This window comes from Parus major, chromosome 3, assembly GCF_001522545.3.
Source record: "Parus major isolate Abel chromosome 3, Parus_major1.1, whole genome shotgun sequence".
NCBI classification, from domain to species: Eukaryota; Metazoa; Chordata; class Aves; order Passeriformes; family Paridae; genus Parus; species Parus major.
In genome coordinates, this window is record NC_031770.1 from 38,581,390 (window position 1) to 38,840,985 (window position 259,596).

Genomic DNA, 259,596 nt, shown 5'->3' on the forward strand with positions numbered 1-259,596 from the left:
TAACCAAAGCTTAGCCAGGCCAGTTTATATCTCATAGCTTCATAGCCATGAAGTTTATATCTCATCACACTCTATCATTTCCACATCTACTTGTGGCCAGGATGAGGATGTGCAGAGAAGCATGGCAAAAAGGAAAGCAAAAAAAACATGGCAAAAAGAAGAAAGCAAAGCAGTAAGCACAATTACCCTTCAGTTGCTCTGCAGTCATAAGGTGAGCCACTTGATAGGATCAGAGAGTCTTGTCAGAACTGCTCCATCTGTACAACCTTCATTCCAGGAATGTATTACTCAGCATGAAGGTATAAATTCCTGAGCAGCTTCTAAAAAATTGTAAAAGAAAAACCAATAATTTTCTAGAGGATTAACCTAATAGCAAAAAAAAAGTGTAACTAAAAGGAAGCAAACAGAAGCAGGTGTATTGTGTTAATCACAAGCGGCTTGATAACAATGAAGTACCAGAAAGGGGAAATAAGGGAACAAATAAAGAATCCATAGCATGAAGTTGTACTATTCCTGCTTTAAAAAAAAATCCCTCATAACATATAATGGACTCATAGGAAGCAGTGAGCACTACTGTGTATTTTGGAAAAAGAAGGACTGACATGTTTCCATAGAGCCCAAGCATCCATTTATTGTGAGAGTCCACTGCAGCACTGAACATAATGCTGGGCCTACCTGCACCATTATTAATACCATAAACATCTCCCAGACAAATTAACACAAAGCCATAAAATCGCTTCAGTGGAGCCAGTCTGAATGACCACATTAAAACCTTCAATCCATACAAATCTGCAACTTGTGACTTAACACCATACTTTGCCTTTTAGAACCACTTTAGTAGCATCTCCACACAATTGATTGTCATTACATATTGGGGCAAAATTCACTATGAGGTCTCAGGGATCTATTTGCACATTGTTTTGCAGCTTCATGAGCCTGTGTGTGTCAAGAAATAATAAGCAGAATGAAAACAGGAGGAGGGAAGCCCCACTGACAGAGATCTGTGAACCAGTAGTGAAATGGTGATTTACATATTTACCAAAAGCCTTGGCCCAGCTTGCTAGATCTGCTCTATCCAGTACTGTTAGGTTAAATTTCATAGGGATAAATGTCACTACATAATCCTTGAATAAAGCCAACCCCATAGCAACACCAGTGAAACTTTTAATTATGGTGAACTGTTTCAGTATATATTTAGCTTCTATGTTGGATGTGAGTGTTATGTCAGATAACAGTTCTGACAAATGCAGTAGAAAAACTGGCCTATCTGTTAAGAAAAACCTAAACATACCTGATACTTACATTTGTCTCTGAATACCAAGCAGCATTCTTCACTCCTAAAGTTTTATGTCCTAAGAACTGGTTATGTGCTCCAATTTCTGTTCCTGTCCTTTCCTTTCAGCAAACTGTGCTTTGAAGAAAAGCCTCAATGTAATTGCAATCCTCCATGTGTAAAGTCTTGGGTAATAATTTTCTGACAACAGCTTCACAATATGGCGTGCCAGTCCAGTTATAATCCTGTTGTTCAGATTAGTCTGCACCAGCTGGAACTTGCCATGTTAACATTTTTACCCAGGATCTTTTTCCACTCTGCTATGACAAACCATCAGTAGAAGCTCTGCCTGTGGTAGCTCTGACACCAAAAGTTTACAAAAACCACTATTGCCACACTGCAAAAAGGATCACAAAGATAAAACAAACAGACAAGCAAACAAAAAAAAAAATAAAAACAAAACATTAGCAGTCTGAGGTAACATGGAATAATGAATAATGAAAAACACCATCCCCTCAGTTCTCCTTCCTGAAGAGAATTCTCATGCAGAATAAATATTAGTCATTCCATTACATAGGGTGGACGAATGAGACTGTATGTGAGAAGAAGAAAACAGATGAAAAACAATAGTGGGTATGAAAAATAAAACAGATAAAATACCAGTAAGTTTTAAACTCTAATTCTAAGGCAGGAAGTGGAATTACTCTAATATATAGCAATTTATCCCCCTATAATTAGCTCTAGAAACAACATTTATACATATATTATCTGGGAATAAATGCCAGAGACAGGAGTTCCTAGAAGAGAGAAGAAAATGCTTTTTCATTTTGGACTTGTATAGCATTGAAAATATGCCTGTGCAAATAAGAGTACACAATTTTTTCTCTATCTGGGTATGACATTTCTGATGCCAACAGTGAAAGCTGATCTGAGCTGTTACACAGCTGTAGATGTCTATAGTCTTGCAGCCACTTCAACAATGATTGTATCATTGGCGTGTCTCCTTTGATGAATGGTGACAGGCTGGCCACTGCAGTGTGGAGTGCAGGACAGAAGGATTTTGACAGTGTTTTTTTTTACCTGTAAACTTTGGCCTAATTTGTTACTTTCATAAATCATCCTATTTTTCAGAACAAAATCAGTGGATGATGACAAGAGTGCAAATGAACTTATTTTCACATGATTTCCCAATTGCCTTAAGTGAAAAGGAAACATAAGGGCAGAATGAAGAAACAAAGGAAAATAAAAACTACCACAAAACCAGAAGCAAGTAGGTTGTTTCTCAAGAACTTAATACTACCAGACTTGAAAGATGATGCAGTTTCCATCAGATCATGTTGCTGATCCCTTTTAGAGGGGGAATAGTACCCCCAAGAAGATGGGAGTGGATTGCAGGTCTTCTGCCTTGTCCAAATAGAGCCTTAATGTTAGGTAACGTTAGGAAATTACTGTCAAATCACTATTTCTCCCCATTTCATTTTGTGTGAAATGAAACAACAGTACAAACCAAACCTGCAGCAAACCACAGAAGTATTACAAGCTGCATTAACTGGCATTTCAACTAGACAATGGAACTAAGTGCCACATCCAGTCTTCCCTTAAATGACACCAGGACAGCAACTGCACCATCTCCTTTGGCAGTCCATTAGACATTCCAGTGTCTAATCACCGTGTTTGTGAAGAAATTTTTCTTAATGTCCAACCTAAACCATCCCTGTACACATCTAGATGTGTATAAGAGACAGCCATTAGAGATTCCAGTGTCTAATCACCGTGTTTGTGAAGAAATTTTTCTTAATGTCCAACCTAAACCATCCCTGGGGCAGCTTAAGAGTACATCCTCTGGTTCTGTCCTGTCATGACTACTAGGAAGCAGGAGCTGACACTCAGCTGTTCATAGCATCCTTCCAGGTAGTTGTAGAGTTCTGTGTAAGGCAGCCTGAAAAACTTTCCAACAGTACACTGTGCTATGTCTACTAAGAGAATTCATAGCCAAATTTCTAAAATCTGGTCTCTTTATTAACAGAAAACCAGATTATTCTCTCTTCTACTGTCCCATACTGGAGGAAACAGAACTGCCTGCAAACCACCAATAGAAGGTTTTTTCAGAGCAATTCCCAAAGCAGTATACAGTATGGGTTGGAGTTGGGAAGGCTTTCTTTGTAGACTGAGCATTCATAGAGAGACTGTTGTAAATTTAACTTAATCTATCCCCAAGTCTGTTCAGGGACGTCATGTAACCCAACCTTCCCTACTGTTTTCTCCTTGCAGTTTCATCTCAAAGAGGAAACGTATTCTTTCATTGTTGGTGGTCTTTTATTTTCAATTAAAGACTATGAATGTAACAGTCAAAGCATTATTCTCCCTGTGAAGATGTTTGGATACATAAAATGTAGTAAACTAAAGTTTATTTCCTGGCAATAGAAGTCAGAGGAACAAAAGTGTCAAGAGTCAATAAAACCCAAGAACCAGCTCTAATTTCACTTGCTCCTCTCTAACAAAACTATAATTCTCTCACAATTTACTTCACTGTTAAAGTGAAAAATACTGACTGCAGAAAAAAAGTTATAGAGACTATAAGCAAAAATAGCCATTGTAAAGGAAGTTAAATTGTTGAGAAAATATTTTTGATGTCGTTTAAAATGACTAAGAAGGTCAGAGCTCTGTTGAAGTCAACTAGCCATCAGATAATCCATAGCACAGAAAACCCAAATAAATGTGTTTATCCAAGGATGGGTAATAAGCCTGTGTGATGCTTGTGGCTAAACAAAATACAGACAAGCTTTACTGTGTCCTTGCCAGTCATAAAGTGGCAAAGACTCAATTTCAAAAGATGCAGAGAGCTTCATACTCTCTTTCCCACCGATACACTTTCAAAAGACCTCATGGAATAACTCCACTGCTCATTCCATTGCAAAAGGACAAGGAAAAGTTGCACAAAGCTTCCCTACAGAGTTACCCAGCTAAAGTTTCATGGGCTTGGGAGGAATGGTTTAGGAGAAAGGCATTTCTATTGGTATGTGAAGACTACTGCATTGCTTTTTTTACCTGCTAGGCTTGTGGAGTGGAGGATAATACACAGGCTTTCAAAGTTTTTTATTCCAAAGCAAAATCAGCATAATTTCAGCTCAGGTAGGATCTCTAGTTTTAAAAGGCTTATGCTTCACTGTTTCTGAGTCATGTTATTATAAGACGTCTTTCCATATATAGAATTTCCAAAGCATTCATCAAATGCACAATAACTGTCAGATTTAGAATCCAAGTGAATTAGTAATTCATCAGTGCAGAAGGCTTTTCCAATCAAAACCTTTTTTCCATCTCTTCCCATAATGAGTATAATGGGCTACTTTTCCTTCCAGTACATCCCACTCTCACTTCCTTCCTAACCCTTGGCAGAGCTGCTTGTAATGCTTGCATGGAGAGCTCTGAAGATTATGACATCTGGGAAAACCTGAAAAGCAGGGAGAGGTGGAAATATTTAACAACAGCAGCTGCATCCCATTCAGCTGGCTTGTCAAAGTACATCCTGATTGGAATAAATTACATCTCAGCCTCTGAACACTGGAGAGGAAACACAGTGTTTACAACCTAACACCTAGCTGGATCAATTCCAAACTGTGACATATGTCACACAAAGTTGGCATGATGGAGCTAACTGCAGGTTTCCCTCCAAAACTGAAATCACTGCATTAACATTAAAATATTGATTTTCATTTTGAATGACAGAATCATCACATTAGCATATAATCAACATAATCTTATAGAGAAATGAAAGATTGATTGTGTTGAGGGAAGACAGGGATACATTTTGAAGAAACATGTTAATACTTTAAAATGGAATAAAGGCAACAGAAAATTATCAAATTTTCTGGATAAGGTAACAGATACATTTTCCTCAGCTTCTATGAAATTATCACTCTTGAGGAGACTGCCATTTGGAAAACAAATAAAAAGTTAAAATGAAAATCCTGCCATGGGTAGTAAGAGCAGTTCAAAGCCAAATTCTGGAAATCCAGCTTCAAGCTTTCATTGCAAGTTTCTTTTTCTCTGTCCCCAAAGTGACAACAGAATTTTGTTTATTATCAACAAAGACTGAAAATAGGCTAGAAGTTAAAGTCAAAAGCTGCCATGTTAAATAAATTAACCATGTATAGCTCAGTGCAGACTTCTTGCATCTCAGTTAGCCATGTGTCGGCCACTGTTGATCAGAAGAAAAAGTAGAGGCCTCCTGAATAAACAAAACACAGCTACACCTTGTGAGCAGAAGTGGTTCCTGAGAACCTGAGACAAACAGGTCTTAGACATCTCCAACTCTTGTTTTTATGACTATATCAGAGTATCAGTCATAACAAACTTAACAATGGACAAGAATAACAATCTCTGCACAAGCTGTCTCTGCTTGTACACAGAACTCAACCATCATAAACAAAAAGGTAAATAAGTCTTATGTTACAGCATTACAAGCATACATGGGTTTTTTGTTTGCTGTAATAAGGGTTTGACACTATGTACTTTAGATATTTTACAGTCACACTGAATAGCTACATCTGCTCCAAAAGAAAAATATAATTTCGACCAACAGAATATTTAAAATTTGGAAAGAAAAGAGAAGAAAGCTATGGAGTCTTCATTTCGCTAGATTTGTAGCACAACAGTGCAAAGATTTTGTCATTAGACAAAGATGATGCAACAAAACAGCTCCCGACCCCAACTCATGGGAACTTCAGCAAACATGAGCTAACACTGAAAATTCATATTCCTTCTTCCCTATGTCTTCATGAGACATTTATCTAGTAATTTTACGGCCCAAATCAAATTTGTCAAAGCATGCTTACAAAGGTGACATTAAGCAAGTGCAAGCCATTTGCACAAAGAGCATATTTAGGAGTTTGGTAAAGTTGTTGATCACTTGGAGTTCTGTTTGTAGAACTGTAGTACTAGTTGATATTTATGTCAGAGTGCACATAGTCTAATTTCCTTCATTTTGAAGGGCAGCTCATGGCTGAGGATTGCTGTCTTTCAGCACAGACCAGCTGGCAAATTTCCTCAATACCCTTCCAAAATATAGTTAAGATTATGCAGTCCTGAGAGGTTTTATGCTTACTCAGTGTGCAGGAGGCAGCCTCTGCTAGGCAGGGATAGGTTTGTCATCAGACTTTTGAATCTCTAGCTCAATTATGGCAAAGAAAAATTCTTGTGTTTACCACATCAAATGGCAGCTTATGGCAATTCCCATCCTTTGTCCCCCTCTACCAGTCTCACTCAGACCAGCTTAATGGTCAATCTCCCATCCTCCTGGATTCCAAGCATTATGAAAAGTGCTAATAGACCCCCTGACCTAACCCTTGGCTTCACCTTCATCATTGGGTTGCTTGCTTCATTTCCAGATAGGCAGCTGAATAAATGTGTTGAGCTGTCTGCATTTAAGGAGAAAATGACACTGATTGTCACTAAGTATAGTGAGTGCCGTATGTATGTTTCATTGGAACCACAAGCTCAAATTAGCCTGTCAGAATTTGACTGTACCGTGATGCTAACCTGTCAAGTGACTCAATTAGCTCAAGAGAATAAAGAAAAGGCTTGTCAAAGCCATCAAGGCTTTCTACTTGCTCAAGTCCCATCCCTTTGCTCACTGCCTTTATTAAATCTAAATACATTTCATATTTGCAGATGGGTAGATGCTGTCTCTTCATTCTCTCTTCCTCAACTCTCTCTTCACTACCACTTTCTACCAGAAAATCTCATCAAATCTATGGAGAGGAATAGGAAGTAATTTCCTACAGGTCCTTAAAACCTGTTTTTCTTACGTGAAAAGAAATACTTACCTGTAGATAAAGCCTTATCAATAGCTCAACTTTTCTTGCAGAGCACTAAAAAGCATTAAAATAATATTGGATTTAGAGATGAAATGAAAGAGCAGAGATTTCAATCAGGAGTGCTGTCTCCTTATAATTCTTTCTTTCCCCACAAGTGTATAAAGAAGCACAGCATTTCTTGTCACAGATGTCTTAGAAACTAGCAGAAAAAGAAGTGAAATCAAGCTCAGAATTGCTATCTGTTGCCTCAAGGGCACAGCCATGCCTAATGCAAACTGCAAAGTCACTAATCCCGAGCATGTCCAAAACTGACTCAGAGTCTGGCAACTCTGAGCTGCAGTTGGATCTACAAAGCAGCCAGCCTGTTCAGACACTCCTCAGCAATGGCACTTTGCATCTTTTCCCAAACACACTCTCTCATCTCCTTCCCAGCTCTTGGCCCTGACTCCACACCACCTCCTTGTAATGTCAAAAACCCTGTAATGTTATCAGCTCATCAGCAATGAAAGAAAACAAAAAAACCATAAAATTAAATGACATATCCTCTTAGTCAGTGGTTTTCCTCCTCTGAAAATATTCTGATTTGTAGAGCTGTTTAGAAAAAAAATACTTAAAAACAGCATCAGGTCTTATTTTGATAAGGACAAGAGTCATAGAAGAGACTATGAGAATGTGTCATCCAGATCAATCTATCTTTTGTCTTTGCACTGCTTATCTTAAAACCAACATTTCTGCCCTTTAACAGAAAATTATTGCTCAGTTTAAGGGCTTCTCCTTTGGCTTTAGTCCTGAAGAGTCTAATAGGCTGTCAAGTGCATCACATCTTTGAGGAACTAAAATTCAAGGGGGCATTAGAATACTTGCTCCAGTGCACAGTTGTAAATGTCAGTCAAGCCAACACAATCTTCACTGCCTCTGCAGTTATGCATGAAAATGCAGACCTGATGGATGCAACCCTTTTTAAATCAAATAATGCCTTCCAAACCCTCTCCTGTATAATTTGTTGGTGATAAACAACAGCTTATATTTCTAAAGAAAGCATTCCTAAAGACCATTCTTCATGAACCTTACTTCTGAGGTACCTTGGGATCCTCAAGTCTGTAGCCTCAAGTAGCCAGGTTTATTCTGCTGTGTGGTTTGTTGAAGCTTCAACCAACAGCTGTCAAATGAAAAAAATTCAGTTGCACTGAGCAAGAGAGAAAAGAGCATAATCAGTGCACTAACATTTAAATATTAATTAGACAGGACTGGAACATGGAAACATTTAAAATAAATGTTCTTGTGGTATTATTAAATGTTAAATTTTATGCGTACTAAATCATTCTGTAGTCTGTTAAAACAGTTCCTTTCTGTGGCCTAAAAGATGCATAATTAACTTTTTTTCTAGCCATCAGTGTTTAATTATTAAAAATCTGACTAACATTTAGATGACAAAAGCATAAAAATCTTTTGAAAACCCTAACATTTTTGGGAAGAACAGGACTGAAATAAGTAATTTTCATTAGAGTTTTTTTAATAATAACTTATTTCAAAATAATATTTTATTTTTAGGTCTTTCTGAAATCTAGGGTAAGGCGAGGATTTTAATCTCTGTTCTCCAGTTTATTTTTGAAAATATATAGATCAAGTATTTTCTTGCAAGGTGCAAGGAAAAGCTAATTAAGTTTGAGAAACTAACTTACAAAATAACTGGAACTATTATTGTTAGGTTGTCTTTGTATATACCAGCCAAAAGTGAGACTTTTAATAACAGTAAAACTTTTAACTACAGATTTCAGCTTACAAATACATATCCTGTGTATTTGATAAATATATTCTATATAAAATAAATCAAACATAAGTTATTTAGGAAAACAGAAAAAGTTCACACAAACTTGCGTTGCCAGAAAGAGAACCCAAAACAGTGCTGGAAGTTTTGAGAGGAGTTATGGAAGGAAATCCCTGTAGGGCTGGCACTGAACACATATTTGGGTGACACTACAGCTTACATCATACAGCAAACAAAAGCCTTCCATGATAATTGAAGTTTGGCATGCACCTATTCCAAACACCAATGTATAACAAATTTTATAATTTCACCAGTGCATTATTGCCTTTTCTGGTTCCCATATACTGAAAAAAATCAAGCAAAACTTACTTGCTAGATACATAATGAGAAGGGAGTGGATGGATGTTCCCCAATAACCATGGTAAAAATTTATAATCTTGGCCTTGCAAGCTTTAGGGTTTGAATGTAGGCAATCAGGCACAAAGGCAATGGTTTCAAACCAAGGAAAAATGAGCACTCAGAAGCACAGCTGATGCCCATTCTTGGTGGCCCAACGCATGGCAACCCAGCTCCTGTCAAGTCTCTGGTAGGTGATTTGAAAGTTTTAAGGAAAATTACTATCAGGCATTTGGAAGAGAGCAATGAGGTCACTTCAAGGTGCTGGAGGTGAGTACTGGAACTGCTCACAAGCATCTGTCCTAACAGGAGACAGCACAAAAGTACACACCCAAGAAGTTAAAAAAAATTAGGATATGAGTGTCTGGCACTGCTGGTTTCCAGATGGCTACTGGAGATGGGATTTGAGCTTTGGGTGCATGGACAAAGGTCAGCTAGGTCCTAAGAGTAAAGCTATAGCTTATGTTTGATGTCATAGAGAGAAAAGTGATGATAAATGGTGTGCAGTACAAATGATGATTGCAGGAGGAGCATATAGTTGTATCTTAAAAGGAAGGGGAAAACACTGGGTTCTTGGAAATAGTTTGATATGGAAAAAGGAGAGATATTCAGGGAAAAATATAAGTTTTTTTTTCCTGTGGGAAAAAGATCCAAGTTAAATGACTTTAAACACAGGAGTACAGATTTTAGAATGAAGAGACAGAAACAAAATGCAAACTTGCAGTAGCTTTCTTATCACAGGCTAAAAGCTGATCCCTCTTTTTCCTTGTTTTTCAAAGTATCACAGCACCACCATTTCACAGGAGTCCAGTAAGAACCAGCCCAAACTTGAATAAAAGCAGCAGGAGCACTGCTGCTTTCCAATAGGCTTTTCTGGAGCATTCCTCCCACACCCTCTGAGGGAATAAAACAAGCTGATAGCTGAATAATGTAATCAACAGCAATTCATTGCCTTGAAGTTTAGTAAAAAGGCAGAAAATATGGACTATGGGGTACCGTACTTTAGAAAAAAAACATTATTCTACAGAGGCAGACTGGGATTTCCTCTTTTAATAAAACTTTTAAATAGATATACAATTAATATAAAATGAATATACACAGTTTAATACTGTTCTTCAGGGGATATATCATAATAGGTATGGAGTTCAAAAATATTAATTGGTGCTGGTTGAAGCACATGGACCTTGTTGAACAATTTTTTAAGTAAATGTGAAATTGCTAGCCCAGAAACTTTAAGTCCCATCCAAAAACAAAATTAAGCACCCCACTAACTAAATGCATGCAGCTTGTTCCACTAAAAGCGGTGTCTGTTCTTAGTGAGAAAAGTTCCCACTGCCTTTGTTTTCCTGAAAAACATCACTGATGACAACACATAATAGGAGTTATTTCTTCTTTTTCTGTGCCAAAAATGTTTTATTGCCACCCTGCTATATCTTACCTGGCAGTGTGGTGTTAGCAGATGTCAGCTTTGATGTCCTCCTGCCCAGGTTTCTCACTGACAGAACCTGGGCCAACCATACCCACCCAAAATGTCTATAAAAGTGTCAAGAAGTCTTGAAGATTACTCCCTGGATTGTGTGACTCCAGGACAAAATTCACCTACCATGACAGAAGGTTACACAGACAGGAAGAGAACTGAAAATACAAATACAGTTAAACAAAACAAACCAACTAACCAAACAACCCGCCCCCCCCACCCCAAAATAACACAAAAAAAACCCCAAACCACCCCAAAACAAAAGCAAGCAAACAAATAACAAAAACAAACAAACAAAAATGTTCAAGTTTCTACCCAGTAACATGAAAACAGAGGAGGACACTATTATGTTATGAAAGAGGAAAAAATGAGATAAACAATCAAACTGGGGAGAGGGGGGAGACTAAAATAAGGATTCAAAGGCATTTACAGTAAAATTTCCCAGCATAAAACCAGAATCTGATATGCTTACTCACCAGAGAGCTTTTTAAATTCTTTAGTTAAGCCCACAAAAGAAAGAAATCAGAAGAAATCTGAAGTAACCTGTAGGGGTTTGGCTGAGGTTTTTTGCATTTATTCTTCACAAGTATTCACCAGTGAGTAAAACTTAGACTCTTCTTACAGAAGAATAAACTTAGCATTTAAAAATTAAACAGTTACCTTAAGAAATTAAGAGTTCAGATCTGATGGTCTGAAGAACTCCTTTCTTTCTGAAAGATGTCACAAGCTAGGTGCTGCCAAGTCAGAAGTATAAAAGAGAAGACAAATGAAATCATAGATGTCAGTGTTCCAGTGCAAGAGCAAGATTTCAGGCTTGAGGGTGAAATAAAGGTTTCATACCTCAGATCAATGTGAGTGCACTCAGAGCATTGATACAATTCATTATAAATGGTATTCCATAAAAAAGTTGCTCAAATACACAATTTCATCCTGAGCTTTGTCTTCGGAGAGTTGCTATTCTTAACCTGTTGACAACACTGCAAAATGGTGTGCAGACACCTTCTCCATGTGGTTAGTTGGGGTACCAAACTCAGAACTTTTGTTTTGCAGAAATTAAGATGTTTCACCAAAACTCAAAGTAAAATAAGTATTTTTTTTTCCTTATTCTCATACACTTCATGACATGAGAGGACTAATATACTACAGACTTTAATATGTCTATTGAGTCAGTGACTCAAGGTGATTTATAACAAAAGCAAAAACATTTTTCTCACTAGTTTATAAGGGTTGAAACATTTTCTTCTTCTCAGTAAACACCTGCTTCCATTGTTGGGAAATATTTTTACAGAACAATTTGATTTTTTCTTTACCAAGACATGAAAATATGAAAAGGAAAATATTCTACTATTTTCTATGAAGTAGGCTCCTTGATTAGTCAAGCTAGCATTTTAACATCTGAATAACACCTCCTGAAATTTAGCTTTAAATAAAGCCTTAAAATATGATTATACTCCAAAGATAAAATTACTGAAATAACACCAACCAGCCAAACTTCTGAGAGTAGAAACATGAAGTTTGTAGGACTTCAGAGAGAAGCCCAGACAAAACCCATATCCTAAAACAGGCTCAGTGTTCTTTTCCACTGAGTTCAACATATTTTTCAAATACCCTGACTATTCTTTAGCACCCAGCATGCAGATCCCTAGTGATTATTATTAAGTCATTTCTCAGATTTTATATGACCAATATTACAGTCCTTCCTTTTCAGTCATCTTCTCTGACCCTTACAAAACCATTTGTAGGTTGCTTTCATACTTTTTGTCAGGGTCTCCAGCCACTGTTGTTATTTTGGTTTTTTGATATTCAAAAATGCTTTCAAAGATACCCATTGCTGGTGAAGTATGTACACACAGCAGTAAGAAGCAAATAAACTTCCTTCATCTTCCCCATTTACAAGGGAGGTCAGTGCCAACCACTGTACTTTTCCTCTGAGAACTTTGTGTTCTCCTCCTCAAGTGACCCCATTTATGTCTCTTCCTCCTTCTTCACCATACAAATGGGATTTCTTGCAACAAGTATGAAAACTGCTTTTTAGGACTCTCATAGCAGACTATACCACCTGTGACAGAAAGTGTTTGAAAACACTACTGCTACTTGGATTAGTCTTTCCATTCATTTTCAGCAGATCTAATCACCCACTCCAGGCTTCAGAACATTAATATCTTTTACTTGCATTTTTAATATTAAAAAATTCCCATCAAGTTTAAAGATGAGTGCATGAAAGCACTGAAAAAATATTTTAAAAGTGCCGAGTCCCAGGTCAATAATAAGAACTCTCAGGGCAGGGATAGCAGGAGAGAACAAGAAAAATGGCCATGGCCATTGAATGGTACCTTCCCCCAGCAGTCTGGAGTATAAAAGTCTAAATATTACTCAGCAATTTCTCTCACTCCCTGTGGAGCTTCATTTCTTTTATATGTTTTTTTGCCCCTGTAATACCTTTAAACTAGGAACCAAATAAGCACCACACAGTATTGCAGCTCAGAAGCTGGGCCAGTTTTACTACATGCTAATTTCAAGGACATGAAAAGGCAGAAGCTATTTGCCCTTAAGGTGCTAAAGCCTGCATGCATACACAAGTGATTGCCACTACAGTCCTGACATTCCTCATTGTGCTAGACATGGTGAGAACACCACATGAAAATTTCCAAGTTTTTTTAATGGAATCCATGTTGTCTGTTTTCATATACACAAGAGAATATGTTTTTACTGGGGTAATGAGGGGGAGGGAGAGTATAAAATTCATCTAGAATCTGAAATTTCTAGTCTGTCCCAAAACCAAAACTGGTTTTATGCAGATGTTGCGTGCTGGGAGTTTTAATTAGGTGCCTTAGGGGTATCCTCAGCAGATAGCCCTGCTCCTTGGCCAGACTCAGCTCCCAGTATACCCTGTCATTTCCACATTTAATAAGTATTCAACATTCATCAGCTGTGGGGTCCCACTCCTCTTGGGAATGTACATACTGAAGAAAAAGTGAATAGCAAACAGATACATCATTGCTTCTTTACCAAATAACCAGTTGACAGCACAAATCTTGAGGAGAAGGTCTGAAGTTACTTCCTGAGAATAGACACTTTTCAAAGACAAACATGTGAGTCAAAAACATTTTTCCAAGAAAAATAATTTATTTTAGTCTAACACACACACAAAATAAAATTTGTCTCTCTTAGAAACCATCCCTGTTTTTTATAACAACATTGGTGGGCTGGGGGCAGTAGTAGAAGGAAATAATTTAGCTGGTTTTCAGATCTGGGGGAAGAAAAGAAAAAAACAAGATTAGCCTGATGTAGTCTATAGGCATAATACTTGGACACCTCTGAATTCCTACATAAAACATCAGCATTGGTTTTGAGTGTACAGTCATCCTCTTCAGACGGGTGAAGATTACTCTCAAGTGAGATAATAATATCAATCAAAATATCTGAACCTGTATTATCCCTCAGGATTATAGCATTACCACTTGTCTTTCCCCCATCACTCCGTGGCCTCATCATACAATTTAGTATCAAGCAGTAGAGATGTTTGTTCCAATAAATAGATCAGAGGCCTATTTTCAAAGGTGGCAGGAGCAGAATTTTGCCTAGTTTCATATGCCACTGAAAATACTTTGTCTGACTCTAGATGTAACATCAGGCTTTGTTCAGCCATCTACACAAGAAAAAAATGACAATTAATTGGAACACATAAATGTTACCAGAACAAAACAAAATTTCATCCTAGTTGCAGGCTTCAGTTCTAGAGGAAGTTAGAAGTTCAAGAGAGCAATTAATTTGCTCTAAACTTTTTTATAAAAATGCTAATTTCATCTGTCTGACAATATTTTTCAGCTGCAGATTTATTGGGGTTTTTTTTTCATCCCCTGTGGCCAATAGTTTCCAGCAGGCTGCTCTTTCAATTCCTTTGTTTCACAAAGTCTGTCTGTGAGATTGCAGGTAAAAATTCCGTTTGGGGAATGCATTTTTATTATTTCTCAATAAATACTTTATGTGTTCTATTCCACATCCAGCAGTACTCTGGTCACAGGGGTTAATAACAAAAGTCCACAATTATGGATGGTGACTGCTTGCTTATGCTTTAGAGCCTTACAAGTTCTCCCTGTGGTTGCTCCATGATGATATAAATATGCTGTAAGTGGCCTTACATTCAAATGTACTTTGATTTTGCAGCAAAGAGCAACATTTGTTAAGATAACAGAGGGGATGCATTTCAAAATGGATAAGGTGCCTTTGAAGTTCACACAAAATTATGGTGAATCACAACACACACACACTGAGAAATTAATTATTATATATATTTAACGATGATAATATATTGCATAATAGCCATTCACCTCTGTGCATGTACATACTTCAGACAAATTCCCCCTTATTAACAGAAACTCCTGGAAGTGCTAATCAACCTAATTTACATGCACAACATCAAATATTCACAGCTAAAAATGTCTAAATATAATTCTCACAGAAAATCCTTTTTCTTAGAGCACAAAGAGAGTCATGCCATTACTAGCTCAGTTAAAGCAGTCACAGTAGTAATACCAATGTTTGCCACTTACATGTTCTTCAGTTTGGGGGCTTTTTTTTTTTTTCCCAAGGTGAAAGAGTATAAAATAGCAATGTTAAAGCCTCTAAATTAACAGATCAGAACAAAACTACCTCAACATGAGTAAAAGCTCATTACTGACTGAGGTGAGAAATTTAAAGGCCAGAGGTAAGTTCCCCCCTCTGCCTGGACACAGCTGCATCATGCACAGGAGGACATCCTAGCCATGGCAGCAGTCTTTCCTGTGCACGCTGATTCTCTTTGATGAGATACCAAAATGTTTGCCAAGTGCTGGAGAGACAAGTAAATAACTGATCACTGGGACATTCATCTGAGATTTGGGACACTTGGGTTCTGGTCTTCACGTGCAAAAATATTCCAATATTTTGTACCCAAAGTGGAACATTTAAAAAAGAAAAAAAAACAAAGGAACACACCTCAAAACCCCCAAAAAAACAACAACAAAAACCCCAAAAAAATCTCCCAACCAAACAAACCAACAAGCCAATATAAAAAATCAAACCATGAAAGCAACTAAGCCAGAATACCCTATAATCCAAAGCATTAACTTGCAGGAAAAAGAGTTCAGTTAGATGTCTTTACTACCTTTATCTAAGGAAGGATCTGGAATTAAAAAATAACGCATCCTAATGGTTGGAATGCCTGTGTTTCCTCTCCTCAACTAAGCAATAGTAACAAAAGGCAACACTTAACAAGACTGACTGAGAAGACATGTAAAGTTGTGACAGGAATTAATGTGGTCTACTAAATAGCTTGGTTTCATACTGATATACTCGGTTTTATAATATGTAGGCATAGAGACAGATGGCAGAAATATCCTTGTGCACATTTGCATGCTACAGAAATCCAGTCTTAGCTTAAAACTTATAAAAAGCGTGAATAAAACAACACCTGCAGTTGCAGTGTTAGCCATAGTATTCACAGAAAAGTACTGTTCTATCACATCAAATTAAGCTTTAATTTCAAAATGTTAGGTAAACATGACACAGTCAACTTTTTGACACAGTTGAAATAACAGTTCACTTTTCATAGGAGCAGCCAGGAATTCCTTAATTTCACACTTACAGGCAGGAAAGAACTCATCAGCAGCCACCTTTCTCACAGCAGAAATCTTCTGAGCATTTCTGCAAATGAGACTCAAATATTTACAGGTCCTAGACAAGTACCCAAACCACACTAGAATGTTTTTAAAGAAATTATTCTTCCTAAAGGTCCAATTCTACTCAACATTATTCATAACTTTACCTTGCAACACTTCTTAAAAATGTATTACCTGCTCCAGAGTAAACAGCTCCATGTAGAACTGTGAGGCTGCCTTGGGAAGCCCTGGTCTGTTTGACACCTCACAGGACATCACTCAGCTGCCCAGAGGGAACTGGGACAGCTCAGCTGGTGCTCACAATCAAAAGATTCATAGAGCTCATGGCAGACGAGGAAGCACCAAGGAACTCAGATAGATCAGTCATGACAGGCACAGGCAGGAATTCTAAATAAGGCTACCCTCTAGGAATGCTACAAACAAGCCATGAGCAATACACTGTGGGCAGTAACAATTTCCCTTCACAGACACACCCCTGCCCCATAGCTGAAGGAAGATAGCAGTTGCTGTCCTTTAAAACAAAATGAGAGAATCCACTGGAAAGATCTCTTCTTGAGACCCACATCCTTGCAGAGCTCCGGTACAGAGCTACGATTCAGCCCAAGCAGGTTTGAACCCCTGCCCCTCACACTGGGTACAGCACAGTAACTATAAAATACACAGCCTCACGTCCCCTTGCCATCTTGAAAAGATACACAGCAGTTATAAAATACTCAAAGAGAAAAACCAGATTTTTGCAAGCAGCTTCTGACATCCCTGTAACAAAGTTTTCTAGTTTATTGTTCTGTTTACCTTATTTTCTACCTCCCTTCATCCCGTAATGCAGACTGAAGCATACCATACCTTATCTGCACATTTTCCTTTCCTAACAGATTTATTTCCATCCCTGTTACCTTTATAGCATCTTTAATTAAAATCTTAGTGGTTCTTTGACATCTGAATAATCACAGAATCACTCAGGCTGGAAAAGACCTTTAAGATCATTGAGTCCAACCCCTAGGTTAACAATGTCAAGGCCAACACTAAACTGTGTCCCTAAGCACCACATCATTATGTCTTTCAAGTACCTCTAGGGATGATGATTCAACCACTTTCTTGGGCAGTCCATCCCAACATTTGATAACCCTTTTGGTGAAGAAGTTTTTCCTAATATCCAATCTAAATCCTGGTACAATTTGAGCTCATTTCCTCTTGTCCCATGACTTGTTACGTGGGAGAAGTAAATAGATTTTATAAGATCTTTGGATCTTTACTTAAATATTAATTTGTTTCCCCACTTATATCTTCATTTAAGAAAAATAAGAAACACAGGTTTATGTATGAATACTCTTTTTAAAGCATGTTAATGTACCTATTCTATATAAAAGCCTACCTCTTCCAAAAACCAGCTTTTGTAAACTTTGAGCTTACACTGCATCAGCAAGCTCTGGATGTTCTCATTGTGCACCTTGCTCTTGGCAGCTGCACATTTGGCTCATTTTCTTTTTGTGGGGTTAGCACACCTGCTGAGCAAAGATCTTCCCCACCTTCATCCTGACCAGTAACCAGACCTGCCACATCATTACAACCTTAAATCAATGTTATGCAGGCCTAATACTAGAAAAACACTGATAGTAAACATGCAACTCTTCCTCTGCATTACCAGCTTCCCCATGTGCTGGTGCCCTTTTATCTTACACATCTGCACGTTCCCTGAGGGGAACTTGTGTGACAGCCCAAAGCAATGGGACATCTAAGAGGCACGGGCAGCCCCAACAAGCACACAGCACACCTGTGTGGTCCCTGAAACAGGAGGGAGGAACAGAGCAAGCAGGTCTGAATGGAGAAGGCAGTTGTCTGAATGGAGAGAAGCTTCTTTGCAGGTATCAGGAGGGGCTGTAGATGTTGAGACCTGAAAGACTGGGAGGACAAGCTGGGAAAAGGAGCCATCTTGCAGACTCCAAAGGGTCCATTACACTGTGATTTTTGCCCATAGCTTCACAAAGCTGTGTTACTTATTTTAATATACTCAGCCTTTCACCAAACACCACTAGCTGCTCCCCCACCCAGCCCTTGGGCACCACACCAATCCTGTATATACCCACCTATAGGCCCTGAAATGTCCACACTGCTCTCAGCTGTTATGTTGGTGTCAGGATGTCCTGATCTGGCTCTATTCTGCAAATTCCTAAAGAGCACACAGGAATAATTCACAGGGCTACCTAGCATTTCCTTCTGAAGACTTGGCCCAAAATACAGTGTTTTATGAAAACAAGCAAAGAGATAAGGATGGAGTTTTTTGGTACTAGAATCTGCTCCTAATTAGATGATCCAATGTGGGCATTAAAAATTTCATCACTTTTTTCACATCATCTAACAGTTTGTGGTAAGTTAGTAACTAGTTTTCTCACTGCATAAACAGGCATTTTTAAGTGTTCTGTTCTGAATTCACTTAGGTAACTGACTAATTTAATCATGTTTGGTTTTTTTTTCTTGTTAGCAGAACTAAATGTTAATTACAACATCTTACTGCTACTACTACTACAAACTTCTTGCACTTCATTTATTGGAAAAAAAGTAAAAGAGATTAAATATACCAATTGTTCTAGGTTAAATAATTTAATTGCTTTGGATAATGGCTTAATTAACTTGACAAACAACATAGAAGAAATGCATGCCACACTATGATTGTATGTTATGTCCAGGTTTTGTAGTGAATTGAGGTAAGTATCCCATTCCTGGCAGTTAATAAGGGGGAATTACTTGCTCATTTGAAAAAATATAGTGCTGGAGACTACAGTAAAGTAGGTCCCTAGCATGGGACAGATAGACACTGTGAAAATCGAAGTAGTTGAGATCGTTTGCTTTAAGGTAGTAGAGAATAGTGAGCCTTTTTTTTTTTTTTTCTCCATCTGATAGATAATTTGCAATCCTGAATGTTACCAGAGATAAGAAGCAAGCAAACCATGTGAACTGCAGAACTGAAAAACCATCCATGACACTGTACAGATATGTCTAAGGGCAAGCAGCATCTAAAATTAAAGCAAAAAGAAAATCCTGTTCCAGATAGTTGCAAGTGGATAATTCTACAGAATGAGCCATTGAAGGAGACTTCCTCCAGTTTAAAATGAATTCTGCTGACAAAGGTCTTCCTCATGCCAAAACCCTCTCCATGGGGTTCATCCCTTTGGAAGCAGGTGGTTTTTCATTTTTCTACAAGTTTACCTCTTACAATGCACAATCTGGCAATAATCAGACTTACCTCTGCATTATTTGCCCCATGATTCAAAACCTGTGAATGAAATCCTGGTACTGCTTGAACAGTAGTGAGAGTTTGGCCACTGAAAAAGCTCTGCTTTTATTTAAGACAAAATGGTCACATGAGTATTCAGAAGCCTTGGTTCTTTTCTTTATTTAAAAGATTTTTCACTTAGTGAAGGACACAGTCTTCTTCCCTCCATCAAACTGCATGGCTGAAATCTCATTAAATGGTAATTCCCCTTTCAAAGGCTGCAAGAAGTCAGCCAGATGTTCTTCTACAAAGACTTTCTAAAAGAGAAAACTGTTTTAGCTAAGTCAGGAAACTGAAGCACAAAATGAGACAGGCTGCAGAGGGTGAGAATCTAATTCTGGTGTTGGGACTTGGTTCATTTTCAAGAGCACCCTTCCATCTGTGCTTCTGTGATGGAAGCACCCACCTCATCATTTATATTAAAAAACTTTGCAAGTTTCAGCTTGCTGGATTAAGGATAGTTTGGCATATCAGAGTAGAACAGGGTAAAGAAGAAAATAACCGTCTAAGCCTATGTCATCATTATCACTATGAGAATAATTCTGGCTTTAAAGATCATTCTTTTTTAATAGAATTTCTCATTTTATTAATAGAACTGGAATAAAATATTTACATGGCATTTTTAGTTGATTTTCAGATTACAGGAGAAAAATACATGTGAGAAGAAAATAACAATTCTACCACCAAAGAGAAATATCTCTCTTTGTAAAAGTTGCAGTAGAATATCTTAAAACTCAATTAGAAAGCCTGCTCTCCTGAGACTTAAAGAGAGAAACGTTCTATTTTAAGGGGCCTGTGGAAACTTCTGCCAAAATCTTGCATGTTCAGGGGTAGAAAATGTCTTCCACTAATCTGCTTCCAGTTCTGGGAGATTTCTGGTGTCTTGAGTGCATCAGAGAAGTGTCTTTTATCTTTTAATGCTTCACTTAATATACTTCAGATTGTTTACTCTTCCATTCTTACCTAAATCAAAAGGTCCTTCTTTAGCTTATCCTTTGCAGTTGATGTCATGAATATTTTTATGTTTTCAAAGTATAAGTATAAAAGCCTTTTTGCGTTGTTTTGTTGGGTTTGAGGTTTTTTTTTGGGAGGGGTAGGGGGCTTCTTTTGAGAAAAGTGAGTAAGTGTTGCCTACTCAATCTTGTAAAATTGTTTGTAAATTAAATGTTAGATCCCAACTACTTTTTTGAGCATCAGACTATTCTATTCTTAATTTATGCTGTTAGCCAAAAGGCTTCTTTCACATAGATTTCTATCATCATCTTGCAAACTAGTCTATGCAGCTGGGAAGATGCTGAGATTCATTTTGGAAATGAAAACCAATAAATTTACTGGACAGTAAAAAAAAAAATAAAAAAATTAAAAATTCCTACAGTCAGATTTGAAATTCCCTCCCCAAAAGAAGTGATCTTGACGTTTGCCAGCATCCTGATATTGAACTGAACTGAATAAAAATTAAGGTAAATGTAAAGGGATTAATTTACTGACAGAAGCTAAATAGATGAAAGTTAAATATTTTACTAAATAAATACATAAATAAATTAAATATGCAAAGAAAGCTTCTTGCTTTTCTCGGTTCCAAAGGTTTACATGGAACCCACTGAGAGACCCATTCATAGATCAGGTCCCAGCATCTAGTTGCTTGGCACAATCAGAGGATGTAAAACTTTTAAACAGAAGAGTATTTGATTTAGAAAATTTTGTTGTCTAAATATTATTTTATTTTATTTGAGACACAGGTAACCTCATTAATCATATTTTCTAAAGTCACCCTGTTGGGATTAATGTGTGAACCATATGATTGGATTTCACTTGGGAACAGACACAACAGTAACTACTCACTTCAGGATAATACCAGCCCTTCCCTGACTGCTCCCTGGATTCCACCTTCCTGAGGTGTAATCTTTAAAAATCTTTTAAAATCTAAAAATAATAATTATGTTTATTACAAAGAGAAGTTTCATAATGTATCTACACATCTGTTTAAATGATCACCCATCTCAGTGCCAAAATCAGAAAGAAGTTGACACTCCTAAATCTCACAGGTTAGAAAGGATGGCTTCCTTCTGTGAGAATGTCCCTAAAATTTGGAAGTTATCACTACAGTAACATACAAAGTTTTCTTTGGCACCTCCTTCTCTCCAGAAAAAGTAAATCCAGCAATCTAACAGTAATGACCCACTTTTCACATGGAAGTACATCCTACAATGTTGTAGAGCCACTGTAGCAGTGGTCCTCATGCCTTTATAGATAATATCACGCATAAGGGAGAACTGAGATGACCTTTAAATCCCACTCCTATCCAAAAGTTTTAATTACCTAGAGCTGAAATGGGAAGAGAACAATTTTAATAACTAGAAGCTTTGTATTTCCACCCACAATCAGATATATCATTATTAGGTTTAAAGGGGTTACCAACAATGCAGGAAGAATACACTACAGAAAAAAAAAACAACAAAACCCTCTCCTCATCCCTTGGGCATGCCTTATCAACCAAACATTAGAAACATTTCTAAGAACATTAGAAAAATGAAAGGATTCTGTGCAAGGAAAAAATAAGTTAACTGAGGAATTGAAGAGATCAATTTATTATATGAATATGAGTAACTGACCCAAAAGCCATTGTTGTCAGTGGAAAGTCTTTTTATAAGAAATCACAAAAATTTGTGCTTTGTCTGCTATCATCCTGTGTTAGCAGCATACACGAATCTTAGAACCAAAGGTGAGGATAAAATTATTTAACTATAAATATTGGCCTGAGTATTATTTATTAAAATAAAATGTTGACAAGTTTTGGATGATTCAGAAGAAAAAAAAGGGCAACTTAATTCATTAAAAACAGTCCAAAATGTAACTAAACTGTGTGGCAGCATGCTTACTGATTAGACCTGAGTGAGGGACTGGGAGACAGTGTGAAATCTCTATTCCCAACTGGCACCATGATCCGGGCCAAGTTATTTAGCTCCTGTTTGTTTATCCATCTGTAACATGGGTGTAAGAAGAGTTATTTCCCAGATGGCAGCATGGTGAAAGTTAATTGATGTTTGTAAACTTCTGGCAAAGTCTCTGATGAGAGGTGAGCACAAAATAATATTACATTCACCTTCTGGGAGCTCATACATTTATTTCATAAATGTAATAAAGATAAATTGAGGGTTACAAGAAGAGAATTATTAAAAATATGCGGTAATAATTAGTACATTCAAAACACGCATTTGTGTTCACAGAATACTAATCAGTACTTGTACATAAGTGTAGATCAGACTCAGGTAGTGACTGTTTTATATTGTGAAGTGAATGCATATATTGTCCTTGAAAAGTTCAAATCACTTTCTTTCTTCTGCCCTGACTTTACCGAAATGACCCAAAAATGCTTAAAAAAATTTAAAACTTCATACATATATTTTAAATTACCTTCACAAAATACATTCCAGGGCAATCACAAATTGCACTAGCTCTCCATTTTCCATCTCTAAACCAGACATGGGAACTGACACCATGGGCCCAAATTCAGAAAGTATTTTCCAGGGGGTGCAGCAGCAAGCAGCACCATATTTTGCTCTAGGGTGTTCCCTTCCTACTTCACAAGTTAGATATTACTGAGAGATCCTGGCTTACTTTTTAGCCTTTTCCTGTTTTCAGCTGTAACTGTTATAACTCTGACTGCCTTTGTTACCCATAAAAAATGCTATCCTTCTCACTTCTTTCTAAAAATGTCATTATTTAGCAGATTTCCACAGACAAATGCTATCTTGGACAGTAACTCATGAAGATGATACTACTGTCTTTCTCGCTTCCTTTTTCATAATGACTTGTTTAAATTCTCTCTAGTTGCACAGATACAAAGAAAAAGTCATTCACTAGAATTTAGGAGATACTGTTAATTCTCCTAATAATCCCTGTTCTTTTACTCTTCCTTAGAAGTCAGGATAAAGGGCTCACAGGTCTGAAATAAAATTTTAAAAATATTTTAAGAGATAAAATAAAAATATTTAATGATCTGAGATGTTTGTGTGCAGGGTAGGGACAGCAGTGCCTCAGAGGTAGATCCCGTGGGAGTACAGTGTAAGTGACACATCTCAGTGCTGAGACACCACAGGTACCACTGCACAATTCAGGCTGTGTGTCAGACAGCGGCTTGAGCCAAAAAGAAGGTAGAGGAAGACAACTAAGGATATTTTACTTTTAGAGGCTACAAATTTTTATGGACCTGAATCCAAAACAAGGCAAAACCCTAAGAACTCAGCTCCATGATGTAACTTTAACTAGATCTTACAGTGTCATCTGCTACAGTGACAACCTTTGCATGAAACTTGATCAAACAAAAAAATATACACTGAAAAAAACAAAAACAAACCAAACAAAAAATAAAACAGAGAACACAACACATGAAAGCAAACAAAATAAACCAATACCAAGCAAAAAACCCAAACCAACAAAAAAAACCAAAAAACCAAAAACACACCACTAAGCAAATAAGAAACAACTTCAAGCAATTTGAAGACCGACCCCTGGGTTGCTGTTTTGGGTTAGGCATTGGTGGGTTAGGAAATGGTGGGTTTGATATTTCTTGTTTGTCATATGGCTTTTTGTTTGTTGTTTTTGTTTGTTTTCTTTTTTCTAATAAGAGTTTTCAGCAGTTCCAGTTAACAGTTTCCAGCAATAGACTATACATTTTGCTTAAACTAGGATGCACAAGCTATGAATCTCTTGGAATGAATATTCCTCCAGTTAATGCAAATATATCCATTTAATACACTGACATCTCCGGGTTTGTCTTGTTTGCTACAAAGTGTGACTATTTCCATGTCCCCTTTCCATTTGATTACTTAATAAATAAATAAAAAAGTCAATTTTTTCACAGGTTGATTGAGTATGGGAAAAAAGATGTTCCTTTAGCATGGATAATGCTATGTAGTTGGCCTGATCTGTTTTCTTCCTATTTTTCCGTCCCATTCCTTCATAAACAACCATTCTTTATACCAGAGGTTTAAGTACAGGCATTAAACAACACCCCTTCCAGTTAAAAGGGCTACTTCTTTACATGTTTTTCAGACTTTCTGCAAAATCAAGCAGATGCTTCCACTTCACCTGAACCTGTCTTATGCTTTAAAAAAAAAACCAACTTCAGCCACAGTAAGATTTCATAAAATGAAAGTCAAAATCTGGGGGCAATGAAAAGACTCACATAAGCAGCGTTCATATTCCAGTACGTACCACCATAGTTAGAGGCATGGTCCAGGACTAGTATCCAGATCTTTTTTAGAAGATGCAGCTTTGATATACTTCAATAACTTCCACAAGGGAGTTCTGTCCTGAGATCAGCTGGTGTTCCCATTTGGAATAGAGCCATGATGGAAAGAGGGCAGTGCCTACTGAGAACTGTACATACAACTGTACATACAACTGTACAGAATAACACAGCTGTTTAATATAATGATTATTAGCACTAGACATCTTCTAAAAATGCTATATGATAAGATCTCTTTATGCAGACAGTATAGCTATCCTCAATAGCATATGCAAAAATGAAAATACATTTCTGATTTTGACATTTTGTTATAATATATTGTTCTGGGGTTTAATAGCAGTTTTTCAAGCCTGTATTCTATTGGCACACCCTCAAGAAATTAGGAGTATGTTCGAAGTTGTGAGTATTTATCTTTCTTTACTTATTTTCTTCTAGACTCTCAGAAATTCATTTTCAGGTAACAGAACTCCCCCTACTAGGTCCCACATCTTTCTAAAAGGAAATAAAGCATACAACCAACAAAAGCACAGACCAGAAACTGACATCTAAGCCTGTGACAATCAACATTCCAATGTAAACACAGGCAGCACCCAGGGGTCTTCCCACTATGAGCCATAGAAAAGGAACTAAGACCAACTCATCTAATTTCAGGCACACAAAGTTGCTTGTAAAGAGAGAGATTAATCTTCAGGGGATGGTTCATATTCCCTCACATCTTGCTAGATAACTGAAATTTGTTGGAATTGATCTGGGCAAAAGCTACCTGCCTCAATGCAGCAGCTCTAGAAAACATCCCCCCTACACCTTTTTATATAAGAGAGACCTTCTCTAGATCTGATGCTCTGTACTGATAGTAAAAATGGTTTACATCTGTCCTATAAAGTTTTATAATGCAGAGTGTGAACATCATCATTTCCCCAGCATAACTTGCTTTCCTGCTGCCTTCCTTTCCTACAATGACTTAGGCATGGATCAAATAGAGCTGCCAAGACCTGACAACAAACATTTCTACAAAGTAGTGAGACAGCTGACCTATCCAAATTAGAATGGAAAGCCAAGTCCAAAATAGATTTTACTACTTCCACCAGACCTGTGGATACAACCACCTTACCAGGAAAACAAATAAAATCATATCATGACTTCATCCATTTAAAGGTAAAAAATTATATTCTCAAAATTTTGAATTTCAAACAGTTTTAATTTCTCAAATGAGAACTAAAAATAAAAAATAAAAATAAAAATTCCAAGATAGCTGTTAAGCCTGAAGAAATCATAGTCTTACAGCAGAAACAGTAAGAAATTGGCTAAGTGAATTGTTTGCTGAAAACTGTTTATCTGGCTACAGACAGGCTAAATATTTGCCCAATTCACCAGAGAATCTCTTAGCACCTGCGGAAAGCTCCTACTGAAGATATTAAAAACGTATTAATCCATGTTTTGCCTCTAATTAAATTTCATCTATGTTATATTATGTGCATTAAAGGCAAAGGATGATACAGTTTTAACTTCAGATAATTAGATGCTTGCCATTAATTATGCCTCAAGACAGACCTTGATTCAGAAATCTCATGCTACCATTAATGTTTCAGTCTTCTTGATCTGTCCTGGAGAAAGAGAAGAATGTCAGCTCTAGAAATGTGATTCCTAACATTGTGGAGGAGAGTAGAATTTTGGACATTCATTTTACAAAGCATTTTATTATGCAAAAATCCCAAGACAGTGTGGTACTTTAAAAGGTTTATACATAAGCTCTGCTTGAAGCAAAATGTAAAAATCCTTCTGTTACATTTTTTAAAACATTTAGTGAGAGCGCTACTGTAAGTATCCCAGGGCTGATTACATTCAATTATTAACATCATACCAATGAGACTAATTAACCTTGTATTCTGCTATATCTACTAGTAATTACCTTTATGTTTTATTTCTAATAGCCTTTTGGCTGACCAATTATTTCACATTTATAATGTTCTCAAATTTTAATTTTTAACAAAATATATCCTATTATCCTCTCAGAAAGAACTGAGTTTTATTTTTGTCCAAGTTTTGTCTGCCAAATGACATTGACATTTACCCACCGAGTCCCATACCCGGCCTGCAGATCACTCAATCCTCAATTCAAAGTCAAAGAAATATCAGAAAGTAGATTAATGCACAGTTCTCCAATTTATAAGCAGATTCAGGTGTGACCATGACTTATAACCTTGTTTGCACCTTTTCTGTCTTTCATGTTCTTAGAACATAATTCATCCATACTTTTTGAAGGGAAAGGGAAAAGAACTCTTCTATTCATACAGGTGCTTTATATAATCTCTAACACCTCAGCTACACTGACTTATGTTCAGTTCCTAAAGAGAATGTAACATTCAGTAACCAAAACGTTTATTTATTTTGCCCATAATTTTGTAATCATCTTCAACTTCCTAGATCTACTAGTATGCTGCTCTGGCAAAGAAATCCTTGCAAATTTAAGCAGGAAGTGAAATACAAATCATTTTCTGGTAACTCCTCTCCCTGCTGTTGGTGGGGAGACTGCTCATTTAGATTTCATGCTTTCCTTTACTGTTTTTCTTCCTCAATTCCTCCCCACCCCCTCATTAAGCCTAATGAATGCATCCATCCAAGAAATCACAACAACATGATATACAATAACTTCATACCATAAAGTGGTTACTTTGCATGTTCACAAAATTATTGTGTGTTAGTGGTCTTAGATTATTAGGTAGCAGCTCCTGAATTGAGAGCTATTTGTATTGCCACCCTTCAACAACACAAGCGCACCACAGCTGTACATATCAACTTATGAAACATATCACAATTCTCAATCAAGAGCCAGAGACAGAAAATTAACAGAAGCATAGCCTTAATTTTACGATTTCATAGACTAATAGAATTATTTATTTTCTATTTGAAGTTTGAAAAAATAATTAAATTGAAAATGTTTATATTTCATAATATCCGAGTTCAGGACTCTTCTTGCTAATATTCATAGCTTCTTTGAAAAGGAATGATCTTACTTCTCTAATAAAATTTAAAAGTAAAAATTTCTGTGAGTATCAGAAAATATAACATCCCCTTTGACACCAAATGTTGGCAGTAAGATGAAAATAGAGTTATTCTTTCCTATATTAATGGACCTTATTCTTTGGAGTCTGTAACTATAATTTTGGATTCTTACCAACAATGTCATAATTGTGCATGGGAGTATATAGGTCACAGACACAACAGGAACCTGCAGCAACAGTTTGGGGTCCCTATGGCACAAAACACCACCTGCAAATCTAAATCTGATAAATCTTTCTCTGATTTTTGTGTTGTAACAAAAGGCAACAACTCCATAATGTAATGTTTGAAACCCTGAAAGGCTGACCCAAAACGCACTCAGGACAGTGAGCCTTTCTGCATGTCCTCAGGCCTTCAACTAACTTAAGATGTCCACCTCCAACTGATAGATTAAATCATTTGCTAACAAATGATTTAACTAACTATGAGGCAGGCACCAAACTAAGGAATTAAATTACTAAACTAGCAAATGAGGCATGCAGCAAACTAAGGAATTAAATTTACTGCAGCCTGCCACTACCTGATTTGCCTGGATGCAGTGATTTCTTACACTGATAAATTACAGGTACAAAAATTCTCATGGACAACAAACCAGACTTTTCAAATTTTTTATAGATACATTTTTCATCTCATGCAAAGCTTTGGTTCTGGCTGACATTGACTCAGTTTCTGTAAAATTGTACTTCAGGTAGAAAAAACAAACCTCTAAGCAGCACTACAAACTCACAACCACCAATCTGAAGCTATGTTAAATATGCTGAAACACACACCTGTGTTTCATGTATGTGCTTCTCATGAACTTGACAGTGGATAAGTAAGTAGGGATAGCCTCTCTTCCACCATGTTTTGGGTTGGATGGCCCCTCATCCAAAGCCTTGGAATATACAGAGCTTTGGAAGAGTAAAAACATGGCAGAAATGAAGAGTCTTGTTCTAAAACAAAATGTTGAAAGCACCACAGAAACAATTATATTCAATACTTACTTGTGACAGGCAGCATCAATAATCAAACATGCATGATTTAACTTCTTAAAATATGTTACTTCAAATGCTTCAGATGACCCAATAATGCACCCCTTTCAAATAAAGAAGTGTTCACATCAAAGAAGTTTAGGAATCTCAAGCTAGTTACCAATATAAAGGAAACTGCACTGCACAAAAAAGTTGCCAAAACAGTCACTAGAGAGCAGTGTCAGAAGAGACCAGGGCTTGAACTTGTCCATTTCAGGTGTAAAAAAAAACATCAGCAGGATGTTTTCAGAAAACTTCTAAGTCTTTAAGTACCATAATGTGTCTGTTCTGTATCTGTATGGTCGTGCCACCAAGCCCAACAGAGCTGAAGAAGTGTCTGAACAAAGCTCTCAGGCAGATGGCATCCTTCTTGGGGCTTTCCTGTGCAGGGCCAAGAGATGGACTTTGATGATCCTTCTGGGTCCCTTCCAGCTTTGAGTCTTCTGATTCTGTTAGTAAAAAACTGAAGCAATCAGAATTTTTAATTAAACTCTATGCATAAGTTGTATTATTTAATACTCTGAGCCACACTGAAGTAAAATCTATAATATCTTATTATGACTCCCAGCTGCTACTGTGTATGTTCTGCAATGAACACTTGAATGCATCTGCTATCAGTAACTAATTTGTCTTACTTTGGCCCAAAGCTGTTATGACTGGCATTTCCAACACTCTAACACTTTCTGTGCAAGCACACTGACATAGATATTTTAACATTTCGTACCGACCTTTGATTTTCCTGAGTGATTTTCAGTTTATTTAAAATTTCTGTGCTAGTTCCTTGAACTTCCTGTAAAAAAGATAAAAATCGAGAGAAACATTGAAATACCTGTATTATTAATATATAACAAAAAATCTGCAGCAGCTAATTGGCAACATGTCTGATCAGCATTTCAATACTTTTTACTCCATTAACCTTGACATAAATCATAGTAAGTAGTCTCTGTGTGACAGGAGTTTTAATTTAGCACTATATCTCAAGTTACATACCTCTTTGAGTCTAAGAGCCTCTCTTCTAGCCAGATTTTTTACCTTGAGTGAAACTGAGCAGACAGTGAAACCAGGTCTTACCATGTAAACAAGGAAGGGTGCTCATAGCATCTTTTTTTGCTACAGCCAGTACTATGCTACAAATGACTTGATTTTGTCTTTCAGCATCCATGACCATTTCTGGCTTTTAGACTGAGCTGCTAGACAAAGCTCTGAATGCAATGAGCTTTGTGCTTCACATTTCACCTATATCTGAAATCATGCCTGCATTTTTGGCTACTAACACAGAGCTTCAGACTTCGGAGTGTGCAGCAGAATCAAAAATTGTTTTATACAAGCTATTACTCACTTCTCTCAAGACATCTGTTAGTTCCTATGTTTTACAGAAGTCCTTCCAAGCTCCTCTTGCTGAGCTGTTCCATGAATTTTATATGTCAGAATTACCTACCACAGGCTTTTACCTCCTTCCAGGGCCTTCAGTACAGTTGGAAGGAGGAAGCTTTTGCAGTTTTGATTTACATATTTAGATCAAAATACTCTAATAGCTCTCCATGGTAGTTTAGGAAAAGTCAAAAAAAAAAAAAAAGGAATTAAATCACATACCTTTCCACTTTCTAGAGGGCAAAGCACAGCAGGCCTAATCTGGAACTTGCTGGAGCCAAGGAGAAGATTTCCAGTTATTTGGAATTAGAGCTAGTGAAGGTAACTCATGTATAAATTAGCTTGCCGTATGCTTGAACCACATTGGATTCTATGGATAGAACTTTTAATTGGCATTGGAGAAATATGTTTGATGAGTTGACTCCTAGTTTGAGCATGAAAAGGCAGTTGAATGGATCTGTTAACATTCCAGCAAAAGAAAATGCATCAGACACGCTTATCTTTTTAAAAATAAAACCTCTGCAGCAAAGAACGTTGTTGTACTTATACAGCATTATGAAGTGTTTTTAAAAGAATATGGCAATGAACTAGTTTAATTAGAAAGCTCTTAGATTATATTGGGCTTTCCCTTTCAAATGAGGGGGTTTTAATGTTGAATTGTTACAAAATTTATTACAAACACAGAAAGACTGCACAAGGATTCAGACGAAGTATGCTTGAAGGGCCAAGTCTCCAAAGGCCTGCAGGGGCCATTCCATTTTCCCTTATGGCTACTTAAGAGGTTTCCCTCCCTTGCTGATGTGGCTGTCTCCTGTTGGGATAGCTATACAACATTGCCATCTGCTGACTGTCCCTTTTCATTACAGTGAAGACAAGCTCAGCACTCCCCAAAAACCCCACTCTAAAAAACAATTTATATTTAAAGCCCTCTGAATATATATATTTAATTAAAAAAAAAAAAAAAAAAAAAAAACAAAAGAAAGAATTTCCCAAAGTGGATATTCTTTTTAAGAGGATCATATTTCATATTTCATTTGCCATAGGGGAGCATATATTCGAGAGCTTACACAGGAACCTTACACAAGGCACATGGATCCTAAGTAATCCTGTTTGGTAGGAGAAAAAAAAAAAAAAAAAAAAGGAAAAAAGAAAGAAAGAAAGAGTTCATAAATTACTGCTGCTGTTCATTGTTTGAATGTCTTGGTACGAAGTAAATCTTCTAAACAAACCAAGAGTTCTCTTCATTCCCCAGAGCTCTCTGATGTTGAAGGCCTGCTAATTGCTTTAGGAACAAGTGACAGACTTCTTTCGTGTACTCTTAGGTAGCAGTGCACAGGGTTGGTTGAAAAATTAGGCAGTAAAAATAATTATTTTAAATATGTCATTGAATTTAAAGATGGTCAAACATATGACAAGAAAACTGGCTGTACTTTTACCTGCAATTTTCTTGTTAAGTGTTTTTCACAGGTTTTTTCAGCTTTTCTGTGACTTTTTGGCACCTTTTTTTATTCACAGTATACTTAATTAATCCATTTTATCTCCTGTCAACAGGTATAAGAGCTTCAGGGGACAGTAAGTTTGAAGAGATGTTTGACCTTTTAGATGCTTAGTCAAACATAAGCTTTACATGAACAACTGCTGTTTGTCCACTATTAGGAGTGACACTTTATCCCCTACTCATGCTGACTGTACTTTAGGCTGCATGAAATTCCCTCCTCGCTTCACACAGCTGGAACATTTATCAGTGTAACCAGTGACAAGGACATGTTAAAGTGTCTTTGTTGAAATCTTGTGTTATTTCTAACTGCACAACAGCCAGTAGAAAAGGAATACTGTTTGTAAATGCTGAATGCACTGATCCTGCAGAAATTGGCAAGTGTCTGTCTTTTATAGTTTAAGTGGTACTCACATAGGCCACTTTCAGTATGCAAATTTTTGCACATGAACAAATTTCTGCAAGTTCTGTACCTTGGATTACACAGCATCCAATACAAGCCTATCTCTTTGTACAGCACCAGTGACTATGAGAGCTGAACCAATAATGACGGAGTCCAGTGAATTACAAGAAAAAGTAACAACTATATTCTGTAAATAAGTATTCATGTTAATATTTGTCATTTTATTAAAAGTCAATTACTTGATATCAAGAATCCATCAAAGACTGATTCAATCTAGACTTAAACTTGGGCTTCCTGTCTGCATCTGAAATGTGTTCGCAGCTACGGTAATTGATATACTAGTGAATAATCTTCAGAAATGTTTGGTTATTTCAGCATTCAGAAATGAGATTTCAAAGGGAATCAGGAGACAGACCTATCTCTCCCTCCTTGAAGTCACTAGGCCTTTCAGCATTCATTTCAAGGATAGATGATGCCAACTTGGAATACTTAAAAATCCCACCCAGAACTTTCTGTTTCTCCAGGCTAAGAAACAAACAAGCTAAAAATAATGATGCTGCTGTTTAATGTATATTTACTTGCAAATCCCCAAACTTATAGCATGAATTAAGAAATAACCAAACCCCTATGTCTGTAAATCATCACCTGACAGTGAGGGTCAGCCTGCAAGCCTCCCATTGCAGTGGCAGAGGCTAAGATGCTGTGGTGAGCACAGAAGCTCACAAATTTGGCACATATTTTTTGTGTGGGGATAAAATAAAGACCACTGAGGGCCAATATCTCAGTGCTAAAAGTGGTAGTGGTAGTATCTACACAGATACCAGTACTTCTCCAGAAATCTTACTAGGATGTGTTTAGAATTCATTATTTTTTTGCCTGTATATTTTTTAGGAGTCATTGGCATTATATGCACCATCACGGCATAAACCACTATTTCTTTCTTCACAGTCTCTAGTGTGTTCATTTCTTCCCATTTATCAAGAACTTTACACCTCATAGATTCAAGCTGTTCTGAAACAGAGAGCAGTTTTGTTGTTTTTGGTGGGGTTTTTTTTTGCTATTTTTTTATCTCATGTCTGCTTTAGATTTCCAGAAGTAAAAAAAAAAGTACATGCACAATTTAAAAGACAGAGCTGGCGGTGCAAAGCTAATTGTCATCTAAGGCTGTGTCCATAGGGTTTTTAGTAGGTATTCCCCCCTATAAGCTTGAGTTAACCACGCCAAGCACCCACAATGTTGTCCCCAGTTCAGCTGGGTGCACGCACCCACTGTAGCCACACTTTATTTCCATCAGGAAATGAGTGCTGGCACATGGGCTGTGCCACTCACCTTTCACAGTCATCCCAACCAAGATCCTTTAGCACTTCATGCAAAAATAGTCAGGCTCTGGACACAATGGGAATAGAGGCAAGGAGGAAATTACTGAGTCCCAGCACAAAGAACAGATAATAGCACACAAGGAGCAGAGTAAACATGTTGTACTCCCTTAGGAGAGTCCAGAAAAAAATGCACTTCAGAATTTTACAGGCCAGCTTCACTGTCACTTCACCCATTCACCTCACTACAGGTCAGTAATGTTAAGTTACAAGAACCTACATGGTCTGCTCATGCTTCTGTCCAGCCAGGGTCTTATTTGAGGCAAAGACCTTTTTGTCTTTTCACGGCTTGTCAGCAAGCTCCTCTGCAGCCTGTCAGTGTCCATGCTGCTGCAGCCAGAGCTGTATTACAGGCCCTTGCCAGCTCCTCACCTAGGGATGAGAGGAACTGCATGCACAAATAGTGTCCTTCATTCCAGTGAAGTGTATTAGTCTGTACTAATACAAATAAACCACTTTCTTCCCTGGTGGCAGTGCAGCTGAGGATCATCCTGGTTTATGTGTCTCCCACACCTGTGTCCCTCTGCAGGGGAAGCTATGGAGAATGGAGTAGCCAGGAAAGATGGGTGCAGGATTACAACCCCAAAGATTTGCAATTGCAGAAGGGAAGGAAGGAGGAATGCAAGGCACAGGTGAAGGGAGTGAGAATGCAGAGAGGAAGAACTGGCCTTTTTCTGCTGTGTGAGAGTTTCTCACCTTGTTCTCTGGCTTGTTTCACTCCTGCAATGAGCAGATCAGGAAAATCCTGTTGTCTGGGGGGCTGTCCTGGAGCTGGGAGGGGATTTCAGAGCCTGCAGTAATTCATTAGCCATATTCCACATGCAACATCTTTGTGCCAGGGTGTCAGATTCAGGACCAGGCACTGAGTATTGAGCAATGATGATGTTTCATCACTAAAGATCACAGAACACCTTAATTTCCTGCTCTCCAAAGCAGCTTGTCAGCCAGCCCTCCTCTTCGTCCCTCTGGTCTGTGTATCAGCACTCAGTTGACAGGTCCTGTGGGAGCCAACAGCTCTGATGAAAAGTGAGGCAGGCTGGAGGAAGAGAGAGTGAGCCAAATTTGAGGGATGCACTGCCTCATGTGCGGAAAAGGCCTGCCCATGCTTCCTGCTGCTGCCTGCCCTGGGGTCCCAACAGCCACCAGCTTCCCAAAGATCCTGCTTTTCCTGAAGAAGGAATAGAAAGAAGAGCATAGTCTCACTCTGTGGATCAGAATAAGTGACTGGTCCTGGAAAGGCTTCAAAGAAATGTTATCTAGAGAGAAGAAAATAATGCCTTGTGTTTAGAAAATATTAAGAAAACTTTATTCAATTTTAAAATATACTCAGACCTCCCTTTTCTCTGAGAAAATTGTGAAATTCTCATTTCAGGTTAACATTGATTGAACATTTTTTAATTGCTTGCTATCCCACATGAAAACAAACAAACAAAAAAACTGAACTAAACAAACCAAAAAACCTAAACAAACAAAAAAGAATCCATCAAACAATATTAGAACAATGTTTATAAAGCTTAGTTCCCTATAGTGCCAGCACATGTTAGCACATGTGGCCCAAATTTCTTGGCTTGGGCTTCTAAATACAGCAGTAACACAAAAAGAAGAACAGCAACATTAACATTTTTCTGACTTGGCTACTTTTAATTCCTCAATGTGTAATTGAGGAAGACAAGGAGGGGAAGTTTGAGGTTAACTGAGTTAGTACTTCCGAAATTAGTACCTGGCAAGGAGAAGAAAGGGAGAAACCTTTACCCATGGTTTAAATGCCTTTTAGCTCATTTTATGCAAAAATATTCCTCAGATTTGCCTTGGCCTGGAGAGTTCTGTTTGTTTTATTCACTAGTCCTGTGGGAGATCCAGAGCCAATGACTGATTTTATGGGTTTTTTAGTGGTTGACTACAAAGCAATGGAATTCAAAATCTGTACCATGCTGTAGAAACAAACATAATCAGAGCAGCTGCATTCAGGCATATGTTCATTGATTGGAAGACAGTTACACTAGAGAGAAATTTGGGCCAGTTTAGCCGCTGAAGGAAAAAAAACCCACAACCACAGCTGGTTTGACTGTTCAAGAACTGTTCTTGACACTACACAGATTAAGAAGATTTGGATTTTTCTTTTCTCCACAAAAGGAACTTTACATCACCCCATGAACTGCTATTTCCTTATTTACCACTTTATAATTTATTAATCAGAATGTTCTCATGCTCTGGAAGAAAATGGCTTTCAGAGCAGGTTTTCACTAAAGTCATAAAAGGCAGGTGTGCTACAGTCAGTTATACTAGTTATTCTATATAATAGTATATACTTTATCTATATATCTATATACCTATATATCTATATCTATATATATATATATATATATATATATACACTATACTAGTTATACTTTATCCTGGTGACATTCACAGGGTTTCCTAGTTTCTCAGCAATCAGCTTTTTTTTTTTTTCACTCTTCCAAAACTTTCTAGATTTATGTTTTCTATCCTACTCGAAGATCCTAATACAGATTCCTTACAGATCAAAAGGCTTACTTATCAAAAGACACTACTTTCTTGAGCAATACATAAAAAGACTGTAAACCTCAGTGCTGTTACTGAATCAAAGCACTGAGCAAACCTCCAAGAGAGACTGGACTATTGTATGGATAACTACAGCATTCAGGACTGATACAGTGAAGGCTGAAAAGAAGCTTAGGAATGGCACTTGAAAGCACGTGATTCAGGGCTTAACCTCCTCATCATAAGCATGAAATCCAGTTATTATGTTTCTGCTAGCTCAAGGGTTTCATCCCCTGAGACATCTCTAACCCTTTAGACAGTCTTTCACTGACACCTACTGGTTTCAGATAAGACCAGGAGTAAAAGAAGTATAGGAAATATTACATACCTGATTTCATTAGGTATCAGCACATTTTGATCATAGTAACAGGAAAAATCTCAGCAGCTGAGGCAATTTTTGTTTGGTTTTCCTTCTGACCCTTTAGAACCTTATTGCCTTAATTTGTACCATATTTCTTTTCTGCTCAACTCAGAACTGTCCTTTCTCTCATCTTTTTTATTATCTGGAGTCTGATTCATCTGTTCCAGTGTTTCTAATTATTTGTTCAGTTTAGACTGGAACAAAAGAGAAGAACAGTTGCATAAATGTTTTTCAACATCATATACAAAAGTAGATGTAAGCAAATAGTTGTTACATATTATGGAGATTATTGCACATGCCCAGAGGTCAAATGTTGCTCTAACAGGGCAGAGAGAAATTGAGGTTCAGTGAATTAAAGCAAAGTGACTCCAGATTTGAATGCTCAGTGATGCAAAGGAGAGAAGAATTGACTGTCTGTGAGGAGCTAACAGGATTCAATCACTCTCCTCTTTATTAAAACTGCAGCTTCTTTTCCTAGGAGGGAACCTCTTGTTCACTGAAAGAGTGAATCAGATACACATTATTCAATATCATAATAACATAAGAGGACAGCTTAGTTCTCTGCCTACATATCTATATTCTTATTTTCTCTCCGTCATCAGATTTCAAATATCCTATCAGATATTTTAACATCTACTAACTAATGTTACTTGTTTTAAAAAAATCCATCTTGTATAAAAAAACTTTCCCTTTGCCCTCCCTCCCAGGATGGTTTCCCTACACATAGAAAAGACTACACATGATCCATGGCAAGAGGAAAAATTCAGTCTTAGGCTGTCAGTAGTAAGTAATGCATGCAAATGACTCAAATTTCAATTGTTGCTTTTCATGCAAATCTAGCAAGTTGACATTAGGATAGCACATGTGCCCAGACTTCTCTGGAAACAAACTGCTCTTCAGAACTCAACAGTCTTATGGGGCATTGGATTTTTATACCAACAGCTGAAAAATCTCTCAAGAACTCCTTTAGATAATTCAGGAGTGTTTATCATGATTCCCTTTCACCACTTTGGCAGAAGACAAAACGTCGTATCTTCCCCTTTATCTCTAAAATATTTATAAAAGCTTGCACAAAAAAATCAATCTCTGAATAGCCTAGATAAAATTTGCATGTGCATGAGCTATAAATATTCCCCACTATGCCCTGATCCATCTTAAATTCATGCTAGTTTGACTGTCCCACAGTAACACATCACGAATTCTCTCTCTGCAGACAAGTATAGACACGTAGATTACAGGGTCACTGTTAGTCATCTTTCTGCTTGCCTTAATGAAAGCTAATGAGCCTGAGTCTCTTTCATACTCCAGTTTCTTGACTGCAGAACCATCCAAATTACCTTTTAAAAACACAGTGTAAATATTGTATAGTGTAAAATTAAATACATTGGAAACAACAATTGCAAAGATATTAAAGACCTCTAGAGTCATCCAGTCTTGTTAGAGTTACATTTACAAGAAAAAGAGATGGTAAAAAAAAGGAACCACCACCTGAGTGGAAGTGTGATTGGTAATTCTTCAGGTTCAGACAGTGGAGTGAGCAAGAACAAGAGAGCTGGTAGGCTGCCAGGACACCTTCCAAGCCTAAAGGTTAGAGTTCTAGTTAAATAAACATAAGGTCAAATATTGAGAGTAGCAAGTTGGATCAGAGCTCAGAGCAGTGCTAAGGAGATTCGGAAGTTGTGATGTAAAATATCAGGGGCACACAGCAGTGGCATGAAAGCACTGGGACTACCCAAAGAACACAGGCCACAGTAGAAGGCTAATTAGACTTTGTTGTCTCCAATCAAAAACAAAACAAACAAAAGAAGATCAACACCACAGCAAGTGACACAGTCTGCAATTAAACAGTACAGGCTGCAGTCTGTGTGAAGATTGTCATTGTGGTGACATTCAGCTCTTAGGTGCTGATCAGCTGAGAATGGCAAAAGAAAGCCTTGGTCCTGCTCAGAGTTTAACCATGTCTCCCACAATGATTGGTACAAAAGAAAGATTCTTTTGCCCAGAACCGTCCATCCACAAGGTCTAATCCTTTGGCCTTCCTTCAAGACCTGACATTTAAAAAACTTCAATAACTCTATTTAGTTGTTTCTGCTCTATCCCATCTTCCTTGTTGCTACAAAGCTTGATAGCATTTGAAATACTTGTTTCTTTCCAGAGCAATTCTGGCTTTCTGCATAAGAACCTGTACACCATTCCTGACTGCATTTCATTCCTTTGCCCTGAGCCTTCAGAGCCTATGATAATGCACAAAAAAGAGTAAAATGTGGAGTAAACGTTGTGCAATTGAATGTAATGGTTTTGTTTGGGTTTCTTTTTTTTTTTTTTTTTAGTGGGGGGTGTGTTACTACAAGTTCTGGAATCATTTTTTAAATTAAATTTTCAATAAAATTCAGTTTTAATGAAAACTTCCGAATGAACTGTTGATGCGACTAATGGTTAACATTTAAAAAAATACCTCTATGGTGGATTTCAAACAAAAAAATATTTGTGGCAGGTTTCAGCTATTCAAAGATGCCTCTATTTTTAAATAGATTAAAGATTTTTTACTGATAAAAAAATAAAAAAAAAACATGGATAGTCTTCTGCATGTGTCACAGCCAGTAAATATGAAGACTCAGACTTGTAAACCCCTTGCTTTTAGAGAATCCTTTCTGGTGTTATGCCACTGAGCAGTGTGTTAGTCAACCTAGAGAAACCTCTCGCTGTTAGCTGTGCCATGTTCATCATTACCTTTCATCTTCATTTCAACAGATTGTCAACATCACACAGGTACTCCCAGGCTCATCGCTAAAGAGAGTGGATAACTGGGGTGAAATCCTCAGAGCAAATCCACAGGATTGTCTCTGGATTGTTGGAGAACACGGGCTTAAGAAGGTGTCAGAAACAGACAGCTCTGGTTCTGGGGTAAGGAAAGTAAAACAAAAAAGAATAAAAAAGGATGAGATAGGAAAATGGGCCGGGACTGACAGGTCCAGGATGAAGTGAGATGGGGTCCTGTGCCATGAGCATGAAGGGAAGAGGTTCCAAGGGGGCTGGGCAGGGCCAGTCAAGTGCAGCTCTGCCCTCAGATCTTACATCTCCTCTGTGCTTCCCTTCTAAACCCATGGTGGAAGACATCTTTCCTAATGCATTTTCCTTTCACCAGGATTGAGATGTCACTGGAGGGAGAGTCAGGGGAAGGGGTGTGCAGTACTGCTCATGGAAGCCTGGGGCAAATACCACCCTCTGTTCAGCAGCATTTCTCCAGTAAAAGTGGCAAAAGCCTGATGTGGCTCTAGCAAAAAGGAGACAGAAGGACAATAGGTTGGACACTTAAGAAATCCAGCACAGTCTATTCAGACAATATTCTGCTTATTCTGTAAGCAGCTGCTGTCTCAGATTTCCCTACTGTGGGTTGTTCCTACAGAAACTGTTGTCAACAATAAATCAAAGGGTGAGCACTAGATCTCTTGTGTCAAACATAAGGTCAGGGAATGCCCATATCTGACTTTAAATACTTAATTTCTCTGTAGCATCACCAAGGAAATGAGCTAATATTGACAAATAAAGACTACTTTGTAATGTATTACAAGATGAGAGTCCAGAAGAGCTCATGCTCTAAATAAATTGAGAATTGAGAGGAAAGAAGACTATCAAAAAATGCTTAACAGTCCATATTACAGACTCCTGTTTCAGTTTGGATCCAGGAAAATCATAGCTTTTGTGCTGTGACAGGAGATTTGTTTGTTCTGCTGCATTTGCGTTTTTAAAAACTTAGAGATGATCAATTGGATTTCAACTATTACAATGTCATTCTCAGCACAGTTCACTTACCCAAGTAGCTCCTCTTCTGCAAGGATTTTGTGATTTCACTGTCCTCCTCTTCCGTTCTCTTGCCTATGAATGTTGGATATTAATGTGCAATTATTTCAGCAAAAAGTATTGAGAGATGACTTTTTTGCCCCCTCAGTTATCACTGGAAGAACCAACGTAGAATTTTTATCATGACTACCATCAAATCATAGAGTACAGAATCAGAGTGTAATTTTCAGGTACAATATTTCAGTTGTGTTAGTGACATGCAAATCACTGCCTTAAGTGCACAAGAATAAAAACAAACAGATTTTGTCCTAAATAAAGAATTTCAAGTATTACAATTCAGCATACTGAATAAATCAAAAGGGAAAAAATAGAAAACTGCATGGTAAGTCAGATAAGAAATATCATTCATATGTCACCATCAGTGTGAAAGGTAGAAAAATTACTCACCAGTAGGCTACAGACTTAATTTTTTTTTCCCAAACATTTTAGGCATTTATGATTAGGGCTCAAAAATTAAAAAGCTGGGGTTTAGGAGGTGTTGTTTTTCTTTGGGGAAGGGGAGGTTGATTGTGGGTTGTTGGGTTTTGTTTTTTTTTAAATAATGTTTTTAGCAGAGTGTTTAAGTGATAACCAGATGTTTGGTGTCAGTTTGTGTTACACTTAATTAGAGAATACCTGGGAAAGAACTTGTCCATCTTTCCTAAACACTGCCTGCCCTTCTCTCCTGACCATACAGAGATATTTCAGCAAGTGAAAATGCAAGTATGGCACGTGATGCTACTCTCTTGTAAGCTGGGGGACACTGCAGGAAGAAAGAGTGATGGTTTGCTGCTATGCAGTTAATTAGAAGGCATAAAGTCACAGTAGGAGCACTGGGACACATGCAAGGGCTTGTCTCGCCAGTAGGGCCAGAAACAGAACTGGGAATGCACTAAAGACAATATCTTTTGTAGCCATGCAGTTTAATTTGCTGGTCTGTCAAGAAAAATTGATGGAAACCGCACACACTCACACACACACACAGAGATACACACTCATGACCCTAATTTAAATAAATAAATGAAAGCACTGACTGAAAGCGTATCCTGCTCCTGAATCAATTAATATACGTATTTGCCATTCATCTTTTCCCCCAGTGCTATACTGTGGCTTGTACAGATGGTTTTCAGAGGTGTGCTATGCCTTGTGATTTCTCTTTTCTCCATTAACATGTTGAAGCTTACAGAATGAAATTATGTCAGCTCAAATCACTGAGGAGACTGGAAATCAACTTTTGATACAAGCATCTCTCTTAACATTTGTATTCTCTGTTCTTGTTTGCTTACCTGTGTACAATGAGAGAAGGAGAGAAAATAAGAAACTGGCTGTTCCCTTTGAGACCAAAAATTATTAAATTTTAAAAAAATTATACTGTAAGTCCGTGAAGTTTTTTAAGTACATTTGATTTTAAAGTGTGAGCAAGTGGCAAGACAAGACACTGACCTTGGAACACATTGCAGTTTTTAAATGTTACAGCTAGCTCAGAAAGGCATAATTAACCTAGAGATAACCCAAGAACCCCTAGCTAAGGAATACAACAATAAATTAAATTAATTAAATTAAAACAATATACTTAGAATCTCATAGTTATACACTGTCATGTCTGAGTAATAAATCCAGGCAAGAGAAAGAAGGGGGTCTCTTAGGCAACCTGTGCTGGGTTCCTCTGCCATGGGAACCTTTTCTCAAGAGTGCTGCTGGCCTCACTTCAAAGTTCTCTGTGCCTAAGATTAAATTTTTCACAACAAGCCTTTTTTTTTAGGTAGATAATATACTATGGCAGTTTTTTTACTTTGTGAATATACTTGTTTAAAACCAAGGCTGGTAGAAAGCTCAGCCATTTAATCAAAGGCCAAAAATTGGCATCACTGGTAGTTAGTACAGCTTTCTGTTAAGCTTTGTACCAGAGTTGCTCTATCTCACAAAAGTTGTACTGATTAAAATTGCTCCTGGGGAAAAGGTTTCCTGGGAAAAAAATTGCTTCAAAAATTGCAAGATCAAGTTGTTATCCTGACATAATACTGTACTTTGCCTCTTCTCTTCCCCCCTAGCCCTTCTTCCTTTTACTCTGGCCGCTCAGCTCAGAGGCAGAGGAGAAAGGTTGCTTGAGGTTATAGACTGAGATGGGAAGTAACCAACTTTGGTGGCAAGTTCATTAACTGTGCTAATACTTCCTAAATATACAGATACTTCCTAAAATGCAATGGAATTGTGTTGGAGATATACAAGATTAACAATCTTTGCTTATTTGCTTGATCATTTGCAGTTTCTGGTGTACTTGGGCTTCTGCTGGGATGGCGGCTCCAGTCAAGCCCAATCTCCATCTTCTCTGTTAGCAAACACACAGTCCAGCAAACAGCACTGCTAAATTCTCTGTAAAACGCCCTTCTTAAATAAGTTGGCATCTCACAAAAGATGAAATCCTGACTATTAATACCATAGTGAGGGACAAAGTGCCAAATTCTTTCAATCATTTCTCTTATCAATATGAAATGTCCATTTTTGTCCAGGCCACACTGGCCTAGTCATTTCTTAGTTGACCCAAATTTCTTAGAAACCCAGCTGGTTTCATTAAATTTCCTAATTTCTATGAATCCAGTATCTAACTCTGACTGCAAAATGTATGTGCTTCAGTGATCAAATTCTCTCCCATCCCACCCATCACAAGGGGCCAGCCAGACATACATGCCTGTGTGTAAAGAGTCTGCAGCACACATAGAGAAGGCAGCTGCTTCTACAAATTATTTCAAATGTGCTGCTGGACAAGACACTGAACATACAGCTCCTATAGAGATGCTGACCAGCAGTGATTTTTTTCCTACAGAGCACTAGCTTGCGAGATCCTGCTTTCCTGTATATTTAACACAACATTTCCATGGGACAGTGGAAGGGTAAACAGTGGCATAACAAATTTGGGCTCTGAGTTTTGCAGTACATAGTAGATGTATCTTACAAATTCTCAACTGAGCAGATACAAGGGATTGGGTCTTTGAAAAGAAGAGAGGTGATTTTTCTTATACCTCTTTCATTTCCCTGGAACACACAACAAATCCACACAGAAAGATAATGCAAAATTTACCTTTCCATCCACTTGGAGACTCTTTTTCTTACTTTAGCCAGTTTGCTTTCAAGCTTCTCTAATATTTTGCCATTAAATCATTTGGTAATAGTTCACGGTTTGCTATGAACTCCTCCTGAAAATGCCAGAACTTGTAAAACTGTTCAGTTTGAGCTACACCAGCCAAGTGTGAAGGTATGAACTGGTACTCCTCTTTGACAAGTTCTATAACCATAACCTCTGACACATCTAACTCATCTCTTTTGATGATTCTCATGGAATTTGTCAGTTCCCTCATCTTTCCTTTTAAGTACTTTCAATTTTAGCATCTCCAGTGGAATAGAAAAATCTAACACAAGTCGCAGTTGACTGTGGATGTCTGTTGTTAGGGCAAAAAAAATCAGGCTTTTCTGGAAGCAGAGGGATGCTGGATGAAAATTTACCTGAAAATCTTTTAATCTTCCTTGCTTTCTCGTTTTCAGCTGGGAATTGATTTCTTTCTATTATGGAACAAGTTTGTTTCCTGGCAGAGTACCATCATCCCTGCTTTATTTTCTCTGTAGGCATATAAAACTTCTTATGATGTAAGTGTCCAGAGGTGTAAAGTTTAAGATTTGTACTGTAAGCCATTTCCACACTGTCTAAGTGATGAGCCAGGCTCCCTGCCTGACAGTTTCTTTCCATGGTGAAATGGATTGTTGCAGCACACACTTAAAAGAAAGAGGAAAGATAAAATATACTTTAAAAAGGGAAAAGTTTAGATGACAAAATCCTTCAAAACACAACAAAACAATTCTACTTTTGGAACAGAGTATTTTACACAGATATGGCCTACAAAAATATGCTGCTTTCTCCTACCTTCTCTGCTTGACAGCAGGACATGAGCCAACGTGCACCCAGGTGACCAAGAAGGCAAATGGCATCTTGTACCAAGAACAGTGTGGCCAGCAGCACCAGGGCAGTCCTGCTGTACTTGGCACTGGTGAGGCTGCACCTCAAGTCCTGTGTTCAGTTCCAGTCCCATCTCCACACATTGAGAGTAACAGGTAACACGTTGAGGTGCTGGAGCATGTCCAGAGAGGGCAATGGAACCTTGTGAAGGATCTGGAGCACTGGTCTGATGAGGAGGAGCTGAGAAAACTGGGATTGTTCTGCCTGGAGAAGGGGAGACTGAAAGGGCACCCTATTGATCTCTACAGCTGCCTGAAAGGAGATTGTACCAAGATGAAGGTCAAGATCATCTTCCAGGTAACAAGTGAAAGGAAGAGAGGAAATGGCCCTTATACCAGGGAATGTTTAGCTTGGATATTAGAAAAAGTTTCTTCACTGAAAGGGTGGCCAGTCATTGGAATAGAACACCTGGAGAAATGCTTGAATCACCATCCCTGAAATCATTCAAAAGATGTGTGGATATGGCACTTGGAGATATCATTTTAGTGGTGAGAAGAGTGGTGCAAGGTTATGGTTTGACTTGACAGTCCTAAAGTTCTTTTCCAGCCTTAATGATTCTATGATTATTGTCCACAGCAGTGTACAAATAGTCAGACAAACCTGGAGGCACCTGTGGGTTCCTGTGAAGCTCAGCCTCTGCCCACATTCCTTAACAACACAGTCTCTGGCTTTTTTTCCCCTACATCTCCCCATGAATTTTGCGGCTTATGAGCGAAGCTTTTCCTGCCAGTTCATTTACATTGGGCCTCTTTCAATGGTACACCAAATCATTCCTTCTTCATCACTCTGCACTGGAAAGGTGACAGGGAGTATCAGCGAGAGAAGGCCAAATAAATGTTAGAAAACCTAATAGCCTGAATGACCTTAGCCTGAATGAGATTAGGTAGCACTCAAAGTGTTGCTAATTTGGCTAAACCTGATGAACATCTGCCCACCATGTGTGAAAAACTGTCTGAAATAGTCTCCAACAGATTAGCAGTTACTTTTGAGGATAGCTGTAGACTGTTGAGTTACCAACTGTGAGAAAGTGTGTGGTCTGTGTTTAAAAGAAGTAAGGAAGGGAGAAAGGAAATGAGTAGAAAAGCTCATCAACTTTACCCTCAACTGCCAAGAAAAAAAAAAAAGAGCTGGGAAAAGGTAAACTTGCTCTAGGCCTCCACATGCCAAACAAGGAGCTAACAAAGAGCTGAATAACAACCAATATGATGGTTCAAGAGCATTAGTGCAGGAGAAGCAGTTGTTATTGCATGTTTTAACTTTACTTAGGCTTTTCACATTGTCTTTTGAACTACTGTTTTAGATAAGCAAAACAAAAAAGGAAAGAAAATTATCTGGATCAACAGGCTCTCATGGGTGTGAAATAAAAACATCAGGAACTCTGTACAACTATATTCAAAGAGTACTTATAAAGACTCCCTGTCCAAATGGAAGAAGTAACAAGCAATTCTATACGGAGATTTATCCTGAATCTGTATCTAATTTTCCCAGCAGTTTTGTTTATACTGTGGATGATGAAATACACCGTATGCTTCTTAAATTTGCAGATGACATGAAATGGAGAGGGGATGCAGGTAGTCTTAGAGACAGGACTGGAACTGAAAACGCTCTTGATAAACTGGAAAATTCGCAGAACAGCTGGATGAACCTCAATATCTGCAGAAATAAGCAGCTTCCCAGTGGCCAGCAGCAGCTGGCTCAGTAGAAACTCGGGAACATGGTGGATGAGTTGGTCAGCACAAATCAACAGTGTGCTGAGAAAGACAAATGTCATTTTGAGGTATACAGAGCAATGAGTGTTCAACACACAGCAAGGGGGAATACTTTTGTCAGTGTTCCCAACACAGAAGAGGCTTTGGCCAAATGTTATGTTCAGTTTCAGTCATCATGCTTCAGGAAACATTTAAAACAACTGGAGGGTTCCAGAAGAGATTAAGTTGAAACCACAGCTGAGAAGAAAATGTACGTGGGTGCAAGAATTCACTTTAGGCTGAAGAAGAGACTACAGGAGGGAATAAAGCAGAAAATACGCTTAGTAGCATGGATGGAAGGATTTTAGGAGTTCAAGAATTTAAAAATACTATCTTCAAGGTTACAGACCATGTCTTATTTTTCCCAGTTTTCAGGTGAGCAGCCAGAGGTGACCCAGAGCAGACCCTAAGTGCTTTTGCTACCCAGGAAAAATGAGTGTGAAACTGAAAGACAAAGTAAATTTTATAAACTGTTATCTAATAGAGTAGAACTATATTATTCTTTCATCAACAATATGACACAAAGAGGAGGGGGAAAGTCATTTTCCTTCCTTGGCACCCAATTTTTACCTCTTTCTTTCTAAAATGTCACTTTTAATTTCAGAATTATTTAATTGTTGCTATGACTGACTTGTGCTGGAGGGATGAAAATGAACATTCTAAGAAGGCTGTGATTTTTCTCATAAAAACATCCAAGAGAAAAAGCATATTGCCTCCTATTGTATAAAGGATAAGCAGCAACTGCTGCAACCAAGGAGAATCTGCCTAACTGATCGTATTTTCTCCTCTTTTTTGTCTTTAAACTGACATAAAACCCTCTTGTGGAGATTACTGCTATTCTAGAAATGTAACATTAGGGTGGCTAGATATTCAGCAGAGAAGAACACGTGTTTCATAGAACAATAATTTTATTTTTCCCATTCAGAATACACCTGGGTCCTGAAGGGAATCTCAACCTGGGTTGAGACAAATTCATACTCAGATGCTGTCCCTTCATTTTCTCTCTGGGCAGAACACAGTAGTCTGAAAACTTCTACACTACTTCTAACTTTAATTCAGTCCTTTTTTAAACTGAAGCTTTAAGATCTAAGTGGATAAGAGGTGAGGTAAAGTACAAGGTAAGGGGAAGGGGTGAAGCAAAAATGAAATGGCTTTCTTGAGCAGTTCAAGAGCAGGATTTTTCTGTTTATTTCTCCTTAGTGAGTCTCTCAAAGAGCAGATAGCAAGGATGAGCACCCGAGGGCCTGTAGCTCCTGCTGGGGCGTGTGTCTGCATCCTGTCAAGAAAAAGCTTCCAAAGGCACTGGGCAGCACAGGCCCTTCCCCTTCCAAGACCATCTCCAGTGCAATTAAGACTAGCCTGCTTCTACAAAGCAATCCCACCCTGCCTCTACAGTCTAGAATACAAATAAACACTGCTCTAATGGGGAACTATGTCTTTGAACACGTCTGCATCTCATGGGGACAAGCACAAATAGACAGGAAACTAAATGCTTAACAAAAAGTAGAGAGATAGACCTCGACAGGCTGGAGGAATTGGCCAGTAGGAATCTCTTGAGGACCAAAAAGAAGAATTGTAACCTCTACACCTGGGATGCTCTAACCCCACACAGCTGTACGTGCTAGGGATGAGCTGAGTGTGTAAGAGCTTTGCAGAAGGATACTTAGGAGATCCTTTCTGACAAATTTCACAAGAGCCAGCCATGTGCCTTGCAATGAAGGCAGCTAATCACATACTAGGCCACACAAGCAAGTGCATAGCCAGCAGACAGAGGAAAACTCTTATTCCCCTATGCTTTACATGGCTAGGTCATGCCTGGAACAGAGTGACCAGTCTGTAGAGCAAGCAAGACAACGATAAACAGGAGAAAGTCCAGCAAAGGAACACGAAAACTGCTGAGAGGCTGAAGCACAGGCCACCCCAGGAGGAGCTTTTTTGCATCGCCCAGAAATTAGAGCACTGAAGTGGTCTGTGAGTAGCCTAATTGATCTAATGAGAGGCAGGAATAGTAGGTTGGATGTGAGGAAAAAATCTGCATAGAAAGATTTCTGAAGGATTACTGAAGTAACACACACACAGAGAGGTTTTGAAAGCTCCATGCTTGGAAATGCTGGCAACTTCACTAGATATGGTGCTGAGCATCTAATCAAAACTATTAGTCTAACATGGAATTGGGTTGGACTGGGCAAGCTCCAGGGCTCCTTTCCAACTTGACTTTTACTGTGTTACCAGGAGGGTCTGTAAGCTTGCAAATGAAATGCTGTAAAAGTCAGGAAATACCTTGATGTGCTTCCTCTCATCTTCTGTCATGTACATTCAAGCTGCTCACTGCAGGTGGCAGAGAAGCAACAGCAAAGATGAGCAAGCACCACTGTTGTAGTCACAGTGCCTGAAGAATGTAAGTGAGGCAAGGTCCGTAGGAAGAGGTAATCTCTTTTATTAGATTGACTGATATACTTACAAGAACTTGGATGGGATTTCAGGCACAAAAATTCTTCTTTGGCCTGAAAATAGAAGCAGCCCACTTCAGTGCTAAACACAGGTTGAAAATGGTTACTCTGAATTTAGCTAGCTATATTCATCATTTAGACCATCTGAGAAAAACCCCCACATAATTGGCACTTGTGGAGTGAAAGATTTGTTAACTAAATTTTCATCTCTCCTCTTGAAATACCTCCTGAAGGAGGCAGAGGGATATATTTATCTGCAGAGCATGAGGGTGGAAGAGAGTTTAAAAGCGTGACAAAGCAGCTCAGTACAGCTGAGCATAGCATCCCAAGAGTCAGGGAAGCTTGGGATGCACATAGCAAAAGACATACACACACATGCCAGGCTCAATGTCAGGTTTTGGATAAGGACACTGGGCAGGGGTAGCCCTGCAGCACGTGTCTCTGAGGATTTTCCTGCTACAGCAAAACTTCATGCATCACCATCCGAGCGGCACAAAGGCTCTCCTGCTTCATCCCATGTGGTTTCCCCTCCTAAACTTCTTACCTGTGGCCCTTCAGCCACATCTGGCTGACAGGAATCAGTGTATCAGCACCGAGGTGCTCACCTGATGCAGCCAGGCAGAGACTCAGGGGCACACTCACCACAGCTCCTGTCCATCACCACAGACACTCTGGATGCTCCATTGTCCCCTGGGCTCCCACCTGGCCCTGGCACAGGCTCCTGGGCTTGACGGTCCCTTGGCCATGCTTCTGCCTGGGACTTAAGCCCCAGGCTTGCTTTCACACTGGCCCTGTCAGTTTTCAGACCTATCTGCACCCCACTGCCCTCTTCCAGGGCCCCTAAACTTACCATAGCAGCTCCTTGCTCCTGCACAAGAGCTAGATTCCAATTACAAATCATCCTGGAGGGTGGGTGCAAAGATGTGCAATAACCACAATCAGGGTTTTGGGATAGCCTCTTCCCCTTCCCAGTGACTTGTCCTAACTACTGCTGCTTCTTTCATAGGTATAATTTCCCTTCCAAGTCTTGCACCAACCTTCCTGTCAACACAGGAGTGCAGAGGACCTTGACCATAACCCTAACCTCCGTGCAGGTTGAGGCTGCATCTGGTTCTAAAGAGATCATGTGACTCAGATATTATAAACAATAAGACTCTGAAAGACCAAAACCTTACATCTAGTCCTCCAATAAGTCTTGGGTACTTCCTCCACACTGGCTAATTTCCGAAAATACAGTTCTAAGAAAACTTCTTTCATCAACAGAGCACCAAGTCTTTTCTATCAAAAATATTTTAATCATTAAGGAAAGGGGTATTTGTATTGCTGATGGAAGTCAGTGGCTGAAGACTTTTAGTCTTGTACCAAGCAATGGTACAGTGCTTCAGCATTTGGTAGATGGAGCAAAAGGCCAAATCCAGAAAAACTGAATTCCCATATCCTCAGACAGTCACACCAGTATCCAGCGAGTGACTAAAAGGCAGAATCAAGTCAAGACATGAGACTCTCCAGAATGATTTAAGGTGACTTGAGCTGACTGTGTAGCAGAAAGATCTGTCACATGAGAAACATGATATAAGCAAGTCTGTACACTTAAAATCAAAGAGGGGGCAAAACCACACAGTAAATGGTCTATGGAAGAAGTGAAAGACAAAAAGTGATAGAAAGTCTTAAGAGTATGATATCTAAAATAGATACAGAGAAACCAAGTTTCCATGAGTGTCAGACCAGAGTTCTGGACCTGCATCAAGCTGTTGAATCAAAATATGGACAAGCTGATGACACAGTGAGAGTGCATGAGAAACAAAGTGGAAAACACCCTTTTCCCTGGCAGAGACAAGAGGCACTTGTTTGACTGGCCTTTTAAGGGCCACAATCAAGACCCTTATCTCCTCAGTATAGTTACCCTATCACATATGCATTAGCTATACAATCCCATAATTTGATTCCAGTGCAGATAGAAGAAATCTAAAACAAATGGAAAAACAAATAAATAACAAAACATACAAACCAAGAATAATAATAAAAAAAAATCCTGCAATCAAATAAATAAATAAATAAACAAACACAAACTACTCTACTGATGCTGTATATTAATCTTAAAAACATACCTAATTCAATCAATTTCTTAGAAGTTTGAGCAGTATTGCACTGCATGCCTGATTCCTGACAAACTAGATGACAACCACTTTTGCACATTTTGAGCACAGCACTGGTCATCCTATCTGACTCAAAAGTCTGTCCTTAAGCTGGCATCCATTCTGCAGATTGCCACAGAGCAGCTTGAGCTCCTACTTTCAAAGAATCTCTGGTGTATGCTCAGGAGTCACAAAACAGCTGGACCCAGTTATAGTTTAAAATAAACATGAAACCTCCCCTCTGTGTCCAGCAGTGATAGTTCCCAGCCAGCTCTTCTGTGTATGTTGACCACAAATATAAGTACATCAATACAGCTTTGTTACTCTTGAAACATCCAGACATCAAAAAACAAAGCCTCTCTTACCTCTGAGCTATTGCTCCTACTTCTCAAACTATGTTTGTATAAAGGGAAAAGAAGTGACAGCATTCCTTCCATTACTGATATTTTTACAGTGGGGCTTTTATTTGCAATGAACAGAGAAGCTTGCCAAGAAATTAGAACTATTGGTATAAGTTTTATTAAGATTACCTTTCCCCCAAATGCCCTGAAATGTAAATATCTTATGGATGTTTTGTACTTTGTCACAGTCACAAGTTCAATTTGTTTTAATTTCATATTGTTACTACATAAGAAGACATCATCAAGCAGAGGGCAGGGGATCCATTTGAAGGGTTGGTTGTATTTGCTCAGTAAGCCTCAGTCAGGAGCCTGAACCTGACTAATGCAGCTGCAGTGGCCTTGTGCTCAGATCTACAGAGTAGTTCAGAGGCTGCACAGGCCCATGGCATTAATCAGAGGCAGACTGTGGTTATGGAAGAGGCAGGATGAGGGTAGACTCTTAGTTATCTCTGGCATAGAATCAGGCTAGATGCTGTATTGAGTCAGATATGTAATCTGTGCTCTGTAGTGGGCCTGCACTAACACTTATGCCAAAGGCAAGATCCAAAGCTGGGGAATGGGAGCAATCAGCATTTGCATTATTAGAGTAGGTCTTCTGAGGTCACTGCCAACCAGCACTAATTACACTGCTCCCTTTGAAGCCAGAAAGAGCATTAACTTCAGGAGCTGACCATGATTAAAGCATTTACACCTGTCCCAATCCCTCTTTAAGGCTGATCTTTATGGAAGGAGTCAGCAAGACCCTCCTGTGAAAACCCATATGAGCACAGCCAGAATCCAGCCCAAAGTTTTTCACATGTCACCGTGACAGATCAGAAAGCTCTAGGCTGAAGAGGGAAAACAGCAGGAACATGAGTGAGAGAGGTTCACCATCAAACTGGAATAAATCAAACCTGATTGCTGTGCAGGGCAGGCTTTATATAAAGGAAAAAATGGAGCCCTTAAATAAAACCCATCCATCGAAAAGCATTTACAGAACCTGAAAACAGCACCACAGTCCAGATATTTAACAGCCACAGAATCCAGTCTCATCAGTATCACCAGGAAGGCTCATGCCATCACCAGCTCCAAAAACACCAGGATTAGATTTAAGAGAATTTCTAATCTTAAATCCTTAAACAAATTCAGAATTCCTTAACAAGTCAAAACCTAAGATAGTTTTTAAATACCTGCTATGTAGCTGTTTGTCTCCATCCCAGTTTCCTATTCACACCCTTGTATATAACCTGCATGTAGTCCAAAGTCCTGCAAGCCAGGCCTGTCTGTTAGGAAACATCGTTCCCCACTGCAGATAGAGAGGTAAAGTGTCTCAACAAAATGTGTCTTAAACAGAGAAAAACAAAGTGTCCAGACTTGTTCTGAGAAAGTGCTGACAAGTTGCCGTATATAGTTTGTGTATTAGGAATGGCAAAAGCAGAAGTTCTCCAGCATTCGTTCACTACGTAAGGCTTCAATAGATCCTTATATTTCACCATAGTTCTAAAGTCAAAGTTTAAACCATAAGGCACAGTGTGATATCTTAGGTGGCTTTTCAGCAATGCCACATTAGACCTCCCACTCCCTTGCACCTTCATTCTCCCACCATAAGCCTTTTGAAAGCACTGGCTGATTACATTCAAACTTCAGAGAACATCCTCCTAAATAACACAGTTCCATATTTGATAAAAGAGGTGGCTGTTTAGGGAAAGGACTGGGGTCCACCCATAACTTTTCACTCTTTCAGCCAGCTTCTACATAATAGGTGAGTCTGTATATCATAGCCAAAGCACAGCAAAGGGATGAATTTTAACAGAGAACAGAGGTAAATTCAAAAAGCACATGTAAATATAGCAGAAAACCTAATTTAAATTTTTCAAATCTAAGGACAATAATGCAAATCAATAGGAAGCTGGGCTTCACCAGCCCTGTGATCAGAGGAGTACCTATTTGGGAGCATAGTGCAGTCTCAGGCCCTTTGGTCAGGACTTCACATCAGCTCTGCTCCTGTGGATTCCATCAGCTAATAATGCTGGGAGCAGAGATGATGACCAGGGTCTCCTGTCTCAAAGGCTTTTCTGAACAGGGGTATAGTTGGTTTGGTTGTGTCCACATGTTTGTGGCTTTGGTGAGAGACAGAGATGACCTTACCATTGGTACTTACCTTTGTCAAACAGAGGGGACATACAGAACACTCTCTGCACCTATCGCTGCAATGAGTGCTGTGCAGCACAATTTCTGGGTGAGATCCCTCACAGTCACAGTTGTATGTGACAACAAGAGAGGAAAGTGACTGCAGCTTTTTTAAGCTCTCCCTGTTCTGCAAACACACAATTTTCAGCAATATGGGGATTGGCAACATGCTAAAAATCCTTGAAAAAAGTATTTCTCAGCATTTTAAAACATCACTGTTTTGCCTTTTTAAGTTATTTTTCATAATTCATTTAGGAAACATGTTTCTCCATATTCTCAGCCTGTTGCAGCCATAAATGTTGAGAATCTATTATTTCCAATGATAAAAATAGCTATTTGAAGTCTATATAACCTGCAGAAGAAGTATCCAGGCAGTTTATTTTCAAGAAAAATGCAACTACTCTGAGAGTACAAAAAAGTTAGTTTTTTGTTTTTGTTTTTTTTTTACAAAATATCACTCTCTAGAGGAATTTTCACAAACATTCCCCTCTCATCATTTCATGTAGAAATTAGAGCAAGTTACATTTTTTTCCTAGGTTACTTCTGTTTTAAACAGATAGTGATTGTGATGTGGGTATAGTGCTGAAGAACCACACAGGCTGTGGGAAAACCATGCATTTTAAAAATAGTTGCTCTTATGGACATGAATAGGAAAAAGCATGTGAAAAATTTGGACTAACCCTGCAATGTACTGTGGACAATCACACAGTTCATATTTGCTGTCTAATTATTTCTAACCTTATTGCAGAACATAACATACTCTATTTATTTTACTTTTTTTCTTTTCAAGGTGAAAGTAGCACTAGTGTAACTGATGCTCTCAACCAGTTTATGTCCAGGAACACTTGAAGAGACAAGCTCTAGAAAGGAATTCAGTCTGTTCCAGCCCATCCTCTCTCTCTGCTGAAGTTTTCAGTATTATTCCCCTCAACTGAGGACAAAAATGTCAGCAATATCTCTTATGAAAGGAAACAAAATGGGTTACAGCCATCGGCCTACCCTGCAAAGTTCATAGAAAAGACAATTCCAGGCTGTGCCAACCACATTAGCCTTGACTAGAGCAGCATCAACATTAAATTATGGCATTCTCAGCCAGAGAATAAACAGAATTTTCTTTTTTAAAATACAGAGTTGCTACTAAAACACAGAAAAAGAGTTAGTAATAAGTCCCTGACAAAAAGCCTTCCCACATCTGCAAAAGGAATAATGTTCCACTCCAGTTTTCCCATGGTACGTTTTACATTGACTGACTTGACTGAAAATTATGACAAAGATCCTCTCTTGGTACACGTTCCAGTTGAAAGAATGTGAAAAAAAACCTTTCCTGTTTACCATGTGAATGTCTGCTACAGCATTTCCCATTACATCAGTATTCCTGGGGAGGGGAAATATCTGTGTCAGAAGCATTTTGTCAGATGGAGGATAGATACCAAACAAAAGGGAAGCTGAAGCAAATCCTGAAAACTCTGTTTTACTGTGACTAAAAGCCATCAGCAAAAGGAATAAGATACACAAATGGCTTCACCTATGACACAGGCTACACAGGATAAATTAAATTCAGAAAATTGGTAAAAGATCTTGCAAAATCATCTTGATCTCACTTTGTAGTCCTTTCTTTTCAGTTCCTAAACAGGTTCCTAATACAGCTTCAGCTTCAAAAGCAAGCACCAGTATTCCCAAACACATTCATTTAATCTGTGCTGACATGGAGACACCATCTGAAGCATCTCAGAAAGCTCTTGTTAAGCATTGCATGGCACTACTATGAGGCAGACAGTGATTCTGCATGAGGGCCTTATGCAATCCACAGGAAAATCTAATGTGCAGGAAGATTGGGGAGCTGAGATTTCAGATCAGCCTCCTTAGTTTAGGCTGACCAGTGTCTCATCTTTCATCTTCCATCAGCCCTCTCCTTTTTCTCATATGGCACAGCACTCACTTCATTCTAAGCCTTTCAGGTGTGTAATACTGGATGAAAATTATTTCTCTCAGGGCAGGAAGAAACAAAGATCTCCTTTACAAATTCCAGCCCATTAGCTCAGTCTTTGGTAGACACTGTTCTCTGTACTTTAGATAAACCATGGAAACACAGCTCTGCAGAATAGCTTTACACTTTTAATTTCCAACCACTAGGAATAAATTCAGCTCACAGAAATTGAAAGGATGTAGAAATGGCAATCTATTGTACTTATACAGTCCTCAAAGGGGAAAGAAAAAAAAAAAAAAAAAAGAAATCGTTCTGCCATAAAATTCATAGCACAAAAAAGAGCAGAAAGTAAAAAGGAGGAAAATAGGATGTTGTCTGATGACTGGAGTTCATTGGGATAGTTTACAGTATCCAAAGAATTATTTTTGCCAGCAGCTCTGGAACAGGACCTAAGAAATTACTGCAGAACAGGAACTACACAAGTGTGGTACCCAAATCAATTTGTCACTGGTACTTAAATAGGAGTAAGTAAAAATTTAAAACAAAATTTGCTACAGTGTTTAGTTATAGAACTTTGAATTTTTTTAAGGTTATATGTCACTGCAGCATCTCAGACATTAAAGGTGTAACATATATGCAAGCTTGAAAGCTTTCAGTGTGATTTCTTAATCTTCCCCTCACATCCAGAGAAAATGGGAAAGGAAGTACTCATCAGCAGCATACCTGAGGGCATCACAGCCCTGTGATATCTGTCTTCACTTGGCAGGAAAGTAAATATCTTTCTCTACATACATTTTGAATTCTAAACTGCATGTAACCAGGAGTATTTCCCAATATGCACAACACACAAAAAAAGAAAGTGTTTAGAGGCTTAAATAAATTGAAAAGAAAAAACCTCAGACCATGCAGTGTCTGGCAACTTGCACAAGGTTATAATGGAAATATGTCACAGAACAATTTTGTTTCCTCAAGGCCATAAGTAGCATTCTAACAGATGACCATTGTCTTTCCAAATGACAGTATTCATTTTTTTAAATATATACATATATATATATAGAGAGAGAGAGAGAGAGAATATATTATATATATTCTTCACTTCCAGCATCAGTCCATTTTCATGTTCAGAAGAAAAGCACATCTGGCTGGCCTTTTTCCCACACTACTCACATGAGAAACTACATTTTTTTTCAGCAAGATGGCTTTCTTTTTGTCTCATGATGTAAAATACACCTGATATTGAATATGCTTTTCTTTCCACAAGAAAACAACTTGGACTTTGCTAGCTGGAAATCAACATTAGCTATTGTACCACTTCTTTTTGATGAACTTGTTCATCAAAACTCTCCATATTTATCACTGTACCACATTCACTACTGCTACTTACATTGACGGTAAAATTTTCAGAGGCTTCTGAGAGCTACTGACTCTCTTAGGTATTTCCAAAATGGTTTTGGTCTTTTTTTCCTTTTTTCTTTTACCTTGCTTTTGGTTTTTTAATTATTTTTTTTTTCATTTTAAAAACCCTAATTTTTCATTTCCAATGGGCTAATTAAATAGTGCATATTAACAACTAATGTTATTTCTAAAAGCAGCAGAAATACAGCTAAAGAAACACTACAAACATATTCTCACCTGTATTCACAGTGCTTACAATGCTGTAAAAAAGAAAAACTATTAATGCCAGATGCATGTTAACAGATGATACGGTGAAAACCATTTAATCCTGCCAGCAATGCCACAAAAAAAAAGAGGGAGGGAGGAACGGGGGAGGGAGGGAGACTTTACCTGCTGCAATTCATTCTTTTTGTACTTCTTGAGTCTCAGATTTCTCCTTTCTTTTAGACTTTTAAACGACAGCTATAATGCACACATGAGCTACTTCCTGATGCATTTCTCTGTGACTCATTCTTGAGCCAAAGATCTTCACCTTTGTAAGCAGCTTCTGTGGTACACATAGCTCTTCCAGGGTGCTACTGAAACACACTGCAAAAAAACTTTTCTCCCTAACCTCAAAGAGATGGGCTACAGATTGAGGAAGGGAAATTTCACCCTTATTTGCAATTGTCTTCAGCAAAATAAGTACAACAAAGTAATCTCCAATAGTGGTTGAGCAGGTGAAAGCCATTGCTATTTCTGCCCCAGAGCACTTGGTTACTTTCAAGTATGGCAAATTCAAAGTTCCTCAAAATCAACAGCAATATTCATTTCCTCTACCAACATCAATGAGCTTAATTTAAGGTGCTTTTACATTTATATTTTCCACTGTCTGCCAGGGAATATACCCAGGCCTTATTTTTGTATGTTTCTGATGATGTTCTTCAATGTCAATGGGCTAAAAATGCTAAGGAAAAGAAAGCACACTAAATGGACAGTGACCATCAATGGCAAAGCACCACACTCTGTGGTACAACAGCCAAGTCTGCACAACCAGCAGAAAAATATGAAAAGGCATGTAATTGACTGCCACCAATTTTTAAACCTTGTCCAGAAAGTTGTTAGTTGACATCAGCCTATAGATCCTTGCCAACAAACAGAAACAGGTAGAAGTACTAAATTAATCGTATTTAGAGAAATATTCCTCTTCTATGGCCTTTCCCTCAAAAAAACTCAGAAAGTTTTAAATTTAATGAACAAACCCTAAAAAAATGCATTAAATGTCAGTGCAGTTTCTCATCACAAAAACTTGCCCTTGCAGCAAACAGAGCTTTCTAGAAGGGCTGGTCAGAGGAGTATATATTAAGTGGAGAAATACATAGATTTATTTTTCTCCTTTTGTTTATTTTTCCAGCTATTTTTGAATTTAATTTTTAATATGTTGCTCAGAATTGTGTTTTACAGTTCTCTGAACCTACCTTGTATTTTCAGAACACTGGCAGCTGTTAAAGCCCTATATTGCTTTGGACTAGACCTTACGAATTTGGGTTCAGGATTATTTCCTTACTGTTCAGCATCTGAGTATCTCAATAGTTCCCAAAGGCAGCAAATGATTCTGTATCAGCTGCACTGACATTATTCACATTCACATTCCATCTGTGTGGAAGTTATCCATCAACAGCAAAGTAAGCTCCTGGCAGCAGGAGGGCAAACAGAAAAGGACATTGCTTTGCATTTTGTGACAACATGAACCCGCAATAGGTGATAAAACCGTATTGAAAAAAGTCTTACGTTGGGAAAACATACCTGAAGCAGGAAACTGCAAATACAGGGAACAGTAAGCACTGCCTATTCAAAAGACTCCATCGTGTTTTATATCACTTTGTGCTGTGGTTTACTTGTGGTATAAACACACATATATGCACACACATTCCCATATCTCACTTGCACTCCCAATAATAGCAAAAATAAACGTGAAAAATAATATTAAAAAACTCTGTATTCAGTAATATTCACACCAAAGAATATGTATAGATATATCCATTAAAATTATGAACATTTCTAAATATATTTTATGTATCATACATATATTTATATGTATAATTACATATCCACAGAAGTCGTCTTGCTGTGCTAAAGCCAGCAGTAAAAGCAAAAACAGGTTTCACAATAGGACACCCATATATGCATATGTACTGGCTGTTTGGTTTGTGAATTTATTTACAACTTAGCTATATCATAATAAATGCTTACTGTTCTATTGTACAAACGTAATAGTAAAGGTTTAGGTTTGTTTTTTAAATACAAAGACTGCAAATGAATACATGAAAAAAATTACACACCATGTACAGTATTTATAATTTATAAATGCAAAGTTAAGACCTCTTTAAATTATTGCACTTGCATATTTTTTTACAAAGATAGTTTATATGTATCATATATATATATATATATGTGTGTAAATATATATATATATAAAACAAATTTTTCAGCTCACTAAATGTAGTAAAGTTGAATGTTGTTACCTTGAAGTTCTTTCTTCTCCACATAACAGCCCAACCTGAATTTGGAATATTTATGAAACTACTCTACAAATCAGTTTGATCTACCCTAGAAAGCAGTCCGTTATTTTAGGTTTATTTGACAGAGTATACACCCGTATTACAATCGAGCACAGTTTTTGGTCAGAAAGCAAACAAAAGTTATGATGTGCCTTTGCTAGATTGGGATATATAACCTAAAGTTTGAACATGAACTTCCTTGTAGTAGTGTGCAGAAAGCCTTTTCTCTGTTTAGAATTAATAAATTAATTGTTACACTTCACAGAACTGGTCCAATATCACAGTGTTTGAGGCAAATGCATTATTTCAAGAGGTTCATGATTGATTTGAGCATCTAATAATCTCTATTTTTTAACATGAATAGTGCTTTTTGCTACTCCTACAATTTTAACACTAAATGCTCTAAGTGCAGTCACAGCAAACTGATCACACTGTTTTAAGGTTACACACCTTAAAACAAAGAAATCTGTGCCACATAAAAAGATGAATTCTGCTTTGCATGTCCTCGCCAATTTAATATGTTTGATCAAATACTCCAGCTAAAAACCCCCTGTTTCGTTTCTCTCATGGTCACCTATAGAAAAATAATTACTGTCATGAGTTGAACCATTACAGTAGAATATTGCAAAATCATGCAAAATTCATATATTAATCATAACAATGAAATTTGTCATGCTGTAATAAAATATGCAACGTCTCAGATAAGTATCATGCTATGTCAACTATTTTTCTCACTTAGCGCATACCTTTCAGGCTCATAAGACATTAGAAATTCTCAGTTACAACTTCAAACAGTGCTTTTACCTTTACTGGATGTAGGAGGGAAAAGCAGCTGGAATTAGTATCAAGAAAAATGCAATTCTAGGAATATAAAATCTAACACTTCTAGGAAAGGAAAGATCTGTTAAGCTTTTTATACATTCTTTTGGGCAAGATAATCCTTTTAGTAGGATAAAAATGCAAGGAGGAACGACTTTTCAAAATTTAACTTAATGAGTCAGATGCCTTATAGACTTAGATATCTTAATCGATTGTGAATTTGAATCCAGAACTTTGAACAATTAAATCTCAACATGTCTTTGAGCCATGAAATTCAAATGCAGCTCCAAAGTTCTAACTTTTGGCAGGTTTGACTTTGAAAGTGCATGTCTTTTTTCTACAAAATATTTACATACATGAATCTGTATTCTGTAAATGCTAAGACAGACTATATTTGCTTAAAAATACCAGCTCATCATGACTACTTTCGTTGGTCTAGGTCCTAACAAGGAGTAATATTTTATCATGACCTTTCTCCTTTTACATACCTGGAAATCAAACCAAACCACAGCCACTTTTTAAAAATTCTAATAGACATTATACTATAACAAACATATATTTTAAGTGGTTTGGATAGTTCTATATTAGAAACAGTAGCTGATTCACTTGAGACATTAATAGAACAAGTTATTGCCAATTTGACAAATTTTTCAGGGAAAAATGCCCTCTATCAGTACTTACTATAAACTTCAAAACATAACATAGTGTGTGATACTGACAAGCATTTTTACCAGTAGGAAACAGAACTAGTGAAGTTGCCTTTACTGTCAGTGAGCAACAGATGAATGAAAACCTTTCCATACACACAGATAAAATGTGATAAGGAATACTTTTGCAATGCTTTTAAGATCAGCATTTTTAAATGGAAAGGTTATAAAAAGGGAAAATAACGGCCAATACATTCAATGCAAATATGCTTAAGCAAATATACTTAACCCGTGAAGGAAATTATTCCATACAGTTGATGGGGTATCTGAATTTCAAAGAATATTTTTGTAGTCACCATAGATTTAGATGATTTCCATGTATATTAGGAGTCGTGGATTCTGTCTCAAGTACTTAGGGGATGAAAGGTTGCATCTGCATTATTTAGCTGAAAGAGAAAGGCTAAGGAGGAAAGTAGAGGACACAGCATGAGATATTATTCATTCTGCTTTGGTGTAATTGTTTCTTGTCATGTTTTTCTTTTCTTTTGTTTTTGCTCTTTTTCAATTCCAAACCAGTTTGCTGTGATTACCAGAGAATTTCTGCACTTAGAATTGGTAAGGCAAACCAAAAAAAAAAAAAAAAAATTAAAAAAAAAAAATTATGGGGCTTTTACAAGGTAACATGCATCATACAAATAAAATAACATCATATTGAATTCTCAGCCTGTGGGATCTCAATATACAGCAAAGGCTTGGGTGCATTTATACATTATGCGACTACGGATCACGTACTGTACACATAAACAGATAGTGACATGTGCTCGACCATAACAGAAGGCAAAACTCAAGAGACCAAGTTATTCACATGAAACCCAAAAGCTGGCATGCCTATTAGAGCAACAGAGCCCAAAAGACAGGAGATGGCAAAAGAGAACCTGTGTTCTGTCTTGGGGTCACTACTATTACTCGTTGCAGTTACACAATGGCCATGTTATCACGGAACCTCCACAAGAGTGCATTATCTGTGAAAAAGCACATAATGCAGTATAGGCTGTATGTGAAAGGTATGCAAAGACTGTGTTCTCACCTACTGTGTGGATTACTATGAAGATCTTTTTTTCTCATTATTTTGAAGAGAAAGACAAAGGCAAATTAAGTGTTGTGAAACATATTCTGTACAATTGCACTAAATTTAAAAGAGTGGCATTATATGTAAGTCTGTGCATAAGTTTGTAAGGCTGAAGCCTAAGTCAGCACAGACCTGTAAACACACCATTAGTGTACTTTTCTTCAGTCAGCTATTCTTTCACTAAGAAAGGCATTTCTAAACTTGTAAATTTTACTAACTAGGGGAAAAAAACAAACAGACAAATGGAGAAGTTTTCTAATTTCACTCATTTTGTGATGGGGGCAAAAAGCAGTAGAAGACATGCAGTGTTACTGTGCAACACAAAAGCTAGTCAATACAAACACATTTTTGATTTATTGTGATGGTACCACAATCCCTCTTATCAGACCTGACTTTTCTGACAAGGCTTTTGTTCCCAGCAGATAGCATACCTCAGGTATATCTCCAATACCTTTTAAAATACAGCTCAGTAGATAGAAATAAAAATTATGACTTAATTGTGAGCTAGGCAAGGAAATCTTTGCTGTCACATTTAAATTTTAATCCAATATTTCCATCACTATGGATACAAAAACTCCAACCTGAAATTCCCTCTCATATTGGGGATAATTATCCAGTACTTCCAGTGTTTTAAGGGAGGAGTTGTCTAGGTTTAAAAAACATCCTAAAGAACAAAGCACCATCACTAGCTCTATCAACATTTCCCTTGTGAGTGACAGACAATTGGCATCATGATGCTTAATGAAGTACTTTAAAACTTTAACCTGAATGTTGGTTTTCCTTTAGTTTGCAGCAAGAGAATTCACTGTAACCTAAGCATAAATTATAGTCTCCAAGGATTCTGCTGGAGTTCAAACTGATTACAAGTAGATCACACATAAACATTCACAATAGCAATGGGTATATTCTATTTATAGCCAAGAACTCCCAAGTGACACTGGTGTTAAAGCCAGCCACAGTACGGTATAATAAAAGTACCATTGAAACCCTTACTAGAAAGATACAATTTAGAAGTACCCCATAAGATTTCCCACCCCCCACCCCCCATCAGTTTTAAATTAAGGCCTCAGCAATGTAGCCCATGAGATAAGGCCAGTCTTTTATATTCACAAGTTGTAAGTTCTCTTTTCATAGCTGACTCCAAAACATCTGGGTTGTCATTTCCCCTCTGTTTACGTTGTGTCACTGGTGTAGGTCAGGAGATTGGCTGCCAGAGTCATTTAGCTGAGGCAACTCCATGGGTGTTACCTTCCTAGGCAGGTCTACTTCTTAGCCTTTTGTAGCTTTCCTTTTTCCATTTGTTTTTTTTTTTTTTTTTTTCTTTTTTTTTCTTTTTCAAATAAAAATGAAACAAAACAAAAAACAATCCCCAAAACAAGAAGGGGTGCTTTTCAGGTTAAAGCAATCTGTTGCTACTGTTCAGTCATCAATCTTCACAGGAAGAGAATCTGAGGTCCCAGGAGCAAGGGATTGAGAAGAAATCCATATAGAGGCTTCCTCACCTCTCGTTACTTTCTCCCATTGGTTGAGATTGTCCCTGGAGACGCAAAAAAAGTCGAAGGTAAGACACTGTTCATAAATTCACCAGGATTTATTTCTTCCTCACAATAATGTCTGCTTTACTATACTTTGAGATTTGTATTTATGTAAGTATATTTATATTAGTACCTGTATGTCATCAAGCTCTTATCAACTATACATTATTTCAACCTTCGACTTAATTTATCCCATTTTGTAATTCTGTTTGACTCATATCCATGTTAACTTGATCCTAGCCTACAGTACATCTTCCTTCCCCAAGGCAAGCCCTGAAGCTAGAGGCTACCACCTCCTTCCATGACAAATTCATAGCCCTCATGGCTGCAGGACAGCCCAGCTGTGATCCAAGAGAGACATGACTGCAGAGACTCTGCAACAGCACTCTGGAGCACAGAAGCAGATTAAGCTTTCTGAAACTCCTGCAAAAGGGCTGCCTGACAGTATATAAAATGTAGCATGCCAAGATCATGGTGTCAATTTTCAATTACTATTGTGGTAATCATATTATCAGTCTACTACATTTAAAGGGTACCCCCTTCTTGAGACATAAATGTCTTTTAGTGCCTCACAGCCTGTCCAGTCCTAAGTCCAAAATTTGGTTCATAAGCCATAAAATGATGAGAAATCAAGCTGATAATGTTCTAATGATCTGAAGGTTGTACAAACCCATAGTCTTAGTGTACACATAGTGTATACCAGTACCACTCTAGTGACTGGGAAGTTTATGTTGATGATAGGCCTTGCAACCGACAGCCAAATCTCAGCATTCAGTCTTCAAACACAGAGAGAAAGAGAGCAAACCCAACTGTTTCATCTCTGTACTGTCAAATCCCAGTTACCAAAGCAACAGTTCCTATGTGCCTTCGGTAGACAAACAGGGTGGCAACAGTACTAAAAGGTCTCCCATGTTATGTCATGCCATGAGAGCACATTGGAATTTATGCAGCAGAGCTCTTCTGATCTTTATGCCACAGCCTTGCCAAAACATTTGTTAAACCAGCAAATACTGATCTGAAAGCACAGCCTACAGGTAAGAAGAGAAAATGTTGCATTTTCTGGGGGTGGTGGAAGGCAGGATCTGATGAAGTCTGCCGAAGAAAGCTGGTGCCCTCTAGGTTAATACCTACAACATTTTCTGCAGGAAAATGCTCTGCCGGTGCTTCATGCCAACTGCTATGAAGCCAGCATTAATATGGCATTGAACCTCAGCTAATACAATCAGGCACTAAGGATCAGAAAATATGAAGCATCACTACTTCTGTCTCCTTCCTGGACCTGGGAAAGTAATGAGAATTGCAGCCAAAATTATTTTTTAATTATATCAATTTCAGCAAGAATTGAGAGACCCAAAAGCACAAGGAAAATAGTTTGAAATAATTTGCTCTGAAAAAAAGAAAAAAAAAAATCACTGCATCCTCTAAATAAATACAATACCATATATTTATACTTTGGCAGGCCTACTGAGTACATAGGCCACAAAACTTACCTAGGACTTATTCTAAACACTGTAACACAGGTGGGCTATTAGTTTTGATCTACACAGGATGAAAAGAAAGTATTTAAAAATGGGGAATAAATTACCAGACAAGAAAACCTTCTAGACCTTTAGGTGCTATCTTACTTTAGGGAAATCAGTGTTGGATATATTATGATTTTTTTTTAGTAAGGTATAGATAATATGATTCATTTGCCTTTGAGTTCCCAATGAAGCCCTGGCTCCTAGTGTCTGGAATAAATGCCCAGAGGTTCTAAAAATAAAAGCCTTGATGCTGACATGCTGCCTCGGCTGCTTTTGCTGCGATTATTTGCAGCTGGTGTCTGAGTTTCAAAGAACTCAAGGACACAGCAGCTTAAATATTGTGTTCCAAGAATGAGCACTGCTGGTAAAGAGGTGATATCAAAATTGGTTCAGTCAGCAACTAAGTAAACACCAAACAAGAATGAGGCTGCATGCCTCTGATCACACTGAATAACAATTACCCATCAAAAATAAAGGAAAAACAAAATTGTAATGCAAAATCAGCCATTTGAAACACTCTGGAGTATTCTAGACCCTGAAATAATATCAGTTTCTTCTAACTGGGCACCTGAAGTTATATCTGTGTTCAGATTTCCTATTCTCTATCTCCAAATCTTAACCCTCAAACTTCCTCTTCATTCTCTTTAGAGAAAAAGCAGAGGATAATTTCAAAGCTAAGATAAAACTACCAAACTGCTCCTCAGAAGGCTTTATGCCAGGGTGTGGATTTTCAAGGAGCTCTTTAGTCCTTCAGAGGCTTTTATCATCTATGTTTCATTTCTATATTAGCACAATCTAAATTAAAGAATACACAACAACAAGACAGGGAGCTGTCCAGAGCTCTATGCAGTGTGGAGACTGTGCCAGTGTAGCTTTCAGAAGTATCATTACAACAATCTTTATTACAAACATAATTCCTGGAATAGAAAAAAAATCATATAATCTCTGCCAGGAGACTGATTGATTTTACTTCAGGCATCACACCTTCTAAAGAGAAAGCAACTCTTGAAGAGATGTTCATGCATGATCTTCAGAATTAGGGAGAACTTTAATCCAGAGTACATGCTTATGTGGGTGTTTGATATCCACAATTCAACTTAAAATATCATCATCTGAGTTGTAAAAGATGAAGTACCAAGTAAAACAGGCCACTTCTGCAAATAAGTCTCATTGGGATATCCATGTGGCCAGAAATCAAAAGATGTGTCTTCCCAGATTGCTGTTTCTGTAAAATATACTGTGCAGTCTTAAGCACTCCACCTAACCTCTCTAAGGGCCAGTTTCCATTAATTTCCATTACATTCACTTCTTTTTTATTGAGTCTTTACTGTGAGCGTGGTGAGGCACTGGAAAAACTTGCCCAGAGAAGCTGTGGATGCTATGTCCCTGGAAGTGTTCAAGGCCAGGTTGGATGAAGCCCTGCTCTAGCAGAAGATGGCTATTCCTACAGAGGGGTCACTGAACTAGACAATCTCTTCCAAGGGATCTTCCAACCCAAACTATTTTGAGATTCTGTGATTTTCTTGCATAAACCAGGTACATTATTTAGTCTCTACTAATATCTCAAAACATTCCTTCAGCTCTTTATGTTCTCTTGTTTGTTCATGTCTTTATCTAAAGTATAGACACTAAACAAAATTCCAGCTGTAGCCCCATTAATGTAATAGCTACAGAGGTATCTAATCCTCCTGAATATTCCTTCCATATCCATCTAAGGGTTGCAGAGCCATGCCCAACAGAGGTACCTTAGAGGCAGCTGACTATTCACAATGGCTACTGTTTTTCATAAGGCAGTGTCCTCTGTAACACTGACACAGACCTACGTAATCTTCTCGCAGCTATACGAAAGAGTTTTTGTGTGAATGAAATTGTTTTGCCAGCTACTACATTCATTTCAAGGCATTTGTCTGTTACTTATCAGAAATAATGTAGTCCACAAGATCTGCAAGAGGAGGTAGCTGTGCCATACATGACAAAAAAAAAAAAAAGTTCAGTGTAAGATAGAATTTAAGGAGCACGACAAAACAAGAAGTATGAGAGAGTACTAGTAAGAGCACAGAAAAACAGATCCTTAACCACTCAATATGATTGCTGGCATTTTATGAAACAGCCGGGGGTTTCTAGAAAAGATGGATTAACCTGAAACTAGAACATTTTCATGAAGCATACACTGGTTTCAGCAAAATTTTTGTCAGAAAAGATTGCTAAGGCCCAGGATATAATTACTGGACAGATCTACCTACAAAGCAATTCACCAACATGCAAATGGAGAAGCAACCAAAAGGGAAAGGAGTCTTGCCTCTTTTCCAGCACAACCCAAGCTCCATACCCAATGTGTTATAGGAGAAAGTTACATTTGCTTCTCCCATACCCCAATGTTACTACTCCTGTGCTCTCAACTACTGAATATTTTCTGGATATTTCTTTTTAATAAAAATAAATTTAATAGAAAGAGTAATAATACCTTTAATAGAAATTATCTGATATGAAATAGATATGCTAAACACACATTTTTTTAATTAAAGAGAATTCTAGCCAATTTTTGTTGTGGGAACCACATTGAAGTAAAAAGGACACAGAGGCAAATTACACTGAATTAGTGCAGACAGGGATGCACAAACACAGAACTGTTTCTCTCTAAGTGCTTTTAGCATCCAACACATTTTATTCAGCTGTGTCTGATCTACAGTGGAGAGTCCCAGACAGTAGTTATCACCTCTGGGTTTCTGAACAGATTAATGTGAGATGTGTATCCCTGCCAATGTTGACACAAATTCCAAAATTAAAAATCCGTATTTCTGGACAAACTTGCAAAGCACTCTTGCTTTTTCCTTGACCAAGCTATAAGCTCTGGACATTTACTCACCTGCATGCTCGGAGTAGTGGCCCAGTTGGAGGAAAGATCTGTGCAAGGGTGGTGTAACATGGGATGGCTACAGCATTGTAGAACCCAATCTATGTTAGAGAAGAATGAAAAAAAATAGTTAAATTGTTGCAAATTACAACACTGGAATCTAACAGCTCAAAGCTCTTTGCCTGATTACTACTTATATTGGTTACTCACACTTCTGCATCTGCTTTCAATATCCAAATGCTTTAAAATAAGCAGCAATAGTAAAATCTTTGGTAATTGCAAGCTGCTTACACGCCTTTCTTTTATGACTGATTTGGCTGCTTCAGATAAGCTTTCTACAGAACCTTTTATTATTCAATTGATTCATTTGTTCAGGATATGTCTACTTGCTTGGTGTCAGTAGCAGCGGGAAGTAGGTGGAGATGGTAGAGACATTTCTGCAACATTATTCTGCATTATTCTGCAATATTACTCATGTGATGATTTTATTTTTTAAAAAAGGAAGGCTGTGCAACATTCACAAAATATGGTCAGACTATGGATTGTTCTGATGCCTTCCAGGGTATGCATTGCATAGCTCAATGTACTTAAAATGCTGGGGGCTTTGCACATTTGTGAATGGTGTGCAGTGTGATCAATGACTGCAGTTTTGCATTTGCTTCTCATGTATGCAGTTCAATAATATATTTTTACCATTATCATATTTAGGGAACAACAAATGAGCACATTTTTAATGATATCTGACTCATACAGTCTTAGGGGCCTGTGATGGCTACAATGTCACAGCTGAATCGTCATGACATGAAGAAATTTTAAGAAAATGCTACTTATATATTATCAAGGATGATAGAATTCATATTCATTATGACGTCACTCAGTTATCCCAGACTCTTACGACAGTTACAATTGTGCTCTATGATCCCTGGGCAGAATTGGGAAGAATTTTTAATTGCCTTTTAGTGAAATCCTATGTGTTGTACCATGACCAAAGCATTTGATAATATCTCTTTTTTTAATAGTCCAAAGTTGGATCCTTATTCAGAAATTGAAGAGTAATTCTTGTCTTCATCAACACAAATATTCCTCCCATACTGCTATGTAACCAAATCCTCTGTGTAGTTTAAATAAAAATAAGATACATTTTCTGAGCTGTGAACCACACACTCTGAGATGAAGTACTTAGAGTGCGACCAACAGAAAGGAACTGCAGCTGCTGAGAAGGCAAGGCTACATACAGATGGGATGTCTGCTCATCCACAGTATTTCACACACTGACTCATTTTCTTGCCATTTGTTTTGGATTTTTTCTTTTCTTCTTGTTTGGTAGATTTTAAGGGGGACTTTTTTATTTCAGTGGAAAAAGATTACTCTATAATTGTCAAAAGCTATAATGGGACATTAGATACAGTCACCCTGTAGATCTTCTGGCTCAGTGAAAATCACAGAATCAAAGAATATGATGAGTTGGAAGGGACCCTCAAGGACCATGGAGTCCAGCTCTGCATAGGCTCATCCCCAAGAGTCACACCAGGTGCCTGAGAGTGTTGTCCAAACACTTCTTGAACTCTGTCAGGCTGGTGCTGTGACCACTGCCCTGGGGACCTGGCTCCAGTGCCCAACCACCCTTTGGGTGAAGAACCTTTTTCTGATATCCAACCTAAACCTCCCTGACATAACTTCAGACCACTCCCTCATGTCCTGTCTCTGATCATCACAGAGATAAGATCAGTGCTGGACCCTCTCTCCTCTTCCCCTCACAAGGAAGCTGTCACTGCAGTGAGGTCTCCCCTCAGTCTCCTCCAGGCTGAACTGACCAAGTGACCTCAGCTGCCTCTCGTGAGGCTTCCCCTCAAGGCCCTTCACCATCTTTCCTACCCTCCTTTGGACACTAGCTAAGGGCTGAAAGAACCACTTACTAAGATAAAAAAACATCATTGACGCTCGTAAAAATTCAAGGTGATTGTGGTCTTAGCTAGAGCTACAGGTACAAAGAAAGGAAAAAGTGATTACAGCAAAGAGCATATTGCCATTTAAGCAAAAATTTGAAAACAAGTTTTTCACTGCTACTTTAAAAAATAACATCATTGCATGCAGAACATAGAATTCAGTGGTTTGAATAACCCAATTTCAAAAGCAATATTCACTAACACAAGAAATGTTTTATGTATAAACAAGTACCATTTTACTCAGAGAGTTCATACCTGACCCTGAGGGACTTCATCTTTCTTATCTCTGTCCATCATAGGAATAGGTTGAATACCTGTTTTCTTCATTTCATCACCCTGGAGAAAAGTAGAGAGAGATTAAGAAAACAACAACAAGACTATTGAGACCTGAATTAATTTCCATCTTCTATTCTATATGTCAGTCTAAAAAACCCAGAATTTAAAATAACATGTGGTATCACTCTGAGGCAATCTCAGAGAAATGCCCAAGGAGAGGCTCATTTTGTACGTTCACCTAAGTGATAATGCAAACAGCAGATGCTGTAGATCAATGTATACACATTTTTCTTGTTTCCAAGTGTGTCTCCATAATAAAAAAACAACTGGAAGACTAAACACAAAGAAATCATCCTATTCTCCTCAATCTGCTCAGTTAGTCTCTTCTTTAAAAATATCTGTTTAAAGCACTATAATACCATGGCCAGTAGAACACAACTCACCCATCCAAGGAAAAGCTGAGTAAGTCAGGTGAATTTACAGTGTACCTTCTTTGTCAAAAATTGTGTCTTTTCAATATATAACAATATATCAACATCTACCTTTATTAACTCATCCATGGATTATAAAAAAAAATAACATCTGGACAGGTGCAATTATGTCCATAATTCCATCTTTACTATTTTTGAGTACGGAAAATCAGTTTTATCCTTCCTTCTCCACTGAGCTCACAAAATTTGCATTGAGAAGTCTTTTTACTTATAAGCAAAAAAGTTGAGTATGCAATCAATGAGGCATGTCAACATTATACCTCCATTCTACCACTAATAAGAACACTCACTTTCCAGTGCAGGCATTTCAGAAAGTGAGTGCTGAACTAGATCTTTGAGCTTATACAGTCAGCATTTTTCAAATACTTTGTTGTAGTCTGAGCTGTTTATAATTAAGAGAACAAGAACATGTGAATATGAAATACACCCACAAAAACAGCACATCTGGAATTTCATAATGAACATGCAACAGGCAGGGTAACAATCTCCACAATATATGCATGCTACATCAACTCCATGGGCCTGATTTCTATTTTATGCCTGTGTAAAATAGAAATAAGCCCACCAAATACTGCAGGATTCCACAGGGCACATAACGGAAGAGAAAAACACTTTATCATACACACGTGCAATAGTAGCCCTGAAAACACATCGTGTCTCCTAAACTGCATAACTTCACTCTATGCAATTTATTTCTTATCCCCAGAGCAGTTACTTCCATGTTAAAAATTAAACAATTAGGACATTTACACCTCAGCACATGGCATGAGAGAGACTGGATATTTATTTATTAACATGATTACATTACTACAGCTTAATTCCTTGTTTCAATTCTCAGTACATATTAACTGTCAAGTAACTTTTAATGTATTGAAGACGCTGCTCTCTCTGAGACACTGTTGTTGAGCTGGATCACAGAGAAGATTCAAAAAAATTTAATGCTTTTCATATTTGCTTTAGCATTTTCTGTACTCACACTATAGCTTTATAAGTATGTTTCAAGGCAGCTGACATGGAGGTGGGTTTCACAATTTGCATTTCTACAAAAACTACAGTTAGTGACTACAGTTAGTGACTTCTTCTATGTTCTGTTGCTTGGGCACTTTATACTAGGACATACTTTCTACATTATCTTGAGAGAAAAAAACACTGCCTGAAAATTAGATAACTAACTCAGCTCATTAAATAACTTCAGAGTAAGCAAAGAGCACACGCATGCACCAAGGAACTCTCTTTAAAACAAGCACACCAAGATGTTGATTGAAAAATACTTAGAGTTGGGTTTTTCCTTCTTGGATGTTTCCATTTGTAAGCAGAGTAAACAAAAGAATCACACATACCTCAGCCCAGAACTCCGCATATATATCGTTGGCTGTCAGCCTGGTAACTGGCCACAACTTTGTTACAGAACACAGATCACAAGCTGTCATCATCAGGCCAATCACTCTATCTCTGAAACAGAATAAAATAACATTAAATTGTAAGTTTCATATAGACTTAATGATTGCTCTGCAAAGCCTTCATTTCCCCTTCCTCAGTTTAATCTGCAGCAATTAATACACAGTACAAATTTTCTGCCACCTATTGTTTCTTCCTCATTTGTTTATGATTCTTTGGTAAGGCACAGCACAGACTGTATATTGTATTCCTTGTTGTGTTCCCTACATTGCTTGCAGCCAGAGTTCATTGACCATCCTCTACACAATCACATACATAGACAAGGGCACAGAATGCCTGACTGTTAAAACACTGACATGTCCCTCTATAATTTTCTGAATATACAGTATAAGTCTATAAAAAGAAAGAAGGCATATCTTATTTCTGCATTTCTTTGTCCTTTAAAGAGAAGGAAAAAAGCTCCTAAAAAGAGGAAAGAGTACTTCTGAGTCTGTCTCAAGATGCTCTCATGGCTTTGTTGGAATGAATTTGAACTCTGACAGAACAAGAATCTAATGTGTAACTCTGTCCTACACGCTGACAAACCTGTTCACAGAGTTACTGAACAACATCAGTAGTATAAAAATCATTATTAGAATAAGTTACACACACAAAAACAATTCCTATTTAATCAATTTTATGGCACAAATCTATGGTTTGTGAATCTAAGTTTTATAAAGAAAACTGCCAATTTAATTTAAATTCACTTGTTTTCATCCAATGGAGAAATTAAGATGTCCCTTAAGGACACCTGCATCTTTATTAATAATGTCTATTCCATGTGAAAAAGCATAGAACTTGTTAACCTGCATGCCAATGTGATGGTAGTCATTAAAACTGTACCAACAGACAAATATACCAGAAGAAATACACAGATACACAGTTATAATCAACCAATAAATGCAAAGAGCACTTCCCATAAGTTAAGACAGAGAAGTCATTGGCTATGTAAGGGTCAATGTATGTAAATATAGAGCAATGGAAATTACTATTACATATGTGGAAATTTACACACTGCTGGTCTTAGACATCACATATGTAAGAAATAATTCAGAAATAATTATTTTTAAAAATTAATGTTTCTCTCTCTAGACTAATGCCACAGGGACCTACTACTGATTTGCTGCTTTACCTGTGTGTTTGGTTCTTAAGGTTTAATGCTCCTGTCTGATGCAGCTCTTCAAGTTGTTTTCTGTTTCCAAAATACAGGGCAAGGTCTGTGGCGATGATGGCTTTCCGGATGATCTCAAGTACTTGCTCATATTCACTGGAGCTCAGATTGGAGAAGACATTGTGCCCTTCCAGCTATGAAAAAGTAAAAAACCAATAAAAAGCACAAGCTCTAATTCTGAGATGATTTCAGTCTTTACGTCACCAGACAGGTTACGACGGTTTTACAGCCCAATGACAAGTTTTCTTGCAAATTCAAATGTTAATAGCCTGAAATTCCCATTTTTATTTTTCCCTTTGCAAACACTGCCATGAAAAATAATATGACTAAGCCACCAATTTCCTTTTGGGACCTCTCCTTCGGAAGCCTAAAAGTAATACTAGAGAGAAATGACTGAAATATTTTTCTTTGATTTAAAAGCACTATAAGACACAATGCTTCCAGAAGGTGTCATCTTGGAAACTTGTGGTTCAATTTTGGCCCAGAGTCTGCACAGCCAGGTTGGTAAACTGAGTACCTGATTCACTTAAGCATAGTTTTGATACTATGAAATATATAGTATAGAAAAATAAACACTGAAGTTAAAAATGCAAAACAATTTTGTTTTCCTAATATTCCAAATGAAATGTGCCTGACATCACTGCATTTACTGACATTATTTTCTATATAAAAATAATTATTTTAATGTATATGAACATTTAGGGAGAAAAGCTGCTTTGTTCAACCTTAAGTTAGTTGAATGACTCATAAACTAAAGATAACGGTTTCCATTATGGAGGTTCTGGTAACACACCATTGCCATCACTTTTCAATTTCCACTAGGCATTATTGTGCATTTAACTGACAACATCCATGTACTGTTATCATTCATGAAGCTGTATCACATTTCGAAAAGTCAAGACTATCTGCTGTCTCTAAGATCTGGAAAACAACTTGTCAAAAGTCTTCCTTCTGCTGAGAGGAAGCAGATAAGAAAAAGAAAGAATGAGCTAGCCATGTCAAGGTGTACACATTCAGAAAAAGAAAATATCATTAAAATATATCAAATGCAGAGGTGTTTTGACATTTAATTGGCATTTGGGCTGAAGCTCAAAAAGTTTCCCTGACTTTCGTCAAGCATTTACATAATTTGCTCAAAATAAATCTTCTACAGTACAAATAGGCTTGGTTTCTCTCACCATCCGGAACATAAACATCATTTTCCAGGACTTTTACTTAGACAAGTAGATTTATTGTGAATAATGAATAGAAAATACAGTCCATCTACGTCTCAATGCTCCTTTGACAGATTTCTAAGTCATAGAACATGATGTTTTAAAAAAAATTTCATAACATTTTAACCCACCATCAGCACTTTGGGAGCAAAAATTACTACTACTAGTTCTCATGATTTAGGGGTTCAGGGACCCTTTACTCCCCAATCTTGCTGTCTAATTGCTGGGACCAGGCTATTTGTCCTAATATTTAAATTATTCTGGATTCTACCCTTGGGCTTTGGAAGCCACACTCTCAGAAAGACCACTGTGACAGCTTCTGTTCAGACCACCCAAAAAGAACAGATTCTGCAAAGTACTGACAGAAGCTGCCAGTTATGAGTGTGTCACTTGGGCTTTTGAGTAGTACTTACAAAGTAAACTGCTAAGATTTTGTTCTTTGCTTGCTGAGCTAAAGCTAGTGAACAGAACGCTGTGTCCTAAGTATGGTGTCCACTAGAACTGCAGGTGGATAAACAAAGCAGCTCTGAAGTTTCAAGCAGTTAAAAGTACTGCAGATTACTAATGTAAAATTAAAATTTTCTCAGATAAACCCTAAAGAGCTTGGCTCTAAAGGTTTGGCTTTTTTTGCATCAGTCCATGAATTCAGTAGGATGTTTTGATTGAAATAGAACCCAAAACGCAGGCCCAAAAGGCTGCTCTAGACTGCTTTGCTGCTAATTACCACTCATGGGTGCTTCAGCAGCTGGTGTCTTGGATCCACTCTACCTCCCTGGTCACTTATCCCCCTTTCCTCACTCACATTGACAGCAAATGTAGGAGATGCCAGGGAAGCAAAAGTGTTCCCTGCCTTCATGGCAAATGGGATTTTCATTCATTACAACATTTCTGCCAGAAAAAAATGCAAAATGTTTGGGACAGTGAAGTGCTAATGACTGAGGAACATGCTCACTGTGCACAAATTCACATGAAGAACAAACACTAAACATCTCATGCCATACCACCACTGGAGGATTCAATTACACCCTCCTACATGAAGGAACATGCAGAGATAAAGCTTCCATTCTGTGATTAATGTATATGATGCCTAAAACTATAATCACAAGATGTGCTTCTGAATACAAGACTGAATATGTTTATTTTTTCCTTAAAGGTGATTATATATTTAAGAAAATAAATATCTTCCCCTGAAAAACCAGAAAGAAAGAAAGGTTAACAATGAATTAGTAGCACAGTAACAAGGTAAGGCTGTAACTTGAGTGTGCACAGAAAACTGAAACTAGTGAGCACAAGTATGTTATGGACTGGCAGTGGTTTCACAGGTAAGAGTTCTCACTCTTCTAATTGAGACTTATAAAGATTTCACTCATGAGAAAATATGTGTGTGTCAGTAGCACACCTGTATTTTCCCAAAAAGCATCTACATGTTTTCTTGCAGCTTTCTCTTCATAAAACATAAAGACACATGACCTCATACTAGAAACTCTCTTTCACAGAATATTACCGTACTCAGGTTTTGTTGGGTTTTTTTATTTCAAATTGCCAACTAACAAAAAAGCACAGGATGACACAATGAAATAAGTTTACAAGTTTCATGCATGAAAAATTACATCTCCCCTTTCATGCCACACGTTCAATGTTCACAGAATTTATTACAGCGGGTTTTCAAGTCTCTCATAAAAAAGTTTTGCTAGCACTTGAGTTTTTATTCAAAATTTCAGGATGGTTGATAACTTTGTTGAAATATGTTATGGCAAAATATTAAGATGTAACTGAGAAAATGATTTTTCATTTTCAAAGTTCCTATTTCATACGGTCGAGGGAAAAACCTCCAGAGAACCAGAAGCAAAAAGCTTCAAAGGCAGGCCATAAGTAAAGACCTTCAAATACACAATATTTTTTATAACTTCAAGATTTTGAGAAAGCTGTGTTTTGCACTCTTGTTGAATCCTTGGGCTGCTAATTGTGAAACCCGTAGTGCTGTAATAAATATTCTACTCTTCTAAATGAGTACTATAATAGAGAAATTAAACTAAGCATGCTTCAGAAAATCTACTTGGTAATGATGTGACTCCTCTTTCCACCACTGGACACTAATGCACAGAACATACAATTTCAATAATCCTACCTGCAGGATAGACACAGTCTGTGAGAAGTGGTGCTGTTCCATCGTTGATGTGGAGTAGAGAGCAGCTAAGGGGTGATCAAATTTCTGAAGATAACTGTTGCTGTAACCTCTGTGATCCAGGTCATGACACAGGCATGCAACTAAAAGACCCTTTCGCTACAAAAAAATTGACACAAGCATGAAAAGCAAGATGTATTTCCTGCCCCTAGATGTCACTCTCTACCCAAAATACTGTAGAAGCTGCGGTATGCTAACACTGCTGTCAAACAGCACTTGTAGAAATGTCTTTAAAAATGAGAGAAACATGACAGTAAAGACACGCTAAATTAAAATTCTTGATCCAATTTTAATTATACTATGCATTTAAAAATCATTGTTGGACAGTAACACACTATTGGATGGACTGTGCTCTGGAAGAAATCTGCATTTTAAACAGTCCGGTTATCCACTGAATCCTTATCATGTTTAGTAAAACAATAAAAAGCACAGTTATTGAGGGAGAAGAAATATAAAAGACATAGGATCTGCTGGTCAGGATGGGCACACTGAAGTTCAATGCCAGATCTGCCTCTGTAACACTCCTGGAGATATTAACCAAATCTCCCAGTGAGTTTCTTTCTAGGAAGTCACTAACGTGAGTCACAAATACTGCACAATTCAATTGTAAACAAATAAATACAGTAAGTGTATAATAAATATATAAGTAAATTATATATTTTTATATAATTAATCCTTAATATCCTGAAGAAATGGAGTCCCTGAAATCTCTTTTACAGGTTTTCACACAACTTATGTATTTGGAAAAAAATTCAATGATGTTTATGACTCTGTCACTGTTGGCATGAAGTACCATGAAAATTTCTTCAGAGACCCAATAGCTTTGTCTTATAATTGGTTCTGATGAGTGTTCAGTAAACAAGGATAAGGCTATAAAATGAAGCAGAAAAAGAATATTGATTAACCATCTATTAAGTGCACAACATCCAACCTGGATATTATACTAAGAGACCCATGATACTGTAGAAAAATAGTAAAGATGCAATTAGAAATATTATCACAAACATACATGTGCAGAAATAAGGCTGTAGCAACACTATCTGTATATCTGATTTTGATACATTCACTTCTATTTGGAATGATGTCTTTTCAATATTGCATCTTGTGAAGTATATTTTTATAAAGCATATAAAAAATACAGGGGTGATGATGCAGCAGAACATGTCCACACAGAACCCTTAGGAACACAACACACACCGCTACCTCTTGAAGTCACACAGTAACAGTCTCCTTGTCTCTGGAAGTCATTCTTGTCTCAGTTCTTCAGAATTATCCAATGCCTAATAACAGTGCTCTTGACCTTATAGCTGTTGTCCCTGCTTGGATCCCAAATCTTTAACCACTGCATTTTTCTCTATTTTGCTCCAGACCAATGTCTCCTTTGCAGTGTTTTATATTTCTCTTCCCATCTCTAAATCTACTGATGTTTGTGTCAGTATCCCTCACCTGTGGTCAGCCCATCCCTAGATCCCCAAACTTTCTTTCAGTAGTTTCTTTTATTCTTGCTGCACTCATCTCCAGTATCAAGAAAGGAGACTGCTGAAAAAAGCTGGAATATAGTCTGGGATAAGACACCCAAATAGATGAAGGCCGGCTGGAGTTTGCAGGGAAAAAAGACTGTTTCCATCCATCTTAAGAGCTCTCTCTTTTGCTCTCCCTTTCTTTCTTACTCTGCATCTCCAAACAGATGGGGCCTACTACTTGGTTAGTACTGAATGTTATCAGAGCTTTAAAAATTCTCTGAGGCTGTACTCCACAGACTTTTGTGGTTAAAGTAATACTGATTTTTTTTTTCTTCAAACTTATATAGCTTGGTTAAATTTCAGCATATGCCTGGTATATGCCACTTTCACATTTCAGTGTCAATTTTCAAGTCTCTGCTTTACAGCAGGATAAACTAGACCTTTTCAAATGAGAGTTCAGCAAGTTTCATTTTACTCTCATACACTGAACAGAACTTTGATTTCTAGTAGCATGTCTCTTTTAAACAGCCAAACAATTGAGCCTGAAATTTCCCCAGATGAATTATCCTGAAGTTAACAGCCTGGAAAATTTCAGCCCAAATGGATAATATTTGTCAGAGTTATACACAATGGAAAACAGGTTCTCCGAGTCAGAAGTTCCATGTAACATCAATAAGAGACAGCACTCCCTGTAGTACCTACCATAATTCAGAAAAAAAACAAGTGACAGTTTTCCATACTGTGTCTTAATGTCTAAGCCTTCCATTTTACTAGTTATCTCCTCCACTTAGTGTTTTTAAGTTTGGCTCTTCTGCTTTACGCAAGCGTGTTGGCTGTCTCAGCAATCCTTGTCCACCTATTCAGGATCTCCTGCACCTCACAGGATTCAAGATCCAGGGTGTTTCCCTCCTCCATAACAGATGTTACAGTTAGTTAAATAATTAAAGATTGTTGTTGTAAGTGGGCAGGGAGAACCCCAAAACTTAGACACGGATTTTTAGCAAATCTACCACTCCTTTTTAAGGCACAATCCTGAAAAACATGACTAGGATTAGGAATCTGACTAATCATCCTCCTTCAAACTCTTTACTCCCACCCATTCCTCCATGAAGACCTTTACATACACTCTGCCCAAGCTGACAAAAAACCTCTAGCACAGAAAATGTACTTGTACATCAGCTGACAGCTCTGGTGAGGTGTGTAACTGATACCATCATGTCACCTACCTCTAGATCAGTGAAAAGCCCCTGGTTGTTCTGCAGAATGGCATACATGCAATGTGCCACGGTAACTGCATGCTTCCAGTTGTGGTAGGGCACGCGGCGATAGTTCTTCTTTACAGACATGGTAAATCGGCACAGCTTTTCAAGTTCAAAGCTAGGCAGAAAATAATTCAGTCAGAGACAAGAAATAAGAGGAGGAAAAACAACCAGCAGAGGAGAAAAGATGGTCTTTGATTTATTTACCCTTCTTGCTAGGATTGACTCTCACTGTGGATGACTCATTGAATGACTTGAAGAGTCACTTGAGTTCGGCAAGGACAGAGGAGCGTAGATGCCTGACGATGCTCTTAGTTTAATCTGTTAAATTTGGGAACATAAGTCATGCTATCCAGCTCAGTCAACACAATTGCATGACCTTCCTTGCTCCCAGAAACTTGAAGTGATTTCTTTCAATTGCTTATTCAACTTGAAATACAGTACAACTCTGCATCTAATGGACAATTTGAAAACATAATTTGTGATGATCAAAACAGAAAATTCTGGGGTTTTCAAGCAAAGGACCCAGAAGAAATAAACCTGTTTAAACAGAGATGCTCCACAATGACATTGTGAGAAGTGGAAGATTTTATTTTTCCAATACTTGTAGATTTTTTCTTCCACTTTAGACTAACAGCAGAAATTCATATCTCATGGTTTCTTTACTTCTCACCAAACAATATCTTGTTAAGTCCTAAATCAAGGACTTTTTCCCTCAAAACAAGGCCATTTTCCTTTTTTCCATTTTTTCTCTCTGTTGCTGTGATTTGACTTTCTTTTTAAGTACCATGTTTTAATAATTTCTTGGGTGTATCAGGAAAGTGGTACTAATGTTCTAGTTTTGCAGTACTTGTGAGGTGAGAAAAAAATCTGAATGTCTCTGACTTATGTGTAAAAACGTGAACACATCTACTACATGGAAACAGCCAGAAATGTGCTGTTCAGTTGAGTGCTAAGCAATGTAATTATTATTCTAAGCCCTAATGTGACTTTATGAAAACCAGAGTCATATTTTCTTTCAAAAAACTTTAAGCTTTCTTTTTTAATTCTAAAAAGTCAGACAATGATTGAACTATTGTTTAAAGTAGTACACCTTAATTCACATTCAAAAATATTACAATATTCACTTCCATTTACTCCAGTCTCAACTCAATGGTTATTACATGATAGTACATTCTAGCCAAAGGAAAAATCATTATCTCTGATGCTGAATACTACTACTACTACTACTACTTCATCCACTGCTGTATTTTCATACTTGATTAAAGCAACAAAATATTACTTCTTCAGAAGACAAAATGTAGTGAATATGATCGATTTTTCTCTGAAATCATCCCTGGACAGGACAATCATACATTACATAGGTAAATATTTTAAGGCACAACCTTATTCCTCATATCAAAATCAAATCAAATTTTAGTCCTGAAATTTTTGGTTTTGTTTCAAAGGTTTGAGAAGTTTTTTTCTTTCAGGAATTAAATACAAGTCCTGTTCCAATGGTCTCCTTTTCAAATATTATCCTCACTTCTGTTTCCCTAATTTTATATATGAAAGCTGAGGCCCACTTGAAAAACATCAGGTAGATATCAGTTCTTTCCCATCAAAGCTACACATTGAAAGGAAGAGCCTGGTAGTCAGAGAGAGAGAAGAGAACAGAACCTGACTAAAAATGCCAACCTTGCATCCAGAGCCGTTGAGTCTGGAATGGAAACAAGCTAATTGCAGTGAGCAGTAGAGAACTGTGCTCAGAAGAGTCACCCCCTCTGCAGCATTGAGGAAGACTGAGAAAGACCCCCCCAGTGTTTGACTGCACACTTTGAGGGCATTCATTCAGTTAGAAAAATAAAATGAAACACCAGCAAACAATTGCCAAATGTTGCTCCCTTTTGTAGGGATGTTCTTCCCCTTTCAACTGACCATCTATAGCTGGTTTTTTTTTCCTGTAATTTGGAGCAGCTCCTTTCTTTTAGCAAGGGGCCATACTTACCCAACTACTGATCTTAGAAATTATAAGGAACACCGAGAGAAAGGACAGCAAATGAAGCATTTAATTTGAAAATAGTTCACTTCCATAATTAATGCACAACTATGCAAATAACTGATTCATTTAGCAAGATAAGATCTATCTTGGTTTACTTCTACCGTATACATTATTAATTTCAGCAACCATATATCTGAAAAATCAGTTTTCATGCACCTTCACTCTTTTTTGGGAAGAGCGGTTTTTATGTCTTTGTCATCTTCTGTCTGAAACGCAAACTCATCTCAGGACCAAACAATTTTTCTGTATACTGGAAGGACAACTGTTTGGGTGATATAATGAGTTCTTTAACCTCACTGCTCCCAGACTTTATTAACTAACGACCGAGAAGGTGAAACAAGAAATCCAGACTGATTATTACAGTCCTGTACAGACCAAATATAGTAAATAAATACCAAAGAAAATAGACCATGAATTAAGAAGTAATTATCTCAAAAATTATAAGTCAACAAATACAGACTTAACAATTAAATAAAGAAATAATATACTTCATACCAGGCAGTCCCACAGGACTGGTGAACCATGTAGACAAAAATGGCAGGCCAAACATCTTCATATGGACTGATATCAAAATGGTATCTAAGAAGAAAGTTTCAGTTTAGAAAAGATAATACCTTTTCATTGGTAATGAAAACAAGTGAAAATGACTAGGAAATGAATACCCAGCAAGATTCACTTCTTTCTGAATACACACAGAAAGCTGAATTTACAGCTTAGATTTTTTAGTAATGTCAAGATACATATTTCTGCTATGGTCAATGGAACTATGCTCACAGTTTCATGCAATCATTTAGTAATTTATGCTGGAAAAGATCCTCATGATCAAGTCCTGCAGTTAGCTCTTGGCTTTTTTCACTTAACAGAAACATATCGTTTTATCTAAGGATCAACAGATTAAGTAATAGACAAAAGAAATAAAAATATCTCAGGGACAACGAGAGGTTTACAGGCATTCCTAAAATATTCAGGACTTTCTTCCAGGAATTGTAAAGATGGTGTCTCTAACAATATATTTACTGGCATTTTTTCCAATAATTTCTCTCAAAAATTGCATGTGAGTTGCTCTAATTTTGATAGAGAAAAATACCAGTTTTTACTGGCTAACAGAAATCAAGCCAAAACTTAAAAAATTCAATAATTAATACCATATTTTTAATGCTTCTTTACCTGAAGGCATCTTCCCTCGCCTGATAACAATACTGAGGCTTAATTTCAGGGACTCAGGACAGTAGAACTGCTTTTCTTTCAATTATTAATTAACTCTTTCCCTGCACTTTCTGTGCTGAAAGTCCTCTATTTTTTCTCCATGGAACCTTAACTTCTTGGCACACTGAACAGCACAGGAGCTGTGAGAGGATTGAAGGTAGCTGAATTGCTTGGAAAATGGTTAAATGTATTCTGTTTGAACTAAAGGATGCTAATATAATTTAGAATGAAACCTGTCATCTTTGCAAGTAAAATTCATTTTTGCTGAGGAGGTGGGTTATATAATATCACCTAACAAAGAACAAGAAATTGTATTGCAAAGAATAAGCTTCTATTAGGGTGTAATCCTGCAAGCTGTTAATGCTCTGGCATTCAAGCAAATCACTTCAGCATGTAATGAACTTTAACTATAAGCAGTCCCTGTTAAGCACAAGCTTTCACGTCACTCACAGCTACAATGCTTAGTGCCAAAGAGAAGTGAGAGAGCTCTGGAGATGAGGTTTAAAAAGGCAACTTAGATTTTGTGACTGAGAGAGCTGATTTTAGGCACCTGGTTACTAGAGCAGAATCTTTTGTCCTGGACTGAAGACAGTGACTTAAAAATGTGATGGCTCCCTTTACTAGCATTGTGTAGGGACTGGCCAATAAAATACAGATAGAGGTTCATCTTCAGCATACAGCAGCTGAAAATAACTAAATTATGTCAGAGAAAGCCTAAAAGGTTGGAAGGGAGGTCCTCCTCCAAAGTTAGGCTGCAACTCCAACCTCCAGCACTTGGGATTTGTAACCCTGAATTGTCATTTTCCCTTTCTTCAATAAGCACAATAGGTGCACAACACACATACACATCCATATTCAAAACTCACAAAAAAACCAAACACCCCCTACACACACACCCCAAAACCAAACTTTAAAAAGACACACAACCCAGAAAACCCCAGGAATAAGCTGGGAGATATATGCTTAATTCTAAAACATATCCAAGAGAATGAGATCATGCATTTGGTCCTAAGTATTGATGTTCCAAGCTTGGCTTCCTCTCTGGCTCTGAGCTGATGGTGACTTGGGACTATAAGAATGAAGGCTCATCTCTTCAAATCCTAATTTGATTAGATTAAAGCAACTACTGTATCTACCCATTCCTGGGGAAAAAAAATCTGAGTACGTATAATTTTATATCTTTGATGGATAAATTTTGTTCACGAGTCATTAAGCAGACCTAAGTATAAGAAAGGCAGAGATAAAACCACCACAATATTTCTGTAGTTCAATATTAAAAGTGCTTCCTAAAAAATCTCCACTAAAAATAAGGAAAAAAAAAAAATTAACAGGCTATATACAACTGCTGCTACATTGGAAAAATACTTACAGCTCAATTTCTTTATAAATATGTGGAGGCAGTGTACAGTGCATGAGGTTTTGCCACTCTTCTGCTGTACAAACACTATGGTAGGACAGCTTTTCCATCGTTACACGGTAAATACACTCTGAATGACGAATTCTGTGGTACATCTGAAAAAGAGAAGTCATGCATGAATGTGAAATTTTAATAAAGAAAAAAAAACAAACTACTGCCTCAATTCAAGCAGTGATTATTACAATACACATCTGCAAAAATTATAGTGGTTTTTTTTGGCTGCACCACTTCACACATTAGAAAAGCGACAGATTACATAGATTTCAGTACTTCTGGGAAACCAGGCCTTCTATCACATCATTCTTCATCTACTCACTCAGGTAAATATCTAAGGCTCAGCTGACTTTTAATCCTGTGTGAGCTTTCCCAAGAAAAACAATCCAAGCTGAGGAGTCAAAACCAGAACTAAGTTTCTTGTATAATTCTAACAGAGAGAAGCCCTATAACAGGACATTATTCATGTTTTTTCTCCCACTGTATAAATTCCATTAATTGGCATAAATTACTGCTATCTATGCAGTATATAAAATATATGTGGGATGTTTATAATACCTACATTGCTATTCAGTATGAAGAACAAGTACAGTTAATTACTGAGAAGTCCAGGCAAGGCATGGTTTGCAAAAAAGTGAAAACATAACAATGTGCTAGTTAAATAATCATCTGGAGCACTACACCCTGAATGGTAACATTTGCCATCTAAAAGTAGTGAACTCACACACACACACACACACACCCCCAACTGAGTGTTCATAGTCTCAAGTGTAATTTATATGCAGTCCATTCTGCCTGCCTTGACCCAAGTGAAACAACTTGAGGTACCTGGTAATAAAATTTGCTGCCCCGGTGTACCACTGGGAAGATATTGGTAAAGTTACTTAGCGTAAATCACCAGGCTTAAGTGGCACTGCATTTTATCTTGCCTCCTATGAATATAACTCAGTTCTTCTGCATTGCATTTTTACTGAATTTAATGAATTTTTATACTTATATAGTAATGATCATTACACTGCTTATGTTTTCTACAGGCACAGTAAATTTTGAGATGATAAAGGGTTTGAGGACAAAAATAGCTACCCACTCTTATCTAGAAGCATGGATAATTATAAGTATACACCACAGCAAGTAAGTGTAAAAATTGATCTTTGAGTATTAAAAATGTGGAATTGAGAGGATATATAGCATACCTCCATTCTCCAATTAAATTTATAAAATGTAATCTAAACTTATAAAAGTAAATAAAAATCATACTTTTTAATGGAAAGGGGAAGATAGATATCATTCACATTTCAGAACTTGCTCTCTCAGTTTAGCTACTAGAGTTTACTTATTTCAAATGAAATCCCTATCAATCACTTAAAATAGAATTATTCAGCAAGAAATACAGTTAATTCAACAGACTTGCAAATAATTTTAATAATCTGTAACATCAAAATACTTAAGTATTCTCATTATAACTTATAAAAATGTAAATAAAACTTACATTAGCACAGTGTAAGGCTAAAGCACAAAAGACTGCAAACATTTTAAAGTTGTTCTCATCAGTTTTAGAGAAGGCACTTCCACTTATTTTGTTCACCATCTGCACAACACCTATTACACTTCCTCGGCTCACAATAGGCATGCACAGGATATTTCTGGTTGTGTAGCCTGTGTAGAGGTCTACTTCTCTGGAAAGCCATAAAGGAGAAAGGAAAAAGAAAAAAGAGTTAATATCAATGGGTATGTATTCTTTGATTCTCAGAAATGTTATTTTACAATATGTTGCAACATTTAAAAGTAGACTTAATTAGTACCTGCAATAATTTCACCCTCAAAACTATCAAATATTTTTATCTACTGTGTCAGACTTAGAAAGAACTTAATCCTTTATTCTCCATTTGCAAGACAAAGAATTAGTACTGCCTCAATATTAAATTATATTAAATATTCTTAGATATGCTTTATGTTATCAATCTGTTTTCTCTCCCCTGAAACAAATGAGATTGCAAGGAGATTGATAATGAAAATTGGCAACAATCTAACTAAATTTTTCTCCATTATATTAATATTTGGTAAAAATAATACTTTTATTTGTATCTTAAAAGTATCTCTAATGGCCAAAATTAGAGATATATAATTTAATATATAGTATATTTAATAAACATCTGTAAGTTACCTCCTCATCAGAGAGCAACAGCTCCATGAATGCATCTCAGTATGGACTTTAAGTAGCAATTTTATGTAAAAGGTTTGATGAGCTATCTTCTCCTCCAATGAAGGGCATCCTACCTGTTAAAGCGTGGGTCTGCATAGGCATCAGGGATGTTAAGGACTTCTCCTGTTCTTGCCACTTGACCAGCTATTCCTTTTTCTATAGAAAATCTGGAGAAAATAAAAATGTGTATTAGCCAAAATATGGAAAACACATGTTTCTAGTGGAGTCTTTCTTGGGCACAGTAATGGGTGTTCTCAACCAGCGCCATTTTCTTGCTTTAAGGAGAAAAATCTTACAACAGCTAGTAACACATAATAGAACAAAAATCACATCCTAACAGATACTTCCTGAAAATATTTTATATAGCTACACAGTTTATACAAAACATGGCATAACATGACCATTTTAGTGACAAAAATTCAAAATTTTCAATAACCCAGATTTGTTAGGTTACCCCTAACAAACATAACATTTGTCAGAACCTAAGACTTGTGTTTATATTTAAAAGGTATTGATTTTATTATGACTTTTACATATTCATTTCTTCTTTAGACACAATAAAAGCAACATAGAACTTATTTCTTTGTGTGGTGTATGTATGTGGATTTGGTAACAAAGTTTTGGAAAAAGACCAGTGGAAGTCTCATAGCTAAACATTATATATATATATATATATAAAATTGCCATGTAGACTTGGGAATGATTAGCCTGTTTCAGGACAGTCAAGCAATGACGAGGTACTAATTGCATCCCTTAATCACCACAAGGAAATTAAACACAACAAATATGTTCTTAAATTGTATCTGAAAAATTTGTACGTCTGTCTTGTGAGTAAATAATTTTCAGTATTTTGACATAAAGTAATTGTGACATAAAAGCAAAAGATAATTTATGGAGAAAACCATGTTAAAATAATTATAAGTGGAATGCTTTGAAGTGTAAATGTACCCTGATAGTACCGTGATGCCTGGTATTGAAGTTAGTGATAAAGCTGTCAGGATTTCACCCTGCACACCTGACTTTAAGTTAGATTCTTCTGTTGTTTCTTTTGATAGGTACATTACACCAACTTAAGACTCCTTCCTGATGACTCACTCAGTGTCACTTTCTTAGATATTTAAGTTGCACTTCACTTTCAGTGTACCGTACCTGTGAAATGGCTCACACCCTTGCACTTAGAATCAACATTTCAATAACATACAGAAAAGACAGAAGGATATAAGCAAGAAAAACAATTATCAAGAAGGAGTATGAAAGTGCATGTTAAAGCAGGCCAGCTTCTTTAATTTACACCACCTCCTTGCTTGTCAGTACGCAAATTGCACCAATTTTGACTCCTTCCATTCTCACTCACACAATGGTAAGTGGGAGTAAGTTTGTCTAAAGGAGTCTTAATGAAGACATGAATCACATCTCATATTGGCCCAGAACTTTAAAAGTATAAGGAGGAAATGAAAAAAGTTCTGATAAAAATCAACGCTGAATATTTTAGGAAAATTTTAGTACAGGGTACTTAGTCATACAATTCTTTACTTTTAAGAAGCTGAAAATCTGAAACCTGTGTGCCTTTGAAATTCTTAGTCTGCATCTACTAGGGATTCATAATTTTTGAAAAGTGAAAAACACTATGTTTACTTTGATGTTCAGCCTCTTTCATTCAAAAAGTACATCAGTGTAAAAATTAGGTGATTGTGACATGAAGCAGAAATACACATAACTTTTAGTCAGAGAACCCTTTCTAGTCATTGCCAGACAATATACATTTTCAAATTCACCACTTTAAGCATTGTTCAATATAACAATTAATTGAAATTTTGAAAATCTAAATTCACATGAGAAAAGTAGAATTCAATTATTGAGCTTGAAATCTTCAAAACCAATGACCAATCCATACTCAATTCTACATTTACCTAATCCATCCATAAGAAGTACAAGCTGTGATTTCCTTGCTTTGGATGTGCTTGAATCGCACAAATTTTAATTCCTCTTGGGAACCCTCTTGGGAAAAAAAGTCCCAAACTGGCAGACTACGGATTAGGTGCACTATTACCTGCACCTTTACCTACCTCAGAACACCTCTGTTTTTTTCCCAACATGATTTCCAAAAGGACCGCCTCCGGAAGACGGCATTTCCAGGAGTGACGTTATAGCTTCAGAGACGCTGTTTCGATGGCACTGCAATGTCATTCCCAGAAGTACTACCTTCTGGAGGCGGGTCCTGGTGGGAATGATATCACAGTATGACAAGTATTGTCAGGGTACCTGCAGATAGGCACAGAAACTGGGTAATAAAATGCCTGCACATCCATAGCTATAATGAAACTGCACTCTTCTGCTAGCTGTTCTTACCTTATTTCTTTGGTCTTCTTGAAGACAGGTTTTCCATCATTTTCTTCTCCAATATCAAAAAGGTCTGAATACAACTCCTTATTTTTGTGGTCAACCTGGAAGAGTGCACACCTATCTGCATTCACCAGGTTTTTTGCATATATCTACAGACAAAAAACAAAACTAGAGTTAATGGTCATGAGCTGAATTATCTCCAGTCATTTATCTGATAAAAACATGCATCCCTGTACGATAAAAGTTTTGAGAAGCTATCCAGGATAGGAATCCGTTTGAAGGAACAATCTTTTAAGAAAAATTCAAAAGTAAAATCTTGAATTCAACATTTTCTCTGAAAATGTGAGTGTTGTCTTCAAGAAATGCAGGAATATCTTCAGAGACTTGAAAGTTTCCTAAAAGAAAATAGGCTTTCCTATTTAATTGTTTTTCAAGACTTTCCAAAATAGTACCTTTCCTCCCTCTATGTTTAGATACCATTCCTCTTTACTTGATTTTAGATACATAAGTTAGAGCAAGACCTAAGAAAAATCGTAGCTTTTTGCCTTCATCTTTAGTGCAAATATATGGATATTTAACATCCAGAAAAGACAAAGCAGAGAGAGTAGTGTTTGCTTCTAAAAAAGTTAAGTGTGCCTTGTAAAAACAATGACCAAATGATCCTTGTGGGTCACTTCCAAGTCAGAAATATTCTGTAACAATGTGATTCTGTCATTAGAAATATCATTATGGATTGCCCTATGCAGAGGCGTAGGAAATGGCTGCACCCTCCGAATATCAGGGACAGTACTTGCACAAGAGCTAAGACTTAGTAAATGTACATGAACTAACCAAAGCCCACAGCCAAGGGAGTAACACAGTAGAGCAACAGACTTGCATGGTGTCTATCTTACTTTGAACCAACCAGTTTTATCTCAGAAAAAATAACTCCCAAAAGCACTGACTGTTAGAACAGAATCTTGTCTTGGGAACACAGCAGCTCTTCACTGAAGTATTTCTCAGACATAAAATAGTCTTTCTGAGAAAAAGAGTGAAAAGTGAAACCAAAATCAAACAAGGATCACTGTGTTAAAGATGCCAATATACAGGCACAAGAACCTGCTCTATCCAATTTAGATAGGTCTCCTGCATTTTTTATTTGTTCAGAAAGTACAGTAACTGCATGATAGAGAATGATCTGAGGTGGATCTCTCTCCACTTTATGTGTAATACCTACCTACTCATTCAGCTACAGAAAGAGGCTACCAAAATCTTGGTGTGCAATGCATCCAGTTGGCACGTTTTAAGGATTCAAAAGAATTCCATATGAATGATCTCCTCCACCTTATCTCTTGTCTTCCAAAAATAAAATAATAAAGTATTTAATTTCATACTAATGCAGATGGACAAGTGGAACAGCTCGGCAGAAAAAATCCATATGAGATAAAAAGTCATTAGCTGAGAGACTCTAGTTCCATGCCATATGAGAAGAACTGCACAGATACCATCTAGCCCAAGCCCAAAACTTGGAGGGCCCTCCCATACAGATGGAATCTGTGTTCAGGAAGATTCTGTTGTCTTCTTTTCCATTTATTCCATCTGAACAGAAAAGTCAAGGAGTGTGCAACCTTAGGAGTAAGATTTGTTGAATTTTTTCCCCTTAGAGCATTAAGAAATTTGAAGACCTTAGCCACTTGGACTGGTTATTCATCTGCTCAAAAGAGTGAACAGAAACTATCAAAAGTCCAGTAAAATCTTCTATCCAGATGCTGTATAAGATTTCTTTGTAAAATTTACTGCACAGTAAATTAATTGACTTTATACAATTAATCTTTTGTGGTTTAATGCATATGACTCAAGAACTTACCTTGGTCACAACTCATGCTTTTCAAAAATGATTACATAAACAGCAGTAATCAAGAAATAGTTAATGGGATAAGAGACTTTTACTTCTCTAAATCCCTTGCTCAATTTCTGACCAGTGGTTGAAATAGAGTATCAGTACAAAAAAGTATGTTCTGCACTGTCAATAGGGAAGCCAGGGACCACCTTTTGCATAAGCTGCTTTTAGCTACTCAAGCGTATGGACAAGAAAATTTGTAAGGCAACTTGAAATTTTATTTCCCTTCCTTGCATTTACACTCAAAAAACACCCTTATACCACTAGCTTTGCTGAGAGATTTTGATGAAAATATAAATTAAAAGAATGGAAAGAAACACTTTTTTTTTCTTTAGTACAGGAGGAACAAATCAAGCTGTAGTGCAATCACCAAAGGGTGAAGTAGTGAGGTGAAGCTGAGTTCTGATCTTTTCTCACAGTAAGACATAGAATAAGCCACATAATGATAAAATCATGCTCCCATAAAATGGCAATAAATGTACAAACACATAATTCAGCTAATTGGCTCAAGAAAGAGACAACAGCCACAGCTTACAAGGAAGCCAATTACAAAACATCACACAGGTTAAAATACAGAATCATGATGCAGCCAACTGTTGGAAACGATGATAAAAGAGTAACCATATTTTACTGCCAATTGTGTTTTCCACCAGATCTCTATTCACAGGGAAGAACAGGGAAGAATATCAATATTTGTTCTCAATGCCATATGTTATGCTATACCAGTTCTTTTAAATGCTAAGCTATTTTTAAGAGGTTCATTTAAATTGGAAAAGTCAATGTTCAGAAATGGGTCCTATGTGCTGAATTCTTGAATGTGTACTAACTAGAATAACACAAACACTGCAGAATATTTTCCATTACTAATTCATGTTTCTAAATAAAACCACTTTAATGTTGTTTGCATTCTAACATTGCTGTCATTGAATAGTCTAGCTAAGAATATCACTTTGAAGACTGGGGCACATATCAGAGTACTGCTGGGAAGTAATTTTTTGAATGTGCAAACTTTAAGCAATGGTACCATGGACCACTATTTGTTCAGGTTTACACTTAAGAAAAAGACCTGCAGAATGCAATGAACATGCAGAAATCTCAGAAGCGTAATTCACATATCAAACACTCAAAACATGTTTTAAACAACCAGTTCACACACATTTGCTAAAACTATTCAGGAAATAATTCTGAATTCAAAATTGATTTAGAAACTCATAAACTGCTTTTGAAAAGTACTTTAATTCATTAATTAGTTATTTCAATGGGAAGAACTAACCACTTGGCTTAGTGGTTTCTATAAAACGCTGACTGACTGTCACACTAGTTATGGGTGTAGTTTTCCAAGGTCTTACACATCTCATTCAGCAACTGAAGAAAATTCCCTAGGAGTAATTTTTAAAGTCTATCCCTTGCTACAGACAGTAACTTCTTCAGCAGTGTCTTGCAGCACGTAGCAAACTGAATTTAGGAAGAAGGAATCAATATAACATGCTGAAATAAAAGGACAAGCAGAAGCCTTTCTGTTACAATTTTCAAACTTTCTCAGAACATAATAGTAACCATATAGTTCAGAGACAGTCACGTTTCATTCTTTATGAAACCTGTGAATGGAAGTTGTTGCAGCAATGACAAATCAAGCTGTCCTTTACCACGTTTTCTGTATAGACATGTTTAGACTGTTTGTACTATGAGTTCACTACAAACAACTCAAATATTTCAATGACATAATATCTTTAAGGGAAGGAGAATGAATGGCTTTAATAAATACCACTAATAAACTTAGAAGTGAAAAAGACAACTTACCATTATATGTTCAAGTAGAGAATCTATTGCAACTATATTATCAAAATATGTTCTGCAGAGAAAGAGAAGTCAGTAAACATTGGCATTTAGTCAAACACTTCTCAAATGGGTGTCGGGAGCTCTTGTTTCACCACAGCTTTACATGGAGCCAGAAAAGGTGAAGAGATACCACTGCACCTTAAAATTGACTGACTGGCTTGCTACAGCACAAGGGAATTAAGAAATGGTCATATCTCTGTTTCCTTAAGCCATTATTCTACAGAATTGAGAATATTCTTTATTATACATAGAATTTTCTCCACAGAAAGAGGAAAAGACTACCAAATATTGCCTGCTGTGAGCTGAATAGGCTCCTGCTGAGCAACACCAAGAATGCATCAAAATGCTTTGGCACCTCTAACACACTGAAAATTTTAAAAGCAGAAGTAAAAAGGAAAAGTAGAAAACAATGACAAAAAAATCCCTTTCTTTCAAAATATCAAACTATCTTATTAGGTTTACACATGTTATGCTCTGAGAAATGAATAAAAGTATGTAGAGCAGTTAAATCCACATCTTATTATCTAAACTTTAATACTAGTTAAAAAGCAACTATTTAAGAAACTCTTAATGGGTCTTCTTTATCAACACTCATTGAAGTTGAAGAAAGGGAACTTCTAACTTAAAAATTAAAAAAGAATAAAAAAGAATCTCAGTTTCATGGCAAAGTGGTAACTGTTCAAGGACAGTCAAGAACATTGAAAGATAAAGGTCAAACTTATTAGTAAAAGAAGTCTAAATCTTCCACATGCCGAGTATTAATAACCCCTGGATTACAATGTTCCCAGCAGACAAAAGGCATTGTCCCATGGCCTTGAATATATGTACAGCTCAGTTCTGTTTGGGTCTAGTGGGAAGGAGATACATAATACACTGGTATCGTCAGGGACATGAAGAGGTGGAGCACTGCATACTCTGCCCTTTCTAAAATGTTACAGAACATGTCCCGGTGACACTGCACACTAACAATATCCTCACTGAAAAGGAAATTCTCCTTCTATGTTAGAAAAGATACAGACTACTTCTAAGAGGAAACTAATTATTTTCTTGCTGATACAAGTTTTTGCCTACATAAAGTTCATAAAGATACTATTAAATGATCTCGCAGTTTTGTTCCTTAAAACACAGACTTTCTTTTTCTATTGAAACTAAAAAACTCTAGCAACTGATAATGCTATGATTATGTATGAGAATTATTCTCTTATAGAGGCATGATAAACATTTACAGCATTTATTGTAATTTATACCTTAAAAATGTAAAACAATTACAAAGTTATTTAAATCAATCTCAGTACTATGCCAGTCCAAGAATAAATTGCCAGTCCTGGGTAAGATTGCCAATCTGGGTACATAAATATAGTTTTTTGTAAACTAGTTCAGTATGGATGTTAGCAACATAAAAGCACTCTGGAAAGGAATATAATTGTGCAAGACATAGTAAGAGTGCCCTTTGGGAGGCATGCTCCAAATTATGCTGAAATTAATAAAAAAGGTCATACTGAGGAATAAGGCTTGGAAAAAAACATCTGGATACAAACAGCTTGCCCTCCTTGCAAGGGGCAGACTCCTCCCTGTGGTTTATTACTCTCCCTTCCAGCTGGGTCAGCTTGGCTGCCTACATTCCTGAGCAATGGCATATGAATCTTGGACATACTCTAATCTCATCATTTTGAGAACTGTTCATCAAGACCCACAAAAGTGTTTGCAACAAAAATCCAAGGTATCTCGTTTTTCCACAGTATCACACTACTTTTTGATACACTTTGAAATTCTTTTATCAACTAGTTTCATAAAACACTGTTAAGCACTTCAGACTGATTTACCAAAAGTACAGCTCTGGTTTATCTTTTAATTTATTGGTTATCTTTGCTATTTAAAGATCCTAATAGCAATGACAAACAAAAAAATTGAAGGAAGAGCAGATCACCTTAGACACTAAACTGATTTTGCAAGTGTAAGCTCAAGCTTTCATACTCTTTCTGTGCTTTCAAATTCATCTTGACTTATATTGAGAAGGAATTAAAAGCAAACATATTATGTGCAGTAAAAGTCTTTGAAAATTAAAACAGAGCCTTCAGAAAATGCATGGGAAGAGCAACCATGTGGCTGATTCTTCAAGGATTAACTCTGAAGTCCATATATTTATGAATACATGCATTGATGACCAAAAAATTGTTGGGAGAATAAGGGAAGCTGAAGCACACTAAATAACTCTCTGTAAAGTCCTTTCAAGCCTTCTAAAATTGCCATGAGACACCAAGCCTATTTGTCACTTCTCAAAGGTGAGCACATTTAACTCTGACAGAGGTGGTGAGAAAAAAGTGGAAAAAAAAAACCCATGCAAAAGACCACAAGAATAAAAGGTTTCTGTAAGGTATAAATGAATACCACATTTTTATCTAAACAAAAAAATTATGAAAGGCATACACCATTGCCACACATACCAGTTGTTCTTATCCCTGAAGTTTTCCCACCCCCTGAAATGTGCCTTTGCATCTGTGAATAGCTTCCACTACTGCTGTTGAGTGAACACAGGTAGATTGGAAGAGCCACCCTAGAAAAGCTCATCAAAAAAACCCAGATTATCTTGTGAATCACACTTACTTTGATACATCAAGCAAGAAGTCATTCAGCTCAGTCTGCTTGGCAAGGCCCCGGCATACCTGGAAGCACAAATCATAGAACCATTTGCTCCAGAAAACTGAAGTCAGAGGGAAACCGAAGTCCCATCCCTTTAATTTGTATGAAAAAAATACCAGTACTTGCGTGTGTGTTTAAGTGTGTATATACATACATGGAGAGCACTGTATAAAATTAAAGCTGAATTTGTGTGCTGGGTTTCAATCTTAGCTATCTAGCTGCTGAGTTAAAACTGTGAAACACAAGTAAAATCTTTCCTAAGACTCACTGAAAGCTGTTGGCTTTTACACTTTTCATGCTGTCTCAAAGGCTGTCACTGACTGTGATTATGGAATGAACATTTCCTTATCCAGACCCTCGGATCTTCTGAGAATGTCAAATATTTTGTTTCCCTTCTCCCTTACCACATTTTTACCACTTTTTTCCCAGGCTGCAAAGTAGCATATAGACACAACTGTAGACTGACATCAGGCAAGTTTAACTAAGCTAAGCAGCAGATGATATATGCTCAACTTAGGGAGAAATCAGCATGAATATGAATACAGAAAATAGTATGCATACTTCTTTTTAGAAGAAAAATGTTAGATGAAGCAGAACTTTCAGCTGCATTTTTACTTCACTTATTTGCATACTCTGTATCTGAAGACAATTGTACATCTGTATATTACTAGAACAAGCACTGAGGCCAAAAGTAAAACAAGCCTCTACTGCTTGGACATTTTACACTCACAAAAAGATCACTTGGAACTAGTAATATCTTTCATCTGTGCAATGCAGATACAAAATGCCAGATCAAAACTCTTGCATTCTTCTTGTGCAAAAAGACTTGGGAAGAGAAAGCCTTCTGCTTAGAAGAAGGAAGAGAAATAAAAATGATCAATGGACAAGCTTGAACTTAACTTTTCCTGTTGTGTTTTGTTAGATGTAAAAGACTTCTCAGTCAAGGAGAGGGTAATTCTTACAAGGTGAAGCTAAAACTGCATGCAGTTGCAATTCTATTAGTGTACAATAGCCTGTTCCAGAATCAAATCTGTACTAGTTCTGCCTAGATGTGAATGACCACCCCAAAGACAGCGACTTCCAGCACTGAGGCAGGAAAGATTAGAGCCTAGAAGAGAAAAGCAGGAAGCTTTCTGCATATCTTCTGACAAGTGTATGAAAGACACCTTGAAAAAAAGAACATCGTGAATTTCCTCCTGGGAGTTGACAGAAGAATCTATTTTAGCATCTTCTCTGAGTTGACAGAATATGTTTAATTTCAGTGTTACCATCTTCTGCTAGCTGAAGTAACAAAACCTATTAGCAAAGCTGCTGGGGTTTGCTGGAGCAGCTTGACACTGTGTGAAGCTCCATTAGGCACCCAGCTAGGGACAGCATGAGGCATCTTTAGTGGCAGTAGTTACAGGACCATGAAGCAGCTAGCAAGGATGGCTTAAAATAGGCTTTTCTAGCAACACTTCATAATTTCAAACTGAATACCAAAGCAGGAGGAAAGCAACCAGTTAGCCTAGAAATTGCCTTTCCACAAGAAAAAGAAAACAAAACAACTCTGCAAAGTTGTTACGATAAATCTGCTTTAATCGTTCAAATTTCTTTCCTGTAGCACAAATATTGTTATTCGATCCATGATTGCAAATGAGTAAAACTAGTTCAATGAACACCAAAAATGTTAGCATATTCTTTCCAGGTTCAAGGAAGGGCCTTTAATCAATGCTTTATCTTATCGAAGATCTCCACTTAAATCTGATCACAATCCATGCTTCTACTAAACACATTCTGGAAGACAAATTACACACAAAAAAAATAAAAAGAAAAACCACTCACACTTACTTGTACTTGATGTATTGCTACTGAAGCCCATGCAAGATTTGCTGTTGCAACCTGCAACAAAAGAGAAGAAACTCTCTCTGAAGAAACCTTGAAAACTGCACATCAGTGACATGCCCCTTTTCTCTGTCTACCTGCTAAGTAAACTGACTGAGCTGTTTTAGACCAGCAGGCAGTAACAATTTAAGGGAAGACAGTTATTTTGCAGAAGTCTCAGTGTACTTCCAAGTGTTGCAATTTTAGAGGTTACCAATAGTTTTCAGAAGCAGAATGGGGCACCCATCGGCTCAGAAATACAACATCGAAATAAACAACCCATCAGCCGAGGGCTTTAAAAATTACACTCTTGAAAGGCATCTGCCATAGAAATAAAATATGCCTTAACAGCATTCTGGGGCTGCATGTCTTCAGCAAAAGCTACTTCCAGCTGTAAACAGGCACTGTTTCTCTCATTACTGTTTTGGTGGCAGAAGAACCAGACCTGATCTCTCAGCTCAAGTGTTTGAAGTATGACAGTTTCCAGGCAACATTTCAAACAAATGTCATGTAAACTGCAGCTCACTGTGATGTGCTACCATGCATAATCTCCTGTCCTTGAAGTGCAGGAGCTTTATAGGAACACAGGGAACGGAAGCACAAGAGGTCAGCTTTTGCATACCCTCCTAAGGTATTTTTTTAAAATTTTATATTTTTAAACAGAACACTTTGCACGCATTTCAGAAAAATTGTTAATAGCATCCAAAGGCTTTCTGAAACCTGAAAATGAAAAGAATGCTTTAGAACACTCAGAAAGCGACCTTAAAATATTTTTAATTTACTAATAAAATACTTTCATTCAGCAGCCAGTCTTTTCCAAGTGGAACATTCATGAACTTTAGCTACAGAAGGTATTTCATATAACATAAAGTATTCATATTTTCACAAAACAGTGCATGTCTGACACCTATCTGAACTGTAGATTGATTAATGTAATAGGATAATTTTCAAAATTAAATACATTGTATGTAGGCTGCAGAATTAATGAAGCCTGGTTTTGTATGAATACCTGTTCCTTGTTCTCTGAGCAAGGACAGTGGCACCACCACACTAATCTAGTCCCTTGCCCTGACCTCTGTCTACCACTGAAAAAATACAAGGTGTGACAACAAGCTGAAGTGGCATTGACTACCCAACTAATACACACATGTAAATATCAGACGAATGCTAGGGTACTTGGCTTACTGATAAACAAAATATACACTTGACAAATACTGCTGCTATTCTGCTTTGGGATGACTAGTTTTAGTATCTCTTGCCTGAATATCTTCTTTCCTTTTCAGACTAATAATTCCTGTTCAGTACCTCTGGACTGCGCCATGGTGGATCTCATACCACTGTCGAGACAACACACCTGGCTAGAACTCATTCCATTTTGTCCTAACTGTGTGGTCAGGCTCCCTTCTCTGGGAGACTGCACAGAGAGAAATTCATCTTTACATCAGAGACATGGGACATAACAGAGATCCTCACCCTGATATGAGAACAAAGATGCACTTGGAACAGCTTTAGTACAGCAACAGCCTTTGTGACACCTGCTCCATTTTCAAATCCAGGTGTATTTGGCTAACAGCTCCTAGCTTCAGATTGACAAATGGGCATGTATGGACAATGTAAATACACAGGACTTGTATGAACAGAGTCATGTATGCAGAACAGTCATGGAAAGGGGAAGATGAATATGAATGGCCGTATCTGGATAGGGAAGCATCAGGAGTTAAGAAAAGCAGAAGAGAGCTTTACAAGCATCACCCAGACTGGCAAGTCATCCAGGTACCAGCAGTTCTATACACAATTTCTAAGGACATCTAACTCAGGAGACAAAGGACAGAGAACCTGACAACTCACAGAGATGGGACAGGCTAGAGAGAGACAACAGCTATCAGCTTTTAGAAGCTAAAGCCTGACCCAAAACCAGCACATAGTTGTCAACCTAGAAAGAAAACAGGAGACCATAAAGACTCAGCAGACAGCATCCCTTGTCCTTCTGTTGCAAGAAATTCTGGAGGGACTACCTGGGTAGTTGGTACTGGAAATACCACCTAGACAGACACATCTGGGTGCTGGAGAGTGTGTGGCAGTAAAAATATGAATGCAAATATCAGAAATCTCTTTTGCTTCACATTTTATTTAAAGTAAAATTTCTTTTCCCCTCCTGTGAGAGCCAGCATAGAGACTTGATAAACTGTTGCTATAACATTGCAATACCCTGTTTTGTGATGGGGCTCATTCCTTGAGAAGCCACACCAAAAAGTAAACTAAAATAAATTTTAAAATCTTACCATAATGTAAAATAAAACTGTACTAGAAAGTTAAGATTGAGACTCAGGATAACTGAGCATTGTCTTTTTTTACAGAAAGAGATTTTGGGTTTTGATGTTTGATTTACACTTATATTTCATTTACCTACTTTGTGTTAACTTCTCTAACAGCTCTGTATTGAGTTTATAATCAATAAAGAAACCTTGAATCTGTTTATCTGAAAAAGAGCACATGGTAAAATTATATGTCCCTGTATTTGTATATTTTACCTCCTCTGACTGAAAATGCAAATCACCACCTATTTTCTTTCTTTAAAAAGAACAAAAATCAAGCACGAAAAAGTTATAAACTGATGAGAAGAGCGAGAGGAGGAAGTTTGGAGTGCTGGCAGGGACAGGGCTGAAGTCCTGCCCATTGTGGGGTAGTGGGCAAGGGCTGCACACGAGCTCACCTCTTGGTGACTGTGGTGGAAGGCTTCTTTGCCCCAGTGACGGTAAAGCTCCAGGATACCAATCAGGTCACCAATTGCTGTGACAATTGGCAAACACAGAACAGATTGGATACGGGTCCCCGACTCCAGTCCAGTACCTTTGGGAAATCGCTCATCCTAGAAAATGCAAACATATTCTGATAAAATGTAAAATCTGATGAAGCATTGACAGGAAAGACATAGCTGATGTTTTCCTCCCCCTCTCATCTGATGAAATCTGCAGGAAAGTTACAAAATTCATTAAATCTCATCTCTCAGCATAATTTTTACACTATAGTATCTACAAAAATGTAATTTTGAAGTCTCAATATTAATATATATTAATAATACAGATAACCTTATTGATGTAAGGTCAGAATTAGCTGTGATATTACACCCAGCTTTGGGTTTGTTTATATAATGCTTTATTCTCTAATCTCACAGGCAGCAAAAAACAACACTTAATTGCTAATGCCAGTCCAGATGAAATAAAAACCAGACAAGCAACACTACCACTCCACCATCCTTCTCTCCAAAAAACACCAAAGAATCTGTAATCACAAAGAGGACTGCTCAGATCTCAGTATTAAAGAGCAGACAACAGTAATTGCAAGAAAACAAAAATTGAAACTTGAGGCTAAGGCTTTAGGTTACACAGTTATAACCCTCAACCAACTCCAAAGGAGGAAAATGTGTTCCCAAAAAAATTGCACAAGAGTAAGCATCTTCTTCCTTTGCTTACGCATCCTGAATAAACTGGTGCAAAATATACAGAAGCAAATGTTAAAATAATCCTACCAGCCCAAATACATAATCCTAAAATACATAACTTTCAGCCCCCATAGGGAATGTTATAGGGCTTTATTACTTCACTTCCCTACCTAGGAAAGGGCCTCTTTCTTAGGCAGACCTAAGAAAGCACCTGGATATTACAGTTAGCAAGGCAGTCAGAGCACGATGTGAAGTGTGCAAGACCCACATCGTTGCACATCATTCCTTCAGTACCTGACTCGTACCAGATGTTCCCTGCAGGCTGTGCTTAGGCAAGATAGACACCTCTTCAAGGCTGATCAAAATCTCTCACTTCTCAAAGAAAACAGCAAGTAATCTCTACCTTAATTACTAAGATGACAATCAATTTGAACAAATGACAGACAAAAGAGAGTGGGAAGCACTTTGAAACACGAGCCTTCTGCTTTCTCTTTTTAGTTCTGTCCTCCCACAAAAAAAGGGCTGGCAAGTCTACCTGCACCCGCTTCCCTTTTGCTGTTGAGAAGCTGCTAAAATCACATGAAGGCAAACCATCTCACCAAAATGAATCTTGCTGTTTGGTCAATGAATCACTGATATTAAACCAACAAAAAAGTTCCAAACTCCTCCTCACTAACCCCATGATTCTACTAAGAATGTAAAATCAAAACACAGAACTCTTGTATGTAAGGATATCATGATATTAATTGGAAATTACCAGAAACAATTTAAACCCTTAATTTAACTGAAAAAACATACCAACACATAAAATCTTAATAGTCCACAGTGTGTAGAAAGCACTGACTATTACAACAGTGAAAGCAGCTTCTGCCTTTTGGTTTTGTGGCTTTGTTTAGGTGTCCTCACATTAGCCATCTGGTATTTGTTCATAGACCAGTTCTGTCTGACTAAGGTCATACATATTTTTAAGAAATAATTTCAAAAGTTGAGATAGCAATGTCAAATCTTTTATTTATTTAATTTGTTTTTGGTGTCACAGTGTCCAAACTTGAAAAGATAGGAAACATAAAAAGAGAGAAGAGAATGTAAATTTCCTTGGTGTTCTCATAGCCAACTAATCATAAAGTGCTCACACAAAGTACGGTTTAAATACCAATTTAATAAAATTGCACAGATGCAACTAGAGGATGAAGTGTTTTAAAGAATTAGAAAAGACACATGCATGAGTGCCAAGAATTACCAGAATATCACCTTAGGAATTTCCAGTTCCTGTTACAGAAAAAGGCTTGAATTTTGATATCAGTTACATTACTGTACTTTTCATGTAGATCTACTGATACTATCAGTATTCTAGCTTTACATTAGAGTATGCAGAGATAAAAATCCTGCCTAATAACCACAATTCTGACTGCCATTTTTGTCAGTGTGAGCTCTGTATTAAAATTAAATGTATTAAAATTAAATCAAATTTTAAAATTTGATTGACTATATGAAAGTTTTCTTGTTTGGGGTTAGTATTTCAAAACCAAGATGGCAGGGGTTTTGATTAGTTGTTCTTTCCAAGTGACTGTGGTTCCATCATGTCTTTTACCTGACAATCAAAAAAAATTGTAAAATAACACAAAACCAAAGTGAAAAAAACCCAAACCTTTAAAACTAGGAATCAATGAAATGTTCTGGAATTATTCCATCAGCTAATCCAAACTCATCCAAACTTCTTTTCCTGGTATCAGGACAGATGTCAATTCTACAATTAAATGTTCATGTCAATAAACATTTCAGCATCAAAACATTCACTCTAAGAGCAGACTGCAATATCTCATTAAAAAAAGAAAGCTTTTTACCCCCAGAATATCTTCTACTAACAACGTTTTTCTGGATCTGGCTACATAAGCAGATACTGTAGTGCCATGTGCAATGGGCCCTGCAGGAATGAGTCGTGGGTGTCCTTCTTTAGCTCCTGGTGGTGTAAATACACACAGACTCTAGTTAGAAGGAAAAAGAAAAAGAGAAAGAAAGAATAAAAAAAAGCAATTAGAACACACAATTACTTTTACAGTTGCTGCACAACTTATGTACAATAAAGCAGATAATGTCGAGAAAAACTTGAATAAACACCACTTAATTCTTCTGAAATCTTAGAAAAATCCCATTATAAAGTTTCCCAGGAACTCACAGACAACTCCTGTGGAGAACAGTGAATGACTAAAGTCAGTAATTTTTTATATCAGGGTAGGAGTGCATTTACTTTAAACACACAATACCCAGCATACAAGACTCACAGAAGCAAATATTACCTTGTATGAAAAACATTATTTTTTTTTATCTAGGATGTTCTCATTAATTTCAATAGAAAATACTCAAAAAGTAGAGATAATGTTTAAATTTCTTGCTATATAATACCAGAGATAGATGACAATGCCACACCACAATGTATTACTAGCATTCCTCATAAGAATGGCCACAGGTTGTGCCGCTGATTAATTTTACTCTCAGGATTTGCTTTCGTGAGGGCTGCAATGAGACATGAGCTGTTTTCTAGCATTAATTATTCCAGGTAAAATTTGCATGCTAAAATCCAACATCTCCTATCAGCTGTAGAAAATGAAGTGATGATATGAGGTGGATCCTCTCATAATTCCTTTCATAAATCCTTTCTTTACAAAGATGCATGGTCTGTTATAAAACATTAGTACTAAATATTTCCAAAAAAAAAGAAGCCTACACTGAAATGTTCAGAAACTAAAGAGATGCAATGTAATGCACCATATGAAGATACTCCTGAAGTGATGAAGATACCTTAGCTGTAATGAATTACCAGCATTTTGGAAGGAGAAAGTTGGGACTTTATGCTGAGGGGAAAACAAATAGTCAATAAAAAAGTATGAAATCCCTAGTCAAAACAAGATTGAAGTCTATCCAAGAAGGATCAGTAGTCCAACAGTTAGGGTATTTAGTAAGCTGAAAAGAAAAACACTCAAGATTCTGACAAAACCAGAAAGTCTTAGGCAGAAAGTCAGTCCCAAAAAATTCAGCAAGACAAGAAACTGAGTTTTCCATCCAGTAATTCATTTGTTAATATCTGATACAGATGAAAATAAAACTGTCTTAAAAATAATAATCAAATAGAGCTGCCCCAAATTATTTTAGCACTGACAAGAGATTTTTGCATTTGGAAGGAAAGATGTTTCTTCCATGGACTGAATATTCAGATTATTTACTCCATTTTGATTATAGTACAAGAACATGAAATCATGGAATATTCTGTTTATTCTTATCCTAAACCTGGACCTTATTCTTCAAACCCATTTATGCTCACAGCTTCTTTGAAGTGTGGCCTCTAGAAGTAAGATACACTTGAAAAGTCAGAATGTTTATTTTCCCTATGAATTACAAGAATGTCATTTAAAAAAAAAGGCAACATCCAAACATGAAAAATCATTTAATCAATACATTGAATCTGCCAGAACAAGCTTGCTCACTCTACCAGAATAAAAAGCTCCATTTATTCTTAGTTGTTTATAATCCAATAAGGATACATACAATTTCTAAATGAAAACTTAGTTTCACAGTTGCTTGCCTTCATAAGCTTCAGTTCATGTTTTTACATGCACTTAAATAGAATGAAAAAGAACATTTTACATAACATAGCCAAGAAAAGCACACCATGGTCTTAAAAAAAAAAAAAAAAAAAGAAAAAAAAGCACATTATTCTAATAAAACTTAAGAAACCACAGATCTTTATTTATTTAAATCAGTGTCCTGGTATAATTTTTTTTTTTTTTTTTTAAATAAAAAAGGTAGTAAAATATAGAGGGCATAGAAATATTGAAATACATATCTTTACAGAAGTCTTATCCACTACACTATATGCTTAAGATTTACTATTTTAAAAGTACTCTTGTAATATAAACAGTAACACTATAATGTGTTCAAAACTGAAAAGGTGGTTTTTGTTGCAGAGTACTGTAAAATGCAGAGATGCAACACAGTGTTTAGAGCTGACTGATGTAGTCCAAGTAGTGGAATCATTCAAAATCAATAGGACATCAGAGACCAAAAATGAATAGGACACCAGAGACCAAAGTTGATTATGCTGAAGATGCTAAAGAATAACACTTTCATTCACACCACTGTTACCTATTTAAGATATATTTGATTCTTTTTGCCAAGGTACAATTAGCAAAGTTACTGTTCTGTTTAAATTATGCGTATAAAATGTGCTTTTCCACATTCATCTTCTGAGTCATGCCCAACACTAAACACAAAACAATGCACAAATTTTTCTCCTCTCAGAAAGAGCTTCTCAAAACAAGGAAAAGAGGGAAGAAAACCAAACAGCCACTTGCACCAGAAAAAAAAGAACTCACTTCTCCCACACATACATATTTTTCTTCAGAAAAACACTTTTTCTTCACTAAATCTTCAATGGCCAAAAACCTGTGTTGACACCATAAAGTATTGCCTGCCAAAGCTGCTTTCACCTGCACAGTCTTTCCTGTGTCCTCATGTATCGCTTTGTCTGGTAAGCCCCTCTGTTGTTAACACCATGAAGTACTGCTGTAAACAAATTTCCCTATGCTGGAAAAAGTTTGAGAACATTATTTTACTTCCAGCTTCTCCAAAAAAATTGTTTCGCAGAAGCAATCCCATTCTGCTTCTACGGAAAGTTGCAAACCTGTGGCTAAGGGGTCAGTGATTGAAAAACTCTGCTAACTATCCACCCAAAAGGTTCTAAATTTTCCACTGTTCCCCCTAACTGTAGAGGTAGAAATGACTGTGCATAACAATAGATAATCTTATTCTGATCATGCAGCACTATTAAAAAGAAAGGCACTATTTCTGATAACCACATATAAACTGAAATTAATCCATAACCTTCTACCATTCCACACTGACTTTATACATGCACCTGATAAATTGCTATGAGTGTTTGCACATTCCATATTTGATGAATTTAAATCTGAATGAGTTTAAACATTTATTGCCAATTAATTAGGTGGAGATGTCTCGAATAGAAGCCATCAATGGCAAGGTCAGCCAAACAAAACAAACTGTGCTCTGCTCTACTATGGCATGTTACTGAAATAATCTCTGAGGCACCCCACAGACACAGCTTTATGGGAATCTAAAATTATCACTGTTGAAAACCAGCAGGTTTTTCACGTAAACTATCCAGCTCACATTTATTTTTTTCTTTTGCTTAAGAAAATACTTATGAAATGAAATTGTCATGGAATGTATTGCAGTAATGATAAAACTTGGGGCTCAGCTACTTTTTTCTATGAATGATTCCAGTATTCTTTTAATTTGCAAATGTACATTCCAATAATCTTTCACTAGCTCAAAAGGTAACTTGGACTGTGCCCATACAGACATCTGATATAGTGCATACAACTTCACAACTAAGTGAAGAAATGGATAGATTGGGCCTTTTCAAATTAACTTTGCATTTTCTCAGTTGGTCTGAATATTTTACTTCAAAAAAGAGAGGCTGTATTTTTGGTAATGATAATGAACAATGATTAATAATAAAAATAAGAAACCAGTGAATCTTCATCCACAAGTTAACCCATATATAGTCAATAAAAAAGGAAATATGAGACTATTAGGACCCCTGATTTCCCAAATACTATATTGATAACTCACAAAGCAGTAAAAGGAAAAGGTTGAGGAAACTGCAGGATGCTTGTGCACCACTCACAGACCTTTTTGCTCTTATTATCACTTGCAATGGGCCTTTAAGTATCAGAAAGAGATAAATACAAATAGCTCTTTACTGATAATGGAATGTCACTGTCTCTCTCTAGGCAAAAGTTAAGTAATAAAAGATAACTAGTGTAGAAAGAGCATTAGGTATGTCTGGAGCTGATGATAGAGAAGGCACCCAAAACAGGAGGTTCAGTCTGGATCTGACAAACTAACAAAAGGACAAACATTGGCTTGGAGAGAGAATCCTTTGGAAGCTTCCAGGTTCAGGCATTCTGGCACCTGGCAGTCCACAGGACTCTGCAATTCTCAATTCTGATCTGATCAATACCCTCCTTCCAGACAAAGACAGAACCTTCTTTCCTACATTAGTCTCAACTACCTTATTAACAATATTCTTCTGACAAGTTCCATATGTGTGGACCCAATTTTCTCTGAGCCTGAGAGAATTACAGCCTGTCAGTGGCTGATCTGTTCCCAAGGAAAAGTTTCTTGGGAGATCTCTCACTCACGGATAACATTACTAAACCATCTTATGAAAATAAAAAGAATTGAGAATTGATTGAGAAACCAAAACAATTCTGTATAACTGCAGATAGTGTGTTTTTCTCTTCTGCCACCAATGGGACAAGAGGTGGTGTTCCCTTGACCAATCATGCTAAACCTGTAGCGTAAGACCCTATAAAAGCTGAAAAGTTCAGAGAAAAAAGGCCCCTTTTCCTAGCAACTCATTCTGGTGTGTGCTGTGAATCCATACTTCTACATCAAGTCCAACAGCAACAGTGATGGACTTCTTTCTATAAATGTAGTAGGCAGGGGAGCACTAAAGTTTGACATCAAGAACTTCCTGTACCGTGTTAAAACCCTAGAGTACATGAGGTGCTTTCTTTCCTTCCATCTGTGACAGGACAGATTGTTCTGGTTGGGCCTAAAATCTTCAAATTTTTTCCTCCCCTCCTAGTTTAATCACTTAATTCACTTTGATAAAGTCCACAGCCAAAAAAACCTCCTATTAATTTTGATGGATGTAACAGTGTGGTTTGGATTCCACTAATGACCTATCATGAACACAGAGATCAAGAGGTTCTTAAAAAAACAAACTGAAGCAAAACAGAAAGTCCAAAATAAATTATGACTTTAACAAATGTTTAAACACTGGTGAACACAGACAAATGTTGCAAAATTCACTGTTTCATCTTGGTGGTGTTAGGCTATATAGTTGGACTCAATCATCTCTGAGCCTTTTTCCAAATTAAAAGATTCTATTACTCTATTCTATGACTCATGTTTCTTAGGCACTCTAGGTATAGGCAACATATTGCAGTCTCTAATATCTTTTTTAAATAGGAATGTATTAACAAGCCTTCCTGTCTACAGGGATGCAGAATGATGTGCTGTAACTGTTTCTTGAGGTTATAAACAACATCCTCGATTCACAGATAAACCCACCAACCTGGCTTTATGATACATAAGAAAATCAGTGTATATTCAATAAGCCATAATACCATGGTTTTTGGTGCTCTTTCCTTCATACTGTGCACTCAGTCTGGTAAAATTATTAAGAAATTGATCTTTAATCTCTTACTGGGGCTGAAAAAAAGTTCTTTACTCCTCATTTCTAACAGCTAAGAGCATGCACAGGAAGAATTACTCATGTTAATCTTGTCATGCTCGCATAACTTAGCCCCATTGTTGGTTTTCCCACTGAAAATCTAACGCTTGACAGAGACAGCAGATTAAAATCCCAATAAAAGAAAACATGAGTAGAAGCAGCAAGTCTCATAACACAATAGCATCTGCAACTACTTGACAGTTACAGCACTAAGAAAGTACTTGCAGTTTTCAGTGATTTCAATCTTTGGCTCTTCTGATGAAGAGGACAACCACAGGTGTCATTGATGCTATTTTCCTAGTCACTGTTGGTATGCAGTTTGTTGGAATCCAGTACAACACCAAATCCTATCTCACAAAAACTAGAAACCATTCAACCAACTACATAAAGTTTGACAGGATTTGAACTACAAACATGTATTCATCATCATCATCATCCACATCATCATTTCACAAACTGTTATTTCCTCTCTTTGCATAACTACTTTTAACTAAGCAAATGACTATCATAAACCAATTTTTCTAAAATTTCCTTGCAGAAAAGCAGCCTGTATATGATCAAGGTTTAATGATTAAAATGAAGGTTAAAGTACACATGTGACAAAGCATTCCACTAACAAACTATTTTGGTGGTATAGGTTGACTGCATCTTGATCTATTTTCTTCCACAGCACTTTTATCTGCTGATAAAACTGGTCCTAAAAATGCTTCATGGGAAATCATTTAATATTCAACTGACATTAAATGAAAGCCTTCATACTAAAGCATTGCTATGTGATTTGATGCTTGGGGGAAAGAAAAAATTAAAGAGAAATGGAAATTGATCAAGCTGATATTAAGTGAGTTTAATGGCTTCTGCTGCTCACATATGTTTCTGTTCAGTAACAGCAATAGATTTTACTCTTGGTAAAGGACAACTTAAATGTAAGACCACACAACCGAAAGAAAAAATTATCTGCAGATATTTACAAAGGCTATGCCCTAAGGTCTGGATTTTTAGCAAGAATAAAACTCATAAAACAGGCAAAGATGACCAAGGAAAACAAACTAACATAATTAATTTGGAAATTATTCATAGCCAAATCCCTTGGATTTGTTATCTGGCTTAGCTGAAGTAGTAACCCAATACTACATGCTAAAATCTTAAAGAGCTCTATGCAACTATATCTTGAATTTAAACACAAGTGCAGCAGTCTGACTGTATGAAGCACACAGAGATAAAATAAGCAAAAACCACCAGCAACTACCACCATTTTTTATAACAACTTGTTTCCTTTGCAATAAATCACAGTGTACTTGACAGGAGACTTGCAATTTTAAGCCACATAGTATGCACAAATGTTGGATATTTGTGAAATGAAGGTGATGCACTTACACTTACTGTACAATTACTGGCAGTTTGGTTTGGGTTTTTTTTGGTTTTGGCAGGGGGATTATGTGTTCACTCTTCTGAACAGTATTAATTTTTAACTGCACTGAACTCCTCGAAACTTTCCAGTTGATTTACACAAGAAAAAAACCACGGGAGTTATAGCAGTTCATTGACACAGAAAACCTAAGTTGCCATACCTCTCTACCATCCCTTCCATTTTAAGGCATGGTCAGCTAAGCATTTTTCTGGAAGATATTTGTCCTAATAGGTCCCAAACACTCCTCCAGGGATGAGTATCCCTGAGCATGCACAAACAACAGACTGTAGTGCTTCATTAGAACCACAACTGAGGAAGTTTTTCCAATGGCAAGTCAAGCACACTGCTTCTTGCCCTGCACACCATAGCTACTGGAGCTATTGGAAGGTATTCCCTTCCTCTCTGTCTTATCCAGGTATATCTTTACCCCTCAACTTTCTTTTCTTTAGACTAAGCAAAACCACTCTTTGTTTCCTGACCATTCTCTCTGTTCTGTCCTAAACTCACTGTCAGATCTTCTAATTCTATTTTTTTCTTAAAGTGCAGTGTTTAAATGAGCCATTATTCCATCTCGGGATTTAGCAGTGGAAAGAGAAATAAGAAAAATACTTTACACTAGGGCTAGAGTTCTGCTTGTGCTACACACATAAGTGTAATTTTTGATAAAGTAATTAACACAGAATTATTTTTACCTTCAAATTCACTAAAAAACCTAGAGTCTTTCTCAGCATGATCAACTGCCCTGCACAGAGAGAGGCAATATGTGGAAAACCAAGCGCTTTTCCTAACTCAATCGTCTGGTTTCTTCTGATCATTTCCCAAAGCCCATTTTGAAATCTAATCTGTTCCTACAAACATATCTGCAGTCCTATATTCCTTCTTCACCCATGCATTAGTGCATATATTAAGCAAAACCAGGTACCTGTCTAAATCTTTGCAGACTTACAGAAAACAACCTCCCATTCTGATAGTGAAACAGGAACAACTGGACTCTGTCTGATTTTCTAGAAATTTATGCATTCTACCTATAGTTAATATGGATGTGTGCACAGACTGGGGCATGGGAGGCTGGAGACAAGTGCCACAGAAAGGGCCCTGGGGGTCCTGGTCACTGGCAAGCAGAACAAGAGCCAGCAGTGCCCTGGCAGCCAGGAGGAAAAACCCTGTCCTGGGGGGCATCAGGCACAGCATGGCCAGCTGGGCAAGGGAGGGGATTGTCCTGCTCTGCTCTGAGCTGGGGCAGCCTCAGCTCAAGTGCTCTGTGAGGTGCCCCCCACCCAGGGAGACAAAGATTTAGTTTCAGATAAGCAGTGTTAAAATAAGAGGCATGGCTTTAAAGCCAGGGAAGAGTGGATTCCATTCCTCTGCCTCAGGGGATGGGCCCTGTGAGCCTGGGAAGAGTTACCCCATCCCGGACCCTGGTGGGGCAGCAGCCCAGGGTCTTCTGGTCAGGTTTGAGCCCCTGGAGTTTCTCCCTTGCTCTGTTCCTAGTGGTCCCTGACCCTGAACTCCACCCTGGTTCTGTCCCTCTAAACCCATCACCCTGCCTCTGTTGGGGCTCTCTGTCTCTGGATCTGAGTTTGTTCCTGTGCTGAATAAATGGTTTCATGAACAGAAGCCCACCTCGTTGGTGTCCCATGTCAGTCACTGGTAACTGTAGCTTCCCTGGACATGATCCTGCAGCCCTGGAATGCAACAGTGCTGGGGGCAGTTTTGGGTGCCACAATATAAAGGAGATCTAAATCTGTAAGTGGGGATCCAAAGGAAGGCCACAAGGATGGTGAAGGGCCTTGAAGAGCAGCCACAGGAGGAAGGGGCAAGGTCACTTGGTCTGTTCAGCCTGGAGGAGACTGAGGACAGATCTCACTGTTACAGCTTCCTTGTGAGGGGAAAAGGAGGGGCAGGCACTGATCTCTTCTCTCTGGTGCCCAGTGACAGGACCTGAGGGAATGGCCTGAAGTTGTGTCAGGGTGACTTTAGTTTGGATATCAGGAAAAGGTTCTTCACCCAAAGGGTGGTTGGGCACTGGAGCAGGCTTCCCAGGGAAGTGTTCACAGCACCAGCCTGACAGAGTTCAAGAAGTATTTGGGCAATGCTCTCAGGCACAGGGTATTTCTTGGGGTGTCCTGTGCAGTCCTGGAACTGAATTTTGATGATCCTGATGGGTCCCTCCCAACTCAGGATATTCTGTGATACTATATTCATTGTGAACACATTCCATAAGTCCATTAAGCTGAATATTAAATTAAACAAGACCAAAATTTCCCTAAAATACATTTTGACATGTATTTATTTCTTTCAGTTTGATAATTAATTGACTCAAATTCATCCTCAAACACTGCAACTAAACAAGAGGTTTCACTCTCCTTCGAGTATCTCTATTCACAGGCAAATAATAAAGCAACAGAACTCTTCCACTTTACATATTAAAAAACCCCACATGGTCTTAGAATAGATTCAAGAATAAAGACCAAAGCTTCCTGAACTGACTTGTAACTAGAAGGATTTCACCTGGAAACATGTTTAAAAGGCTCAAATTTCAGAGATGTCTATGCATTCAAAAACCGGAGACAGTTAGCAAGCTGTACATGTTTTTTCCTGGGTTAATAATTCAAATCACCCACGCCATAAATTCACTAGGTGGCACTGCATACACATCAAGCTGCAACAACTTTTGCATGACCAGACATTCAAGAATGGCTTAATAAAATACACCCTGAAGCACAGAGTATGTGCACATATTTGTGGCCTCACATAATTATTTCTTACAATAAAGCTATTGGAAACTTCTGTCTGAAGCGAGGATAATCTGTTTGTCAACACAATTTGCAGTTTTAGGAACTAAGTAACACAAGACCAAGTAAAAGCTGCTCCAAGTGTATGCCTGTTAAATTCGAAGTCATACATCTTTACGTAGGAATCACGGTGTAATCATGAGGCAAATTACTCATACAAGTGAGAACTATAAACAAGAAGTGTCTGAAGAATTGATTAATATAGTAATACATTAGGAACTCTGAAACTCTGATAAGTATTTTAGAAATACTGCCTTGTGAAGATGTCAGCTTATAGGCTTAAATCCATGCCCAGCTAGCATGACACTTAGGCAATTGATTTATACATACAGTATCCAATATGAGGCTTTCAGTAAATCCTTTAAGTCATGTTTGAAGATGATACTTAATTAAGGTCATAACAGGAGAATTATGAACTGTATATTCATCCCCATAAGTAATAAAAAAGAAAATTGAAAGAAAGTCAAGACCTTTGCTGGAGAGTTGTGAAACATTCCTGTTTGATCTGGAGCTGTTTCTGCTCTCCAGTATATAGACAGTCTTTGTAAAATGGATGCTACGTACCTTAAGAAAAAATATTTTGATTTGTGTAACTACGCTAACCCATGGACAAAGATAATTCCTTAGATATGAAGAGGAATACCAGAGGCAGTATGGGAACAGGTCTGTTCAGATCATGACCCTGATGAGGAAGCTCTACTGTTTTTAATGCGAGTACTTTTTCAATTCATTCTACCAAATTCATATCAGAGGCAGAGCCAGATTCTGATACACTGGGCAACTCCATGGGGAAGGAAGGAGCTGGATATGCAAGAAGTGCTTGCCTGCTAGAGAGCAATCATTTGAAAAGCAGAATCATCATCAGAACACTGTCAGTAAGGACTGCACTGAGTGGTAGTGCTTCCAAGCAATTTGAACACCCAGAAGGATGCTAAAATAACTGAACTGTCCACACTGGCACCATTCTGGCACCAATTCTGAGTAATACTTGCATAAAGAAATGCACTGGAATCTGCAATTGATGTGGCATCTTCTATTTCAAGCAAATTCACTCAAGTAAATATCCTGAAGGCATTCAACCTGAACTGTCAGCCAGAAGTTGCTTAGTCCTTATGCTGTTTTCCAGCTCTAATATAGTATGTAAACTTCAAGAGAGAAAGAAAATAAGGCTGTAAAAAACCTTTTTATATGGACAGATATTTTTACAAACTTATTTTTGTGCCATTAAACTCCAAAGGAATTTTTTCTAAAGCATTCTCCTCCTTTAAAGGTCAGTGTATCATCTGTGTTTTGCAAAAAGAAAGGGGCTGGCCAATCTTGAGTTTTTCCTTAAATTAGAAGAATTTTCTTTCAGTTCTGATATAATCTTCATGTAAAGAAAACTCTGCCTATATTAAATATGGCACCAAATAATGATTTACTATGCACTCTTAGTAATCCATGAAAAAAGCAATTTGTAATGATATGGCAATTTCCTCAGTATTAATAAATAATAGCACAAAGTATGTAGTAATCATTTAATGGTTTTCATTTCACAAAATTTAAGCATTTTCTTTAAAAGGAAATTATCTCATATCCTAATTAGAAACTCGCTATTTAATCCAGGCTAAAGGTAGTTAAGGATATCTCATACTGCAAAAATGTTCCTTTGATGAGATTAACGCAAGCCAAAATACTCAAATCAGGATCAATTTAAACAAGCAAAAGTGTACCTATACACATTTAAACCAGGACTGAAATGGAGTTAGTGCTTGTGCTTCAGGTTTGGTCATAAGCTTCTTTACAGAATATAGTCAGAACACACATCAGTAAATATTAGAAAACCATTTGAAAGTAGTTATCTACTCATTAATAAGATTCCTCCATTCTTACACACTCTCCTCCCAAAACTTATTTCACAAAAATACGTACACCCCCCACCCCCACACACACACTGGCTGGATAACAAGCAGATATTTTCCAAGACAATGAACAAAAAGCCCAATGCTAAATTGTGGAGAGGAGAAGGTTGAGAGGATGACAGGTGGGGGGAAGGAGGGGAAGCATTTTGCCAAATTTGCAAAATTCAAATCACAAATATAGCACCAAAATATTAAGCCACCAAAAAGCAGACACTATTCTTGAACACATGGACATAGATATTCAGCAAATACTTTGTCCAGCCCAAGGGTTTTAGGGTTTTGTTTGTTTTTTTTTTTAATTTCAGCTTAAATAATTAGCTCATTCCTGCTTTTGTTTATTGCATGAGATGCAGAATCGCTTTGTTCCCATTTTAAAAAGACATTTAATAAAAATAAATAAAAACACATTTCCAGGGTTTGCTGGGCAATGGCTAATCTCACTTGGATGCATCCTTTAAATTAAATATTCAAGAGACAAGAGCTCTTGAATTAAGCTATAATAATAAGAAATTATCCAAATTAATTTCCAATGACAATTTCTTATAAGAAGTAGGCTAATGCATGACCATTTAGTTACAAGACTACAAACATGAGTTTGGCCCAAAGCCCACTGAAGTGAATGGAAAATCTCACACTAACTTCAAAGGACTTGGGATCTGTCCCTATAATAACTACATGAAGAACATTCCATTTTGGGTGATGCAGCTACATAGCAGTGGTTAATAAAGTCAATGTGTGTTTTTAGTGGTTGGATCTTTTTTCAGGAAAGAGTTGCGCTGGAATAATGGGAAGCAAATAGATTCATCTGCCTAATATGTTATTAAAAAAAGAAAAAAAGCAGAAGGTCATATAGTACCCAGGCCCTCAGGGTATCAGAAGGCTGTGAGTAATCCCATATTATGCCACACTAATCTAATAGGAAAAAGCTCACCATAGTAAGAATTCTCTTTGTCTCAAGGCATTAAGTTAATAGCTGGCAGGCAGTCACTGCCACCAAAGCTGGCCAGCACTGTGCATTTGGGATGGAGGCTGAACTTCCTGCGGGTTCCTGCCTCTGGCAGCAGGAGGGAGCTTTTCAGTGACTGTCTGCATCACCCCCTACCCAAGACAATGAATGCTGTCACCTACTAATGAGAACCAAAGATTGCATTCATAAAGGAAAAACAACATGTTTCTTAAATTATATCTTTTGGTGAAAGAATTATTTAAAAATATATGCTATTCTTATGCTTAACAGAAGTTCAAGAGAAAACAGAACTTTTGAAAAATAAAGTGGGTTATCTTTAGTATATGAAACAATCATATCACAAAAAACGTAAAACTTCATTTCCATTTCATATAGGAAATTTCTGTATGGGCCTTCTTCCTCATCAAGTTACTTGCAGGTTTGTACATCTTCAATTCTGTTTCCACTACTTCAAAAATGTAATTTTTACCATTTTTTTCTGAATTCAAATATTGCACAAAGAGCAAAGGAAATTGGCTAATGGACTATACAAGAATAAACTATTAAAACTGGCTGTGTAAAATAAGGAAAGAAACAATGAGAAAAAATATTTTCCTCTCTACTTACTACTTGTTTCTTGAACCAATGAAAAACATAACATTTCTGTCAAATAGTGATTTTTTAGTTTGAGGGAACTGACTGAAGTACTAAACTGCATTTCCTTCTCCATGCCCATTCAAAATAACTACGAAGACATGTATATGCTAACTGTACAAATTAAACTGGATAGAAAAAGAAGTAAAGTATTCTAGCATTCAAATAACAAAACAACAAATATTGGACTCACTGTTATTTGAATTATTACATCATAATTGAAATAATAAATTTTAAACCCATTATGCCAACTAGAATCCACATCTGAAATTTACATTACCTCACTATCAAGTTGCAGCTGATAATTAACATTAAAAAAAAATCAGGGCGATAACTAGATGCAAAGTAAAGGCTATGCAGAGAGTAAGTGAATCCATGTTAAGTCTTCTGTTCCTTAAAGACAATTAATAACAGGGCTAAATCACAAGTTAAGCATCCAAAGTCAGAGAAACAATAGCATAACTGCCAAATCTTAAAAAAAACAAACAAAAAGACCAAGGATCTAAATGCAGAGAATATTTTTTTCATTACCACCATTACTATATTAGAAAACATACTTGTGAAAGTACAGAAAAGCAGCCTTTTAATCCAGTATACTTACATTATTGCATTCTCCCAGGAAATACAGTGCAAATCCATCAGCTTTTGTAGCTGCCAAGGCAACAACAAAAGAAATAATTGTACTCACAGGGATAAATCAAACTTATGCAACATCTTTGAGGTGAAACCACAGATTCAATTCCACTTAGGACAAACCTCTACACTTCTACAGGTTAAGGTCTTTTGCTGTGTCCCCTAAAATATCCAAGAGTCTACAAAGTTAGAGGTACCACAGAGTTCTTGCTCTCTTCATTGGCATCTACTGCATTCTAAAGGATAATTAGAAACAACTTCTTTATACATCTATACTCCAAGGCCTAGTGTTTGTAAATGCAAATTAATTCATACAATAGGAGTCACATAAAAAAGTATATTTACAGTATAATCCGTCAGATACCATTACAATTTCTATGAGTAAAATAAATGCCAGTTGTAAATGTTAAGTTATATTTGTCTTTGCCTTAAGAGAGAAAATCATGGGAAAATGAGGAGCTACAAATACTGCTATAAAAATGTGTTTCCAAACAAACTGTTTCTATTTTCTGCACATATTAAAAATACTGGCACTCACCAGAAAGTTTATACTTTTTAGATTTCTGCCCGATTCAGATTGTGGTATGAAACAGGGTAAAGTCAAGTTCCTTAAACTCTCAAAAGTTTAGAGCAAACCAACCATCATAACTTACCCTCAAAATCAGAACAGTATATAGCAGAAAAGGTTTTTCACCCTGCTTTACACAACAGGCTTGGATTAGGTCAGTCACTCCAAAAGTTAATAAACATTCTAGCCAGTAAAAAGGCATATCTGGTACCTATTGTTTTATGAATGAACTCAAGAATCCTTTTAGTACATTTAAGGGGAAAAATTTTACTTGTGCTCAATCAAATCAAATGGCTTTCCTAATTTCTTTGACAAAAGGAAAAAAGTTCCAAAGTGTAGTTACTTGCTCATTGTCAGCTGAGCAGGACTGGTAATTACAAGTTGAGGGCACAGTAATTTGTGTTCAGATTTTAAATCCTTCATCTGTAATACCTAAGTATATTGACCTACAAGGCAAGTGAGTACTGTAAAGGAAATAATATACAAAAAACCCTCCCATCTTCTTTACAAAAAATAAAAAAATAAATAAAATTGTAAAACATAATCTGTATTGTCAAGTCTCACTTGCTGTGTATTAACAAATTGGATTTGCTGTGAGTTGGATATTAATATCCAAATAACAGCTTCAGAAAAGTCAGCAGAGAAAAGGTTCCTTTAAAACATCATATATATAAACCAGAACTATTACTCATCATTACAAAATGATGAAGTAGCTGGGACAGTAAAACCTTTCTAAAGAGCTGACTGAAATCTACCACGACACTTCCTACTGAAGACTGAGTAAGTCCACGCTGGCTAAAAAGAAGCCAAATTACACTCATGTTGTTATTGCGAGTGATTTGTTTGTTTTTACTTTTTAACTTTTGATCATATGTAGCATTTGCTTACACATAAGGAACTTACATCAGATGGAAAAAATAGTTAAACAACTGAGTTTAAACTGAGGTCACACAAAAGATAGGCCTTCTTCCAGAGACATTTCAATTGTTTCAAAAGAAGTTTAAGAATGCAATGATATTACTGATAGATTTATTTTTTTTCAGTATTGAAACTGCAACACCATCATAGTCAATTCTTTGGTTCATTTAGCATGAGACTCTAATATCCCAACTGGATACACAACTCTGTCCAAAGATGAAATTTACTTAAGTGCAGCTAGGGATTTACCGAGGGACAGAAGGTGAACTAAGTTCAGACTGAGAGAACATCCAATGGGAACACTGTTATCCCTCAATACCTGTCTTTATTAATTTATTAATTTATTAATTAAACCACGTAAGTAATGTACTGTGCACTGATGCTGAGTAACAGCTCAGAGACATCTGAGTCTCCTTCTTACCTATTTTTATGATGCTGCTCAGTTCATACAGAAGCAGTTGGTTATCTCCTCCTGTATCCAGGCGCTGCTCTATGTAGCTGTTTAATTCGTACACTACGCCTTGCATATTCGTATCCTGGTACTAGGGAAGAAAAGATGAGAAGAACATTTTAGAATAACTGAGATGCATTTTGCAGGTTTTAAACATACATATTCTTTAAAAATAATATGTTAAGATTTCAATACTAAGCCAAGCAGAGCTGTCCTAATCCAGCTGCCTGAAGAGCAAGGTCACTGCTAAACAAGAGGCACAGCACTCCACTCTCTGTTCATTAGACATGTGTTCAAAGCACATTGAAAACAGCACTGAACAGTTAATATTTGCCTAAACTGAGACAGGATCATGGACAATGTCTAAAGAAAATGAGAGAAATTACAGTTATCAAGTAAGTAGACTTCAATTCCTTCCTTTTAAGCTTCTAGTCCACCTAGATTCCTGTGCCACCTCTTCCACCTCAGATTCATGTGCCAAATGGCAGAACTGTGCCAAGCACCAGAGCTTTCAGGTGGTGGTAACTCAGGAAGCTCAGCCTTTCAAATAGTGGAGTGATCAACACCAACCAAGTGATGGACAAAAATCACAAGTCAAAATCATGCCAGACAGTGTGGCTTCATAGGCACTTGTTCCAACTGATGATGGCAGACACAAATCAAATCTGTTGGCAGATTACAAATCAGTTAGGATATTTAGATGGGAGCCATGGGGTGCTGATTGCTGGTATGATGGAACAGCATGACATGGTTAAAATCTCACAGGAAAGAAGATGCAGCCTCCCTTCAGGGACCCAGCTGCATTTGTTTATCCATTTCCCAAGTTCTGAAGGGATGATAAAAACAGCACTAAATGTCTATGTGTATCATGACAGCATCATGAACAATAATTTCACAGAAAGCAATACTTGGCACTAAGTAAAGATTCATTACCCTGCCCAAAACTGGTAATGTGGTAACTGAAGAAAGTAATATGGTCAATTACTTACTGAACTCCATGATGCAGTAAATTACGTTGCTTAAACTAAAAATTAAGCTGGTGATATTTAGACAAATTAATGTTGCTTGAAAGACTAAGGCTTACTCTTCTGCTCATTCATACTTCAGAGACAAGTTTCATATAGATCAGACTAATATAAACTACTATGGAAAATATCATAAATGTTCAGAATATCACAGTCTAGCCCACTACCATGCCAATGTTTATGTGACCATATGTAACTGCTCAGTATTTTTCTAGATATTCTCTGTAGATGTGGGAAACCTCTACATGTGACACTTAGAGATGGATTAAGCCCATCACTTACACAATATATTTCATGATATAACTTTTATTCCCCCTCTTCTTTTTATGCATACAACACACTATATCATGAATACAGAGCACATAAAGATATGTATTTAGGATAAATTTTGATGCTTCATCTCAAAGAAACCAAAAATCTCCACAAACTTAAAAAACCAAAGTGCTTGCTGGATAATATAAATTCCCAGTTTCTTAAAATTCAGCAGGTCTTAATTTTGACTTTAAAATGGCTCTTGGGAATATACAATCTTTGCCATGACCTCTTCTTAATCTATTAATCTATTGCTCCACATGGACATATTAGAACATATGAGTCCTAGGCTGTCCAAATATTCTCCATGTATAACAAACCTGACACTTCATAATTCTTTCTGTAAAATGATGTGACAGTTATACATTTTGACAGCGATGTAAGGTCACACTGCATAAATGCATAAACTGCTGCAAGTCTTGAGTTTACAATACAGCATGCCACCACCAATATTAGCACCATATGGCAGCTGGCAAGCTTCCACTGCCTGCCCTCTGTTATGTCCCACATTTACTCCTGTATGCTTATTATTCAAAGGGAGAAAACAATAGTATAGTTTGATGCAAGTGGAGCTTTTATGCTTGCAATCTTTAACCATAAGTAGCCATAAAGCAGGAAAATGGTGAACAAGAGTCTACACTATTCAGACGTGCTAACCCCAGCCTGCAAAAATGTGTGCAGCCACATACCCTAAAGTAACAGCAGCTAATCAAGCACACATGCACAAAGCCTTTATCATCTGGAAAAATTCCTTCTCGGAACTTGGAAATGAATACACATCTTTCCGCCTGTGATGCACAGTCAGGATTTAAATCAAATCTTCAAAGGTTAAAGCTAATGCGTTAAGAGAACACATCATCAAAACGAGCCCATTGGCGTAACAGCCATGGCAGAATGACTGCTTTCCCTCTAATCAAGCAGCAGTTCAGCATGCATAATAATTACATAATAGCTAGGTGCCCTTTATCCTCACCTCTGCCACATGTGCTTGCAAACGTTTGGTAAGCAGGGAGAACCACTGCCATGCCACTGAAGAGTCGGCAGCTGCGTAATGCCAGACATCGTTACGTGGCACGCGTCTGGTGCCGACCTTCTGCGCACCCACAACTGGCCAGAGGAACACAGTTTGTCCACATTCACAATTAAGTCATTCTTAGATCAATCACCAACATAAATTTACTCCATCATGCTGTGAAATGGTTTTCATTTTATTACAGTAGAGTGAAAGAGGGGTTTTTTTATTAGGTTCTAGGCATTTTAGATTGGATGACCACAATTACGTTTGGTTGAAAAGCCACAAGAGTCTTTATGAAGCCATGTATTTAAACACTGAATAAGTCATCAGGAACCTCTGGTACGAGCACTATCCAATGTGGTTGCTAATACAGACTGGTGCATATTCGGTGTAAAACTTACTTCAAGAAAGCAACTCCTCAAAAAAATTAAACACACTTGGTGGAAAAGGAGTATTTTTACATATATATATGTATGTATGTATGTATATATGTATGTATATACACTATTATATGGAATAAGTAGAGTTTCTGAATTTGCAATTTAAACATTATTAATGCTCATAAACTTTTTCCTTAATTCATTCTTCCCATTTCTGATTTCCTTCTATTTAAGATTCAGTGTCTACAAGTAGTTTGGTATACTGACTGTAAAAATCTGAATTTCAATGTTGTTACATAAAATAATTCAACTAGACTAAAAACTAGTTTAGTACTATCATACCAGCATCATATTTCTACTAGCTGTGTATATTTTAAAGCTATGAAAATGGACTAACAATTAAGAAGGGAAATTGTGTTATAAATATTCATAATAAAATTTATGAATATAAAATAAGGTTGTTTTTACAGGATTTATGTAAAAATATTTATATGGTTCTTAGTCTTTGGAATATTGCAGTGCAATAGAAGACAACAGCCCATGACAGGTGATTAAGAATAGTTTTGTGATTTAGAATTAAAGAAGGAGGCTAGGAACATAGACATTAAAGGAGATAATATACTGTAGAGATAAATTTTAAGTATTCATTCTAAACAATTAAGACACATGGGGAAGCTAATATTTAAGTACACAATTTAATATCTAAAGTAAAAAAAACAAAAAAAAAAAACCTGAAATGAAGATTATTTCCATGCTTTGATGATCATATAGCAGCTGTGCCACAGGCATTCTATGCTTTTGCATGAAAGATAAAGCCCCTGTGCTGCAACAAAAAGCCTTCATTAATACAGCAGAGGGTCAACAAGTGCCAGCATAATCCAGAATTTGTTTTGCTTGCTCTGTAACTTCTTAATATGTCATATGAATAGCCATGAGTAAGTTTCTATGTAACACTTATTCCCGACTACAGAGCTCTTTCTCTCTACAGAGCAACAGATTCCTTGTTCTGCAACAGAACTTGGCCCTTCTGTAGGCCTCAAAGTGTCTGACCCTATTGCAGACTAGAGTTAGAATAAACAAGCACCCAAATTCCATTTAATGTGGAGAGGGGTAGCCAAATGTACTCTGGGGATGCAGAAATTCAATGGATGAGAGAAGGAAGAAAAAAAAAAAACAAAAATCAACCAAACTTGAATTTCCTGGAAAACTGTGCTATCCCAGGTTTCCCTTATTTCATTTTCTATGCCAGAGGATTCAAGAGGAGAGGGCCAATGCCTGACTCTCACTGCTGTGCAGTCTGCTTGGATGAGTGTACAATAAAAGCCTCAGCAGTGCTGAGTGACCTGATGCATCCAGTGCCACCAATTTTATCCAACTGCAAGGCACTCTAGAGCTGTCACAGGGGGACACACCATGGACAGATGGAGAAGCACTTGAAACTGGTGACATAATTTTGATCCAAGACATGTAAGCAGGCCAAAAGAGAAAAAAGCGCAAATAAACAAAGAGAAACATCTCAAACAAACAGAAAAAACCCCACCATAACCACAAAAGCACAAACAAACCAACCACAACAACAAAAACAGCCTCAAAAAATGAACAACGAAAACACTTTGTGAAATCAAAATGGCATTCTTCAGAAATAAAAAATGAACTCAGCTTTCCAGGTAAAAAGGAATTCCTGGACCAGGATTAGATTCTACTGGGGCAAATAGAGGTTTGTGCAGGGAACTTCAGCTCTTGAATAGTGTGAAATCACTGAGAACAAAGGATGTACATAGGCCAAGGACATTGTACATGGACACAGGAGTTGATAACACCCATTCTCAATCTGGTTGCATCAGTTAGTGTTTTAGATAACCAGCTTCTTCAAACTGCCTAAATTAAGCTGTCAATGGCAGCATCAAAATTTGCAGATAATGAATTAAAATAATTCTGTGCAACATTTTACACAAAAGAATGTCCTTAGGCAGGGACTGGATTTCACCCAAGGTTCTTCAATCATTTTTATAAAACTGACAGCTCCTCTCTATTAGCATACTACAGAACATAGGCAGCTGCTGAACCAAAAACAACCAAAATCGCCTCATAAATGTCCATCCAACACAAGTTTTCTTTCCTATAAAACTATAGTCTTGGCAACAGGAGTCATCAGGGAAAGAATTTAAAGATGAACTAAAAAACCTCTTGAAATAAAAAAAGAAGAACACTTGTCTGAAATCTTAATGGTCTGAATTAACTTAATATTTGATTGAGATGTCAGTCACGCTAGGTATTTTCTTACTTGATCAGAAGTATAAAAAGACAGGTCTTACATACCTATGTTCTCAATGCCATTGATATTTGCATTATAAAAACAGCAACACTTTGTACTTCTCATAAAAAAATACTTGTTGTTATAAAAATAATTAAATAAACTATTTGATTTTTTTTTTTTTCTGAAATAGATCAGCTTTCCCTTCTCTTGGGTAGCACTATGAAAAATCTCATATGCACAATTACCATCCTGATTTGAGAGACTTGGTCTATATAATTTTCCAGTTGCATCCATAACTTATTTTTTGGAAAGATAATCAATACTCAGTTACTTGTATCTTTTCTAAAGAAATACTATATATTTCTTTAGAATTTTAAAGAATTCTTAAAGGCCTTTAAGAATTTTTGCACTATTACTTTATTTAGCCACATAATAAATGTTTTTTTAAACTGAAGAATATTCTTCTGTGTTTCCTTTTTTTTATTTCTTCACAAAGGAATGCACAATTAGAAAGGAACATATTGGTGACTAAATCCAGTCCCTTGAAGGCAAAGGCGGCCTTGTAAGAGACATTTGGTTTAAAAGTACCTAAAATATTCGTTCCATGTGTCACTACACTTTATCACAATGAGTATTCAGACAGCTAGTGTAGAAACAAAGGCCAGACCTGTAAATATCACAGCAGTCACCTACTTCTTTAAATGGTAGAAATTGCTTTATTTTATTTTAGCTATAGTAATGTTATTGCACTTCTGATGACCAACCAGTGGGTATAAAGAAAGAAATGGCAGCAGGGGAAAAATGAAATAAAATAAAAAAAGGTCAACCTATTTAATGAAATCAACACAAAAATTATTATAATATTATTGTAATATATATATTATATTATATATTATAATATTATATTATTATTTTATGTGTAGTGAGATGGGTTGTGTGCATGTTTGCCATGTATGTTTATGTGTACTTTCTAGGCTTGGCACTTTCACTGGCTGCAATGTTTTGCACTGTTTATCTGCATTGATGGCTAGTTCCCATCTTGCATGGAAACTGGTGTTTGTTATTTTGGGGCATAGATAACCACAAGATAACTGCATTCTAATAACAATGAAAACACATATAAACTGCACATGTGAAAAAACAAAAATATGGATTTAGACTTCAATTAAAAAAATAATTAAATAACACAAACCCCTCAAACTTTCAAAAGGCTAATCAAGCTGCTTCTTTCAAAGTGGAAATGCTGAGCCAAAGGATGTGAAATCCTCAGACTGAAGAAAGTGGCAAGCAAACTTGCAGCACAGAGATGGCTTTCAGAGGAGCAATGAGCTTGGAGAGGAAACTCAAAAAAAATCAGAAGAGGTAACTGGGCTTGGCTGGAGTAACCAGTTTTCTTTAAACTTGGACACTGGAAAGCAAGAAACTATAAAGAGCAGTCTTAACTGAGGTGATTAATTTTAATGCTTGTACATAGCCTCAGAGAAAACTGCTCCTACACGCATTTGTCTGACGTCTATTCTTCTTGTTTTGACTGGAGAGGACATAGGTTAGAACTTGCACGGTAAATAAAGTATAGCATTGCAGCACCATATGCAGGTATTTATGAATTTTTTCTTCACTCATCAAACACCTTCATGACAAAAGCAAAGAAAGGAAAATACGAGATGACATTTGGCAGCACAGGCCCTATTATGATGCAAACCAGCTCTCTTACTCTGCACAGAAAGGATTCACTAGTTTTGAAGGCACACATTTCCCAGCCTTTTTATGTAGCTGATTTCCAAGCTTCAGAGAGATGGTGAACACCTTTCCTAGACGAAGCTTCTTGCCCCATAGCCCCCACTCACTGACGTCCATTCTAACCTTCCCATCAGCTCCCTCCCTGTTACCAAATGGTAACACAGAAATAAAAAGCTTAACAATAGGAAAAATATATCATAAAAAGAAAAGTCTTCACTTGTGATAAAAGAACATTATGATTACATAGAAGTAACCATATAATCTGTTATTAACTGTAAGGCTCATAAAACTTCATGAATATCTCAATTATATCACCTCTACAGATTATATAATAAAACAGCATAATGAGCTTCAGTTTAACTTGACAAGGCTGAATACTGCTCCTCTTTTTAAAAAGCTTTTTATAAAATGACATTCCCTCCTAATACTTGACTTGCAAGCACTCTAAAGACACCATGTACAAAATTAAAAATAAACTTCTTCATTTTCCTACCACTGTTGCATATCACTACCACAGTATTCACAAGGTTTTCTTTTTAAAGAAGCCAGCTTATACAAGCATCTTCTCGTGACAATAGGTGCAGTGCCATTTGCAACACTTCTAAAGGCTAAATATATATTTATATATATATATTTATATTTGTTCTAGTTCCCCTAACTTTTTGATTCATTTGTTCTCAGTTCTGGGACGATGTGAAAACATTTAAATCCCATCTTTAATAAGAAGATACTACAAGGAAGGGGCTTGCTTTGCCAATGTGTCATAAAGAGCCTTTATTATCAGTTGCACAGTGAAGATACATGCAATTACCGCAACTATTTACTGAAAACACACTTGCTAATTCTGTGACTGGCAGTGACATACTGTGCTGGGTGCTGGCTGGTGTCAAGGCAGCTGCCAAAAAGCTGCAAGTCCAAAAAGGGGAAAGGAGAGGATTAAAGCATCATTCCTGTTTCCAAGAATAAAGTACTCTAAATGAGCAAGTCACTTGCTAGGTAATAATTTTCTGGTGTTTATATGGTAAACTTCTACAAAGTGAATTGCTGTTGGCATTGCCAGAGTTTACAAAGCAAAGGTACTTGCCAAAAGGCAGCTTCCCTGGAAGCATTGTTCAAGTAAACATGGAATGGAAAGTTATTAAGCAAAATGAACAATTTTGCCGTGATCATATCAGGGACATTGAGTATTTTCATTTATACTTTGGAATCTGAGGTACAAAAAAGCACACAGTGATCACGGGAAACTTAGCAGCACGTAGAACAGAATCCTGGCTATAGTTCATGAAGGAATGGGGTTATTTTTGCCAGCTGAAAAGAATAACATGTCTCCAAAGCGCACTGTTTTCACTAATGTTGTCAGAGAGCTACATCTTTAGTCTAGATGTGCACGAACACACATGCACTCAGTGCTCAAACTCACACTTCTCTATTTTAGTTTCTATTGCAGATGAAACAGCAAAATAACAAAGTATTCAGCTTAAGTTTTCTTTGTCCAAGCAGTTCAATAGTTGGTTTTCTTTCTGAAATCCCTCTGCCCAGAAAACCACTTATGTAGCTAGGATGGATGGGATCAGCCAACACACATCTGCACAATAAGTGAGCAGAGGAAGCTCAGCATTTCCAAGGATGTTCTCAATACTGCATCATGCAAAAAAAAAAGGGATTCTGTCCCCAGTTACATATATTTCATAGACATTGGAAACCAGTATTTAGAAAAAAAGTTCACAGGTTCACCAGTCACAGATGCTCATAAGGTATTTTGTAACCAGAGCTGTTCTTAAGCCAAAAGCAGTCTACAGGAATCAGGAAATCTTTCCCCTCCACCACCCATCAGATGCTATGTCAGGCCAAACGAGGAAATCTTTCCATATAATTTCTGAACACCAAAATATTGACAAAATTGCCATTAGTAGACCAGAATTAAAAATAATAAATTTTGAAAAACTTCTTTTCTATTCTACAATTCTCAAAATTTAAATTATGTGCAACTTACCTCCTATTTTCTCTTTCTCCTCTCCCCTTCTTTCAAAAACTTGAAGTGCCAACATCCAAGTTTGCTTTTTTATTTTAATTTTATACTAAGAAGCTAAAAATATATTCAAAATGCAGTTGCCATAAAAGAGGATTTCTAAACTTACATTTCAAAATTTCTTAAATTTTCAAAGCATGAAACTGCAACATAAAACTCTTGAAAATACTGAAATCTCCTTTTAACAATTAAAGATTTTTTGCAGTATATTCCTACCTCATTTTGTAGCTAACATGGTATTGTTAAGCAATCGGTGCTTTAATCTTGCTATAAATTTCCTTTCACTAACCCTGATTTTTTCTTCCCTATGATACAAGCTGCTTCTTGCAGATGTTTCCAGGAATTAAAAATGTAACACTTAATGACTTTAAAACTCATAATTCTTCAGTCAGCATGAACATGTCTTTTTGTCTGAAAAACATTACTCATGTACAGAACTTTCCTAATTTAAATTCTAATTTATGTTCATATTTTAATTAAACTGGTATCTGTTTGAGCTGCTGCTGAACAAAGAGGATGTACTACAATGGTCTACATTATAATATAGGTCATTATTCAAAAATACAGCTAAGAAACAAACCTGTTAATTTGTAGCATTGTGTATTACTGAAGTACCTTGAAGTACTTTATTTTCAAAAAAGCCAAACCAAATAGTAGTGCAGCACAGTATACATACCAAATGCACAATGATTGATGGCTAAAAAAAACAAGGGAGAAAATGTTTACATAAGAACATCTGAAGTATCATCTGTACCCTACTGATTCCAGGGCTTCAAGTGACAGCCCATCCATCTTTAGGAAATCCTAAGCCCCTACATATGACTTTGAGGGGCTGAGATGGCTGCAACCAGTTTGAGAGACACAGGCAATGACTGTCAAGGCAGATTTGGGGGTTCAGAACTTGTTTTCTTTTCCTTAAATAGCTCAGATGTGGTAATCAAGATATATTCTGTAATTCTGTTTTACAGAGGCTTAGGCAAATGTTAATCTGCTAAACTAATGTCAATAAAAGGAACTTCCCCACGTACATAATTAGAAATTCTGAGATTCTTAGGCAAATCTTTAGCTATTTTGAGATCAAAACAATATATATTGATATACTAATAACAATAATTCCACATAACACCAAAAGGTATTCACTGTCATAACAGTAGCATACAAAGGTATGAACAAAAACCATGTTGAAAACTAATGAATTACTAAACATACTAATTTTCACCTAAATTCCCAACACCTTTATAAGTCCATGGCATGTCATGTATATTCAAAATGTCTGCTTCAATTAACTCATTTTAGAAAACATTTAATCTCTGTTTTGTAGACATGTATGAGGTGAACTTCAGCTCCCCCTCATCCCAGCCCTCTGCTCACAGAGTTTCAAAACTGAGGTTTCCCATACCAGCCTTATTTCTCCACTCCTTCCACATTCTAGCATTTTGCAAAGGACTTCTACTGAGTACAGGAGCATCCAGCCAGTTGTGGCAGTCTTTCAACCTGCCCTATTTTTAATATGTGTCAGACACTACTGTGTTTCTCCTGGGGATATGAAATAGTTTTTGCAAGACATTCAAGAAAGAGAGCAAAACAGAACTAAACAGGGAAAGCTGTAAGGCCTCTCCCGTCTTATGAGGTCCCTCAGGATGGCTGGAGCCATCTAGGGGCAACAGATTGCCATGTACTGATCTTCTCTCAGTGACAGCAAAGGTACTCATTCCTAACAGATCCCTGTAATTAGTCCTCAGTCATGGGCAGATGTTCCTCAGGACACAGTGTCAATCAGATCTAGGGCTAGGGTTGGGAATCTATTACTGAATATGTTTTTTTAGGATTTTGCATTGCATTTCATGGGGACCACTGCAAAATAATTTAAATCATAAAATTTAACTCATTGTACCATACCACATCTCAAAAGGGAGTTATTAAATAGGGCATTTTTCTTCCCTTCCTATGCTTGCCATCTATTGAGGCAGTTATACTGATTAAATAGTCTGATGCTATGTTCAAAGTCCCATGAATTTCCTGGTTTCCATGAAGTACCTTTTTAAAACTGGATCATGAAAATAGCACTGGGAGAACTCTAAATGCAAAATACCCTTCAATTTATTTACAGACAATCAAGTGTTCCCAACATTTATTTTCCTTATTAACTGTTCTCTAGACAGTCTGTACAGCACTTTTTCCTCTAGAGATCCACTATAACCAGGGAATAGAGAGAAATCTCTATCAGTCTATCAGAGTGTATGGAAAAATCATCTCAAGTGAACAGTGGGCCACTTCTTTTTAGAGGGCATAGAGAGCAGCACTTACCCTGCTGACTTCTTTAGGAGCCGTTTCATCTAAAAGGAAACAAACCAAACAATTAGGCACTCTGGGAAGTTTCCAGGCTTAATGAAGAACAAGATAAAAAAAAACTTCAAACGATTTTTGCACATTTGTACAAAACTTTCCTAATACAGTTCAATCAAGTGATTGAAATATTCTGAGACTGGTTAGCATTTACAATCTTTTAAAAATTCCTAAAGCTAAAAATCAACTAAAATTAGGATAAAGTATTTAGGAATGCTATCCTGACTTAATAAAAATACAAGGTTTCATACATTTTAGAATTCAGAGGGCAGCTGGCACAGCCCAGCTAAACAATATATTTATATCCAATAGTCTGAGAATTAAAGGCCTTTGTTATCAAATAAATGCCACCAACACTCTACAAGGAATCTAGTGAGCAGATCGAGACCTTCTGTTCTAATATCAAAGATTCTAGTTCTGTTGACTTTTTGGATGTAGAAAAAAAATCTTGTAGCCATAAGAAAAGAGGACTATCACTGATGTGATCTGGCATAACATGTTAAAAGAAAATAGATTACAAGATTTTATAAATATATATATATGTATGCATATATGTATAAAAACAATGTTTTTTCCTTTCAAATGCAAACAATCTTTCATGCATTTTTGGTAAGTTTAATACATATAAATAAACACAGGTACAATATCAGAGCTAAAACATTGAGTAGTACTTCTGAAGATGTGGGGAAAGCAGCAAGAACACATCTGCCACAGGAAGAGTTTCCAACTTTCAGTTTAAACACACCAAAAGTAGCTTTAATACACCTTTACAAACCTCCAGTTGGTTAGTTGTTTCTGAAAACATGAAGAGAACTTTTAACCTTTTATGTGCTCCTGGGAATCAAATTACTATATTTGGAAATTAAAATTAAGTCAGGAAATAGATTTAATCTCACAGAAAATACCATATATTTATATTTGCCAAAGGCTCTTTATATCTTGCCATTTAAGATGAACTTTTAAACAATAAAGATAGAAAACTCCCCTATTTTCTAGCAAACTCATTTAACACACAATTTCTGATGAAATAATTCTCTATAGCAATACAGATTTCCTCTCAAAATTGAGCAATACCAAGGAAAATAATATATTTCACAACCATGAGCGAATATTAGTCTTCTCTTAATCCCAGTCAAATGATATGCCGCTAATTTACACATGCAGAACATGGACATAAACATAATTAGGCAATTTAAGGCAGTTCTGTTGCTTGCAGTGCAATGTGTAACACATGCTCTGCCACCTTCAGTGATGTTATCTTCCTGAACCAGACAAATCTGCATACCAGTTACAAGAAGAGCCAGAGCTACACTCAAAATCCCTCTCCCCTACCACCTGACTTCTGACACTGAGCAACAGGAAATGTGAATAACAGAAAACAGAGTGATGACATGACACTTTCCTTGGAGTGTGCTCGCAGTTTTCAGTAACCAACGGATCAAACATTTCTTCAATCAGTGGTGACACACTTCTGTTTAAAGGATGGGGTTTTCTTCCTCGCACTTTTGTGAGGTAGGAGGGGTGTTAGATTTTGTTTGGCTGGTTATTAAAACTGAGTCATGAGTCTTCAGCATTCTCAAAATGCTATGAGATCAACATATAATACAAGAAAAACTATTTTACTTTGAGTCTGCACACTATATATTTCATCTGATGCATCCTATTCACCTTATTTATCAGCCCTGGGATTCTACAGATCTCTCAAGCAAGTCCTTCTCTGCCTCATGCCCCATCTAAACCTTTCCTAATTTGATAGGTCTGGTCTGATTTGCTGCTGGTAACTCTCACCACTGCTGCCACTTCCTCTGCACCTTGCTGGGTTGGGAAATCCAGAACTACAGGCAATACTGCAGCTCAGAAAAACACAGCTAGGGCTTGGAGAATGACACAGGGATGATTTATGGAGTTTCTCTCTATTTGACAGGAATAATTCCTAGCATTTTACTTCTTTCTTGATAGTTACTAAACCTTGGCTAACATTTTCAAACTTTATATTCTGTAATATTGATATCTCTCTCAAAATTATAATTAAGACTCCCCCCACCCCCACTGTATGTGTAAAATTACTTTCCCCATGTAAAGTAGTCAGCATTTATCAGAATCAACATTGCCACCTGTTTTAGCTCTCACTCAGTACCTTTAGTACCCTGGATAAGTATGCCCTAAAAAAAATAAAGAAAAATCTTATCTTCCAAATTAACTTCAACCCTGCATCCTTTTACTCAAGTCATGATGTATATATTGAAAAACATGGGTAAATCATACTAGTGATTTCTCTCTCTACTGGAACAAAATCAATGTATTGTAACATATGAAATATAAATTACTACCATCACAATTTTATTACTTTCACCCCATTGTAAGACGTAACTGCCACTGCAATTTCAGCTTAACTACCTATACAATTCTAATTAACAACTGCACAGTGCACTACGGTTACGCAAAATAATCATTACAGTAATTAAAGACAGCATCCATCTGGGAAAGCTTCCATACTAAACCCAGAAATATAAAATAGAAAGAAGCAGAAAATAAGAAAGGGAACGAACAGAAAAAAAAATCCACAGAAGTTTGTTGTTTGGGAAAGTATAAATGATGCTAGGTTTAGTTTGGCTTGGGGTTCTTTTTATTGGGGTGTATGTGAAAAGGTGTGAACTGTGTAACTGTTCATTGAATAGGAAAAATTCAGATTTCATTTTACACCTTAAAATAATAAATTCCCGTTTCATACTTAGATTTCTATGCATGCATTTTAAAAAAAGAAAACAAAACGAAGGCCAGTAAGTTTTTGACAATTACAATATGCTAAGCCAGATCATTCACAAAGAAAACTTTAATGCAGATAAAGTTTTCAGCTTCTCAGACATTAAATTCTGAGGCATTTACCATGGAAGCAATGATTCTAATTTCCAGTTAGTTTTATCACAGGAACTCTTCTGGAAAAACAATGTTGACTTCCTCCCTTGTCTTATGCTGTTCTTTTTTATGTGTAGTTAAATGCTGCTGCTGGTACACTATTGTTGTTGATGACAGCAAACAAATGCTCAGGATTAATTCTGTTTATGAGATCCCAGATAGCTTTTCAGTCACAGTTTCCTAAGGAATTTTTTCCCACACAGAAGATGTCAAATTGACCTAATAACTTTTCTTTTAAAAATTTGCTTTAGACTTCAGATAATAAGACAGAAGTTGTAACAATTAGATCAGCATGTATATATTTGCCACTTTTTTTTTTTTTTTACCTTGAAAAGTGTCATACACCTATAGATCAATAGAAATTCCACATCAATTTGTGTAGATGGGCTAAAGACTGATCTCACCACCATGAAATAAAGTTTACCAAGTTTACTTTATCTGTGTGGTAGAATGGCATCAGTCAGATGAAATTGGTCAGTCTATTTTAATTGCAATTTACATCCTTGTTTTAGACATCTTGAATCTGGCAGCTTATGTCTCCACTGAATTTGTAAGATCTTTCAAAGACACCTCATCTGAGGGTGGGTTTCTTAAAGCAGTAACTATCACACATATGCAACAGAAATTTCAAGCCATCACTCAAAAACATTCTTGCTTCTCTTAATGCACAATCTCATGGGCACCTGAAAACCTCCTGATTTTCAAGTCTTGATTTACCTCACAATTCAGAACCACTTGTATTACTTCACAGAAAACTAACTTAGTTTGCTTAAACATCATCTTAGACATTGCAAGGGAATATTCATTAGATTGATCACTGGTGGCATACTGTGTTCCTTTCCCTGAAGCAGGACAGAACATGAATTCTAGCTATTTTACATGAACAATAAGACCTACATTTTTATTTTTAAGTTGCTCAGTTCTTCCTCTTCTTAACTAACATGCATCAGACAATAAATAAAGCCTGAACCAAGACTTCACTGCAGATGGTAAGCAAAGAAACATATTGTCTGCCAGGTGTCCTAAAATTTTACTTCACTCCTTTGCATGTAAGCGAACAGGGCACTACACACAATAGGATGCAGGGGAGTGTGCATTTGGCTTCATTAGGCATACCTAAGTCTGGTAAATTTGGAAGCTTACTATTTTCTATGGTCTTAGCCCACACTAAACTGATGAAACAGTTGGAGAAATTTCACGGCATGGCTTATTCCGGCCAGAAAACTTCCAAAAGGCATCTTATGAAAGTATCAGCAGTCCTTGTGAGAGCAGAATGGCATGAGGAAGATCCAGGGGTAGCTCCACACTTATACATCCATGCTCATAAAAATCCTCAACTGTACAATGCATGTGACAATTTAAACTAATCTATGAAGGGCATTCCCACATCTGCTAAAAGCTCCATAAAATTCCATAGAAGTCTCTCATGTGTAATACACCTCAGCAAAAATCATGTTGGAACCTGGGCTCTGACCATCAGGAAGAAACTTAATAGTTTCCAGCAGTAAATATGCTTTACCAAGAAAGTCTATAATTGTGTTTTATGGTAATTAGCCGATGACTTCATATCCTATTCAACAGGGCTGTTGAATGACAAGAGTGTTAAACGGGTTAGCTCATCTGCCGTATCAGTCAACGAGGTGCAATCACCATTGTTTATTACCGGAATGCAGCCACAAGACAATGGGCTGAAGAGCGTGTAAAACAGTTTATCATGTTTTTATACTTGCCAGTTTACAGCTATACCTCCATGCCCATATCTACTGCTTTTCTTGTCCTGCACAAAATTCTGCCTGGCTTTCACTCCACTGGCTGCACTGCAGCTTTCTTTAAAATTAATTACATATCTTGCAAGTATGTCTGGTGAAGGAAGGCTCTCATCCAGTAATAAGACAATTTCAGAATTACTCTCTTTAAATCAAATTTGATTTTCCAGTTTTAATTTATAACATATCCTTAGAGTTTACTGAAATCAATGTATCTAAGAAACAGCATTATCAGTACTAATCTGTCATCTCAGTTTTGAATGGAACTGTCCCTTTACTCTTGAATATTTTTCAAATATCAAATTCAAACATCAAAATCGAAGTATTATTGTGTTCATGGGGTGTTTTCAAAGACAAGGAAAAAATTACATTTTTGTTGGTTTAAATACTATTCAGACATATACCTTAAGCAATTGCATTAAAATCAATAAAACTGCTACAGCATGCATTGGAAAACAGAAATGCTTTCATGTATTAAATGTCATGGCATTTCTGTAATGTATAGTGGTTTGGGGCTGAAAGAGATGATTAAAAGAGAACACTGAAGCAGGTCCTACAAAGCTCCAGCAACCTGATAAAAGCCCCACTGGATCTTGTCCACTGCAACACATATGGATATTTTAAAAACACATTTATATATAAATAAAAAATATTATAAATATTGATCATATTAAAAAATATTTTATTTGGATATTTTAAAAACATGCATACTGTTAGGACCCTGCTGGGCCTCTTGAGTTTGGCCTTGAGTTTGTTTGTTCCTAGACCATGAATACCTCTTCCCAACTGATGGGATGCCTGGAGAACTTTAAGGAAAGACATTTCCTCCTGCTTTCCCAACAACTATATACAGCCCACACTCCACTCTGAGCCCAGTGAGGCAAGCTCAGTGCTGTGACGTTCCCATCCCTGGCATGGAGAAAGGTTCCAAGACTTGTTGGCCCAAAGAGTAACCAAGAAATTTCAGCAGGTTGTCAGCTTCTGGAGCAGGAAATACTGCAAATGGCTCAGTGACAGCAAGAGAACATAATAATCTTACACATGTTAGGAAGAATGTAATCTTTCACTTACCCTGGGGAAATAGAGAATCAGTACCAACATTTTTAGCAAACTTTTTGCTTTTAATTATTTCTATTTTGTTCTCATCCCTACCTTTTCGATCACTGTATTCTCGTCTCCTTCTGTTTAGAAACATAAAAGATTGTGTTTTTTTAGGGAAAAACATGTCCATGTAATAAAAGTGTAAGTTATTGGACTCTTAAGAAATTGTTTGAAATTTTCAGATTCCAGTGTTTATCGCTACAGAGAATCAAAAGTACAACAAGGAGCTTCGCAGTCTGCTTGATTTTCTTCTTTCTGCACCTCTGACTACATGGAAAACAACTGTCATGTTACTGAACTTTGCAGTAAAATCCTCAGAATTTGCAGAAAAATCAAGACTGAGTAGTTTTCTTCTCTTTAGAACAGCTGACAAAAGAAATAAAAGAGAATGCCCCAGAGGAAAAGTTTGCTAACGTCAACAAGGGTAAGGGATCATTAGAGCTTGAGATGATACCTTACCACGTGGGAGGGTGCAGTGATCCAGTGTGAAACATATTTATGTCAGGGGAATCATTTCAGTCCCTCTGAAGAAACCCTACTGTAACTACAACATAGGTACATTTGTATTAGAGATGTATTTTATTTACTTTACTCTGGAGATTGAAAACCAAGAAACTAAAAAATGTTTAAATTAATCAGGAAAAAAACCTGAAGATGAAAAAGACAGACTAAAATTTACAAATTAAGTCTTTTTGCTTTTAGGATATTTCAGCTGATTTGTTAGTAATCATAATCAAGTTCTCAGTGACTGAGTTGAATATTACAGAAAAATGATGTGCAGATAATTCATGACTTTGGAGTCTTTGAAAAATGACATGTTACACTAACATGATGAACAGATTGAAACCAAGAGAAGATTGAACTATTTACTACTTATCAGTACCACCACTGTGAGTAAAACATTTTGCTTGCAATGAGAAGACTGCTAAAAGAAATTTAAAATTATAACTTCAGTGAGTGGAAAAGAACAAAATATATAACTACAAAATTATAGACAATTCTCCATGAAATATAATGACAGCACCTTATGAATTTCTGAACTAGTCAGATTTATTCTAAAAAGATTTTATAATGACAGATAATTATAATTCACGAGAGTGATACAAGAAAAAATACTTAAAAGAATTATCTTTTTGGCTGCTCTACAACAACAACAAAATTTCCAAGGTGTTGTGGAGTTCTGTATTCTTCTGAATATCTACTGACATTTGAACAAATGCAAAATTTTAACTCTCCCTAATAGCAGGTACAGTATTAAAAATTCTAAGTCAGATTTTGAGAAGTTTTTAGGCAGGGATACATGACTTAAAAAAAGTCTCCAAAGCAGTCTGGCACCAATTCCTTAAAATAAAAGGAAGTTAAATACCCCAGTGATGAGCAGGTGTGTTGATTTACCACTGCTCACGTGAGAATGGTCATTCATTAAGTTGTAGAGACTCAGCCACTTGTGAACTTGTGAACCTTTAAGATGATATTATGGTTATCTGAAATAATTGAGGAAGGTTATTGAACAGTGAGCTTACTAAAAGACAAGATAAGAATGTGACGAATACCAGTTGTCCCTGGCTGAAACAAGAATGTTCCCAATGAAGCTGTGTTTATATAGCTCTGACTGATCTTGTGTAACCTCGAGGACATGCTGTAACAGCCAACATCAGACACTTCAGCATCAGAAGACACTACACAGTCACAGCACCTAGCAGCCCACATGCATGAGGAGATATGGTCATTAAATGCCTTGGCACATCAGCATACAGATTTTCCTTTGACCCAGATTGGTTCTCCAAGAAGTTCCACAAAAATTGACAGGTAGAACCCAGTTCTCAGTGGACTGATGATTTCTGAGTATGCCCACCAGCACATCCTCATGCTCCACTCTGCCAACAAATCTGCATACCAACTTTCAGTACAGAAACTTTGACACAGGCTTCAAACTGAGGGCTGGATGTACTATGAGGCACTGATGTCAGTACCATCATAAGAATCTAGCTCTTTGAATCATTAAAATGTAAGAAAGTGAGGTAAGTCACAATATCTCCGCAATCTCCGCAATTAGGAACCTGAGAAAGACTTGGTGACAGAAATCATCCCATCCTTAGGGGTTTGCAAAGCAAATGTGCTCCAGACATAATTTCACACAGAGAAGAGATTACACTGGAAATTTCAGAAAGAATTCTCTACTCACAGCTCACCTGAGAGATGTCAAGAAGAAAAAAAAAAAAAAAGAAATGTCCAAAGGAAAACTGCAAATTCAGATCCACAAGCTTAGAGTAAATGAATAACTGGCTATGTTCATGCAAGACAAAACTACTTTCATGTGCATTTTTTATTTAACTAACAAAATCCAATGCAGATGGTAAATTAATTGAAATACTTAATAAGAATTCAGGAAATACATAAAGAAATCAGCTGGAAAGCTAATAAACTCTATCTAACACAGCAGTAAGAAAAACTGGAAGTACCACTTCTGTTGGTGGAATAAAGGGAACCAGAGCCAACCGCACCTCTTCAGCACGGCTGAAGTTGCCACCTGCTGGGATAAGGAGCTGTGTCTATCTCCCAAATTGTCAATCTCAGAGAACTACTAATGATCACACACTGAGAGCCAACAACCAAGCGAAAAATCTATTCCTGCAAGTTTGAAAAGGGTAATTCATAATCTAAGCCCCTTCTCACCATGCCTTCAAAATAGTTTTGAAAGAGTCATGACTGAGGAATCTCATAACTTGTCAGTTACAGCATCATTCTTCCCAACTCCCTTCATCAGGCCTGCCACACCGTTTTGTCAACACCAACACGAGTTGCTTACGTAAGCAAGCGTCACACAACTATTTGGACAAGGAATTCGGAAAAACAACCCCGTGACACAATTGCTTCTTAGACACTTTATATGCTACGTCTACCTAGTTCACAAACACCAGAGCTGTGTTAATTAACTCATTTAGTCTGACATCTACTCAGGCCTACATGCAAGGCCACCCAGTTTCCACGTGCAGCACTAATTCCCTCGGGAGCTGCTAGGGGACCTGACCATTTCCAGACATCAGGCCACATGTTTTGATAGCTAACTGCAGGAGTGAGACTAAGTCACCAAACAGTACACCAAAGAGAACAGCCTACAGAACTACATAATAAGCTGGTGGTTCAAAAGACAAACATAATTAAATGAAACAAGACCGGAGAAAGAGTGAAGATCCAAAGAAAAGACTTTGAAAACAAGAGTTCCAAAAGGAGGACATGCATGGAGAGAGGGACAAAGATGCTAGGATGAGCAAGCAACTTGGACAAAGACCTCAGATGCTACCAACAGTGATATACTTTACTGACCTCTCTAGGATTATTTTACTTTCTGCCAGATCCAGTAAAAATAAAAAAATACTGTTTATTACAGTTCAAAAACCCTCAAATTGCATTTAAAGAAAATCATACATGTAAGTCACGAGGTAAGAATTGCACAAAAAGAAAACTCCTTTTGTTTCCAATATTGTTCACTGCTACTGTTAATGAAAAAAGAATGATGGAAACTTAAATCGTAAGCTTTAAAAATACAGCTGTCAAAAAAAAAAAAAAAAGTAGTTGCTTCAGTGTGCTTTGCCATTTTCCATCAAGTGAACAGATGGCATTATTAAAATTCTAGTAGAATGAAGTATTTATAAGTTCATTAGACAACACTAACTATACAAAATAAGACAGTAATATAGCAAATAAAGCTGCTGGATTCAAAATAGCATAAAAGTACAAATAAGGGTTATAAAATCACATTTATGAGTTAGTATACAAAAACAAATATGCCAAATGAAACAAAATCTAAAAAAGAAATGCAGAAAAAGCTCTATAAAACAGTAATTTATTTTCCAGGGTCACTTCCAAGTTACTCCATGCATTCTGAGCATGAATTCTATAAAAAGGACTTCAAGTTTGACAGTCTCCAAGACAGCTGAAAGGGAAAAAGCCAGTTACATTTGCTTTTCTTTAAATGTATATATAAAATTTATACTATGATGTACAATAAGAATGAAATTGGTCCAGAAATAATGCACACAGAAATGTAAGTCTTATTCACTGAGGTGATGTTCTTATGAAATAAAAAAAAGGCCAAATGCATCTAGTACATAGGTCTGTGCTTTTACATGCTGTGCCACTTACTGGCTTTTTTGATACCTGAGGTGTTTTATCTTTTCTTCTCTTCACTATTTCGAATTATTAGCCTACAGTGAATTCACTTTGGAATCACTAATTTGTAATTGATTGCCTTACCTTCTATTGTCTTTGAGCCACAGCAGTGTCTCGACTTGGTAAAGTGGTGTCTGTTAGGGTTCTAATTAACTTGAATAAGATGCAAATTCCTGTCACCTTCAAAATGTGCCAAAATGGATTTACTATAAAAAGAGATAGCTAACAAACTGAAAATTCAGCTTTCACTCCAAATTAATATATACCAGTTCCCATATGTGCAGATTTATTCAAATGCACACCACTTCTCTCTGAAAATTTTATTAGTACAATCTGTGTTAAAGTTTAACTCCTTTAAGCACCCCGTTCTCTCTGTGCATATTTTATTCAGCCTAACATGTCATTCTTGGAAAGTCCTTGCTTTGATACCTACATGGAAAATGACTCAAAGGGAGACATGTACAATTTCAAAGCATGAATCTTTCTCCAGAGTTTAAAGAATTGCATGGCATTTTTCCTTTGGAAATGGAAGGATCTATTACCACAGGAGAACATTGATGTGTTGGAGTGAGGCTAGAGGAGGACCACCAAGTTGAGTGGAGGGACGGAGCACCTCTTGTATAAGGAAAAGTTAAGAGAACTGGCATTTTTTACAACCTGGAAAAAAGACTTTGGGGTTATGTAATTGAAGCCTTCCAGTACCTGAAGGGAGCCTACAAGAAAGATGGAGAGAGACTGTTTACAAGAGCACATGGTGACAGGACAAGGGGGAATGGACTTGAAATGAGAATTGGTTTAGATTTGACATTATAAAGAAATTCTCTACTGAAAGAGTGAGGAGGCACTTCCTCAAGCTACCTAAATAAGCTCAGTCTGCCATCCCTGGAAGACTGAGCTTATTTAGCTCAGTCTAAATAAGACTCTCCAGGCTGGACAGGGCTCTGAGCAACCTTGTCTAGTGAAAGGTGTCCCTGTCCACAGCAGGGGGCTTGGAACTAGGTGATCTTTAAGGTTCCCTCCAACCCAAACCATTCTGTGATTCTATTACCTAAACCATGTCCAGTGTTTTATCAATGTTTGTCTATTACTCAATCAGATCCAGCTGATGCCATCTCAGATTAGAATATTTGAAACTGTCTCTTCCTGAAGAGATGAAACTATCTAGAAAGGAATGGCAAGGTGCAGGTCCACACCAGCAGAAACCAAATTGAGCCTGAAGTGCCACCTTTGTGCTCTCCCCACTGACTTGGGGCAGTTTACAGCTGCAGCAGTGAGCCATAGATATAACCTACAATTACACAAGCAAAACGACCAGTGCATGGGAAAGGCTGGATATACACACCCAGGGATGGAAGCTGAGGGCAGGCAGTGCAGGTTTAAATCGACCACAGAGTTATTTCCTGGGAACAAGAAGGTCCTGGCCTGAGCAAACACCACTTGAGCAGACAGAATTCATTGGCATAATGACTGGGCTATTCAAGACTAGCTGGTGCCAAATAAAGGAGCCTGAGATTCTGGAGACATTCAAGGAGGTGTTGAAAGTTCTCTTTGCTAAGATGATTGCTACTTAATTTTTTATTTTTTTTTTAACATGACAAGTTCGTTCATATGCAATAGCTTAATATTTAATAAAACAAAATGCAATTATGGCTTCCTTCAGGCTGGAGACATGGACACATCCTCTTTAGTAAAATGTAGCAGTTGAAGAGATGTCTAGATTTAATGGGTCTTTCCATTCAAAGAACGTGATGACCACAACATTCATTTCTATTAGCTTCCTTTAGCACAGGACTGGAATGAGTAAGAAGCTTTAATATATTTTAGGTACCTGTAGAGCACGCAGAGAAAGGTTTATGTAAGAATTCACACTATTGTCTTCAAATCTGGAAAGACTTAACAATCAAGACAAACACTGCTAAGTCATACCTCTGAGTATACACTTTCTATTGGTCCATCTTGCATCTAAATGATTTAGGATTGATTATTTAAATGATAATATTTTAGGAACAGTTAAAGAGGAAGGGCATTAAGATTTAAAATTATCTTCAGCCTCCTAATTTTGAATTATTTAGCCAAATCTCAGGTAGAAAACAAGCATGGAGGGAAATTTCCTTTGACAGAGCAATGACAGATTCCCTAACCTCGTTCTAAAAGATGCCTGTGATTTCAGTAACTGATTTACACTCTGTTATTGCTTTTAATACTTACTTTTTCCATTACAATTCCAGATATACTGGAGGAATCCAAACCTACTCCCTAATTTACTTTTGTTTGTGTGCCGACTGCAGTACGGCAATGAAATTGGATAAGGTGTGCCTACAATATCAATGACAGGGTAAAAACGTGCTCAGTTCCAAGAAAAACCCAGTGCTAGAGACTACAATTTTTTCAAAGACAAAAAAGGTATCTATTATGTTTCAGTTTTTGTCTTGGGAGAAATATGACCTACATGGCTAGAGAAAATTTATTCCTATGAATATCTAATACAAAAGATTACCATAAAATAAAAAGCCATGGCTCAGTGCTGTGAATGGGTGGATGCACCCTACTGTGCAGTAGGGAGTAGAAAATAATGGCTGGCTTTCCAGTGGAAAGGCTTGGCAGTCAGCTGTGTGGTGCAGGCTGGGTTCTATCCCCAAAGACACATTTGCTTTGGCAACATAATGGGAGGTAGTTTAGAGTGCAAAAATTAAGGAAAATAGTCTTTGAATTTAGCCTATCAGTTGATCAGTGCTGGCAATATTCATACTGTGCATTATTTGATCCACAGAAAACAGCAAAATAAATATTCAGAAATAATTTTTTAACAATGGAATCCTGTGTGCTCCTAGTCAACATCACTTTGTAATTATGAAAACAAGCAAAAATCCTTATTAAGTACTTTAAAAGTTTTCATTTGAAATATTATCAGTCACTAAACTTATTTCTTTCTCTATACATATTTTAGCAAGTGTCCTTTAATTTGATGCATAAAAAAATTTCCCATAAACACAAAACAAGAATATAACTGCATACATTCCTTTAGAAACCCACTCCAGTGTGCTGGTTTAAGTTGACAGCTAATATTAATATAAACTGGACTTATTACTTAAATTGTGACTTGTTATATCCCAGAAATTATGTTTTCTTTAAGACAAAAAAAAAACAAAAACAACAGGCTCTATGCCCTGCTACTTCATGGGAATGAAAACCACCAAGAAAACGAAATAGAACAAATACAACATATTTGTTTGCATCTATGGGGTGCTAATTGAAAAGGGTGAGTGTCTCACCCTGCTATCACCAATAGATTATACAATCCATCCCTCCTTTTTGTAGTCTACATGCATCTACTCCTGCTTTTGTTCCTTTCTCATCTGTCCTACGCTTCCCCAAAGGGTTCTCCTTTCAGTACATAAAGGAAAGAAATAAATCATTTGGTAAAGCCATTTCATATTCCTATCTTTACTGGGAATGTAGGCAAGGATGTTTACAAAAAGCATGAGTGGGATAAGCAGGTAAGCTGTTTTCTAAGCTTCTCTACAGACAGAGCAGCTCAGTTTTTCATGTATTATGCCACAGTATCTTTCAAACACTCGTCTTCAGAGCAGTAATTTTCTAGTAAATGCTGAAAGCAGTGGAAACTTTGTAAGATTCTGAATTTGTTCAAGGACTCAATAGGATGAGGATTTATAAGCAAGTTGGGAGGGTTCTTCAGATGTTCAATATGACAGGCAGGAGCAAACATTTAGGTACTGACAATTTTTTTTAACCTATTTTTTGCATACAGTAACTTTTTAGACAGTCACTGAGACTTCATCTTTAGATGCATAGATGCTCCAAAAACAGATGCATCTGGTTTTGGAGCAGAACAAGAACTTTGTATCATCAGCTCAAGGAAAGGCACCACTGTTCAGCATGTATTTTCCTGCAGCATTTCAACTGGTCATAAGGAGTTAAAGATATCTTTTTGGGAAAATGAAAAAATACATTCTGCTTTTGCATTAACCCAGGACTTTCTGCTAGAACTAACAAAATGAACTGCAGCTTTGTGAGTTTTTTTTGCTGTGTGTATAGATGCCAGTATCTGGAACTCAACATATACTTTGTGCAACCACTTAGAGGAAAAATTGCAAAGATTAAATATGTCAAATAAAATATATTTGATCATAATACAATCCCTTGCAATGAATCTGAGGCACTTTCAAAGAAAAGGTCAGACTGAGATAGCAGGATTACTGAGAGGTCATAACAAAAGTTTAGTACTTTCTCTAGACTTCTAATCTGTTTCCTTGAGGAAACAAGAGTTACCAAGCCAGTTTCCACTGATTCCTCTCTAGACTTGGGTCCTGGACATGTTTAAAAACATTTTCACAACCCAACGTGATATCTGATGCAAATGTCCAAAAAGAGGTCCTTCTAAGAGTGAAAAAATGTCTGTCCTTCTGTTATTTTATTCTCCCTATTAAAATGTGTGAGTTTATCACTTACTACAGCAAAGGTTTTCACTAACCTTTGGAGATGCATGAATGAAGCCTCAAGGATATGAAAAGCTCTTATTAAATATATATTTCTAAGAGGTAAAAGTATATTCAGACCTCACCAAAGTTTTATGAAAAGAAGTTAGCAAGTTCCTGACTACCTGTCTCTGACACAAATCTCAACTAACAACTGTACAAAATATTCTTCTTTTTCTGCATTCTTTAAGACAATCCACCTTCAGAAAGAGTAGTGAAAGACAACCAACCATACCTGATGTGGACATATCATAAGAGAGAGAGAGAGAACCTTGAGACCAAGGAAAATCATTCCATCACTGTAAGATGTAATAGGAAATGGCAGAGCTCAGAATGAAAACCTAGTAAAATTGTGTCTCTCCTAACAAGCCTAGCATTAAGAATTATATTAATATATATTTTAAAAGTTATAAGGATAGGGAGGTAGAGAAATTAAACAACACCAGGCTTCATTCTGTGTATTTATCAAAAGGAAATTAAGGTACTAAAGTACTAAAAAAATAATGCTGAGCTAAGCAGGTGTTGATTTAAATTCCTGAAGATCTGCATAAAAACAATCACTCAGAAAAAGCCAATAATTTCTTAACAGTCTGTAGAAGAGGGAGCTCTTCAAAAAGTCAGCTAATTAATTGTGGAGCTGAGCAAAATTCCAGAGAAAATATAGTATTATTTGAAACAAGCCTTTACTTTAAGCTGCATTGTAAAAACAAAGAAGAACAAGTATCATAACCCAAGTACTACCCAAGATTTTATGCATGTTTATTAAGAATGAAGAAAACCTAAATCAAATATTCTCTCCCTTTAAATAGATTTACAAGAATTACAGGATTCTGGGTGCATAGCTTTTCTCCTTTCATTGTTTCTATTAAAAGAATTATTTTGGCACTCCTAACAATCAGAAACCTGCCCAATTAATTTTTTTTTAAGCTGCCCTCAGAAATATTGCTAGCTTTTATCAGCACTTCTATTTTCCTGAAGTGCTCCAGATCTTCTCCATATGTACCTGATGGACAGGTACATATACCAAAAAATGATGAATTCTGAATGATAACAAGTCATCCACGTTTGTGAACAGAAACTGCATTGACATTGTCACACTGCAAAGAAAACATTCAAATCACCTATACCATTCAGCTTCATTTTGGTGGGTTTCTTGAAAGAGTGTTTAAAAGAATCTTGTTTATATCCCTATGTAAAAGGGCCAATCTCATCAATGTTTAAATAAATCTGTGTAGAAACATACAACTGTAGTATTTATTCCAAAATTTGAGCCTATCCATTCTCCAGTCATAAAGACCTAATTGTGAAGTATAAAACTGCCAACATGGGCCAGTAGTTCATTCATCAATGTTTAGATCTAAAAATGATCACTAAAAGATGCTGGACTGGACCATGAAAAACAGCAGTATTTCTGATATTTCCTATGTTTTTGTGATTCTACCATATTATTCTGTGAATATTGTGAATTTTGCAGAGCCATAAGTGTTTCTATACCTTCACAAACTGCATTGATTCAAAATTTGAAAACTGCTATTAATCAGTGCAGCAAATAGTTTTCAATATAGAAAAAAAACCAAACAAATCAGAACATGAGAAAATACATGTAAATACCCTTTTCCTATATTATATGGTGCCATTTACTCTGTTCTTGGATGCATATCTATATATTCACTGTAGTAGGTGTATGCAGTTGGGTGCTACAATAGGTACCTCAAACACTGAAATGTATCAGAGATTTATGGCCACTGTTTACTCCACAGAGGTAAATTTTTTTTTTGCACACAATCATATTGGAAGATGGGGAGATGACAGTTATTTTCTCCAAAAATTGTTTTGGCCAGAGAACAGTTGGGAAACACAACCCGGTAATAGCACACATTTGTAAAAACTATTATCTTTAACATTTTGTTCAAGAAAAGTAACAGACAATAGGGAGAACTCAGATTATTCTTCAAGCACATTCATGATTGACCATGAAATATATGATGGCAAACCAGCAGGTGTCACAATGACATGGGTTCCTAGGCAATACAATGCAAAAAGAGCACATTCTGGTAATTTAAAACTTCATTTGAAATAACCTCCTCTCCCTGAAGTGCATTCACTGTGTGGGTCATGACAACTCTGATTTAAAAAGCAGGGTCGCTGTGTAGTTACTAGCTCAAAAAGTTGTTTTGAAAAGTCTCCCCAGGTGTTCACTGCAAATCCAAAACCACTGCCTAACAAGTCCCCCAGAATAAATATCTCTTTATTGCAATACAAATACCTGATGCACTTCATGAAGATATTTCCAAGTATTCACAATGAACACTCTTGGACTGAATTAGTATAAATATATCAAGTCTGTTGCCACTTCCCCACCCCAGCCACCAAAACCCAATGTCAGTTACACCCAATTGCTATAAACCCTTCAAACACTCACAGACATTCCTCCTCCCACACCTATTATTGAATCGTGTCTTATTAATTTTCTAATCCTTGTTGCTCATCAACACCATCATCCTTTTTCATTTTCAGTCCCCATACTTAATGACAAATGAAATGAAACCAACACTTTAGGAGGAGGACCAAGCACCCCGTAAAAGAGCTCCCTTCTGCCACCTGAACAAACAATAAAACACATCAAATATTCTACCTTTGTATTAAAAAAGAAATGTGAGAAAGTCTATTAATCACTGTTACTCAACAATTTCAACTAGAGAAACTTCTTTTTTCTGTAGCCAAAGGTCATCACTTATGGGTATCTTTGCAAACTACAGGTTGAAAGAAAGAATAAAATAATTTAGTTCAGTACTGCAATAGTCTAACGTAAGTCTGAATAAGGTGCTCTCTCCAAAGACTTTCAAAGATGCCTTATTGTTATAACAGAAGAGACTTCTTGCAGCTTATCTAAGATACATAAACACATAAAATGTGTTATAGTATAAAAGCCCAGTTTCTTTTCCAGCATATTCAAATGAGTTATTAAGACAAACTGACTCATAATTCTAAGAACAGGTGGTACATAAATCCCAGAAAGGCCAGAGAAGCATAATGACAGAGAATAATGACCTTGATTCTTCTAATCTCAAAGTCCATCTACTCAAGTTTGTAGCCTGTGATAATGGCTAGTAACAGCTCATTTAGAAAGGAAATAGGAAAAGAGTAGGAAGAATTTACACTGTATGAGAGGGAGAGAAAACACAGGCTACAGATGTACAGAGTATACTTACTCCAGTATGTCCTCAGAGCAATCAGATGCTTATGAATTTTCTCAGCTGGAGGCTGCATCAGGATCATAGTATGTAACAGCTCTTGATGAAGTATTTCTTCTTTGGAATGTGTCTAATCACTTTTTGAACCCATTTACATTTTTAACATCTCAAATATATTATGCTAATGGGTTCATAATTTAGGCATGGGTTGTGTGAAAAAGGACATCCTGTTGTTTCAAATCTGTAGTCAATTTGTTTTGCAGGGTGCCCTTCATTCTTCTGTTATGGAAAAAGGTAAATCTGTCAACTGTTTTCATCATGACACTCACAATTATAAAACTTCTGCTACAGTTCAGGGCTTTTGCAGAATAACAAATCCCTCTCTGGTAGCAGCATCATAAAAGTCATCATCATGTAAAGATAATAAGGAAGAAAGGCTTTATAAAGAGTTAATAACACTATAAGAATTGGGGGTCTTTTTCTGACTGAATTAGAACTAGATGCTCTAGCCAGTGCAAGAAATTCAGACCTTGCTAACTTCCCTCCACAATAAAAACAAAGCTCCTACAAAAGAACTATGGATAATAACTGAGCATCCTCAAATGCTATACAATTAGTTAAGTACATGTAAGTGTCTTCACAGAATTCATAAAAAAAAAGAAACAAAAATTATTTTGAGAAGAAATTATTCTTTAACCTAATTAGGCAAATCTTTCTTAGCTTTTCTGTCCTTATGCTTAAACAAGACAAACCCTTCAAGTAAAATTTATACTTATCATTGGCTCAACACCAGCTGACACTGATTTTGTAACCCATTATAATTTCCTGCCAAACCTCCTTACACCTGAGCTTTAAGTGTTCCACAGGGGAAAAAAAATCCATTCCCCTTAGATCTAAAGAAAATTATCATACACTATCTCCTCCTCTTCCATAATTGACAGTCAGACATTTTGATCAAATTATCTAAAGAATTAAAATAATTAAACACAAACTCTACTGTTGTCCAGGTTTATTCACCATCAATAAAGTCAGGTGAAGTGGTTCCTCCAAGTCTCACATGCTGCTAGTCAAATAGTTCATTGTTCCCCTCTGCTGTGCTGATAGAAATGTTAGCTTGTCACATCTATTGTAACAACAGAGAGATCTAAGTAAGAAAAACCACTTCATTTCTTGCTTGTTTTTTTTTCTAGAAATACAGATTAGAGACATCTACACATCTGGTTAACTTTGCTCTTCTATGCATCCTGAGGAGGTGGTAGTACCTGACAGAGCATCTGAACTTCAAATTAACCTCAGATTTCCACAGTGACTTAATGATGCTTCCTGTCTGGTTGCATTTGGCTAAGCTCTCTATCTGTTCCCATGCTCTAATGGCTGTTTTTCCACTATATTCTTAGCATCCTCCTTGAGCTACAATAATTAATTCAAGCTAGGCCTAAAGTAATGGAGGAATAAGAGCTGTAGACTGGGCTTGAGTATCACCAGTACCTGTTTAACTTTGCACCCACAGCATGGCTTGTATCTAGCCAATTTGCACTGCTCAGGACTACTCCAGATGGTAGCTTGGATGCAACATCACATTTGGGCATGAAGAAAAAGCAGTTTAGCCTCATAGATGTGACATGCCATGCAACTAGGCCTCAGAGGCAAAGATCAACCAAACCTTATTTTTATCTGACACTTTATGAGATTCTTTATGGTTTCTATGCATCTGGGTTTAATTTTTAGTACAACTGAAGTTTTACTATCCTATTGTGCATCCATTTTTTTCAGAGAGATTATGAAAATAAAAATTCCTCTCAGAATACTGAAGTCCTCTGTAGCAAAAATTGTCTAGGAATTCCAGTTTACTTCCAAGTTCTTAGCAACTCAATAATCTTCAGCAGGGTTTTTCCTCCAACACCTGGAATTTCTATCCAATATTTGTTTCTTTGAAGGTCACTGATAAGGGTTCATCTCAAAGTTTTGTGGGTTTTTTTGTTGTTGGATCTTTTATTGTCTGAAATGTGAGTATATATTTTGAACAAATAATTTCTATCCTCATGCTTAACACCTTCAAAGTATTTGAAAAATATTTGTGACACAAACAAAACTTTATGTCAGCTAAGTAGAGGCAACAGTGTTCATTTATGTGCAATACAGGTATTCCTCCTACAACATATTTAAACAGGTATAATTAGGAAATATATAGAAGTAAATCAATGGAAATGAAGTCATGCTTAGGCCTTCCTCTTGCTGAATGATGTGGGAATATAATTTAATTTTCATTCATAAAACATGGAAAAAAATAAAAACAAAACAAAAAACCAAACAAAACAAAAAAGCAGTTTATTATAGTCCAGTTGAAAGATATTTGACAGGATTTATTTAATTTCCAGGAAGAACAGTATGAAGAAGAAATTTCTGGACAAAGAACTTGATCTACTGATGACCACTAGGACAAATAAAGGGAGGATCTATGACTCACCATGAAAAGTATACACTTTAAATTAGCTGCACGAAATCTGATTGGATAAGCAAACACAGGACAACTAGCCTAAAGTTCCATCTAATCATAGATATTTTAAAGGATAAAGCAATTGAATCAGCATCATGATTAGCTAAATCACTACAGAATCACACACTGAAAATTTCTGGTCTTCATGAAGCCCATACTATGTCTGTTCTATGTACACAATCTGTTTTCAAAGCCATAAGACAATAGAGCAGTTTCAGAAGTAAAATTTCTGCTGAAAATCTTCACTAATAGCCAATATGAGGTTAAGACAAATATTAATTGCTTCTGCCCACAGAAACATAAAATCATCCATTTAGAGCATGGCATTAACATTTGTATCCAGCTAGACATCTCCACTGTAAAAGATGAATTTTCATTCATCCTCAGGGCTTCCTGTACTTCCTGTGATACAAAAGAGATGTCAGAATTTTTATACGTGTATTATATATGGATAAGGCATTGAGAACTTTGCTGAACTGAGTTTTCACTACTTGCATACAGAACATCCATGAATAAATATCCTTTCTTTATGCACATGTGGTGTAACAGACTAGCACACTGTGTGACTGCATACTTCCCTTTCCTCAAAGATGTAAGTCTCATTTAATGGGCAGAACAAGCAATGCTAACATGTATTAGTTATTTGATGTTTTGTCTTTTTATCCTTATTGGTCAATCTTTGATTACAGGCCTTGTCTAGCCAACATTAATCATATTAATACTTCTAATACTTGGATTTGAAAGTCCCATAAAAGTTAATGACTATTCCCTTGTTATTTCTTTCTTACTCAGCTTACAGACCATGGGAACATTCCTACTCCATTTCAATGCAGGTAAAACAGGTTAGCTGACGTTGACATAAATAATCATTATTAAAAAGTGTTGGCTACATGGGTATACAGTCTCTGCATACATCAGCAGAATGGATCTCCTCCACCAGTTACTGAGATATAATTTTTTTTTTCTTTTGTCCACTTGATTTTTTACTCTAAAAACAAAGATTCGTGTACAGGAGAGAAACAATCTGAAAACAAAGAACAGCAAGGCCAAACAACATTCAGGAGAACTGCCTCGCACAGGAGGGAAATGGTTTTGTACTGCATGTAATGTTAATTAACCCACTATTGAAATATTATCTCTCTCCTACTACACACTCTTTAGAAAGATCTTGATCCTCTGGAAATGTTCAAAACATAAACTAAAGAGAAGTAGTAAGAAAAATGAAAAAACCTATTTCTCAGTATGATAGTAAAAGAAGCTCTGTGTCTTAATTTACCAGAAGATTGAGAAATTACAAAAATTAATGTCTGTTTATTCTCTAATATAACTAGCAGTACTGAGCAGAAAATGATTCCGTGTAGCCAGGCTTATAAGTAAGGAGAAATGGTGGTTTTGAGTAGATGGAGAAAACATAAACACTCCTAATTCAAGCTTAAGAAAGACACAACAAACATTAGTATAAGGACATGTTGAGAATAATTGCTCTAGCTATAATGTGATTAACATAATTAGTTCAAGAGGGAGCTCAGACCAAGCAGTGATGTCTATTTCCTACGACCAAACATACCATCATTAAAGGATTTCCATCTGCAAATCTCTGACCATCTAAACAATTCTAAATATGCAGAACTCCATAAAAAGAGAAAAAATCACCTCCTTCACCTGACCCACTCAAAGAAACCCCAAAACAATCAAACTCTCACACTGTTCAGCAAATTAGAAGAAAAAAAATGTACCAAGCCATTTTTAGCATTGTTTGGAATTTTCTAGTGATAGTCATTCAAATAACAAAGAATAAAATTAGCAACACCTTCAACACTGAGATGCACACTGAAGAAAAAACTTCATCATCACTCAAGACCTCAGTATTATCTACCAAGAGGCCACTGCTCTCTGTATTATCAATATTTTAAATATTTTATTATCAATATCAATAATTTCTGTATTATCAATACATTAAAAAAACCTGTTCTATCTAACCTAAATATCCTTTCCATTAACCTTTTCTGTACAAAAAAACAGGCTGACAACACAACAGGGAGAACTTTTTCATCTACTCCTCCTCAATATTTTCACAGCCAAAATGATCCAATTTATAAGCGATTCTCTTCTGATTAATTAGGCGAAAATAATAAAAAATAAAAATAACAACAAAAAAAATCCGCATTGAACTGATCACATAGGAAGGAAACCATTTCACCTCAGAAAATTACACTGAGACTTTCAGGAAATAATGCAGCAATAAATTTTTAAAAGCAATGGCTCCAAAATTCTTCTGTATCTCTGACACATTTATTCCATTTTCATTATCTGGACTAAAATGGCATTCCTACGTAGAGCTCCAGGACAGAACTGGGAAGTTCCTTCATCTGTCTGCCTTTGAATACTGATCCTAACATAGGCTTTCTACATACATGAAAAATGGCAGCCTGCAAATTATATAATACAAATGTCTATCCATGAGTTTTATGATAAAAACATTCACATAGAGACAAATTTTGTCAGCCTGGATATTATCCCAGGTAAGTAGCACCTGTCAGTATCATAAGTTACTTTGATTCAGACCAACAAGACCAACTAGACCAACATTTTATATCTAATTGGCCATTAGCAAACACTGAGTGAAGAGCAAAAACACAGCAACCAATTATTCCAGTTGGAATTGGAAATACAACCTTATTATTTTTGAGGAAAAAATAATTATTATTTTAAGGGGGAAAAAAAGTACAAGAAGGGCATCAAAATATGTAAATAGTGGAGTTTGGTAACAAGAAGCATTAAGAGCTACTACTAGGGTGTCAATGGCACAAAGTCATGCTCTGCCCAAATAATTCCCACAAATATGCTTGCTTTTTGGCAAGTATTTGTTGCCAAATGGATGTCACAAACATAAGCACAGCAGGGATGCATTGGAACAAAAGAGCATGTCCACAGCGTCAGTGGAATATTAAGACACCCTAGTTACAAATCAAGGAGGTTGTTGACATGTTGCCATATCAGTTCCTCTTGCCTAGGCTGGGGAGAAGTCAGAATTGCAACAAGCTATGGAGCATCCCAGCAGTGACAGTCTCCAGATTCTGAGTATCCTTCACCTACAGCTCCACAGCTACTACAGGCACTACAGAACAGGTATCTCTGCTCAGCTGGTGCAAAAAGGCACAGACCTCAAAAACTAGCAAAACTAAAAAGATTACGCTCCATTTTTTTCTTTATAATTCTGGCAGTAATTTTTTTTCTTTATAATTCTGGCACCTCTTTAGCATACACATACTGATATGTATCCTCCTTACATGTATCTTTTTATATACACTGTCCCTGCTAATGGAAAAGAAGCATGTTAGCCATATTTTCACCTATTTAATAACCTCGGGTGAAGTGCAAATAACATGCCTCTCTGCACCATCTTTTAAAAGCAGGAACAAATAAAATAATTAAAAGAGTAAATAATGGAATAACTATAATCTAATGTAGAAATATGCACTTTCGAATTCTTTATCAATAAAAACCTAAGTACAGACTTGCCCCCTAAATAAGCCACACATCAACACCTCTCAAAAACTCACTACTTTGTCTCTTATAAGGACTGTAGTCAACTTTAAAGCCCATCATGCTGATACCTTAGAACCCAAAAATGAAGCACCAGAAATATCTTTTTGTGCAGAAATTTTATTATTTATGTGTCAATGATGCAGCCTAGTTTAGTTCAAACATTACAGCAATGTCACACTAATGTTATATTAAGCAACTGATTTCAATTTTCTTTTTTTATTTTTTCCTTTTTTTTTGTTTTAACAGGTCAATTATGAAATATCAGATTCCTGGAAATGCAGCAAGTCAATTGCACTTAAAAGATGATAACTTCTGAGCATAATCAGTGTCATATCCTGTACTGAATGTACTACTTTCCATTTAATATTTAAAACCATATTTATTAATTATTTAACAACATTTGTATTAATAACAGCAAAGAACCTTAAGTTCCCACTATACATAGCTTTACATGTTTTTGGCAAATATTGCTGGGAAAAAAAAATAGTGTATGAAGCTGTTAATGTTTCCAGATTCAGCAGTAATTAAGCACATGGTCATGCACTGTGATGAACATCAGGGCCATGGGAAGTGATGAATCTCTTAAGTGATATAGGCAGCTTTCCATGTAGAAATTCTGTGCCAGTACAGTTTGTCCTTTCTTTTTATTATAAGAGGTAATTAAAAAGATTAGGAAAGACATCTATGAAATTCAGTATCAAGAGTGTAAAAGATGCACATCTGGCTCATAATCAATGTGCTCAGCCTCTTATTGTTGTGGCAGTGAAGCTTCAAATAATATAATTAAGTTTGGAATTTATAAATATTTTTCTGAGAAATATGGGAGATGAGGATCTATCCAGCAGCAGAGTCTAAAGCTTTCCCAATATTATGGCTCTGGCTATAATCATCTACCACTTTTGCTCGAATTATATAAAAGAGGACAATGGAAGAAGTCTCATGAGTTCTGTGAGTATTACATCTAGGCATCTGGAAAAGAAAAGATCTCCTTCTGGCAGATAACTCTGCCATGATCTGGATAGGAAAAATTTAAAACTCAAGTGTTTGTGTATTAGAAATAAAGTTTGAAAATTCTGTGTGCAACAATACAAGGCCTGGGTGTGTTTTGAGCATGTAATTTATGGGTAGATAATAGTCAGTGCAAAAAGTTGCAGTGAATACCCAAAAATCAGCATAAGCAGCATTCCTTCCCAGAGCTACCTTTGCCGGTTTTCTCCAGTACACCAGGAAAGGGAAAAAAACAAGTTGAAGCAAAAAATGTCTTATAATCTCAGGTAGATCACCATCACTATCAACCTGTCATGAGCAAATTTCAATCTAACATTTACCGTGATAGATACAAGATCTAACACACTGAGGACTCAACTCATTATATTTTGGGAAATACATTTATACCTTAAACACTGCAATATTTAGTGATTTACTCCCTTTTTAATAATTTAAAAGAAAAACAACCCAGACCATCTACAGTAATTAATTCTGAATCACAGTCACAGATAAATTTTGGTTCATTTAAGTCCAAATCAGACATTTCAGTTCATGCTAATGAAATTCAGATAAACTACCCTGGCTGTAGGCCCACTGACTTCTGGCTGAAGAGTACACACAGCTGGATGTCTGTAAATCAGGCAGGACACAATTTCTGCATATAGGTTAATGACTATTCTGCGTCACCAATGTGTAAGAGTACAGACACTAAGCCAGAGACCTCAAAACAGCCTTTTGCCTGCCTGGCAACTTCCTCATAAACACAAAGCTTATTCTTCTAGCTGTATCATATGACATGATGTGAGCATTTGTAAAGTAGACTAGACTGTAGCAAAAGGGATAGAGGGAAAATGATACCCCTACTGATGTGAAGTGACTTAGGCTACAGTCACTTTAAGTCGCCACAGATCTGTGTTGACACCAAAAGAATCAGTTCCACCCTCTCCCCCACATTTCTCACCACCACCATAACTCAGGCAGTAGAATTTGTACATTCATAACATGAACTGAGCAAACCATCTAGTAAATTTCTTTCCTGAAAATACTACTTTCTGAAAGATTAGGATATGTTGTTACCAGAAATATTTTATATGACTATAGACTTTATCTTTCTACAAGAAAATCACAGACAAGGCTCATCAGCATCCATTTCATTCTCAAATGAATCTTTTTTACTTGGCAAGTGTAGTTTTAAATCTGGTTTTTATTTTTATCTAAAATCCAGCACTAAAGAGGCCACATCCACGTGACTGCCTTCAGTGTAATAACTACAGCCACCTTAAAGATCACTGTCAGCAAAACAGAAATAGCAGGGAAGGCAGAAATACCTGTAGGATGATAACAGATATGAGGCTAAATCCTAATAGTAGCATAACTATTGCTTGACACTTTTAATACAAGTTTGAGGAAAATTAGCCATAATATAGAATTTTTAAAGTGTATGAAAAAAACAGACAAATCCCACTGTAATACCTGTTGACATTAAAACTTTGCTAGGATCATGGTCAGCAGTCACTTTGCTTTAGAGTTGCTACAAAAAAGTTTCATGAGGACATCCACAAAAATTTTTCTTTCATTTATAGCCTTCCCCAAAAAAATTGGAAACTTTGAGCAACTAGTAATAAATTTCACTTAACAAAATACGATTCTTGAAGCTAAAAATTCTCCAAAGCATTTCTTTGGTTTTAGCATAAAGATGTTTGACTCAGACTATAAATTGTTTCAAACACACAATGATTTCTTATAGTGATTTCAAGCACCTTAGACAAAATTATTATTTTCAAATGAGCATAAAACCAAAAAAAGTATTAATTTCTGGTAATGCAAAAGTATTTTTTATCATCTGTTTACAAAAAGCATTGTCACAACCTATTCCCTTGACTCATAACACTGTTTTTTCTGATTGCTGTTGTGTATTATAACAATAGGCCTCCTGCAGTGCTGTAGTTTGGAAACTACAAAGAAAGTAGTAAACAGTCTATTGCTATATACTTTTATTCTGCTGCTAGGCAATCTCTTTAAACCAACAAAAATTTAGTGTCACCGTAGAATTATATGTAGTCAATACGACTAAAAATCTAGCCTAATATAGCCTTTTCCGTCCCTTGTCCATCATAATTTTATTTTTATATATTTGTGCAGAAAACATTATCTTCTAGAAAGCAACAATAGGCTCTCTATTTAAAATAAGAATTATCATTAGAACTTAAAACCCTAAACACCTTAGAAGTCAGCCACAAAGCAAAACAAGTGTTTCTTCCCTAACCTTGGTAATTTTCTCCCTTGCATTTTACCTGGTACGTTATAAAGCATCATTAGATGAATCTTATATTTGCAGACAATCCCACAAAATTTAAGATCATTACAAAATTTATGATCATTGCCAACACAGACTGGCTCAAAAGAAAGTTTTCTGATTCTATTTAGCAAAGTATTTTACCTAAAGCAACCTAACAGAAATACCTCCAAAATTTAACACGCTGGGTTATAATATCTATGTCAACATTCTTATCTAAAATCGACTTATTATATGTTGCAAGTATGAACTTTTCAGATGGTATATCCAGTAATTTACTTGGTATATCCAATAATTTACGGAGGCATACTGGATAATTTTAATTCAAAACTTATCAATTTTACCAAAACTTTACAATTTTACAAAGTCATGTTCTCAAAACAGATACTACAGATTGATGGAGAGTATTTGCAGTTCAAAATGGATAAACTAAACTTCCAATATTAATACCAGTATATTTCAAAATAAAAATACCAAAAGGATCAAAATATTTAAAAAATTTTTAGCCTATTTTGTCTTTGAAAAAATGGTAGAGCCCAAACACAGAGAATTGTAACAGCCAAGTTATACTAAAACCAGGTTTCTTTTTTAAACCTGAAAATAACTGAGCTGTTCATAGCTAAATATTAATCACAAATGAAAGGAACTTACCTTCTTGCCTGTTATTTTTCCTTTTAAGCCATTTTTCCACAGTTTCTGCACTTACACTTTCTGACACAAACTCATCCAGTACCTGGGGGTGAAGAGAAAGATACGCCTTCACTTTTTCATCTGTTAAGCCTGAAAGAGAGAACATTAATTGATTACATTATTGGTATGCACTCCTTCATAAGAAAAAATACCTGGAGACCAGCAAGAATCAATATCCCTTTGTTTAACACTGATTGAATATATGACTATTTAAATAGAGCTGAGAGAGCAATATCCTGTCAAAAAAATGAGCTATAATATAGAAAATGGTAGAAGCAAAGCGTAACCATACAAGATACTGTGCACAAAAATTCCCCTAAAGGGGTACATATAAATTAGCCAGGAGAAACAGCCAGGTAGGAATTCATGACCATAATTGTGACTATAAAATTATTCCCAATCTATTCAAGATAATATATTGATGAAGAAATTGGTTAGAAGGAGACAGAAGAAAGTGAACTGGGATGTCTCACAGAGCACCAAATTCAGTATTCTCCCTGCAAATGGCAGCAAAATCAACACAAGCTATTATGGAACATCAAAATCATATGCAATTTTCAAATACTAGAATTACTTAAAGTACTTTAGATGTATTAACTGTTTTCACAGGCATGCTTCTATTGCTTTAGTAACTTAGTTATCAAAATTAAAATAATTTCAGATAAAAGTTATTTATAATATCTGCAACAAAAAGAAAACTCCAGTAAACATTTTAGAAAAAGAAGAAATGTTCAGAATCTCAGGTTCCTGACATTCATAAATAGACTTTCAAATTCACAAAATTATAATCTCATTATACACTTCACAAATCCCCTAAACAAAACGACTGGCCACAGGGAGGTGAACCCAGCAGTGCTGAGGCTGTCCAAAGGGGAAGCAATAAAAAGCACCCGTCCTGAGGGACTTGGCTCCAGGCTACCACTGAGGGAACAGGCACCCCAGTGCAAAAGCCTTAATGAGATACCAAGGGAAGAGGAGTAACACCCACTGTAATGACTAAATATGCCATTTTCTCTTGTTTTTTGTATTCTTGTGTTTTGCGTATTTAAATATAACCGTAAATTCTCCACAGAAAGCAGTCAGGGTTCAGCAGAAAAGAAACTCTCCTCTGAACAACACTGACCTCTCTCAGAGAGTATTCATATACAAAATGAGATCAATTCTCCTATTTTGTGATTAGCACAGTATCAGAGTGTGATGAACAGAGGCATAATGCAATTTCAATGCTAGCCAGCGATGGTAATAGTTAAGATCTGTTACAAGTGTTTACTGTGAAAGTCTTTAGGAAGCAATACCAGAAGACAAACCAACAGCTCTCATCTGCAGAGCATCAACCGCCTCCACCACTTTCCTCACACCAACTGCACCACATCACTCACCCACATCAACCCTCAGCAGTTCAAAACTGGTTTAAACTAGCCTTGCTTTTAATCCAGAGGTGGCAGTTCCTGTTGGGTATCATAGCCTCTAAGAACAATATCCAACAATAGCCACTTATCCCCAAATATTAATCACTTGAATAAGACCTAATTGAGCATCCTGATTTTCATTAGTAAAGAAGAAAAGGTTTATCCTAAATCAGTAAAACAAGTAGATAATCAACTAGTGGGGCGAAAACGAGCAAAACCCCACTGCTTCGATTGTTTAACCTCAGGTGATAGCTTGTAGAGTTAGATCATAATGCAGCTATAAAGAAGTACAAGTGTGAAATGAACAAGATTATTTTAAAGCAAATTCAGGGATTGCCCCATGTTCTGAAAAAATCAAACCCATTAATATAATTCTGCAACTTGTTCCAATGAGAAAAATGTAGTACCTTGAACAAGTATTTCTAATTTCATAGTGATAAAATCTGAAAAGGAAGCATGTTTTAAGAATCATTCAAAAGAGTACCACATTTTTAAGATTTAGCCCTCAGAATGTCATCAAAATTTATCTGCCCTTTAAGTCCTACATGAAAAATAATCAAAACAAACTTTTCATAAAATGTCTGCTACTTCCAAGCTGTCTTTAGATGGCAAAGAAATACTTTTTGGCTTCTAGTAAAAAACTAGGACCTGAAAAATTAATTGAAATTAATTGTAAAATTAGCAAGTGGAATTCTGAAAGGATTGATTTGTTTCTTCAGTGAAAATAACCTTTCATTTTTGATTCAAACCTTTATACGTTGTGAAGTTTGTAAAATACATATCAAAATTCAATAAGTTGTCAATTTGAAATAAGACTTCAGTCTACAGGTCACAAGTTTGATATATAGATATCATGCAACTTCAGCAACCTAAAGGTAAGAGTTCTGCTTTAACCTTATACAGCAAAGTGATTCATGGAGCTGATATAAGAAATCCTAAACAGTGTTTAAATTACCCTTCTTTATTTCACTAAAGTTATCTGCACAGATGTTCTTTCTCAATGTGGGATTTGTAGATGGGAGCAAGAACAGGATTTACAACTATGTAAAAAAGTTAAAAAAGGAATAACTTAAAAGTTAAAAAAGAATAACTTAAACCTATTTTCTACATAGATTAAGGCAAACTTATCAGTCAGCTCCCAATTGTTAGCCTGCTGCATCAAAAAACACACCCTGCAAACATACACACAAACTCCACAACCAAAACTAACAATAACATGTAATTTCACATAATGTAGAAATACAAACCTTTTCCAAGACTTTTTTATGGTTTGTGTTTTATGTACATTAAGGCTAAAAAGTGTTGTAAAGATACCTGAATGTAAGAGCATTTTACAGCGGTACAGAAGCAATTATTTTATGGCACATGTAAAGGCTTTTTATTTATTTATTGAAAGATGTACATTAGCATAAAATCATTGCATAACAACATGCACACACTTGAGCTCTTGAACATTCACATAGTCCTGAAAACTTCTACTGCATGTATTTTGTTTAATTATTGACCTCTCTATTGAAGCACTGTAATCTCTTAATTCTGAAAAATGCAAAAAAACCCCCTATTTGAATATTTAGAGGCAATGATTACTAACATTTAAATAAACAGGACAATAACACACTCAGGAAACAAAAGTTTATCATGCCAATCAGGTGCCATTTACAGAGCTACCAACAAACTTAACACAAGCCTGTGCTGGTTATTAGCTTTTCTGTTCTAACGTATTGGTCTCAAGTATTCAGGGCAGCAAATTTTCTACATTCATTCACATTAGAAATATTTCTTCTCTACTACTTCTCCCCTCACTACTACTTCTCATGCCAGAAATGCCAGGACTTCTCTCATTCATGTTCATCATTTCTTATCTGAAGCATCAAGTGTATTGTATACACCAACAGTGCCTAGCAAAGGAAAAGGCAGCAGTGCACACATTCTTAGCTGTGTTGGTCTATACACTTCTTCCCAAGCAGGCCAAACAAAAGCTCCCCTTGCTTCATTTAATGCACCCCCAGGAAGCATCACCTCTTGTACCTGGAACCCACCTATCCTCTGACAGAGCTGTGACTGCTACCAAGAGAGACCATCACTCCAGAGGGCTGAACTCTGGCCAACAGCCAGCATTCAGCAGGGCAGAAAACACAGAAAGACTGGAATAATTCCTCTGGGAATTAAAGGAGGAATCTGGCATTTGATTTGGATGTCCATTCATTCCATTTATGCAGTGGAGTTTGCCCTCCGTACATATATCCTGTGTAATTAAAAACACACACCCACCAAACCACCTTTCCCTCTTGTATTATTTTAAAATGATAAAATCACATTTCAGTGCTGCTATCTGATATAAGTCACATTGTCATGTTTTATGCACACATTAACTATTTGTTCTGAGTTTGTGATTAAATAATGAAGGACACACATATATCAGATAAGCTCTTCCTTTTTTCATTGCCCTCTGAACAAACCATAGGCAAAGAAACATCTCCAGCTCCCACCACTTGTAGCAGCCCAGCAGCTCCTCACTTCCTGACCAGCACACACAGTTAGGTTGTGTAGATCTCAGTTTGAAATGTTCTCTTTGGCCGTACCATCAGCTTTTAAAAGTTTCTTCATATGTATGGAAATTATTAATCGAGTTTGGTTTCATATTTTTAATTTCTAGGACACTCCTTTCTTAACAGTAAGTGGAAATACAACTTTACAATAAATAGTGGGATTTATGCAAGTGGTTCACCTAATTGTGGGGGGTTTTGTGTACCTCATTTATTTCAGGGTAGGAGAGTGTAAAACTGGCAAAGCTCAATGCAAAGCAGAGTGCAGAAGACAGCCCTTCCTCCTGACATCACCCAAGAGGCAATTCCTTGATCAGCAAAAGGCCTTTTTACCACCAGAGGAAATTATCTTTCTAGCAGGAGGTTCATCCCAAGATGTAAGAGTGAGAAGGGTAAATAAAATGATAGAAAAGAAATTGTATTAACTTGTAGGATTTCTTGAAACATATATTAGTGCATTGTGTGAAAAAAACATAGCCCTGTTTTTCTACTTTGCATATGCCTGAGGCTCGAGCTGAGCATCTCATTTAGCATAACTCATGCCAGCCCATTAACATTTTGGGGTTGTGATTTGGGTTCGGTTTTTTAAGTGGTGATGTTCAAAGTTTTGGTTTTTTTTAAATAACTCCTTGTCTTTCATTTCAGCAGGTGTGAGTGATTTGGTGTCGCTTTTGAGATTTTTTTTCCCTACCCAAACTATGAGAAATAGCTTATTTTTTACTGGAATTAATAACAGAAATATATACAGTTGAAGCCAAAATTATGTGTGCATATTTTTTTCCTTTTTTATTTTACTAAACTAACAATAGAAAGTAAAGATATTGCTACCAAGTGTCACAGTCTGGTGATTTCAATGTAAACTAGAAAGCCGAAACCCTTACCTAGTCTGATTTGACAAATAACTATCTTTTCAATGGTCCTATGACTAATACTTTAAAAACATGCTTCATTACACAGAGGGTAAAGAATAAAGAAACTTTTATCTGAAGATAATTCAGCTAGTTCAGTAGAACTTTTTAAAGAGAAATACTTATTCACGTAGATTATGAACCAACACAGGAAACTGTATTTACTCTTCATTTATTTCAACAGGGTACCAAGACTAAATCATTTGGGTTTCAAAACTATAACTAAAATATTGACTACTTTTTAGTACTTTTAAAAGCCAAACAACCCCAAAAAACCTCAGAACCACCACCTTTCAAAATACCTCTATTTCTGTGTCTCAAACGAAGCCAGTGAGAATATTTCAGGCTGCTTAATAGCGATTTCCTGACCTGCTCAAGCCTAGTTTCTCTTTTTGATCTACCAGCAAAGCTTTCAGTGCAACTTCTAAATTTAATTAAAGATAACATAAATTAGAACCTAAAACAGATCAATTGCTTTCACAGAGCAATCTCCCACTGTCCAGTGTAAGTACACCAACAGCTTCATTAGTCAACATCTCTAGCACTAAAAAAATACTAATTACAATAAGAGAAAATTAGGAAACATTTGTTACAGTTGGGGGTACTATACTAGTAGATCACTTTACAGGTACTGACACAAACATTTTTCAAGAAGCCTCAAGTGTATGAAGATAGTTTTCAAATAAAATGTGTATTGAACGGGCAGGAAGGAATAAAGTATAAGACAAAGTTTATAGACTAGAAAGATTCTTCTAATAAATGCAATAAATATTCACCCTGTTGATAACCACCATCCTCTTAATGTCTATACTGGGTTTTAGGAGAGACAGAAACTGTAAACACTTCTGCACTTTTATATGCTGCTGTGTTCTTAAGGTGTCAGAAAAATTCTCTTTGGAAAACAACTGAATATCAACACTTTGAAATAAAAGCATAAACTACTATCTGTCTTAAGGAAGAAAATGGTTTTTGGGCAGAGGTGACAAATTATACCAAATTTAGCATCTTAAAACTCACTTTACAGTGAGTTTTACTTTAAATTATAATGGTACTACAATGAATCACTGTAGGGTTGTCTAGATCAGTAAACTGAGTATGTCTAGGGTTGTTCACTGACCTGAAACCAAGTCACTCCTTCATCCTTACTATTAAGCTTTCTTGATCTCCAGCAATGAAGCTGAGGGAAAACTGAAAGATTGATTGCCTGCTGGGAACCTTTCCTGACCTGACCCTACTCCAGAGCAACATTTGAGACGTGCCCAGGACTAGCTGGCTTGGAAAACGCAATGCCAAGAACCATTCCAGATGAAAACCCAATTCTAGTATGTAAGAATGCTCCTTCACACTGTTTACTAACTCAGTTATAGCAGAGCTGGGTTTAAAAATAAAACAAGAAACAAAAACCTTCAAACATCAATTATCAGTAATTATTCCTTACCCTGAGTCAGTCTTCAACAGCCTTCCTTAAAAAAAAAACAACAAACAAACAAAAAATAAAGTCAAAAATCACTAGACAGTCGCATTTTTGCTTTCAGCTTTTTATGCTGCCTAAAATATTTAAAACATTTCTTAGATATTAGATAACCTGTTTAGTACTGAATGGATTAATGGGTCTGCTCTCTGACTCTTAATCCATGTCACACTGCTCTCTCCTCTGAGAATAGCTTCACTGAGCTCAGTATAAAGCAGAACTGACTGTGAATGAGCTGAAAGAATTGAAGCCTAGAGCTATGTTTAAAAATCTGCTCCATTTAGCAACATGAGTCACACACGTCATTAGCAATTCTTGCAATTTTTTCATTAGCGTTGTGATATTTGGTCTATTTTCTAAAACCACTAGCTTAATCAAACCTCATGATTAGGCAAGAATTTTAATTTTCACCTAAAGTTTCTGGTTCCCAGCCTGGGGTGGGGAGGACATGGGGAGTCCGGAAAGAATGGGTAAAAACTGATGAGCCAGCCTAACACTTGCCAAGGGTCAGCATTTTATCCTAGAGCAGCTAATCTCTGAAAGACTGCAGTCACTGCTTCCCCCAAACCCTTACACTTGACACACCTTTTGCCCATTTAGACAGGATCCAATGGTTTGAAAACACATTGTGAGGGTGTGCATTCGTCATTTTAAGAAATCAGGTGGATTTAGAGCATCAAGAAGGCTTTTACTAATAAACACAACAGGAAATAACTACAAATGCTGCCAATGTTGCATCTGTTAACAACAAGAAGAAATTAAAACCAAAAAAATACACAAATTAACTTGTTTGGTTTAATAAGCAATTCTTCCATTAAATTAGAAGGGCTTCAGAGTCACAGAAAATATAGGCAATATCTTAATTTCTCCAAGTAGCTAACAATATATTGTACCAAGCTTTGAGCCAAGGGGAAAAGAAAAAAAATCATGGTGATAAAGATAAGGTATCATCTGAAACTGAAAACAACCTTACCTCAAATAAAAGTGAAAAAATGCCTAATTTGAAAATATTTTTTCTTATCTGAAGTAACAAAATTATAAAGAGAGAAGTTTCACACTTGTTCAAAATCAGCATTTGAAAATAAATATCGTACTTGTATGAAAAGACTTGAAATGTCTGAAAAACATCCAGAAGACCTAATTTGAACACAGCTTTGCCTGTGTACTCCTTTATCTAAAGCAGCCTTGTCCCATCTCCTACTCACACAAAGATCACCTCTCCGTATTTTTCTACAGAACTTTATAAGTGATATTTGTAGTTATTCTCAAAAGCATTCAAGGCATGTGTGTACATTGCTTCATTTGGATTAAGCATTAATCCCATTAAATCAATCCCTTCTTTGTTCAAAGCATCAGAATTCAAAACCACAGGCACAGTCAGTTTTGAAATATCCTTTTCAAGTCAGACTTTTTATCTTAATCCATTTAAGTACACAGGAATGTAATGTGACCAAGTGCCCAAACCCTCTGAAACCTGACATTACTGGTCTGGCAAAAAGTATAATCACTAACAAGAAGCAATCAGAATGGTCAGACCTCTTTGATTTCTCTTTTCTTGAAAAATCAATTCACAAGCTTGTCTGTGAGCAGCTTTTGAGTGACTTTTTGAGTCACCCTTTTTGCCCCTCCTCCTCCAAGTCCCTCCTGCATTGCTAGAAAAAACCCAATACATGGCTCTGGCATATCACTAGTGAAAACCAATAATGCTGTACCTGAAAACACCTCACTGCTGATTTAGGTACTTTAAAAGACCATATGTTTGTTTCACAGATAATAAATTTTGCTATTAATGATTTCAAATCTTCATTCAAATGTGAATGTTTAATTATACGAGGCTCCAGTAACTCCGTAAACCTGCAGCTCTGCATACATGTAAATGACAGCAGTAGTCACGTGACATCTCAGCCAGGATGCCAGCAGCTCTGCTAAAGTTTTGGAGAGAGAAAATAAAGACCAGCTCAGCTGAACAGAACTGGAATCTGTCCATACAGAAAGAATATCAACAAACACCGCATCCTGTATCCTGTAATTCAAATTCCATATTCCTTATGAAAAACCACTGGATGCACTTGAACATGCCAGATGCCAAGCAAGGCATGGACATAAGGCTTTTAGTTTCCACCACCTTTAATGGTGGTTTTTCTGATGTTATCAGCATCTTGCAAGCCTGAGCCCTAGACATCTGCAGACACTCAGCTGCTTATATCTCCCAAAATCTAACACTGCACAGTACTGGCAGCTCTTAGCCCTGCTTCAGTATTAACTTAAAAAGCAAAATATCATATAAAACTCTTGATGAAATCAGTTTTCATTAGCTAGAGCTAAAAGGCCTATAATCCTTCTATAGGAATTATATGTATGCCTAATGGAGTCAACGTATTTTCAATTTGAATATTCATTTTTCATGGGGTTTCAAAACACACTTCAGCTTGTCTGAATGGCATAATCCTGTATATATGCTGTTATGGTGTAATATCATCCATTAGTTGATGTATGGGGCTTTTTAAAACTCTGTCTTACTTTCCTGGTTTGAGAGCAGCTTTTCTCCAGTTCTCATTAGCACATTGGAGTAACTCCGAGGGGTCTGCAAAAAGCTTTATTCTCCTTCCAGGTGCATGACAGAACCAAATTTGGAAATTTAATTAACACTCTGCAAAAAGCTAACAAAAGGACCACAGACATGCTCTAGGATCTGCAAATTGTAATCAAATAATTTCAAGCGTGTGCTTGAGAGAGTTATGTATCATCTTAAGGTTGCTGATAAAAATAATTATTAACATAATTATAAGTAAAGCATTATACTGAAGTAGGTTAAAATGTATTTGCAGATGTATAAGGAACATCTCAGTATAATTATTTACCTTTTTCTTTCTGCTGTGCAGAAACCATGGAACACATGGAACCAGGGTACTTTGCGCCTGCCCAAAATATACCTGAAGAGTAATGCATATCTTAATAAAGACTAAATAAATAGTAAAATACATTAATACCTCATTATGAAAAATGTAAAGTCCCTCAGAACATGCAACTTACGAACAATTAATCTCTTAAAAGAATATATACAGCTTCAGATTAAAGTACTTAGAAGCTAATGATTAAGCATGGTTAGAATGCCTTCATTCCCCTCTTGAGAACAGGTGTTGGGACCAAGTTCTTGATTTATGTCTTCTTCAGTAACACCTTCTGGCTGATGTAATGTCTTCCTCCCACCTGACACCTAATCCTGGAGCAGCTCCCTTTCTGAATTAATTCTTCTGGCTTAAAATCAGTCCCATTCCCTTTATTACCAGTCTTTTACTGCTGATTTATTACTTAAAACAAACTTTCTTGAATAAAGTTCTGTGAATGCTTTGTAATATACTTACCAATATAAATGTGCAGTCCTGTTTATAAACTGCACCTTAACTTATTCCACAAACAAGATCCACTGTGATGAAATCTTTGAGGGATACTAACTACATGCCTGTGCCAAGTCACACTCTGTTATTTCACTAAATCGCAGACAGAGAATGTTCTTCCTTCTGAAAGGAGCACCCCACTTCATCTTAACACTTAGATTAGTAGACGTGTTGGGACAGCTTCCCAAAGCACAGGACTCTTCTGAAATAACACCTACACACAGTCAAATAACACACTACTTAGCAACAAGGCTGGACACCTGAGAGTCTCTACTTTGGTGATACTAGGACCCCATCTGCAGCACCAGACCAGGATTGTCCTTCTTTCTTAATCCCCTCCAAACCTAAAGTCTCAGGATGCTTAAAGAGAAACACAGTTAACATCCTTCACAAAATGAGAAGATGCAAAAGCCAGAGAAATCAGTCACTAAAAAGAACTAATAGAAGTCACTAAAAAGAACTAATAGAAGGAATACAACAAGACCACCCCCAGTAAAGGCTTGATCTGTTTCATAGGAAGGAAGCTCTTCAAAAGCAAACCATGCTAGCCCAGAACTTTTCTTGACATCCTGACTAAAATAAAACATTTAGGAAAATATACAAATTAGTTTAAATGATGATTTTCATATATTCTGTAACTCCTTCAAGTCCTGCATCCAAGTCATTTATGGAGATGTTGAAGAGCATGGGGCTGAGGGTGGAGGCCTGTGGAACCCCAGCAGGAACAAGTCCCCAGTCTGATGTCACCCTTTCACTGTGACCCTTTCTGTCCAACTGAGGCAGTTGCTCACCCATCATGTAACACTGTTATCCAGCTGTGTGCTGGACATTTTGTCCAGGAGGATCCTGAGAGAGACAGCATCAAAAGCTTTGCTGGTCCAAAAAGATTAGTATGCACAAACCTGATGAGTTGTTGAACAGAAAACTTTAGAAGGGCTGCAAGAAGCAGGCTGCAAGGTGCTATTTTTATTTGAGCTAAAGATTGGTTATAGTATCTACAGGTTAATTTGTTTAAAGACAGATAGAAAGTGCTGCCAAGATCCTGACCTATTGATTAGCACAAAGGATGTCATCTGTTAGACTTACATGAAGCCTAACAAATTGAAGGCTGAGCTGATGAACATCTTTTTTTTTAAAAAACACGTCTGATTTTAAATAAAAGACTAAGCTGTAAAAGAGTTTATTGTGTTTTCCATTTAGTCTCTTCAGATTGCTAATAGGTATAAAGTGTGTGTACCAAATAAATAAATAAATAAATAAATAAATAAAAATCCCATTCTAATTTCAGTAATAATTTTTCTTATTTTACCTTCCAGCTGTTTTTTTTTCTTTCATACTTTAACGATTATCTTGAAAGAGTTTTCAGCATTACCAATCAACTCTTTGTAAAGGTACCACTGGTCTGAATGAACAACATCTATCCTCTTTACACAGTGGAACAGGCTCATTTTTCTAAATCATAACACCATATTCTTACAACATTTCACAATTCCAAAGACATTTAACTCCAAGTATCAATATGCAAATATTCAACTATTCCTACAGTAGTTCCAGAAAACTCTCTAACCTCATTCAAGCACCTTGACAAAAATTTCAATACCTAAAACAAGAAATTTCTAAAGTTTAAAAGCTTCTAAAACACTCCCAAAAAGTTAAGTTTTTGTGACAGAGACCCCAGCTTTATCACTTGAATGTTAGAGAGTACATCATAGCCTTTCCTCAACACCACCAAAAGTGCTACACAGCAGATATTTCAGCAATAAAGTTGAAATATAAAAAGTTAGCATCACATAAGTGATCTTGGAAACTGCCCTTTGCTCTACATTTTGTATTACTATAAAATATAGATACAAGATGCCCCACTCTACAAACCTGAACTTTGCCTGACATTTAAAATAAAAAAAAATCAAACCTATTTAATTCTTTTGTGGGGAATAGAAAGCCTACCTTCAGACTAATTAAGAGCTGAAAGTAAAGCACTGACTCCATCAAACTGTCAGAAAAAAAGTTAGAAACTCCAATTTATTTAAAACACTATCAAGGAAGAGAATTATTCTCTTCTTTTCTGTCAGCTCTTTTTTTTCAGCTGTATAAATGAACAGAGAAAGATGATTTTTCAGAGATGCTATCTCTGCTCAATTGTATGGTGATGGATGTAATGATATCTCTATGTCAGTAAAGCACAGCCTAGGAAAAGCAGTATCATTTGAGATATTTAAAAGAATACGCTACTGAAGTAGAGGAGGTTTGAAGTGATAATTAAATACTGTGTAAAATGCACTTGTACATTACAGACCAGGACACATTGTGCAACCCTTATTTGCACTGGTGAACACTTACAGGAGTAGTCCTATTGACGTCAGCAAGACTACTTATGTGGGTAAGAGCTCACTAACTTGTGAAGGGTTGTGCAACAAAGCCCCAAACACGTCTCATTCCACACATTGTTTCATGCTTTGTTCCTCAACCACAATTTTTTTCTCTAATAGTGTTAATAATATTATTTCACTATTACCACTCAGAAAACTATGTGAGTGGTATCTGCCATACTCCAGTTTTTCAGCTAGACACCAAAGCAGAGCCACACAAGAATTGCAGATTCACTGGGGATGGCAGGCACCTCTAGAGATTGCCACCAAAGCGACCCTCTGCTCAAGCTGCAGTGGGTTTCTCAGGGTCCTGGTCTGCCAGCTTTGAGTATTTCCAAGGAGGGAAAGTGACTCCACACCCTCTCTGTGCAGTCTGTGCCACTGTTCAGGTGTTTTTCTGTAGAAATCCCTGTGTTTCAGTTTGCACCCAAAGCTTTTTGTCCATCTGTTTTACTTCCCCCCTCCATAAGATACTTACACAAACAGATGAGCGCCTCCCCGAGCCTTTCTTTTCTTCAGGCTGATTAGTCCAGTCCCAATCTTTATGGCCCTTTGCTGGACTCACTGTATTTTGTCCACATGTCTCGTGCACTGGGGAGTACAAAACTGGGCCCAGTACTCAGGATGTGTTTTAACAGGGCTGGGTATTTGGGCAGGATCACCCTTTGACCTGCTGGCAATGCTCCTCCTAACGCTGGGATGCTGCTGGCCTTCTCTGCCCTGAGGGCACACAGCTTGAGCAGCTTCAATAGATTTACAGGAAGAAATGCTACAGGGATTTCTACTTCCTGGCAGGTGAAATTAGTGAAAATACCTTCTACTGATTTGGATGTTGGCACCACAGAATAAAAAACAACATATGGCATTGGCTGCTTTTCCAAAAGCTTTCACTGCTGTGGCAATGCTCTACGCATGCAACCTCATCTGGCAAAACATCTTCCATCGATACTATTTTAGACAAGAATTCAAATAATCTATTTGTTACTATTTTAAGAATTTCTTTTTGGCAACCACAGTAGAACAAAGGCGCAGTGTTTCAGTCATGCCCCTAGTTTTTATTATAAAGCTTAAGCAAATGCCAAGAATTCAAGGCTAGTTTCAAAAATTAAAAATGAGCAGCTGCATCTTTTCCCTGTCCTCCTCCCCTTCATCATCTCCCCACCCTCTTTTGTTTGTTTTGGAGACAGTGTAGCTCACAAACACGTGTTCACCTCCAAAAAGCATCCTTAGCAGAAAAAGGAACAAGGAAGGGAGGAGAAGAGTTGAAAAGAGCAGAAGTGAAAGGAAAACAAGGGACATGAAAACTGAGGGCTTATATTTGTACAGGACTCAGGAAACAGGTTTTCAAAAAATTCCCACATTGACAGGATGCATATTCTGCACTGTGCCTTGGTTATAAAAATTTCTACAAACTTTTTACAGGCAAAGATGATAAAGGACTCAACGAGAAAAAAATTCTGGTAGAATCACTTCTACTATTACTTTATAACAGCCTGGTTTGTCTAAAGCCTGTTTGAACTTGGCCATTGACTGCACCCAGAAAAACACTTTAAAACTATAAATATGTCCATGTAAGACATACAATATAACATGTGAAATTGAGGCACATTACCACAAGGCTGGTCATAAATTTTCAGTACTGATGACTGAGATTCTGATTTCAGTCCAGCTCACTGACCAAACCAATAGCTCTCATAAGCCCATGATAGGTCCCTTACAGTATCACACAACGACAAAAAAAACCAGTTAGAGCCATATCTAAAAAAACATGTTGATAGCACATAAACAGACTGATCTTCTGCCAAAACGAAGCAGTTAAAAGCTATGTCATAAAATAGACAATAGGAGAAGAACACAAAAGGACTTCAAAAATTTTAAATTAGACAAAATAAAGAGCTGTAACAAATAGGTAGCTATCAACATTTTTAAAGTCCTTCAGATTCACTCTGGGAAAGCCTCCAAGACTGCAGCTTCTGTAGGATGGAGAATATAAATTTAATACTATTCAATTTAACTGACATTGACATGAAAGATCTGGAGAAAATCCAGTGCACCCAAGATAACTAAAAAATGACTCCATGTTGCACTGCAAGAAAAATGGCAGCAGGAGGTCTCTCAAGGATATGGTATCAATGAAAAAAGCAGTCATAAATACCAGTACATTACTCTTTCTCTTTTACTATCACTGTCACATTATTTTACAGACTAATGGCTTAGTAATTTTGTGAACAGCAGTTCTGAGGACTTAATAGTGCTGGCACCATTCACGTTGCTACAAGAGCTAACAAATGTACCTGATAGCAAAGCTCATCCAAGTCCGTGGCACATCTTTCCAGCAAACAAGCTTCTGTTTAAGAGACTGTGACACATATACTCTAACTTTGTTGCAAGAAATCCAAGAATTTCGAAGTCAACAGACACCAAATATTTTCGTAAGTTGAGCACAGTCAGCATGACAGCGGCTGGGGAAATTTTAATATGTATGGATTTTTAATTGGGGGAGTGGTGGTGGTGCAGAGATAAGTAAAAAGAACAAAGAGGAAAGCAAAGAGTAATTAAAAATGCATCTACTCAAACTCTTTAGGTGCAGTCATCTCCTTATGTGATACAAAGGCTCAAGAAATACTGGATATATTATCAGCAGGAAAAGGACTGCATAGATGGCTACATTTTCACCCTGGACAGAGTGAAGCTGGGAGAAGCACAAAGAAAATGCATAAGGAAATTTTAGAGGAATAAGGATGAACATGGGTCAGAGAGTACAAAGACTATTCAAGAGGTAAATTAAATGACTAGCCAAACTAGTACAAAATTAACCAGAAAAAAAACAAAAACAAACCAACCAAAGAAACAAAAAAAAGGAACAACCCAAAACACAAATTTACAGCTTTTCCAAAATCAAGCCATCCTGTCTACCTGTGTGAACCTTCATGCTGTAGCAAAGAGTGACAAGTATGGGGATTGGGTCAAGGAGTCCAGGCTGAGGGAAGGCAGATCTCTTCATACAGAAACACTGATCCTCCTCTGGTCTACAGTGATTGGGGATTACAGCCTAAAATGTGGAAGAATGAATGCATGCCATTCAAGAGGCCAGGATCTACACTAATTTTCAAGTGCATAATGTCTAAAAAAGATCAGCTAACACAGTTTTTGGATTCAATAAACAAGAACTTTTTTGAAATATCTATATCTAATTAATTTCTTAGAAGAAGCTGGAAAGTAGAATTTCCCAAGAAACATAAGTATTCTAATAATCTGAAATTTCGGTTTATTTGTAACCAGTATTAAAAAGATAACTTTATAGAAGTATGAAAATTTGGGACATTTTTGTTTGTTTTTCATTTTGCTACTTCGTATTTTATTATGTAATTTAGAATTGTAAAAAAAGTAAACCAAATTATTTCCTCATAATTTTTCTTTTAAAACCAATATATTTGTACTTTCATTTCAACAAAACTGCATTTTCCAGAGCGTACGAGTGGTGAGAGCCCACATCTCTGTGCCACTCAAAATTCCTCTATTATGTAATATGCAGACATGTGCTTCCTTAACTTTCCTTACTAGAAGCACCAGAATGAGCTAAAACTTAGTAATTGATTTAGTTGACAAACCATTAAGGGAAATGCATTACAGGTAACATGAGCTTCCTTAGCTAGGCAAAGAAAAAATGCAGTGAAATCAAGCAGTGTTTTTCAACCCAAGAAGGCTACCTCATCAATCTGAAGTATCACCAAAGAGACACAGACAAAGTGGAGTCAAAACTTCTATTCAAAACCAGTTTTGTGCATAACCATCCCTTGCTGAGCACTTGTGTGTTTAATTAGGATCTTCCAAAGCTATAGTCAATACATTTGTAAAAAACATCATTTAAAGATAAAAATTAGAAAACGGGATTAACATTTGCAGCTTTTCTTCAGAAAAGGAACTGCATAACATTAAAAAAAAACAACAAAAAAACTACCTATAAAAACTTTTTTGGAAGACTAAATCCCAAATATCACGTGTGACACATGAAAAATCAGTGCATTTACTGATGTAAAAATAATTATCTTGAATAAAGGATTTAAAGAATATAATTTGCCCTGAAGTTCAATACCTGCTAGGTAACATTAATTCTTAGTTGCTTTAATTTTGCAATTAAGCACAGAAGTGGAAAAGCACAGGGCAGTTTTTTGGGAACAGTTAAGGAAATCAGCAGATTTTATTTGTTGGAGTTCTCCAGTTAATATCAAATCTATTTTGACATTAAAGTGTTCTGACAAAGACTATCAACCTTTTGTCAACTATAAAACATGTAGAGGATACTTTCCAAACTTACAATTACTAGAAAAAGTGAATGAAATATCTGGAGCTTGGTGGAGTTTTGAGGGGTGAGGGGAATTTGATTTGTTGGGATTTTTATGGTAGAAGATAATAAAAACTTGAAATGCCTCCTTTAGAAGTCTATCGTATTCATCAGCATTTTCTTTATCCCAGAGAAATGTTCATAAAATATATATAGCACACATTTTTACAGATTGACAGAATCCAAAAGAATCAGCTGGAATTTAAGTAATCTCCATAAGAAAACTTTTAATTAAGCAAAAGCTGTAAACCTGAGTTATCAGAGCGATATTTTGCTTCCTCCTGACATGGTGTGTTCATTATTTCAAGTTGTCAAATGTACAACATAGCAACTTCTGGTGTGTGGCTGCCTTCATTTAAAAAAAAAATGAACAAAAAAACCACGACAAACAAACAAACAAAACATTTGGTGAGAGGCCAACTGCTAAGAGACTCCTTGAGATTCATCTGGGAATACATATAGATGGGATGAGCATCTCTCCTGTTATTCAAAAACTTCTCCTCTAGTATTCAGGAAAAACATATTTGGGCTTCTCTTTCCTTCATGCTCAGAGCATGCATCTACAACATATTCTGAACTACCTTAATTTCCTCTAAATCAAAGAGACACAGCATGAAAAATCTCAGGCTCTCATTGCTTCTGTGACCAGCGGGATGCAAAGGGGTGCCTAAACATCCAAGAGAGTCTGTAACCCTGGATGTGAACAGTATATTGCTAACACAGGCCAAAAGGAACCACCAAACACAGTATTTTACACAACCTCCCAGTAGCAGGAACGCCTGAAAAGAAGGTAAAATGTGTACTATGTTACCCTCTATGGCCAAAGTTCTTTGAACCCACAACTTTTAAATCCCTACAGAGTGCCTTAGCCCAGCAGGCAGTGTGGAGCTCTGGCTGGAGGCAGGTGAAGGAAGGAGGGAAGCTTCTGCAGCAGGTCACAGGTGTTAAAGACACTTAGATGTTATGAAGCCAGAAGCAGAATGAGTAACAGTACTCCAGCACAGGGACCACAGGACCCAGCTGACAGCAGGGGTACACCCTGATCCAAGTTTGCTCTCATAAAATTACTTCTGGTTCCCATACAGTGAAATTTCACTATACAATACACATGAACTATAACAATAAGGGGGTGTTTTGCTTTGGTTTAAGTGCATCTCCTAGAACAACTCACATCCATCCATGTGCATATTTTTTTACTAGGCTTTGCTTTTAACATGAGGAAGCCAATGCTGCTAAACTGTTGCATCAGTTAAGAATTTATGCTTTCCACTTCCCTAATTCCCATGCTGGAAAGATGTTCTGCAGTTACAAGGATAAGGATTGCAAATCTTAGATACAAAATATTACTACTTTGTTATCAGGACCTAGGGATTCCCTTCACCACCCACAAAGAGAAATCCACCATAGAAGGGCATTACATCAAAAAGTCCCTGTACAAAGATCTAGTGTGTTACCATTCCACACACATTCTAGAACAACTATTCCCTTGATGCAGCTTTAATTAAATTGATAGAAATCTACCATAACTTTCCCCTACTACTAAGGATACACAATTACACTTGCCAAACTTTTAAGAACTTTATAGATTTATCTGTTTATTCTATAAAAATAAACATAACGGTTATTTCATTTGCACTATTAAATAAAAATATTAGCTGAAATATTACATCTGTGGTTATAATGTAGTACAAAAGCACAACACATACTTGTATGGTCATATGAAGATGACCATAGGATTGGAAATACTGTATCCTGTGTGATGGTTAAATTATGGCAAGTGAATGAACAATTGGAAGAGTTCCCATTTCAGAGAACTGTTTGAGATGAGGTAGTAGGAACATATATAACGTGCCTTGGGGAGCATCAGGAAGCAGATCAACAGCTGAGTTCATTGTAATAAAACATGGGTCTGACTCTTTTGCTCAGAGGAGAAATGTCACCCAGAACAGCAGCACTTTTGTTGGGTCATGAAAAGTGAAATTCTTCTTTCCACCCAATTATAACAGCAAAGGAACAGCACCAAAAGATACACATTACTCTTATGCCTAATATAGCACTGATTTTACCTTGCTTTCATAGGTCTTGGTTTCTTTAAAGAGAAAAAAATGTACTAATTAATTAAAAGAAAAAATTACAGATGCACCACATGCACTCACAAGAAAACAAGCCAATGTCACAGTGCCTTGATGCTGGAAGTTGCTTTCTGGTTCAGAACAATGCTACTGAAATTAAGAGTAGTGTAATGGCTGGATTATTAGAAGTAGAATCTTCAAAGTATCCTCAGTTTTTATTTTAAAGAACAGAATGCCTCTGAAGATAAGGAAAAAAAAACAGTGATGCAGAGGTTTGTATGCTCCTTAATGTCACTCCTTCTTAAATAACATGAATCTTGCCATAAAAAATAACTAGTTCTTAAATTTTTGTCCTCTCACATTTCCTATAACTGAACTCTAGCAAGCTGTAACTAGCGCTCAGTAAACTTGTATTTCAGGGCCCACAGTCACTACTTTGTTATTTGAAAACAAAGCAAAGACCTGTCTTTTAAAAAAAGTAAATACAGGTTTTTTATGTTTACATAACAGATTTCTTTCTATTTAAATATCATCCACAGGTACTAAAAACATTGATTAATTAAACCCACAGACATTCAAGAAGATAAATTTTATGACCATTTAAAAGAAAAAGAGAAGATTCTTGTACTTTTTTTTCCTTCTAAGTTTGGAGGAATGAAAATTACTACCTCATTATATGTTATAAACTCACAGAGCTTTACAATCTTATATTCCTGACACTTAAAGAAAGTCAGGTCAGTATTTTAGTCTTAATGTTACAGCTATAAGCTCATCCAAACTAAATATTTCACCATTGATGTCTCTTACTGAAACCTTGTAATTATTTATAACTCCTGTGAAAAGATCTAACAGTGTTAATACTGGTGTGCACAATGACTTTGCAGTAAGAGTAAACATTTTCAAATGTGATTTGTGTCAGGTCCTTTTAATCATCTGAAGTACTGTCTGTCTTCCACATTCCCAAACAAACAGTTTCTACAGCTAAAATGTTGGCTGCTTGTAAGCACCTATCTCCATTCATTTAAAGATATGTTACTGCTGACAGCAGAGAGAGGAAAAGTTTCTGTCAGTCATTTTCCACTCCTTAGCACGTTATTATTATACACAGAGCAATCCATCCTGAGGGCTCAACACTGATCAAATTATCAGTATGGACAAAAAAAATCTCAATAATACAGTTACATGAAAATAACTATCTTACATGAGAGGAATATAGAATTTTAAATGGTTTGTGATGGGTCTTATGAGCCTAGCATTTTTAGACCCTCATCTAATTAATCTTATTTTCAGAAGTGTGAAGCTTTGCCATTAACTTGCCTTGAACTCAATGGGAGTTACTTGAAATGTTACCATGTCCTGAATGTGCAGTCACCTTTTTCAGTTATATTTATGAAAAAAAACAGAGCAACTGAAATACTGAGACGCCAGTGGTTTTTCAGATCAATTATAAACTCTGAGAACAGCAACAAGTTTTCACATTTTCCAGTTCACCCTAAAAAGCCGACATAAAGCTAGACAAATCAAATCAGTTTGAAATACTGCAATGATTCTGTGGATATTTCTAAAACTTATAAATAGTGACCCAGAGCAAATCTTAATTTTTTCTCAATTAAGGAATTCATTTATAAATCCTATTAAATTGTATGGCTGCAGAAGGTATACATTGTCAGTGAAAGATCCTCTTTGATGACATAAAGGAATATTAATCAAAGAACTTACACAAGAGGGAAATGTCACTGTTTCTGGAAAAAAACAGTTCTCACACATGTCATAATCACTAAAAAGTATCCCAATGCTTTTCACAAACATAAGTAGCACAGCAATAACAGGAATTTAATTTGGAACTTGAAAGCATTCAAAAGGACAAGTCAAACGTGCAGAGAGTATACACTCACAAAAAGCTGGCAGGTACTTTAATAAGCTTTTTAAATGAGGTAGAGTCCTGTAGAAGCCAAAGCAGCATTCATTTCTATGCCAGTTACCCAATATACTTCAGTTCCTTTGTAAATCCTACCACTTAGTGGAAAGAAAGAATTTGCATATTTGGATAATTCAAACCAAGTTAAAATAAACTCTTGTAATAACATTGTGGCTTTCACGTGGTACATAGAAGATTGTTGATTTAAATGAATGTAAATCAAGGGTGTCCAAAACTTTTCTGTTTGATGTACAGGCAACACAAAACAACAGCTAGAGTCTTTAGGCAGCAACTGTCCCATCACTGCTTCCTCCTAAACCATACCCTGCATTCCTTCAGTCTGTGAAGTTTGAGCCTGCCTGCTTGTAATTGTAACCTCACACCATCTTTTGAACTGAAACCTCCTGTAACTCCTTCTTCTTTTAAGGTATTTTCTTCAATACTTTATAAGAAAGAACATGTTTCCCAGCCACTGGAAAAAAAAATCAGCTGGGATAGAACTGCACATTCAGCACAGCTTCATGAGCAGAAAGTCTTCCTTATCAAACCTGATTTCCTTTTATGGCAAGATAGACCACATAGGTGATTAGGGGGATGTAATCTTTTTGGATTTCAGTAAAGATTTTGATACTGTCTCTCACTGGATCCTTCTGGACAAAATGTCCAGCACACAGCTGGATGAACACATCATGGGATGGGTGAGCAACTGGCTCACAGGTCAGGCACAAAGGGTTACAGTGAATGAGGTGACATCAGACTGGGGACCTGTCACTAGGGGGGTTCCAGAGGGCTCCATTCTCAGCCCTGTGCTCTTCAACATCTTCATAAATGACTTGGACACAGGACTGGAAGGGATACAGGGCAAGTTCACAGAGGATGCAAAACTGGGAGAAACTACTGAGGAGTCTCTTGAAGACAGGGAGGCCCTAAAAAGAAACCTCAGCAAATTAGAAGGCTGGGAAATCACCAACCATATGAAGTTCAACAAGGGAAAGTGCCAGATTCTGCACCTGGGACAGCTAACCCTGGATGTACGGACAGGCTGGGGAATGAGATGCTGGAGAGAAGAGCCCCAGAAAGGGCCCTGTGTATCCTGCTTAATGGAAAGCTGAACACAAGCCAGCAGTGCCCTGGCAGCCAGCAGGAAAAACCCTGTCCTGGAGGGCATCAGGCACAGCATGGCCAGCTGGGCAAGGGAGGGGATTGTCCTGCTCTGCTCTGAGCTGGGGCAGCCTCAGCTCCAGTGCTGGGGTCAGTTTTGGGTGACACAACGTTAAAAAGACATTAAGCTCTAACAAAGTGTCCAGAACACAGCAACAAGGATGGTGAAGGGCCTTGAGGAGCAGCTGAGGTCACTTGGTCTGTTCAGCCCAGAGGAGACTGAGGGGAGACCTCACCACAGTGACAACTTCCTCATGAGGGGAAGAGGAGGGGCAGGCATTGATCTCTTCTCTCTGGTGCCCAGTGACAGGACCTGAGAGATTGGCCTGAAGTTGTGTCAGGGGAGGTTTAGGGTGGATATTGGGCAAAGATTCTTCACCCAGAGAGTGGGTGGGCACTGGAACAGCTCCCCAGAGAAGTGGTCACAGCACCAGCCTGACAGAGCTCAAGAAGCGTTTAGACAATACTCTGGTACACACACTGTAACTTCTGTGGATGGCCAGGAATTGGACTTGATAATCCCTGCGAGTCCCTTCCAACTCATCACATTCTGTGACTCTGGGATTCACCTGTTGCAATTTAGCCTACGCTCTCCATGGAACACTGACCATCTGAAAACATAAACCCCTTTGCTAAATTGCTGAATATTATTTTGAACCGTTGCATTATCTGGTGCAGCTATCTGTAGTTGCACCAGATAGCAGTGGTGGCCTATCTACCATTTTCATCAAGATCATATCCAAAACATACCTGTTCTCTCCTAAGCTTGTGTTTTACATTTGCAGCCATCATTTTGGATTAGAATAGAAACAATAATGCACAAAATGTGCACTGCAGTATCCCTTATGTCAGGCTTCCTCAATACACCTTTATTTACACCTAAATTATTTCCTGTCCAGACTTCTGTAATTCCCCATATGCCGTATTAAATGCACAGATTTTTCACAAAGCTTGAACACTGTGGCTATATTTTGCTGCTACACTATTTAAGTTTTTATCACCTCTCTTCTCCCTCCACCCCCACCCCTCCTCTGCTGCCTCCAGCACAGACTTCCTACAGCCACTGTCAGGGCAACAGTTTGAAAATCACACGTTGGTTTCCAGACTTGCCATAATCAAATTCTCTCATATTCTGAAACTCAAATATTCACCTAATCTCTTTGCCTGATCACTTTGCTTCTTCTGTCTTGGCTCCTTGCTGTCCTCATGTTGCATTTTTCTACAGCTAGGGACAGAGATACTGACCTTTCAGTTGTCTTTAGTTTACATACACATCAGGAATATTTTGTCCCTTCTCTAAACAAAAGGTTTCTATCCAAGGGAACATTTAAGCAAATACTGCACAAGTTCTTGGCCTCCCCTAGATTATAGGTGCTTTCTAATGGATTTTGGAAGACACTTTATAAAGAGCTAAAAGTAAAAGCAAACAAAACTGCTTAATTACATGAATTTAACAGCATAGTATTCTCATACCAAATTATGTTTTGGAAGAAATAAAAGAGCTGTGAAAGACAGCTTTAAACTATTGCTCTCTGTGAAAGAAAAAGCAGGAGGAGATTTCTAAAATCTCATAAATCTTGCATTTTCCTAATTGCTGCCAAGATTCAGGGGAAAGACTAAAGGGCTTAAATGCAAGTCACTCACTAATTGTGTGTTATCTTTTTTTTTAATTAGCATAAACAAAGTAAAGTGTAATTTTCACTATTACAATGCTTCTGGATTTAAATCCTTATATTTCTACATTCAAATTTAAATGACAAAGGTCATTAAAACATAAAAGGACCCAATTGCACAGTAAAAAGCACAGAAACACAAAATATGAGAGAATCTTTAAGTTTCTTTCTGTGATCTGAAAAAAGATCAAGTAAGCATTTTTAAGTGTACCCCTTCTTAGATACCATTTGTTAGGTGTTCCTAAAAGTCTGTGGTAGCAAACATTCCAGCTTATATTGGTTAACTGTCAAAGCATTTCTTATGATTTAGTTAGCGTCTCCCTGAGGTTTTCTCTTGTGATACTATGACCTTCGACAGAAAACAACTGTCTTGCTTCATGTACCAAGTTGTCTCAAACTGATGCCTGTGTTCTACATTGTTCTCTTCAATCCATCTTCTCTGTTTTAGATGGATCAAAATTTATTATGTTTTCTCAGTCTCCTACAAGTCTGTTGCTTTCCTCTGGATTCTATGTCGTAGGTACCACAGAGAATTGTCTTTCAACATATTTGTTATTTTGGCTAAAGCCTCAGCAGTGGTGAAGAGAAGGAAATTACTTTTTCACATTTCAACTGTAATATTTCTGTTATTAAGATTTGTGCCACACTTTGTCTTACTCATTTTGCTACCCACAGATATGCCCATATCTGATTCTGCTTTATTTAAATCTACCTATTTCTTATTTGACATTTACATGTGTTGTATTCAGCGTTATTTATCATTCTTTGTTCATTACACATAACTACTCCAGTTTATCAAGATTTTTGATTCATATACCCTCTTTTCAGCTTCTCTCTTGTCTAATGGCAAAAATCCACTGATTTTTGTACATGCACAGTCATGTTTAACACCATTTTCTATGAAAGATGTGAGATAAATGTAGCCTGAGAAGAGGCTTGTATGTGCCGTTAAGTTCAAGAGAAAATTATTCTTTAAGTAACATGGTTCACTTCGTAATCTCACCATTATTTCAGTGAAAGCTCCCTGTTTTATCTGTGCTAACGCACAGAACAACATTAAAGTTGAGACAGTCTTATAGCTCACTTCAGCAGCTCCAAAACCAAGAAGCAGAAAAGCCTGAAGTAGTGCAAGAGAAGGAAGGAGGATATAAAAAAACACCCACAAGAAACATTCATTTTATCATTAGAAACCACTACCACATACCAGTCACAGTAATGATGGACACCTATTATTGGTCTCCCTTCTGAATCACCAAGAGATGAGAACTTGGGATAGGCCCTCAGAGGCACAGAGGAAGCACAAAAGGGCATGGAGGGACAAGGTACATCCCGTTCCCAAGCAGTGTTTCCACACTGCAAACTTATTGCCTGACAGAAGGCAGTCCTTCTCTGCCCAGGACAGCAATACAGCACACCCAGGCACGCGTGCGAGCACGCCTGCTGGGTCTGGGAGAAAATGCCAGCAACAGGCAACCAAAACCCCATACTGACTGGGAGGGACAGAGCAGCCCCAGAGAACAAAGCCTTGAACAAAGAATTCAATAAGAATTTCATCAAATACTGTTGTTTAGGCTGTAACTAACTTGAAGAAATGTTCCTACTCACAACTTCTAATACAGGTGTGTAAATTGTTCAGTTAAAGCTTATTATCTTACAGTCATTGTTTGAGCCTTAAGTGCACATTTCAACCTCATTTACAACTTCCCAGTGGATCAGACAGGCTTTTTGTAAGGAACATCTTGAGGGCTGTTTCACACAAGCTGTAACTCATTTTATATCTCACCATTTCTGATTATTTTATTAAGTGGTACATTTTTCAGTTACTCTGCATTACATAACCTTCATCCTCCTCCTCTCATGTCATGTTGTACATCCCGTACACAGATTTTGAAACATCCAGAATGTCAAAAATATATTGCTAGACTACTCTTCACACAAAAACCTGTCTTTTAAAATAAAAAATGGAATTATTGTAAAAGGGGTTTGATCAGAGAGATTTAGGATCTGTTTTAAAGTTAATTTTACTCAGTAGAAAATTATTTCAAAAAATTTTTACTAATGTAAGCAATACAAAAAAAACCAAAAACATTGTAGCAAAAGCAAAAGAAGCATACACAGGCTGGTGCTTTCTTTAAAGACAGTGAGATCATGCTGTTGACTATAATGAAATACATTTCAGCCTCCAAATTGCTAAAGGACAAAAATTATACAATTACTCACATTAAAACACAATTATCTTTCCATGCTATTATTAAAATGATGCTAACTGATAAAATGAGAATTTAAGCTATTTTGTATTTTATAAACATTAACATTTCATGAGTATAAACTATTTAGAGTCACGTTACATAGGAAATTAATACTATATAATATGTATGATAGCTTTCACTGAGGATTTGTGAAATGTTTATGACTTAAAAATAATAATTGCAATTCTTTCTAAAATTATCCAGGGAAAATTATTCTTGAATCCCTAGGGTGAAACATCATGCTGCTGAAGTCAGCTGATGAAATTTGGCCTTTATTAATTACAGTATCTATCTGTAGTTTCTCTTGCAAAGCATAAGCAAAGATTTTTCAGACAAAAGCTTTTTATAAATGTAACGCTTTTTAAACTATACAGGGATGTGTATAATATCTGGGTCTCTTTTTATTGTATTTCTGTTGTTAATGGTTAGTTGAATACTAGCCTTTTAAGTCATGTTTCATAATATATTCTCTTTAAAAGCTTTCTAGAGTGAATATGGTCTCTAGAAACCAGCAGCAGAGAACTATGGGAATACCTCTCCTTTTCTTTCCATGAAAGAAAACTTTTTGTAGACTTTATCTTGAGAATTAAGTATGCAATAACCAGACAAAGAAGGGGAAGAGAGCCAAGGGAAACCTTTCCTTACAGTCAGAAAACAAGACACACTATCATATGGTAGAAAAACACATTAATGAAATTCACTGCATCATTCGTTTCTAGTAATAATTCCCTGAAATGTCAGAGTTGCACTTAATTTAAACCACGCTCTGTTCATTCTGACTTCTTATGCAGTTAAAAAGTACATAATGGATCACTTCAGGATGATTTAGGTATCACTTAAAACAACTACATTGAGAAGCAACAAAGTATTTTAGAATCACAGAATAGTTTGGGTTAGAAGAGAGATTAAAGATCCTCCCATTCCAACTCCCCTGCCATGAACAGGGACACCTTCCACCAGACCAGTTTGCTCAAAGCCCCATCCAGCCTGGCCCTGAACACTTGATGCTGTGCATCCAGTCCAACTCAGAGCCACTCAGGCACAAATCCTGCAAGCTCTTTCTGACTGGAAATCCAGCTGAATTTTGCAAGCAATGGCTACATAGCCAGCAGAGTCAGTCCTAAGAGAAATTACACTTTCAGATACCCAAAACAGTACTTTGAGCAGCACTAAGCATTAGCATAATCCTATGCAACTGTGAAAAGCTGTTTTGCAGTAGACCTTCATGTCTGGCATTTTAAACAGACACACACACACAAACTTTTGCTCCTATGATTAATGGATGAAATTCTGCAAATGGATGATAAGTAAGATATATGGCTTTATACACAAAGTAGCCCAAAGTGAGTCTAAATATTTTAACAAGACATGTAAGAAAGCACATATAACACATACACTGCTGTTCACTTTATCATCACTAAAAATGACGCACTAAACTTAGCATCACCTTTGTGCTTTGCAACACACAGACATATCTCCTTTGGTTCAGGTAGCATTAAAAGTAGACCTCCAAAAGACTTATGAGGTATTTTCTGAAACCAAGTAGCTTCCAAAAAAAGCTCTGGATAAGGATTTGAATTATTAGCATGGGATAACCATTTTAGTGCCATCCTGCCACAGCTTCATTACAGCAGCAACACTTCAAAGGCTTGCAGCCTCAGGGGGACTTCAATAACAGTAGCCACTGCAGTGGCTACTCAGGTCCTTGAGACCTGTGATTAATTGGGTTATCTTGGCATGTCTGTTTTGGATTTGGTTTTACAGCAGTGTGAAATAAAACCATGACTGTATATTCCTATAAATACATCTGCAAGAACACCAAAGTGTAGAAAACTTGGACACACATCTAGAAATTCCAAACAGCAACACAAATTTTGAAACATCTATATAGATGAACATGCCATTTGCAAACAACAGGCTTGAATAAATATACAAAAATAAGAACATGTCTGTGAAACACATTCAATTTCCTATCTTAAAAATATTACACATAAAGCTTTGAAGTCATGTAAGCTCATGACCTCATATTATTTCAAAAGGTTTTAACATCCTGCACTAATCAGCACAAAGTTATTTTGTTAAGAAAAATTAACAGGAGAAAATGTAATCCTTCTAAAGCAGGAGCATATCTTTCAAAATCTGAAGCACTAAACCTACAGTTTAATACAAAAAAATCAAGCAATAAGAACTACATAGATGAACAAAACCACTAAAAGTTCAAAGACATCAAAGAGTACTGTCCTATGTTTATTATGGAAGCATTATGACAATGAACTCAGGTTTTTTAATCATTAATGTAGTCTTAAACTTGTAATTCTTTGCTGTTGCTCTGCTTCTTCATCAGATACTACATTCTTGAAAAGTAAGCTTTGTATAGGTTTAAACAGCACTGTAGTGTGGGCTTGGCTATCACATTTTATAAACCCTGCACACTGTATTGTGTGTCTGATGCTGCAAGTACAGTCAAATATACATCACACATGATGAATTAAACACACTTTTTGGAGCGGACATCTATTCTTGCCAAACAATTCAGGAATAATACTGAATAGTTTAAACAGACAGAACTCTGGCCTGGATTCAAGAAAAGCAGCAAGATGTTAAAAAAATATCTTAACAGAGCTGCCTTTTCCAGACAAAGGGCTTTTTTTTCCCTTCTTGGCACAGAGGTTTGGGATTGGAGCCAAGGTGCTACTTATCAGCTGTTTGACATCAGGGGAGGACTGTGTGCGTCAGTGGGCCCAGTAGGGACCCTCGGCTTATGGCACGGACCATGTCGTTCTTATCTTATCAGTTTGCAGGGTCTGGCACTTCAACCTCTGCAGCGTGAAAAGAGAAAAAAAAAAGGGGAAGGAAGGAAAGACAGAAGGAAGGAAGGAAGGAAGGTGTGTATAACTGGGAGGGAGGAGGTCAAACGGGACTGGTGAACCAGGCTGGACTGCAGGACAGAGCCTCGATTATACTTTGGCCTACTGTGCTGTGCACGGGCGCAGAAAATCTCAACAAAAATTTCTCCTGCTTTCCCCACACACTCATAGAAGAAAGGAACAACTTCTCATCCATGTTCAGAGAAGGCAGAATAATGTGTGTGTTGGAGGGACAATGCTCCCTTTCACATGCAGCTGATAGAAGGGTTGCCAGAGAAATGAGGAATATGATATACTCATGAAACGCTTATCAAGGCAAGTGTGTCCTCCAGGAATCCTATGAACGGGTGCAGTTTCTTATTGCAAACAAGATTTAAACAGCCCAGATTATTACTCCAAATGCACAGCTTCAGCAGGACTTAACAGCTTTTGCTATTTATTATAGCAAATTATTCTCAGGACCAAATGAGCCTTACGGTACAGCACAACTTCAAGCTTAAAACTTGATTGCACAAATGAACCTTTGTATTTAGTATTCAGAAAAACATTCACCATGGAAGATAATCCTCAAGTAAAGCATCTGCTTTCCAAGGTTCATTCCAACTGAAAAATTAATATAATTACTCAGAAAAATATTATTTGTCTTATCCTACGCTTCCTACACAAAGTGTATGAATCAGACAGCAAAAGAAAGAGTCACCTCCTTCAGATTAATTTCCTTAACCTATTCTACCTCTAAAGACACATCACAAGATATAAATTAGAGGAGAACACGAAAAGTTGTTAAAGTACGTGTGGAAATTAGTAGGTTTGCACCCTTGGGAAGTCTTTATAATTATTTACAAGTATTTCCATACAAAAGCTTTTTGTCTTATACTGCAGTGACCAGATTAACATCAGTAGAGGACAAAAAAGAAAGGTTCACTCCTTGCCCAGAAACCTTGCTTGCTAAGGATTCAGCAGAGCTCTGGGGAAACTGGGTGGCCTGTCACAGGTTCTCTTCACTCTAGTGAAGGTTCTTGTTTTGTTACTTCAAAACAGTGTTTTCATAAACTGCATCATCAAAAATTGCAACTTTTTTTGCATATAGCCAGAGTGTGCTTCAAGTTTAATTTCTTTGAAACTTTGAAATGAAACTTGTGTTGTGCCAACTTAGTGAACCACAACAGCACTGTGTAGTCAGTGGGACGATCACTCATCTGAAGTGGTAATTCTGGTATTAGTACACTTCCTCCTCCAAATACAATCTACTTTTTTAGCTATATACCAATAATGTACATAAAACACAACAAAAATTTATGACCAAGGATCCCATAATTTTAAAAACTGTCTATAGAGTGAAGCACATAACCACTGCTTTGCTATGAAAATCTACAAAATTATATTACAATATAATTTTCCTTATTCAGATTTTTGTTTCCTTATCTGTTACTTTATTTTGGTCAGACAGGATGTTGCTTTTTAGGCTTAGGAGACAGAGAAAAATAAGTGAGAAGTCTGAAGAGAAGCATGACCTGTAGACACTGTTCTGCATCCTAACTTTCACGGATGAATTTCTGTGCTTGGAAGAAGCCACTACTGCACTCATCTTAAAGGCCTGTGCATAGTGACAGGGATATTGAATTGGCGGCTTGGAGAGTTGCTGGTCCCCCTTGAGTCAAATGGTAAATATAGAAGTTATTGGTAGTGATCAAGGATCACTCCATATGGGATCATGTGTTGCCACAAGGTCTGTGACTTACAGAAGTTATGTTTCTTAGAGTGTGTGATTTTTCAGTCTTTCTACTTTAATTTGAAAACACAATTGACAAATGAATTTTAAGTGTAGCTACAGATCTATGACACACAAACAAACACTGGATGTGATGCTTCATTAGCCAAGAAAAACAGACACACACATGAAAAAATAATGTGCATAGTCTCTGAGGACCCTATCAGTCCCATTATGTGGCTGCTGGTGTGCAAAGGAAGGTCTACTTTGGATCTCCATTTTGCAATTCCCCCTCTATGTCCTCCTTTGGTGTTTTTGGAGCAAGTGTCAAAATCTCAGTGTGAAATTACAATACCTAGTAATTTTATACAAGTCAATTTAAGCTCTTACATCTCAGTTACATGACAATGCTTTGTCAGCTGTTCCTTTAACACAATTAAGTACATTTTTTGCATAATTAAATTGGGTCACAGGCCCTACACAGTGAGTATATATTCTGTGTAATATTCCAGTGTCTTTCTTCAAATAACAAACCTGATTTGTTTATATTATAACAAAAGTACAAAGCTACATCAAATTAAATCAACAACCCATGTCATGTTCACCTAAGACTCTCCCCCACCCCTCACGTCCTGCAAAGCCAACACAGGCCTTGAAGAATGAACCACACACTGCTCCTTGCACAATCTTGTTCAATTTTTTATACATGCTATCTCTACTAACATACTTAGTACAATGAAGCCAATAGGAGCTCTTCATACACCTAAAGATAATCACATTTCTGGTCAGTAGAAGGAAGGACATTTGTTAATACCCTGCACATGTTGAACTCCCTTTTTAGAAGAGTCGCCTTAATCTTGACCACGTCCACTAAAAATACTCTAATTAAAAAAAAACCACTTTTCCACACTTGTATTGGTTCCTTCACTTTCCCTGACCATTTTCTCCAGTTTTCAATCTCCTATGCAAACAACTGATGAAATTAAGATTTCCAAACTCCATGTGAGATGGATAAACCAATCCCCAAACTCTCCTGTCTTAATAGAGAAACCCCACCAGACATTAAGGCAACACTGCTTCTTTTGACATTCTGATGCAATTCTGCTCAACAGCTTTCTGTATGAAAACATTGGGAAACCAAAACTGCACATAGTACATAAGTCAGAAGCAAAAGAATTAAGAGAGCTAAAATTGCCAAACCAAAGGATTAACATATCACAGCTAATGAAGTGCCACAAGAGAGTTAACAACCCCATATAGCAGAAATTATTATCTTATCCAGAGATAAGACATGTCCACAGCTAGAAAAATTATTCAGCACAGACTGAAGGAGGAAATTGTTTCCTTAACCATATGAAATTTCTCTAAATACTCCCTGGCATGATCTCCCTCCAAAGATCATAACACAAAAGGTATGCACTTGGGCAAGCACAACCTCAAAAATCCATACAATATGTTTAAAATTTATAAAAATAATGAATTGTAAGCACATGTTCTCTTTAAAACTGATGTCAATTTGGGGTCTCTTAGGTCTTCGTTTTTCTCTGGAGAGATTTTAGTTAGCTTTAGCAAATTAAACAGCTTTAGGAGTGAACAAAAAAGAATGACATAATTATTTGTGTACAGAAGGACATTTGAGTCTATTATGACCAATTTGTACTTTAAAAAAATCAAGTTGATTTTAAATATCAGCTATGTGAAAGCATCTAATGTACAGAATTAGTGAGTGTTTGACTCCCCTTTCATTCCATCGTGGGCTGTACTACAGAAGTAGCAGGAAAAGAGTCCACTGTGCTAGTATGTTAACAACTCTGACAGCATGAAGGTCCATAGGAAAATAAAAGGAAGTCTTTTATGCAGACTCAGTAGTATCTATATAATTATATGTTTTGATCTTCATCAAAGTAGTAAGACTCTCCCACAGGACATTAGTATGGGAAATTAAGTATGCTATAAGGAACATTTGATTATGCGATCATCTGTTCATCGCTGTTTAGGAAAAATGTTCATTTCTCCATTGAATTCAGTAAAACTAACTGCAGGTTACTTTCAAGAAAACATCATGGAGACATTAATAATTTTTACTATTATTTTTCATTCTAATTGAAATGAAATTACAGATTATTTTAACACCCATTCCTATTTTCCCAAGAGAAATACAGTTTATAAAGTTAAAAGTCCAAACTAAATATCTTGCTTCAAGACAAATGACTCAAAGAGTGCTCATACCAAAATCATTAGCTGTTCAGCCTTCTGGTAACTCTTTTTTGTCATGTTAACAAAATCTCTTCTAAAACAAACAATGCTGGCATTACTTCACCACTGTCAAGTAAGAGAAGCAGTACCAGACCTACACACTATATTATCTGACTTTATAATGCATGTCAAAATTAATCTTTTCTGGAAATTTAGATCTTGTGCACTCTAAAATGTTGAGGGGTGGAGGGGGAGTGCTGGATGGGGAAGAATCAAGTAGACTCTTGCTAGCAACCAGAGTGCTCGACCAGAGTATTCCAAGCCTGCTTCCCTTGCCTGGGCAATCCTCACAACCTCAGCTCAGCATAGCTGATGACATCTGGCCTTGTTTGTGGGCACTTCTTCATCTCACACACTGCCAGCCAACATTCTCCTTCAGGGAAAACTGCCAGGACAACCAAAGCTGACGCTGCACACTGCAAAAAGATGCTTATATTCTCCCAGAGAACTGTAGCCATTTGCAGTCAAATTCCACAAAGTTCTATTTCAACTTGCTACTTTCTCATTTTTTTCCTAGAAATATAAAACACAATGACAGAGAAAACAATAAATTTTCAAAGAGAAGTCTCTAGACAAACATTCCCTGTGCAGAGAGATAATAACAAACCGTTTAGCATTAGTAAAGCAACTCTATTAATGGTCCTCTATTTATTTTATCAATTACTTTCATTATGCAGGAACATTTGTTCTACCTGATACCTTGGAATTCTCCATGATTTTTTTTTTTTGCCAGCTTTATTTATAAGCTTTTGTTCTGAAGCTCCAGTACAACTACAACATATCACCCAGTACCTTACTGGATGCACACAGGTGATAATACCATCATAATTAAAATGACTGGGCTGCTCACTTCAGAGGCAAAGTGCAATGTTAAAATTCACTCATTTAACTTTTTTGAAAACCACACAGGGAATTATCTGTTTTTATATATTGTCTATTTATATACATATAATTATATATTATACTGTTCATAGTGCTCTCTGGACTGGGAGTTTAAGATTTATCCAGAAGACTGGAACACTCATCTCTGCAAGGAGGCTTGTTGCCTGCTCATCACTGGAGGAAGGATCTCACTGACACAGGTACATGAACATTCCCAGATCTAGTACACCAGAAAAGGATTTGGTTTGTCCATAAACCTGTCAGCAGATTTTCCAGTAAACTCCAGTTTTTGAGTGGAGAAAATCATGAGATTATGCTTACAGAATAAAACTTTTTCTCAGAAAATGTTTTCTGTGCTGAAGCCTAGAAGTCAAAACCTGCAAACATGTCCAATTTTAAGTACTACTGACTTCAGTAGGCATATTCACATACCTAAGAAATTTTAAGCTACTCCCACACACAAATGTCTACAGCAGTACTGGAATTGTGAAAGGGATCAAAATTGTTCTACGAAGATGACTGTTCATCTACAAGTTTAAAATAAGAAATCTTGCAAGCTTTCTAAAGTATTTTTAAACAGGAAATTTAAGAACTTCACCTAGTGAAACTAGCCACAAAAGTGCAATATTGTAGTTCTGTAGTAATATCAGGGTTTTTTGGGTTTAAACGCAGCCTCACTCTTAGAGGAAACACTTGGGATTCCCCCGGCTTTGTTTCTTATTCAGGCCCTTCCTCATGAATCAGGCAGGGGCAGATAATCCAAAAGGATGACTGCAAGGATTTTCCTCTGAAAGGTCTGGCTCCCCTCGCACTGCAGCAGTGCTCTTCTGCTTCTCCAGACAGACAGAAAGTAGGGCCTTGCCTGCACCAGGTGTCAACCTTCCAGCTGCAATAAAATTAAATAACCTTTCAGACCTGAAAAATCTGGTGGTTTGCCTTTGGTTTGTGGGTTGTTTCTTTAAGCTGAATGACAATTAGGTAGAAGTAATCAACAGATTTGTCACGCATGTTTCAAGGAGTAGCCCCAGGCTCAAGTGTCTGTGGTTTATCCAACAGGATTTCAAGGCAAGCCACAAGCATCTGTAGCTGGGAACGTTTGAAAAGTGTCTAGATGATCCTTTCAAACGTGTTGACAACCTTGAGAAAGTAGCATGTAACTACTCAGATTGGAGGTCTGGTGAGGACAAATGTGCATGGAGTGTTGGGGGAAAGAGATGCCTGTATTTGTTTTGGCCTCTCTAAGGGACCACAGTCATGCAAGTGGCAAGACCCAAGGAGCCCCCAGACATTCATGCAAACTTTTAATGGATGCTTCAAGCTGGTCACAGCATTGACTTCATATGCCAACTCAATTCATCCATTAAGACACACCCCTTTATAGATAGATCTATTTCTGCCTACTATAAGGGGCAAAGAGAGCTTGGACATTTGGGAAATGTGGAAAAACTGATGACAGAATAACCTGGTAAAAGCAGGCAAGGCAAACATACAACTTAGTAATTCCATGTGAGTTTAGCCATAGGTTGGCATAGATTTCAATGTCTGGAAGACTGAGGAACTAAGAGATAGTCGTATTTCTACTGTGTGCAGGCATTTTTACACATATAACGGTGAATCAAATGAAACACACCAAAGACAGCTGTTTGTAAATACAGCTCAAATATTATACAGCATATTCTCTGCATAATTCTAAAAACTCATTCAATCGAGATTTATCTTGGCTCATCATCCTCATTCTGAAATTATTTAAGGAGCCACAAGAAAACCATCTCTGAATCCTGCCTTCACAGTTCTATCAATACAACAGAGAACACAGTAAATACAAGAGTTTTAAGAGGCAAGTAGATTTAACTGATGTAGTACAAGCAAAGGCCAGAACCTGAGAATGCACAAATAGCTTTTACCTTCAGCTAAGCTGTATACTCTGTCCTTCCCAGGCCCAAAATGTTAATGCAACACATGTACTGCAAACTGTGCTTTATTCAAAATAGCTCAGTTTGAGCTTATATTGTATCAGTTATAACTTTCAGTTCCAAGTCAAGGCTGACTCCAGCCCCCAGCAAGGAATGGAAAGCTGCTTGTTACACTTATCTAAGTTTATTAAGTTCTAAGCATATGTGCTTAGCTACACTTAGAGACTTTTAGACTCCTTTTAATAAACCTTCTCCTACACAAATGTTCCCACTTGCATACCAAAAATTATCACCTGCAGCATATGTTAAGAGACAAAGATTATGCCTAAATAAAACTGTGTTTTGTTTTATGCATTTTAATAATTAGGAGGAAAGGTACGTAAAGTTATAATTTTACCTAGTCTGTATTTGACAACAATTATGCTCCAGTTTGCATTCTTAAGGTCTTCTATTAATCAGTCCTATAACCCATTACTGATAATGCTTGCAAAAAAAGAATAAGGTATATAATTTTAAAAAAACATTAGCATAAAACAGTAAAAAAATTATTTCTATCTATTACTATTCTACTAATGTTTTGTCATTAACAAGGTAAGATAATTAAAAAAATTTAGCTTTGATAAATACAAAGTTGGAGTCCACCTTGAGAGCAGTACTGTTGCAGTGTCTGAAATAAATTAGTGTGGCAACATAGCCACAGAAGCCACATTCTTGAGGCCACAATTTCTTTTGCTCATATTTTTATATACTAAATAATTACAGCCTCAAATTCATGTGTTCTCCAATTAGTCATACCATATTTTTACCTTTACCCCAATGTTCAGCCCCCAAATCCCAAAATCATACATTTAAATCCCAAATAAATCTTCTTCTCTGATCCACAGATTTAAATCATGATGTTTTAATCCACAGCCCCTTACAGAAACACAACTAGACCACACTTCTTGGAAAGAATTGCCAATAGTTCACAAGAAAATGAGAAGGAATGCTCTTTAAATAATTATTTAAAACATAAAACAAGAGCTCAAGTGAACTTTCCACATTAAAGAAAAACTATAATACAAAGAAATTAATTAAAACAAACGTAATAACTTCTGAGGTCACATGTCAATGTTCACAGTTGAGTCTCTCTGCTGCAACTGGCAGCTCTGGTAAAACTAAATCAGCAAAAGGAATGCAATTCTCCATCCTCTAGGTAGGAGTGATGTGAGCAGCTGTTAGAGGAAAACAGTAACCCTTTAGGCTTTACTCATGTAAGGAGAAAGCCTTTCAATTAACATTTCAAAATTAAAAGCTGCAACATTATTTAATTAAAATAATGTGGCTGTTTGGCTCCACTCCCACTATAGTTTGTAAAAAATCCTCTCCTTGAAGTAGTCAGAGGCCTTGCAGAAGGAGAGGGCAGAAGCACTTAAAACACAGTGAGTGAGAAACAAACCCTGCAGTTGGCAGGAGGATCCAGTATTTTCAAGTCTTTTGGGAGAGATGAAATTATTTTCAACTCATTAACTTGAAATTAGATCCTCAACTGACAATTTGGAAGATTGCTTGTGTCAGAAAAAGCCGTTTTCTGTCAATTCCAACTTTCATTCTTCACAACAAGTTTATCAAAACATTTGCAACCTCCAAAGACCAGACTTACAGATAAACAGCTCAATTCTTTTCAGAAATGGTAAAATAAAGTACACTTGCCTTTGGAAGAGGGGGAGAAGGGAGCAGACACCCAAAAAACCAAAACATCACAACAACTACCAATACTGTCAAACTCAATGTTACCTCAAGTATTCAAATGAATGATTAGAAAAATAAGTTTTAGTTTCCAGACAGAGCTCCACTAGTGAGAATCTTATCTGCTTTTAGTCAAGCTTGTTTAAAAAAACCACCCAGAATATTTACATGTGCACATTTATTTCTGTAAGACCTCAAATAACCAATCAAAAACACAATTTTAGACCATGCTAGCATGATTTTATCCTTTGTTACTGTATGATCAAGAGATGTGACACAAGAAAACACAAGTTTATTGAAACATGTAAGCAGCAGACCCTCTCCAGCTACTCACTTTATACACCTAATAATTCTTCAATAGGAATCCTGCACATAAAGCAGTTTTCAAAGTTTGTGTAGTGGTCAGACCTGAAACACTTGAGCATCATGTTCTTAGTAAGTTGAAGTTTCAACATTAGACATAAAGTTTTGCTCAAATTAAAAAAAATTAAAAATAATAAAATTAAAAGGTCAGTCATACTTTCCTGTTTTTCTTCTCCCTCAGAAAACCGTATTAATGCAAAGTCCCAAAATAACCCCAAAATAACCATTCTCAGGCACTAGAAAAGCCTGGGAATTGCTTACCTAAAAAGCACTAAGCTTTACAGAGCAATGAGCATTTAAACCAGAAACTCTGAGTGGAAACCATGATGAAGCCTCAATTATATTTTTGTTAATAAAAATAGATTTGTTCTAGAGAAAAAAATTCCATTTCCCCTTCTGACATCATTTTCCCATGAGGTCTTGAGGAAGTTCTAAAGGCCAAACCACTCAGTAGGAACCAGCAATTCCACATGTCCCGTTCTGGTACCCATCAGGGACTTCTTCAGACCCACTGTCAGGAGGGACAGTTTGTTTTCCATTTAGGTTTATTTTGTGATGTGAAAGCGATTTAAAAAAAAAAAAAACAAACCAAAAAAAAACTGGAATTCTAAGGAGAGACATCCTAGCACAGAAATGTGGCATTTGTGGCTACATTTCACAAAGTGGATTTAAATGCCTTCATTTTCCACCTGTAAGATGGCCTTTGTGTTAAAAGACAGTAGTAATAGACCAGAAAAACATGTGTAACAAATGAAGAGAGTTGTGATCTTCACTGTCATTCACTTGTTTTTATGGTTTTTTGAGTTTTTTTCTTGGAAATCTTTCACATAGAGGAGTGGCTGCTGAATATTGTGATGAATCTGTGGTGATAAATTCCACAGTTCAATCAAGCAAGGAAGAATATAAAAGCAAAGCAGACAGACTCAGTTATTTCAGTCAGTTTAATCAAATAAGTTGTTACTGTCTCAGGTTGCAAAAACGCCTATCATATGTACAAGGCTAAAGTCAGTTGAATTCACTGCTATTTTTTATTTTTTTTTTTAGTCATTAGCCTTTTAAATTTAGTAATGACCAACTGCTACTGTCCTACAACATAGATTATTTATGTTTAAAAAGCTGCATGCTAGGTTCAGACTCCTCTAAGATACTAAATAAAAACTTAATTTTATTAAGTTATTTAATATTATTATCTTATTCAAGGTTATCTCCTCATATAGTTATTAAAAGCTAACTAGACTCAAACATTTAATGAAAATAGTTAGCAATAATAAAGGACTAGGAATCAGAACTACTCAAATTACACAAATATTATTTAGAAGCACTTAACATAAGAATGTCATTTAATATCATGGAAAGTGTTTTCCCTCTTCACTACTTACACAGCTCACATAATTCATAAATTGGTATAAATTTTATTTTAAGCAGCTGCTTAATCTGTGATTTTCTGGCTATAAAATTTGCCCTTGTTTTTCCTTTTTCAGCACATGAATACCAAAGCTTGTCACTACTCTGCTAGTCTGTACACTTGGTGACTGAAAAGAAGTAACATTTTCCGATATGACGCATCTGCTATAAACACTTGAGATCAATGTTTAACTGTGAACGATAACCAACAGGTTTTATATTTCACTTAAATGTCTTTGGCCTAACCAATACTCCTTCAACAACAGAAACTATTCAATTCCAGGATTTCCATTTTTTTTACTATTAACCTTAGCAGTACATATTACTACACACAACCCATAAAATACCAACATATTCAGCAGGTTCGTATGAAAGCAGTAACACCTATTTCAGTTTCAGTATGTAAACAACATTCCCTGCTCTTTCCCTACCTTCTGTTCAAAAGCTGTAAGTATTGAAAGTGTCACTCAGGCACAATTTATGACTGATCTTGCAACAAGCTGCCTATGAATGATCCAAGTATGGATTCAGAGGTAATTTTGGCTCTCTGGAATTTCAATACCTGACTATGCAGGGCTGTTCAATTCTGAACAATATTTAGTCTGTGGTCATCTGTAATTAATTTAATGATGCAATGCAATGCTGTGGGAGTGAATTGTGGCATCAGACCCTCACAGAACTGTTTTCATGGAAGTATCACTGAAGAGAGGCTGAAAACATGAAGGAAAAAAAAAATTAATACACAGTCACACAGGTGTTACTATGCAGTTATCAGCATAAACATATCCCACATAAAGTGTCAGAGGATCTCTGAAGTTTGTTTCAAGACAGTTCTGGTGCACACTGACAAACCAGGCTGGGAATCCTCAGAAATGGTAGACAATTTCCAGAAACAAAGAAGTTATGGCTCTGACTAGTAGATTTGTCCTCCTCTTGCACTAGCTCTGAATGAAGTATGCTGATTTAGTTTGCACAGATGCACACACCATTTAAGCTTTAAAGTAGTTATCTGTGAAAAGCGGTTAAAGTTCTCTCCAAAATATCACAAAAGGATGGATTAGCATAGAACTAACACAAGGAAAAGAAAACAAAGAGGAATTTCGTATGTATGTCTAGTACAGTAACACTGAATAACCAAAGGAGACCAATTACAAATATTTATAGTTCCTCTGCTCCACAAGATGCAGTCCAAGTAAAACATAGGCTTACAAAAACGATGTATTAATACTCTTGTTAGTAAGGCTGAGCAAAACATTGTTCAACATTGTTTCTATGTAGTAGCAGTACTATTTTTTGTTATAAACTGCAAAATGTATAGTACTAAAATTTAAAGAACTTCTATAGATGCATCTGTTAGCAAAGAAAACACTGCCTCTAACCCTGCATCAGATTAGATATGCAGTAGTGCCCCTGGCAGTGGCAAACTGCCACTGAGCATGTAATTTGATGTGTAATCTTAGTGGCAACGTCTAGAAGCATTTATTCAGTTATCACAGAATAACCAGAAAAACTAAAAGCATCTATGAAAGGTATCTATCTTCTACATCTCCCGTCTGTCCTCTACCTCTTATTTTAAAATGATGCAGGCTATACTCTTCTTGTATTGTGCTCAGTGCACAATAGATTATCTTTTCCTCTCACAGCTATGGGATGCCCACTGTCCTTTCAGGATTATTAGGATAACTGTTACTCTGGAAGTAGTAGTGGAGTCATTACACTGCTCATAGCACTCACATCACTTCTGATAACTCAACAAAAAAGAAAATATGACCATGGCTGAAAAAGAAAAAAACAACCCAAAAAACCCCATGAAATATAAAAGATAACCTTAAAAAATACCAAACTTTTTTAAAAATAAAATTTCTACCCTGCTTTTGTATCTATACATGCAGAAGGTGACCACATAAAAATATTATGAAACCTCAGGCATAATATTCAAAGTATGGAAACTTATTTTTCATCTGGCCTGCAAAATACCATCTTGTCTACATACTTTCTCATCTCAACCATTTTTTTCTTGTATATTTGATACTGTTGTTGTAAGTTTATGAAAGGTAGTATTATAAACTGAAACACCAGCAGCATCCGCATTTGACCAGAACAGTATCTGAAATCAATACACTGGTAAAAAAGAATGTTGCACAATCCCCTCAATTATTTAACCTTTTGGATTAGATCAGTTTTAAAATAATAGGCTAGGGGGCTTATTTTCACAGCTGGATATGCCTTATATTTTATCATCTATCTTGGGAGTGCAGCAAAATCCCCCCAGAGGCATCTCTATAAAGCATATAATGTTACTCTAAAGCAAAACTTACAAAAGGAACAAAACTCCCTGGACTGGACAAACCTATGGAGAAAAAAAAAACAGTTGCTTCATCACTCTAGTATGAATAGTACCAATTAATTCTACTGTGCTACTCCTGAGCAACACACACTGAACAGTGAATTATATTCAGAGGATTTACTTCACTGCCAATTTTTTCTGCATTTAGCCAACAAGCAAAACTGGAATAAGGAATTTAAAATTTCTTAGTCAACATTTAAAGTTGTTGCCATTGTCAAGCTGATGATGCTAAATTGTTGTATTATTACTAACCTGCCAGCTGTTGTCTTAGTCAAAACCTGAGTTTTCCAATAATTAGGAACTGCAGCTGCTCAGAATGGGTCACCAGGGATTTGCACCACCACAAACATTACTCATCTGGTCCTGCCCTGATCAGACTTCTTTGGCCAAAAGGCAGGGTCAGGCCTGCCTGAGATTTGAGGCACACAAATTTAAGGCACTTTTCTTTTCCCTTATCTTCAGAAAAATAATGATTCTCATTCAATTTAAAAAATAAAATTATCTATGATTCTCACCAAACATGGATGCAACATGGCAAAGCCTACTTTTTCTGGATACTCTGCAGAAATTAACCTCTGAAATAATGACCATGAATTATAACTTGAGACGTTCACTAAAGTACAGCTCCCATCTATCATCCTATCTCTGCCAAAAAAAAATAAATATCAGAATCAAGAAAGTATTCTTGTATTTCAAACTTTTATTTTAAACAATTGAGAATCAGCTTCTACATAATGCATCTGCCAGCTGCTGCATGTAACAGGTGTAACCATAAACATTAGAAAATGCTGCATTTTGATGTGCAAAGAGCTGAAGTGCTGCCTGATTTAAACATCCCAAACTGGAATTATTTTTGTTTAGCAAATATTGTCACATGAAGTAGCTTCAACAGAGCCCCAGAACATGTGGAAAATGAGTATTTAATGTTTAACATTTCATTGATATTTAATATTGGTTTTAGTCACATATATTAGTTTTCAATGGGAATCCTTGCCAAAAAACACTAATTGTCCATTTCTCCAACTCTTATTAACTCCTTCTGTTTGGATTGTTGACATCACACATCCTGATTTCATCCTCTCCTTTCAACAAGTTTCTCTCCTAAAACAATCAAGCTGTCCTGCTCCCTGAGCTCTGTGGCCCTCTACTGCTTCTCCTTTCTCCCAGAATTTCTTTCCTGTCATTTCCAGAATACCACTCCCTCTCCCTGCAGTTTTGTACCATTTCTGCATTGTACAGCACAGTAGACTCTCCTGGCAAAGTAGAAGCACTTGCTCATGAGCAGCTGGAGAAGTGGACGTACAGTGCAGGCCAGAGAGCACCCAACTAGAGCCAATTTCCTGCAGAGGAGCAAGGACGAGTTCCTACAGACGAAGGAAACTGAGCACAGGTTAGAAGAGTACAAGCAAAGTCTCCTTGATGGACTGAGCCCTCATTTTTCATCTTAGCCACTTCAATATTCAACAGCACACTTGCCTCTGATATTACGCTAGGCTACTATGTTCTCTTAGAGGCACAAGAGAAAGCAAGCCATACAATGGCCAAACCAGATCCAGCCACTTCAGTTGAAGATCTTCTCATCAGCATTACAAGGGTTTCCATGTTCAAAAGCTGCATGACTACAAGCTTAGAGTGTCCTTTGTTCCTCCAAGGCTTTCAAGTTTGACAGAAGAAATAACAAATTATTCATTAATCTCCACATAAAAGTAGAGAACTGTCAGTGATGGAAGTGACAGGTCAGTCAAGTGAGTAGGCAAAGCTCCCTCTTGTCTACAGGCAGGAGGAAGAAAAGTGTGCAAGGACAGAAATCTCTTTTGGAGTGAAAAAGCTGCAAGGCCATTTGCTAGCTTTACCTCTCCTTTTTATTTTGAAGTGGAAAAAATATGAAGAAGCAAACCTTGAACAGCAAATTTTGAGATACACCTTTCACTGACCTTGTAGAAATTGAAAGGGAAAAATTTATAAATTCCAAAGCCATTGAATTTCTCCTGCAAACAGCAAGAACTGAACCCACTTCAGGCAAAAAAAAAAAAACCAACAAAAAAACTCTCAGTCACAAATGAGTCAGTGAGGCATTCTTATTAACAAAGGTTTCTCACTTTAAATCCCACAGTCACTACAAGCAATGCCAAAATTTTTAATCCTAGAAAAGTGGATAATTCATATCATTCAGCTGACCAGCTCTACTCTTCTCTCTAAAGCAGCTAACTCCTTGCTTTTGACACAGAGCTAGGTAACCTCTCTTTAGGAGACACCATGGCTATGAATGGAGTAACTCAGCAACAGCTCTTTTCTCCTCACATGGAGGACTGACTTTTCCATCCAGTAAAGATCTTTCTGGCCCTGTGGGTTTTTTCCTTTCCTTTTTAGTAGCATTTTTCCCTTTGCACCTCACTTGGCCTTGTTTTTTTGTTTTTTTTGTTTTTTTAAATCTTCTGCCAGTTGTAAATATCTGTCAAAACCTGTCATTTGGTTGCTGTGCTTATAGTTTGGGACCAACTTTGCTGCTGAGGCCCACCCACCACTGACACTCATCTTTGGTTTTCTCACAGCTACCAAAACTTGGAACTTTTTTAACAAAAACTATTCCTCTTTTTTAAAAAGGAGTCAAAGTGCTCTTTAAACACGCCAGCAGCAGCTGTAGGGGGCATAACCATGTTAGCATCTTGCTAGCAGGCTATTCATTCGTAACTGGTTCAGAAGTTTGCTTCCAAAGTGACTATCCCCATGTACCCCACTCATGGCAGGTCCCCATGGCTGAACAGACTAAGAGCACATGCATGGAGGTTTCCCTGTAGGCTGAGCTACACCAGAAGATGCACTCCAGGAAGACCAAGGGTACTATAATGCACAGAATTGAAGCAGATCCACACTAAAGAAACCTCACTAAAATGCATAGGATCGATGTTGAATCCTTAGCACAAAACTCTTTCCCCCTACAAATCCACTTTGCACTCATTCCTCTTTCCACATCTCCTTCCCTGCAACACATTTCCCTTCCACTGCCCCGTTTCTGTGGCCACCACTGCATAGCATCCTGAAAAGGGTTAGACTCCCAGGCACCTCACTCCATCAGCTGTGTGCACTGTGATTCTCCTTCGTCATCAATATGTTATTAAACATTACAAATCACCAACAGCTTTTGCCTGAAAGAGCCCTCTGTCACTAACACAAAATGCACTGAAACAACAGTGGGAATGGTGAATAAAACAGGATTGCAAACAGACTTACCTCTCAAGCTAACAGAAGTCCAGTTCATTTGCTCACGCGCTATACAAGTCCTCAGAAAGTAACATGCTGCCACCCCTCTCAGTACACTGGGTTGCACACCACGAAGGATAAATGCATTTCTTACTAGTAATGCTGCATCACACTCACATCCACACAGCACCACAGGAAGGCAGGCAGCCTGCTGCCCCACAGTTTGCCACGGTACCTTCCCAGGCAGGAAGGCAGTGACAGCACTGTGCCTGCAACTTGAGATCAGGGATTTGAATGCCAAAACATGGGAGTTTAAAGCAGAGACAAAAAGAAAGAATGAACTTTGGATTCACTCTGCTAGACTTATGCCAGTCTGGAAACATCTTGTGTAAGTTAGAGCCACTGCAGGAGTCTAGAGGAGAAAACATCCAGGCTCCACAGTGTTCACACCTCCGGTCCTGACTGGCCAGATCATCAGCCTCTCTGCTTTTTTCCCATAACAGCTTCTGGACTTATGAGCCAATTTCAACTAAAACCAGCACAGGACAAGAGTTATCCAAAAATAACTACATTTCTGAAAGTTTTATGACCACTGGCAACTGGGTAAACTGGCAAGCCCATGGTTAAAAGAGCTTCAGCTTTTCTCTTGCGTGCCCAGGATTTAATCAATCAGCACACTGGCAGCCAGTCAACCCACACCATCAGTCACATCACATCTTCTCCACATGGCTGCTGAGGCCCATGGGAGAAAAAGTATTTGGGGACACAGGCCAAAAGCATTACAGTGGGGAAGAGGTACCTCTAGAGATACTAAGTTGAGAACATGTAATCCATGTGAAACAACACTAGTTTTGTATGATTTCCAAAAGAAATGAGCAAATTTGATAATGAAAATATAGATGCAAATGTTCACATGAATGTGAAAGATATTTAAAGTTCTGTCCATTTGCAATGAAAATATTCATCTCTTTCAGGGGGTTAACACAAATGAGATCACTCTAAAACAGCTTGGTAAAAAAGAGGGTATATCTGTGCCTCCACTGAGAAAATGGCTGCAAAAATGGCTAAATCCTTAAAACACATAAAGGCATCAATAGAGGGGGACCAGCCACCAGACAAAACCAGAGTGGAATAAAGCTTTATCAATCCCACTGCTCAGTCTCATGGGGCTAATTAATCACTTGTTGTCTCATTTAGCATCCAACCAACCCTAACTTTGCCCAGCCCGAGGCCAGCTCAACAGATAATGTGATCTGACACAAATCGGCATCTCTGGCACACCTCTTCCTCTTCTCCCTGCTATTCACTTCTTTCCTGACAAAGTCCTCCCTGTAGTTCCTAGGCACATCTTCCCTCCTTGGGGAAATGTCTTCCCTTGCCCTCCCTTGAGCTAGGAAGCAGAGATCTCAGAAGCAGCAGCACCAAGTCTTTCAGCAGCCATGCTGGCACATGCTAGCTTGAAGTATTTCTCAGGCTGCCTTAAAACATCAAAGCGCAAGGTCTCAGTGGTCCAACTGCTGTCTAGCTTCTTTTCTTTTCTTTTTGATATTTGTCCTCACAGAGCTCAATGAAAACAAGCAAGCTATAATACATATAATTATTACTACCATAATTACTGCTAAATCAGTAAACTAGGTGATTTATCAAAATAAAAATAAAATCTACATTTAATAAATTTTCCGAAACCAATAACTGTATAAGAGCATCTGTCTTTATAGGTAAGACTGCTCAACACTATTATTTAAAATCATCACTTCATAAATCACAAAGTTTAAATAAAAGTTTTCTGTGACTCAGTTTAATTCAGTGGAACTTATCCTGAACACAAAACCAGTGCAGCATTCTACAGTAGCAAAAATTGTACAAATTTATCCCCATTCAGTAAATCCTACTCATTTGCACATTTATCTAATTAGTTCTAGTGCCTCATGGAATTAAAAATAGGAACAGGGATCACAACATAAATGAGAGTGACACCCAGCTATGCAAGAAGACTTCCCCAGATATGTTTAAACAGTAATCAAGGGACATTCATAACTATCAATGGACATTCTGAGTATGCTCAGAACACTTGTCCCAGAACCTTCATGTTCCACCTGCATTAAATATGTTCCCAAGGTATGGTTAGCCTCAGGAAAAACATTCAGTTCCACAGAAATAACAGTAAAATTGGTAACTCTCCATTTTATAAGTATGTTATTTAGCCTCAAAGGGTGGTAGAACAAGCTCTTTTTGAAATCCTCACTTTATAACATTCTGCTCAGCTTCCCCTCACTTTTGCTTGGGTTGAAGCTTCACTTTACAACCTTTATTAGCAAACAATGCTGCTGCTAATTTAAGAGGCATGCTAACTAACTAATTTAAGAGGCCCCATTTTACAAGTTGGATAGATGGTTTTTATTTTTTTGCAATGGGAAAATAATTAAATTTTGCTAGTTCATCTTTTTTATTCTATTTTTAAAGGAAAATTAAGGAAAAAACCCACAATCTTATGTCATCATTTCTCACTTGAGAAATGCCAGAGTTCAGAAGGTAGAGTAAACTAAGTCTCATCATTCAAGCCTTTCCTGAGCCAATGGTAACATTATTGGCAATGTGACCACATATTACATGATCCTAAAGGCTGTCCTAGCCAGCCCACAAATTACATTTTTCATGTGGAAAGAAACAGCAGTGCCCACCTACTGAGCTCTATGGAAGTGTGACCTCAACACCTGCCATGCAACAGCTAAACTATTCAAGAGATGTTTTAAGTCATCCTTTCTTTTTAACTACATTTGAAGAAAACAAAATTAGGATTTCTACAAAAATGCAAGTCAGTCAAGTGTTATAACCACATATTCAACTGTGTTTTTAAATTATTTTCTTTAAATCTGTAATTTATGTTATATAGATTACTGTTTAAAACAGCAATCCTCCTTCTATCTGATAAATCTATAGCTTGTATGCTTCAAAATTTCTATTGGAAACACCATCATAGCATGCTATCCCAGGTGGCACTTTTAGATCTCATCAGAAGAACTTGAAACTGAGCTTTACACCCTTCCAGAATTACTAAGCACACAAAGTATATAAATCACCAAAACACATAAAGCATCAAGACTACATCACAGGTTAAATATCATTATCCTGTGATGATTTATGTATGCATTTATTCCGGCATCATTCCTGCAAACTCCTCACAATAATCAATCTGCTTTGAAACCAGCATGTGCAAACACCCTAGACCTGAAGGTAGACTGAAATAAGCATCTATCATCTTCAGGTAACCTAACCTCCCTCCTGCTTCCTTCCCAACACCCCAGCCCCTCAGTTAAAATCAGTTTTATGGGAGTAGAGGCTTAAATAACAACCTAACATTTCAGTGGCTATTTCTTCTATAACAGCTCACAAAGAAAGAACAACATATATTTTTTGCTTACATTTATTTTCATGAGAATGGTCAAGTGCAGCCTAGAAGCTCTGTCTTCTGCAGTTGACAGCAAGAATGGTGCTGCCTCAAGAACGACTTAAGAATAATGAATAAAACATGAGCTCTAGAGAAATGTACATTAAACAAGCTCAAACACACAAATCCTACATCTTGGTGTGGTTTATGTCTGTTATGTGCACATGTACAGTGTTGTATCACATTTCTTGCTTCACATGAATTCCACTCTGTTGTTTTTCCAGCTAGTAGTCCAGAACCTTGTACAACAATCCACATTTTTATCATGCTTTCAGTGTATGCAAACAGACAAGACAGCACTCCAGTTAAAAAGTACCAACACAGTACAATTGTAAGCAATATTGTGCAAAAGACCAATTAATAACATTACCTTATCTGTGGTTAAAACACTGCTGCCAGTGTCCTCTATATGAGCCACATGGCACCACTAAAATTCAAAAATTCCTAGCTACTTAGCTTATATTGTTGGAGTCAAAGGCAGCCTTGGATAACTTTGCTCACATGGACACAGGTACAGCTTTTATCATATATATACAGCTTTTATTGCATGTTTTATTACATTTTATTACAAGTGTTTGCACAGTTCACATCCTAAACCATCTTCACATCAGAATCTCTGGATACCAAAAAGAACTAACAAACCACTAATGTTGCTATAGTAGAATTACTTGGCTTAAAAGAACAAAACAACAAAAGCCACAACACACACAGACTTACCTCCTAATGTTACCAAAACACAATACAAATGTCATGTACACGATACTCCCTGAATTACACCAAAAAAAAAGTGAGATAACACCACACTTTAATATGTTTCTGCCCGTGCACTGTTAGTGCTACAGATGATTACAGTGTTAGCAATGAGATACATAAAATTGCAAGACAGAAAAGCAACTTGTTATCACTCAATAAAACACTTGCAAATAACTGTGACCATGGCAACTTAAAACCGCATTAGGAGAACATGCTGCACCTGATGAAGGTAAAACCAGTGATTTACTAAGAAGGGGAAATGAAAAACAGTATTTACCAATAAGTCAATTAAAACACATGCTTTGGGGGTTTTTTTGCTTTTTTTTTTTTTTTTGTCTTATTTGACTTTCCAACAAATCTAACAAAAAGGCTACTTATCAAAACACAAATTATTAAATCCCAAACAAGGACCATCCTATGAACATCCATCTCCCCATGCCATGCAGAGATGTAAGAATGGCCCATTGCATCAGACCTAGAAATAGCCACCAAAACATTCACCCCAGCTCCTGAGAGTCAGGAAAACCTTCATGACAAACTTCAGTTAAAGAGAGGTTCAGATCATACTTTTTGTAATACTGGTTTTGTGCTCCATTGCTGAAACACACACTTTCTTGACAGCAAATATAAATTCTTGTTAGACTTAACAAATGTTCCATGGATCAGTAGCATCAGATATCAAATCAGATTGGTCTTAGGACAAATAGAAACCTAATTAAACTGGTATCAGCACAGACCTCAACAGAGGGTGCATTGCTCAGTTTCCTTTAACTTTGGAAACATGGATGTTCTTATGACTGGCCAGTGACAATGTGCACTGCTGAACAGGAAGTTTGAAGATCAAAATTGGCCTCTTGCTTTTCCACACCATACTAACTCTTTTACAGCAGCCAATTTAAAAACCAAACTTTGAATGATGCTCATTTAGCTTACCTAACCAGAAACAACGCTAATAAACAAAGATGAGAGAAAGCAAAGTGAACCATGAAGGAGAGTCTGAAGATAACAGAAAAGATCTAGTCACAATTAAAACATACCACTGGAATTTACACTCTGTGTGAGGAGTACAGGACTGGGAACACACAGTTCACAAAGTATAGTCCTTCAGTTCTTTCTGACTGAAGCTATTTTAAAAAGGTTAGATAATCAAAAAAGGGGACAAAGGATTGTCCATTAGCCATTATGAGGCTAGGAAAATATGCACTTGGCTAGATACAGAAGAACAAAGAAAAAAGCCAACATTCACAAATTTTGTAAAAAAACTCATATTATATGGTTTATATTAGGACTCTTCTGTCAGATTCAGTATTAATATAAATATAAAAAGAACCAAAACCAAGGGATTAGTCTACAAAATGAGTTATAAACCAGAACAGTGACACACTAGTATTTAAGTGTGGGGAAGAATACAATGTTCCTCTCTTGTCATTTGTGTTTTGCAAGTAGATTGGACTTTTTTATAACCAGACTTACTCGCACTTTCCATAACTAAATCCGACACTATGTACAATGCTGTTCCTCAGCAGAATAAAAATTCTGATTTTCTTTGCAAGTCAGACCAGTTCAGCAGAATCAAATTCATAACGTTAATAAATCACCAAAACCCAAGATAGCACTTCAAAACAGTACAATTTATATATGCCTTAGCCATGTTTTACAAACACATTCATCATGAACAGATTGAATAGGCCCACAGTAAAACAATTCATCTGCATCCATCCGAGTTCCTTTCAATGGGTCATAAAATATTCTTACATCAATATTCCACAGTACTTCCACCATCTTTTGCCAAAGCTGATCAGCAGACCCTGGTCTTCAAAGTAATTTTTTAGACACTTAGATGCATGTAAAACATCACTCAGTGCATGACATACATCTTGGGTTCCCCATTTTGCTACCAGCACAACTACTGTAAAGGATTCCTCTGGTACTGTTGACTTTTTATAGAACGAGCTGCCAATCAGGTCTCTGCCTACATTAGCACAGCTTGCCCAGGAGTAGATTTACAGACCAAAGTAGGTGGGTGATTACAGCATGCATACTTTTAATGTTTAGTTAATTTTATTTCAAACTCTATCTAATCTGGTCCTATACACCAAACCTCCTTAAGAGAAAATGCTGTAGTGCACACCCCAGTTTTGTTTAGTCTGAAATAACCCAGTTAAAGGATGGATGCCCTGTTGGGACATTTTCTGATGTGATCCAAGAACAAATGAAAACAACTAGGACAGTCACCTTTAAATCACCTTTCTGACCTGAACATATTAATGTGGACATGGTCCCAGTCACAGTACTTCACTTAATGTTGAATTTCTGTCTCAGACATGGAAGAACAATCCAGCAGATAGAAATTTCAGCAATGGGCAATCTAGTACTCCATCACCATAAATCAGATAGAACAGAGCCTCTAATACAAGAAAATTGTCAGTGGTTCTTCGTAACCTGAACAAATAAATCTTCCCTAAATGCCTGCCCTTCTCTCCACTTGGTCAAAGTCTTCCTTAGACCTAGGCTGAAAGCACTTCCTCAGTGACCCAATTCTTACCCTTTCTCACTCAGCCCACCATCTGAAATGCTTTTCCTGAGCAAATTCCCCATGACTTTGTTCCTTTTCTCCTTAAACTAGCTGTGTGAGTAAACATTTGGAGCAATCTGTCGTGCAGGCAATCCACACCATCATCTAACTCTCATTCTTTCAAACCAAGACTGAGGCTCCAGCAGACCAGCCATGAAGTGCAGCAGTGACGCCAAAAAAACAGATGAAGAAGAGCAGGAGTGAGCCTGTGTCAGCCTGGAGAGGAGGAAGTTCTCAGGCTATCTGAATAAAGAAAAACTTAGTACCACTTCAACAGCCAGGGAATAGAATACACTTCAGCTGGGCGATCATTGGAAACAAGACAGTCAAAAAGCAATCTTACAAAATAAAAGGAGAGAGGGATTACAGAGAGTAAAATTGACAAGGAGAGAAGAAAATGGATTTTAGAAAGTACTACATGCAGTGCAGAAACATATATATATATATAGGACAGATGGAGATGGTTAATATGGCTACTTTTTTATCAGAAAAAATATCTAAAATCTTATCCTATCCTTCAACATGTTCTCACTAACATGCCACGAAATTTTATATTTCATGCTAAATAAAAGCATGCTTTTATTGCAAAACATGCTTTTCATTGCAAAGCTCAGGCTAGCGGTGCACTGAAGACAGTATTGGTTAATACACCATTTAACTGGCCTAAGTAATGCAAGCCAAGTATTAGTCCAGTTTCTGAAGAAAAGCATAAAATTAAGTGAAATGTAAAAATAAAATTAACTTACACCTTATTTTACCTTTATTCATGTATGTTTTCATGTTTATTCTCCTTGAAAAATTAAGTTATTACTGTAACCTTCCTGTCTAACAAAATTGTTTAATGAATGAGTAAAGAAAATTATTTCATTTTATCTGGCTCAGTCCATTTCTCTTAGCTGAACCTAATCTAACCCAAACCTTTCACCTAGTGAAAAAATGGTCCAGTGTTTGCTATAGATCCAGACTGGGACCTTGCTTTCAATAGGGGATTAGGTATTGCAGAAAGGAGGCACTAGTAAGAAGAAACAACTTTGCAGCACTGCCTTTTGCTTTCAGCAAAAACTGTAATAGTAAAAACAGGAAAAGGCCTAAACTAGCCCCACTTAATAATAAATACAAGAAAATGCAATGATAGTTTTCACAGCTGAAGATTTGTACAAAGGTTCTAAGTCAGCTCTGTAAGAGGAAAGCACTGTAACATGATCAGGAAACTGAAGCACTCGCTGCTAAGCTTAAAAGGCAAAGAGAAGCAAACCTTTTTTATCCCCTCCCCAATTAAAAAAAAAAGAAAAAAAACCCCACAAAATACAAATTAAAAATCATCCATTTTCAGAATAAGCATATAAAAAAAGTGAAATACTTTCCCCACATCATGGAAAAAATGTAAGGTTAAAAATTTAGGCCAGTGAGGCCACATCAATCTCCTGTTGATTGAAGAGTGTTAAGTCACAGAATCCCACATATTTACACCCATATTATGGAAACTGCATTACATTATTTGATGTCTTACCCAGTAACACAGTCAATCCTGATACTGTTTCTTGATAGCACTTAACACACCCTAGTCTCAAAGACAGGATAACAGTTGCTGTCTTGCTCTACACCCATTCTTTCCTCCCTCTGTTGTAACCTTAATACTTTCAGTAGCCAACAATATTTTTATAACCTTTTTTGACCTAATCCCTAAAACAATAAAAAATATTTAACGGCATTTCCCTATGGTCAAAAAGAAAATTATTCCATTACAAGCATCTATCAAATCTAAGCAATCTGTAACAATTTCTGTACAATATTTCATTTCTGTGTAAGAAGTTTAGCTGAAACTTTCAGTAATGCCTAAAGCACATCAGCTGCTTTTTTTCCCACTACCCTTTAAAAAAAAAAAAAAAATCATGCCTTCATTCTCTCATATGACTTCCCCTACAACAGGTAGGAGAGAAAAAAGTTAAAGCTGGTCTGAACTATAATGTGCAAAAATGTAATCGTCTTCAAGAATATCAACAACTCTACAAGAATCTCCAGAGCAATGTAACATAATTTGCTATCCTGTAACCTGTTGAATCTCCCTTAGGTCAGAAGTAAATCAGTGTCCTAAACAGGGTGCCTGTGGTCTTGACAACACAATCACTGGGACAAGTCTTAAACAAAGTCCCTTACTAGAAATCTATGACTCTTTCTACAGTCCCTATTCTTTAGAAATCAACGTCTTTTTAACTACACCTGGAACAAAGATGTATGTAAAATATTGTAACCAGTTGAAACTAGATTAGGGTTAAAACAGAATCCTTCAACCATGAGTTTGATGCATTTCTCCCCCACCCACTTCCTGTCCTCAAGTCTGTCACAGGACAAAATGCAGAAATAATCACTGCTTACACACACAGTCTGTATTTCATAATAAAAACAGGGGGGACCCCACATAAACCCTGCTTCAAGTGAGTAGAAAATACCACGATTCTGCAGCCAACTCAAGAATTAATCAGCTATTCTTGGATCCCCTGAGTGATAATGATCAGCTTGATTCTCCAAATCATTAAGGGATACTCTTAAAGGTCTTCATACAATGATAAACAAGCATACAACTGGGCCACAGATGGTGAAAGACTCAAATAATCTTTCTTGTATTTAACTTCACCTCAAATGTCTTTTTAATCTCTAATCCATAACTAAATAAAAAGGCAGTGAAAGTCTGCAGGTCACCTACACCGACATCACCATCGGTCCTCATCGCAAAGGCTGCCAAACAACTGGGGTAAACTTAACATGTAGAGCTGCCATGCTCTGAAACACTTCCAGGATACAAACCCGAGCCTGTGCCGGTCTGAAGCGTGTTGAAGCAAACCATCCTCCATTATTCTAAGCCAGATCTCTGCTTGTAAAACCTTTGTTTCCTAAAATCCTGTAACATTCTATTCTTTCCTGAAAGATGACTGTTCTCACTCAGCCCCGGCAAAAGATTTGTCCATATATGGACAACCCTGAAGACAACAAATGGCTCTTTTCCCAGTCTATTATCAAGCCAGGAAATTAGACTGCCCTGAGGTACTCTGCCTTACTTACTCAGTTCAGAGCCGAGAGGAAATATTCTAGAGTTCGTTAATCATCCATTTTCACACGAAGGTGAACGGATGTTTTTCCTTTACAGCTTTAGCAGCAATCACCACCATCAATTTCATGGAAGATTAAAGCCCTCACACAGCCAGGGGAGATAACGGAGCGCTAACGATGACAGTGAAAGTTACAGGGCAGACAGCTGTGTCTCTGAGGGCTTGGCGGAGGGAAGAAAAGTACTATAAAAATTTTAAAATAAATATCACACATTAATAAATTCTGCAACTCTGAAAAAGTGGAAACAAGAAAAAAGCAAAATCCCTGTGTTTTCAGTCAAGTCTCAGCTACTTTCTTGCCATTCTTAATATTTAAATGCAGTTCTACATAAACCTACAGCCTGAAGAACACTATGGATATGAAACACTTTAGTCTCTGATACTCAGGGGGCTGTGAAGTTCTTTTACCTTTCCATGTACAACTTGCAGTTGAAGTCACTATCTTTAGTAAGGGAAAAAAACATACATGTGAGGAATCTATAGTCTGAATAGATGTGAAAAATAAGTTCAAGGTCCAAAGAATTAGACATTCTAAATGGCCAAGAAACTTCATCCCCCTTTCACTCTGGAAACCCTGCAAAGAAACCCCCCTCACGGACTCAGCTCAGCTACCTAGAAACTGAGAGGCACGCCAGTCTTTGCCTTTTTAAGCTGCAACAAAGGAAATTATTGAGGAAGCATTAAAACCCAAGTGCACCATAAAAGGCATCTACCAGAAAACTAGCTGCTATTTGCAATGAAGAACGTGCCTCATTTAAATGATAACAAATCACCACAGTCACTATGTCCTATTAAGATATAAAGAATGTATCACAAGAAATATGATCAAAAGCTGGTATTTCAGCTACTCAGAAGCTGGCATATTTCTTTCAGAAACTTGAGTAGGTGGGACTGTGTTTTCTCAATGGAAAAATATGAACTGATGTGTCATAATCTATTTATGTTTTGTTGGTATTTTTTAAATCTTCTGCCAGAAAATTCCTTATTGCCCCTTCCACTTCTTGGTGTCCCAATTGTCTTTCCAGCTATGTTTATTTTCTGATTGGCAAGGAAACTACAAAATTTTATGTTGGGTATTTTTTTTATATGGTTTCTTGTTCTCTTCTGTCTTCCTCCTATGAGGACATCCTGCACACGTTAATCTTTCGAAGTGTGTTTCACAATGGAACCAAGCAGCTCATTATGCTGCCAGCGTTAGTCAAGGCAACAAACAGCTAAAAGGTGGCTACTTAAAGCTGTCACAGAATTGTAACTGCTGAGTATCCATCCCTAATACTTCTCAAAAAGATTATGGGTTTCTATAGAACTACCAGTCTCACTCATTTGACAGCTGTTCTCCCTTGGTAAAGCTGTCAAGCATGGGGGGCAGGTGTTTGGTCTTTCTGAGGAAAGTATCTTCTTAAAATGAAACTGTGATGGGATAATAAATAACTCCCAAAAAAACCCTCTTCCTGGTGATACTGCATCTACTAAAAGGAATCAATTAACAATGACAAGTTTTGGAAGGAGGAAAGACCACTGAAAGCACTCTCACCCTTTCAGCAGGTAGCCCTAATAGGGGAGGCACCAGGAATGCCACCTCTGTATTTTAGGAAGATATGAACAGATTCATTTATGTTGTTAAAAATACCACTATGGGCACTTGGTAGTACTCTATTTCCCTCCCTAGCTTCCACTAGCTGCCCACCTTCTACATGTATAATACATGGGAATTTTACTAATGTATTGTACCTTTGTCAAGAAAAATATATTCACCATAAATCTAAATTTAAACCATGCATAACTTAAAATCATCAAGGGAAGAGAGCAGGTGACTAAGTGAAACTGCAACAATTCCAGCAGTTTGCCATTTAACAACACCATCTAAAAGTATTATTTCCCTTCCTCCTTTTACCCATAAAATCAGATGAAGGGTTATTTCACCCCTCCAGCACAGTAGTCCCTCAAAATGCCACAGCACTAAAAAAAAACCCCTGCTGTCTACATGTAATTATGTGAATACCAGAAGAAAAGCTGTAGAATGGAAAACCAGTTTGGACTCCAGTCTCCTCCCCATTACCAACAGCAGTTTTTCCTCATCGCAGCCTCAGAAACAGCAACTACCATTTATTTTCATAAAGCCTCCTGCTTTTCAAATATGACACAAGCCCATCTGTTGAGTCAAAGAAAGGGATATCTCTAAAACTTAAAAAAAAAAAAAGTCCAGAAAATTCAGCTGAATTCATGCCAGAGGTAGCAAGTGTATGAAGCATTCCTGTGAATACCTCAGATAAAAGAAGGTAAAGGGGCTTTAAATATGCTGTAAACCAGATAATAATCTCCTGAAACAGAAACTCCTCAGTCTCCACTTTCCATTGAGAAAAATTTTGTTAAATGCAACAAACTAAAACTTAATCGGATGTCAAATATTCTTCTTCAGGTGGTTCTACTGTGCTCTTCAAAATCTGGAATGAAATTAATTGAATTAATTATTCTTATCCAAATCATTATCCAGCACCTTCTAAGTGTGTTTGTTAGGGAGCTTTGATGATCTGCTTCCACAAGTGTCCCAAATAAAAAAAAAATAAAAAAAAAAATGAAAAAGTAAAAAAAAAAAATTATGTTGACAGATTTTCAGCCCTGAACATTGCACAACTGGCTGGAGGACAAAGCAGGGAGTTGCCTGTCTGCAGCATCCAATCAGGAGAATCATCTCTTTGCTCTAAAAATCCAGCTGCTACAGGACTAACATTATCCTTACCAATTCCCTTCTAATACTTGTCACAAACACTGTGGGAAGGATAAGTCTGTTTCAAGTACAAAATGCAAGTTACAATTCAGAAATACACCTCTAGTGTATTTTACAGCTGGTGTCCCTTAGTACAGTAACTATTTAATGTTTTGTTTTCTTTAAAACTCCACAGAAATATCACAATCCTTTCACCAGTAAAACACAAGCTGCCATCTCCACATCTTCAGACCAGCAAAGAAAAAAAACCTATTTTTTCTTGTGAGGGAGTTAGTGAAGGAAAGCTGCTTTTCATTCTGTGTCGGACATACAAATAAGGAGGAATCAGCAGCAGATAGCACAAGTTTGAACAGAAAAGTACATCATGGCCTGCAATTCCCTCCTTTCCCTTGATTTCTACTTTTTTATACAGAAATTGCAGATCATGGCCTTGAGCTTCTGCCAATGTATGATTTTACAGAAAGGCCATGTGAATAACTGAGCAGTTCAATATGAAGTAAATGATGCAAGAAACAAAATAAGAGAATGATAGTTGCTTCAGATGAGTTTGCTCTTTAGTAGGAACTGAGTTGCACCAACATTTGAAAAAGGAAAACTTTCACCAGCTTAACATACCTTACTCATTAGTTCAGATCATCTGAGAGTGTCCTTCCAAGTTAATTTTTCTGAAATCTGGAGCTAAACCAATCTTTATTTAATTCACAAATTAGTTTAGAGACACATCAGTCCACTTAAAAGAATAAAGGTGCATTCAGAAAAAAAAAAATTAAAAAAATTAAAAAAAGCTATGTATAGTTTTCATCTATGGATCCAGCTCTTGTTTAGAGTCTTATTGGGCTTGGAGTTGCAAATTCATCTTTGGCCTAACTAAAGGAACAGCCACAAAGCAATATAAACAAAGTATCTTCCAGCTGTTACAAAAACATACTTTGTTTTACTTTACAAAATAATTTTATCCTACTGTTTTTAAACCATTTGCAGAACTTCTCTTCAGCTGGATTTATGCAGAGTTAAGCAAATAAAAAAAAACAACCACTGAGCCTTCTATGCCTCAGTATTCTGAAAGAACTGTCTAGCTGCCATTGCCTTCCTGTCAAAGCAAACACAAGGTTCAGCCCGTGCCTTTCAATCTTCTTTGAGACCATGGGCTAGAATTGGGAATTACCCATAACACAATTCCATAACACAGTTACTACTATTTTTAATAATACAGAGCCATCAGAGTACCATTATGACCAAGACGGAAGGGAACCTTTGCAAGTAGTCATCTTTGCTTACACACACACAAGCGTTACGAGTGCCTAAAAAGTTCTACAGAACTTCTCACAACAACATCGTGCAGCCTGGCTGAAGTCTAAAAATATCTTGATGATGTCTGTACACAGGAGGGACTTTGTTGCTTTATATTTTCTTTTGTTATTTTTTTTTATTGGCTGTATGTTGTCTGAGCTCCTATACCACCATTGTCTTAAATACAGCAAAAATCAGCTACAATTACTAAACATCAAACCTCTCCTCAAATCCTCTCCCCACCAAAACCAAGACTACATAGGAAAAAATAAGGGAATGCTTTTTGGAGCATTTTTGAAGACTTTTCTGGTTATAAATTTGATACGCATAGTTATTCTTTCTACATGTTACCATTAAGTTAAATCTCTGTGCACTGTTTTCTGACTGTGATCAGATAAATACACCTCAAGCATTCAAACCAACCACTTGTACATCACGGAGCTCATGCTCTTCCATACATTGCTGTAACTTTTTCTGAAGTCAAGCAGAGGAAGCCATGTCAAAAAAATAGCAAGACAAGTCACTGTGTTCCACAGGTCAAAACACAATATTCTGTAGTAGACACTAAATACTCTCTGGTGACAAAATGTAATGTGTCTCCACCTCAGATTAAATGAGATTTTAGGCAAAAGAGAAAAAAATAACATATCAGACAGAGAAGTGATTTGGCTTAAACAGCTAACAGTTGCAGCCAACAGGAACAAAGTGATACTGCTTCAGCTTAATGCATTTTAGTTTCCAAGACAGGCTGAGAATGCATCTTCATCAGAAAACACATTCCTGACAGGAGAAATACACACTGCACAGGTCTTGACAGGAGTAAAACGCATTAGATAAATATTTAGTCTATTTGAAGAATTTATCAAGTCCATCCAGCTTTATGCATCTAGCCCCTCTTGCTATATCAATCATGTTGATCTCCTGTTTTAGCATAGTCTGCAGAGAAAAAGACCAGAAGTTCTGTTGAAATCTGGTTACATCATATTTCAAAATATTTTGTAAAAACACTCTTCATGAATAAAAACTTTCAATACTTCTTTGAGGGACAAATGTCAGGAAATTGGATTCATAAGGCAAAAACAATCCATTACAACAAAAAGATCAAATTATAGAAGTAAATATAAAAAATAGTAGTGGTGCTTAAGCTCCAGCTGGGCTTAAAACCACGACACATGACAACAGAAATCAATGATAAACCTCACATTAAGTGAAGCAGAGCTGTGATTTTTGTCCTGTTTCCAGGAAACACAAATGCATTACATCAGTTGAGATGCACTTCCATCACGATGACTCGATTGCAGAGTCCCTTGGTAAATGACACTTGAGAAGGAAAAAGCTACTGAAAACATCATTGACCTCTCCTGCAGAAGCTATGTATCTCTGCCTTGTGCATAAAGCACTAAAAATCTTAGGAATCCAAAGAAATTAGAGCCATCATTAATAGAACCTCAGTGCTATCCAGAGAAGATGCAACAACAAGAAAAACCCAACAGATCCTTGGAAAGTCAAAAGTAACAAAACATGCAATTGCCTTACTGGCTTGTCAGCTACAAAATTTGCCCATATGAATAGATTTTTGATCTTGTGATTAACTGTAATCAAATTTGACTGTAATATATATGTGTCAGATTAGTTCATGAAAACCAGCAGCTGGGAAGGCCACAAAGACGTGAACAAGTGTCCACAGCAACTCTGCCCATCTTACGAGATAGCAGACATTCCAGGCAGCAAGAAAAGGGTGGAGAAAGAAGGAGAAACGAAAAAGCATCAGGAATATCCAGACTTCAGAACTAATGACTACTGAATTCATGGGGGTTTAGGGGTTACTGGTCTTTGTCTTGCCAAATTTGAATTGAACAGGTGCAGAGTTGAGCAGATGCATGGTGTTTCAGCAGAAAAAAACCAAGAAAGCAAAGTTGTTAAAATACGAAGACATACAAAACAGGAGAACAGCAGTTTGGGTGGTACCCAAGTTATACACTGCTCTAAAAAAAGAAAGCATTATGTCAGTAAGATGACAATATTTGTATTGCAGCATTTTACCAAAATAATTCATAAATACTTTTTTTTTTTTTTTCCTGAACAAGATTATTACCAAACAAGTCTGAAATAAACTGCTAAAAAACTAACTAAATAAATCCCAAGTATTAATTCAAAAGTTTCACATAACTGCACATCAGGTGATCAGTTGATAAAACTGAAGGACTAAATCTCCTCAGGCAGATTTTGACAGCCAAATGATATAAAAGACACCAGTAAGTAAAGCAAACATTTAACCTCAGGACACAAAGTGACTGCTATATGTGCTTCTGCTTGTAAATGACAAAATGCACACTGAATGGCAGCACAGGAAAGTATCAGTAACCATAATTTGGACTGAAGTTCTATTACTTTACAGTCGCTGTACAATTTTAAAGATACCTATTTCTCCTTATTTACACCCTTTACTGATACTCCTCCCAAAACCCAATAATTACCATGAAGTTCAAGAGCTCTGATATAGCTTCAGGAAGATTTTCCTACTGATGCAAGGATGCATGCTTGAGTTATAAAAACATCTGCAGAAAACATTACATTTCTGACCAAAGCTTTCCCTCAGTAAGCTTAATCTGTCACTTTTTAAGCAACAGCACTGACTGTAGCACACTTAGTTGTGGCCAGACCACACCAGTAAATATATAGGAGGAAGAAAGTATGTTCTGAAACTCAGAGCAAATTCATCACAAAAGGTGAAGTAAAACTGCCTCAAGTTCTAATGCTCGAGGTCAATAAAAGAGGCAAAAAATGGTAACTGTTGAGCAAACTATGAATTGCAAATATAGTCATGAAGCATCTAAATAATGCCTTCTAGTTTGTCTTCTCTTTAACATGTTTTTGCCTTCCCTTTCATTTTTTTCTCTCACAGTCTTTTTGGTGACGGTGAGGTAATTTTGTCATCTTTATTGTTTTTACCATTTCTCACTATATATTATATATAATGCTATCTGCTAAAACACTAATTCTTTCCTCAATTAAAATGTAACTTAGAAAAGTGGCAGTAGCATAAATAGATCGAATCAAAACTAATAATTACCTCATACTTCATGCTTTCAATGCAAGAACATTTAAAGTGATTTCACTGTTGCCCTTGAAGAGAATTATTTTTTTCATCCAAACCTCCCAGATCCCCAGCATCTGGGAGCTGTTTACAGAAAAAGACAGACACAAACACAAATTAAATCACAGGAAGCTAAAGCAACATTCTACTTGGATCATTAAAACCATGTGGTCTGACAGAGGGATCCCCAGATTAGAAGCCATTGTGGCTCTGCCATTTTTCTACTTTGTAGCCACTCATCTGCTTTGTTAAGGTTTCCTCAGCTGCTTGGAAAGAGGACAGAGTTGATCATTGCAACTTCCTGGTTTTACAAACTTCCAGGTTTGTTGAGAGAACTAGTCTGTGTTCACTCAGTGCTTGGGGCAGGGGCTGGGCAGGGGTGGTGGGTATAATTATATCAGGTTATCTCCAACCATTAACGAAGAAAAATAGTGAATATTCTTGTACTTCTACCTAATCCCTTTCCTTTTCCATTCTTCAGTAATATGCAAGTGACAAGAGATTATTACAGCCCCATAGCACAGAAAAAGGATATAAAACTATTAGAGAGCTTCCAAAGGAGGACAATAAAGATGGTGAAGGGCCTCAAGGGGAAGATACATGATGAACAGCTGAGGTCACTTGGTCTGTTCAGCCTGGAGGAGACTGAGGACAGACCTCACTGCAGTGACAGCTTCCTTGTGAGGGGAAGAGGAGGGGCAGGCACTGATCTCTTCTCTCTGGTGCCCACTGACAGGACCTGAGAGATTGGCCTGAAGTTGTGTCAGGGGAGCTTTAGGGTGGGTATTGGGCAAAGGTTCTTCACCCAGAGGGTGGTTGGGCGCTGGAACAGCTCCCCAGGGAAATGGTCACAGCACCAGCCTAACAGAGCTCAAGAAGTGTTAGGACAATGTTCTGAGGCACATAGACAATGCTCTCAGGCTTGTTATGTGATTCTTGAGGTTGTTCTGTGCAGGGTCAGGAATCGGACTCAGTGATCATGCAGGTCCTTTCTAACTCAGGATAGTCTATAATTCTACAAAAAAAAAAAAACCTTCATGCAACCACCACCAATAGAAAAGCCCAAAAGAAAACTAGCAAGTCCATCTTTGTAAAAATGTTTTCACAGTAGAATTAGAAGAATTTGGGGGTTGCTACAAATAAAAAAAAAAAAATAAAAAAAAAAAAAAAAAAAAAAAAAAAAAAAGTTGCCAAGTAACATTTCCTGTCAACATCATGCAAATTCTGGGTGGGGAAAGTACTGAAACAAAACTACAAAAGAAATAAAAGTCCTGTGAGGAAAAAAACCCCAAAACTAACCAAACAAAAAAAAAAACAAAAAAAAACCCCAAAACAAACACCTGAGCTTATAAGCAGCAACCTTCATAAAGCTGAATTCCAAGATGGCAAAGTCTGCATTAAATAGATCATGCTATATCCTCATCTTCCATGTTAAATAACATATTTTAAGCATACCCTTCCAACCCCTAATATGCCTGCAAAAGGGGAGGAGTACTCATGTATAGAAAGAGCAGCCTTAAGGAGGAATAATTAGTCCATTTATTTAAACAGGAGGGTTAGTTTATGTGAACTTCAAGTGACCACGAAACTATGGCGTAAGTGTACCAAGCACAGCTAAGTTGATCTAAGATGAGCTGCTGATGAAAGGGGTTATCCTGTCATCAGCTCCCAGCAACAGGCTGACATGTCACCAGGCATCCCATCAGCACCAGTGACCCTTTGACTCCACAAATTCCACTTCCTGAACTTATTCAGGAAGTGAACTATTAGAAAACTTACTCTACACCAGAGAGAGTCAGCAAGCACCTAGCATATCTCATCCCCCTGAAACAGCCTGCTTTGGGATCAGACATGCTCCAGAATTAACAGACAGAAAGGGGAATGAAGCCAGACAGTGTAACAGTTTATGTCCTCATTGCTCCTAACAGCCTTTTGCAATCTGCTTCTAGAGATTACCAGTAAACGGACCCAAGGTCACCTTTGCAGTTCTTCACCCATCACAGCAGCCTACAGCTCAGCAACTCAGCAGACCTCCACCTCTGCGAGTATCACAGGTTAGGAAGCCAAACCATGCGCTTGAGCCTTTTTCCTGCTACCTCTGCTGAGCTGGTAGTGACTTCAAGCAAAGAAGCACAGGTTAGGTATCTCAGTTGCCACTAGTAGACCTGCAGGAGCTCATCTCTGACATCTAAAACATACCAAAATCATATGGGTTTAAGCAAATATTAAAGTTTTATAGAGGATTTAAAATCATTTTGTCAACTCAAGGTTAAGTTCCAAAGCGAAGTTCAGAACAGAACTATATTTAAACAAAGCTTAAACAATTTCTGTTCTGGCAAAAGAATTCAAAAATTCCAATATTGCTCAATACAACTGTGTAATTGTTTTCATGTTCTCTTTTCAATTTTGATATATATAGCAAATTTCAACTTCCTTACCATTCCTCCCTTCAGCTCCATAAACAGCAGAAGAATTGTGAAACAAGAGAAACAAAAACCTCCTTTTTAGAAGTGCTTGGGAAGAAGTGTTTCTTGGCACAGCAGAATGGCTAGTTGCTTTGATTCAAACACGAGTTGTTAAAACAAGATGTTGCAAAGTGTTAAGAGAGTAGTTCAACATATTTTTTAAAGAAGTACAGACAGCTGAATGAAGAAAAACAAACAAAAAATTAGCCTTGCAGTCAAATCAGAAGGTAACACCTGCAACATCATCTTGTAAACAAGAACCAAGGCTTGTCATGGACAAGTACGAGGTCACCATCATCAAAGCAGCCAACCACAGTGATGTGAGCTATACTCACAACATATCCACGGCCAGAGCCACCCAAGGCCATTCATGTTAAGAGACAGAGAAGGGCATGTGCTCTACATGTAGCCAGAATTACACTGTAATAAACTGTTGGGAAAAAAAAAGCAGGAACAAGGTGGATCAGTTATTAAACTACAATTAAAGCATTAAAAAAAAAAAAAAGAAAAAAGGGAAAAGGAAATAAAAACCACATGGGGTAGAACAGTAAAACTTTCAGAGCGACCTTAAAAAACAATGGTAAAGGACATTCTCAGCTGGCATAAACAAAAGATTGTCAAGTAGCAGCTGGCCTATTCATGAAGATAATAATAAGCTGCAAAAAGTAAAGAAATAAATTAAAATATTATCTGTTAGCACATTCATAAAGTATATAAGATTCACCATGCACACTTATGTTGTTGCTAGGAGGAAAAAGTTAATAGTTAAGCAGAAAGAAAGCATTTGTGACATTAAAAAGAAAAAAAACACTCACACTTAAAAAACAGTAATCTTTTACTTCAGTCAAATCTTATACTTCATTGAAGAGATTCCCTTGAAATTTGATAATTTGCTGGGAGATATTTACATATCAAGCCTTTCATCTACTCCAAAAGAAATCTCTTAAAGTTTATAAATAGCTTTCTCTATAAGGATGAACATTTTCTTCTGCTGTAATTGCATTCCTTTGAGCAATAAAAATGTTAAACACCTCTTACCATTCCAGTCTTCTCCCTATTCTATTCCTGAATTTTGTCCCTTCGATACTGCTGTCACAGATGGACAAGTCTCCACCATCTTTCATTAATTTAATATATGTAATATCACCACACACACTTCATTCATCCTTGCCAAGTGACCAACTTTGCGTCTTCTTGCTCTCCTATCAACATTCATATACACATTTTAGTATATGTATATACAACCTCCAAAGACCCTTTCAAAGCTGCCAGTTCAGGAAACAAAGACAGAAAATATAAATAACTGTGCTGACTCGGGCAGCAAGCCATGTCCTCCAATATGGTCCCTTATTCACTGCACGCATCTTTCATTCAGGACTTTGTAGAACCTGTGGCTCATTCCCTAGGAGAACTTGGTGTGTAGAAACAAGGTCTGCCTACGGCCACAAACAGTTCAGACTGTTTGGGTCCTCTGCTGCTCCACTGAACCACGTCCCTGAACAAGTAATTAAAACAGCACAGAGCCTGATCTTTAACCACAAAGTATGGGGGCATGACAGTTTGTGTCTGCAAAGCTAAACCCTTCTGCTTTCACAAGGTGGGAAGATGCAAGTATAATTCCCAGTACCTTTTGGGAACAGTCTGCATTTGCTTACTCCCAACACATGCAATTAGGCATTGGTCTAAACTGGACCAAGAAGCTCACTAAAAATTAAGCAGAATAGACAGGACTAAAGCTTGAGCCCACATCGTCTGTGCTTAGTTCAAATGCATGAGCATTGCATATAGCTCCAACAAAAGTCCAAAAAAGGTCTGAAAGAAACACGCAATCTACAAACACATTCCTACCCACAAAAAGTCTACAAAAGTTCCTGCAACATGCCAAATGATTCTGTTGTCTCTACCGTCACAAGAGCTAAGCCAGAAATTGTACTGTTCTATAAACACTGGAGCCTGCAGGTCACCCATTCCCTCTGATGTCTTCAAAGCACTTCTCAAAATGACACTTCTAATCCCAAGACCTTCTTGCATTCCTAATCATGAGCTGAAGGCCACAAAACTACACTTAACATTTAAGATCCATGAAAAAGCAGCTTCCAAGAGCAGTTGTCTCAGGAGCCTGAACTGGTGAAAACCAAAGTCTGAAGAAACAGAAACATTGGGACACATCCACACAAAAGCAATTTGCTCTCAAGAACGAGACACAGAAGCCTAGCATGACAAAACCTGAGCGTATTAGCAAAGGCAGCGCCTGTTTTGAGAACAGATGAGTTCAGTTTCCTGTTACATCAAACTGTAACTTTCATCAGTCCTACGTGTGCTCAAAAAAAAGCAAGAAAAAATTTCTACTGACATCACACTTCGGGCTGGGCAGACAGTGGCGGATTAGGAAATACAATGAGTCACCGTAAATACAGAGCACATCATGAGCGTTCTCAAACTACCATGCAAAATTTCTTCTTACCAAAAAAAATCCAGACAATACTGTTTAAGTGAACCATACCAGAAGAAGAAGAATAGCGCCATAGTGCCTTCACACAACAGAAGTAATTGGGGAAAAAAGAAAAACACAGTAAAAAGGACAGTATAAGACACCCAACCACTGCAGGAAGAAACAAAATCAACACAATCCAGCAGTCAAAAATGAAACATCAGCTAAAAAATGTTTATGGGTGGACTAGGGAGAAGTAATATAAAACTGAAATTACAATATTACCGAAAGACAGGCATGCAAAGAAAGGACAGCCGACAGAGCTATGTTCCAAAAAAGAATTCACTCTAGAGAAGCTGCCAAGGTATGCGTATATGCATGAAAGAAAACCAAAATATAAACACAAAAAACCCAGTGTAAGTAAAAGAATGAGTTATCATAAACTCAACGGTTATGTGTTAGAGAAAAAAATTTTTAGTGAAATACTGAGACATTTTCTTTTTTTTTTTTTCTTTTTTCTTTCTTTTTTTAAGACTAAGTCAAAGACCTTTAGAAGAAAGGGAAGTAGCTTTACCCAGTTTGGAAGCAAATAAAATAAGACACTATAGAAGAAATACAGTGGAGATATAAAAAACTAGGCAGTGAGGAAAACTACAAAAGAATAAAAAGGATGCACACTTAGCCACCATAATTCAAGCTAAGCATCTTATTCTCTGAACCACAATGTTGTAGAAATGCTACTAAAATATACATGACAAAGAAAGTGGCTTCTTTCCTGCCAATGTGGAAAATTCCCCACAGGGTGAAGCAAATCAAGTAGTATTACTAAGGTAAGCACAGAAGTGCTTGTCAGCAGCTACAAATACCCACTATTTTGGGTATGTATGGGTCAGAAGAATTAGAGATATGAGGTTTCTATACAAAGTTGTTAGAACTTCAGATGCAAAAATTTTCTTCCTTTTACTTAAGGAAGTATTTGTGGCTTGACACTAGGGGATTTCTTTTTGATGCAAGTAGAAAGAGAGAGGAAGGAAGAATGTTGAAATAATTATTGGCTGAATAATTCAGAAACAAGAAATCAGATCAATAAGTGCTAATGAAAAAATTAAAAGTTTTCAGATGGAAGGTGGATTAACAGGTCTTAGACCCTGACAGTGTCTTCTTTGAGTCCCAGCACAAAAGAAGGCAAAATTACTACTGCTGCTGCTACATTGAGTATTTTTATTATTATTTTCATTAGATACCAATAACATTACTATGGGTTCTCTGAAAGCAGTAAATAATATTCAAAACCTTTCTCTTTTAATATTCTTGAATCAGAACAATTTCAGAAAGTCTTCAGGCAATATACTGTCCACAACTCAAGTCCTTTTGAGCTATAAGATTTGGCATCTCTTAACGATGTGACATTTTATTCTTAAAAACCTCACACAGACTAAAACCCGCTATCAACGATTTTCCAGAAGAATATGAAATTTGTAAAACAAATATTTTTTTGTACTTAATGCCACCTGTGACAAGGTGCTTAGGAGCTGGAATTAAGAAAGCCATCCTGCAGCAACAAATCACCATGAAAAGATATATTAAAAGAACTTTGAAATAAAGGAGTTCCTTGTAAGTATGTAAATGATACATTTTGTAGCTGCCAAGTTTTTTTTAAAAGACATAATTAGCATACTTGAATGTTGAAATAAAGCGTTCTTAGAGTGCACTAAACTAAAAATTAATGCATGACTTTCCTGTAAAAATTTAGGACTTGTTAACCAAAATGTCCTTCTCTCCTGCAAAAACAAACACATCATGAGCATTCTGGAATGTTCATCTGTTAACAAAGTCATGGTGGCGAGTCTGTTACCTGCCTTTTGAATGGCCTCATTTGACTGTGCAGCACATCATTACATTGTCTGGCATAGCAAAAGTCCTCCATAAACACCAGCCAGGCCGGTTCCTCCCACACTAATTATGACAGCTTGACAAGAAGTGATGAAGAGACCACAGAAATATGACACTTTCTCACAAGCTTTTAACAGGGGACAAAGATGGCAAGGGAAGCCCACCTGGCAGGATGAAAACCTTGCCTCCTCACCTTGAAACAACTTAGGAAAAAAATAAATAAATTGCATCATTTAATAGCAGAGCTCAAAGCTGAGACCTGATTCCACACAGTTGCCAGGTTCAGCTGCATGGACTTGTCACATCCCCAAGCCAAGCGAGGCTGAGCTGCGAGAGCCTTCAGGTGGCAAAGGCAGCAGCGCTCTCGGAGCTGTCAATCAGCAGGTGGCACTCTTCAAACTCCGGCCGGGGGAAGCCAAGCACCAGCACCAGCGAGGACACAGCACCGAGCAGCCGGGAACTTCAGCAGAAATACCAGCAAGAAACGCTGAACTGCTTTAGCCATCGCTGACACCCACAGGGGGAATGAAATGGCTCCGTTTCTATAATATATAAAGCAACCCTTGTATGTAACTCTGAAGTTCCTAGAAATTACAATTTTTGGGTGCTATAAATATTTTGGATGAACACTATTGTACACTACTACAAAAAAACAGTACCTTAAGAAATTATCCCTTACATCTGCATAACACTTTGAGTGCAGCATTGCTGCTAATTATGTAGAAGTAAGTCAAACTCATGACTGAATTTTATCTTTTTTCAATTTAACAAAACATAGCATAACTATTTACATTTTATCACAGCTGTTCTTCAAAGCTGGACAATAAGTTTGTTACAACAAATGAAACAGATAAACAAATCGTTTGGGAAAATATATAAATTGTTATTTCTGTGAAAATTACTAGTAAAGATGTGACCAATGCACCCAAAGATTCAACTGCTTTTAGAACAAGAGTTAAAATTAATATGAGGTATAAAAAAAAAGGAAACACTGTTCCAGAAAAAAAAGTGTCAGACTTCCCATTCCTGCAAAGTGTTTCTTCATTCAACAATTATGCATTTTTTTCATATTTTAAAAAATATGAAATCAGTACACGTTACTACTTATTTGATAAACCATTAAAAGGAAAACCAGATTTAGTAAAAATGTTCGAGTACAGGTACTTGTAACTGAAACAGCCAGCAGAGGGAGCATAAAAATTAAAAAATCCTCAAACAGCCTTTCTTCTTTTTCTATATATTTTTTACTTACAATTGTAGTTTTCTTTTAGAATGTGATAATAGTGCCAACAGTGAAAAAACTGCAATATTATAAAACACAAAAAAAATCGAATGCTCAAGTATTAAACAGAATGACTTGAAATTTACACACTTTTTAAAGCAGCATTAAAAAAGAGCTGATACTAAACTCAATCTGAAATACTATTTTAAACACAGCCAAGGTTAACATAATCAACAAGCTGCATAAGCCATTTCCAAGTAAAAATCCACTCACTCAGACTCACATTCTTAACTTCCTGAATCAAAAAGTGACTCCACAATTTCATAATATTGAGAGAATGTTGGTTATAATCTATTTGTATTAGAAAATGGCACAGAATCCTAAAACTAAGCAGAAGTTACTGTTGTATTGATCTGTATGACGGATGACATAAAAGCTAGTCAGTCAGGTATATGCCCTGGATCATCAGTGCAAATAAGCACTCACGTGACTGTTTCAAAATCAAGTCACTAAGTCACGTACATGTTGAATAAAAACTCATCTTTACACCTCAGGTTTTCACCATGTCCATGACAGTGGCTTAAACACAAACAAAAAGGGAGAAGGACACAAATGGGGTAGATGAAGGTGACAGCCTTGTGTTAGAATATTAAATAAGCTGCCATCCTCCTCGCACAAGTGGCAAACAGAAACCATCTCCCAGCTCTTCTAAACTATCCCACTGTGCATAGCCACACCTTCCACAGTCCATCTCACAGGAGGAGCAAGGTTCCTGAGTTAACAGAGAAGGCGCTACTCCTCTCTCAAGGCTCATGAGCGCTAGGTACTCCCAAACCATCAGGCAACAGGCAGCAGAGCTGAGGAGTCAAAGGGACAGAACATTAGATATTCCAAATGTAAACAGCATGTTTCACAGACAACCATTTGTAAAAATACCTGACTTGGAAAAGAAAGCCCTTCTCCACTGTTAAGTTCTTGTGCTTGCATGGTTCTCATTACCTTTCTGTGCCATTCTTTGCTGTCTGCCCTATGTAGTGTTCTGTTATCCCACAAAGTAGAATGGCAGTGCTGCAGACCAGGATACATGGTGTTCCTATACATTAATGCAAAATGTGAAACACCAGTCCTGATGGGAGCTGTTGAATGATATCACTTATCTTAACTGTATCCTACTTTAGTGATAATTTTGCTTTCAATTAACCTGGAGTCAGAATCCATGGGGTGAAAACCAGAGACAATTTCATTTCTTACATATTCTAAATTTTAAGCATGATTTAATTGGAAAACCAAATTCTGTCCACCTTCACACAAGGGATTCATTGCTGAACATCAGCATTAACTTAGAACACCCTGACTGCAAAAAAAATGAATACACATACCAGGAAAAACAAGAGTCAAGACAAGATTAACTTTTCCATTAGATCAAGTAACAGGAACACTTTTGACATTATTTATATTTTAATCGCTATTTTCTTCCTGAACAACAGATCTTACTACATATATTCTTTCTTAGAGTGCTGCTTAGTCAGAAAGTCTTAGCATCTGGCATGTGAAGGTATGGACTAAAAGAGCCAGAACAAAAGGTAACTGCCTGTAATAAAAATACAAACAAACTGACAATTCTCTGACAAGCAGAAAGCCCAGACATTTTAAAGAGCTCATACCTGCCAGCAGACTCATGGGACACCTCAGATGATACATGCTACACCTGCACCATGAGAGACTTTGAATGTGGAAGGAAGAGGGGATGCTTCCCTAAAGGCAAGACATTTCCTGGAAATCTGAAATACTGGAATACCTGGCAACTCAAAGTATTCTAAATATGGCAGAACTCTACTGGAATATTGATCCAGGATGTTCAATACTAAAAGTTTCTGAAAACACTGTGTTATACACCAAGACTTGAAACAATTAAGAAAAACAACATACACCACACAAAGTTCATATAAGCTTCTGCAGTCCAGGGCTTCATTAGGAATTTTAATAAGTAAAATAGCCAAATATGGCACAAACTGAGTACTGCAGAATCTAAAATTTTAATAATAATAACCTTTTAACAAAATGCTGACTGGAGAACATGCAAGTCAAACAAAAGAGCTCAGAGATGAAAGAAGAATATATCTCTAGCAATTTCACTGTTTTCCACTCTTGAGAATTCTGTTATGTCACTTTTAAATCTTCTTTCCAGACGGACTCATCTCAATTCTCTTTCCTACAGAACTCCTCAGGTTCCCTGCAAAAATATTTAAGGCTGGTTTTTTTGTTTTGTTTTTTTTTTTTTGTCTTTAAAGTCAAAGAACAAATATATGTACATAGATATGATTTAGAACTTAAAATACAATTCAGGAAACAAAAGCTATGAGACACAGCACATTATCTTCATTATTTTACATGATCTCATCCTCTTCAAAACAATGATAGCCTTCCGGCCACACTGAAACCAGGACTGTGCACAGCACTCTGAACAGTTGGACAAGTGTTCTTTGCAGTAGCTGCACTGGAACTGAATAGTATCTTGTTTGACTTCCCTCCACTCCTTTTTTCAGCCTGGTTTCCTAAGGAAATCAGATTTATGCAATCACTCTGGGAGGGAGGGAAGGGTACACATATGTACGTACACACCGCATGTGAATGTCTGTCCATCTGTCTGTCTGACCTCACTAATACCTTTTGAGCCCATTGGTCAGTTTCAATCAATTCAAAAGAGGAGCAGAGAATATCAGACTTTTAAGTTCTTCAAAGTTTCATGAGCATGGGCTGTGGGGTATGGAAAAGTGTTTCCACAGAGAGAGGCTGCATGTCTTCTTAGACGTCAGTAAACTCACAGGGGAAAGAATAATTCTGCTCCTTTCCTGCCTGCCAGAAAATCTTCAGTCAGAGGTCACAATCAGTGAAAGATGACCAAATTTCTTGTGTTCAAGAGTTCATTAAATAGCTTAAGTTGAATTCACTACTGCTTTTTAAAGCTGTTTTGAGCAAAGCTGATGTTTTCCACATAATCTTTTTCCTGGTCTGGAATAGAAGTGAATTGCCCTACATGATACACATTCCCTGGGTGAGTTCCTTGCTCTCAAGACCACCTCTTTTAAAACATCAGCGTTGTATCACACTCATGGCAGCATTCTACCACTCTCAAACACAAAGAAAATTAAAACTGAACGAGTTTAGGATTCCCTTGAGGTCTCAAGTATAAGCAAGTATGTGGCTCTGTATCATATTCAACTATTGAATAAAGTTGCAAAAAGACAGTGCAGTGAATATAACAATCTTTATTCACCACTACTCTGGAACACAAGTACTACCACACTTGCAGGCTCTTGTGCTCAAGACAGCTGTAAGTAATAAAACAGATAATGAGGTTTCAGAGGACATCTCTGGAGTTCTTCTCATTTCCCCCCAATGAACCATACACGGTTCACCTGCATCCAAAAAGCCACCTTTATTAAAATATAGTAATAGATTAAAATTCAAGTCTAGGGACACCTCAAGGCATAGATCCACAAACTAAGGAGCTGTCACAAAAAGAAAATATAGCCACAGCTGATAGAAGTCGCCCTAAGCATCAAAATACTAGACAAGAAAAAAAAAAAAAAAAAAGTTCCTTAGGAAAAAAAATATATATATATATATATAATGTATATATATTTCAGCCCTGATACATGCTCCACTTGTAAATTCTTTAGTCCCGTGACCACACCGAACCCCAGCACATTTCCCGGCGGGGCGCTGGAACTGAGGGCTGGCGGGGGGACAGGGGCAGGCAGAGCCCGGGCGCTTTCGGCCCGAAGCCCCCGCCGTTCCGGGGCCACCCCAGCCCCGGGGCGCGCACCCGCCGGGGCGCGGCGTGCCGGGGAAGCGCCTCGGAGCCGGGAGGGCGAGACAGCCGAGGGGCAGCGGGGCCGCACGTCCCCGCGAACGGGGAGTTCGTGCCATGCGAAGCCTCCTCCCTGCTCCCGCAAGCCGCTGCCGCCGGGCTCCCCCGGCCAGCACGGGGAGCCCACTCGCCGAGCCCCGCACCGAGAGGAGGCCGAGCGGCTGCTCCGACCCCATCCCCGCCTGCCGGCACGGGGCGACCGCGGCCCCGCGCCCTTCCCCCGCGTTCGGGCTCGGTGGGAGCCGGCGAGGCTTTGGGAACGGCTGGCTGCGGGGTGCCCTTTGTGGAGAGCCTCAATTCCCCCTTTATTCCGCCCTCCCCGCCAGCCGGTCACTATCCCCGTTCCAGCGCCAGCCCCTCGTAGCGAGGAGCACATGTTTCCTCTCGGGCTCCTGGCCCGCCTTACAACGAGCCGCGGCCAGGGGAAGGCGGCACCCGGTACCAAAGCCGAATCAGAAATATGGAATGTGAACGCGCGTGGCAGATCTGACGGGGGATGCAGAAAGAAGCGATCCATTTCACCCTTTTCGGTCCTCCGCCGCCGCTTTTCTGTCAATTGCCGATACCACAATGCTTCCTTATTGCCTGTTCAAGTAAGTAGGGGGGACAGTCTCCATTCCCCTACGTGTCATTCCTGAGCAAATTAAGCATGTACCAGGCAAAGGGCTGACATACATACACGTAGAGTTGTCTGATCCCGGAATGATGCCGAAATCCTAGAGGCGTTAACAGCCAGCTCCCACAAAGAGCACTCAATTACATCGAGCATCCCCTTTGTCCGTACATCCTCAATACACACCCGGCCGCTCCTCCATGCGTCCACGCACGCCCCACGTATACGGCCCCTTTGTGTCCTCGCCTCCCCCCCACTCACAAAGAAATGCCCTTTCCACAAGGCATGCACCCAGCCTCGGACACAGCCCTTCGCCTTCCCCCGAGCCACGCGCGACCCCGCCGCCGGGCACAGCGCTCCGGTACCTACTTGTATTCAAGAAACAGTCCGTAAACCTCCTAAAGCAGCTTGCAGAATTAGATCCATCTTCCATGTCTGGCCCTAGGAGCAGGGGAGACGAGAAGGAGAAGAAGGCGCCTCTCTGCCGCTGCTGCCGCCTAGGAGTCCTGCTCCCGCCGGGGCCGTCGCCTCCTCGGATCCCGTCGCCGCGGGCTGCTGCTGCTGCAGCACCGAGGGAATTGCAGGACCACGGGCGAGAGGCGGCTGGGGAGAGGAGGAGCCGGGAGTGGTGTTGCCGGGGGCCGCCGGCTGCGGAACGGAGCAGCAAGCCCTGGATGGAGGAAGAACAGAAGAGTCTCCTCCTGCCGCTGCCGCCTGGATGGGCGATCAAGTGAGCTGCTGCTGCTGCTGCTGCTCCGCCAACATCTCTTCCTCCTCCTCCTCCACCTCCTCCTCCTGCCGCTCTCGCTGCCTCTCCTCCTCCTTCCCTCCCTTGGAGACTTGTGAGGTTAAAGGAAAATGAGGAGGGGAAACGAGGAGGCGGCGGCAAGAAATAAAAAGAAGATGGAGAAGCGGAGGAGAAGGAGGGGATTGGAACGAGGAAAGGAGCCGCTGCCGCTCTAGAGACGATGCTGGCGGAGACGGCGGAGGAGGCTGTGCCTGTAGCGCGGCTCCTGCTGCTGCTGATGGTTGTTAGGAGGAGAGAGAGGGAGCTGCAGGCAGCCGAGTCGCCTCCAGGAGCGGGGGGAGGAGGAGGAGACCCGCCGCTGCCTCCACCTCCACCGCTCTGGCCATGGGAGTGGAGCGGGCGGCTGCCGGAGCCGGGCTTTTCCCCGGGTGCTGCAGCCAGGGGGGCCGAGGGGCGGGATAAGATCCGCTTCTCCGGGTTGGACATGCTTCCGCTCTTCCCTCCCTTTCGCGGTAGTTTAAGGCAGGACGTCTAGCAGAGATACCGGAGTAAAGCGAAAGGGAAAGACGAAAAAGGACGGAGCCGAACAAGGGGCAACCGCGGATCGGTCCTGCGTTCCCTCCGGCAACTCCCGGGCAGTATTTCCTCCGCACCCCGGCTCCCCGCCCTCATAAAATCCTCACATTTCCGTTCCCCCTTTAGGCCAGAGGGGACAGGGCGCTACTGACCGCCAAGCGGTTTCGATCCCCTTTAAAGTCCGCTTTTCCCCATGCTCCCACCTCGCATTCAAAGTAAGAAAACGGCAACAATCTGCATTTTCTTCAAGAAAGGCAAATATTGCCCCGTATGTGCGCGCTCGCCTGCAAAGAGGCAGATACAGTCACTGCAGTGCCGCTTCCAGCACCAGCCCCGGCCGCCAGAAAACGCCCACTGGCGGAGCCAGCGCTTCCCAGGCCCCCTCCCTCCCTTCTCCCTCCCTTCTCCCTCCCTTCCTCTCACTGCTAGGCGCGCACTCGGGAGCTACGGCACAGCGGTTACCTAAAGGGAAAGCAGGGAGAAACACGAGGAAAAGATCCTCCTTATGCGGTGTCATTATTTTAAACATATGTTTCCAGCTGCTGAGATCAAAAGGCAGACGCCCTGCTGTGCCTGGGCTGGAGACGCTAGAGAGCTGCCCCTTCGTTTCTGTGGGGCATCCAACACCATTTCTACACGAAAATGAGCAGACCCTCCCCGACGCTCAGCATCACTTGTGTTTGCTTTGGCTCCCCCCCGCTTTTCCCACCACTTGGCACACTGACATCCACCCAGCCCTCAACCCCAGTCCTCCGGCTCCCCGGAGACTGCCTCAGACCCTGCTCTCAGGTGCAATGTGGCTCCGGGGCTGCCACCGGCCTTGCTCCGCAAGCACGGGCACCGTCGCTCGCCAGCGGAGCCTGTCACCCTGGCCAGCCGCCATCTCGACCCCGCGTTGGGGTCCCCGGGCATTCGGGGTCCCGCCCCGCCGCCTCACCCCGCCATTCCGGCCGCAGCCCGCCCGTCCCGGCGCCTCGGCGGTCCGCGCTACGGCGGCCCTCAGCGGGGCAGCCGCCGGCCGAACGCCCGGCCAAGGGAAGCCCAGAGGCGGGCTCGGATTGGAGCGGGGCCGATGACCGCGCTCAAAGCACCCGCCGCTTGTATTTCGTTTTCGCCCTAAATTCCCTCTGCTCTGTTCGTCAGCTACCGAGAGGCGGGAGGAGAGCCCACCGGGGTTCATCTCCAGGGGCAGGAAAGGGTGGCCAGCATGGCCAATTGGCTATGGGGCTCCCCTCAGCCCGGTCGGACGCTCCCGTCGGGCCGGGCCGAGCGGGACCGCGGCCGCCCTAGAGCCGATGCTCCGTGCCGCCCGCCGGCACGACCGGAGCCCCAGGGCTGCGGGGAGCCCGCCGCCGAGCTCCCCTCCCGGGACAGCCGCGCCCCCAGCGCTGTCAGCTCCGGGAACCGGCCATCGTCGTTCATCACCCGGGCAGCCGGCACACCCCTTGGCGTCCCTGCCCTCACCCCGAAGCGGCGGCGCGCACCCGGGCGGGGGCTGAGGACCCCGGCCATCGTCTCCCCTCGCTCGGCGGTGGATGTCGGGCAGCGGGGCGTCCCCCGCCCTCGGAGGGGGCACGGGGGCTCAGCGCGGGCTGCCCGGGTGCCCGGCGGGAGCTCCCTCGGGGCACCCGCGGCGCCGACCGCCAGCGCGGGGGCACCTCTGGGGCCCGGCTGCGAGGCACTGGTGCCCGGCGCGGTGACATCCCGCCGCGGCAGGACACAGCGCCAGGGGCTCCTGCCCCGCAGCTCCCTGGACGGGCCGGAGGGAACCGCTCTCCCCAGGTGGACGACGCATCCCCTCGGCGCTCTTCCCCGCCAGCGGGTAGAGAAGCGACAGCCGCGGTGGTGCCCACCCGGGCGGGGCCGCCGCCGTGACGCTGGCGGCAGATTTTGTTGAGGAACGGAGGGGTCCCGGTGCAGCCAGGGCGGGCGCTGCCCCGCGGGGGCACGGAGCGGGCAGCGCCGCAATCGTTGCAGATACTGGCGGAAAAGATGTTTGTGTTGCCGCTGCCAGCAGGGCACCCGAAAAGAGGGAGATTCTGTTTTGCTCCTCTACCTTCCCGGAGATCAGACCTCCGCGCCGTCCGCCGCCGCTCCAGGTGCTGCTGCGCTGGGTCCGGGTGTCGGCGGGAATCCTCATCGAACTACCGCAGTCTTCTTATTTCCCTTCAAAATTAGGCTCTGTCTTTCGAATTTCGACTCCTGCTTTGAAAACAGTGTAAACCTACGCTTTTGGGTTTTATTTTAAATCGTTCAAGTGTTTTATATTTATCATCTCAGGACATCTTTTAATGCTAGAGAACACACCAGCTCCGCTCAAGTCTATATGTATCAATCTGTAACACTGAAAAATATAGACTTCTGAAAATAGCAACGCTCTCAAATTAAAGTGCATTTCCAGCCAGCTGAATGTTCAGTAACAGTGAGAAACAAAAGATTTAGAATGCAAAAACAGACTAGAGACTAATTAAACAAACAAAAAACCCAGAAAACAAAACAAAATACTCAGGTTTTACTAAATTGTTTCCATCCGCGTGGTTCGTAAAACCTGTTGCCTAAAAACCTTGAACTAAAAAGCAGAAAACTGGATCTGCTTTTGTGATCCACTTTCTCTTAGTACATTTGCCTTTACCAAAATAGTTTAATAACTATTTAACTTGCCTTTTTTTGTGAGATGCTTTTATTTCCTTAAGTCCAACCATTACACAGAGAGCTTTTCCCTGAAAACTGCTGCACAAGGACTAGAGATTCAGCGAATATTTAAATTCTCCAAGAGAAAGTTTTGTTAATGGATACAAAAATTCAGTGAATTGAATTGTGTTTTGTTATTGCAGCCTGCTTGTTTAGCAATTAAAAATTTCATATTAGAAAAACTCTTATACTAAAATGTTTAAATTGAAAGAGCTTATCAGATTGAAATGACTGACAAAAAGCAAGAGCCAGTTGCCCGAAAAAATTAAAGCAGGTCCTTCAGACAGGTTAATCCCAAATTGTTCTGTCAGTATCAAAAGTAAATTACTAAAACTTTATATCATCAATTTATAATTCTGGAAATCTTGTTTAACTATGATAATCTATGATAAATTCCTCAATTGCTGTTCATCTAAACTGCAGTTGTTCAAATATCACTGCCTCAGACTGGATATCTGTGCATTTATAGAAGGCATGTCAATAGTGCATGTATAAATATGTATCTGTATGTTCATCAAACAGGAAAAATACATTTTGATTTGTAAGAAATGATCAGATTTTCTAGAAAATCAGCTTTCAGGTTAAGGGTTATTTACAAACTATTCATCTGATTACTATTTGTTACAATTAACAAATGGCAATTCATACCTGATTGGTCACCTGCTTCTTGGCTGGGCAAGCAAAAGCAATCACAGAGAAAAGTTAGATGACAATGAAAATAAACTTTCAAGCTCTCCACATTTATATTTGTAAATTATACAGACTTGCAGACAAGTTAAATATGCTTCATGGCCATCTCAATACCTGGGGATAAATTAATGGTGAATCACATTTGGTCATCAATGTCAGTCTGGGTTTTCATTGGTCAGTCAGCACCAAAATTTCCATTGCCACAGTGCATTGATGTCACTGATCCCACTCTGGCACTAACCATATACTCATGTCATTTATCAGAGAAGTCTCACCCACTCCAATATGAAACACTGAGATTTGCTACATCATTCCCCCACACATCCCCTCCCCCTGAAGAAAAATGGATTTTAAAAACACAGAAACATAAAAGGCAAGATAAAATACTCTGGTGCATTCCCTTGAGCCTTGTGCAACGGCTCTGGTCCAAATGCCCTGTGTCAATGCAACATGAGCAAAGGATTTTAGTTGTATTTACATGGATAAATGTGATTTTCCAGGAATTCAGAATTCACAGAATTCACACACTAAAGCCATCAGGAGGTCACTGAAGCCATCAGGTGCACTGTACTTACAAGCATAGGCCTGTTTTGAAAGCAGCAAGTAAGACTGTTTGGCAATAATTTGGCAATATTAGTCAAAATACTTGAAGAAAAACATTGTGGGGAAAAAGTAAAATCAAGTTATAACAAAGGTTTTTTGGTATTAAATACAGCTTAAAACCAAACACCTGTTCTTTCCCAATTCTGTTGGCTTCCTTTTAAGAATGACAGTGACTCATCTGTTATCTGGTCCCACTCTTTTGTCTGGTAAATCCTCTTATCTCATCTTTATATCCTGAGTCCATTCTATGGTCTGTGACCAACTCCTTGAGGGAAAAATAAGAATAACAATAAGAAGAAGAAATAGGACAGACTATGGGGAAAGGGAGTTTATAAAAATGTAGGATGATAGCAGTAGAGGAGCTGACAGAACCAAACACCTGAATGTGGGCGAGACAGAACAGCCACAATGAAATAGAGAGAAGGCAACCTGCTGGAAAAGTGGGGCAGGGGCAACAAAAGGATAAATGCAGCTAAAACCCAAGCTCTGAGGCTGAGTAAATGCAAGTAAAAATATTTACGGAAAAGTTCTGAGAAAGTTGATAAAAATAATTGTTTGTTTATTTGTTTATTTTTCCCAGGGATTTTCTGGAATGATCTTACAGAATAGTTATTGCCACCCAGATACTGAATTGCTACCACAAATTAGAAACCTCCAGAAAAGACACTGTTTCCTAAAGTCAAGCCCTTAGAGTAATTTATAGACTCTCTTACTTCATAAGAGTTTTTCCTTACAAAGGACAATTCTCAAACAGCATACTCATGCAAGGAGTAAGTTTGTTTGAAGGGTATCTATCAACCATTTTCTTTGATTCCCACAAACACTCATCCAAGCCTCTTTTCCACACCAATATTAACTGCAAGTGTTGGTAACAGGAATACCTGTGTTAGCAGCCATTTTGAAAATATTTTTGGGAATTACCTAGTCCCAGTGCAGATGAAATGCCATGAGATACAAAATGAATGGCAGTTCTTCCAGAAAATCAAAACACCATATTTTTTAAGTCCAGGTCTGTTCAGAGATAACTGACATCAGTAATAATAATAATAATAATAATAATAATAATAATATCAATATCTTTTTTACTTTCAGTACTTCGTTCAGGTCTACTCTGTCATTTCACTTTCTGCTCAGCTTTCAACACAGCTGAAAGGTTCTATGTCTGAAACTATATATGATAAAAAGTTTCCCTAGAAATGTGCTATGTTGTGTGCTGTATGATAGTGGGCACATTAATAGAGCTGTGAAGACCATGTCTTTCCCTGCCAATTTTTTTTACCTCCTTTTAGAAACACACAAAAGCAATGAGAAGTTTCCAGCATTATTTTCCAGGGAAAAACTACAATCCTTTATGGAAAGAAGATACTTTATGTGCAAAGGTAGAACATTCTTTAATCACAAAATTTTCAGGTAGACATATTACTAAATATTACATTGAAATAATAATAAAAAAGGATTAATTTTATTTTTTTAAAAAAAAAGTTAGTGTTAATATACAGAGAGAAACATTCACAGTAATTGTACTCAGATTTGTTTCCTATAAAAGACTATAAAAGAAGCCAAACAAAACCTTATTAAACCATCTAGCATTTTGTGCTTTCCTATGCAGGACAAGGATAATTGTTCCTATTAAAGAACAGATATTTATTGGTTTTATTTAGAGGGTTTTCAGAGAGTGAAATGGCTGCTTGTGTTGAAGTTACTGTTGTTAGAGCAGGGGACACTCCTTCAGAAAAACTGTCCTTTAGAGAAGTTAAAACTCCAGTAGAGCTCTCTTTACTGAGATGCTTTATTACAAACCCAAAGCAACATAAACACTGCAAGCTTTTTGATACAAAAAACATCTTTTGAATCCTGTCCAGCAGAACAGGATCATGGCCTGGGACCAGGGCCTCTGAAGCAGTAATGAAACACAAAGAGAAAAGGATGAAATGGTTGGCATGATAGGCAATAGCATTCTTGTTACCTAGTACTGTTGGAAGAGCCATTTTTATTGCAAGAAGAATAAACAGCATTATCAGGATTTTTGTAGTTCTACCTTTCTGTTTTCATAATGAAATCTTAATTTATGATAGAAATTTGTTAAAATTTGCTATCTGCTACAGACAAATAAGTTATTTCTATTCTGTACTCAACTGGAGCATAAAAATTCTATTCTTTACATGAACTAAAGAATAGATTTAACAAAAATCCAAAAGGAAAGGTTAATACTGACTTATATTGTACTCATTGATGGTGAGTTGTGTGTGCATCTTGCTAGCACATAGAGTATACACTGCTAAAGTCATGACAGGGATGCCAGCTTTCCCCTATAACTCTCTCTTTCCATCCCTTTCTTCATTTTCCCAAATTTTACAACCAGTAAAAAGTTGCAGACTTTTCCCCAATGTGGTTTGAACAGTTCATGAAAAGCCCTACTGACAAATTCTTTGATGCAATTAGCAATCTCAGTTCTGAGTTTAACTTTGTCCAAGCTTAAACCTACAGCTGGTTCCTTTTTGATATTAACAGGAGGTACAAAAAATAACTAAAAAAAATAAAATAAAGAGACTGAGTCAAACCTTTACAAACAAAATAACTTCATGTTGAATGCAAGCACCTTGTGATGTCTTATCATTGCTCAAGGGAAATAAGTGCTTTTTTGGAGTGCTTCATCCTTTTCACTTGAATTCCTCCTTCCTTCAGTTGCACTGACCACCAAACTACCTACTGTGGGGAACAGGACTTTTACTCCCGTCCTTCTGTTAAAAAAGTCAGACCTGAAAATGTGGCTGTTGACAGTGAAATGCAGTCATTAGCTTTCAGGGTTAGCACCTTGATGAGACAAAAAATGCAAAGAAGTGCTTACCTCTAGCAACCACAGATTATTTAATGTGTTTTCTAGAAAGTCTGGTTTCAAAACTATTCAACCTATTTCTACACAGAACCATACCTTTTCAGTCCTGAAAACTAAAAACCTTGACTTTGAAAAGGAAAGCTTGAACTCTTCAAGTTTATTGTACAAACACAGCTGTCCCATGTGGGGTCTCAGACTGCTATAACATGCATTCATTCAACACAACAACTGAGCTAATATAATTAAAAAATGTTTATTATCTAAGCAACTTTTCTCCATCCCATCCTAACCTTAGGGACCAAGAAATTAAATAAACCTCATTTCTTTACAGCAACATACGTGCACACACTATGAACATGTACCTGCTGTCTTTATATTCCACCATAGGACACACTCGCTATCTTTTTCTTGCCTGTTCTTCCCACTTCTCCCTTTATTTTTTTTTCTCTTTTTCTTTCTCCCTCTCTTTGTCTCTTCGACATAGACAGCATTTCCCTGGCTTCAGAATCAACTTAACAATATAGATTTTCTTTATGCAATATTTTAACATCAGAATGTGAAACCCAGCACACAGAAGGCTGAGGTATTACTGCCATCATCCCAGAACAAATATTTTCACATACACAACCCTAGACCATTGCAGACCAGCTTATTTGATTCAGTACAATTCTCCTCAAGAAATAAGAGAATTGTGATGCACTTTTATTCAGTGGTTTTTATAGCTTTGTTTGCTTATTCCCCATTATCTCCTTTGCCATCATCCAGCAGCTCCTGTTATTCCCAGTTTTCTCTCCCACATGCATGATCCATTCTTCTCTCCAGTTTACTGTTTCTCCCCATGCTGCCACATCTGCTACAGTAAACATACTTCAGTAAACATACTTCAAGCTGGCAGCACCCCTGTTTTCTCAGCTGCAACAAGCACTTCACCTGCCTTCCCTTTACTGCTTCCAAAGTCCTTCTCCAACAGAAGCACATCTTCCTGCCCTTCTTCTGTGCAGGTCCCACAAAAAGCTCTGGTCCTCAAAAAAGGAAGGAGATTCTTCCCAAGCCTTGGATCTAAACAAAGGTTATCTGTTAAAGTAGAAGGGGAAGGACAGACTGCTAGCTCTCTACCAGAAGCCTGAAACTGCCTATGGAGGAGGCTTTAGGATGGCAGAAATGAAGCAGCGTTATCTTATCAGCTTGGCCACAGAGACAGGGAGTTTTTCATCTCTCCTGCTGGATATGTGTCGTCTGAGTGAATGACTAGGAGACTTGAGTACAGACCACAAGAGTTCAAGCAGAACAAACAGGACATATCCTCCTCCTATGATAACACAAGACCAGCAGTCCAGAAATAAAATAGGCACAAATAATTTCTTCATGTGTTCTCCTTAGTAAGAAAGTAAAATTGGATTCCATAGGTATAACTGACAGGAGTCCTGTTCAGGTTAGGAATTCTTGTATTCTTGCTAGCCAAACAGGGCAGGGATTTTAAAAGATATTGATTGCTTTATTACTTAGAAAACAAATGTAGAACTGTATGCTGCTGTCATAATTGGAAAAAAAACCAGTATCTACAAAATTTTGAAAAAAAGTTTATTTGAACTTATTTTTTCCTTTATTTCTGTTAATGTCCTGCATTTTTAGGACAAAATCAGAAGGGAAATCACAGTGTAACCCAGTTGAAGCTATCTCTACAGGATCCTCAGCTCTGCTCTCTCCTGCTGGATACAGTCTGCAGAGATGTAAATGCTGAACCTTGGGTCTGACAATTTTCAAAGCAAAGCAACAACAGGGTTGCCACCAAACCCCATAATTCACACCCCATAAACTGAGAAAGCTTCTGGCAAGCCCTCATTTTCCCACAGCAGAAGAAATAACCACACAGCAGTCCCAACACCCAAGTCAATCAGACCATCTCTACATCTGATATGGCTCATGCACGCTCAGATATAATTATCTATCTATCATTACCTTTTTTTTTTTTTTTCTTCAATACAGATTGACATCCAGACAAAACAAGCCATTAATGCAGGAGCAACTCTGAGTTTATTTCTGGAGGAAGGATTCCTTTGTGAGACTGCAAACCTTTCATTTACCTAAAGTTCTGTGAGAGGTTTTCACCTGTGGTTACTCTAACCTAAGTTGTGGTTTGACTGAATCGAGCTTCACTAAATAAAATCTGATTAATTGTATTGGAAAAGCAAAACCTTTTGCTGCCAATGGCTTTTCCTGCTTACCAGCACATGCTCTGTACATGGCTTATCCCAATACATCAATATCACGATACAAACTCAAAACTGAATACCTTTTTCTCACCTAGCAAACTAGGAGTGTTTCTCACTTAGAAAACTAGTGGGAGTTAATATTTTGACTATTTCATCCCCATGGAGCTCTAAAATAACATGGTAACATTAGTGCAGCTGTAAATGATCTATAGAGAAGGGCTTTTAATGAAGGGGAAAGGAAGCCACAGGAACCTTTAAACGGAGTAGGAAAAAAAATGAGACAGGCAATTTTTTTTTAACTATACCTTCCACCTTTTTGACATTTGGTATTTAAAGAGAATAGTCTTATCTTTCTCAGACCATTTTCCTGGACTAATCAAGGCACAATCGTTTAGTTCTTTCATACAACAGCTGTTCTGTTTCCTGGTGTCTCACAAGCCCTTTACTATACCCCTTCCACTTGGAATTAACTTTCCCTCAGTGCAGGTGACTACAGTTGCAGACAGCTCTTGCTAATGTTTTACAGACAGCTTAAACATTTGCCAGTACTTTTGGAGACATTTTGCCTGATAGATCATAATCATACTACTGGGTGGGTGGGAGGAGTCACTGCTGCCCAAATAATTTTGTGATGAGCATAGCCATGAGGACTTTCCTTCTTCTTGGTTGTTTCCCGCGGATGAGCTCAAACACAGCATTCATATTCGTCCCTAGGTGAGAGACATTGCACTTTGAACTGCTATGTTTCATTCTGCTTCCACTCATACAGACTTCAGAGCTCTCTGAATCATACTAAAGTCAGCACCAGTTTCCCTCTGTGCAGAAAATGGACTCTCAAATTTTATAACCTATAAACTCTGCTAACACACCCTTACTTGCAAGTAGGAAAGAAAATATAAAACCAGTTCAGTCCCCAAACAAATTCTTGCTAAATTAAATTTGTTACCTTCCTTATGCCAACAGAGCATTTGTCTTCCTTTTAGCTATAAACACTTCATTCTCAGGTGGTCTATAGCACCTAATATTTCTGCAGACTTCACAAACAGTCAAGACATTCCCTGACAGCTCTGCAAAACAGGGAAGCATCATTCACTAATGCTGCCTTACAGAGGAAGAAACACAAAAGTTTAATATTCTTTTTTTTTCCCCCTGAAGTTATGCAGGAAGTTTTTAAGAAGTGTTCTAAAAGACCATTGGAAAAACGACACAGATGTATTCCGGTCCCTCCTGTGTTCCTCTGCCTGCAAGATCACTGTGTGTTTTCTCCTCCATCGCACGTAGGAGGACAGAGTCCAGGCTGGGGCTGGCTTCAGGCAGAGGCAAAGTAAGCAGATCCCCAAAGCCGCAGACTGCCGGAGGGCACCTGGCTGCCTGCTCTGCCTTTCCAGGAAGGCAAGCAGACGAGCTCTTCCAGCAGGGTAGCCGCCCAAAGAGCACAGCTCCAGCCCTGCCTAAAAAGCCTCCTGCCGTCTCAGCCACCGACAGCATGATCACAATGCATGGCTTGCCCTTAGTGCCTACTGTTCTGCTTTTTTTAAGGAAAACAAACTTCTGCTCTCCTTTGTTTTCCCTCTTGCCATGGCCATTTTTCTTTGCTATATGTGACACTGAACGGTTTTTAAAACAAACCCTCATATTCAACAGAAGTGTAATTTTTCAAAACCACACTCAAGACTGAAATCAAGCCATGCCTTCTTGTCTATGAACTGCCAGTCTTCTACACAAGGCCACTCTACCAAGAGTTAAGTTACAATGTACATAAATGACTTCATTTAATCTGAGAAATTAGAAATTTAGAAACTTCAAACAACAATAACTGACCTGTTATTTTATCAAAAGCCCAAACCAAAACAAAGAAACCCACCCAATCCCCACCAACCTCAGATTGCTTTTTGCTCACAGTAAGATGTAGAAAAGTCCCCACCTCCCCAGTTAAACGTACCATCTTGTAATTGAGAACTGGTTCTTTGTAATCAGAAATCTGGCCTGGGTGTAGAAGGAAGATTCCCACCTAGAGATTAGCGCATTGTTAATATTAACAGTTTTCATGAGATCACTGCATTACTTTGCCAAGTGAAAATATTTGATCCACATGAACTGTGCTGAAGCCTGACATACAGTTTGAGGTGCTTCTGAAGCTTTTCTTCAATTTTTCCAGTAGCTGGGTTTCAGGCAGCAATACAAACGTAACTGACAGCGCAGCAGTCACACTGGTCCATACTCCTTTTTGGGACACAAATGGCCTGGCCCCAGCAGGATTTATTACAGCTTCTACTTCTGTGTACACTGTGTGTCAGATTCAGTTTTTCAAAAGGCTTTCTTGAAACTGATCTTGTTTTGAATAATAACAACAAAAAGTTAATTCACACTACTACTCTTGCGTGAAAATCTGCACGGCTGTGTTTCAGCAAAGATACTTCTCTTTGAGAAAAGAGCTATCAGTGTATACCACGTTCTAAACTCTCTATAGCATTTTAAGGAAATGAAAGAATAAATGTAGGAAGAAATGAAAAATATCTAGAAATATCATGTATGAAAGCACAAAAGAAAAAGGAAAAACAGATGTATTAATCAGATGGCATGTTAAAATTCAGAAGGAAGGGAAATGTAGAGAAGGGTAATGGAAAAGTAAGTGGAGTCATCTTGGAGCTCTGGGGAAGTTTTTGCCATTTAGATAGTTACTTTAAATCTTACCACACCCCTGCAGAAATTTCAGGCAATTAGAAATATGTTTATCTAATGAACCCTTCAAGTTCTTGCTTCCTAAACCATAAAACAGTTTTCTGGTTGAGAAGTCCAAGCTAAACAATGTTAATTCACTTATTTACCTACATGAAAGATTGTGTCCTTGCTTTGCCTGAAATCTTGCACCTGTGTTTTTTCTGCTTTGTGCCAGCATAAAGCCATGGACTTCAATGGACTGGGTAATTTCTACAGCAAAGAGAAGAGCCCGACCACAAGTTTTTGGCCCTTTTCTTCCAGCCCTTCCCTTGTTTGACTGCCTTATTCACTTTTCATAATTCTATTTTCAAAGCCTCTCCGATCATAGCTTATAGGAATCTGGCTGAGATGAGGTTTTCTTCCTTCCAAGGGCAAAAAATGCAAGAAGCTATCTAAGCCTCATGCTGCAGGTGAGTACTTGCTTTAGTTACATGGGACAAAGAGTAGATCCATTTCTCTATCAGCACAGGATGTGGAGGCAGTCTAGGAATCCTCATGCAGGTATTTGAATTGCACAAATTGAGTAGCAGCAAATAACTTCAAACCCAACACTCCAATTAGATGAATCTACCAGATGGAAAATCACTTGAAAAGCTAACAAGACTGTCATATTTTCCTGATTCGTCAGCAAGTGCCTTCCAAGAATATTTGAAAACAAAACAAAAAACAAAAACAAATGAACAAAGACAAATGAACAAAAAAAAAAAACAACAAAAAAAAACCTCAAAACAAAACAAAACCAAAACAACAACAACAAAAAATTTAAAAAGCCAGGGAAAGCAGAATTACAACTAGGCCTTCCATTCAGGAGACCAAACCAAACTTCCCACATATGTAGACACAATCTCCACTGGCTTTTTAAATATAAGGTACATTTTTCAAGCCCTGCATTAACTGCGTATTGAAAGGGATTTCTTTGCAATTCTTTATAATAAGTATATTTTTAAAAGAAACGATGTGGGACAAAAGGAACAGATACTGTAGGAAAGCATCTTGTACTTAATACACCAGAGAAATTGTTTAAAGTTCATTCTTCCTTGCTGTCATTGTCTGATCAGGCCATTCACTATAAGTTACTGTGGGAATAATTCTGAATTTTCAGGTAACTTCAAAACCATTATGTCCTGCTGTTTGGGAAATGCTGTGTCTACTTGAAAAATATTTTTTCTGAATTTCTTTATTTTCGTCATAATTATTTGCATTCTGTTTCCCATAAAAACCTAATAAAATGGTCTTTTTGACTCCATTAGCACATATTATTGATCATGGTTTTTTTAGAGATTTGCATATTCCAGGCACAGGCATTGACTGAGCATCCTCAGCTGACAGGTCACTTCAGCCCATGTTTAATCCTTGGAACATTTTGTTCTTGTGTGTTCAAGGACTGTGTGGACATTGTGTTTGCACAAATGACTACTATACACACTAAACTAACTAAATAATTAACGCTGAATGCTGAGGTATACCTAAGCACTTGTGTAGCTTGATGGTTCCTGGTTGTTTTCAGAAACTTGAGGGCCCATGGTAGTGTAGTGTAGTTAGTAACTAAAACGGTTTGCATCTTCTCCAGAAATGCTAAAACTGTGTAACTGATTAAAAATATTTAGAATATGCAATGTGTAACCATGCCGTGTGAATCACTGCTATTTTAAAAATCAGCCTAACAAGGTCAATCTTCAAATTAGAAGTTCACTTATGTTTCAGAATTTAGACTGGTAATTCAGTGAATGAGACTAGGAAAAATCATCTCCCATGAGCTGTTAGTTCCACAGTTGACTTCACTGAGATTTCTTGAGGATTCTTCCAAACTTTCTAAGAATGGACTCTCAAAGCAGGGAAAGACCACCAGACAGGCTTATCTGCAGTGGCCTCTTCTATGTTCCTAGCAACCCTAACTTTGCAAAAATTGCTGAGAGAAAGGGGGATGCATGTTTTAACCAGACCCTTTCACATGAAGAAGAAATTTGGCAAAACAGAAGATAAATAATGGCTTCAGAACAAAGCCCAATGAACAGAGTGCCTTCCCAAACCAGTAACTGGCTGAAACAATTGGTTTAACTAGTTCTGTGTGATTAAACAGAACCTACCTAAGAGTAGGAAGCAATCTAAAAATACTAGTTTTCATATGTTAGCAGTAGTGTTTTTGTAAAACATTAAAATATTGTCAGAAAGTAAAGATTAAAGCATGCAGCATAAATGTATTGATTGCCAAATGTCTCTATCTGATATCATTAGAAACTCTGAAACATGCCTGTCACAAATGCCTTCTGGACAATGATTTTCTGCCTTACTGTCGTGCTCCTTCCCCTGCCCCCAGTCATCAGTTTTCCTTTGCAGCTCCATGAATCACAAAACTGAATGCACTCTGAATCACACCAACACTCATCGAAAGGTAATCCCCCAAGCAACAATTTGCTTGATATGGTGATGGCAAACAACATATACGTGGCTGAGGGACAAGGATCTGCGTGTTACCAGCACACAGTTTTGGTCACCAAGGCCAGCTGAGCTCAGCTGGGGAAAATGTTTCACTTTTAAAAAAGTTTAGTTATTTCCCCCCCTTGATTTTTTTTTTTTTTTTTTAAGTAGGAGCTGGTAACTTGTTTCATTTTAATATCTTTATGACTGTGCATGTATCATGGCTGCAATGCTGAGTCCAATGAAGGACTCTCCAGAAAGGTCTTATATAAATTCTCTTCCCTCTACCTTTAAAAAACATCATCCTTTCTCACTGTGCTATCATTGGAGCAAGGCCTTGGTCTCCACAGGTTTGAGGTGGGCTCTCCAGGAAGAAGATTCAGTCCCCTCCAGACCCACCCAAACTTGTCCAGGGTGGCAAGCTCTGCACCTTCACCTGCATTCAGCCCCAGAGGGGATTCCATGTGCTCTCCATTCCCCCTATCTCAACCAATGCCAAACTCCTTACTTTTACTTCCCAGCGTCTCTTCACAAGCATATCCACATCCCACTAGCCCATCCTCCTCCTCTTGCTCCATCTGCTCAGCCTGGCCCTCCCCCATCTCCATTCACTCCCTCCATCCCCTTTGTGTTCCCCTCACATGCCTGCTTACAAGATCTTTTCATGCCATCTATGCCTAGATTTCTCTTCTTAAACCCCATATGGCATGCATTCACTCTTTCTTCCTCCTACCTTACTCCCCTTCACAAAGCTTCAATGAAACTTTAACAGTGGCCTCTGCCACATTCAGAAAAAATGCCTTAAAACTTATTCATATTAATCTGCAAAATTCACTAGTATCAGTCATCTGAGTAAGTTTTTCCAGTAAACATGCCAGTCTTGCCTCCATTCCCTTTCTCCCCTCTTCCCTCTCACCCCCTTCCATGCTGCCCTTCCCTCTTGTTCCTGCTCCTTTTTACATAGGCTGGAAGTTTTTGAGGGCATTTTTATCTCCATCAGAAAGTGCTGTGCATGTTGATGAAAAAGAGGATTTAAATGAATAGAACCAAAACATCCTGCTAACTCCAGACACTACTGAAGATCCTACAGCTAAACTGTGTTAGTAAACACCAGCCATATAGGATGACTTAAGAAATTATTTAAAACTGGTGTTTTGCTCTCCCACCTAAAGGCAGCAGAATCCACCAGGAACTTTGGAGAAGCAAAGAGAAAAGACACAGAGGCCAGGGACAAGAATGAGAGGCAGAGACAGCTCCTGAAGAGCTGTGAATGGGGAAGGAACCAAAAGTCTTGTGAGAGAGGCACAAATAACTCTCCTGCCTATTTCTTCAGCAGTCCCCAATGGCAAATTGAAAGCATACAATTAATGTATAACAGGTTGCATCAACATAGTAGCCTAGCATCAAACAAAAAAGCAGCACGTGCTTGCATGCTGGCAATGCAATACTGAATTAGCATTTTCAGTAACAATAAAGGAAGAGCAAAAAGATATCAAAGCAACTTCCTGTGCAGGGTAGAGCATCAAAATCAGTGCAATGGTACAAAACTAGAGTGGAATGGATATCTCAGGAGGCTGCTAATAGGAGGCTGAAATAGCATTTCACCTTGAGACTGACCAGACTAACAGCTGAGCTCTTAAGGTCTTAAGACTCAATAGAGCACTCCTCACCTCTTAAGAAAAGGTTTCTCATTTCCTGTGCAGGGACATGTTTCTGCCAAGCACAGCTTAAACCTTTTTCTGTGCTCTGATGGCTTTCTGGTTGCCTCTAGGACATTAACGGTTATAAATCATTTCTATGAAAGGGAGGGCAACCACACTTTTAAAATACATCTTTGGGATGATTTTTCATTTGGAAGAATCCTTCCAGCTAGAGTAGAAGAAAACATGACACTGCTCCTGAGACTAAATCTCAGCCCAGCCCTTCCACTCTCCAAGCTATTGGTGAGAAGCAGATGGAATTTCCACAAAAGGAGTGACTTCAACATCCCAGAACAGACCCCCTGTAATCCAGAAGGAAGTAGCTAGTGACCTGCTGAGCCATTTAGACACTCACAAGTCTAAGACTGGACGGTATTTAGCCAAGGAAGCTGATGGGAGAGCTTGCTAAATCATTGTCCATCATTTTATCATCAGTTCCTGGCTACTAGGGAGATCTCAGACAACTGGAGTTGGCCAATGTGATGCCCATCCACAGGAAGGACTGTAAGGAGGATCCAGGGAACTACAGGCCTCTCAGCCTGACCCCAGTGCCTGCCAAGCTTATGGAAAAGATCATCCTGAATGCGTTCACATGGCACATACAGGACAAATAAGGGATCAGGCCCAGCCATCGCAGAGGTGGGAAAGGCAGGTCTTGCCTGACCAACCTGATCTCCTTTTATGAACAGAGGACCCACCTAGAGTCTGTGGATGTTTGCCTACTTGGACTTCAGCAGATTTTGATGTTGTCTCCCATGGCACTCTCCTGGAAAAGCTGGTAGCCCATGGCTTGGACAGGTCCACTCTTTGCTGGGTTAAGACCTGGCTGGACGGACAGGCTCAGATAGTGGAGGTGAATGGTGCCACATCTAATTTTCAGATGGCCACCAGTGGTGTTATCCAGGGCTCAGTACTGGGCCTTAGTCCTGTTTAATATACTTATTAAAAATCTGGACAAGAACATCAAGTACACCCCCAGTAAATTCTCAGCCAAAACCAAGCTGGGTGAGGTGTTGATCTGCTTTAGGGTAAGTAGGATCTGCAGAAGGATCTGGATCACTGGGCTGAGGTCAGAGGTATGAAGTTCAACAAGGCCAAGAGATAGGCCCTACACTTTGGCCACAACAATCCTATGCAGCACTACAGGCAGGGGCAAGTGTGGTTGGAATGGGCCTGGTAGAAGAGGACCTGGAAGTGCTGGTCATCAGCCAGCTGAACATGAGCCAAGGCAGCCAAGAATGGCATCCTGGCCTGTATCAGCAATAGTGTGGCTAGCAGAACCAGGGATGTCATTGTGCTCCTGCACTTGGCATTGGTGAGGTCACACCTCAGGTTTTGTGTACACCTCATTTCAGGAGGACAATGAGGTGCTGGAGCAGGCCTAGAGAAGGGCAAAAGAGATGGTGAAGATCTCTAGAGAGTGTCATAGGAGGAATGGCTGAGGGAGATGGGGTTGTTTAGCCTGGAGAAAAGGAAGCTCGGGAGGATCCTATCACTTTCTACAACTGCCTGAAAGAAGGATGTAGCCACGGAGGTTTGGCATCTTCTCTCAGGCAAGCAGTGACAGGATGAGAGTACATAGGTCTCAAGCTGTGTTAGGGGAGGTTCAGGTTGTACATCAGGAGAAATTTTTTCATGGAAGTGGTTATTAAACATTGGACTGCCCAGCAAGGTCATGTAGTCCCCATCCTTGGAGGTGTTCACGAAATAAATGAACATGGCACTTAGTGCCATGGTCTGGTTCACAAGATGGTGATCCGTCAAAGGTTGAACTTGATGATCTCAGAGATCTTTTCCAACCTAAATGAAATAATTCTGTAATCTTATTGGCATATTCATGATCCAGAATTTCTATCATAAAGAGCAACCACAACCTTCCATCTGAAAATAAATTTAACTTTTGATTGATTATCACTAGCCATTACTGTGAGAGGAATCTCAAGACTCCTCCTTCCAGTTTATTGACCTTCAGTGACTAACTGGTTGTTAAGAACGGGATTTTTTTTTCATGGAGTTTAAGAGAGGGTGTAATTAATCAAAGCATCTGACTGCAAGAAAGTGCTAACACCCACGAAAGCTAATTTTTAAGGACTTGTAAAGCATCATGCAGCTTTCTAATAGTACTACAAAATCTATTTCATCAACAATTCTTCCCTGAGTTTTTATATCTGCTAAACCAGAAGAACCTCAGGGACAGTCCTGGAGTCTGAGAGAGTGATGAGAGTAGACTGTGTTCAGCAACCATTAAACATTTCCTAAAAAAATCACCAGAATTCTACTGAAGCTTTTCCTCTCATTAAGAAGAGAATTGTGTTGTGTCACTATGAAGTAGCAGTTGCCTGATCCTAGCTTTATATTTTTTTTTTTAGACTTCATTTAGACTATGTATTTGCCAGTTTACTGGTCAGTGCTTTGAAGAATCTACTGTTCCGCATTCAAGCACTATGACAAACCAGCACAACTGACCTCTGTTCTGGGCTAGTCCAAGGTAATTCTGTAAAAATAATAGCAGGTGGTAAGTACAGGGGACAGAAATTAAGTCCCTTGAAAAAACATTTTCAATTGACTTTTCTTCACTGGAGTTTAGGAACAAGTCCTGCGCCGTGTAAAGAGTAGCACAGTGGTCTCCTCCCAGTGTTTACAGTGCCATAGTGACAAGACCTTGGCACAAGCAATTTTTTTTTGTCAGGGGAGTACTAGGCTTCTCACTGAGCCTCCATGCACGTACATGCAGTGTGTACTAATGTCAGGGAACAGGAATGATTAATGAAAACCTGATCTAAAGCACCTTGCTACTTTACAATAACAGTCCAAAATGCTGTAGCCATAACACAATGTTAAGATGTGGTAGATGTAGCCACTGCTGTGAAAGACTAAGTTTTATTTTGGTGCTTTTTAATAAGAGGGAAGGAAATGCCTCACATTGCTCAGCAATGATTCCTTTGGGCAATTAGGAACAACATCAACAGGCTAGAGGGAGGTTTGCCCAGAAAAAATGAAGGGCGCGGGCCAGAAAGCAACAACAGCAGACCCTTGGAGGTTTGAAAGTAACATGAAGGATACCCAGAGGCAAGACTGGGAACATCTTAAATCAGGGAAAACAGCAGTAGCTGCATAAAACCCATGCTGTTTTCTGTTTTCAGGTTTACAAAAGCTTCTGCAAATGAGTAAGCCATGTGAAAATCTTAAAAGGTTACAGATAAGACATGGAGTAAACTCAGCTGTATCTGTGTCACAACCAGCAATATGCTGCATTCCTAACGAGAAGATCCTGGATACATTTTGGAAGGGACTCAAGCTGCCAGGCTCAAAGCCAACACAATCTGTGGGTGGGTGCTGGATGCTTGCCTTGAAATTCTCTCCTTGCCAGCAAACCTATGGAGTAACAATGGCATCAGTTTTGGAGGGAGATTTCCTAGTGTTTAAAGCTAGAAGAGACCACAAGTTGATCTACTGTGGACTCCTGCTGTTAAATTTCACCACTGCCCTTTCTGTTGAGAATAATGATTTTCATTATAATAAAGCAATTGACTCTTCAGTCAACCAAGCTGTCTGCATGCTCCAAGACTATGAGCAGGAAGGAAGACAGAACTCAAATCTTTGCAACCACAGGTGTGGTACAACCACACATTCTTTGTAGGTGATCCACATACCTATCCTAAGAGAAAATCAAGTTGATTTCCAGGTCTCAGCAAAGTGACCTGAAGAATAGTTTTTTCCCCTGGCAGATGCAAATGTGGTCTGCAGTTTCACATGGGATATAAGACTATGAGACACTACACAGGTATCTTAAAATGAGAACTCCCTCTACTATCTCCCCTATGATGTCTCTTATCTACAACTCTTTTCTGTCCTTGAGGAGTCAAAAAAAGGTGAAAACCACTCCCAGTATGCACAAATATCATTCCTAACCCCTGTGAGCAGCCCAATGAAGCCCTAGAGCATGAGAACTTCTTTTAACATCAGCATGTCTTCCAGAAAGGAAATGGGGGGAAACACGAGGATGGAAAGACGAAGTACAAAAATATGGCACTGTCTCAACTACAAATAAACCTGCCACTTTCTGCCTCTAGTACACTATGTGGGAAACTTACAGGGTAGGCATTTTTGATGATCACACTCAGAGGTAAAATCACATTATAAACTCCCAATCTCTTCTTCTAACCTTGCTTGCCCTTCAAAAAGCAGCAGAAGGAATTTCTATCAAAGAAGTTAAAATAAGGTAGGCTAAGCCCACTGAGATCATAGCATGAGAAATAAACATAACAGAAACCTGAATAATGGGAGAACAAACTTGGCCCATTGAGAAATAACAAAGCAAGCATTAATTTGAAAGTGGAAGATTGAGACACTTTATTCTGTGTGTGAGGAAATAAATATTAACAATGAGACATTTTCAGGTGAACTAACCAGTGCAAGGAGCAGAAAAATAAATCATGAATGAGGGGTAAGCAAGCATATTTTAGGGACAGAGGGAGATCAAGCACTATGTCACCATGAGTTACCTAGAGATGAAAGATGAAACACATGACTCATTCATCATTTGTGGAAGTATTTTCCAAGTATTTGGAAACTGACACCATAGTTCCAGAATTTAGTAAATAAAGATTCTAAGAGATAGGTTGACACTATCTTTCTAAAAGACTAACACCTACATTTTTTGAAACCCTCTGAGATATTTATGAGTAGCCAGGGGGTGCAGTTGGAATTGTGAAATTTAATTAGTGAGTCACTACAGAATTATGAAGCGTAAATCAGGTCAAGTTCATTTTTATGCAGTAGCTGTTGGTCTTGATTCAGGCGAGGAATCAACAGATCCAACCTAACAGACCTTCAAGGATATTTGCTTTTTAATCAGGTTCCATGTGGACTGGATTGCCAAACAATTCACTTCATTCATTAACAGCCTTTTTAAGAAATGAGCCTGATTCTGTAGCTGGCACATTAAAAAGCCCATCAGCTATCACCATTGGTAAAGCTTTTTATATTAAAGAAATGGGAGCACAGAGGCAGATACCTAAATCTGGAGGGTTTGTACCCTGCCCTGGAGCTGATGAGGAGCAGACCACCAACAGGGCTCTACCCTCACCATTCATTGATGATTTACATCAAATACTAGAACTTCACCACCCCTGGCACTGTACTTTCTGGGCAAGGCTCCCCTGGCACTTTCCAAAAGTGGATGTTACACACAGACAACCAGAGCTGGGAAAGGCTTGGCCATTCTTCTCAAGGCACACAGCATGAGTCTGGGTTTGTGCTGGGGAAGCAGTCATGGTTTCCCCAGCGAGAATGATGAGAATAAACTTTCAGTGGATTTCAAAGATGTGCTTGCTTCTGTCAAAGTCATGCTGAGTTCTGTTGCTAGTATCATTCCTACTACTGTAATGGCAGGACTTTTTTCCTCACATCCTTCCTCTGTTTCTAGTGTCTTTCATTGTGAAAAAAGTCCATGTGGCCATGCTCTTATCATCAGAAATACTCCGCGCCCATATTTCCTGTGCTCATCAATACTTTTTTTCTAGTACCTCCCTGTACTAGTCTATCCCTGACCTGATGATTTTGGCAGGTTCTGTCTCCCATTCTCTGCTCAGAATAGAACAGCATTAAGGAAGACCAGCAGCTACGTAACAAGCACATACCATGCTTTATAAACCCAAGCAATTGCAAGAGTAAGGTGGAAGTAGCATCTAATCACGGTGTGTTGTGGTTGTCTGGCATCAAAAATGGTGGGATATGAAATACCTGATCAAGGCAAGGATTATTTCAGCTTTTCATATGTGTCCATTTGAACCTTTTGTACCAAGTACAGAAATTCAGAATGAAGTGACTGCTCTCATAATCATAGCTCTTCAATTCCTTCATTTAATGGAGCAGATGCTGGTTTCTATATGCTTATTTATTCCTCTTTTTTTCTTTTGTCCAAAAACATAAACAGAAAAATTTCTCTTAGAATATTTTATTGTTCTTAAGCCATGGTAATAGTGCTTGAGCTGCAGTCCAAAAATTAATCACTCAAGTTTTAAAATCACATTAAACTTCATGATCCAAAGGAATTTGTCAAAAGCATAAGGCAAGGGTATTGGTACACTGAATAAAACTCTACCAAAACCAAAAACCATACAAACCCAAGAAAATACTGTTATTTTACACTAAGCTGTGAATAATTGAAGCTGATGTCTCTAGCTGAATAGCAGCAAGTCTTTATACAAAACCTGGAGGTCAATATGGTGTACACCAGAAAGGTACTTGCTGGAAGCAAAAAGGCAAAATACCATCCATGTGGATTTAACAACTTTTGTGTAGTTCTACCACCCAACCCAGCCTACTCACTGGGTTATTTCACAAGGCAGAGTTTCTGTGATCATTCTTCCAAAGATGCTCTAGACAACTTGATTTTTTTTTGTTTATGACTATTTTCCTTTCTGGCTACAAGGCATTAGCATGAGGTTCCTGTGTTTGGCGTCGCAAGGTTAAAGGAAACATTTTTAAGATTTTAAACCTACTTTCTAGCCCTTCCCCCCTGAAAATGAAGACTTGAAAATAGCTTGCTTCAGACTAGTTTTGCAATCAAGGTTATACATTAAACTCAACAAGTAAAAATGCAAGGCCCCAACTAAGCTGGTACTGTCATCTTAAGTCTTTGTAATCACTTCTCTCAAAAGAATGAGAAAATTATAAGCAATAGTCTCAAATTGGAATGTAGACTCCACACATTGCTAAAGGAACACCATCCAAAAGCAACTTCTGCAGATTCCCCAAGGTATTTGCATGTGCAATCAGTAGGAGATATCAGAATTATCTCAAAACTATTAAACAAATTGAAACAAATCACTTGAGAACCTCTGTGTTTAATGAAAACCTGTGGGGAGACTGTGTTCTATATTTTCAGCTCCTCTGAATATTTTTGTTGCATGAAAAGAACTAAAGGATGTACGTTGAGGCTGTAGTGCACGAGCCCATTCAAAAATGTTATTCCCAGTGAGATATGTAAAAGGTGCTTTACATTCCCCAAACTCTTCTTAGGGCTCATCTATATCATCCTGTAAAGAGTGGTGGGAAAAGATACTCTCCACTGGTTCACCAAAGACACACACTCCCAGATGAAACAGCAGGTAGTAGCTTAGGTAAAGGCAATGTATTCTGAATTTGAAACACTGGAAGGGGTTATCTTGTCTACCTCAGGACACAGAAACTCAACAGTGAGCCAACGCCAGCAACACAGGCATAAACAATAATAAGGATACTGCTATACTGCCTTATACTGCAGACTTTTTGTAGGAGCTGTGCAGCCTAGATTTGGTGACTACAGGAGCAGCACACACTTGACCTTCTTCTGACTGCCAGCTCTAAGCTTGGGGGAGGAAACTTAGAGGATGTTTTCCAGTTTTATTCCAGTGTGTATTTATTTGGCTAGTATTTCCATTTCCCCTACATCATCATTATGTGGTTTCCCCAGCTTCATCAGGGAGAGAGATCATGTTGTTAAGAGTGGCAGGCAGATAACTTTTTTATGAGCAATTCAGGTGAAAGTGGCTTCAAAGGCAGAGCACTGAGAAGACAGGTTTGATACCTCAGGCCTCAAACTGAATCCAGTTAATGTCTCTGCAAGAGGATTTCAGCATGATTTAATCCCTCTACCGACACCCTTTGCTAGTGTACTTCTCAGCCTTGTGAGAACAGTGTCAAGACTAAGCCTTTAGTGCTAGAGATACTCAGATTTTGCATTGATGGGGAGGTTTAGAAACTTCCATAATGAGTGACAGTGGGCAGTATAGTACGTGTATCTATCTCTTTACAGGTATGATATTAATAAAAAGCAAAACAGAAGTCATTATCCCTTTGCAACCATTCTGAATCTTAAATGATTGATTCTGGATTCCTATAATTTCAGTATACAGAGTCTAAACATGTTCCATGCAGTTTACTAGTTATAAAAGTATAATCATTAAACAGCAGCAGCAAATACTGCAACAAGGAGTGAAAAAAGAACCCTCAGAAATCTGAGCTTGCCCGTAGAAATGGTAAACATGCCAACCCCCTCCAGTCTGGAAACTTCTGGACTTTGTTCTCTCTTTCCAAACTGAATTAAATTGCAAGTGACCTGACTATTTTCTGCGCTCTTAACCTTTAATATTATTTCCCCTTGGCTGGCAATACTTGGATGGCAGTCCCAGCAGCGTATCCCACTAAACCAGACAAATAATGACACCACATCTCCTATTTGGAGAGGATGGTGAGGGCAGTGGGGTAACAGGGCTGCACACCCCAGTGCTCATCACTTCCCTGCTTGCTGGCACACAACAGATGCAGCCGGCAGAATGCCATCTGCCGGGTGCCTGCAGCGCCAGCCCCTCCTGCTCCCTCCCCGAGACACCAGCGTCTTGCAAGGAGCCGCCGCTTGCTCTTTTCATCACAGCTAGCTCTTACACCCAACGAGCCTCCTCTCATGGGCAGCTCTGCTTTGGCTTAGTGTGTGGCTCAGAGGAACAGCTAGTTTGGGGACACTTGTTGGTTCCGTCTCTTGAAACGAGTAACTATTTGGAGTAATGCACTGGCATATTTTCCAAACAGTTAAATAAGAGCAAGAAATTAAAATATAGTGACTCACCACCTCATAGAACCACTCTATAGAGAAGAAAGCGATAATGTTGAGCTTTGAGCGTTTTGAGTCCTAGACTTTCAGTTAAAGAAGAAAGTTATATAGTGACTGGTTTGATACATTTCTTTTACTCATAATGACTGAACGTGCTGAAAGATTTTTAAGCATGTTCAGATCTTCTGTTGAGGATTTGGAATGGCTGGAGCATTAAACAGTCATTTTCTCTAGCTAAGAAAAGCTCCAAACAAAAACTCCAAAGAAAGCCAACAAGACAGAAAGCAGTTTTTGGTGGCCCTTACTACCTAACATGTGAGATTCAGAGGCAAATTTTACCTATCTGTGCACTCATTACTGGGACAGCTCAAGCTAAAGGCTTTCTGAAACAAAAAACTTTCCAATAAAATAAAAATTGTAACTATAAAGGGCAACGATAGTCTTGTCAATTGAGAGATTTCCTTCTCCCTCCTTTGTCTGAAAGGTAAGTCAGCCTTACCTACTCCCTAAAGGAGCTCCAGTATGGTTGGCCTTTTTCAGTTTTTTATATGTAGCTCCAAGGAAAAGAAATATAAAAGCCTTTTGGGGGGGAATTTTTCTAAAGTTTGAGGAAATCAATGCTTGCAAACTATGTGAATCAGATGACAGAGGCATAAAAAAATAAGAAGCTTATTTTCTCCATTTATTTTTTTTAAAAACCTCTGACATTTTAGTACATGAATCTAAAGAAGTTCAAGTTTTTGGAGCCCCTACCTACACATAGGGTACCTCTGAAGATAGGAGAGGACCTCCATGCTACAGCTGATACACGTGACAGCAGCTCCTGCAGACACATCCTCCTGCTCAGGGACATCCATCCGAGCACTGCTGCCACCTGGCACTGATTGCTGGGGGAGTGCTGAGCAGGTACGGTGCTGCACAGCCCACCTGGGGAAAAGCAAGCACTGCACAGTGGGAGCTCTGGCCAGCATGGAGAAATGCAGTGTTATTACTGCTGCGCTACCTAAAACACAGATACTCATGCCCTATGAACAAAATTATCCCAGGCAAAACTGGTACAATATCCTAGAAGGTGGGGAATGAATCACTGTTCTTATCTGAAGACAGAGAAAAAAAAACAAATCCCCTGTATAAATTCTTATATATCTTCCCTACTTACTGCTCTCCACCTTGAGGATGCCCAGCTGACTCTAGATGAAAACATGCATTACTTGTGACCTTAGTACATAAACAAGAATTTTGTGTTGCTCCTGGTATTCAGGTAGAACCTTCCTATAGACATTCCTATATATCAATAGACACTAGTCCTTCAGTAAAGCACCCTGGCACTAGAAATTATATCTAACACCTACCCACAATTGGATTGGTCAAATATACCATTGTCTGCTACCATGTCATCACTATTGGAACAGGGCCACATGGAGGAGGGTTAAAACTCCCTCTAACTTTCAGTTCAGTGAAGTTCATAGTACACTCACTTGCTATTTTTCTTCTAGTTTTATAGAAGGCTTTTCACTGCTTCTGCTCCAAACATTGAATCCACAGTTCAGGAATTTCTTTAGAACAAGACACAAAACTTAGGTACCAAGGAGCTATGCCATTTAGGAAAATAGTAGAGTGGCATGAAGCAAAATTTTCCTTAGTGCTTGCCCATTACCATACTTAAGTCTATTTCATATCTGTTTACTGCCCACTGTGAGAACTACTGGTGAGTTCTATATAATAGTTCTGCACATAAATTAGGCTACCACAGGGGCAGCATCCAAATTGGTTTCATACCCTCATAAACTAGGAGTTTACTGTGAATAATTTCCCAGTAAAATTGTTCAGAACAAAACCAATGACAAGCCTTTCTCACAACATATTAGTCTGTCTTCAAATTGAGTTACTTCCCTGATATTATTTAAAATTCAGACAAATAAACTTACAAACAAAAGAATTCTGTGAGAAAATAACCTGTTATTTATGAAGACAGTTAAGTGGGCAATTACTTTTTCCCACTGATGGAACAAAATACAAATCAGCCCTGGGATCACCAGACCATCACATGGGTGAGCAGAGCTCACTCACAGAGGCAGCAGTAGTGTCATACCAAAGGGAAACAGATGGACTTTAATCTCTTTAATTCAATAGAAAGAAAGCAGATCTTAACCTGTGCGAGAGAGATTCCTGAGCCATTAAGCTGTGATTCAAATAGGAAAAACACCCACGGCAACAGTAAACAGAAGTTTACAATTAAAAAGGCCAATTGCAAACTGTGCAGGAACTGCTTTTTTATAAGAAAGCACACAGAAATACGATGCCAGGGGCTGGCAGCTGCATGCAATCCTGCAGACACCATGTATACAGCCACATTGCCCAGTGCCTCCTCCATAGATGGAACCAAAATATTTCTGTTATGATGTAGAGTTTTGCTGCAGTTTTAAAGCTGTTTCATGCTTTGAAAATATGGTTCCATTTGCCCCATAAGAAGCAGAACTAGAAAAGCACAGAAGTCTTTTGGCCTTCATCAGTTATGAATCACCCATATGTGACAGGATTTTACTGGAACCATGACAATGCACTTTGTACAACAAACTGGACTTACACTCCACAGAGCAGCCAAGGTCATGTGCAGCCTTTGTGCACACAGGGACCCTTAAAGTCAGCAGGAATGACACCTGCACTGAAAGCTGGACTTGTGCCTGAAACAATTATATGTGAAGCCATAATAAACTTTTACATGTCCATCTTTTATGCATCATACAGCTGCCAAAATGCATGTGCTTTTTACACGCATGTACTCATCACAGGCATGCTATATTAAGATGTGTCTACACTGTTGAATCTAGCAATTCCATTTGTTCTAATAGTATTTTAAATGCTGATCTCCCTTTGGAAAACCACATTTTACTGTTTATTAGGTTTCTCCCATCAACAATAAAAAGTAAAACCATAGTCTGACTTCCATCCTGCTCTAGGATAAGCCCCACGGAAAGACACAGATACTGACAGAACAGATGTTTTACGAGTGTTTCCAAAGGAAGTTAGCATTACAAGCAATCTTTAGTCAAACATTGTATAGTATGGTTTTGGGGAAAATAAAAATAAAAATAAAGGAGGATTCATGAGAAGCTGCATTTTTATTAGTAATTCTACTTTACCACAGTCCCTAACTCAACCCAGGACTGTCCTACACAAACACAGCAGAGACAGTGTGGGAAGGGAGGGAACTGACTGTGCCATTTAGCATTGTATCATGTTCAGTTCTCCTTCCAAGGGTCTCTGCTAACTGGGGAGATGAAACTTTCATTGCACCTCTGCTCCTGCTAGTGCAACATCTTTGCCCAGTGGGGCCCTCCTTGCTGATCTGTCTTTCAACAGAACCAGGAAATTACCATTCACTGCCAAACAACGATCTCGGTGCCTTCAGTGTTGCTAATAACCACCTAAACAATACACATTTGCTAATTGTCCACTTACAAGTGGGTATTATATGATGATAACACCATGAACACAAGCATCATGAATCACAGACCATGAATCCTAGTCTCAAATGGGTTGCGCAGCAGCATCAGCTTTCCCCCACTCCAGTTACCTCCTGCACACCATCCTTTGCTGCTACAATTCAGTGCTGTAGCAAGTCTTCTACTGTTTGTATTTTGTGTGGAGAAGGAGAAGGAGCTAGTGAAGATAGTGCAGGAGGGCAAGTTTTCTCTCCTCTAATTAAGTGCACGGGGTTTGCAGTAACAGTAAGGGATGGACATGTGGGTGGAAGGTATGCACTACCCTCA

At 37.7% G+C, this 259,596-nt stretch overlaps 1 protein-coding gene and 1 long non-coding RNA gene across 6 annotated transcripts; both read right to left on the bottom strand.

Annotated features, from left to right (window-relative positions):
- Positions 1–26,589: 26,589 nt before the first annotated feature.
- Positions 26,590–40,430, bottom strand: LOC107201254. 4 transcript variants are annotated; one of them, XR_004496328.1, is made up of 5 exons: positions 40,364–40,430; positions 39,281–39,449; positions 34,324–34,795; positions 29,711–29,772; positions 26,590–29,431 (listed from the first exon to the last, which is right to left on the bottom strand). It is a non-coding gene; the product is annotated as an uncharacterized LOC107201254 (long non-coding RNA). The 4 variants fall into 4 exon arrangements; XR_004496327.1 differs by having other exon boundaries at positions 26,590–29,445; XR_004496330.1 differs by lacking the exons at positions 34,324–34,795; positions 39,281–39,449; positions 40,364–40,430 and adding an exon at positions 30,576–31,325 and having other exon boundaries at positions 26,590–29,445.
- Positions 40,431–58,584: 18,154 nt separating this feature from the next.
- PDE10A (phosphodiesterase 10A) lies at positions 58,585–231,700 on the bottom strand. Of its 2 annotated transcripts, none has more exons than XM_015621170.3 (22): positions 230,401–231,700; positions 156,306–156,434; positions 128,641–128,669; positions 117,546–117,666; positions 115,607–115,656; positions 101,825–101,965; positions 99,252–99,407; positions 96,506–96,556; positions 94,640–94,698; positions 91,997–92,048; positions 88,324–88,466; positions 86,049–86,141; positions 85,261–85,447; positions 83,730–83,872; positions 81,650–81,733; positions 79,081–79,231; positions 76,335–76,490; positions 72,954–73,123; positions 71,725–71,836; positions 69,873–69,953; positions 67,684–67,772; positions 58,585–63,296 (listed from the first exon to the last, which is right to left on the bottom strand). In XM_015621170.3, the coding sequence occupies exons 1-22, from the start codon at positions 231,263–231,265 to the stop codon at positions 63,179–63,181; spliced, it is 3,180 nt and encodes a 1,059-aa protein (XP_015476656.1). In that variant the 5' UTR covers positions 231,266–231,700; the 3' UTR covers positions 58,585–63,178. The 2 variants fall into 2 exon arrangements, with proteins under 2 accessions (XP_015476656.1, XP_015476654.1); XM_015621168.3 differs by having other exon boundaries at positions 72,954–73,126; positions 230,401–231,699.
- Positions 231,701–259,596: the final 27,896 nt, after the last annotated feature.

What these genes read in the sequence shown, in the direction of transcription:
- PDE10A (XM_015621168.3), bottom strand. Translation starts at nt 231,265, where the DNA reads ATGTCCAACCCGGAGAAGCGGATCTTATCCCGCCCCTCGGCCCCCCTG. An exon ending in ATGCGGAGTTCTGGGCTGAG is followed by an intron (nt 69,954 to 71,724) that starts GTATGTGTGATT and finishes ACTTTTCTCCAG; the next exon opens with GGTGATGAAATGAAGAAAAC. An exon ending in CCACTACTCCGAGCATGCAG is followed by an intron (nt 63,297 to 67,683) that starts GTGAGTAAATGT and finishes TTGCGTCTCCAG; the next exon opens with GGACAATCTCAACCAATGGG.